Genomic DNA, 288,358 nt, shown 5'->3' on the forward strand with positions numbered 1-288,358 from the left:
GGGAAAAATGGCGCCAGTGTGCTGAGGGAGATAGCCCCGCCCCTTTTTCGGCGGACTTTCTCCCGCTTTTTTATGGATTCTGGCAGGGGTATTTTTCACATATATAGCCTCTGGGACTATATATTGTGATTTTTTGCCAGCCAAGGTATTAATATTGCTGCTCAGGCCCCCCCCCCCCCAGCGCCCTGCACTCATCAGTGACCAGAGTGTGAGGTGTGCATGAGGAGCAATGGCGCACAGCTGCAGTGCTGTGCGCTACCTTGTTGAAGACCGAAGTCTTCTGCCGCCGATTTTCAGGACCATCTTCATGCTTCTGGCTCTGTAAGGGGGACGGCGGCGCGGCTCCGGGACCGGACGATCGAGGTCGGGTCTTGTGTTCGATCCCTCTGGAGCTAATGGTGTCCAGTAGCCTAAGAAGCCCAAGCTAGCTGCAAGCAGGTAGGTTCGCTTCTTCTCCCCTTAGTCCCTCGTAGCAGTGAGTCTGTTGCCAGCAGATCTCACAAAATAAAAAACCTAAAATATACTTTCTTTTCTAGGAGCTCAGGAGAGCCCCTAGGGTGCATCCAGCTCAGCCGGGCACAAGATTCTAACTGAAGTCTGGAGGAGGGTCATAGAGGGAGGAGCCAGTGCACACCAGTTAGACCAAAAGCTTTCTTTTAGTTGTGCCCAGTCTCCTGCGGAGCCGCTATTCCCCATGGTCCTTACGGAGTCCCAGCATCCACTTAGGACGTCAGAGAAAGTAGGCTCCGTCACCATAGCAACAGATGCGGTTCACAGGCCGGAAGTATGAGGTCCGCGTGCGTTCCAACACCCGCGGCTGTAACCCATCACAATTTTAAATCATGTAAAAAGAAAATAATTAATTTTCAATTGTTTATGCCTCTGGGTCTAATCATATTTAAGGAAAAAGGTTTATTTTTAAAGTTTGTGTACTTGTAAAGTGATGAATTGTCTATGCAGGTGTTATGAATGAGGTAATTAACTATGGTATAAATTCACTGTCAGTTATGAGTTGAAGTCACCTTTGATAAAGCAGCAGTAGCTGTGAAATGCGTCAGGTGTGAGCCTTTTCATCATCCAACCACAACCTAATCACCTCTGCTTGGACCACCGTGGACCCCACAAAACTGCCAACACTGAACCATATTGTTCACGCACAACTGGTGAGGACTTTCCTAATTTATGATTCAATATTGGAACTGCTAATCCTCCAGCGTTGGAACACATTTCTCCGACCCAGGGACTATGCTATAGCCCCAGGATTCATTTGGTTCTGAGTACTCAGGGTCCCATGGTAAATTTGGAACAAGCATATGTGCTGTATAAATGGTGATTAGAGGCTATCCATTACAGTGTAAATTCAATTTTAATTGTTTTATCGTTAGTTTTAAGTATAATAAATCTTATTTGACATTCAGACAATTCATCTCTGTAAGCGCAGCCTTATTGTTGTTGTTTTTTTAGTCTGTCGCTAGCAGTGTTAAGCTGCCAGCAGAACAGAGGACGCTGCTGAGGGGAGAGACAGCGCTGGACCTCGTAGGAGAGGTAAGTATTGCTGAATATCAGCTGCGTTTTCATCTGTATCACAGTGATACTAAATGAAAAATGCAGCTGTTAATTTTTATTAAATGGTGCCCAAAATATTACACACACTAACTGCATATATGGATATATGTGTGTATATATATATATATATATATATACACACACACATACATACATATATATATACACACATATATATATATATATATATATACACACACAAGGAAGTCCTGCACTCACATCCGTGTGCAATCAACTGTGGGGTGCACTCAGTAGAATCCCCACAATCATGGTGGGTCTACACATGTAGTCGTAGTTCCAGTTTCCTGGGGGGCACTCTCCTTCAAAAATCGAGTCCAATCGTATTCTCTTAGATCATAATCGGCTTTATTGGGTCGACGTTTCGGCTCAACAAGCAGAGCCTTTATCAAGACAAGCCTTACATATTTTCATATTGCCAAATAGTCATAACCTGTCAGAATAACAGATGCATGAAATAAATAAAATCAGTCAGTCTCACGGGCCCAATCAGAAATTCACCACTAAAGTGCAATGTGCTAATAAAAAAAAGTGCAAAGAGTAATGCTACCAAACATATGGATATACCTCCTGGATACCAAATATGGTGAAGAAAGGTAGATCAGTATCACCCAACAAGAACCAATCACCCAGAGGTACTAGTATCATACTTACTAGGATGAAATAACTCAACAGTATAACACTGTAATAGGACAGACGACCAAGTTGGCATATAAGCCCTATTAATAGAACAACACAAATATATATATATGTTTGCAAATTCCCAATCAGGTGTGGTACTAAAAGATACCTAAATTTATCATGAGCAGAACTGTTAAAGAACTCTACTTACTTCACACATAATTCCAGAAAAGTAATCCATTCAAGGACACATCAGTCAATAAGCCCTCTGTAATATGAGTAATGCAACATATGGACATCTCAAAGGTAAACCAAACCTGATATCAAATCAAATAGTCAAAGCTGTACTCATCAGGAGAGGACAAAATAACTCTTACCACTGGAGGCTAAAGGTGACCGTCCATTCAGTGTGACTGTGTGTTCCTAATGAGCACTGGGCGCCTTATATGAGTACACAACCGGAAGTGCAATCAGCACAAGCAAATTAATGCATCACCCTATTACAATATTACAGAAGGGTATATGTTAAGTCCCCTCTGATTTCTTATCCGTGGGTCCCACATCAATACCGCATGTTCATACATATCCATAACAGAAACCCGTGGAGGGAAGCTCAAAGCCGCTGCTCGTCTGAGTGGCGTGCGTTCCACAACCCGGAAATGGCGCGCCGGGTGCGTTCCACCAGCCGGAAGTGCCCAGCAAGCATTGCGGCCGTTGCCTAGCACCGCCGCACGCTAGAGGTATATTGAATTATAGGGAAAACAGCCAGCGGGGTGCGTGTCACAAATACAGACGACCACCATGTTAAAGGCAAAACAGATCACATATAGCACCCTCGCAGGGCGCTTCATGGCAATCACCACAGAACACATGCACACGATCACAAAACCAGTGTGTCGACGCCGGGGACAACACGATCCCAAAAGTGGATACTCACTGTTCACCACAAACGATCTGCACTAGCATCTGGGCACTCCCCCAGAAATCCCACCACAAGCAGGCAAAAACACAGGACAAAAAGCAGTATAGAGTAACTCACGCAACCTGTCCGCAAATTATAAACAGATATCTTCAATTAAAGTATGCATCGAGTGCTGATGCGCCAGGGTCTCATACCAATAGACAAAAAGGTACTTATAAAAATACAAACATATATATCTAATCAGGCCCGTGTGACAAGACTTACAATCAACATAAAAAAAATTTTCAACATAAAAACATTGAAAACATACAATTAAAAAGGTTAATACAATCTGTATCGGAAACCACCTAGACAAGAGTATCATCTGTCCATGCTCGAAAACAATCGTGAACACATTACAGGAAGATGTTCATGGTATTATATTCATTGAGGCCCCTCGGTGCAACAGTATCAAGCATACTGATCCAAAAGCTTTCTTTCTTTTTTAGAGCCAATACCCTATCACCCCCATTGGGTAGAGGGGGAATCCAATCAATGAGCATACACTTGAGGTTCGCTACCTAGTGCCTGTTTTCTAAATAATGTCTTGCTACAGGTTTATCGGAGGATCCTGTTTGGATGGCTGCTCGTATGGTGGTCCTGTGGTTTGCCATCCGGTCTCTAAAGCACCTGGATGTAAGTCCTACATAGTACAAACCACAGGGACAAATTAAACAATAGATCACATGGTCTAATTTGCAATGTAGATGGTATTTAATTTTTATATTTTTACCCGTATGTGGGTGTGTGAAGCTATTCCCAACTCTCATAGCCCTACACGTAGTGCAATTCCCACATGAATAGCAGCCAGGCTTAAGACGCATCATTTGGGAAGTATTCATACGCTCGTCAGGAGTGAGTGTAGGTCGCATAAGTATCTGTCTCAAGTTTGCCCCACGTCCATAAGCCATAAGGGGTGGCTCAGTGTGAGTAAATGGCAAAGCGGGATCCGTCGCTAAAATGGGCCAATGTTTGCGTATAATCTTGTTAGTTTCAAGTGCATGACTATCATATTTGGTAGCACATTGCACTTTAGTGGTGAATTTCTGATTGGGCCTGTGAGACTGATTGTATTTATTTATTTCATGCATCTGTTATTCTGACAGGTTATGACTATTTGGCAATATGAAAATATGTAAGGCTTGTCTTGATAAAGGCTCAGCTTGTTGAGCCGAAACGTCGACCCAAAAAAGCCGATTATGATCTAAGGGAATACGATTGGACTCGATTTTTGAAGGAGAGTGCCCCCCAGGAAACTGGAACTACGACTATATATATATATATATATATATATATATATATATCTCAATTATACATACACTGTATATATACACACCAGTGCTTTTAATGGGTTGGGTATGCTTTACCGCCACTGGGAATCCCGGCGGTCAGCATACCAACCGGGAGATCCAGACAGCGGTATGCCGGCGTGGGAGGCGAGCGCAACAAGCGCCTTGTGGCCTCGCTGCATTCGCCACGCTGCGGGCTCAGTGGCGATCTACGCTTGCCATAGGTTCTATTTCCACTTTATGGGTGTCGTGGACACCCACGAGTGGGAATAGTCCCTGCTAGTCGACATTACGACTGTCGAGATTGTGAGTTTCAGATTAAAATTTCTAATAAATATTTAAAATGCCAGCGCTAATATATGTTGCGGATGCAAGGCGTATCTTATTACCATATACGATAAGTGCGCTGTACGTCGCAAACACTATATCCCTTAAGAGAAAACAAGTACACGCACATTTATGAGTTCCAAAGCTCATTGATGTAAATGTTTGATATTAAGAGGATATGTATACAATATATCACATGTACAGTATATATGGTTACAAATTTACAATTCCATAGGAAGCAAGAATCCATACAGTTACAGTCACAGCATACAATTACCATTTCTCTGTCCCTCTATGCACACTTCGCTCCATTTCCTCCATCTCTGGATCTGCCTCAACACCAGCTAACAGCAACTGCAAAGACAGCATCTCGAACAGCACCCATCAAAACAGAAAAATTGTTGTGTCTGGCATCAGCTATATACTGTGTATGTTGGGGGAGTACATGTCTTCTTTTATTGTTCCAGGGGAGGGAACTTTCTCATTCACGATGAGTCATTGGTCAGTTCATATGCAAGCCTTGAAGATGACATCATATGGGTTGGCCTCTGGCTTCCTGGCCACTTGCTTCCTTTCAGGAATGTCCTTTTGTTCCAATAAGAGTGACTTCATATTCCTACATTTAATCATAACTACTCATTGCAATGTGCTACAATCCAACCACAGTCACCAAACTAATCCACTCATTCCTCCGATCATTTTGACACCAAGCACGACATGTCCATCTTGCTCTGCTCCAACAATACACATACATGATGTTATACTCCCATTATATAATTTAAAACCTTATAATGTCTAGTGCTTGACACGTTTAATTTATGTGTGGTATAAAATGTGTTGAATATATCCTTGTGGCTTGTCTGTGTGAATACGTATGCTACCATATATCCTGTGCATGCTTGCATGCTGCGTGTATTCGCAAGCACAGCGACTCATCAGTGTGGAGTTTACATGTGCTGTGTATGTAATATTTTTTTACTTCGACAGGATTTAGAGGGTGCGGGATGTATCTGTCGGTAATGTGACCAGTGTACTCCTGACCGCCGGTCACATAACTACATCCCCTTTTAATAAGGGCACTGTGGAGCCAGCCATTCTCACCTTCCACCGCAACCCGTACACCCTAGATACACGGTAAAGGCACTCTTGCCCACCCTCCCCATTGGGCACATATTTAATGGCGCAGCTGTGGGGGCTGCACAAGGCGCACTTGACAACCTGGTTTGGAGGCGATACACACAGACAGGGCAGGGGTCACACTTTATACTGACCTGTGGGAAGGTTCTTTGGGCATGCCTGTGTGCGGTTTTCTCCAAACACCCAGCGACAGCTGCATCTCCTCCTATGCTGAGCAACTCAATACTCTGTGCTCCAGCCACAGCACCTCTGACTCGCACAGCATTTAGTGCCCTGCTGCCAACTGAAATCACGTGCTGAGGAATGGTGGGGGCCGTGAATGGGCTTCATCTGACTGAGGGTCACAGCTTCAGACAAAGGGTCAGAGTTTCATGCGGCCAGGGGACGGAGCTTCAGACTGCCCAGTGGGTATGGAACCACTGCTGATCGTGGGAGTGAGCCAGGGTGAGGAGGTGAGGGATAGGGAGGGGAGTGGCCAGGAGATGAGTGGGTTGTTGCTGTTGACAGGAGGAAAAAACACTCCTCCCGTCACCACTGGCTGCACAGCACTGCAGGAGGGATCCTGTGGGCCTGTTTGCATGGGCGGGCCTGGAGCTGCAGCTCCACCCGCCCCATTGTTAATCTGGCCGTGACCGTATCTAGTCTTTCATGATGACAGAGAGGCACTTCGGAGGAATCCCGCTTTTCTACCAAACGTAGTATCTTCTTTCCACATTAAATCAACCAATCATAGTTCCTGTTTTTTTTCCAGCAGGTTCAGGAACTCCAGCTACTTTGGATGTGGTTTGTGTGCTTTGAATTTATGTAGCCTGAACATCAACAGTACGTAAAACAGATACATTGTTTGTTCTCTATGAAGCAGTCAAGTTAGGTTGGCCAGCTTCCAAACAGACCTTGGCTAGATGGATTAAGCTGACTTTCATGCTAGTCTACAACCTCCTGCATCGATTTTAGCACATTCCACGCATTCCATGGGAACGTCATGGGCAGCGGGTCGTGGGGCTTCCACAACGCAACTTTGCCGTGCAGCTACATGGTTATCAGTGCACACGTTTGTGCGCTTTTACAAGTTTGATTCTTTTGCGGCATCAGCATCTAGCTTTGGCCGTCTAGTGTTACAGGTGCCAACCGGCTCTCCCGCCCAAGGGGGAAACTTTGGTACGCCCCAAGAGTACTCCAGTGACCCCTAGTGGATGAAAAAGAAAAGTGGTACTTACCAGATAAATCCTTTTCTTTGAATTCATAGGGGGCACTGTACGCTCACTCAGAGTAGTTTCACCTGTCTTGTCGTAAGTTCAGTTTATCTTATGGTAACACATTATCACCTGCTTGTTTGAATGTTAAGGTGATTGTTATCTGTGGTCGTGTCAACTTCCTAGTTGTACGTTATGTTATGTAATTCTCTATTGTTCATCCCCTCTTTAGCTCCTGAAAACCAGAGGCATCTTGGGAGTATAGAGGGGGGCGAAGGTTACTAATTTCAATATTTAAATGTTCCTGTCCCTGCTAACGCCCCAAGAGTACACCTGTACCCACGATGGATTCAAAGAAAAGAATTTATCTGGTAAGTACCAAATCCACTTTTCTGCTTCTTTCGTCTTTCCAGGATTCTTCTTTCAAGCCGGCTGCATGATGGGGTGGGCCTCCACCTGGGAATCCACAGCGTGGGAGTCCGGCTTCTGCTTTTCTCTGATGCATGGATTACGACCATGACAGATGCCTGGATCAGGATGTATTTTTGCAAGCCAACGCCCTAACCTTTCAGGAGTGTTCTCCTGCCCAATACTTTTCAACAAGCCTTCCAGTAGACTCAGAAAAGCAGGAGCACTGCAGGTATCCATCCACTCCCTTCTGGCCCTAAAAGTCATCCCAGTTCCACGTCTCAGAATGGCACAGGCTTCTATACCAACCTTTTCCTGTTAGTAGCCACCGGATGGCTCGTTCCAGCCTATACTCAAGCTGAAGTCGCTCAACAGGTACCTTGGTGTTCTGTTCCAATTCCATCTGGGAGTCACTTCACTCCTTCATTATGACTCTGAAACTGGGGAACTTCATGTCATCCTTGGATATCCAGGTTGCCTATTTGCATATTCCCATCTGGGTCAGTCATCGGCACTTCCCTAGGTTTGCGGTACAGGAGAAACACTTCCAGTTTCAGGTGTTGCCATTTGTACTTTCCACAGCTCCTTGTTTTCATGAAAATCATGGTGGTCATGGCAGCACATCTTTGACACAGAAGAGTCCAGATCCTGTTTTATCTGGATGACCTACTTCTCCTGGCCAAGTCACCGGATGCCCTTTGGGATCACATCCATCTTACGGCAGACCTCCTTCAGTTTCACTGGTGGATCATCAACTGGTGCAAATCTACCTTAACTCGATATCAGGAGATGGAACATTTGAAAGCATCATTGAATTCTAGGGTTCAACGGGTGTTCCTTCCCTTGGATATGCTTAGGTCCTTACATGCAGATCCTGGGCTCTATATACTCCACCTTCAACATGGTGAAGTATGCCCAGCTTCACTCTGCAAATGGAGATTCTGACTCACTGGAACAAGTCCCATCTTCAGCTCAGGCCAGACAATCATTCTCACTCAAGACGCCTGTCAATCCTTCTTGTGGCTCCACAAGTCCCACCTCTACAAGGGACTCCCCTTTTGGATCCAGAAACGAGTCCTGCTCACCACCAATGCAAGTTTCAAGGTTGGGGGGCAGTGACTTGCCATAAGACATTTCAAGGTTGGTGGATGGTTCAATATACGGGAATTCCGAGTGGTCTACTGAGCTGTTTGCACCTGGACCATTGGAGGAGTGGCAGAACTAGGCAATCTGACATGACAGCCATCTCCCACAAACCATCAGTGCGGCACTCAGTTGTGGCACCATGAATGTGGAGTGTCACAATCTTCGACGGCCAGAGCGTCATCTTCCAGCTTTTTTGGCAGTCTACATTCCCAGGGTCCAAAATTGGGAGGAAGACTTCATAAGCTGCCAGGACGTTCACCCGGACGTCTTTTAGCTTCTGGTCATCCACTGGGGATTGCCGGACATCGACAGGATAGTGTCTGGTATAATAGAAGCTGCCGAGGTACTGATCACATACCTGGGATCCCGAAGCTCTCATGGTGGACGCTCTGGTTTGGTGGACTTTCCCCTACATATACATCTTCACTCCAATCTCATGGCGTTTGCGGGTCCTCCGCAAGTTGAAGTTTGAGGCAGGAACAGTGATCCCAGTGGATCGATTGGCTGCGACAGGCTTGGTATGCAGATCTTCTAGGCCTCTCCATCATTGCTCTGTTGCGTCTTCCTCTGCGGCTGGGACTATCTCAGGGCCCATGCCATCCAGATCTGGCCCATCTCACTGTCAATGGGTAGCTCTTGAGACATCCATTCTGAGAGTTAAAAGTGTTCTCATGGTCAGTCATTTGTATCATGCTTAATGCACGGATGCAATTTTCTGCCAGGATTTATTACTGAATTTGGAGGACCTATTTTTTTTGTATAATCTGTTTTTATTTAGAACAGCATAGCAGTATAAGGATTGCATCACACTTTAACAAATGAAGAAGAAAATCGTCAGGACACAAATGAAGGTCTAATACATCATAGCCTTAAAGAGTAGGGTGGCGTATCATCCCCATCGCTGGGGGTTAGTATAGGCACTAGCGTTAGTAGGTGTTTCTGTAACATCCTTCTGGTATCCTTTCGCCATCTATCCATACTATAATGTAAATGCAATCTTAAATGGCATTGTATAGAAGCTGCAGAGAAGAGAGAGGAAAGAAATGAGAGGAATAATAGAGAGAAAACATAGTGTGACCAAACCGGGGGGAGTTATTGAATTGGGGAGGAAATGTGGTACAATCTATCTATTCGATCGATTGTGCGTTGAAATCATTTGACAGCATAGACATAGTCCTTATAGTCTTTAGAGGACATATACTCTATCCAGGGCATCCACATGGTCATGAACTCCGAGAGGTTATCTCTGGAGACCAGGAGGATGTTTTCCATATTCATATGATTAATTCTGTTAAACCATAGTTTCCTAGTGGGTGGGAGTTGTGATCTCCATAGTGTGGGGATTGTCGCCCTCGCTGCATTAGACAGGTGTCGAAGTAACGACGTGTTATGTTGAGCCAGTGAGATTGAGGAGTGGGAGAGTAACCAGAAGGCTGGGTCTGTGGGGACGGGTGTGTGAAGTATGTCTTGAGAGGTGGATATAACATCCCTCCAGAATGGTTTTAGTAGGGGACAGTTCCACCAGATATGCATTAGGGAACCTGTGGCGCTGAGACATCTCCAGCATCTGTCCGTCACTCCAGGATACATGAAGTGGAGGAGAGAGGGATGCCTGTACCATCTCATTAAGAGCTTATATTGGGTATTCCTAACTTGTATGCAGACTGAGCTTTTGTGGGATTTGAGGAATATCGTCTGCCAGTCTTTGTCTGTCAGGGAGATCCCGAGATCTCTTTTCCAGGCCAGCTTGAAGGGCATGGGCGTCTGGGCGTTTGGGGTCTGTAGTAGTCTATAAAGTGAGGAGATGGTGTGCTGGGGGGGGCATGTGGCGACACACATCCTCTCAAACTGTGTTAACTCGCGTGAGGCTCGGAGATACCTACGCTCTGAGTGCAAAAAGTGTCTAAGCTGTAGGTACTTCCAAAAGTCACGTTGCGGGACTTCCCATTTTGACCGCAATTCTGAAAATTGTTTAACTCCTGTGGAGGTTGCCATCTGGCCTACTCTAAAGAGGCCCTCGAGGGCCCAGTCACGAAAGTGGGAGGGTGTTAAACCGGGCTGGAAGTCGGGGTTTGCTAAAAAAGAGGTCAATGGGCCAAAATCGGAAGAGAGAAAGGGCCAGCGGCGCGCCTTTTTCCAAAACGATAGGGTCGCCGTAATAGTTGGGTGGGGGGATGGGGGTTTGGGTAGGGAGGGGAGCCAGGGAAAGATCTCTGGGAATTGTTGCATATATAGCCCCTCTATATCCACCTATTGCTTTGTTTCTCGACTCCTCGTCCAATCCAGAACCCTATTGAGCAATATTGCCCAATAGTAGCCTCTGATGTCAGGCAATTGGAAACCACCATTTCGGGTAGAGCGGGTCATAATAGATCGGCTTATTTTTGGCCGTCTCCGAGACCAGATAAATTGTTGTATTAACAGTTGGATGGATCTGAACCAGGAGTCTGGGATCTGTATGGGGAGGGTCTGTAGTTTGTAGAGTAGTTTCGGGAGAGTATTCATCTTTACAACGTTCACCCTCCCCAGCCAAGAGAGTGGTTTGAGGTACCATCTGCTATAGTCAGCCCTGAGTGTTCGAAGGAGGGGGGTAAAGTTTAAAGTGTATAGATGAGATAGGTCATTTGGCAGCTGTATTCCTAGGTAGGACAAATGAGAAGCGTTCCAATTAAAGGGGAAGGATCGTTTAAGTTTAGCTACGGTGTCGGGGGGAGAGGAGATGTTCAAGGCGCATGATTTGGACATGTTGATTTTAAAGTTGGAGAGTGAGCCGAAGTAGGATAGCTCTCGCATAAAATGGGGGAGGGAGGAGATCGGGTGCGTTATTGTGGCTAGTAGGTCATCCGCAAACAGGGAAAGTTTGTGCTCCGTATCGCCAATCGTCAAGCCCGTGATGCCGTCATTGGCCCTAATAGCTCTAGTGAAAGCTTCGATACAGAGGACAAATAGTAGAGGGGATAGTGGGCAACCTTGTCGTGTCCCATTGCCTATGGAGAAGGAATCGGATAAAGATCCGTTCACTCGGACCCGTGCTGTGGGAGATCTATAAAGGTCCATTATCCTGTTAAGCATCCGAGGACCCAATCCAATATGCTCCAGCACGGACCTCATAAAGCCCCAACCGACCCGATCAAAAGCCTTTTCAGCATCAGTGGATAATAACACTGTGGATGGGCCGCCCCGGGATGCAATATGAATCAGGCTCAGTACCTTAGTGGTATTATCTTTGGCCTCGCGGCCTGGGACAAACCCCACCTGATCGCTGTGGATTAGGGAAGGCAAGAATGCGTTCAGTCTGTTTGCCATTAATTTTGCAAAGAGCTTGACATCGACGTTTAAGAGAGATATGGGTCTATAGCTGGAACACACTGAGGGGTCCTTGCCGGGCTTGGGCAACACGGAGATATGCGCCTCTAAGGATGGTTAGAAAAATGGGTGTTTGCGGATATTGAATTAAAGGCCTGGAGGAGATAAGGGGATGTGAGGTCCTTGAATTGTTTATAATAGGTGAGGGTGAAGCCATCTGGTCCTGGGCTCTTACCAGACGGGGTCAAGGTCAGGGCATTCTCCAGTTCTTGTTGGGTAAAGGGTAGTTCCAAAGCTTCCCTGTCCAGAGGTGATAGGACGGGGTAGGACACTTTTTCTAGGTACGCCTTCGCCCATAATAAGTCGCATGGGGAAGCGGTATTGTCCAGTCGATTTTCTAGATTATATAAAAGGGAGTAGTACTGTTTGAAGCTTGCCGCAATTTCTGGGGTTTTGAATCGGAGGGTATTCCAAGATCTTTTACATTGTTAATATACAGGGAGGAACGTTGGGCTTTGAGGACCTGGGCCAGGAGGCGACCAGGTTTATTACCCCACTGGTAGTATTTAGAATTACATTTTCGGACAGAGTTGGATACGATCAGTAAGGGTTTTCTTTAGTTGGGCCCGTGTATCTAGCAGAGCTAAGTAATCAGTGTCCGAAAGGGTCGATTTGTGTAGGGACTCGAGATGGTGTAGTTGGTCTAATAATTTAGTGATTAGTGCTGACTTCTGTTTCTTCACAAATGTCGCCAACTGTATGAGTTTACCTCGTATGGTGCATTTGTGTGCTTCCCATAGGGTAATTTTTGAGACGTCTTCAGTGTCGTTTATGGAGAAGAATTCAGTCAGAGCTTTTTCTATTTCACCCCTGCAATACTGGTCTTGCAACAATGACTCGTTGAGACGCCAGGTCCATTGACCTGGGGTAGTCTGCGGGATCGAGAGTGTCATGTGTACAGGAGCATGGTCAGACCAGGTTATCGGGCCAATGGAGGAGTCTATCAATAAGGGGAGATGCCTGTGACTCAGAAATAAATAATCGAGGCGGGAATATGCTTTGTGTGGAGGGGAGTAGAAGGAGTAGTCTCTAGTTGAGGGGTGAAGAACCCGCCAGGAGTCGGCCAGTTGGAGGTCATGAAACAGTCGTCTAACCTGTCGGTACTGACGTTGAGAGGTCCGGGGAGCATTGGAAGATGAATCCAATGATGGATCCATTATCCAGTTCAGGTCACCTCCAAGAACAGTCACTCCTGAAAGGAGTGGTTCTATTTGGGAGAGTGCAGTGCGGAAGAATGAGACCTGATCCTTGTTTGGGGCGTAAAGTGCAATAAATGTGTATGGACAGGAGCATATTTTACAACGCACCATCAGAAGACGGCCCGGGACCAATTTATGGACTGACATATCTGACAGCAGGAGGGTCCTGGAGAACACTATCGCTACGCCCTTTGATTTAGAATCTGGGTTGTTATTGTAAAAAGCCTGGGGGTAGCGGTAGTTGGTCAAGGGAGGGTTCTTAGCTGAGATTTTAAAATGCGTCTCCTGGACCATTGCAATATCCACTCTATCAGCCCAAAGGGACCTCAAAAGGGATGACCTTTTCTCCGGTACATTGAGACCCTTCGCGTTGATCGAAGCGACTTTAATTGTGCCGGTGGACGTCATGGGGGATATGTGTTATGGTGGAATGCGTTGAGTCCAGAATGGTCAGAGAAAGGGGAGCAGGGAGGAAAAAGAGGGACAGGGCATGGAGAAAAAAAAGAACAGTAAGAACATTCAAAAAAACATTAAAAAAAAACCCGCATTGGGATAACCTTCCATCTGAGGGTTGGGTATCCAAGAGGCCAAGCAGCCAGGGGCGGGTGTGGGGCGGATAAGGGAGCCACCGCCAAAGGCATAATGATAATGAGAAAAAACATTGTATTAAGCAATATACATATATAAGCTGAACTGAGTGTACGCAATAAGCTGTAAACCTTATACCTCATCAACAAGAGGAAATCTTCGAATAGTGAAAAATGTAAGAAACCTTGTATTAATAGAACAAGAAATAGTAATAATAATCAACGACCCAAAACGTGTGGGGGAGGTGAGGCCGGAGCCTCTGTTACAGCGGAAGTTCACATGGTGGTTCTTCAGTGGCGTGAAGTGATATCGCGCTGTAATCTAAGAACAGTGACACTTTGTAACCTGTAGAAATATCTAAAGTAGAACTTGGACAATCAAAGGGTCCTGAATAGTCGGTCAGGTGACAAGTGGATCCTTGTTGGGGGGAGGACCTTTAGTGCCTTTCCCTCCACCCTTCCGCACCACCTGCCAAGGTGGTCCTATGTTCAGGGGCTGGAAATATGGTAGCTCTGGAATAGGGAAGTCCCAATCGCGTAAATCAGGTTTTGGTATGCCAAGTCCCGTGCAGAACTCTGGGAGATCCAAGTAGGAGTTGAGGGTGTGGGTTTTCCCAGAGGAGGAGACCTGGAGGCTGAAGGGGAAGCCCCACCGGTATTTCAACTGACGTTTGCGGAATTCTTCCGTCAGGGGCTTGAGGGCTTTTCGTTGTTGTAATGTGTGCCAGGACAAATCTTGGTAAATTTGTATCACGGAACCATTGAAGTCTACTCCATCAAGTTGGCGAACTTTGCGCATGATATCCTCTTTTTGGGAGAAATAATGCAACCTGCATATGACATCACGTGGTCTATCCGCGGAGAGGCCTCTTGGTTTCAGGGCGCGATGGGCCCTATCGAAGGTGATGGTATCATTGGGATCGTTACCCAGGATCTCGTTGAAGATCTTCGTAAGGGCGTCGATCAGGCCTGTTGGAGGAACTTCTTCCGGTAGGCCTCGCACGCGGATATTGTTTCGTCTCCCTCTGTTGTCCAAATCTGTCAACCGCAGCTGTAGGGAGCGGATCTCCGATGATTGGGTTTCGATGACAGTCGTCAATGATTTTAGAATTGTATCAGAGGAGGTTTGGTGATCTTCTAGGCTCGATACTCGGTCAGAGATGTGTGAAATGTCCTGTCTCATGGCAGCCAGCTCACGTCTCACTGTATCTTGTAAATCTTGTTTAGTGGGTAGGGTCTTCATATAAGCCAATATGTCTTGCAGATCCTTGCCACCCGATGAGAGAGCTTGCGGTGTATCCGCACTCGGGGGAGATGGGTGAGGGGCTGGTGGGAGAGTGGGGGAGGTTGCTGCAGGAGGGTTGTCAGTTGGAGCGGGTGAAGTAGGTTGTAAGAAGGGCCTCATTGCAGATTGCGACATGTTCCCCCAAGGAGTCGGTTTGCCTGTCTTCTGAGAAGATTTCTTGTTCTTGGACATCACTGAAGCAGCTTAATTTCCCTGAATCAAGTTGACGAGGTGAGATATGATTACATGTTTAGCATGGGAGTGCCTTCAGCGGTATGGCTCCCCGTGGGTTGGCTTCAGCAGCACATTACGGCATCAATGGCCACGGTGGCCGGTTCAGGAGCATATCTTATAGCATTATAGGCTCTGGGATATTGAGATGTGATCATTTAATATATTTTGTATAAGCAGAGATATATTTCTTCAGTAATTCACCCCAGATTAGCCACTAGGGGGAGCCCTGGCGTGAGCTATACTGTGGAGCCTGTGGTTTGATGAGCCCTGATGTCTGCCGGGTATTGCGTAAAAATGGAGTCCCCGGATTTTGGATGGGGACTAGGCCGTGGTCTGCAGGAAGGTGGTGGGGGTCTCCTCCAGCTCTGTGGTTTCAACCCCAGAAGCAGAGGAATAATTAGACCCCTTTTAACATCTATGTGGGAGTATGGTGTTGGGGAGAGAGTGTGCTCCCATGTGCAAGACGGGTCAGCGATCCCCGGCCAGGACCCTCCAAGGACAGGCGTCCGGGAGTGCAGCGGGCCCCGAGGTCTACGCGGCGTGTAATGTGAGAGGACGGCGCGTCCCCCCTCCGAGGCAGCCAAGCAGTCGGGCGGGTGAAGCCGCCACGTCTCGGGGCCGCAGGTGGGAGGCAGCCAGTCCGCGAAAGTCCCAGCAGCTCAGTGAGGGCAGCCGGCGCAGCGGTCGCGGGGCGGGCTCTGGAGCAAACTCACCGCTACAAGAGGGTCCGTCTCCTGGTCCCGTCAGCAGGTCCCGATGAATGCAGGGAGGGAAGTCAGGTCTCAGCAGGAAGCCCGTATGCGCCGGGTGGGTGCCGTCCAATATCTGCTCTACTCCAGGCCCCGGCTTCTGTCTGGGGAGGTAGGCCGCAGTCCGCAGGAGCGCTTAAAAGCGCTCCCCGACTCCGCGGGCTCCCCAGGTGTCGGCAGCAGGGTTAGGGAGACCTCTAGAGCGTCTTTTAAGCTGGTTAGGGATGTGGGAATAGGGGGTTAGGAGGCTTTATGTGTGCCGTTTGGGGAGAGCTGAAACGCTGCACGTCTTCTCCAGTTGCCAGCCAAGCCACACCCCCTGGAGGACCTATTTTAGCTAGTGTTTGGTTCTAGACTTCAACCCCAAAATGTTGTGGCTTAAGAGAGTCCTGTCTTTCTTGCAGGGGGGTCTGGATTTGGGACTCAGTCATTCCTTGTTAAAAGTTCGGATTTTAGCCCTTTCTGTCCTACTCCACCAGCAGATTGCAATGTTGCCTGATGTACAGACTTTTGTAGGGTTTCCTCTATGTGCAACCTATGTTTGATTCCCCAGTGGCTCTATTGAAGTTATATTGAGCATTTCAGACCATCCAGTCATCCCCATTCAAGCCTTTGGATACAGTAGACATTTATTTCAGGGGTGCTACTTGGAGAGCCTGGTAAAGCCTGTAAATTGCAAATTATACGTTTGCTACCATCAAAAATAAGACTGTGAGATGTCCATTCTGAGCCATGAAAAACTGTTTACAGCATTCCCATGGCAACATACAGCCTACTGCATTTATGAATACACATTAAATGAGGGAAATTCCTAGTTTGCATTCAAGATACTACATCTGTTGGGTATCCTAAAACAGGCAACAATCAACCTTTTTGGGACTGGATACATTGCAGAACTGGATATGAACCCTCTGAGCAGAGAGAGGCTTACCTTCAAATTCATTGAATATCCATATCCTTATGTTCTTTATGAATGGACATTTGTCTTAAAATGTGCAAAATGTGATTATCTCACTCCAAGAGACATTCAATATCTAATTTTAGTTTTCTGTTTATGCTAAGTTGATGACCTCAGAGAACTGACATGTTTTGATTAGTGGTTCTCTAAATCAAGATCAGAACTGCCGCACCTGCACCCCTAGACACTCGCATTGAAAAAGACCCCATAGCGGGTCAAACCGCATTTGGGTACACTGAATGAGTTCTGCAACAGTAGATTCGGCAAGACGAGTGGTGGACCCTGGCAGAGCTGGAGAAACACCCAGGACTCTTGAATATGATCTCTTACATGCAGATTCCTCCAATTAAACTAGTACTGTTTGATTTCTATGTGCTTGTGGATACACCTGTACATCCGTAGTTATTGTGTCTTGCATGTGGAATGTTTTCATTTTGATACAGGTTGAGTATCCCTTATCCAAAATGCTTGGGACCAGAGGTATTTTGGATATCGGATTTTTCCGTATTTTGGAATAATTGCATACCATAATGAGGTATCATGGCAATGGCACCTTAATCTAAGCACAGAATGCATTTATGTTTTATATGCACCTTATACACACAGCCTGAAGGTAATTTTAGGCCAATATTTTTTATAACTTTGTGCATTAAACAAAGTGTGTCTACATTCACACAATTCATTTATGTTTCATATACACCTTATATACACAGTCTGAAGGTCATTCAATACAATATTTTTAATAACTGTGTGTATTAAACAAAGTTTGTGTACATTGAGCCATCAAAAAACAAAAGTTTCACTATCTCACTCTCGCTCAAAAAAAGTCTGTATTTCGGAATATTCCGTATTTCGGATATTTGGATATGGGATACTCAACCTGTATTTTAATTAAACTATGTAACACTATATACATATCTGCGTCATCACTTTTTTTTCCTATGCAGGAGCAGTGCCTCGATCAGAGCCATGATTGAGGAGGATTCCTGAGAAAGATAACATTTACCTGTGCCTAAATATCTTTTGTACTGTAAGTGCATTACCATAGAGGTGTGTTCTTGAAATAGATACACTGTGGTGGATACTTATGGTCCCACACATTCACTACCCATGGTGGAAGAGTGCTTTCTTTAACACCTACAGATATTTTATTTGTGATCTACTATATATAAAAACTTCATTTCCTTTGAGGCCTCCTTCACATTGGAGTCCAAGAACAGCGTGTGAATCAAAAAAAAGAAAAAGGAATTCATGTGTCTACATCCAATATGAGACATTTTATTTTTACATATATTTGTTTTGTAGTGCATGATTAGGAATTCTAATTTTCTGTTGCTATATTTACTTGTGGAGTGTTGGGGATACCTTGAGAGTTATTCCTGTTGAGCAGATATGGTTGCGCACAGAGGATCCCACTATTCTCTTTTTTCTATGTTAGAAAAGGTCATTCAGACAATGATCTAGGCAAGTGGTTCTCAAACTCTGTCCTCAGGACCCCACACAGTGCATGTTTTACAGGTAACCCAGCAGGTGCACAGGTGTATTAATTACTAAATACACAGATCACAGCGCTTGTTAAAAAGATATGTACCTTTATTAATACCATATAAAATTCAGTAATTAATAATAACAAGAAATCTCATCCTGCGTTCCGGTCGGTCCTGCAGAGTATTAAACACAAAATGCAGTTTCAACTCCCAGCCTTGTTAGTATGATTAATATAAAGGCTTTTCGAGCTCCGCTGATTGGTTAGTCTCTTGACTTTAAATGGTTAAGAATAATTAGCGATGCAATGGTTAGTATCACTGGTATTGACTGATTAGTTGCAACAAATATTAGAATCAGTGTTTAGTAGTTAGTACAGCATGCTGTTTTCTTTAACTTTGAAACAATGGCAGTGATCCACACGAATGTGTATGTAAAAAACCTGTTTTGACCTCTAGTTCCATGTACTGGTGTCTCCCGGATCCTGGTGCTTTATCATCCCATTAGAGGTGCCATGTCTGGAGTGTCCAAGCAATGGAAAGGTGCCTGCAGGTATTTGCAAAGTCGGACCGGTACCGTACAAGTGTTGGGGGTATTAACTACTCACTGACACATTTTAAAAGGTCCACAGGTGGAGCTAATTATGTCACTTGTGATTCTGTGAGGAGACCTGCAAAACATGCACTGTGTGGGGTCCAGAGGACCGAGTTTGAGAACCTGTGATCTAGGCAAATCAACCATATATTATTATACACACAGCGTGCGCTCACAAGAACAGGAATAGTTATATATAGAAATAAACACAGCAACATGCATGTAAGTGAAGATAGAAAAACTCTAGTATACATTTATTCATGCTGTATATAATATACATATAACACATTTACGTTTGGCTATGTAGATACATCATTGTCATTTTGAAGTCTGAAAGTGCAGTATATTTTCCAAAAAATGGTAGCATAAAAAAAAAAAAAAAAAAGAATATTCACCTATAAAAATTTACCTTGCTTCCTCAGTCAATGTGGCTAGAATATACATATGTAGACCTCTAAGTTCCTACAAATCAGGAGACATACTGCACACTACATTTCATGTTTACGGACCTGTGAACACAATTATTTCACAAATCTGTTTTGTGTAAGGCATGTGTATAAAAAACCTAATGCAGCATACAAGGCCGTGATGACCCAACTGCTATATTGACACTATTCAGACTCATTAAAAGTATAACAATATTCCTTATATCTGCATATATAAAGAGAATTCCCAGCACATTACATTCACAGGTAGGACCCTACTGGCCACTAATGGATAGCAGTAAACGTCTGTAGTCTCCACTTGTATCACTGGAAATCATGGTAGCAAGGGTCTTCTGGTACATCTGTGTGAAGGCCTGTTTGATCTGCACAAGATCAATCTGGGAAATGAATTAGAGAGTTGTTTTATATTTATATTTTTATATTACTGTAAACTCAAAATGTAGACCAGTTTCTTTTCCTAAAACAATCTATCAAGTAACGTATACTGCAGGGATACAGGCAAAGATATTCTGGTCTGTAATGTAAGCAGTCATTTAAAGCACACTGGAAGTGTCTATTAAGTGTCCTTAACCCTCCAATCAGAAATATCAGAATCCCTGTGGATAGGATGCAGTGATCCATAGGCACAATACTGAGAAAGAAAGATTGTGTAATGTGTGTAAACAATATTTTAAATCTTTAAAGTGGTCTGTAGTATCGGCTCATCTGATAACTGGCAATAAAAGGAGAGTTATGGTAGACTCACCATTGATAACTCTTTCTGCGAGGTACATTGGTTCCACAGGAAAACATTGCGGTGTAGAGTGGATCTTGATCCAGAGGCACCAACAGGCTAAAGCTTTAGGCTGTGCCAGGATGCATTGTGGCATCCCCTATAAACCCCACCTCCAGGCACTAAGAGCTCAGTTTTGTTAACCAGTCTAATGAAGGAGCAGGCAAGAGAGACGGCAGATGTTAGTCACATAGAACCACATTCTCACGACAGGAGAAGGTACCAGCGGCTATACAAACCCATAGAAACAAGGCGTTTCATGGTGGGCGCCCTGTGGAACCAATGTACCTTGCAGAAAGAGAATTAACAATGGTAGGTCTACCATAAATCTCCTTTTCTGCAGCAGGATACATGGTTTCCACAAGAAAACATCAGGGATGTCCTAAAGCAGTTCCTCAAGGGAGGAGGATGCGCCTTAGCGAGTATGAGAACCCGGCTTCCAAACGAGGCATCCTGGGAGGCAGAAATCTCAAAGGCATAAAACCTAATAAACATGTTCACTGGAGACCACGTAGCCGCCTTGCACACTGTTCTGCAGACGCGCCACGGCGGGCCGCACAAGAGGGTCCAACAGACCGAGTAGAATGGGTTTAATAGCAGCAGGAACTGGGAGTCCAGCCTGTGCATAAGCTTGTGCAATCACCATTCTAATCCATCTGGCCAAGGTTTGTTTATTCGCAGGCCAGCCACGTTTGTGGAAACCAAACCGTACAAAAAGGGAATCTGACCTCCTGATAGAGGTAGTCATCTCCATATAAATACGGAGAACCCTTACCACAGCCAAAGAACACTGTTTGGAAGACAAATCCAAAGAGATAAAGGCCGGAACCACAATCGCTTGGTTAAGGTGAAAAAAAAAATGACACCACCTTAGGCAAATAACCCGGTCGAGTTCGTAGAACTGCCCAGTCACTGAAAAATTAAATAGGGTGGACGACAGGACAAGGCGCCTAAGTCCACAGCCATCATGCCGAGGAAATAGGCCAGCAAGAACAGTACCTTGACCATGAGCCACTTAAGGTCCGCCGACTCAAGAGGTTCATTGGAGGCTCTTGCAGGGCTTTCAGTACAACAGTCAATCCCATGGAGCCACAGGAGCCATGGAGCCATAGGGAGGCCGAATCCTAAGTAAGCCCTGGGTGAAAGTATGAACGTCAGGTATAGACGCAATTATTCTCTGAAACGATCCGACAAGGCGGATATGTGAACCTTGAGGGAGGCCAGATGGAGACCTAAGTCAAGGCCTCGTTGCAGAAAAGCCAGGATTTTGGAAATTCTGAACGTAGAGACATCATAATTCTTATCAGCAACCCAAGTGAAATACGAATTCAAGACCTTGTATTAACTCCGGGCATATGCCGGTTTGTGGGCCTACATATAGTTCGGATAACCACCTCGGAAATCCTTTGGCCCTCAGGAGTGATGCTTCAAAAGCCATTCCGTCAAGGCCAGTTTGGCCAGGTCTGGGTAGAGACAAGGTCCCTGTACAAGGAGGTCTGGGCGATGAGGAAGTGAAAGGGGATGCTTTGTAGATCGACCCTGTAGGTCTGAGGACCATAGCCGTCGAGGCCATGCTGGAGCGACTAGAATGGTATTCCTCCTTCTTGACTGTACTTCCGTAGTATCCTGGGGATGAGACACTGGAGGGAACACGTAGGGCCTCCAAAAGTTCCATGGAACCGCCAGTGTGTCCATGAACACTGCTTGAGGATCCCTGGTCCTTGATCCAAACACTGGAACCTGTGATTGTGTCCAGACGCCATGAGGTCTACGTCAGGTAGACACCACCTGTCCACTAGGAGTCGAAAGACTTCTGGATGAAGACTCCACTCTCTGGCGTGCACGTCAGTTTCCCAGTTCAGGACAACCGGAATGAACACTGCCGATATGTCTGGCAGAAGGCGTTCTGCCCAACAAAGGATTTTTGCCACTTCCATCCTTGTCATGCGGCTTCGAGAGCCACCTTGATGGTTTATGTATGCCTCTGTGACGGCATTGTCTGATCATACTTGAACAGGCCTGTTCTGTACTAGAGGTAGGGTGAGAAATAGTGCATTGAACACTACCCTCCGCTCCAGAATATTTATTAGAAGGAGTGATTGCTCCTTGATCCAACGATCTTGAAGAGTGTTGCTCCAACACTGCTCCCCACCCTCTCAAACAGGTGTTCGCTGTCAGCGGAACCCAGAAGGGACGGCCCCTGTTCTTGCTGGTCCTGGATTCACCAGGTCATTGACAGGCGAACCTCTGGAGTCAAAGAGAGCACGTGAAATCTGATCCAATGAGGTATGCCATCCCACTTGGACAGGATTAACCTGTGTAGTGGGCGGGAATGAAATGGAGCATACTCATGTCGAAGGCCGATACCATCAGATCAAATACTTGCATCGCCAAGTGTATAGACACTCTGACAACCGAGGAAGCATCTTATCCTGACCTGAATCTTCAGGAATATTTCTGGAGACAGAACCAGTCTTCTGACTGTGTGTGTCCAGGAGTGCCCCCCCCCCCCCCCCCGGCGTAACCTTGAGTGACGACTTCTAATACCCAGGCATCGGAAGTGGTCTTCAACCATTCCTGGGTATACCCTAGAAATCGGCCCCCCACCCTGGGATCCCCCAGAGGGAAGCCCGCCCAGTCATGCGGCAGGCTTATCAGTCTTGGAAGCGGGCCGACGGTCAGCTCAGGCCCATTTGGGTTTGGGCTTATTGGGTTTGGAAGCGCGAGCCTATTTTGGGTACGCCTGACCCTTTGCTTTCCCTGAAGGACAAAAGGAAGTAATCTTAGCCTTCAGTACCGAGGGAGCAGTACTAGGTAGACAAGCTGTTTTAGCAGAAGCTACAATATTGTTGAGGTCTACTCCGAAAAGGATGTCTCCTTTAAGAAAACCCTGGAGGTACTCCCTTTTAGAGTCCAGATCCATGGACCAGGACCACAACCATAGAATCCGGCGAGCCAGTATGGACGTAGTAGAAGCCTTGGCCGCCAGAATACCGGCATCAGAAGCAGTCTCTTTAATGTAATGAGAAGCTGTGACAATATACGACAAGCATTGTCTAGCATGATCAGAAGCGTTGGAGGACATCTCAGCTTCCAACTCCTGAGCCCACGCTTCAATAGCCTCTGCAGCTCATGTTGCCGCAGTGGTGGGCCGAAGCGTAGCACCTGCTAAGGTGTAAATCACCTTTAAACAACCCTCCACAAGCTTATCCGTCGGTTCTTTCAAAGACGTGACGGTAGTTACTGGCAGAGCTGAGGATACCACTAGCCGCGCGTCACCTGCGAACCCGCTGCCGGGGTGTTGCCCAATTTTTACTTAGCTCCACAGCGAGGGGATAGCTAGCCAGCATCTTCTTGTGAGGCATTAATTTCTTTTCTGGATTTTCCCAGGAGTCCTGACGTATGTCAACTAAATGATCAGAATGAGGTAAAACTTGTTTAACCACTTTCTGACGTTTAAATCTGTCCGGTTTCTTAGGGGCAGCATCAGGCTCCGGGTCATCAGTAATCTGAAGAATGAGCCTGATAGCCTCCAACACGTCAGGAACATCCACCTGTGAAACAGATTTCCCATCAGAATCAGAATCTGTGGGGTCAGTATAAACGCCATCCTCATCAGACGAGGTGTCTGGGACGTTGGTGGATTGAGAGAAAGTAATGGCCCGCTTAGAGGACCCCTTGGTCTTAGGCGGGTGAGGGTTAGACTTCTGAGTAGTCAGTGATTGGTTCAATTGCTGTAACTGAGCAGACAGTTGATCTGCCCAAGGCGGGTTAACCATGAAGACCATAAGCGGTTGTACCGGCACAGGAGGTCCCATAGGGGACGTTAATCTAGTTACCAGGGTATTCAAAAGCGTGGAGAAAGTAGCCCAAGGCGGGTCATTTTGAACCCACGTTGCTACGATACCACTGGGGGGTAAGGAGCCCCCAGAACCTGAACCCTCTGTGGCTATATTTTCCTCAAATGCGTCCACCACATAATGTGAGATCAGCCCCAGCTCCGTTGCCCCTTGTAGCCGACATATCCAAAAGCTCAATGCAGGGCAACCCAGTACAATATTAGCAGCATAATACCTAACAAGAACACCCTGTGCAGTGTAACAGCACAAATAGGAAATTCAAGAGGTATATGCCGACTAAAAATCACAGAGAAAAATACACACTGAGTAGATCTGGTGAAACACCTATATTAAATGATAAACCTGACGCACTTAGCCCCCTCAGGTTATAGAATATAGGGATAGCAATCTGAGTGAGATACACAAAAATAAGAATTTACTTACCGATAATTCTATTTCTCATAGTCCGTAGTGGATGCTGGGAACTCCGAAAGGACCATGGGGAATAGCGGCTCCGCAGGAGACTGGGCACAAAAGTAAAAGCTTTAGGACTAGCTGGTGTGCACTGGCTCCTCCCCCTATGACCCTCCTCCAAGCCTCAGTTAGGATACTGTGCCCGGACGAGCGTACACAATAAGGAAGGATTTTGAATCCCGGGTAAGACTCATACCAGCCACACCAATCACACCGTACAACCTGTGATCTGAACCCAGTTAACAGCATGATAACAGAGGAGCCTCTGAAAAGATGGCTCACAACAATAATAACCCGATTTTTGTAACTATGTACAAGTATTGCAGACAATCCGCACTTGGGATGGGCGCCCAGCATCCACTACGGACTATGAGAAATAGAATTATCGGTAAGTAAATTCTTATTTTCTCTGACGTCCTAGTGGATGCTGGGAACTCCGAAAGGACCATGGGGATTATACCAAAGCTCCCAAACGGGCGGGAGAGTGCGGATGACTCTGCAGCACCAATTGAGAGAACTCCAGGTCCTCCTCAGCCAGGGTATCAATTTTGTAGAATTTTACAAACTTATTTGCTCCTGACCAAGTAGCTGCTCGGCAAAGTTGTAAAGCCGAGACCCCTCGGGCAGCCGCCCAAGATGAGCCCATCTTCCTTGTGGAGTGGGCATTACAGATTTTTGGCTGTGGCATGCCTGCCACAGAATGTGCAAGCTGAATTGTACTACAAATCCAACGAGCAATAGCCTGCTTAGAAGCAGGAGCACCCAGCTTGTTGGGTGCATACAGGATAAACAGCGAGTCAGATTTTCTGACTCCAGCCGTCCTGGAAACATATTTTCAGGGCCCTGACAACGTCTAGCAAACTTGGAGTCCTCCAAGTCCCTAGTAGCCGCAGGCACCACAATAGGTTGGTTCAGGTGAAACGCTGAAACCACCTTAGGGAGAAACTGAGGACGAGTCCTCAATTCCTCCCTGTCCGAATGGAAAATCAGATAAGGGCTTTTACAGGATAAAGCCGCCCATTCTGACACGCGCCTGGCCCAGGCCAGGGCCAACAGCATGACCACTTTCCATGTGAGATATTTTAACTCCACAGATTTAAGTGGTTCAAACCAATGTGACTTTTTGGAACCCAAAAACTACATTGAGATCCCAAGGTGCCACTGGAGGCACAAAAGGAGGCTGTATATGCAGTACCCCTTTTACAACGTCTGAACTTCAGGGACTGAAGCTAGTTCTTTTTGGAAGAAAATTGACAGGGCCGAAATTTGAACCTTAATGGACCCCAATTTCAGGCCCATAGACACTCCTGTTTGCAGGAAATGTAGGAATCGACCCAGTTGAATTTCCTCCGTCGGGCCTTACTGGCCTCGCACCACGCAACATATTTTCGCCAAATGCGGTGATAATGTTTTGCGGTTACATCCTTCCTGGCTTTGATCAGGATAGGGATGACCTCATCCGGAATGCCTTTTTTCCTTCAGGATCCGGCGTTCAACCGCCATGCCGTCAAACGCAGTCGCGGTAAGTCTTGGAACAGACAGGGTCCTTGCTGAAGCAGGTCCCTTCTTAGAGGTAGAGGCCACGGATCCTCCGTGAGCATCTTTTGAAGTTCCGGTTACCAAGTCCTTCTTGGCCAATCCGGAGCCACGAATATAGTGCTTACTCCTCTCCATCTTATCAATCTCAGTACCTTGGGTATGAGAGGCAGATGAGGGAACACATACACTGACTGGTACCACCCACGGTGTTACCAGAGCGTCTACAGCTATTGCCTGAGGGTCCCTTGACCTGGCGCAATACCGGTCGAGTTTTTCCCAACGGTTTATAATCATGTGGAAGACTTCTGGGTGAAGTCCCCACTCTCCCGGGTGGAGGTCGTGTCTGCTGAGGAAGTCTGCTTCCCAGTTGTCCACTCCCGGAATTGCTGACAGTGCTATCATATGATTTTCCGCCCCGCGATGAATCCTTGCAGCTTCTGCCATTGCCCTCCTGCTTCTTGTGCCACCCTGTCTGTTTACGTGGGTGACTGCAGTGATGTTGTCCTACTGGATCAACACCGGCTGACCTTGAAGCAGAGGTCTTGCTAAGCTTAGAGCATTGTAAATGGCCCTTAGCTTCAGGATATTTAATGTGAAGTGATGTCTCCAGGCTTGACCATAAGCCCTGGAAATTCCTTCCCTGTGTGACTGCTCCCCAGCCTCGCAGGCTGGCATCCGTGGTCACCAGGACCCAGTCCTGAATGCCGAATCTGCGGCCCTCTAGAAGATGAGCACTCTGCAACCACCACAGGTGACAGGGTTATCCACTGATGCATCTGAAGATGCGACCCGGACCATTTGTCCAGCAGGTCCCACTGGAAAGTTCTTGCGTGGAATCTGCCGAATGGGATTGCTTCGTAGGAAGCCACCATTTTACCCAGAACCCTTGTGCATTGATGCACTGAGACTTGGCTCGGTTTTAGGAGGTTCCTGACTAGCTCGGATAACTCCCTGGCTTTCTCCTCCGGGAGAAACACCTTTTTCTGGACTGTGTCCAGGATCATCCCTAGGAACAGAAGACGAGTCGTCGGAACCAGCTGCGATTTTGGAATATTGAGAATCCAATCGTGCTGCCGCAACACTACCTGAGATAGTGCTACACCGACCTCCAACTGTTCCCTGGATCTTACCCTTATCAGGGAATCGTCCAAGTAAGGGATAACTAAAATTCCCTTCCTTCGAAGGAATATCATCATTTCGGCCATTACCTTGGTAAAGACCCGGGGTGCCGTGGACCATCCATACGGCAGCGTCTGAACGGATAGTGACAGTTCTGTACCATAAACCTGAGGTACCCTTGGTGAGAAGGGTAAATTTGGACATGAAGGTAAGCATCCTTGATGTCCCGAGACATCATGTAGTCCCCTTCTTCCAGGTTCGCAATCACTGCTCTGAGTGACTCAATCTTGAATTTGAACCTCTGTATGTAAGTGTTCAAAGATTTTAGATTTAGAATCGGTCTCACCGAGCCCGTCCGGCTTCGGTACCACAACAGTGTGGAATAATACCCCGTTCCCTGTTGCAGGAGGGGTACCTTGATTATCACCTGCTGTGAATACAGCTTGTGAATGGCTTCCAAAACTGTCTCCCTGTCAGAAGGAGACCTCGGTAAAGCCGACTTTAGGAAACGGCGAGGGGGAGACGTCTCGAATTCCAATTTGTACCCCTGAGATATCACCTGAAGGATCCAGGGGTCTACTTGCGAGTGAGCCCACTGCGCGCTGAAATTCATTGAGACGGGCCCCCCACCGTGCCTGATTCTGCTTGTAAAGCCCCAGCGTCATACTGAGGGCTTGGCAGAGGCGGGAGGGGGTTTCTGTTCCTGGGAACTGGCTGATTTCTGCAGCCTTTTTCCTCTCCCTCTGTCACGGGGCAGAAATGAGGAACCTTTTGCCCGCTTGTCCATGAAAAGACTGCGCCTGATAATACGGCGTCTTCTCATGTTGAGAGGCGACCTGGGGTACAAACGTGGATTTCCCAGCTGTTGCCGTGGCCACCAGGTCTGAAAGACTGACCCCAAATAACTCCTCCCCTTAATAAGGCAATACTTCCAAATGCCGTTTGAAATCCGCATCACCTGACCACTGTCGTGTCCATAACCCTCTACTGGTAGAAATGGACAACGCACTTAGACTTGATGCCAGTCGGCAAATATTCCGCTGTGCATCACGCATATATAGAAATGCATCTTTTAAATGCTCTATAGGTAAAAATATACTGTCCCTTTCTAGGGTATCAATATTTTCAGTCAGGGAATCCGACCACGCCAACCCAGCACTGCACATCCAGGCTGAGGCGATTGCTGGTCGCAGTATAACACCAGTATGTGTGTAAATACATTTTAGGATACCCTCCTGCTTTCTATCAGCAGGATCCTTAAGGGCGGCCATCTCAGGAGAGGGTAGAGCCCTTACAAGCGTGTGAGCGCTTTATCCACCCTAGGGGGTGTTTCCCAACGCACCCTAACCTCTGGCGGGAAAGGATATAATGCCAATAACATTTTTGAAATTATCAGTTGTTATCGGGGGAAACCCACGCATCATCACACACCTCATTTTATTTCTCAGATTTAGGAAAACTACAGGTAGTTTTTCCTCACCGAACATAATACCCCTTTTTGGTGGTACTCGTATTATCAGAAATGTATAAAACATTTTTCATTGCCTCAATCATGTAACGTGTGGCCCTACTGGAAGTCACATTTGTCTCTTCACCGTCGACACTGGAGTCAGTATCCGTGTCGGCGTCTATATCTGCCATCTGAGGTAACGGGCGCTTTAGAGCCCCTGACGGCCTATGAGACGTCTGGACAGGCACAAGCTGAGTAGCCGGCTGTCTCATGTCAACCACTGTCTTTTATACAGAGCTGACACTGTCACGTAATTCTTCCAACAGTTCATCCACTCAGGTGTCGACCCCCTAGGGGGTGACATCACTATTACAGGCAATCTGCTCCGTCTCCACATCATTTTTCTCCTCATACATGTCGACACAAACGTACCGACATATAGCACACACACAGGGAATGCTCTGATAGAGGACAGAACCCCACTAGCCCTTTGGGGAGACAGAGGGAGAGTTTGCCAGCACACACCAGAGCGCTATACATATACAGGGATAACCTTATATAAGTGTTTTTCCCCTTATAGCTGCTGTATCTTTAATACTGCGCGTAATTAGTGCCCCCCTCTCTTTTTTAACCCTTTCTGTAGTGTAGTGACTGCAGGGGAGAGCCAGGGAGCTTCCCTCCAACGGAGCTGTGAGGGAAAATGGCGCCAGTGTGCTGAGGAGATAGGCTCCGCCCCCTTATCGGCGGCCTTATCTCCCGTTTTTCTATGTATTCTGGCAGGGGTTAAATGCATCCATATAGCCCAGGAGCTATATGTGATGTATTTTTTGCCATCTAAGGTATTTTTATTGCGTCTCAGGGCGCCCCCCCCAGCGCCCTGCACCCTCAGTGACCGGAGTGTGAAGTGTGCTGAGAGCAATGGCGCACAGCTGCGGTGCTGTGCGCTACCTTATTGAAGACAGAACGTCTTCTGCCGCCGATTTTCCGGACCTCTTCTGGCTCTGTAAGGGGGATGGCGGCGCGGCTCTGGGACCCATCCATGGCTGGGCCTGTGATCGTCCCTCTGGAGCTAATGTCCAGTAGCCTAAGAAGCCCAATCCACTCTGCACGCAGGTGAGTTCGCTTCTTCCTCCCTTAGTCCCTCGATGCAGTGAGCCTGTTGCCAGCAGGACTCACTGAAAATAAAAAACCTAATTTAAACTTTTACTCTAAGCAGCTCAGGAGAGCCACCTAGATTGCACCCTTCTGGTTCGGGCACAAAAATCTAACTGAGGCTTGGAGGAGGGTCATAGGGGGAGGAGCCAGTGCACACCAGCTAGTCCTAAAGCTTTTACTTTTGTGCCCAGTCTCCTGCGGAGCCGCTATTCCCCATGGTCCTTTCGGAGTTCCCAGCATCCACTAGGACGTCAGAGAAATGGAGGTTACAGCAGCTATATGCACACACACAGTCACATTATACAATGCAGAAATGATGACATGCAGCAAGACTGCACTGGACTAGCAATACAAAGTAGTACTAAGTATAGCTATACACTCAATAGATCTAACAATGCACAGTAAAGACTGGCTGTATATCACTGGGTACTGGTACTATATAACCTTGACTAAATGCACTCTATTAACCAACACTGTCAGCAGACATGTAGAATACTTAAGTGTCCTGTAGAATGCACAGCGCTGACATGCAGGTTACTTTACAGAGGAGGATTTGCGCAAACAGTCCCAGGATCAGCTCAGCTTGTCCTAATGGCGCCCAAACGCTGACAGGGAGTGAGGGAGAGAGATATGCAGCTCCAAGGCAGGAACATTTACTCTAAATGGTGCCCTGTGGCTGGGGTAGGGGCTAAAAGTCAAAGCCTTATCCCCCTGCTGGACTTTACCACCGGGTACTGTGGGCTTATAAAAACGGTTTATGTGCCCTTGCCCTGGTGGTCTAGTGGGGTCCCTGTACTGCCACAGTGTCCACGCCTCCCACCGGCCGCGCGGGATCGCGATTTACAGAGGGTCCCGCTTACCTCCTCCCTGAGTGCGGCCATGCGATCCAGGAGAACAGCGGTAGTGTGTGTGTGAGACTAACTGGAAGAAACCGGAGGCTCCGCTGTAGGTACCCGGCAACCAGGGAGCGGGAGCGTACAGCGCCGCTGGGGGAGGTGATGGAGCTGCAGCAGGAGATGTCTGACTGACATCTAACACAGTCAGCGTCTCTGCTGCAGCCATTGAAGTCTTCATTTTTCATTAAAAGCTTCTTCTCAGGGCTGCTGGAGCAGCCCCCCTGTTGTATGCCTGCTTACTGCATGGCATCAACTACAAAATTGAGCTCCTGTGCACGGAGGCGGGGTTATTGAGGAGGCAGCGCTATGCATTCTGGGAACAGTCAAAGTTTTGAGCCTGTAGGTGCCTTGGATCAAGATCCTACTCTACACCCCAATGTCATTCCCTGTCGAGCCCAGTGTACCCCGCAGCAGAAATCTACTCAGAGATGGCGCCCTGGGTTGGAGGAAGGGCTACAGCTCTTAACGCCCTGGTGGTCTAGTGGGGCCCCTGCTCGGTGACAGTGTCCATGCCAGCGCCACAACCAGTCTCCCTAGGTCACGGACGGAGCGAGATTTAATGGCGGTTCCTGCCTGGGGGAACCTTTTACCTCCTCCCCACAGCAGCCAGTGACTGGGCGCCTAAGCTGAGCGTCTCCGCCGCAAGTACCCGGGAACAAAGCCGCGGGAGTATGTGATGCCGCTTGGGAGGTGATGGAGCTGCAGCACTGAAGTGTCTCCTGACATACAACGCTGACAACCCAGTTAAATAAATTTTCTTAGAAAAGCTTTCAGGGCTGCTCAGTGCAGCCCTCCTGTTAGGTGACCTACTACTGCAGGCACCAACTCGAAACCGAGCAATCAGTGCCTGGAGGCGGGGTTTATAGGGGAGGCCCCAATGCATCCTGGGACAGCCTAAAGTTTTAGCCTGTTGGTGCCTCTGGATCAAGATCCACTCTACACCCTGATGTTTTTCTGTGGAATCCAATGTATCCTGCTGTAGAAAAGAAAATATCCTGTAACTTTCTTCATAATGTTCTTCTCTCATCTCTTAAGGCAGTAACATCTCCATACACATTCTTAACTCCAGTCCTCAACTACCACCAACAGGTCAAGTTTCCTAGATTTCTTTAATCATGAACAGGTGAGCGAATCTATGAGGCAGAGTGTGGCTGGGTCCCAGTCCTGAGGCAGCTGCCCCGCACCTCCACATGGTTAATGGCGCAAGTGCTACCGAAGGGGTTAACCCCCGTGCTGTGGTGCTATCTTTACATTTTTCGTATTGATGATAGGAGCCAATTTTAAAACGCATTACCACCATCGCCAAGCGCAATATGTGTAAATAATAGGATTTTAATTACCTACCGGTAAATCTTTTTCTTGTAGTCCGTAGAGGATGCTGGGGTCCACATTAGTACCATGGGGTATAGACGGGTCCACTAGGAGCCACTGGCACTTTAAGAGTTTAATAGTGTGGGCTGGCTCTTCCCTCTAAGCCCCTCCTACCAGACTCAGTCTCGAAACTGTGCCCGAGGAGACTGACAACTTTGAGAGAAGGATTTTACACAGATAGTGGCGAGATTCACACCAGCTCACACAAACAAGGCAAACCAAGCTAACTAGCTCGTAAACTCAGCAACAGCTGAAAAACATTACTGAACCAAGTAATAACGCAGTACAAAGAACAAAGCAGTACTGAATCAAGTAACCACTGCAGGATAATGAAGCGCTGGGCGGGCGCCCAGCATCCTCTACAGCAGGGATGGGGAACCTTTGGCCCTCCAGCTGTTGAACTACACATCCCAGCATACCCTGCAACAGTTTTAGCATGGCCAAATAGTAAAACTGTAGCAAGGCTACTTACCGGTAAATCTATTTCTCGTAGTCCGTAGTGGATGCTGGGGACTCCGTAAGGACCATGGGGAATAGACGGGCTCCGCAGGAGACATGGGCACTTTAAGAAAGAATTTAGATTCTGGTGTGCTCTGGCTCCTCCCTCTATGTCCCTCCTCCAGACCTCAGTTAGAGAAACTGTGCCCGGAAGAGCTGACACTACAAGGAAAGGATTTTGGGAATCCAGGGTAAGACTCATACCAGCCACACCAATCACACCGTATAACTTGTGATAACTTTACCCAGTTAACAGTATGAACAATCACAGAGCATCAGATAAACTCTGATGCAACTATAACATAACCCTTATTTAAGCAATAACTATATACAAGCATTGCAGAAGAAGTCCGCACTTGGGACGGGCGCCCAGCATCCACTACGGACTACGAGAAATAGATTTACCGGTAAGTAAAATCTTATTTTCTCTAACGTCCTAGTGGATGCTGGGGACTCCGTAAGGACCATGGGGATTATACCAAAGCTCCCAAACGGGCGGGAGAGTGCGGATGACTCTGCAGCACCGAATGAGCAAACAAGGTCCTCCTCAGCCAGGGTATCAAACTTGTAGAACTTTGCAAAGGTGTTTGAACCTGACCAAGTAGCCACTCGGCAAAACTGTAATGCAGAGACCCCTCGGGCAGCCGCCCAAGAAGAGCCCACCTTCCTTGTGGAATGGGCCTTAACTGATTTAGGCAGCGGCAATCCAGCCGCAGAATGAGCCTGCTGAATCGTGTCGAGCAATAGTTTGCTTTGAAGCAGGCGCCCCAAGCTTGTTGGAAGCATACAGGATAAACAAAGATTCTGTTTTCCTGACCTTAGCCGTTCTGGCTACATAAACCTTCAAAGCCCCGACCACATCCAGTAACTCGGAATCCTCCAAGTCAGTAGTAGCCACAGGCACCACAATAGGTTGGTTGGTTTATATGCAAGGATGAAACCACTTTCGGCAGAAATTGTGGGTGGGTCCGCAATTCTGCTCTATCCGCATGGAAAACCAGATAAGGACTTTTATGTGACAAAGCTGCCAATTCTGACACACGCCTAGCCGAAGCCAAGGCTAATAGAATGACCACCTTCCACGTGAGATATTTTACTTCCACCGTTTTGAGTGGTTCAAACCAGTGTGATTTCAGGAAACTCAACACCACGTTAAGATCCCAAGGTGCCACTTGAGGCACAAAAGGGGGCTGAATATTCAGCACTCCCTTTACAAACGTCTGAACTTCAGACAGAGAAGCCAGTTCTTTTTGAAAGAAAATGGATAAGGCCGAAATCTGAACCTTAATGGAACCCAATTTAAGGCCCAAAGTCACTCCCGACTGTAGGAAGTGAAGGAAACGGCCCAGCTGGAATTCCTCCGTAGGGGCATTCCTGGCCTCACTCCAAGCCACATATTTTCGCCATATACGGTTATAATGTTGAGCATTCACATCCTTCCTAGCCTTTATCAGCGTAGGAATGACCTCATCCGGAATGCCTTTGTCTGCTAGGATCCGGCGTTCAACCGCCATGCCGTCAAACGCATCCGCGGTAAGTCTTGGAACAGACAGGGCCCCTGTTGCACAAGTCCTGTCTTGGAGGCAGAGGCCACGGGTCCTCTGTGAGCATTTCTTGCAGATCTGGATACCAAGTCCTTCTTGGCCAATCCGGAACAATGAGTATTGTTCTCACTCCTCTTTTTCTTATGATTTTCAGCACCTTGGGTATGAGAGGAAAAGGAGGGAATACATAGACCGACTGGAACACCCACGGTGTCACCAGTGCGTCCACAGCTATCGCCTGAGGGTCTCTTGACCTGGCGCAATATCTCTGCAGCTTTTTGTTGAGGCGAGATGCCATCATGTCCACCTGTGGCAGTTCCCACCGACTTACAATCTGCGTGAAGACTTCTTGATGAAGTCCCCACTCTCCCGGGTGGAGGTCGTGCCTGCTGAGGAAGTCTGCTTCCCAGTTGTCCACTCCCGGAATGAACACTGCTGACAGTGCGCTTACGTGATTCTCCGCCCAGCGAAGAATTCTGGTGGCTTCTACCATCGCCACCCTGCTCCTTGTGCCGCCTTGGCGGTTTACATGAGCCACTGCGGTGATGTTGTCTGACTGAATCAGAACCGGTTGGTCGCGAAGCAGGGACTCCGCTTGACGTAGGGCGTTGTATATGGCCCTTAGTTCCAGGATGTTGATGTGAAGGCAAGTCTCCTGCCTTGACCACAGCCCTTGGAAATTTCTTCCCTGTGTGACTGCCCCCCACCCTCGGAGGCTTGTATCCGTGGTCACCAGGACCCAGTCCTGAATGCCGAATCTGCGACCTTCGAGAAGGTGAGCACTCTGCAGCCACCACAGGAGAGAGACTGGGGGATAGGGTGATTAACCGATGCATCTGAAGATGTGATCTGGACCACTTGTCCAGTAAGTCCCATTGGAAGGTCCTCGCATGGAACCTGCCGAAGGAAATGGCCTCGTATGATGCCACCATCCTTCCCAGGACTCGAGTGCAGTGATGCACTGACACCTGTTTTGGTTTTAATAGATTCCTGACCAGTGTCATGAGCTCCTGAGCTCTCTCTATCGGGAGATAAACCCTTTTCTGGTCTGTGTCTAGGATCATGCCTAGGAGAGGCAGATGAGCTGTAGGAACCAACTGCGACTTTGGAATATATAGAATCCAGCCGTGTTGCCGTTACACTTCCAGAGAAAGTGATACGCTGTTCAGCAACTGCTCTCTTGATCTCGCTTTTATGATGAGATCGTCCAAGTACGGGATAATAGTGACACCTTGCTTCCGCAGGAGCACCATCATTTCCGCCATTACCTTGGTGAATATTCTCAGGGCCGTGGAGAGACCAAACAGCAACGTCTGAAATTGGTAATGACAATCCCGTACCGCAATTCTGAGGTACGCCTGATGAGGTGGATAAATGGGGACATGAAGGTATGCATCCTTTATGTCCAGAGTCACCATAAAATCTCCCCCTTTCAGGCTTGCAATGACCGCTCTTAGCGATTCCATCTTGAACTTGAACCTTTTCAGGTATATGTTCAGGGATTTTAAATTCAATATGGGTCTGACCGAACCGTCCGGTTTCGGGACTACAACATGGTCGAATAATAACCCCCTCCTTGTTGAAGGAGGGGAACCCTTGACCACCACCTGTTGAAGATACAATTTGTGAATTGCAGTTACCACGGTTTCCCTCTCGTGGGGGGAAGCCAGCAGGGCCGTCGGTGAGGGGGCATCTCCTCAAAGTCCAGCTTGAATCCCTGAGACACAATATCTATTGTCCAGGGATCTAACAGGGAGTGAACCCACTTGTGGCTGAACTTACGAAGGCGTGCCCCCACCGGGCCTAGCTCCGCCTAAGGAGCCCCAGCGACATGCGGTGGATTTTGTAGAGGCCGGGTAGGACTTCTGTTCCTGGGAACTAGCTGTGTTGTGCAGCTTCTTTCCTCTGCCCCCGCCTCTGGCAAGAAAGGACGCACCTCGAACTTTGTTTCTTTGTTCGAAAGGCTGCATTTGATAATGTCGTGCTTTCCTAGGCTGTGCAGGAATATAAGGCAAAATATCAGAATTACCAGCTATAGCTGTGGAGACCAGGTCCGAGAACCCTTCTCCACACAATCCTCAGCCTTCCATATGCCTCTTGAGTAAGCATCATCTGTCCATTGCATATTCTACAGGACACGTCAAGCAGAAATCGACATAGCTTTGACTCTAGGACCCAGTATACTCATGTCTCTTTGGGCATGTTTTATATATATACATATCTCTTAAGACAGCATTTTTAATAAATATATATACAGGTTGAGTCTCCCTTATCCAAAATGCTCGGGACCAGGACACGTCAAGCAGAAATCGACAAAGCTTTGACTCTAGGACCCAGTAGCCTCATGTCTCTTTGGGCATGATATATATATGATTTCTTATTATGTTATGTCTTATATGTATTTATGTATACTGTCTCATTGCATTGTTTGTCCCTTTTCGTTTCCAGCCCTGCCTCCTCTGTGTGCTCGGCCTGCGTCTCCTCCCGCTGATGGAACGCAGCCGGAGACTAGGTGAACCGCAAGCTGTGGTTCCCATGGAAACGGCGGCTCCCGGAAGCGGATGTGTGGAGGCGGTAGCGGAAGCAGTGAGTTGCGGGCGTGTACGGAAGGGATGGCGGCAATGAGGACACTCGGGTATTTAGGAGGGTAAGTGAGTGTTTTGTTTTGTTATTCTGCTGTATATTTGTCCTGACGACGGGGATTTACTCCCCGAAACGTTGACCTTCTGGAATATAACTTTTTTGTAACGTCTTTGTCTCTGAGTGCCGTTCCTTGTTGGAGGTTTGCATATGCTTTGTTCTGGCACCTGAGCATCAGTGACTTTGTTATTGGAGTGCTGGCTGCTGCTGGATTTGTTTGTTTGTGTGTTTGTGTGTGTGTGTGTGTGTGTGTGTGTGTGTGTGTGTGTGTGTGTGTGTGTGTGTGTGTGTGTGTATATATATATATATATATCTCTCTCTCTTAAGACAGCATCTTTAACGGCTATCCTCAGGGATAATATTAGGGTCAGGGCTGCCTTTTGGGCAAACGTGACACCCTAGGGGAAGATTCCCATCGTATCCTGGCCCTAGTGGGGAAAGGATATTCCCTGAGAATTCTTTGTGGGAAACTGCAGTCTCTAGTCTGGAGATTCCCGCTCTTTTTCATCGTGAGAGGAGGGAAATTTACCTCAGCTTTCTTCCGCTTAAACATGTGTACCCTTGTGTCAGGGACAGACGAGTCATCAGTGATATGCAAATCATCTTTTATTACAATAATCATATATTGAATACTTTTCTGCCTTTTGGCTGTAACTTTGCATTATCGTAGTCGACACTGGAGTCAGACTCCGTGTCGATATCAGTGTCTATTATTTTGGATAGTGAGCATTGAGAGACTCTGAAGGTCTCTGCGACATAGGGACAGACATGGGTAGATTCCCTGTCTGTTCTCTAATCTTTTGTGCAATAAATTCACCTTAGCACTTAATTACACATATCCAAACAGGTGTCGGCGTTGTCGACGGAGACACCCTCTCACACATATTTGCTCCATCTCCTCCTTAGGGGAGCCTTTTACCTCAGACATGTCGACACACACGTACCGACACACCACACATTCAGGGAATGCTTATCTGAAGACAATTCCCCCATAAGGCCCTTTGGAGAGACAGAGAGAGAGTATGCCAGCACACACCCCAGCGCTATTAACCCAGGAATAACACAGTAACTTAATGTTAACCCAGTAGCTGCTGTTTATATTGATTTTTGCACCTAATTATGTGCCCCCCCCCTCTTTTTACCCTCTTCTATCGTGTAACTGCAGGGGAGAGACTGGGGAGCTTCCTCTCAGCGGTGCTGTGGAGAAAAAGCATGGCGCTGGTGAGTACTGAGGAAGAAGCCCCGTCCCCTCGACGGCGGGCTTCTCTCCCGCTTTCATGTACAATTTTTTGGCGGGGGCTCATACATATATACAGTGCCCAACTGTATATATGCAAACTTTTGCCAAAGAGGTCTCTAATTGCTGCCCAGGGCGCCGCCCCCCCCCCCCCCCCCCCCTGCACCCTTACAGTGACCGGAGTATGTGGGTGTAGTGTGGGAGCAATGGCGCACAGCTGCAGTGCTGTGCGCTACCTCAGTGAAGACTGGAGTCTTCTGCCGCCGATTTCGAAGTCTTCTTGCTTCTTTCACCCGGCTTCCGTCTTCCGGCTCTGCGAGGGGGACGGCGGCGCGGCTCCGGGATCGGACGACGAGAGTGAGATCCTGTGTACGATCCTTCTGAAGCTAATGGTGTCCAGTAGCCTAAGAAGCAGGACCTATCTGCAGAGAGTAGGGCTGCTTCTCTCCCCTCAGTCCCACGATGCAGGGAGTCTGTTGCCAGCAGAGCTCCCTGAAAAAAAACACAAAAAACCTAACAAAATACTTTCTTATAGCAAGCTCAGGAGAGCTCACTAAACAGCACCCAGCTCGAACGGGCACAGATTCAAACTGAGGTCTGGAGGAGGGACATAGAGGGAGGAGCCAGAGCACACCAGAATCTAAATTCTTTCTTAAAGTGCCCATGTCTCCTGCGGAGCCCGTCTATTCCCCATGGTCCTTACGGAGTCCCCAGCATCCACTAGGACGTTAGAGAAATAAGATTTTAAACCTACCGGTAAATCTTTTTCTCGTAGTCCGTAGAGGATGCTGGGATTCCGTAAGGACCATGGGGATAGACGGGCTCCGCAGGAGACATGGGCACTTTAAGAAAGACTTTGGATCTGGGTGTGCACTGGCTCCTCCCTCTATGCCCCTCCTCCAGACCTCAGTTAGAGAAACTGTGCCCAGAGGAGACGGACAGTACGAGGAAAGGATTTTTGTTAATCCAAGTGCAAGATTCATACCAGCCACACCAATCACACCGTATAACCTATGATATACTAACCAGTTAACAGTATGAAAACAACATAGCATCAGTCCAAGACAGATGAAAACTATAACATAAGAAGAATAAGTCCGCACTTGGGACGGGCGCCCAGCATCCTCTACGGACTACGAGAAAAAGATTTACCGGTAGGTCTAAAATCTTATTTTCTCTAACGTCCTAGAGGATGCTGGGACTCCGTAAGGACCATGGGGATTATACCAAAGCTCCCAAACGGGCGGGAGAGTGCGGATGACTCTGCAGCACCGATTGAGCAAACAGGTGGTCCTCCTCAGCCAGGGTATCAAACTTATAGAACTTTGCAAAGGTGTTTGACCCCGACCAAGTAGCAGCTCGGCACAGCTGTAGTGCCGAGACCCCTCGGACAGCCGCCCAAGACGAGCCCACCTTCCTAGTGGAATGGGCCTTAACCGATTTTGGTAACGGCAATCCTGCCGTAGAATGCGCCTGCTGAATCGTGTTACAGATCCAGCGAGCAATAGTCTGCTTTGAAGCAGGGCCGCCGACCTTGTTGGCTGCATACAGGACAAACAGTGCTTCTGTTTTTCTGATCCTAGCCGTTCTGGCCACGTAAATTTTCAAAGCCCTGACCACATCAAGGTAAGAATTGAGGACGGGTCCGCAATTCCGCTCTATCCATATGGAAAACCAGATAGGGGCTTTTATGTGATAAAGCCGCTAATTCCGAAAACTCGTCTAGCCGAAGCCAAGGCTAACATGACCACCTTCCAAGTGAGATATTTCAACTCCACTGTTCTAAGTGGTTCAAACCAATGTGACTTAAGGAAACTTAACACCACGTTAAGGTCCCAAGGCGCCGCCGGAGGTACAAAAGGAGGCTGAATATGCAGTACTCCCTTCACAAAAGTCTGTACTTCAGGTAGAGAGGCCAATTCCTTTTGAAAGAAAATGTATAAGGCCGATATCTGAACTTTAATGGAGCCTAATTTTAGGCCCAAATTCACTCCAGTTTGTAGGAAGTGAAGAAAACGGCCTAGATGGAATTCTTCCATAGGAGCATTCCTGGCCTCACACCAAGAAACATATTTTCGCCATATTCGATGATAATGTTTCGATGTCACGTCCTTCCTAGCCTTTATAAGCGTAGGAATGACCTCATCCGGAATACCTTTTTCCGCTAGGATACGGCGTTCAACAGCCATGCCGTCAAACGCAGCCGCGGTAAGTCTTGGAACAGACAGGGACCCTGTTGCAACAGGTCCTGTCTTAGAGGAAGAGGCCACGGATCTTCTGTGAGCATTTCCTGCAGATCCGGATACCAGGTCCTTCGTGGCCAATCCGGAACAATGAGTATTGTTCTCACTCCTCTTTTTCTTATTATTCACAACACCTTGGGAGGAAGAGGAGGAAATACATAGACCGACTGGAACACCCACTGTGTCACTAGGGCGTCCACAGCTACCGCCTGAGGATCTCTTGACCTGGCGCAGTAGCTTTTTGTTGAGACGGGACACCATCATGTCTATTTGGGGCAGTCCCCACCGACTTGCAATCTGTGCGAAGACTTCCTGATGAAGTCCCCACTCTCCCGGATGCAGGTCGTGTCTGCTGAGGAAGTCTGCTTCCCAGTTGTCCACTCCCGGAATGAACACTGCTGACAGTGCGCTTACATGATTCTCCGCCCAGCGAAGAATTCTGGTGGCTTCCGCCATCGCCACTCTGCTCCTTGTGCCGCCCTGGCGGTTTACATGAGCTACTGCGGTGACGTTGTCTGACTGGATCAGAACTGGTCGGTCGCGAAGCAGGGACTCCGCTTGACGTAGGGCGTTGTATATGGCCCTTAGTTCCAGGATGTTGATGTGAAGACAAGTCTCTTGACTTGACCAAAGGCCTTGGAAATTTCTTCCCTGTGTGACTGCTCCCCAACCTCGGAGGCTCGCGTCCGTGGTCACCAGGATCCAATCCTGAATGCCGAACCTGCGTCCCTCTAGAAGGTGAGCACTCTGCAGCCACCACAGGAGAGATACCCTGGCCCTGGGGGACAGGGTGATCCGCCGATGCATTTGCAGATGTGACCCGGACCATTTGTCCAATAGGTCCCATTGGGAAGTCCTTGCATGGAACCTGCCGAAGGGAATGGCTTCGTACGTCGCCACCATTTTTCCCAGGACTTGAGGGCAATGATGTACTGACACTTGTTTTGGCTTCAACAGGTTCTTGACTAGAGTCATGAGCACCTGCGCTTTTTCTATCGGAAGAAAAACCCTTTTCTGGTCTGTGTCCAGAATCATGCCCAAGAAGGGCAGACGAGTCTTAGGATTCAGCTGCGACTTTGGAATATTGAGAATCCAGCCGTGTCGCTGTAACACCTTCAGTGAAAGTGATACGCTGTTCAGCAACTTCTCCCGTGATCTCGCTTTTATGAGGAGATCGTCCAAGTACGGGATAATTGTGACACCCTGCTTGCGCAGGAGCACCATCATTTCCGCCATTACCTTGGTGAAAATTCTCGGGGCCGTGGAAAGCCCAAATTGCAACGTCTGAAATTGGTAATGACAATCCTGTACCGCAAATCTCAGGTACGCCTGATGAGGAGGATATATGGGAACATGCAGGTATGCATCCTTTATGTCCAGAGATACCATAAAATCCCCCCCTTCCAGGCTGGCGATGATCGCTCTGAGCGATTCCATTTTGAATTTGAACTAGTGATGAGCGGGTTCGGTTCCTCGGAAACCGAACCCCCCCGAACTTCACCCATTTTACACGGGTCCGAGGCATACTCGGATTCTCCCGTATGGCTCGGTTAATCCGAGCGCGCCCGAACGTCATCATCCCGCGGTCGGATTCTCGCGAGATTCATATTCTATATAAGGAGCCGCATGTCGCCGCCATTTTCACTCGTGCATTGGAAATGTTAGGGAGAGGACGTGGCTGGCGTCCTCTCCGTTTATTAATGTTGCTGCAAATATTTGTGCTTATTGCTTAATTGTGGGGACTGGGGAGCAGCTGTATTATATAGGAGGAGTACAGTGCAGAGTTTTGCTGATCAGTGACCACCAGTATATATAGCAGTACGGTACGGAAGGCCACTGCTCTACCTACCTCTGTGTCATCAAGTATACTATCCATCTAGATTCTATACCTGTGGTGCATTTTAGTTTTGCAGTTTGCTGACAGTGACCACCAGTATATATAGCAGTACGGTACGGAAGGCCACTGCTCTACCTACCTCTGTGTCGTCAAGTATACTATCCATCCATACCTGTGGTGCATTTCAGTTGTGCGCAGTATATATAGTAGTAGGCCATTGCTATTGATACTGGCATATAATTCCACACATTAAAAAATGGAGAACAAAAATGTGGAGGGTAAAATAGGGAAAGATCAAGATCCACTTCCACCTCGCGCTGAAGCTGCTGCCACTAGTCATGGCCGAGACGATGAAATGCCATCAACGTCGACTGCAAAGGCCGATGCCCAATGTCATAGTAGAGAGCATGTAAAATCCAAAAAACAAAAGTTCAGTAAAATGACCCAAAAATCAAAATTGAAAGCGTCTGATGAGAAGCGTAAACTTGCCAATATGCCATTTACGACACAGAGTGGCAAGGAACGGCTGAGGCCCTGGCCTATGTTCATGGCTAGTGGTTCAGATTCACATGAGGATGGAAGCACTCATCCTCTCGCTAGAAAAATGAAAAGACTTAAGCTGGCAAAAGCACAGCAAAGAACTGTGCGTTCTTCTAAATCACAAATCCCCAAGGAGAGTCCAATTGTGTCAGTTGCCATGCCTGACCTTCCCAACACTGGACGGGAAGAGCTTGCGCCTTCCACCATTTGCACGCCCCCTGCAAGTGCTGGAAGGAGCACCCGCAGTCCAGTTACTGATAGTCAAATTGAAGATGTCACTGTTGAAGTACACCAGGATGAGGATATGGGTGTTGCTGGCGCTGGGGAGGAAATTGACAAGGAGGATTCTGATGGTGAGGTGGTTTGTTTAAGTCAGGCACCCGGGGAGACACCTGTTGTCCGTGGGACGAATATGGCCATTGACATGCCTGGTCAAAATACAAAAAAAAATCACCTCTTCGGTGTGGAATTATTTAAACACAAATGCGGACAACAGGTGTCAAGCCGTGTGTTGCCTTTGTCAAGCTGTAATAAGTAGGGGTAAGGACGTTAACCACCTAGGAACATCCTCCCTTATACGTCACCTGGACCGCATTCATCAGAAGTCAGTGACAAGTTCAAAAACTTTGGGTGATAGCGGAAGGAGTCCACCGACCACTAAATCCCTTCCTCTTGTAACCAAGCTCCTGCAAACCACACCACCAACTCCCTCAGTGTCAATTTCCACCTTACACAGGAAAGCCAATAGTCCTGCAGGCCATGTCACTGGCAAGTCTGACGAGTCCTCTCCTGCCTGGGATTCCTCCGATGCATCCTTGAGTGTAACGCCTACTGCTGCTGGCGCTGCTGTTGTTGCTGCTGGGAGTCTATCGTCATCCCAGAGGGGAAGTCGGAAGACCACTTGTACTACTTCCAGTAAGCAATTGACTGTCCAACAGTCCTTTGCGAGGAAGATGAAATATCACAGCAGTCATCCTGCTGCAAAGCGGATAACTCAGGTCTTGTCAGCCTGGGTGGTGAGAAACGTGTGTCCGGTATCCACTGTTAATTCACAGGCAAATAGAGACTTGATTGAGGTACTGTGTCCCCGGTACCAAATACCATCTAGGTTCCATTTCTCTAGGCAGGCGATACCGAAAATGTACACAGACGTCAGAAAAAGAGTCACCAGTGTCCTAAAAAATGCAGTTGTACCCAATGTCCACTTAACCACGGACATGTGGACAAGTGGAGCAGGGCAAACTCAGGACTATATGACTGACAGCCCATTGGGTAGATGTATTGCCTCCCGCAGCAAGAACAGCAGCGGCGGCACCAGTAGCAGCATCTCGCAAACGCCAACTCGTTCCTAGGCAGGCTACGCTTTGTATCACCGCTTTCCATAAGAGGCACACAGCTGACAACCTCTTACGGAAACTGAGGAACATCATCGCAGAATGGCTTACCCCAATTGGACTCTCCTGGGGATTTGTGACATCGGACAACGCCACCAATATTGTGCGTGCATTACATCTGGGCAAATTCCAGCACGTCCCATGTTTTGCACATACATTGAATTTGGTGGTGCAGAATTATTAAAAAAACTACAGGGGCGTGCAAGAGATGCTGCGGGCCACTTTCGGCATTCAGCCACCGCGTGCCGAAGACTGGAGCACCAGCAAACAGTCCTGAACCTGCCCTGCCATCATCTGAAGCAAGAGGTGGTAACGAGGTGGAATTCAACCCTCTATATGCTTCAGAGGATGGAGGAGCACCAAAAGGCCATTCAAGCCTATACATCTGCCCACGATATAGGCAAAGGAGGGGGAATGCACCCGACTCAAGCGCAGTGGAGAATGATTTCAACGTTGTGCAAGGTTCTGCAACCCTTTGAACTTGCCACACGTGAAGGGATGTTTGGTGATTTTTTTTTTTTTTTTGCGAAATGCCAATAGATACCCCTGTGGGTAACTCCACCGCTGGACCAACATCTGAAACACTTAAGTCAATGCTCAGTGTCCTGGAATAAGCTGCCTCCCAGCTGTCCACTCCCAGAATGAACATCGAGCAACTTGCCGCATGGTCATGCGACTTCGAATCCCTCCTTGATCGGTGATGTATGCGATCGCCGTTGTATCGTCTGACCGCACCTGGACAGTCAGAGACCGGAGCATGTGCCCCGCTTGCCGCAGCGCGTTGTAAATTGCCCTGAGTTCCAGGACATGCAATTGACCGAAATCTACCGTTTATTCACGGAATTATCCCTATGCATGAGTCCGTTGTTACGGAATGAGGCTTGATATCTCGAGGTTAACAATCTAACCGTGCTGAACGACGCCATTGTACGTTAGTAAGGCCCGTTGCATGACGAAGTTTTGAGACTGAGCTTTAATGAGCAGATCTGCAAACACGGAACTGTTATCACTTCCAGGGATGAGCTATCACGATAGCCATTACTTGTGACAACCCTAGGCGCCATACGAAGCCAAAATGGTAGCGCTTGAAAGCGAGAATGGTTTTTACTGCAAACTTAAGTAGGCCTGATGCGTCCAAGTACTTATTCTTGTTGAAATCCAGAATCACTGTGGATTTCAACCTGTAGTCATCAACTGCAGGTATTCCTCTGTTGAATCTGTAGTAAGCGACGCACTGATTGACCTGAAGGGTCAGTATCGGACTGACAGTCAGCCAGCTTTGGAACTACCCCAAACTGGAATAATGACCGTGACTCTGTTGTTGACCGCAGTCAAACTGCTAAATCTACTAGAGCTTGTATGGCGTTGTGCAGAACCGCGATTTTATATTCTGACCCAGGCAGACCCGTCTTGCAAATTGCAATGGTGGAAAACAAATCAACCTTTATCTTGTAAACTGCGAACCCAAAATTGCGGATCCCCCAACTGTGGATGACCACAACTGACGATCGGCTGGAAACTCATTATGGCCCTGGTTTTTCAGTGGCTTAGCTGTAAACGCCACTGAAACCCTGGTTAAAGATGCCTGGAAGTAGGTGGCAGCACTTTAACCGTATATTTTACGACAATCAGACAATTAGAGGTTATCGAAAACCACGCTCACTACCACCTGACCCGTCTGTGGCTGTTCCTGTAGCACGGCCCCGAAAGGACTGAAATGTAAAGACTATATCCTGAGTATATTTATTCTGGAATTTGTCCAAGACAGGACGAAACCTGTAGCCAGCGTAAGGTAATGCTTCTATTCTCGTTTAGAAACGGACGCCGTCCTGTTAAGAACGTAGCGAAAAAGCGCGTCGTGCCGCACTAGTGAAGCTGAAAAGCGAGAACTAAACTGGCTGACGTCCACAGAAAATAAGATTTTACTCACCGGTAAATCTATTTCTCGTAGTCCGTAGTGGATGCTGGGGACTCCGTAAGGACCATGGGGATTAGCGGCTCCGCAGGAGACTGGGCACAACTAAAGAAAGCTTTAGGACTACCTGGTGTGCACTGGCTCCTCCCACTAAGACCCTCCTCCAGACCTCAGTTAGGATACTGTGCCCGGACGAGCGTACACAATAAGGAAGGATTTTGAATCCCGGGTAAGACTCATACCAGCCACACCAATCACACCGTACAACCTGTGATCTGAACCCAGTTAACAGCATGATAACAGAGGAGCCTCTGAAAAGATGGCTCACAACAATAATAACCCGATTTTTGTAACAATAACTATGTACAAGTATTGCAGACAATCCGCACTTGGGATGGGCGCCCAGCATCCACTACGGACTACAAAAAATAGAAGTATCGGTAAGTAAATTCTTATTTTCTCTGACGTCCTAGTGGATGCTGGGAACTCCGTAAGGACCAGGGGGATTATACCAAAGCTCCCAAACGGGCGGGAGAGTGCGGATGACTCTGCAGCACCGAATGAGAGAACTCCAGGTCCTCCTCAGCCAGGGTATCAAATTTGTAGAATTTAGCAAACGTGTTTGCCCCTGACCAAGTAGCTGCTCGGCAAAGTTGTAACGCCGAGACCCCTCGGGCAGCCGCCCAAGATGAGCCCACCTTTCTTGTGGAATGGGCTTTTACAGATTTTGGCTGTGGCAGGCCTGCCACAGAATGTGCAAGCTGAATTGTACTACAAATCCAACGAGCAATAGTCTGCTTAGAAGCAGGAGCACCCAGCTTGTTGGGTGCATACAGGATAAACAGCGAGTCAGATTTCCCGACTCCAGCCGTCCTGGAAACATATATTTTCAAGGCCCTGACTACGTCCAACAACTTGGAGTCCTCCAAGTCACTAGTAGCCGCAGGTACCACAATAGGTTGGTTCAGATGAAACACTGAAACCACCTTAGGGAGAAAATGAGGACGAGTCCTCAATTCCGCCCTGTCTGAATGGAAGATCAGATAAGGGCTTTTACAGGATAAAGCCCGCCAATTCTGACACGTGCCTGGCCGAGGCCAGGGCCAACAACATGACCACTTTCCATGTGAGATATTTTAACTCCACAGATTCAAGTGGTTCAAACCAATGTGACTTTAGGAACCCCAAAACTACATTGAGATCCCAAGGTGCCACTGGAGGCATAAAAGGAGGCTGTATATGCAGTACCCCTTTTACAGACGTCTGAACTTCAGGTAGTGAAGCTAGTTCTTTCTGGAAGAAAATTGACAGGGCCGAAATTTGAACCTTAATGGACCCCAATTTTAGGTCCATAGACTCTCCTGTTTACAGGAAATGCAGGAATCGACCTAGTTGAAATTCCTCCATCGGGGCCTTACTGGCCTCGCACCACGCAACATATTTTCGCCAAATGCGGTGATAATGCTTTGCGGTTACATCCTTCCTGGCTTGACCAGGGTAGGGATGACTTCATCCGGAATGCCTTTTTCCTTCAGGATCCGGCGTTCAACCGCCCTGCCGTCAAACGCAGCCGCGGTAAGTCTTGGAATAGACAGGGTCCTTGCTGGAGCAGGTCCCTTCTTAGAGGTAGAGGCCACGGGTCCTCCGTGAGCATCTCTTGAAGTTCCGGGTACCAAGTCCTTCCTGGCCAATCCGGAGCCACGAGTATAGTTCTTACTCCCCTCCGTCTTATAATTCTCAGTACTTTTAGTATGAGAGGAAGAGGAGGGAACACATACACTGACTGGTACACCCACGGTGTTACCAGAGCGTCCACAGCTATTGCCTGAGGGTCCCTTGACCTGGCGCAATACCTGTCCAATTTTTTGTTTAGGCGGAACGCCATCATGTCCACCTTTGGTTTTTCCCAATGGTTTACAATCATGTGGAAGACTTCTGGGTGAAGTCCCCACTCTCCCGGGTAGAGGTCGTGCCTGCTGAGGAAGTCTGCTTCCCAGTTGTCCACTCCCGGAATGAACACTGCTGACAGTGCTATCACATGATTTTCCGCCCAGCGAAAAATCCTTGCAGCTTCTGCCATTTCCCCCCTGCTTCTTGTGCCGCCCTGTCTGTTTACGTGGGCGACTGCCGTGATGTTGTCAGACAGGATCAGCACCGGCTGACCTTGAAGCAGAGGTCTTGCTTGGCTTAGGGCATTGTAAATGGCCCTTAGCTCCAAAATATTTATGTGAAGTGATGTCTCCAGGCTTGACCACAAGCCCTGGAAATTTCTTCCCTGTGTGACTGCTCCCCAGCCTCGCAGGCTGGCATCCGTGGTCACCAGGACCCAGTCCTGAATGCCGAATCTGCGGCCCTCTAGAAGATGAGCACTCTGCAACCACCACAGGAGAGACACCCTTGTCCTTGGTGACAAGATTATCCGCTGATGCATCTGAAGATGCGACCCGGACCATTTGTCTAGCAGATCCCACTGGAAGGTTCTTGCGTGGAATCTGCCGAATGGGATTGCTTCGTAAGAAGCCACCATTTTTCCCAGGACCCTTGTGCACTGATGCACTGACACTTGGCCTGGTTTTAGGAGGTTTCTGTTCGGATAACTCCCTGGCTTTCTCCTCCGGGAGAAAACACCTTTTCCTGGACTGTGTCCAGGATCATCCCTAGGAATAGAAGGCGTGTCGACGGGATCAGCTGCGATTTTGGAATATTGAGACTCCAACCGTGCTGCCGCAGCACTATCTGAGATAGTGCTACCCCGACTTCCAACTGTTCCCTGGATCTTGCCCTTATCAGGAGATCGTCCAAGTAAGGGATAACTAAAACTCCCTTCTTTCGAAGGAGTATCATTATTTCGGCTATTACCTTGGTAAAGACCCGGGGTGCCATGGACAATCCAAACGGCAGCGTCTGAAACGGATAGTGACCGTTCTGTACCACAAACCTGAGGTACCCTTGGAGAAGGGTAAATTGGGACATGTAGGTAAGCATCTTTGATGTCCAGAGAGACCATATAGTCCCCTTCTTCCAGGTTTGCAATCACTGCTCTGAGTGACTCCATCTTGAATTTGAACCTTTGTATGTAAGTGTTCAAGGATTTTAGATTTAAAATTGGTCTCACCGAGCCGTCCGGCTTCGGTACCACAAATAGTGTGGAATAGTACCCCTTTCCCTGTTGCAGGAGGGGTACCTTGATTATCACCTGCTGGTAATACAGCCTGTGAATGGCTTGCAATACTGTCTCCCTGTCTGAGGGAGACGTCGGTAAAGCAGACTTTATGAAACGGCGAGGGGGAGACGTCTCGAATTTCTTGAGACGGGCCCCCACCGTGCCTGAGACCGCTTGTAAAGCCCCAGCGTCATGCTGAGGACTTTGCGGAGGCGGGAGAGGGCTTTTGTTCCTGGGAATTGGCTGTTTGCTGCAGCCTTTTTCCTCTCCCTCTTCTTCTTAGGTTGAGAAGCTACCTGGGGTAAAAATGTGGATTTTCCAGTCGTTGCCGTGGCCACCAGGTCTGTTAGACCTACCCCAAATAACTCTTCCCTTTTATAAGGCGATACTTCCATATGCCTTTTGGAATCAGCAGCACCTGACCACTGTCTTGTCCATAGCCCTCTTCTGGCAGAAATGGACAGCGCACTTACTCTTGATGCCAGTCGGCAAATATCCCTCTGTGCATCACGCATATATAGAAATGCATCTTTTAAATGCTCTATAGTTAGTAATATACTGTCCCTATCTAGGGTATCAATATTGTCAGTCAGGGAATCCGACCAAGCCACCCCAGCACTGCACATCCAGGCTGAGGCGATTGCTGGTCGCAGTATCACACCCGTGTGAGTGTATATACATTTTAGGATATTTTACTGCTTTCTGTCAGCAGGTTCCTTAAGGGCGGCCGTATCCGGGGACGGTAGTGCCACCTGTTTAGACAAGCGTGTGAGCGCTTTATTCACCCTAAGGGGTGTTTTCCAACGTGCCCTATCCTCTGGCGGGAAGGGGTATGATGCTAATAACTTTTTTAGGAATTAACAGTTTTTAATCGGGGGAAACCCACGCATCATCACACATTTCATTTAATTCCTCAGATGCAGGAAAAACTACAGGCAGTTTTTTCTCACCCAACATAATACCCTTTTTAGTGGTACTGGTATTATCAGAAATGTGTAAAAACATTTTCCATAGCCTCAATCATGTAACGTGTGGCCCTACTGGAAGTCACATTCGTCTCTTAATCGTCGACACTGAAGTCAGTATCCGTGTCGGCGTCTGTATCTGCCACCTGCGGTAATGGGCGTTTTAGAGCCCCAGATGGCTTTTGAGACACCTGGACAGGCACAGGCTGAGTCGCCGGCTGTCTCATGTCATCAATCTTTTGTAAAGAGCTGACACTCATAATTCCTTCCATAAGCTCATCCACTCAGGTGTCGACTCCCTAGGGGGTGACATCTCTGTTACAGGCAATTGCTCCGCCTCCACCTCATTTTCCTCCTCATACATGTCGACACAACGTACCGACACACAGCACACACACAGGGAATGCTCTGATAGAGGACAGGACCCCACTAGCCCTTTGGGGAGACAGAGGGAGAGTATGCCAGCACACACCAGAGCGCTATATATATATATATATATATATATATATATATATATATATATATATATATATATATATATATATATATATACATACACACACACACACAGGGATAACCTTATATAAGTGTTTTTCCCCTTATAGCTGCTGTATTGTTATACTGCGCCTAATTAGTGCCCCCCTCTCTTTTTTAACCCCTTTCTGTAGTGTAGTAACTGCAGGGGAGAGCCAGGGAGCTTCCCTCCAACGGAGCTGTGAGAGAAAATGGCGCCAGTGTGCTGAGGAGATAGGCTCCGCCCCCTTCTCTGCGGCCTTTTCTCCCGTTTTTCTGTGGAATCTGGCAGGGGTTAAAATTCATCCATATAGCCCTGGGGGCTATATGTGATGTATTTTCGCCAGCCAAGGTGTTTTTATTGCTGCTCAGGGCGCCCCCCCCTAGCGCCCTGCACCCTCAGTGACCGAAGTGTGAAGTGTGCTGAGGAGCAATGGCGCACAGCTGCAGTGCTATGCGCTACCTTGGTGAAGACAGGATGTCTTCTGCCGCCGATTTTTCCGGACCCTTTTCTTGCTTCTGGCTCTGTAAGGGGGCTGGCGGCGCGGCTCTGGGACCGAGCTCCGAGGCTGGGCCTGTGTTCGGTCCCTCTGGAGCTAATGGTGTCCAGTAGCCTAAGAAGCCCAATCCACTCTGCACGCAGGTGAGTTCGCTTCTTCTCCCCTTAGTCCCTCGATGCAGTGAGCCTGTTGCCAGCAGGTCTCACTGAAAATAAAAAAACCTAAAACTAAACTTTCACTAAGAAGCTCAGGAGAGCCCCTAGTGTGCACCCTTCTCGGCCGGGCACAAAAATCTAACTGAGGCTTGGAGGAGGGTCATAGGGGGAGGAGCCAGTGCACACCAGGTAGTCCTAAAGCTTTACTTTTGTGCCCAGTCTCCTGTGGAGCCGCTAATCCCCATGGTCCTTACGGAGTTCCCAGCATCCACTAGGACGTCAGAGAAAAGAGCTTTTGACAAAGCCGCCAATTCTGATACACGCATGGCCGACGCCAAGGCCCACAGCATGACCACTTTCCACGTGAGGTATTGTAGCTCCACGGATTTAAGTGGCTCAACTCAATGCGACTTCAGGAAATCCAACACTACGTTGAGATCCCACGGTGCCACTGGAGGCACAAACGGGGGCTGACTATGCAGCACTCCCTTAACAAAAGTCTGAACTTCAGGCAGTGAAGCCAGTTCTATTTTGGAAGAAAATCGATAGAGCCGAAATCTGGACCTTAATGGAACCCAATTTTAGGCCCATAGTCACCTCTGACTTGTAGGAAGTGCAGAAATCGACCTAGCTGAAATTCCTCCTTTGGGGCCTTACTGGCCTCACAGCACGCAACATATTTCCGCCATATGCAGTGATAATGGTTTGCGTTCACTTCTTTCCTAGCTTTAAATAGCATAGGGATAACTTCCTCCGGAATGCCTTTTTCCTTCAGGATCCGGCGTTCAACCGCCATGCCGTCAAACGCAGCCGCGGTACGTCTTGGAACAGACAGGCCCCCTGCTGCAGCAGGTCCTGTCTGAGCGGCAGAGGCCATGGGTCCTCTGAGATCATTTCTTGGAGTTCTGGGTACCAAGCTCTTCTTGGCCATCCGGAACAATGAGTATAGTTCTTACTCCTCTCCTTCTTATTATTCTCATTACCCTGGGTATGAGAGGCAGAGAAGGGAACACATACACCGACTGGTACACCCACGGTGTTACCAGAGCGTCCACAGCTATCGCCTGAGGGTCCCTTGACCTGGCGCAATATCTTTGTAGCTTTTTGTTGAGGCGGGACGCCATCCTGTCCACCTGTGGCATTTCCCCACGGTGTACAATCATTTGGAAGACTTCTGGATGAAGTCCCCACTCTCCCGGGTGGAGGTCGTGTCTGCTGAGAAAGTCTACTTCTCAGATGTCCACTCCGGGAATAAACACTGCTGACAGTGCTAACACATGATTTTCCGCCCATCGGAGAATCCTTGTGGCTTCTGCCATCGCCATCCTGCTTCTTGTGCCGCCCTGTCGGTTTACATGAGCGACCGCCGTGATGTTGTCTGACTGGATCAGCACCGGCCGGTGTTGAAGCAGGGGTCTAGCCTGACTTAGGGCATTGTAAATGGCCCATAGTTCCGGAACATTTATGTGTAGGGAAGTCTCCTGACTTTTCCATAGGCCTTGGAAGTTTCTTCCCTGTGTGACTGCCCCCCAGCCTTGAAGGCTGGCATCCGTGGTCACCAGGACCCAGTCCTGTATGCCGAATCTGCGGCCCCCTAGAAGATGAGCACTCTGCAGTCACCACCACAGCGACACCCTGGCCCTTGGAGACAGGGTTATCCGCCGATGCATCTGAGGATGCGACCCGGACAACTTGTCCAACAGATCCCACTGGAAGATCCTTGCATGGGACTTGGCGAATGGAAATTCTTCGTAAGAAGCTACCATCTTTCCCAAGGCTCGCGTGCATTGAAGCACCGATACCTGTATTTGTATTAGGAGGTCTCCGTCTAGAGACGCCAACTCCTTGGACTTCTCCTCCGGGAGAAACCCTTTTTATCCTGTTCTGTGTCCAGAACCATACCCAGGAACAGTAGACGCGTCGTAGGAACCAGCTGCGACTTTGGAATATTCAGACTCCAGCCATGCTGTTGTAGCACTTCCCGAGATAGTGCTACTCCGACGAACAACTGCTCCCTGGACCTCGCCTTTATAAGGAGATCGTCCAAGTACGGGATAAGTACTTCGGCCATTACCTTGGTAAATACCCTCGGTGCCGGGGACAGACCAACGGCAACGTCTGGAATTGGTAATGACAATCCTGTACCACAATTTTGAGGTACACCTGGTGAAGAGGGTAAATAGGGACATGCAGGTAAGTATCCTTGATGTCCAGTGATACCCTGAAATTTTCCAGGCTTGCAATAATCGCCCTGAGCGATTCCATTTTGAACTTGAACCTTCGTATATAAGTGTTCAAGGATTTCAATTTTAGAATGGGTCTCACCGAACCGTCTGGTTTCGGTACCACAACATTTTGGAATAGTAACCCCGGCCTTGTTGAAGGAGGGGTACCTTGATTTCACCTGCTGGAAGTACAGCTTGTGAATTGCCGCCAGTACTACCTTTCTCCGAGGGCAGCAGGCAAGGCTGATGTGAGGCAACGGCGAGGGGGAGTCGTCTTGAACTCCAGCCTGTATCCCTGTGATACTACTTGCAGAACCTAGGGATCCACCTGTGGGCAAGCCCACTGGTCCCTGCAGTTCCCGAGACGCGCCCCCACCGCACCTGTCTCCACCTGTGGAGCCCCAGCGTCATGCGGTGGACTCGGGAAGCGAGGGAAGATATTTGATCCTGGGAACTGGCTGACTGGTGCAGCTTTTTCCTTCTTCCCTGGTCTCTGTGCAGAAAGGAAGCGCCTTTGACCCGCTTGCTTTTCTGAAGCCGAAAGGACTGTACCTGAAAATACGGTGCTTTCTTAGGCTTTTGTGAGGAAACCTGAGGTAAAAAATTTTCTTCCCAGCTGTTGCTGTGGACACGAGGTCCCAGAGACCATCCCCAAACAATTCCTCACCCTTATAAGGCAGAATCTCCATGTGCCTTTTAAATGCAGCATCACCTGTCCACTGCCGGGTTTCTAATACCCTCCTGGCAGAATGGACATTGCATTAATTCTGAATGCCAGCCAGCAAATATACCTCTGTGCATCCTTTATATATAAGACAACGTCTTAAATATGCTCAATGTTAGCAAAATATTATCCCTGTCTTAGCGTATTAATATTATCTGACAGGGTATCAGACCACGCTGCAGCAGCACTATTAATGCTGAGGCAATTGCAGGTTTCAGTATATAACCTGAGTGTGTAAATACAGACTTCAGGATCGCCTCCTGCTTTTTATCAGCAGGTTCCTTCAAGGTGGCCGTATCCTAAGACGGCAGTGCCACCTTTTGACAAACGTGTGAGCGCCTTATCCACCCTAAGGGATATCTCCCAACGTGACCTATCCTCTGGCGGGAAAGGGTACGCCATCAGTAACTTTTTAGAAATTACCAGTTTCTTATCGGGGGAAACCACGCTTCTTTACCCACTTCATTCATTCATCTGATGGGGGAACAAAACACTGGCTGCTTTTTCTCCCCAAAAATAAAACCCCTTTTATGTGGTACTTGGGTTCATGTCAGAAAATGCGTAACACATTTTTCATTGCCGAGATCATGTAACGGATGTTCCTAGTGGATTGTGTATATGTCTCAACCTCGTCGACACTGGAGTCAGACTCCATGTCGACATCTGTGTCTGCCATCTGAGGTAACGGGCGTTTTTTTTTTTTTTGAGCCCCTGATGGCCTTTGAGACGCCTGGGCAGGCGCGGGCTGAGAAGCCGGCTGTCCCACAGCTGTTACGTCATCCAGCCTTTTATGTAAGGAGTTGACACTGTCGGTTAATACCTTCCACCTATCCATCCACTCTGGTGTCGGCCCCACAGGGGGTGACATCCCATTTATCGGCCTCTGCTCCGCCTCCACGTAACCTTCCTCATCCAACATGTCGACACAGCCGTACCGACACACCGCACACACACAGGGAATGCTCTGACTGAGGACAGGACCCCACAAAGTCCTTTGGGGAGACAGAGAGAGAGTATGCCAGCACACACCAGAGCGCTATATAATGCAGGGATTAACACTATAACAGTGATTTTTCCCCAAATAGCTGCTTGTATACATATATTGCGCCTAAATTTAGTGCCCCCCCTCTCTTTTTAACCCTTTGAGCCTGAAAACTACAGGGGAGAGCCTGGGGAGCTGTCTTCCAGCTGCACTGTGAAGAGAAAATGGCGCCAGTGTGCTGAGGGAGAAGCCCCGCCCCTTTTCCAACTGACTTTCTCCCGCTTTTTCTGGAATACTGGCAGGGGTAATTTTACATCTATATAGCCTCTAGGACTATATATGATGTAGATTTGCCAGCCAAGGTGTCATATATTGCCCTCAGGGCGCCCCCCCCCAGCGCCCTGCACCCATCAGTGACCGGAGTGTGAGGTGTACATGAGGAGCAATGGCGCACAGCTGCAGTGCTGTGCGCTACCTTGGTGAAGACCGAAGTCTTCTGCCGCCGATTTTCCGGACTCTTCATGCTTCTGGCTCTGTAAGGGGGACGGCGGCGCGGCTCCGGGAACGAACACCAAGGTCGGGTCCTGCGGTCGATCCCTCTGGAGCTAATGGTGTCCAGTAGCCTAAGAAGCCCAAACTACACCTGTTAGGTAGGTTCGCTTCTTCTCCCCTTAGTCCCTCGCTGCAGTGAGTCTGTTGCCAGTAGATCATACTGTAAAATAAAAAATCTAAATATACTTTCTTTCTAGGAGCTCAGGAGAGCCCCTAGTGTGCATCCAGCTCAGCCGGGCACAAGAATCTAACTGAGGTCTGGAGGAGGGTCTTAGTGGGAGGAGCCAGTGCACACCAGGTAGTCCTAAAGCTTTCTTTAGTTGTGCCCAGTCTCCTTTGGAGCCGCTAATCCCCATGGTCCTTACGGAGTCCCCAGCATCCACTTAGGACGTTAGAGAAACTGTACCTAGATATTGAGCAGATTCACAAGTGTGATCAGCGAGAAGCGTAAGGTGTTCTTCTTGTAGGGCAAACGTGAACTGTATTGCCATGCAACCACTGCCCTGTTAAGCCAAAACCTGTCCCAAACCAGGTTAAACAACACCCCTACTGCTGTATACTGTAGGGCACACTGCGACAGGTATCCCTGAAACTGTCAAATTATAAGACAATAATAACAAGTTTCCCCAGTCAGTATATACGCCAGCCTCCCCCAACGAGGAACGGCAATAGTGCGTATGTGCAGTCGTATTTGTCCAACGGACTTTGCAGCGAAGCTGCTATGCCTTAGACTTACTCCTTATGTACACGGACAAGCAAGTACAGAAGGATAGACCAGTACCGTGACTCAGTACCACGTAAATAAAGTGTGTATAAATCTGCATTACAGCACACGTGTTCATCTTGTGCTGTACAAAACCAAGAAAATAAAATTCCTAACAACACCCCGGCTCCTCTAGAGGCCGAGTGTTGTAGGGCAGCAACTTCCTGGGAAGAACCAGGAAGTAATGTTAAAATGGTGTCCGGCCATGTGCTTGCTTATTGCAAGATTGCCGATACACCAAGTTCCATATAATAAAAAAAAAAAATAAATAAATTATATATATATATATATATATATATATATATATATATATATATATATATATATATATATATATCTCTCTCAATACATACATGTATATACACAGACACACATATCTGTATACCATCTTATACCATCTTAAAATCCTGATTATTTTGCTGCCTAAACGCAGCTTAGTTATTGGGGCCTCCCTGCGGGCTTCCTCCCCCCCTCTCTCTCCTGCAGAAGAGTATTATTTGCAGGTGCAGCCTTTATTCTGGCTGCCGACTTCCCCCACACTGCTCCCCCCCCCCCCCCCCCGTTGTTCAGCAGACGGGGAGTGCGGGTCTTACCGCAGCCGCGTGAAGGACTGCACGCCGGAGAATGGTGAGCGGATGCCAGAGCGGGCCGCGCCAGCAGCTGTCCGCGGTCAGCTCGGCCGCTCACCCCACCAGAGCCGTACCGGGTAGGGAGGACGACGGATTGCGCGGACGCCGGAGAGATGGGGAGCGGCGAGCTTTCCGGCGGTAGTGGCGGGAACTGCGCGCTAGTTACCCCTGCAAGCGCCCAGCGGCGCCGGGTGTCTGACCCGGGGAGCGTCGAGCGGCCCTGCGCAATGACGGGGTTCGCTCCCTGGCTCCCTCTACAAGCCCAGTGGAGCATTATAGTGGCAAGGGGTTTAACTAGTGGCAGGCAGCAGGGGAACGTTTACAGCAATTAAAGTATATAAACACATACAGTCCCCCCATAATGGGCGGCAGCGTGAGCTGACCGCCCGCAATAGACAGAAAAAGTAAGTAAGTGAGCGGCGGCAGTGAGAGCTGCCTAGCCGCTCAGTACCTACACCACCTGCGGAGGCCATGACGGGACTTCTCTGTAAGCGCCGTCCTGCGTCCTTGTGCAGCCGGTGGCTGCAATCAGCTGCGCTGGTTTTGGTCAATGGCGGGGCCCTTTGTATGAGCACCAATGATCCCGGACCCGAACTTCTCTGATAAGTTGGGAAGGGATCAGGTAGAAAAAACAAAAATATAATATAATCTTGCTTGAAGAATCGAAGGACATTCAGTCCACAGTACCTTCCGACTAGAGGCACAGAAAAATACTGAAGGCTCTATGGGAATATGGAGGGGATGGCCAGTTACTAATTTAAATATTTAAATATGTGCCATTTCCGGCTACGCCCCGTCCATATCCCAAGAGTACTCCAGTAACCCCTAGTGGATGAAAAAGAAATAGACATAGCGTTTATTCTGGAACCCAGTAAACTAATGTCTCTTTGAGCATCCCTCATATATAAGACAGCATCTTTTATATGCCCTAGGGTCATTAAAATGGTATCCTTATCCAGGGTCTCAATATCCGCTGATAAGGAATCTGTCCATGCTGCTACAGCACTACAAACGACGCAATTGCCGGTCTGAGTAACGTACCAGAATGTATGTGAATGAACTTCAAGGTAACCTCCTGCTTGCGGTCAGCAGGATCCTTGAGGGTAGCGCTATCTTTTTTGATAAGCGTGTCAGAGCCTTGTCTACCCTAGGGGAGGATTCCCACCGTATTCTGTCCTTTGGCGGGAAAGGATACGCTATAAGAATCCTTTTGGGAATCTGCAGTTTTTTGTCTGGAGTTTCCCACGCTTCTTCGCATAATTCGTTCAGCTCATGTGAGGAGGGAAAGGTGACCTCAGGTTTCTTTCCCTTATACATGTGTACCCTCGTGTCAGGAACTCATATCGAATACATTTAGCCACTTTTGGCTGTAATTTTGCATCATCGTAGTAGACACTGGAGTCTGAATCCGTGTCGGTATCTGTGTCAACTATTTGGGATAGTGGGCGCACCTGAGACCCCGAAGGTCCCGGCGACATTGGGACAGACATGGGTTGACTCCCTGACTGTACCCTAGCTTCAGCTTTGTCTAATCTTTTGTGCAATAAATTAACATTAGCACTTAAAACATTCCACATATCCATCCAGTCAGGTGTCGGCGCTGCCGACGGAGACCTTACATTCATACACTCCCCCTCCTCCTTAGGTAAGCCTTCAACCTCAGACATGTCGACACACGCGTACCGACACACCCCACACACACAGGTTCCCCACCAGGCCCTTTGGAGAGACACAGAGAGAGTATGCCAGCACACACCCCAGCGCTATATGACCCAGGAAAAACACAGAATGATTACCCAGTAGCGCTTTTCAAGTATGTATATGCGCCAATTATGTGCCCCCCCTCTACTTTAAAACCCTCTTTCATAGTGGTATCAAGCAGGGGAGAGTCCGGGGAGCTTCCTCTCAGCGGTGCTGTGGAGAAAAATGGCGCTGGTGAGTGCTGAGGGAGAAGCCCCACCCCCTCGGCGGCGGGCTTCTGTCCCGCTCAAAATTCTTAAAAACATGGCGGGGGCTCTTTATATACATGTACAGTGCCCAGCTGTACATGTATATATGTACATTTGCCACAGGAGAGGTTTATATTGCTGCCCAGGGCACCCCCCCTGCGCCCTGGCACCCTTACAGTGACCGATGTGTGTGAGGTGAAAGGGAGCAATGGCGCACAGCTTCACTGCTGTGCGTTACCTCTATGAAGATCAAGCTGTCTTCTGCCGCCTCTGAAGTCTTTTCCTCTCATACTCACCCGGCTTCTATCTTCCGGCTCTGCGAGGAGGACCACGGCGCGGCTCTGGGACGGACGGCGAGGGTGAGACCTGCGTACCGATCCCTCTGGAGCTAATGGTGTCCAGTAGCCTAAGAAACAGAGCCCTGAAACTCAGAGAAGTGTGTCTGTTTCTCTCTCCTCAGTCCCTCGATGCAGGGAGTCTGTTGCCAGCAGGCTCCCTGAACATAAAAAACCTAACAAATACTTTTTCTTTACAGGAAACTCAGGAGAGCTCCCTGAAATGCACCCAGTCTCCACTGGGCACAGTATCAAACCGAGGTCTGGAGGAGGGGCATAGAGGGAGGAGCCAGTGCACACCCAGATCCAAAGTCTTTCTTAAAGTGCCCATGTCTCCTGCGGAGCAGGTCTATCCCCATGGTCCTTACGGAGTCCCAGCATCCTCTAGGACGTTAGAGAAAATCCTATTTTCTATTACTGCCTAAAGGATGCTGGGGTCCACATTAGTACAATCAGGATTTACCAAAGCTCCCAAAACGTGAGGGAGAGCGCGGAGGCTCCTGCAGAACTGACTGACCAAACTTAAGGTCCTCAGAGGCCAAAGTATCGAACCTTTAGAATTTTGTAAATATGTTCGACCCAGACCAAGTAGCCGCTCGGCAAAGCTGTAAAGCCGGGACACCCCGGGCAGCCGCCCAGGAAGAACCCACCTTACGAGTAGAGTGGGCCTTAACAGATTTTGGACAGGGCAGTCCTGTTGTAAAATACGCATGCTGGATAGTGAACCTGATCCAGCGAGAGATCGTCTGCTTAGAAGCAGGACTCCCAAGTTTCTTGGGATCATACAGGACAAACAGAGTCCGATTTTCTATGGCGAGCAGTCCTCTTCACAGATTTTCAGAGTCCTTACAACATCCACGGACTTTGACAGAATTGAGGTGTTAGTAGCAACTGGTACCACAATAGGTTTGGTTGATATGAAAAGCCGACGCAACCTTTGGAAGGAACTGCTGATGTGTTCGGAGCTCAGCTCTATCTTTATGGAAGATCAACTAGGGGCTTTTACAAGACAAAGCCTTCAACTCCGACACACGTCGAGCAGAAGCTAAGGCCAACAAAGTGACAGCCTTTCACGTGAGAAACTAGACTTCAACCTCCTGTAGATGCTCGAACCATTTCGATTGGAGGAACTGTAACACCACGTTAAGATCCCAGGGTGCCGTAGGCGGCACAAAGGGTGGCTGGATGTGCAGAACCCCTTTCAAAAAAGTCAACCACAGGGAGACAAGCCAGCTGTTTCTGGAAGAAAATGGATAAGGCTGAAATCTAAACCTTTACGGATCCCAACCTCAGGCCCATATCCACACCTGCTTGCAGGAAGAGGAGAAACCGTCCAGTTGAAACTACACCGTAGGAAACGTCTTGGATTCACACCAAGATACATACTTTTTCCAAATGCGATGGTAATGTTTAGACATTACTCCTTTCCTAGCCTATATCAGGGTGGTAATGACCTTGTTCGGAATGCCTTTCCGAGCTAATATCTGGCGTTCAACCTCCATGCCGTCAAACGTAGCCGCAGTAAGTCTTGATAAGCGAACAGCCCCTGTTGTAACAGGTCCTCCCGAAGAGGAAGAGGCCTCAGATCTTCCAGTAGTAGCCCCAGAAGATCTGCGTACCAAGCCATTCTTGGCCAGTCTGGAGCAATGAGGATTGCCTGAACTCTTGTTCTCCTTATGAGCTTTAGAATCCTTGGAATGAGTGGAAGTGGAGGAAACACGTACACTGACTGGAACACCCATGGAGACACCAGAGCATCCACTGCCACTGCTTGCGGGTATCTTGACCTGGAACAATACCTCTGAAGCTTCTTGTTGAGGCGGGAGGCCATCATGTCTATCTGAGGAACCCCCCAAAGATGTGTCACTTCCGTGAACACCTCTGGATGGAGGCCCCACTCTCCTGGATGGAGATAGTGTCTGCTGAGGAAGTCCGCTTCCCAGTTGTCCACTCCCAGAATAAAAATTGCTGACAGCGCCAACGCGTGTTTTTCTGCCCAGAGGATGATTCTTGTTATCTGACATTGCAGCTCTGCTCTTCGTTACGCCCTGTCGGTTAATGTAGGCCACCGTCGTTACATTGTCCGACTGTACTTGAATGGCACGATCTCGCAGAAGATGTGTCACTTGGAGAAGACCGTTGTACACATCTCTAAGTTCCAGAATGTTTATTGGAAGACTAGATTCCAGACTTGACAACCTTCCTTGGAAGGTTTCCCCTTGAGTGATTGCGCCCCAACCCCGGAGACTTGCGTCTGTGGTCAGAAGGATCCCGTCCTGAATCCCGAACCTGCGGCACTCCAGAAGGTGAGACATTTGCAGCCACCAGAGGAGTGAAATCCTTGCTTTCGGTGATAGACGTATACTCGGGTGCATATGTAGATGAGACCCCGACCACTTGTCTAGGAGATACAATTGGAAGGATCGAGCATGAAATCTTCCGTACTGTAGAGTCTCGTAGGATGCAACCATCTTTCCCAGAAGGCGAATGCACTGATGAACCGATACCCGGGCTGTCTTCAGGACATCCCTCCCCATTGTTTGAATAACCAACGCTTTTCCTCCGGTAGAAACACCCTCTGCACTTCCGTATCGAAGATCATCCCCAGGAAAGAATCTCCTTGTCGGCTCCAAATGCGACTTCGGAAAGTTCAGGATCCAAACATGTTCCCTGAGCAGACGAGTCGTGAGGGCAATGGACTGCAACAAGGTCTCCCTTGTCGATGCCTTTATCAGCAGATCATACAGATATGGAATTATGTTCACTCCCTGTCTGCGGAGAACAATCATCTCTGCCATAACCTTGGTGAACATCCTCTGTGCCATGGAGAGAGCAAATGGCAGTGCCTGAAACTGATAGTGACTGTCTAACAGTGCAAACCTGAGATAAGCCTGGTTCGGCGGCCAAATCGGAATGTGGAGGTACACATCCTTGATATCCAGGGATACCAGAAACTCTCCCTCCTCTAGACCTGAGATCACTGTTCTCAGAGACTCCATTTTGAACTCCCTCAGATAAGGGTTTAACGATTTCAAGTTCAAAATCGGTCTGACCGAACCATCCGGTTTCGGTACCATGAAAAAGGTTTGAATAGTAACCCTTGTTTTGCATATGCGGTGGAACTGTAACAATGACCGCTGACATTTCCAATTTTTGAATAGCTTCCTATAGGACAGCATGGCTGTCAGTAAAGCTGGCAAGGCTGATTTGATGAATCGGTGAGGCAAGAGTTCTTGAAACTCCTGTCTGTACCCCTCAGATACAATATCCTGTACCCAGGGGTCCAGGCCGGACGACACCCAGACGTGGCGGAAACGTCTGAGCCTCGCACCCACCAGACCGTCCTCCAGGCAGTGCGGTCCACCATCATGCTGAGGATTTTCAGGAACCAGAAGCAGGCTTCTGGTCCTGGGAGCCTGCAGGTGCAGGCTTTTTGGATTTTGCACGCCCACCTCTAAAGAAAGTGGTAGGGGGCTTGGACTTTCGTCTTAGCGGTACGAAAGGGCTGCGATGCATATGAAGAAAAGGGTTTCTTCGTAGAAGGCTTAGCTGAGGGAAGAAAAGGTGACTTACCCACGGTTGCCGTGGAAATCCACGCCTCCAACACTTCCCCCAAATAGAGCCTGACCTGTGTAGGGTAGGTTCTCCTGGATTCCGCGTCTGCCGACCATTGGCGTAGCCAGAGTCGCCTGCGAGCTGTGACAGACATGGAAGATAGCCGTGCATTCAGCATACCCAGGTCCTTCATGAATTCCACCATGAACCCTGCAGAATCCTGTATGTTACGTAAAAACAGTTCAAGGTCACGTCTATCCATTGTATCTGAATCTTCTAGTAACGTGCCTGACCACTTTACTATAGCTTTTGAGTTCCATGCACAGGCAATAGTAGGCCTTAACGCCCCCCCTGAAGCAGTGTATATGGATTTGAGCGTAGTGTCAATCTTACGATCAGCCGCTTATTTTAACGCGGTAGATCCAGGGACAGGTAAAACCACCTTTTTTGACAGTCTGGAGACCGATGAGTCAACTATGGGTGGGTTTTCCCATCTTTTTCTACCCTCCTCAGGGAAGGGAAAAGCAACCAGAACCCTCTTGGGGATCTGGAATTTTTTCTCCGGGGTTTCCCAGGATTTTTCAAATAAAAGCATTTAATTCTTTAGACGCAGGAAAGGTTAGCAAGGCTTTCTTATTGTCTGTGAAGTAAGCCTCCTCAACCTGCTCAGGTGGTGTGTCAGTAATGTTTAACACATCTCTAATGGCCTCAATCATGAGCTGCATCCCCCCTCAGCACATCCCCCTCACCGCCTGCCGTGTCAAGAGTCGGTATTCGTGTCATCTTGCATAATCTGAGCAAGTGCACGTTTCTTTGGGAATATGCTAAGGGATTGAGAAGGAATAGGAACAGAACCTGACCAAACAGCCATAGAATTCTTTAAAACCCGAGTTTCCGTCTCAGTATGAACTACCCTAGTGGAGATCTGAGAGATCATTCCCTTAATAGAAGTCAGCCATTCTGGCTCTTTAATAGGAATCTGAGACAATACATTACATTCCTGGGTACAAGGAATGGATTCCTCTGGGGAAGAAATATCCTCTGCAGCATAAGACACAGAGTCCCTGGACATGGCTATGTGAGAGAGCATACACCCACACACACAGGAAATGTCAGACAGTTTTTTTCCCCCAAGAACTTTCAGAGAAACACAGAGCTTGGAGCCAGCGCACACAGCGCGTAATTAGGTAGATGTAACAAAATACCTGGCGCTGTGTACCCTTAATAGACTACACAGAAATTTACAGCCTCCCCTCCCCTTCTACAACCCCTTGGTACCGCACAGGATAGCTGGAGTCGTGTGGAGGGACAGCACTCCCTGTCAGCGTCTCTGGATCTGTCTCTGCAGGGAGAAAATGGCGATGAACGCTGCTGGGTCCGCTCTGAGAAGCTCCGCCCCCTGGAAATGGCGCCTCTTCCCGCACTTTCAAAAGATTATACTGGCCTGAGAATTTTGCTAACAGCGTCACTGAGGTCCCTGGTAGCCTTGAGTGACCAGTGTAAGGTATCTGCGCTGGCTCAGGGCACCACCTCCCCGTGCCGCCCAGTTGCCGCCATTTACATTGGCTCCCCGCTTGTCAGGGGCGCCGGTGACTCACTCGCCACTGGAATCTTCTGGCTCTGTTAGGGGGTGGCGGCATGCTACGGGAGTGAGTGGTCGCCTCGGGCAGCTAACGATAATCACCCTCAGGAGCTCAGTGTCCTGTCAGCGGAAACAGTGGCCATTGACCTCTCAGGGTTGGACACTACTTCCCCCCTAAGTCCCACGAAGCAGAGAGGCTGTTGCCAGCAGCCTCCCTGTGCCTAAACTCTAATGAAAAAAATAAAACTAGAAAAACTAATATGGAGCTCCCCTAGGTGTGACCGCCTCCTCCGGGCACATTTTCTAAACTGAGTCTGGTAGGAGGAGCAGCCCACACTCTTAAACTCTTAAAGTGCCAGTGGCTCCTAGTGGACCCGTCTATACCCCATGGTACTAATGTGGACCCCAGCATCCTCTAGGATGCAAGAGAAATTTGTAATGTTTTGATGTGCCACAGCGCCAGGCCTTCTCCAGCAGCTGCGGCGATGTAATAGGGGGTAAGGAGCCGTCCATGTGCTATGTGGTGCACTGCAACCCGGGATCATCTCCGGAGGCTGATGCAATATTGCTAGTTAACCCCCAGTGCAGCAGTGGGTGGGGAAGGGGGAGGGGGGGTTGCACATGGCTCCCTGCCGCCGGAAGACCAGGAGACCGGATCCCAGTGCAGATATGAGACATTAGTTAACCTTCGCTGGGGACCAGCCGACACCTGGGTTGTGACTAACATGACAGGTGGGCCAAGGCACATCGGAATGACCACTACATACTGTCCATAGGGGACAATGTTAAAGATGATCATGACTTGGACTTGCAAAACAATATGCACTTAACATGATTGGGTAAAGACAACAGGATGGAACTACCCCATGTGGTATTGTGTGTTAGATGGGGGGAAGGGGGTTGGAAGAGCCTGCGTACCCTAGATTTTTTTTTTTTTACTATTTGAACAATAAACATCTTGCCTTCAAAACCAAAACAACTACTTTCATCTTGCGACCAACAGGAATGCGCCACCAAACTCTGCCCTCTGCCAGCTACTGTGCAGTGGCTGGTCCATGTGAGGGACCAGTGAAAATCAGCCGATGCCAATTAGGAGGCATGTCAGCAGCGTGTCTAATAGCAAGCTGTGCCAGGGCTGGTGATAGGACCTGGTGGTGGCAGCAAAGTACCTGCCCTCTGCACAGTGGGTGGAGTCAGCAACAGGAGGTTTCCGGTCGTAAGAGGTTATTCCCTATTGGCCCAGGTGAGACTCAAGCAAATCTGTGATCGGTTGGTACAGGCAGCGAGGCACATCTGGGTCACACTGGGTCAGTAATTATCCTACTTAGAAAACCACAGGCGTGTTGGGACCGCTTTCTGGCCGTTCCGTAGTCAGCCATTGCAGATTAGCTCATATTTGGAGAGGACCTGGCATCTTGGGAGAGCTGAGACAGCTAGGATTGCTTCGATGATCCAACCCACGTGCATCAGATAGTCCCGCTTATGTGAGCATCTCTGTGCACAAAATGGCGGCTGAGTCATCAGCATATTTTTATGCCACTGCAACCGAATAGTAACTGCGTGTACCCCTGAATCAGGGCCTAAATTTGCCTGTTTAAGGTTCTGCTTCCCTAACCAATCACTAACTTCCTCCCCTGAGGTTGTAGAAGAGGAACCGTGTTGTGCCCTTCACTAAGAACAGTTCTGTGCAGAGCTCTTACAGCAATTTAAGAGTAAGAAATAAAGCAGCAAACTGAAAATATTTTAGCAGAACGCAAAACACAATTACAGCTGTGACAACTGGTGGTGGTAGCAGAGGCAGGAAGATCCCATGCTGCACAGTTATACTGACCAAGCACATCATACAGCTTTACCAAGAGTTGCCATAGACAAAACGTTACACTTCCCTCTATACCTCATGTCACGCCCCCTGGGCACTACTAGCTTTACCTTTTTTTCTCAGGTCTAATAGCTACCAAAGATGCTATAGATATGAAAATAACAAAATAAAAAAAATGTACACAAAAATGATGATCGATTACTATGCCTGGGCAAGTGTTCACGATAAGGTGTGTAAAATGGTGGAGAATGAGCCCACTGAAATGCAGGGAATGAGGGAAATAGGACAGACTCCATGAATATACAGCCAAAAACTGTAAAATGTGTGATTTTAACCGCATTAGTTACATACAGTGTGTTGATTATTGAATAATATGTTTGAACATGACCCTGCAAATACTGAAAATATATACTGTACCTCACTGCGGGTTACAATAATCCTGATCAGCGCAGAATCATCTGTGCCAGCTCCCTTCATGGCCTTGTAAAGTCTCTCCGCAAAAAATGCTGGACGGTTAAGTGCACACTGCACTGTAAAAAGAGTCAATGATTACTACAACACTCACAAGAATTAACCAATATACAGACACCTGAATGATTGTCAGGAAGTTAGGACAACAATAAGAGCCACAGGGCATGCCACCTGTCAGGCAGCTAATGTACATTTACAGTTCCTACCTGAAAGAAAACAATTCAACCCTCTGTTTACAATAACCACTGCTTAACCAGATTATAGCCAGCAGCAAGTCTAGAATAAATGCACTAAAAGCCATTATTTTAATTTTCTGCATGAAAGGTACAATTCATGAAATCTGAAGTTCAGAAAGAATATGTAATTTAAACTAAAGGACCACAAACAATAAGATTTTACTTACCGATAAATCTATTTCTCGGAGTCCGTAGTGGATGCTGGGGTTCCTGAAAGGACCATGGGGAATAGCGGCTCCGCAGGAGACAGGGCACAAAAAGTAAAGCTTTTTCCGATCAGGTGGTGTGCACTGGCTCCTCCCCCTATGACCCTCCTCCAGACTCCAGTTAGGTACTGTGCCCGGACGAGCGTACACAATAAGGGAGGATTTTGAATCCCGGGTAAGACTCATACCAGCCACACCAATCACACCGTACAACTTGTGATCTAAACCCAGTTAACAGTATGATAACAGCGGAGCCTCTGAAAGATGGCTTCCTTCAACAATAACCCGAATTAGTTAACAATAACTATGTACAATTTATGCAGATAATCCGCACTTGGGATGGGCGCCCAGCATCCACTACGGACTCCGAGAAATAGATTTATCGGTAAGTAAAATCTTATTTTCTCTATCGTCCTAGTGGATGCTGGGGTTCCTGAAAGGACCATGGGGATTATACCAAAGCTCCCAAACGGGCGGGAGAGTGCGGATGACTCTGCAGCACCGAATGAGAGAACTCCAGGTCCTCCTTAGCCAGAGTATCAAATTTGTAAAATTTTACAAACGTGTTCTCCCCTGACCACGTAGCTGCTCGGCAAAGTTGTAATGCCGAGACCCCTCGGGCAGCCGCCCAAGATGAGCCCACCTTCCTTGTGGAGTGGGCCTTTACAGATTTAGGCTGTGGCAGGCCTGCCACAGAATGTGCAAGTTGGATTGTGCTACAGATCCAACGAGCAATCGTCTGCTTAGACGCAGGAGCACCCATCTTGTTGGGTGCATACAATATAAACAACGAGTCAGATTTTCTGACTCCAGCTGTCCTTGCAATATATATTTTTAATGCTCTGACAACGTCCAGTAACTTGGAGTCCTCCAAGTCACTTGTAGCCGCAGGCACTACAATAGGCTGGTTCAGATGAAATGCTGACACCACCTTAGGGAGAAAATGCGGACGAGTCCGCAGTTCTGCCCTGTCCGAATGGAAAATCAGATATGGGCTTTTGTAAGATAAAGCTGCCAATTCTGACACTCTCCTGGCAGAAGCCAGGGCTAGAAGCATGGTCACTTTCCATGTGAGATATTTCAAATCCACCTTTTTTAGTGGTTCAAACCAATGAGATTTTAGGAAGTCCAAAACCACATTGAGATCCCACGGTGCCACTGGAGGCACCACAGGAGGCTGTATATGCAGCACTCCCTTAACAAAGGTCTGGACTTCAGGGACTGAAGCCAATTCTTTTTGAAAGAAAATCGACAGGGCCGAAATTTGAACCTTAATAGATCCCAATTTGAGACCCATTGACAATCCTGATTGCAGGAAATGTAGGAATCGACCCAGTTGAAATTCCTCCGTCGGAGCACTCCGATCTTCGCACCACGCAACATATTTTCGCCAAATTCGGTGATAATGTTGCACGGTTACTTCCTTCCTTGCTTTAATCAAAGTAGGAATGACTTCTTCCGGCATGCCTTTTTTCTTTAGGATCCGGCGTTCAACCGCCATGCCGTCAAACGCAGCCGCGGTAAGTCTTGAAACAGACAGGGACCCTGCTGAAGCAAGTCCCTCCTTAGAGGTAGAGGCCACGGATCTTCCGTGATCATCTCTTGAAGTTCCGGGTACCAAGTCCTTCTTGGCCAATCCGGAACCACTAGTATCGTTCTTACGCCTCTTTGCCGTATAATTCTCAATACTTTTGGTATGAGAGGCAGAGGAGGAAACACATACACCGACTGGTACACCCAAGGCGTTACCAGCGCGTCCACAGCTATTGCCTGCGGATCTCTTGACCTGGCGCAATACCTGTCCAGTTTTTTGTTGAGGCGAGACGCCATCATGTCCACCATTGGTCTTTCCCAACGGGTTACCAGCATGTGGAAGACTTCTGGATGAAGTCCCCACTCTCCCGGGTGAAGATCGTGTCTGCTGAGGAAGTCTGCTTCCCAGTTGTCCACTCCCGGGATGAACACTGCTGACAGTGCTATCACATGATTCTCTGCCCAGCGAAGAATCCTTGCAGCTTCTGCCATTGCACTCCTGCTTCTTGTGCCGCCCTGTCTGTTCACATGGGCGACTGCCGTGATGTTGTCCGACTGGATCAACACCGGTTTTCCCTGAAGCAGAGGTTCTGCCTGGCTTAGAGCATTGTATATTGCTCTTAGTTCCAGAATGTTTATGTGAAGAGACGTTTCCAGGCTCGTCCATACTCCCTGGAAGTTTCTTCCCTGTGTGACTGCTCCCCAGCCTCTCAGGCTGGCGTCCGTGGTCACCAGGATCCAATCCTGTATGCCGAATCTGCGGCCCTCCAATAGATGAGCACTCTGCAACCACCACAGAAGAGACACCCTTGTCCTTGGAGACAGGGTTATCCGCAGGTGCATCTGAAGATGCGACCCTGACCATTTGTCCAACAGATCCCTTTGGAAAATTCTTGCGTGGAATCTGCCGAATGGAATTGCTTCGTAAGAAGCCACCATTTTTCCCAGGACTCTTGTGCATTGATGTACAGACACCTTTCCTGGTTTTAGGAGGTTCCTGACAAGCTCGGATAACTCCTTGGCTTTTTCCTCCGGGAGAAAAACCTTTTTCTGAACCGTGTCCAGAATCATCCCTAGGAACAGCAGACGAGTTGTCGGCATTAACTGGGATTTTGGAATATTCAGAATCCACCCGTGCTGTTTTAGCACTTCTTGAGACAGTGCTAATCCCATCTCTAGCTGTTCTCTGGACCTCGCCCTTATTAGGAGATCGTCCAAGTATGGGATAATTAATACGCCTTTTCTTCGAAGAAGAATCATCATCTCGGCCATTACCTTTGTAAAGATCCGAGGTGCCGTGGACAATCCGAACGGCAGCGTCTGAAACTGATAGTGACAGTTTTGTACAACGAACCTGAGGTACCCCTGGTGTGAGGGGTAAATTGGAACGTGGAGATACGCATCCTTGATGTCCAAGGATACCATAAAGTCCCCCTCTTCCAGGTTCGCTATCACTGCTCTGAGTGACTCCATTTTGAACTTGAACTTCTTTATGTACAGGTTCAAGGACTTCAGATTTAGAATAGGCCTTACCGAGCCATCCGGCTTCGGTACCACAAAAAGAGTGGAATAATACCCCTTCCCTTGTTGCAGAAGAGGTACCTTGACTATCACCTGCTGAGAGTACAGCTTGTGAATGGCTTCCAACACCGTCTCCCTTTCGGAGGGGGACGTTGGTAAAGCAGACTTCAGGAAACGGCGAGGTGGATCTGTCTCTAATTCCAACCTGTATCCCTGAGATATTATCTGCAGGATCCAGGGATCTACTTGCGAGTGAGCCCACTGCGCGCTGTAATTTTTGAGACGACCCCCCACCGTCCCCGAGTCCGCTTGAGAAGCCCCAGCGTCATGCTGAGGCTTTTGTAGAAGCCGGGGAGGGCTTCTGATCCTGGGAAGGAGCTGCGTGTTGCTGTCTCTTCCCTCGACCTTTGCCTCTCCATATGCCGTTTTGAATCCGCATCGCCTGTCCACTGTCGCGTCCATAAAGCTCTTCTGGCCGAAATGGACATAGCACTTACCCGTGATGCCAGTGTGCATATATCCCTCTGTGCATCACGCATATAAAGAAATGCATCCTTTATTTGTTCTAACGACAGTAAAATATTGTCCCTGTCCAGGGTATCAATATTTTCAATCAGGGACTCTGACCAAACTACCCCCGCACTGCCCATCCAGGCAGTCGCTACAGCTGGTCGTAGTATAACACCTGCATGTGTGTATATACTTTTTTGGATATTTTCCATCCTCCTATCTGATGGATCTTTAAGTGCGGCCGTCTCAGGAGAGGGTAACGCCACTTGTTTAGATAAGCGTGTTAGCGCCTTGTCCACCCTAGGAGGTGTTTCCCAGCGCTCCCTAACCTCTGGCGGGAAAGGGTATAATGCCAATAATTTCTTTGAAATTATCAGCTTTTTATCAGGGGCAACCCACGCTTCATTACACACGTCATTTAGTTCTTCTGATTCAGGAAAAACTATAGGTAGTTTTTTCATACCCCACATAATACCCTGTTTAGTGGTACCTGTAGTATCAGCTAAATGTAACGCCTCCTTCATTGCCAAAATCATATAACGTGTGGCCCTACTGGAAAATACGGTTGATTCGTCACCGTCACCACTGGAGTCATCGCCTGTGTCTGGGTCTGTGTCGACCGACTGAGGCAAAGGGCGTTTCACAGCCCCTGACGGTGTTTGAGTCGCCTGGACAGGCACTAATTGATTGTCCGGCCGTCTCATGTCGTCAAACGACTGCTTTAGCGTGTTGACACTATCCCGTAGTTCCATAAATAAAGGCATCCATTCTGGTGTCGACTCCCTAGGGGGTGACATCCTCATATTTGGCAATTGCTCCGCCTCCACACCAATATCGTCCTCATACATGTCGACACACACGTACCGACACACAGCAGACACACAGGGAATGCTCCTAATGAAGACAGGACCCACTAGCCCTTTGGGGAGACAGAGGGAGAGTTTGCCAGCACACACCAAAAGCGCTATATATATATCAGGGATAGCCTTATAATAAGTGCTCCCTTATAGCTGCTTTGTTATATCAAAATATCGCCATAAATGTGCCCCCCCCTCTCTGTTTTACCCTGTTTCTGTAGTGCAGTGCAGGGGAGAGACTTGGGAGCCGTCCTGACCAGCGGAGCTGTGAGAGGAAATGGCGCCGTGTGCTGAGGAGATAGGCCCCGCCCCTTTTCCGGCGGGCTCGTCTCCCGCTATTTAGAAAAATTAGGCAGGGGTTAAATATCTCCATATAGCCTCTAGGGCTATATGTGAGGTATTTTTAGCCTTTATAGGTACTCATTTGCCTCCCAGGGCGCCCCCCTCCCAGCGCCCTGCACCCTCAGTGACTGCCGTGTGAAGTGTGCTGAGAGGAAAATGGCGCACAGCTGCAGTGCTGTGCGCTACCTTTAGAAGACTGCAGGAGTCTTCAGCCGCCGATTCTGGACCTCTTCTGACTTCAGCATCTGCAAGGGGGCCGGCGGCGCGGCTCCGGTGACCATCCAGGCTGTACCTGTGATCGTCCCTCTGGAGCTTGATGTCCAGTAGCCAAGAAGCCAATCCATCCTGCACGCAGGTGAGTTGACTCCTTCTCCCCTCAGTCCCTCGCTGCAGTGATCCTGTTGCCAGCAGGAATCACTGTAAAATAAAAAACCTAGCTAAACTTTTTCTAAGCAGCTCTTTAGGAGAGCCACCTAGATTGCACCCTTCTCGGCCGGGCACAAAAATCTAACTGGAGTCTGGAGGAGGGTCATAGGGGGAGGAGCCAGTGCACACCACCTGATCGGAAAAAGCTTTACTTTTTGTGCCCTGTCTCCTGCGGAGCCGCTATTCCCCATGGTCCTTTCAGGAACCCCAGCATCCACTAGGACGATAGAGAAATACCTCTAAATAGTAAATAATCGCTGTGAAACAGATTAGGCAGCCTTAAGCTTGCGTCAATGTTTATTATTAAGGCAAAAGCGACAAATGAACCTTCCTCTAACTGATATGTTAGTCAGTCTCCAGTAAGGTACAGAGTCAAGTGGGAGTCAATCTGAAATGAAAGCAACAGCTGCTCCTGCCAGAACAGTGATCCCTATCTCCATCATGATGGGTGTAGGTCAGTAATTAAATTGAAAAATAAGGCCAAGAACGTTTGTACGGAATTTCTAAAGTTATGGAGCAGCGTGCGGTGTGCTAAAGGAGAGAAGATGATAGATTACATAGGCTAATAATTCCCCCCCAAAATTCCATATTGATTCCACAATTTTAAAATAAAATAAATAAATAAATGAGCACAGGTGGACTAGATGCCAAAAGTGAGTGAAAACTTTTCATAGTAACGTTCAACATTTTAAAACAGCGCTCCTACAATTACATTAGATACGTTACTTACATACTGCCTTTAATCCATCTTCTATATACCCAGAGAATTCTCTTCCAATTGTACCAAGCAAGTCCCGCTTTGAAATCTACGAGACCATAAACAAGAACAAGTTAGTCAAGGAGAATATATATATATATATATATATATATATATATATATATATATATATATATATATATATATATATATATATATATATATATATATATATATATATATATATGTGCAAGAGAGGGTAGGGGTAATAGCGACTAACAGTGTCTACACTTTAAAGGATATATATATGAAAAAATGATAAAATACGTATTTCTAAAAGGTGGGGGGGTATTTATTATAAAACAGACATTTAATAATAATAAAAGAATGTATATTTTTGGATGATATAAAAAATCAAGAAAAAAGAAAGGGATTGGGTTTAGTCAATTAAAACATAAATTTAGACTAATTAAAACATAACTGGAACAGTAAAAGTATATAAAAGTATTTCAGATAAGAGAAAGGTGCTTATCTTAAAAAAGGAAGGTCACTTGAGGTATACCCAACGCGTTTCGTCCATCTGACTTCATTGATGAAGTCAGATGGACGAAACGCGTTGGGTATACCTCAAGTGACCTTCCTTTTTTAAGATAAGCACCTTTCTCTTATCTGAAATACTTTTATATACTTTTACTGTTCCAGTTATGTTTTTATGTTTTAATTAGTCTAAATTTATGTTTTAATTGACTAAACCCAATCCCTTTCTTTTTTCTTGATTTTTTATATCATCCAAAAATATACATTCTTTTATTATTATTAAATGTCTGTTTTATAATAAATACCCCCCCACCTTTTAGAAATACGTATTTTATCATTTTTTCATATATATATCCTTTAAAGTGTAGACACTGTTAGTCGCTATTACCCCTACCCTCTCTTGCACATTTCTAACTAAACAGGCAGCTTATCACTGCCTATCTATTGGGGTCAGCTGACACCTTTTATCCTTAAAGGTGTGTCTACACCTCTGGCTATTGCATTTTATGTATATATTTTAAATTATACAGCCGGCCTATACACCTATACTTGTGGCGCCATACTCTCACCACGCTATATATATATATATATATATATATATATATATATATATATATATATATATATATATATATATATATATATATATATATATATATATATATATATATATATATATATATATATATATATATATAGTGTTGCATACTTCCGTTGGGAAACACAGCTGGGCCCAGCTAGTAGAGCAGAGAATCTAAGAGGCAGATTGAATCTAGTTACATAATAATAATAATAATAATAATAATAATAATAATAATAATAATAATAGAAACCCTATCACAGTCCCTCAAAGAACAGATGTGGAAGGGTTTAAAAAATAAATTATGGTACTAGACACGTGTCTATGAGCAGGATCCCCCCATTTCTCTATCCAATGTATAATATTTGGCCTATTGTATTCTAGGGAATATCTTGGATGATGCGGACATGGACCTGGCCTCTTGTCCCATCGCCTTATATAAGCATGTTTTGACAAACATGCTTTTCTGTGTATTCTAATGCAAGTATACGCTGAAAATTTATGTATTGCACAGTAGAAACTTGCTTATACACGGTTTGCAATTTATGAACACATGGATATGTTTTCTTCTGTAACTTTGTAAAATTCTGTTTTGTCATGCTTCAATAAAAGTAAATTTGGAATAATAATAATAATAATAATAATAATAATAATAATAATAATAATAATAATAATAATACGGCATCCTAACATGTTCTGAAGTCAGCCTTATCCTATATAAAGAAATCCCTTACCCTAGCATATGCTTCAGCCACTGCCTTCAACTGTGGGAAGCTTCGACTAGCCAGCACCAGATTAAAGGAGGACTCATCAGTTCCTAGCTTTCCTTCACCAGCTTGATAGAGTCGCTGAGCATCTTGTTCTGCTTGTTGCATGTTCACATTGGGATTCTCATCACGGTTTCCCTGGGTAAAGACAAGGAGTCGTCTTACTTTTGAGAAACAGAGGTTAGTAGAAATTTCTTGAACCTGGTAAGTGACAGTCACACGCAGTAGAGAAGATTAGCAGGATACTTGTTGCATACATTGGGGTATATGCAATTGCGGTCGAATTCCCGAAATTGCCACAAAAAAAAAAAAAAAAAAAAAAAAAAAAAAAAAAAAAAATCGACAATGCAATTCAGTACTTTCCGTCAAAAAAAAAACGGACTTCCCAAATTCGACTTTTTGAAATTCGACATTTGTCAAATTCGACATTTCGGCAATGGTACAAATGCGGCAATTCGCCAAAAGTATATTCAATTGAAGTTTGGAAATTCGACACCAGTGCTTTTAGACAGTAAATTCGTCATTTTCAATCCGCCCCCCTTTGGTGGCGGAATCTAATAAAAAAATTTAAAAACGTTTTTTTGGGTGTTTTTTTTATTGGTAATAGCATATCTATTTATATTAGAAGGGATTAGGTACTTGGTTTGTCTATTTTGGAGGCACAAGTAATATTTATAATAAGAATTTACTTACCGATAATTCTATTTCTCGTAGTCCGTAGTGGATGCTGGGGACTCTGTAAGGACCATGGGGAATAGCGGCTCCGCAGGAGACTGGGCACAAAAGTAAAGCTTTAGAACTACCTGGTGTGCACTGGCTCCTCCCCCTATGACCCTCCTCCAAGCCTCAGTTAGGATACTGTGCCCGGACGAGCGTACACAATAAGGAAGGATTTTGAATCCCGGGTAAGACTCATACCAGCCACACCAATCACACCGTATAACTCGTGATCTAAACCCAGTTAACAGCATGATAACAGAGGAGCCTCTAGAAAAGATGGCTCACTACAGCAATAACCCGATTTTTTTGGTAACAATAACTATGTACCAGTATTGCAGACAATCCGCACTTGGGATGGGCGCCCAGCATCCACTACGGACTACGAGAAATAGAATTAACGGTAAGTAAATTCTTATTTTCTCTAACGTCCTAAGTGGATGCTGGGGACTCCGTAAGGACCATGGGGATTATACCAAAGCTCCCAAACGGGCGGGAGAGTGCGGATGACTCTGCAGCACCAAATGAGAGAACTCCAGGTCCTCCTCAGCCAGGGTATCAATTTTGTAGAATTTTACAAACGTATTTGCTCCTGACCAAGTAGCTGCTCGGCAAAGTTGTAAAGCCGAGACCCCTCGGGCAGCCGCCCAAGATGTGCCCACCTTCCTTGTGGAGTGGGCATTTACAGATTTTTGGCTGTGGCAGGCCTGCCACAGAATGTGCAAGCTGAATTGTACTACAAATCCAACGAGCAATAGTCTGCTTAGAAGCAGGAGCACCCAGCTTGTTGGGTGCATACAGGATAAACAGCGAGTCAGATTTTCTGACTCCAGCCGTCCTGGAAACATATATTTTCAGGGCCCTGACAACGTCTAGCAACTTGGAGTCCTCAAAGTCCCTAGTAGCCGCAGGCACCACAATAGGTTGGTTCAGGTGAAACGCTGAAACCACCTTAGGGAGAAACTGAGGACGAGTCCTCAATTCCGCCCTGTCCGAATGGAAAATCAGATAAGGGCTTTTACAGGATAAAGCCGCCAATTCTGACACGCGCCTGGCCCAGGCCAGGGCCAACAGCATGACCACTTTCCATGTGAGATATTTTAACTCCACAGATTTAAGTGGTTCAAACCAATGTGACTTTTGGAACCCAAAAACTACATTGAGATCCCAAAGTGCCACTGGAGGCACAAAAGGAGGCTGTATATGCAGTACCCCTTTTACAAACGTCTGAACTTCAGGGACTGAAGCTAGTTCTTTTTTGAAGAAAATTGACAGGGCCGAAATTTGAACCTTAATGGACCCCAATTTCAGGCCCATAGACACTCCTGTTTGCAGGAAATGTAGGAATCGACCCAGTTGAATTTCCTCCGTCGGGCCTTACTGGCCTCGCACCACGCAACATATTTTCGCCAAATGCGGTGATAATGTTTTGCGGTTACATCCTTCCTGGCTTTGATCAGGATAGGGATGACTTCATCCGGAATGCCTTTTTTCCTTCAGGATCCGGCGTTCAACCGCCATGCCGTCAAACGCAGCCGCGGTAAGTCTTGGAACAGACAGGGTCCTTGCTGGAGCAGGTCCCTTCTTAGAGGTAGAGGCCACGGATCCTCAGTGAGCATCTCTTGAAGTTCCGGTTACCAAGTCCTTCTTGGCCAATCCGGAGCCACGAATATAGTGCTTACTCCTCTCCATCTTATCAATCTCAGTACCTTGGGTATGAGAGGCAGAGGAGGGAACACATACACTGACTGGTACACCCACGGTGTTACCAGAGCGTCTACAGCTATTGCCTGAGGGTCCCTTGACCTGGCGCAATACCTGTCGAGTTTTTCCCAACGGTTTATAATCATGTGGAAGACTTCTGGGTGAAGTCTCCACTCTCCCGGGTGGAGGTCGTGTCTGCTGAGGAAGTCTGCTTCCCAGTTGTCCACTCCCGGAATGAATACTGCTGACAGTGCTATCACATGATTTTCCGCCCAGCGAAGAATCCTTGCAGCTTCTGCCATTGCCCTCCTGCTTCTTGTGCCACCCTGTCTGTTTACGTGGGTGACTGCCGTGATGTTGTCCGACTGGATCAACACCGGCTGACCTTGAAGCAGAGGTCTTGCTAAGCTTAGAGCATTGTAAATGGCCCTTAGCTTCAGGATATTTATGTGAAGTGATGTCTCCAGGCTTGACCATAAGCCCTGGAAATTCCTTCCCTGTGTGACTGCTCCCCAGCCTCGCAGGCTGGCATCCGTGGTCACCAGGACCCAGTCCTGAATGCCGAATCTGCGGCCCTCTAGAAGATGAGCACTCTGCAACCACCACAGGAGGGACACCCTTGTCCTTGGTGACAGGGTTATCCGCTGATGCATCTGAAGATGCGACCCGGACCATTTGTCCAGCAGGTCCCACTGGAAAGTTCTTGCGTGGAATCTGCCGAATGGGATTGCTTCGTAGGAAGCCACCATTTTACCCAGAACCCTTGTGCATTGATGCACTGAGAGTTGGCTCGGTTTTAGGAGGTTCCTGACTAGCTCGGATAACTCCCTGGCTTTCTCCTCCGGGAGAAACACCTTTTTCTGGACTGTGTCCAGGATCATCCCTAGGAACAGAAGACGAGTCGTCGGAACCAGCTGCGATTTTGGAATATTGAGAATCCAATCGTGCTGCCGCAACACTACCTGAGATAGTGCTACACCGACCTCCAACTGTTTCCTGGATCTTACCCTTATCAGGGAATCGTCCAAGTAAGGGATAACTAAAATTCCCTTCCTTCGAAGGAATATCATCATTTCGGCCATTACCTTGGTAAAGACCCGGGGTGCCGTGGACCATCCATACGGCAGCGTCTGAACTGATAGTGACAGTTCTGTACCATAAACCTGAGGTACCCTTGGTGAGAAGGGTAAATTGGGACATGAAGGTAAGCATCCTTGATGTCCCGAGACATCATGTAGTCCCCTTCTTCCAGGTTCGCAATCACTGCTCTGAGTGACTCAATCTTGAATTTGAACCTCTGTATGTAAGTGTTCAAAGATTTTAGATTTAGAATCGGTCTCACCGAGCCGTCCGGCTTCGGTACCACAACAGTGTGGAATAATACCCCGTTCCCTGTTGCAGGAGGGGTACCTTGATTATCACCTGCTGGGAATACAGCTTGTGAATGGCTTCCAAAACTGTCTCCCTGTCAGAAGGAGACATCGGTAAAGCCGACTTTAGGAAAACGGCGAGGGGGAGACGTCTCGAATTCCAATTTGTACCCCTGAGATATCACCTGAAGGATCCAGGGGTCTACTTGCGAGTGAGCCCACTGCGCGCTGAAATTCATTGAGACGGGCCCCCCACCGTGCCTGATTCTGCTTGTAAAGCCCCAGCGTCATACTGAGGGCTTGGCAGAGGCGGGAGAGGGTTTCTGTTCCTGGGAACTGGCTGATTTCTGCAGCCTTTTTCCTCTCCCTCTGTCACGGGGCAGAAATGAGGAACCTTTTGCCCGCTTGTCCACGAAAAGACTGTGCCTGATAATACGGCGTCTTCTCATGTTGAGAGGCGACCTAAGGTACAAACGTGGATTTCCCAGCTGTTGCCGTGGCCACCAGGTCTGAAAGACAGACCCCAAATAACTCCTCCCCTTAATAAGGCAATACTTCCAAATGCCGTTTGGAATCCGCATCACCTGACCACTGTCGTGTCCATAACCCTCTACTGGTAGAAATGGACAACGCACTTAGACTTGATGCCAGTCGGCAAATATTCCGCTGTGAGGGACAGCCCTCATTTCTGGATTAGCACCCCACCCACTGCCTCTCATGATTTTAAACAGGGAACCAGCACATTCTGACTGCACAAAAGACACAGGTATGATCCTCTTAATTATATACAAAGTCAGTTTGGGGGTGAGCTTTTGGGGCGTGGGGCTCCCTGTATTGCTCTGGCTGGGCCACCTTGGGGCATCACCACCTTACATTTACTTTTAACACTTATATCACATTGTGTTTGTTTTATATTTATGTTGCTTTTTTCACATCTCTTACACTTATAACACTGCTCAGCTAAACTTCACATTCTGATACTTTACTGCTGTCCTCCTCTTTTCTTTTATATTCAGCAGCCTCTTTCATTTGCTTAACACTAATCTTTCACTCCTATCCTTTTTCTGTGTGATGCCCTGGGGTGGTTTAGCTGGGGTGGTCTGGGGGTGCTCTGCGTCCCGGAGGTGAACCCCTATAGTGTTAGGGACCTGTCCGATGAGGTCACCGTGAAGCAGGTGGGCAGGCTCATATACTGGCCAATATATGCCAAGAACCTCGAATATTATATTACGGTTATAATAATTTTAATGGTGTATGGTGCACCTGCACCCTTTGTTCCTAAGTTGTAGTACAGGTTGAGTCTCCCTTATCCAAAATGCTTGGGACCAGAGGTATTTTGGATATGGGATTTTTCCGTATTTTGGAATAATTGCATACCATAATGAGATATCATGGTGATGGGACCTAAATCTAAGCACAGAATGCATTTATGTTTCATATATACCATATACACACAGCCTGAAGGTAATTTTAGCCAATATTTTTTATAACTTTGTGCATTAAACAAAGTGTGTGTACATTCACACAATTCATTTATGTTTCATATACACCTTATACACACAGCCTGAAGGACATTTAATACAATATTTTTAATAACTTTGTGTATTAAACAACGTTTGTGTACATTGAGCCATCAGAAAACAAAGGTTTCACTATCTCACTCTCACTCAAAAAAGTCCGTATTTCGGAATATTCCGTATTTCGGAATATTTGGATATGGGATACTCAACCTGTACTACAGTACTTAGTCCCAGCAAGGTAGCACATCCCATTATAATAAGCCAGGGTGTGCAGTCCAGGCCCCGTTTCCACATCATCACGCATATATAGAAATGCATCTTTCAAATGCTCTATAGGCAATAATATACTGTCCCTATCTAGGGTATCAATATTTTCAGTCAGGGAATCCGACCACGCCAACCCAGCACTGCACATCCAGGCTGAGGCGATTGCTGGTCGCAGTATAACACCAGTATGTGTGTAAATACATTTTAGGATACCCTCCTGCTTTCTATCAGCAGGATCCTTAAGGGCGGCCATCTCAGGAGAGGGTAGAGCCCTTGTTCTTACAAGCGTGTGAGCGCTTTATCCACCCTAGGGGGTGTTTCCCAACGCACCCTAACCTCTGGCGGGAAAGGATATAATGCCAATAACATTTTAGAAATTATCAGTTATCGGGGGAAACCCACGCATCATCACACACCTCATTTAATTTCTCAGATTCAGGAAAACTACAGGTAGTTTTTCCTCACCGAACATAATACCCCTTTTTGGTGGTACTCGTATTATCAGAAATGTGTAAAACATTTTTCATTGCCTCAATCATGTAACGTGTGGCCCTACTGGAAGTCACATTTGTCTCTTCACCATCGACACTGGAGTCAGTATCCGTGTCGGCGTCTATATCTGCCATCTGAGGTAACGGGCGCTTTAGAGCCCCTGACGGCCTATGAGACGTCTGGACAGGCACAAGCTGAGTAGCCGGCTGTCTCATGTCAACCACTGTCTTTTATACAGAGCTGACACTGTCACGTAATTCCTTCCAACAGTTCATCCACTCAGGTGTCGACCCCCTAGGGGGTGACATCACTATTACAGGCAATCTGCTCCGTCTCCACATCATTTTTCTCCTCATACATGTCGACACAAAATGTACCGACACACAGCACACACACAGGGAATGCTCTAATAGAGGACAGGACCCCACTAGCCCTTTGGGGAGACAGAGGGAGAGTTTGCCAGCACACACCAGAGCGCTATATATATATATATATATACACAGGGATAACCTTATATAAGTGTTTTTCCCCTTATAGCTGCTGTATTGTTAATACTGCGCCTAATTAGTGCCCCCCTCTCTTTTTTAACCCTTTCTGTAGTGTAGTGACTGCAGGGGAGAGCCAGGGAGGTTCCCTCCAACTGAGCTGTGAGGGAAAATGGCGCCAGTGTGCTGAGGAGATAGGCTCCGCCCCTTTTTCGCGGACTTTTCTCCTGCTTTTTTATGGATTCTGGCAGGGGTTAAAATTCATCCATATAGCCCTGGGGGCTATATGTGATGTATTTTCTCCAGCCAAGGTGTTTTTATTGCTGCTCAGGGCGCCCCCCCCTAGCGCCCTGCACCCTCAGTGACCGAAGTGTGAAGTGTGCTGAGGAGCAATGGCGCACAGCTGCAGTGCTGTGCGCTACCTTGGTGAAGACAGGACGTCTTCTGCCGCCGATTTTCCGGACCTCTTCTGTCTTCTGGCTCTGTAAGGGGGCCGGCGGCGCGGCTCTGGGACCCATCCATGGCTGTGCCTGTGATCGTCCCTCTGGAGCTAATGTCCAGTAGCCTAAGAAGCCCAATCCACTCTGCACGCAGGTGAGTTCGCTTCTTCTCCCCTTAGTCCCTCGATGCAGTGAGCCTGTTGCCAGCAGGTCTCACAGAAAATAAAAAACCTAAAACTAAACTTTTCACTAAGCAGCTCAGGAGAGCCCCTTAGCCTGCACCCGTCTCGTTCGGGCACAAAAATCTAACTGAGGCTTGGAGGAGGGTCATAGGGGGAGGAGCCAGTGCACACCAGGTAGTTCTAAAGCTTTACTTTTGTGCCCAGTCTCCTGCGGAGCCGCTATTCCCCATGGTCCTTACGGAGTCCCCAGCATCCACTTAGGACGTTAGAGAAATATTTTTAAAAATATTTTTATTTTTTATTTAAATGGAATGGTAAAAATCAGAAAAAAAATTGCGTGGGGTCCCCCCTCCTAAGCATAACCAGCCTCGGGTTCTTCGAGCCGGACCTGGTTGCCAAAATCCGGGGGGGAAAATGACAGGGGATCCCCCGTATTAATAAAACCAGCACCGGGCTCTGCGCCTGGTGCTGGTGCAAAAAATACGGGGGGAGAAAAAAAAAAAAAAAAAGAGTAGGGGTCCCCCGTATTTTTTACACCAGCACCGGGCTCCACTAGCTGGACAGATAATGCCACAGCCGGGGGTCACTTTTATACAGCGCCCTGCGGCCGTGGCATTAAATATCCAACTAGTCACCGCTGGCCGGGGTACCCTGGGGGAGTGGGGACCCCTTCAATCAAGGGGTCGTCCCCCCCCAGCCACCAAAGGGCCAGGGGTGAAGCCCGAGGCTCTCCCCCCCCATCCAAGGGCTGCGGATGGAGGGCTGATAGCCTTGAGAAAAATGAAAGAATATTGTTTTTTTCCAGTAGTAGTACTACAAGTCCCAGCAAGCCTCCCCCGCAAGCTGGTACTTGGAGAACCACAAGTACCAGCATGCGGGAGAAAAACGGACCCGCTGGTACCTGTAGTTCTACTGGGAAAAAAATACCCAAATAAAAACAGGACACGCACACCTTGAAAGTACAACTTTATTTCACACATGTCGACACACACATACTTACCTATGTTCACATGCCGACCTCTGTCCACTTGTCCAAGTAGAATCCACGTGTACCTGTGAATAAAATTATACTCACCTGATCCAGTGTCCAGATTATAATCCACGTACTTGGCAAAAAAAAAAAAAACGAACACCCGGACCAAACGGACTGAAAGGGGTCCCATGTTTACACATGGGACCCCTTTCCACGAATGCAGAGACCCCCGTGACTGCTGTCACAGAAAGGTCTCTTCAGCCAATCAGCGAGCGCAACGTCCTGGCACTCTGCTGATTGGCTATGCGCGTCTGAGCTGTCAGACAGCGCATCGCAAAGCCTCTCCATTATATTCAATGGTGGGAACTTTGCGGACAGCGGTGGGGTCACCCGCGGTCAGCGGCTGACCGCGGGTAACCCCACCGCTGAACGCAAAGTTCCCACCATTGAAACTAATGGAGGGAGCTGTGCGATGCGCTGTCTGACAGCAGACGCGCATACAGACAATCAGGAGAGTGCCACGAAGTGGTGCTTCCTGATTGGCTGAAGGAACCTTCTGTGACAGCAGTCACGGGGGGTCTTTGCATTCGTGGAAAGGGGTCCCATGTGTAAACATGGGACCCCTTTCAGTCCGTTTGGTCCGAGTGTTCGTTTTTTTTTTTTTTGCCAAGTACGTGGATTATCATCTGGACACTGGATCAGGTGAGTATAATTTTATTCACAGGTACACGTGGATTCTACTTGGACAAGTGGACAGAGGTCGGCATGTGAACATAGGTAAGTATGTGTGTGTCGACATGTGTGAAATAAAGTTGTACTTTCAAGGTGTGCGTGTCCTGTTTTTATTTGGGTATTTTTTTCCCAGTAGAACTACAGGTACCAGCGGGCCCGTTTTTCTCCCGCATGCTGGTACTTGTGGTTCTCCAAGTACCAGCTTGCGGGGGAGGCTTGCTGGGACTTGAAGTCCTACTACTGGAAAAAACAATATGCTTTCATTTTTCTCAAGGCTATCAGCCCCCCATCCGCAGCCCTTGGATGGGGGGGGGGGGGGGGGGGGGGCAGCCTCGGGCTTCACCCCTGGCCCTTTGGTGGCTGGGGGGGGGGGGACCCCTTGATTGAAGGGGTCCCCACTCCCCCAGGGTACCCCGGCCAGGGGTGACTAGTTGGATATTTAATGCCACGGCCGCAGGGCGCTGTATAAAAGTGACCCCCGGCTGTGGCATTATCTGTCCAGCTAGTGGAGCCCGATGCTAATGTAAAAAATACGGGGGACCCCTACTCTTTTTGTCCCCCGTATTTTTTGCACCAGGCGCAGAGCCCGGTGCTGGTTTTAAAAATACGGGGGATCCCCTGTCATTTTTCCCCCTGGATTTTTAGAACCAGGACCGGCTCGAAGAGCCCGAGGCTGGTTATGCTTTGGAGGGGGGACCCCACGCAATTTTTTTTCCGGGTTTTTTCCCGTTTTTTAAAAATCGGATCAAAATCCGTCAAATCGGCCGTTTTTCGACAGCGGGACTGCCAAATCCGTTTTTTATTGAATATGTTGAATTTCGGCACCCACTTGCCGGAATTAGACGGTCGAATTGTGTCGAATTTAAAAACGGGCGAAAAATTGCCGCGATTCGCCGCTAATTGCATATACCCCATTGTGTGATGCTCAATATCGAATGTATTTTAAGGCTTTTTATCAAGATTTAGCCTACCAGGTTGTGAATCTAGACTTAGGAATATTAACTAACCATAGTTTGTAAAGCCGCCAGTCATCCATAGCTTTGACCAATAGTTTTAAAACCAGTTTTAAAAATTGCGAAAAGAGTCCATGCTAAACTATTGGTCAAAGCAGCAGAGCTTTGACAAACTGCTTGTTAGTAAATGTACACCTTCCCCTGCATTTCTGGACTTCCCCAAATCAAGTAGCACAGCAGCATTTTGTCTATGTTTGCCGCATCCCCCACAGTCACCATTGAACAAAAATTCTATACACATAAATATGAGAAGACCTCAACGATTCCAGATGCATTAAACATACTGTACACACAGCCAACTGCAAGGGTGGTAGAGGACTATTGTTTCACCATCTGTGTATGTATCCTAAAGGTGCAGACTTAAAGGCTAGATATACAAAGCAGTGGCTTGCTCTATGGCTTTGACCTGGAAACTGAAAGCAGCAGTAAGTGAAAAAATAAGATTTTACTCACCGGTAAATCTATTTCTCGTAGTCCGTAGTGGATGCTGGGTACTCCGTAAGGACCATGGGGAATAGACGGGCTCCGCAGGAGACTGGGCACTCTAAAGAAAGATTTAGGTCTACCTGGTGTGCACTGGCTCCTCCTCCTATGACCCTCCTCCAAGCCTCAGTTAGGACACTGTGCCCGGAAGAGCTGACACAATAAGGAAGGATTTTGAATCCCGGGTAAGACTCATACCAGCCACACCAATCACACCATATAACTCGTGATAGGAACCCCGGTTAACAGTATGATAACAATGGAGCCTCTGAACAGATGGCTCGCAATAACAACCCGATTTTTGTAACAATAACTATTTACAAGTATTGCAGACAATCCGCACTTGGGATGGGCGCCCAGCATCCACTACGGACTACGAGAAATAGATTTACCGGTAAGTAAAATCTTATTTTCTCTGACGTCCTAGTGGATGCTGGGTACTCCGTAAGGACCATGGGGATTATACCAAAGCTCCCAAACGGGCGGGAGAGTGCGGATGACTCTGCAGCACCGAATGAGAGAACTCCAGGTCCTCCTCAGCCAGGGTATCAAATTTATAAAATTTAGCAAACGTGTTTGCCCCCGACCAAGTAGCAGCTCGGCAAAGTTGTAAAGCCGAGACCCCTCGGGCAGCCGCCCAAGATGAGCCCACCTTCCTCGTGGAATGGGCTTATTCAGATTTAGGCTGCGGTAGTCCCACCGCAGAATGCGCCAGCTGAATAGTGCTACAAATCCAGCGCGCGATAGTCTGCTTAGAAGCAGGTGCACCCAGCTTGTTGGGTGCATATAAAATAAACAGCGAGTCAGTTTTCCTGACTCCAGCCGTCCTGGAAATATAAATTTTCAGGGCCCTGACTACGTCCAGAAACTTGGAATCCTCCAAGTCCCTAGTAGCCGCAGGCACCACAATAGGTTGGTTCAAGTGAAAAGCTGATACCACCTTCGGGAAAAACTGAGGACGAGTCCTCAACTCTGCCCTATCCATATGGAAAATCAGATAGGGGCTTTTACAGGACAAAGCCGCCAATTCTGACACACGTCTGGCCAAAGCCAGAGCCAACAACATAACCACTTTCCACGTGAGATATTTTAAATCCACAGTCTTAAGTGGCTCAAACCAATGTGATTTCAGAAACTCCCAAAACCACATTGAGATCCCAAGGTGCCACTGGGGGCACAAAAGGAGGCTGAATATGCAGAACTCCCTTGACAAAAGTCTGAACTTCAGGCAGTGAAGCCAGTTCTTTCTGGAAGAAAATCGACAGGGCCGAGATCTGGACCTTAATGGACCCCAATTTGAGGCCCAACGTCACACCTGCTTGCAGGAAATGCAGGAATCGACCCAGTTGAAATTCCTCCGTTGGGGCCTTCTTGGCCTCACACCAAGCAACATATTTTCGCCAAATGCGGTGATAATGTTTTGCGGTGACATCCTTCCTGGCCTTGATCAGGGTAGGGATGACTTCCTCCGGAATGCCTTTTTCCTTTAGGATCCGGCGTTCAACCGCCATGCCGTCAAACGCAGCCGCGGTAAGTCTTGGAACAGACAGGGTCCCTGCTGCAGCAGGTCTTGTCTGAGCGGCAGAGGCCAAGGGTCCTCTGCAAGCATCTCTTGAAGCTCCGGGTACCAAGCCCTTCTTGGCCAATCCGGAGCCACGAGAATAGTTCTCACTCCTCGCTTTCTTATTATTCTCAGTACTATGGGTATGAGAGGTAGAGGAGGAAACACATAAACCGACTGGTACACCCACGGTGTCACTAGCGCGTCCACAGCGATCGCCTGAGGGTCCCTTGACCTGGCGCAATATCTTTTTAGCTTTTTGTTGAGGCGGGACGCCATCATGTCCACCTGTGGTTTTTCCCAACGGTTTACCAGCATCTGGAAGACTTCTGGATGAAGTCCCCATTCTCCCGGGTGGAGGTCGTGCCTGCTGAGGAAGTCTGCTTCCCAGTTGTCCACTCCCGGAATGAACACTGCTGTCAGTGCTAACACATGATTCTCTGCCCATCGGAGAATCCTTGTGACTTCTGCCATTGCCCTCCTGCTTCTTGTGCCGCCCTGTCTGTTTACATGGGCGACCGCCGTGATGTTGTCTGATTGGATCAGTACCGGCCGGTTCTGAAGCAGGGGTCTTGCTTGGCTTAGGGCATTGCAAATGGCCCTTAGCTCCAGAATATTTATGTGAAGCGAAATCTCCTGATTTGACCACAGTCCTTGGAAATTTCCTCCCTGTGTGACTGCACCCCAGCCCCGAAGGCTGGCATCCGTGGTCACCAGGACCCAGTCCTGTATTCCGAATCTGCGGCCCTCTAGTAGATGAGCCCTCAGCAGCCACCACAGCAGCGACACCCTGGTCCTTGCCGACAGGGTTATTCGCTGTTGCATCGGGAGATGGGACCCGGACCATTTGTCCAACAGGTCCCACTGGAAAATCCTTGCGTGGAACCTTCCGAATGGAATCGCCACGTACGAAGCTACCATTTTTCCCAGGACTCGTGTGCATTGATGTACCGACACCTGTCCCGGTTTTAGGATGTCTCTGACTAGAGATGACAACGCCTCGGCTTTTTCCATTGGAAGAAACACTTTTTTCTGGTCTGTTTCCAGAATCATTCCCAGGAACAGAAGACGTGTCGTCGGGACCAGCTGTGACTTTGGAATTGAGAATCCAGTCCTGCTGTTACAGAACTTCCCGAGAAAGTGCTACCCCCTTACCAACTGTTCCTTGGACCTCGCCTGTATCAGGAGATCGTCCAAGTACGGGATAATTAAAACTCCCTTCTTGCGAAGGAGTATCATCATTTCGGTCATTACCCATGGTAAAGACCCTCGGTGCCGTGGATAATCCAAACGGCAGCGTCTGGAACTGATAGTGACAGTCCGGTACCACAATCTTGAGGTACTCCTGGTGAGGAGGGTAAATGGGGACATGCAGGTAAGTATCCTTGATGTCCAGAGAGACCCTGTAATCCCCCTCGTCCAGGATCGCAATAATCGCCCTGAGCGATTCCATCTTGAACTTGAATCTTTTGTTATATGTGTTCAAGGATTTTAAATTTAAGATGGGTCTCACCGAACCGTCCGGTTTCGGTACCACAAACATTGTGGAAAAGTAACCCTTTTCCTGTTGAAGGAGGGGTACCTTGATAATCACTTGCTGTGAATACAGTTTTTTGGATAGCCACCAACACTGCCTCCCTGGCAGAGGGAGTTGCCGGTAAGGCAGATTTTAGGAAACGGCGGGGGGGGAGACGTCTCGAATTCCAGCCTGTACCTCTGAGATACTGTTTGAAGAACCCAGGGATCCACCTGTGAGAGAGCCCACTGTGCGCTGAAATTTCTGAGACGGGCCCCCACCGTACCCGGGTCCGCCTGAGCAGCCCCAGCGTCATGCTGTGGACTTACCGGACGCAGGGGAGGACTTCTGCTCCCGGGAACTAGCTGTGTGCTGCAGCTTTTTCCCTCTACCTTTTCCTCTTGGCAGAAAAGAGGAGCCTCTAGCCCTCTACTTTTCTGGGGCCGAAGGGACTGTACCTGATAATACAGTGCTTACTTTTGCTGTGGGGTAGCTTGTGGCAAAAGTTTTGATTTCCCAGCCGTAGCTGTGGAAACGAGGTCTGAAAGACCATCCCCAAACAGTTCCACCCCCTTCTAGGGCAAACTTCCATGTGCCGTTTTGAATCGGCATCGCCCGACCATTGCCGAGTCCATAACCCCCGTCTGGCGGCAATGGTTTTACATAGCGCTCATTAGTGATGCCAGTCGGCAAATATCCCTCTATGCATCACGCATGTATAAGACAGCGTCTTTTATATGCTCTATTTTCAGCAAAATATTGTCCCTATCAGTATAAATATTATCCGACAGGGCAGCTGCCGCACTGCACATCCATGCCGAGGCAATAGCAGGTCTCAATATAATGCCCGTGTGTGTGTATATATCTTTAAGGGTAGTTTTCTGCTTTCTATCAGCAGGTCCTTCAGGGCGGCCGTATCCGTGACGGTAGTGCCACCTTTTTTAATAAGCGTGTAACCGCTTTATCTACCCTAGGGGTTATTTCCCAACGAGACCTATCCTCTGGCGGAAAAGGGTACGCTGCTTAGAAATTATCAATTTCTTATCGGGGGAAGTCCACGCTTCCTCACACACCTCATATCAATTCCTCAGATGCAGGAAAACTACTGGTAGTTTTCGGTCACCAAACATAATACCCTTTTTTGTGGTATCTGGGGTATTATCAGAAATGTGTAATACATTTTTCATTGCCTCAATCATGTAACGGGTGGCCCTATTGGAAGGTACACTAGTCTCATCGTCGTAGACACTGGGGTCGGTATCCGTGTCAACATCTGTGTCTGCCATCTGAGGTAGCGGGCGTTTTAGAGCCCCTGATGACATGTGAGACGCTTGGACAGGCACAAGCTGAGCAGCCGGCTGTCCCATGTCGTCAAACCTTATATGTAAGGAGTTGACACTGTCACGTAATTCCTTCCATAAGTCCATCCACACCGGTGTCGACCCCGCAGGGGGCGACATCCCATTCACAGGCATTTGCTCCGCCTCCACATAATTATCCTCATCATACATGTCGACACAGCAGTACCGACAGCGCACACACAGGGAATGCTCTGACAGAGGACAGGACCCCACAAAGCCCTTTGGGGAGACAGAGGGAGAGTATGCCAGCACACACCAGAGCGCTATATATCACAGGGATATCACCTATAGAGTGTTTTCCCTTATAGCTGCATAATATATATATATACTGCGCCTAATTTGTGCCCCCCCTCTCTTTTTAACCCTTTTCTGTAGTGCAGGACTGCAGGGGAGAGCCAGGGAGCGATCCCTCCAGCAGAGCTGCGAGGGAAAATGGCGCCAGTGTGCTGAGGGAGATGGCTCCGCCCCTTTTTCGGCGGGCTTTCTCCTGCTATTGTAAAAGTTCTGGCAGGGGTTAATAAACACCTATATAGCCCCATGGGCTATATATGGTGTCAGTTCGCCAGCCAAGGTGTTAATATTGCTGCTCAGGGCGCCCCCCCCCAGCGCCCTGCACCCATCAGTGACCGCAGTGTGTGGTGTGCATGAGGAGCAATGGCGCACAGCTGCAGTGCTGTGCGCTACCTTGGAGAAGACAGAAGTCTTCAGCCGCCGATTTTCCGGACCACCTTCTTGCTTCTGGCTCTGTAAGGGGGACGGCGGCGCGGCTCCGGGAACGGACGACGAGGTCGGGTCCTGTGTTCGATCCCTCTGGAGCTAATGGTGTCCAGTAGCCTAAGAAGCCCAAGCTACCACCACTTAGGTAGGTTCGCTTCTTCTCCCCTTAGTCCCTCGGTGCAGTGAGCCTGTTGCCAGCAGGTCTCACTGAAAATAAAAAACCTAACATATACTTTCTTCCTAGGAGCTCAGGAGAGCCCCTAGTGTGCATCCAGCTCAGCCAGGCACAGAAATCTAACTGAGGCTTGGAGGAGGGTCATAGGGGGGAGGAGCCAGTGCACACCAGGTAGACCTAAATCTTTCTTTAGAGTGCCCAGTCGTCTGCGGAGCCCGTCTATTCCCCATGGTCCTTACGGAGTACCCAGCATCCACTAGGACGTCAGACAAACATGCTATGCTCTGTACAGATTATTACGATCACTTTCAAATTTCCAGGTCAAACCTGCAGAGGAGCATCCGCCTTCAAAACAGCTGCTTGGTAAGTATAGGCACAACGGTTTCACTTCAAGACCAAAAATTAAATATCGTAGAGTTTAGGCCACACTCGCTTGCCTATGACATTTAAGAATGAATTTGGTCAGATTAATTTGCATATACATTTGTCAAAAGACAAAAATGTAATTACAATGAAGCTCAAAAACAAATAAAAACTTTTGCCAAACTATTCATGACATTTTAACAATAGGCATATACTCCTTGCACTGAACAAGATAAAGTTGCATTAGTACAGTGCAAATTCCCTAGGTCAAGCTTACTGCTCAGAAATGGTTAGATGTCGTCTTTAGAACAAACAAACAAACAAACAAACATTAACTGCTCAGCTGACCTGGCACATAGACACAAGAAGCCTCTCAAAGTGACCAGACGTGTCAGATCGGATGTCCTTCTCAATGTCTCGCCCAAACTCTGCCTTGTAACACGCAACAATGCTCTTAATCTCGTTGTTTGTCCTCGTGCACAGGATCTCAATGAGCACTCGTTCCTGTGTTCCTGCTCCCTATAAGAATGCAAGAAAAAGGATACAGGTTACAGGGCATAAAATATAATGAATATAAAATAATTATTCTCTATATCTATCTATCTAATAAGATATTACTTACCGGTAAATCTATTTCTCGTAGTCCATAGTGGATGCTGGGGACTCCGTAAGGACCATGGGAAATAGACGGGCTCCGCAGGAGACCTGGCACTTTAAGAATTTGGATACTGGTGTGCTCTGGCTCCTCCCTCTATGTCCCTCCTCCAGACCTCAGTTAGAGAAACTGTGCCCGGAAGAGCTGACAGTACAAGGAAAGGATTTTGGAATCCAGGGCAAGACTCCTACCAGTCACACCGTATAACTTGTGATAAACTTACCCAGTTAACAGTATGAACAACAACGGAGCATCAGATCAACCCTGATGCAACCACAACATAACCCTTATTTAAGCAATAACTATATACAAGTATTGCAGAAGAAATCCGCACTTGGGACGGGCGCCCAGCATCCACTACGGACTACGAGAAATAGATTTACCGGTAAGTAAAATCTTATTTTCTCTAACGTCCTAGTGGATACTGGGGACTCCGTAAGGACCATGGGGATTATACCAAAGCTCCCAAACGGGCGGGAGAGTGCGGATGACTCTGCAGCACCGAATGAGCAAACACAAGGTCCTCCTCAGCCAGGGTATCAAACTTGTAAAACTTTGCAAGTGTGTTTGAACCTGACCAAGTAGCTGCTCGGCAAAGCTGTAATGCCGAGACCCCTCGGGCAGCCGCCCAAGACGAGCCCACCTTCCTTGTGGAGTGGGCTTTTACTGATTTTGGAAGCCGCAAACCAGCCGCAGAATGAGCCTGCTGAATCGTGTTACAGATCCAGCGAGCAATAGTTTGCTTTGAAGCAGGAGCACCCAGCTTGTTGGATGCATACAGGATAAACAGCGACTCAGTTTTCCTGACTCTAGCCGTTCTGGCTACATAAACCTTCAAAGCCCTGACCACATCCAGCAACTCGGAATCCTCCAAGTCACGAGTAGCCACAGGCACCACAATAGGTTGGTTCATATGAAAAGATGACACCACTTTTGGCAGAAATTGTGGATGGGTCCGCAATTCTGCCCTGTCCATATGGAAAACCAGATAGAGGCTTTTATGTGACAAAGCCGCTAATTCTGACACATGCCTAGCTGAAGCCAAGGCTAATAGCATGACCACCTTCCACGTGAGAAATTTTAACTCCATGGTTTTGAGTGGCTCAAACTAGTGTGACTTCAGAAAACTCAACACCACGTTAAGATCCCAAGGTGCCACTGGAGGCACAAAAGGGGCTGAATATGCAGCACTCCCTTTACAACGTTTGAACTTCAGGAAGAGAAGCCAGTTCTTTTTGAAAGAAAATGGATAGGACCGAAATCTGGACCTTAATGGAACCCAATTTCAGGCCCAAAATCACTCCCGACTGTAGGAAGTTAAGGAAAACGGCCCAGCTGGAATTCCTCCGTAGGGGCATTCCTGGCCTCACACCAAGCAACATATTTTCGCCATATACGGTGATAATGTTGAGCCGTCACATCCTTCCTAGCTTCCATCAGTGTAGGAATGACCTCATCCGGAATGCCTTTTTCTGCTAGGATCCGGCGTTCAACCGCCATGCCGTCAAACGCAGCCGCGGTAAGTCTAGGAACACACAGGGCCTCTGTTGCACAAGTCCTGTCTTAGAGGCAGAGGCCACGTCCTCTGTGAGCATTTCATGCAGATCTGGATACCAAGTCCTTCTTGGCCAATCCGGAACAAATAGTATTGTTCTCACTCCTCTTTTCCTTATGATTCTCAGCACCTTGGGTATGAGAGGAAGAGGAGGAAATACATATACTGACGGGAACACACACGGTGTCACCAGTGCGTCCACAGCTATCGCGCCTGAGGGTCTCTTGACCTGGCGCAATATCTCTGCAGCTTTTTCTTGAGGCGGGATGCCATCATGTCCACCTGTGGCAGTTCCCACCGACTTAAAATCTGCATGAAGACTTCTTGATGAAGTCCCCACTCTCCCGGGTGGAGGTCGTGCCTGCTGAGGAAGTCTGCTTCCCAGCTATCCACTCCCGGAATGAACACTGCTGACCGTGCGCTTACGTGATTCTCCGCCCAGCGAAGAATTCTGGTGGCTTCTACCATCGCCACCCTGCTCCTTGTGCCGCCTTGGCGGTTTACATGAGCCACTGCGGTGATATTGTCTGACTGAATCAGAACCGGTTGGTCGCGAAGCAGGGTCTCCGCTTGACTTAGGGCGTTGCATATGGCCCTTAGTTCCAGGATATTGATGTGAAGGCAAGTCTCCTGCCTTGACCACAGCCCTTGGAAATTTCTTCCCTGTGTGACTGCCCCCCACCCTCAGAGGCTTGCATCTGTCGTCACCAGGACCCAGTCCTGAATGCCGAATCTGCGACCTTCGAGAAGGTGAGCACTCTGCAGCCACCACAGGAGAGACGCCCTGGTGGATAGGGTGATTAATCTGAAGATGTGATCCGGACCACTTGTCCAGTAAGTCCCATTGGAAGGTCCTCACATGGAACCTGCCGAAGGAAATGGCCTCTTATGATGCCCCCCTCCTTCCCAGGACTCTAGTGCAGTGATGCACTGACACCTGTTTTGGTTTTAATAGATTCGAGACCAGTGTCACGAGCTCCTGAGCTCTCTCTATCGGGAGATAAACCCTTTTCTGGTCTGTGTCTAGGATCATGCCTAGGAGAGGCAGATGAGCTGTAGGAACCAACTGCGACTTTGGAATATATAGAATCCAGCCGTGTTGCCGTTACACTTCCAGAGAAAGTGATACGCTGTTCAGCAACTGCTCTCTTGATCTCGCTTTTATGAGATCGTCCAAGTACGTGATAATAGTGACACCTTGCTTCCGCAGGAGCACCATAATTTCCGCCATTACCTTGGTGAATATTCTCAAGGCCGTGGAGAGACCAAACGGCAACGTCTGAAATTGGTAATGACAATCCCGTACCGCAATTCTGAGGAACGCCTGGTGAGGTGGATAAATGGGGACATGAAGGTATGCATCCTTTATGTCCCGAGTAACCATAAAATCTCCCCCTTTCAGGCTTGCAATGACCGCTCTTAGCGATTCCATCTTGAACTTGAACCTTTTCAGGTATATGTTCAGGGATTTTAAATTCAATATGGGTCTGACCGAACAGTCTGGTTTCGGGACTACAACATGGTCGAATAATAACCCCCTCCTTGTTGAAGGAGGGGAACCTTGACCACCACCTGTTGAAGATACAATTGTGAATTGCAGTTAACACCGTTTCCCTCTCGTGGGGGGAAGCCGGCACGGCCGTCGGTGAGAGGGCATCTTCCCAAAGTCCAGCTTGTATCCCTGAGACACAATATCTATTGCCCAGGGATCTACCAGGGAGTGAACCCACTTGTGGCTGAACTTACGAAGGCGTGCCCCCACCGGGCCTAGCTCTGCCTGTGGAGCCCCAGCAACATGCGGAGGATTTTTGTAGAGGCCGGGGAGGACTTCTGTTCCTGGGAACTAGCTGTGTTGTGCAGCTTCTGTTCTCTGCCCCCGCCTCTGGCAAGAAAGGACGCACCTCGGACTTTGTTTCTTTATTCGAAAGGCTGTATTTGATAATGTCGTACTTTCCTAGGCTGTGCAGGAATATAAGGCAAAATATCAGAATTACCAGCTATAGCTGTGGAGACCAGGTCCGAGAACCCTTCTCCACACAATCCTCAGCCTTCCATATGCCTCTTAAGTCGGCATCTGTCCATTGCATATTCTACAGGACACGTCAAGCAGAAATCGACATAGCTTTGACTCTAGGACCCAGTATACTCATGTCTCTTTGGGCATGTTTTATATATATACATATCTCTTAAGACAGCATTTTTAATAAATATATATACAGGTTGAGTCTCCCTTATCCAAAATGCTCGGGACCAGAGGTATTTTGGATATGGGATTTTTCCGTATTTTGGAATAATTGCATACCATAATGAGATATCATGGTGATGGGACCTAAATCTAAGCACAGAATGCATTTATGTTTTATATACACCTTGTACACACAGCCTGAAGGTAATTTTAGCCAATATTTTTTATAACTTTGTGCATTAAACAAAGTGTGTCTACATTCACACAATTCATTTGTTTCATATACACCTTATACACACAGCCTGAAGGTCATTTAATACAATATTTTTAATAACTGTGTATTAAACAAAGTTTGTGTACATTGAGCCATCAAAAAACAAAGGTTTCACTATCTCACTCTCACTCAAAAAAGTCCGTATTTCGGAATATTTGGATATGGGATACTCAACCTGTATATGTGTGTGTGTATATATATATATATATATATATATATATATATATATATATATATATATATATATATATATATGTATATATATATATATATATATATGTATATATGTGTATATATATATATATATATATATATATATATATATATATATATATATATACACACACATATATACATATATATATATATATACACATATATATATATATATATACACACATATATATATATACACATATACATATATATATACATATATATACACACACACACACACACACACACACACACACACACTAGGGTCTCAATCTCTGCTGATAAGGTACCTGTCCACGCTGCCACAGCGCTATAAACCCATGCCGACACAATCGCCGGTCTGAGTAGTGTACCAGAATGTGCACGCTATCTGCAGGATCCCTGAGAATAGCTGTTACGTCAGGGCTACCTTTTGGGCAAACGTGACACCCTAGGGGAAGATTCCCATCATATCCTGGCCCTAGTGGGGAAAGGATACTGCCTCAGAATTTTTTGTGGGAAACTGCAGTCTCTTGTCTGGAGATTCCCGCTCTTTTTCTTCATGAGAGGGAAATTTACCTCAGCTTTCTTCCCCTTAAACATGTGTACCCTTGTGTCAGGGAAAGATGAGTCATCAGTGATATTCAAATCATCTTTTATTACAATAATCATATATTGAATACTTTTCTGCCATTTTGGCTGTAACTTTGCATTATCGTAGTCGACACTGGAGTCAAACTCAGTGTCGATATCAGTGTCTATTATTTTGGATAGTGAGCATTGAGAGACTCTAAAGGACTCTGCGCCATAGGGACAGACATGGGTAGATTTCCTGTCTGTTCTCTAATCTTTTGTGCAATAAATTCACCTTAGCACTTAATTACACATATCCAAACAGGTGTCGGCATTGTCGACGGAGACACCCTCTCACACACATTTGCTCCATCTCCTCCTTAGGGGAGCCTTTTACCTCAGACATGTCGACACACACCACACTCAGGGAATGCTCATCTGAAGACAATTCCCCCATAAGGCCCTTTGGAGAGACAGAGAGAGAGTATGCCAGCACACACCCCAGCGCTATTAACCCAGGAATAACACAGTAACTTAATGTTAACCCAGTAGCTGCTGTTTATATTGATTTTTGCGCCTAATTATATGCCCCCCCCCCTCTCTTTTTACCCTCTTCTACCGTGTAACTGCAGGGGAGAGACTGGGGAGCTTCCTCTCAGCGGTGCTGTGGAGAAAAAACATGGCGCTGGTGAGTGCTGAGGAAGAAGCCACGCCCCCTCTACGGCAGGCTTCTGTCCCGCTTTCATGTACAATTTTGGCGGGGGCAAACTTTTGCCAAAGAGGTCTCTAATTGCTGCCCAGGGCGCCCCCCCTTGCGCCCTACAGTGACCGGAGTATGTGGGTTTAGTGTGGGAGCAATGGCTCACAGCCGCAGTGCTGTGCGCTACCTCATATGAAGACTGGAGTCTTCTGCCGCCGATTTCGAAGTCTTCTTGCTTCTGTCTGCCGGCTTCTGTCTCTGCGAGGGGGACGGGGGCGCGGCTCCGGGATGGGACGACCAAGGGTGCGATCCTGTGTACGATCTCTCTGGAGCTAATGGTGTCCAGTAGCCTAAGAAGCAGGACCTATCTTCAGTGAGTTGGGCTGCTTCTCTCCCCTCAGTCACACGTAGCAGAGAGTCTGTTGCCAGCAGATCTCTCTGAAAATAAAAAACCTAACAAAATACTTTTTTTAGCAAGCTCAGGAGTGCTCACTAAGTAGCACCCAGCTCGTCCGGGCACAGATTCAAACTGAGGTCTGGAGGAGGGACATAGAGGGAGGAGCCAGAGCACACCAGTATCCAAATTCTTTCTTAAAGTGCCCTGCCTCCTGCGGAGCCCGTCTATTCCCCATGGTCCTTACGGAGTCCCCAGCATCCACTAGGACGTTAGATAAATATATATATCTATACAAACACACACACACAATATTATTGTATAACTTTAATATTCCTGCTCACATTTTGCTTTTAATTTCGTTGAGCTGGCATGGAAAATTATTCTAAACTCCAGTGGGCCAACAGTAAAAGTTTTTCATTTTTTTTTATCATCATTGTTCCAATGTTTTTACACCAATTTCCGGTTATAGCCGATTCATTTAGAACTTCTGTCACTTTGGATACTTCATATAAAGTATTGGATGATCAGTTCTGGAGGTTCAATGAGTTAGGAGGTCTCAAAAGGGGTTAAAGCGAACCGAAATTGCACAATGAGTGCTCCAGCTAGACAAGGGACTCCTTAGAGTAGTCCCTCGGAGAGCCCGCTCCGCAACCCGCATTAATAGATGATGCGGGCTGTGCTACTGTCTGTTGGGCCACAGCCACCTTCCCTGTCTCGGTACTGCTGCAAAGAGGAGCAACACTGCAGAAGACAAGAAGGTGAGAGAGTGGGCTAAAGAGACATGAGTGGGGGCACTGGTTAGAAACAAGTGGCATGAGCTCTAGAAACATAGGAGGGATGGAAAAGGGATGGCGCTGTAAAGACACAGAGGGATCTGGTCTCTCCAGGATGTTTGATTGGGGAAGTTAATAGAAGCTTTGGGGCAGGTCAAAATTATCTGGTTTAAATGCCATTGTATGAAAAGGATAATAAGAATTTACTTACCGATAATTCTTTTTCTCGTAGTCCGTAGTGGATGCTGGGGACTCCGTAAGGACCATGGGGGATAGCAGCTCCGCAGGAGACTGGGCACATCTAAAGAAAGCTTTAGGACTATCTGGTGGGCACTGGCTCCTCCCCCTATGACCCTCCTCCAAGCCTCAGTTAGGATACTGTGCCCGGACGAGCGTACACAATAAGGAAGGATTTTGAATCCCGGGTAAGACTCATACCAGCCACACCAATCACACCGTACAACTTGTGATCTGAACCCAGTTAACAGCATGATAACAGAGGAGCCTCTGAAAAGATGGCTCACTACAGCAATAACCCGATTTTTTGGTAACAATAACTATGTACCAGTATTGCAGACAATCCGCACTTGGGATGGGCGCCCAGCATCCACTACGGACTACGAGAAATAGAATTATCGGTAAGTAAATTCTTATTTTCTCTAACGTCCTAAGTGGATGCTGGGGACTCCGTAAGGACCATGGGGATTATACCAAAGCTCCCAAACGGGCGGGAGAGTGCGGATGACTCTGCAGCACCAATTGAGAGAACTCCAGGTCCTCCTCAGCCAGGGTATCAATTTTGTAGAATTTTACAAACGTATTTGCTCCTGACCAAGTAGCTGCTCGGCAAAGTTGTAAAGCCGAGACCCCTCGGGCAGCCGCCCAAGATGAGCCCACCTTCCTTGTGGAGTGGGCATTTACAGATTTTTGGCTGTGGCAGGCCTGCCACAGAATGTGCAAGCTGAATTGTACTACAAATCCAACGAGCAATAGTCTGCTTAGAAGCAGGAGCACCCAGCTTGTTGGGTGCATACAGGATAAACAGCGAGTCAGATTTTCTGACTCCAGCCGTCCTGGAAACATATATTTTCAGGGCCCTGACAACGTCTAGCAACTTGGAGTCCTCAAAGTCCCTAGTAGCCGCAGGCACCACAATAGGTTGGTTCAGGTGAAACGCTGAAACCACCTTAGGGAGAAACTGAGGACGAGTCCTCAATTCCGCCCTGTCCGAATGGAAAATCAGATAAGGGCTTTTACAGGATAAAGCCGCCAATTCTGACACGCGCCTGGCCCAGGCCAGGGCCAACAGCATGACCACTTTCCATGTGAGATATTTTAACTCCACAGATTTAAGTGGTTCAAACCAATGTGACTTTTGGAACCCAAAAAACTACATTGAGATCCCAAAGTGCCACTGAAGGCACAAAAGGAGGCTGTATATGCAGTACCCCTTTTACAAACGTCTGAACTTCAGGGACTGAAGCTAGTTCTTTTTGGAAGAAAATTGACAGGGCCGAAATTTGAACCCTAATGGACCCCAATTTCAGGCCCATAGACACTCCTGTTTGCAGGAAATGTAGGAATCGACCCAGTTGAATTTCCTCCGTCGGGCCTTACTGGCCTCGCACCACGCAACATATTTTCGCCAAATGCGGTGATAATGTTTTGCGGTTACATCCTTTCTGGCTTTAATCAGGATAGGGATGACTTCATCCGGAATGCCTTTTTTCCTTCAGGATCCGGCGTTCAACCGCCATGCCGTCAAACGCAGCCGCGGTAAGTCTTGGAACAGACAGGGTCCTTGTTGGAGCAGGTCCCTTCTTAGAGGTAGAGGCCACGGATCCTCCGTGAGCATCTCTTGAAGTTCCGGTTACCAAGTCCTTCTTGGCCAATCCGGAGCCACGAATATAGTGCTTACTCCTCTCCATCTTATCAATCTCAGTACCTTGGGTATGAGAGGCAGAGGAGGGAACACATACACTGACTGGTACACCCACGGTGTTACCAGAGCGTCTACAGCTATTGCCTGAGGGTCCCTTGACCTGGCGCAATACCTGTCGAGTTTTTCCTAACGGTTTATAATCATGTGGAAGACTTCTGGGTGAAGTCCCCACTCTCCCGGGTGGAGGTCGTGCTGAGGAAGTCTGCTTCCCAGTTGTCCACTCCCGGAATGAATACTGCCGACAGTTCTATCACATGATTTTCCGCCCAGCGAAGAATCCTTGCAGCTTCTGCCATTGCCCTCCTGCTTCTTGTACCACCCTGTCTGTTTACGTGGGTGACTGCCGTGATGTTGTCCGACTGGATCAACACCGGCTGACCTTGAAGCAGAGGTCTTGCTAAGCTTAGAGCATTGTAAATGGCCCTTAGCTTCAGGATATTTATGTGAAGTGATGTCTCCAGGCTTGACCATAAGCCCTGGATATTCCTTTCCTGTGTGACTGCTCCCCAGCCTCGCAGGCTGGCATCCGTGGTCACCAGGACCCAGTCCTGAATGCCGAATCTGCTGCCCTCTAGAAGATGAGCACTCTGCAACCACCACAGGAGGGACACCCTTGTCCTTGGTGACAGGGTTATCCGCTGATGCATCTGAAGATGCGACCCGGACCATTTGTCCAGCAGGTCCCACTGGAAAGTTCTTGCGTGGAATCTGCCGAATGGGATTGCTTCGTAGGAAGCCACCATTTTACCCAGAACCCTTGTGCATTGATGCACTGAGACTTGGCTCGGTTTTAGGAGGTTCCTGACTAGCTCGGATAACTCCCTGGCTTTCCCCTCCGGGAGAAACACCTTTTTCTGGACTGTGTCCAGGATCATCCCTAGGAACAGAAGACAAGTCGTCGGAACCAGCTGCGATTTTGGAATATTGAGAATCCAATCGTGCTGCCGCAACACTACCTGAGATAGTGCTACACCGACCTCCAACTGTTCCCTGGATCTTACCCTTATCAGGGAATCGTCCAAGTAAGGGATAACTAAAATTCCCTTCCTTCGAAGGAATATCATCATTTCGGCCATTACCTTGGTAAAGACCCGGGGTGCCGTGGACCATCCATACGGCAGCGTCTGAACTGATAGTGACAGTTCTGTACCATAAACCTGAGGTACCCTTGGTGAGAAGGGTAAATTTTGACATGAAGGTAAGCATCCTTGATGTCCCGAGACATCATGTAGTCCTCTTCTTCCAGGTTCGCAATCACTGCTCTGAGTGACTCAATCTTGAATTTGAACCTCTGTATGTAAGTGTTCAAAGATTTTAGATTTAGAATCGGTCTCACCGAGCTGTCCGGCTTCGGTACCACAACAGTGTGGAATAATACCCCGTTCCCTGTTGCAGGAGGGGTACCTTGATTATCACCTGCTGGGAATACAGCTTGTGAATGGCTTCCAAAACTGTCTCCCTGTCAGAAGGAGACATCGGTAAAGCCGACTTTAGGAAAACGGCGAGGGGGAGACGTCTCGAATTCTAATTTGTACCCCTGAGATATCACCTGAAGGATCCAGGGGTCTACTTGCGAGTGAGCCCACTGCGCGCTGAAATTCATTGAGACGGGCCCCCCACCGTGCCTGATTCTGCTTGTAAAGCCCCAGCGTCATACTGAGGGCTTGGCAGAGGCGGGAGAGGGTTTCTGTTCCTGGGAACTGGCTGATTTCTGCAGCCTTTTTCCTCTCCCTCTGTCACGGGGCAGAAATGAGGAACATTTTGCCCGCTTGTCCACGAAAAGACTGCGCCTGATAATACGGCGTCTTCTCATGTTGAGAGGCGACCTGGGGTACAAACGTGGATTTCCCAGCTGTTGCCGTGGCCACCAGGTCTGAAAGACTGTCCCCAAATAACTCCTCCCCTTATTAAGGCAATACTTCCAAATGCCGTTTGGAATAGCATCACCTGACCACTGACGTGTCCATAACCCTCTACTGGTAGAAATGGACAACGCACTTAGACTTTATGCCAGTCGGCAAATATTCCGCTGTGCATCACGCATATATAGAAATGCATCTTTTAAATGCTCTATAGGCAAAAATATACTGTCCCTATCTAGGGTATCAATATTTTCAGTCAGGGAATCCGACCACGCCAACCCAGCACTGCACATCCAGGCTGAGGCGATTGCTGGTCGCAGTATAACACCAGTATGTGTGTAAATACATTTTAGGATACCCTCCTGCTTTCTATCAGCAGGATCCTTAAGGGCGGCCATCTCAGGAGAGGGTAGAGCCCTTGTTCTTACAAGCGTGTGAGCGCTTTATCCACCCTAGGGGGTGTTTCCCAACGCACCCTAACCTCTGGCGGGAAAGGATATAATGCCAATAACATTTTAGAAATTATCAGTTGTTATCGGGGGAAAACCGCGCATCATCACACACCTCATTTAATTTCTCAGATTCAGGAAAACTACAGGTAGTTTTTCCTCACCGAACATAATACCCCTTTTTGGTGGTACTCGTATTATCAGAAATGTGTAAAACATTTTTCATTGCCTCAATCATGTAACGTGTGGCCCTACTGGAAGTCACATTTGTCTCTTCACCGTCGACACTGGAGTCAGTATCCGTGTCGGCGTCTATATCTGCCATCTGAGGTAACGGGCGCTTTAGAGCCCCTGACGGCCTATGAGACGTCTGGACAGGCACAAGCTGAGTAGCCGGCTGTCTCATGTCAACCACTGTCTTTTATACAGAGCTGACACTGTCACGTAATTCCTTCCAACAGTTCATCCACTCAGGTGTCGACCCCCTAGGGGGTGACATCACTATTACAGGCAATCTGCTCCGTCTCCACATCATTTTTCTCCTCATACATGTCGACACAAACGTACCGACATACAGCACACACACAGGGAATGCTCTGATAGAGGACAGGACCCCACTAGCCCTTTGGGGAGACAGAGGGAGAGTTTGCCAGCACACACCAAAGCGCTATATATATACAGGGATAACCTTATATAAGTGTTTTTCCCCTTATAGCTGCTGTATTGTTAATACTGCGCCTAATTAGTGCCCCCCTCTCTTTTTTAACCCTTTCTGTAGTGTAGTGACTGCAGGGGAGCGCCAGGGGAGCTTCCCTCCAACGGAGCTGTGAGGGAAAATGGCGCCAGTGTGCTGAGGAGATAGGCTCCGCCCCTTTTTCGCGGACTTTTCTCCTGCTTTTTTATGGATTCTGGCAGGGGTTAAAATTCATCCATATAGCCCTGGGGGCTATATGTGATGTATTTTCGCCAGCCAAGGTGTTTTTATTGCTGCTCAGGGCGCCCCCCCCTAGCGCCCTGCACCCTCAGTGACCGAAGTGTGAAGTGTGCTGAGGAGCAATGGCGCACAGCTGCAGTGCTGTGCGCTACCTTGGTGAAGACAGGATGTCTTCTGCCGCCGATTTTCCGGACCTCTTCTGTCTTCTGGCTCTGTAAGGGGGCCGGCGGCGCGGCTCTGGGACCCATCCATGGCTGGGCCTGTGATCGTCCCTCTGGAGCTAATGTTCAGTAGCCTAAGAAGCCCAATCCACTCTGCACGCAGGTGAGTTCGCTTCTTCTCCCCTTAGTCCCTCGATGCAGTGAGCCTGTTGCCAGCAGGTCTCACTGAAAATAAAAAACCTAAACTAAAACTTTCACTAAGCAGCTCAGGAGAGCCCCTAGTGTGCACCCTTCTCGTTCGGGCACAAAGATCTAACTGAGGAGGGTCATAGGGGGAGGAGCCAGTGCACACCAGATAGTCCTAAAGCTTTCTTTAGATGTGCCCAGTCTCCTGCGGAGCCGCTATCCCCCATGGTCCTTACGGAGTCCCCAGCATCCACTTAGGACGTTAGAGAAATATTATTTCTATGTAACAAGGTGGCTTCTGTACCTCAGGAAAGGGCTTAAAATTATTTCTGGCCAGCTAGGCTCAATTTGAAATTTTCACAAAAGCTCAGTTGCAGAGAAACCCCCATATAGGCAAGACTCGAGTACTGGGAATACATAAGGGTTGCAAAAATAATAATAAAAAATTAAAATAATTATATGGGGAACTCGAGTGACAGCAAAAACATATTTAAGGGGACCCTATAAAAAAAAACAAAAAAAAAAAACACACAAATAGTGGTGGCTGAAAAATAATCCAAAAATGTATTCTACACTGTTATAGTCCCTAAAGCTCCCAGGACCCCTGACCACTCACTTTCCAACATGGGATGGGGGAGTGGGTTTGGGTTAGGTGGCGGGTTCGCTGGGTTCCACCATCTCTCTAGGACTACTGTAAGACCTTTGTCTAAGGTTAGGTGGTGCCACTTTTAATCTTTCACTTATAAAAACTTGACACGTTACTAGGCAGCCCATAAACTGCCAGGGACAAATAGTCATCACACTAGGGATGCAGATTTGCAAATGATCAAACAGATGGCAAAAAAAAAAAAAGATTGGGGCTGAAATGCACAGTGCAACGGACACTGCGATCAATACTGAATATATAAAGTATTGGCGTAGAGCTGGTGTCCATAAAAAAATAAAATAAAAATAAAAACTACACTGAATAGGTCAGTATTATAAAATCATAATAGAAATTATTTGCAAAGCACCAAGCTTAATCAGTTTCTTGCATACAATCCTCTGTGCCAGGCTGACCTTGCCAATCTTCTTGGCATGCCCAAATCACAATTTTGTAAACAATTTGAAGCATCTAAGCCCGTGTTTCCCAACCTCGGTCCTCAAGGCACACTAACAGTCCTGGTTTTAGTGATATCCAGGCTTGAATACAGGTGACTTAATTAGTACCTCAGTTATTTTGATGTAACCATCTGTGCTGAAGCCTGGATATCACTAAAACCTGCACTGTTGGTGTGCCTTGAGGACCGTGGTTGGGAATGCCTGATCTAAGCATTCCTTAGACTTCTAGTGTACAAATTGTTGTCTTTCATAGTGTTTGTCTTTCCAAAGTGGTGTTTGACACTCATTTTTAATATTACCTTCATGGCATGATACAAGCTCCATGCATCATAATATGTTGGTGGCATAAACAGTGCAATGATCAGTTCTTCAACATTCCCACTTAATTCAGACTTCAAATCTTTAATTAGATCCTTTAAACAAAACAAAGAATTAGTCAAATCATTTCAAAACAGGTTTTTAACACCGCTATCAAGTCAGCATACTGAAAAGGTCTGCAGTCACTGCTTGCCAGGCAATTCACTTTCAGAATTAAAGCAGTAATTTATAGATCAGTATAAAAGTAGATCTTATAAAGTACACAGCTCAGCATCAATGGAAAAAATCTACATCAACTAATTCATCACCTATCATAACACCAGCATAGTCTACTTGATTGAGCGCACATATAGGTCAAACATACAGAGCACTCAAAATGAGAATCAAAGAACATTTACGGAACATTAGAAAAGGCATTGAGACACATTGCACACTTCAGAAAGGTGCATGCGTCATGAACAAAGCATATACAAAGTTTCATGGTGATAGAACATGAAAAAATATGAAGACCCTCATTCCACATGGACTGAACAAGGACTTTGAACTCAAATGGTTCTTATAGCCATATATGCAGAAAAGATACTTTTCTACTCACAAAATATCACATTTGTACATGGGGTTTTTAACAACTTTTTATTAGTAGTCTTATTTATTCCTTTAGCATTCGGCCTCCTCATTTTTTATGTATTTTGTATTTTAGGTGTATCATTATTATATACTAACAGCCTTTTTTGTTTCTATTTATAAGACTATTTAGCACCAGGAGGATCTGCTGACCTTTTGAACAGCATTTCAAAACCTAAAAGTACTTTACTTGTTACTGTGGGAACTATTTACACTTTGCTAGAAGGGGAAGCATTCAAGGTGAGACTGCATCCTTCTGGTTTTCGTCCGTTAGCTATATACTGATGGAAACACTAACCCCACACCACAGTACAACTCTACATCTAAACTGGTCATTTTGCAGGCCACTTCCAGTTTTTGCCGTGGACTGGAAGTGGGGCACTGCGTCAATTCTAATGTGGACGATACCATTTTACCGCTGACCGGAAGTGGGGGCTGCATTACTTTCTAGGATGACATCACTACTTTGGGGCCTATTTAAACCTCATAAAAAGGATGATTAAAGATTATTCCATGAGGAAAAAGCTACCTGCTTGAAACACTAGTCATCCATTGCCCAGTTTACAGAAGGACAATTGTTGTTAGTATAAACACAGATTCTCTCTCTACGCAAGTCCATGCGGACTACATTATTCCTATGTAGCTTGGGTCAGTACTGTGTGTTGTATTTGTTTATTTGTACTAAAGGATTAGACATTGCTACCCCTGCTGTATACAGTACCTATTAATTTGCACATTGTTCTGTTATAATAAACTCAAAAAAAGAGACCAAATTGTATAATTTTATTATTATATGTTAAATAATGGATCATACTATCCGTTACCATATTTTTGGATCATCATTTATTATAGTTCTGAGCAAGCACGTATCCACCAACAGGATTACACTATATATCTCCTATATTTCGAAAATACCATATTCAATCTATGAAAATATCGAGAGAAGTATACTGTTTGTTCCTCTTTTGCATGCCATTATTCCCAGTCTAGCGCCCAGGGTTTTATGCCAACTCTTTTGCACGCCTATATTTATCTGGGAATTTAGGGACTTCTCATGTATATTAACCCTATAAGTACACCATTCCTTTCAACTTGCAAGCGTACACAACAGTGAATCATGTTCAAGAGTGCAGCTGTTGGAAAGTGTAATAGCAAAATCTGACAGTAGGCTTCCTGGGTATATTCTTTGTGGATTCCCTGCATCAAACAATATAGACTTTTACAGCCATAATGAAAATCGGATACATAAGCCGTCAGCTGCTACCTTCTCTTAATTAAGTTTTAGTTAATATCTGGTTGCATAAAACATCTAAAATTCAAAATGTTTCTATTTGCAACACTAGAACTAAGCGAAACCTTCACAAGCAAGATCAGGAAAAAGACTTAAGCCCCGTACACACTGGCCGATAACACTGGACAATATAAATGTTAATCTTTTCTGTAAGATCCATCGTTCATATCGTGGATGAACGGTGAACGATGCGCCCACCTACGAGTTGTTCACATTCATCTATGGTCTATCGAACATGCAGCTCAACTATGACTACATCGCGGAGCTGCATGTTCGGGGATGACGACACTGAACGATATTCAGCGATATTGTTCAGTGTGTATGCGCTATACCGCTGAATAATAGGATTTTGGTACTTACCAGATAAATCCTTTTCTTTGAATCCACAGGGGGCACTGGAGTAGTCTTGGGATATGGACGGGGTGTTAGCAGGATAGGCACATTTAAATAATTAAATTAGTAACTCTCCACCCCCTCCATACTCCCAAAGATACCTCAGTGTTTTTTACCGAGTAGAACAGGAACGATAGAGAGGTTGAACAATAGAGAAATACATATTATAACATAACGGACAACAATAAGTTGACACACAACGTAACGGACAACTAAACAGTTGGCACAATAATAGATATCACCTGAACAAGTCGTGAGAATGTGTTACCATAAGATCCACTGAACTTACCACAAGACATGTAAAACTGCTCTGGGTGGGTGTCCAGTGTCCCCTGTGGATTCAAAGAAAAGGATTTATCTGGTAAGTATCAAAATCCTATTTTCTTTTTCATCCACTAGGGGTCACTGGAGTACTCTTGGGACGTACCAAAGTTTCCCCCTTGGGCGGGAGAGCTGTATGGCACCTGTAACACTAGACGGCCAAAGCTAGATGCTGATGCTGCCAACGTATCAAACTTGTAAAAGCGCACAAACGTGTGCACTGATGACCATGTAGCCGAACGGCAGAGTTGCGTTGTAGAAGCTCCACAACCTGCTGCCCATGAAGTTCCCACAGAACGTGTGGAATGAGCTGAAATGGATGTAGGCAGTTGTAACCTAGCATGAAGGTAAGCCTGACGTATGGTCAGTTTAATCCATCTGGATAAGGTCTGCTTGGAAGCTGGCCAACCCATCTTGACTGCATCATAGAGAACAAACAATGTATCCGTTTTACATACAGTTGATGTTCGGGCCACAAACGCGGAGCGCACGTACCACATCCAAAGTAGCTGGAGTTCCTGAACCTTCTGATAACACAGGAACTACGAATGGTTGATGTGAAAAGAAGATACTACCTTTGGTAGAAAAGCAGGATTTGTCTGAAGTTCCGCTCGATCATGAAGCACCAGATACGGTGGCTTGCATGGTAAAGGCACCCAATTCTGAAACACGCCTTATCAAAGCTAAGGTTAGAAGAAAAATGGTTTTCAAAGTTAGAAACTTAACATCCACTTGTTGTAAGGGTTCAAAAATAGAAGACTGTAAAAAAAATCTAAAAAACTAGATTCAAGTCCTATGGCGCTGTAGGTGGTATAAATGGAGGTTGAACTCTGAGGACACCTTGCAGGAAAGTGTGCACTGTTGGCAAAAGGACCAATTGCCTTTGAAAGAAAATTGATAAAGGCAGAGACCTGCCCCTTTAGTGTAGATAAACGTAGTCCTCCATCTAACCCAGTCTGTAACAGTAGACAAAGACGGGATAACTTGAAATAAGACGTCTGAAACTTCCCAGCTTCACACCACCCTATATCAGCACGCCAAAACCTGTGATAATGAGCTGCTGTAACAAAAAAATATAAATACTTGAATTTAAATTAGGAAATAAATAAATAATTAGGTGTCTGCTTGTACCCAATTTAGCACACATGGAACTCGCTGGTATAAATTAAAATACAATTTAATAACACACAAACATAAAACATAAATAAATTTAATTAATATTCTCAGGCACACTGATAGGACATTCAAAAGTCCATAACCACTTGTATTTGAGATGGAAACAGTGTAACTTGTATGATACCACACAGACCCGTCTGGTCTGTTAGATGAATAAACAAATTGCAACAGTTGCTAATGCCTTTAGTGAGAACAGTATCTCCAGTCCTCTTGCTACTGGCGTCCCAGTGCAGAGGAATGCTGCTACATATAATTACCCGAACCAGCGGGAATGTTCAGCCGTGCAGCGCAGAAATTCACGGAGATGTCTTCGTGGCATGCAGCCACAGCGTCCGCCGCCGGCACTATCGCGGTGCAGATGTCTCTGTCCTGGCGGGCGGGCACGTAACATGGTTGGTATAACCGATTCTGGAATGCCCTCTCGTCTTGAGAGCGGTTTTAACAGCCACCCCGTCAAACGCAGCCGCTCTAAATCGGGGTAAAAGAAACGGACTCTGTTGCAGCAGGTCCGGACGTAGCAGGAGCGGCCACAGATCGTCTGCAAGTAGACCGCGGTGATCCAAAAACCACGCTCTGAGGCGCCACCAGTATGACTGTCGTGGACTCTCGTTTGATCCGCTTTACCAACCGAGGAAGCACCAGAAATGGTGGAAACAGATACACGAGGCTGTCCATCCACGAGATTGTAAGAGCATCCACAGCCACTGCCTTTGGATCTCTTGTTCTGGACACACACTGGGGTGTCTGATGATTTTGGAGAGATGCCATTAGATCCACCTGTGGGTAACCCCACCGCTGGACCAACATCTGGAACACTTCTGTATTCAATGCCCATTCTACTGGATGAAAATCTTGACGGCTGAGATAATCTGCCTCCCAGTTATCCACTCCTGGAATAAACCCTGCCGACAATTTCACTTGGTGATGCTCGGCCCAATTCAGTATTCGAGCAACTTCCCGCATGACCATGCGACTTCGAGTTCCTCTTTCTTTGTTGATGTATGCGACTGCCGTCGCGTTGTCTGACTGGACCTGGACAGTCTGAGACTGGAGTAGGTGTACTGCCTGTCACAGCACGTTGTAAATTGCCCTGAGTTCCAGGACATTTACTGACCAAAATCTCTCTCGGTCTGACCAAAGACGCTGAAGCTGACAATATTGGAGCACTGCTCCCCAACCTCTGAGACTCGCGTCCGTCGTCAGAATTATCCAATGCCAGACGCCAAACCTTTTCCCTTCGGTGATATTGTGAACTTGGAGTCACTAGAGTATTGATACTCTGGCCCTTGGAGACAACCGCACCATCTGATGAATTTGGAGAGGAGAGCCTGACCACTGTGTGAGAAGATCTAGCTGAAAAGGACGCGAGTGAAATCTTCCGAACTGGAGAGCTTCGAAAGACGCCACCATCTTTCCTAACAGTCGAATGCACAAATGCACTGAGACTGTCCATGGTCTGAGTACGTAACTGTACAAGATAACGAATACGTTCTGGCAGGTCAATTCGCAGATTTGCCGCATTCAGAATCATTCCTAGAAATTGAATTCTTTGACATGGAACCAGACTTGATATTTTGAAGTTGACGAACCAACCGTGCTGAACGAGTACACTGTACATGAGTAAGGCATGTTGGAGTGTTTGTGGAAACGGAGCCTTGATGAGAAGGTCATCTAAATACAGTACCATTATGACTCCCAGGGATCTGAGATGAGCTATCATCACAGACATCACCTTTGTGAATAACAGGCGCTGATAAGAAGCCATGAAATTGATAATGGTTTTGTTGTACTGCAAACCTTAAGTATGCCTGATGCGGTGGCCAAATGTCTAAGTACGCATCATTGAGATCCAGCGAAATCATAAATGTATGTGGTTGTAAAACTGCAATCACTGACTGCAGAGATTTCATCTTGAATCCATAATAAGCAACGTACCGATTGAGCCCTTTGAGGTTCAATGTAGGTCTGACCAAGCTGTCCGGCTTTGGTCTTACAAAAAAATAGCTGAATTCATGAGAGACTGAAACGTGGACTGCAGAACCGCCTTTTTGTCTCTTGACCGATGCAGGCCTGTCTTGAAAACATGCATTGATGGCAAACAATCGAACTCAATTGTGTAACCTATGTCTACAAAATTGCGGAACCACCCCTTCGTGGAAGTCTGAGACCACGCTAAGCTGGTTAGTGGTTTTTGAAAACCACGTCCTCTACCACATGTACTGTATACGGTTGTTCCTTGTGCACAGCCATGAAAGAAGTGAGGTATAAAAGATCTGAACGCTGGTCCAGAATACTACTCTACTTACCCAACTAGTGACCAAAGTGTCCTACAGCCGCACTAATGGATTCTTAAATCTGGTAACCGACTTGTTTAACATCCATAGATGCCGTAGCCAAATACTCAGCCAAATCACAAATGTGGTCGGTAAAAAAATAAACTGGTGTGAGAATTTTTTTTTTTTACCCAGGTCTAACTTGAGTTGTTTAAGCCATGTTTCTACAGTCTTGTTACCCAAACTCCAAATAAAGCAGGTGTAAGCAACACCCCTGCTGCTGTATAAATGGACTTTAGCATGGACTCTAGCTTATGCTCAGACGGATGTGTAAACATTGTTGCAGCAGGAACTGGAATGGTAATGTTAGCAAATTAAACACTTTAAAATTACTCTGTGTTTACAGGCCCCCAGCTTAAGTCTGCTGAGCCACCGCAGCTCTGTTGCTATGTTGACAGAAGTCTCACTGTCTCGGTGAAATGTAGCACCTGGCGTATTGGCCGGCTGAGGCTATCAGTAACCTCACTAATGGACACCAAGCCCACTTGACCTGTCACCTTCTCTTATTGAGACGCCAGGTCTGGCACAAAATCATCCGTTGTACAATGAAACAGAAGATGACTACGGTTAGAATTATCACTTTGGAAGAACTGCAAGGTTCTTGAAATTTCCTGAGCCTAGAGGCTGCGCAGACGGCATTGAACGCGGATCAGATCTTGCTGATTGACTGTCATTCCGTGCCGCGGACAATTCCGTTGCGCTAATAGTTAGTTATGCACACCGACAGACCGTAATACACACAGTACAATGAAACATCTGCAAGATTCAGTAAACAATATCTATTAACTATGTTATTTACTGACGAAAAACCCACTAACACCCCTGCCCCCTCCAGTGGCAGCGAGATATAGTACCGACACCCAAATTCCTGTAGAAAGAAGCAGGAAGTTAGTATAAAATGGTGTCCACCATGTGCTGTGTTTTGTAACATACAGTATATATTTTACACTACCTATGTAACAGAGAAACACATTTCATATTATAGGCTTAATAGTGTGTTGTGTAACAGAGAAACAATTCACAGCATAGCTTAACAGTTTTAACTATGGCTGAGTGATTAGATAGATAGATAGATAGATAGATAGATAGATAGATAGATAGATAGATAGATAGATAGATAGATAGATAGATAGATAGATAGAAATAAAGATTTTACTTACCGGTAAATCTTTTTCTCATAATCCGTAGAGGATGCTGGGGACTCCGTAAGGACCATGGGGAATAGACGGGCTCCGCAGGAGATAGGGCACTTTAAGAAAGCTTTGGATTCTGGGTGTGCACTGGCTCCTCCCTCTATGTCCCTCCTCCAGACCTCAGTTAGAGAAACTGTGCCCAGAGGAGATGAACAGTACGAGGAAAGGATTTTTGCAAATCTAAGGGCAAGATTCATACCAGCCACACCAATCACACCGTATAACTTGTGATAAACTACCCAGTTAACAGTATGAAAAATAACATAGCCTCGGTTCAAACCCGATCAACTATAACATAACCCTTATGTAAGCAATAACTATATACAAGTCTTGCAGAAGAAGTCCGCACTTGGGACGGGCGCCCAGCATCCACTACGGACTACGAGAAATTGATTTACCGGTAAGTAAAATCTTATTTTCTCGAACGTCCTAGAGGATGCTGGGGACTCCGTAAGGACCATGGGGATTATACCAAAGCTCCCAAACGGGCGGGAGAGTGCGGATGACTCTGCAGCACCGATTGAGCAAACAGGAGGTCCTCCTCAGCCAGGGTATCAAACTTATAGAACTTTGCAAAGGTGTTTGACCCCGACCAAGTAGCAGCTCGGCACAGTTGTAGTGCCGAGACCCCCCGGGCAGCCGCCCAAGAGGAGCCCACCTTCCTAGTGGAATGGGCCTTAACCGATTTAAGCAATGGCAATCCTGCCGAAGAATGCGCCTGCTGAATCGTGTTACAGATCCAGCGAGCAATAGTCTGCTTTGAAGCAGGAGCACCAACCTTGTTGGCCGCATACAGAACAAACAGAGCTTCGGTCTTCCTGATCCTAGCTATTCTGGTCACATAAATCTACAAAGCCCGGACCACATCCAGGGACTCGGAATCCTCCAAGTCCCGTGTAGCCACAGGCAGGACAATAGGTTGGTTCATATGAAAAGATGAGACCACCTTGGGCAGAAATTGAGGATGAGTCCTCAACTCTGCCCTATCCACGTGAAAAATCAGGTATGGGCTTTTATATGATAAAGCCGCCAATTCCGAAACCCGCCTTGCAGAAGCTAAGGCCAACAACATGACCTCTTTCCAAGTGAGGTATTTCAACTCCACTGTTTTGAGTGGTTCAAACCAAGGTGACTTGAGGAAACTTAATACCACGTTTAGGTCCCAAGGCGCCACCGGAGGTACAAAGGGAGGCTGAATATGCAGCACTCCCTTCACAAAAGTCTGTACTTCAGGAAGAGAAGCCAATTCTCTTTGAAAGAAAATGGATAAGGCCGAAATTTGAACCTTTATGGACCCTAATTTTAGGCCCAAATTCACTCCCGTTTGAAGGAAGTGAAGCAGACGGCCCAACTGGAACTCCTCCGTAGGAGCAGCTCTGGCCTCACACCAAGAAACATTTTCGCCATATACGGTGATAATGTTTCGACGTCACATCTTTCCTAGCCTTGATCAGGGTAGGAATGACCTCCTCCGGAATCCCTTTTTCCGCTAGGATCCGGCGTTCAATCGCCATGCCGTCAAACGCAGCCGCGGTAAGTCTTGGAACAGACAGGGCCCCTGCTGCAGCAGGTCCTGCCTTAGAGGCAGAGGCCACAGATCTTCTGTGAGCAACTCTTGCAGCTTCGGATACCAAGTCCTCCGTGGCCAATCTGGAACAATGAGGATTGTTCTGACCCTGCTTATTCTTATTATTCTCAACACCTTGGGTATGAGAGGAAGACGAGGAAACACATAGACCGATCTGAACACCCAAGGTGTCACCAGAGTGTCTACCGCTACCGCCTGAGGGTCCCTTGACCTGGCGCAATATCGCTTTAGCTTTTTGTTGAGACGGGACGCCATCATGTCTATTTGAGGCAGCCCCCACCGACCCGTGATCTGTGCGAAGACTTCTTGATGAAGTCCCCACTCTCCCGGATGCAGGTCGTGCCTGCTGAGGAAATCCGCCTCCCAGTTGTCCACCCCCGGGATGAACACTGCTGATAGTGCGCTTACATGGCCTTCCGCCCAGCGTAGAATCCTGGTCGCTTCTGCCATGGCCACTCTGCTTCGCGTTCCGCCTTGGCGGTTTATATGAGCCACAGCCGTGACATTGTCTGACTGAATCAGAACCGGTTTTTCACAAAGCAATTCCTCCGCTTGACGCAGGGCGTTGTATATGGCCCTCAACTCCAGGACGTTGATGTGGAGGCAAGTCTCTAGATTTGACCAGAGACCTTGGAAACTTCTTCCCAGTGTGACTGCTCCCCAGCCTCGGAGGCTTGCATCCGTGGTCACCAGGACCCAGTCCTGAATGCCGAAACTGCGACCCTCTAGTAGGTGAGCACTGTGCAGCCACCACAGGAGAGATTCCCAGGACCAGGGTGACAGGGTGATCCTTTGATGCATTTGTAAATGGGACCCTGACCACTTGTCCAAGAGGTCCCATTGAAAAGTCCTCGCATGGAACCTGCCGAAGGGGATGGCCTCGTATGAAGCTACCATCTTCCCCAGCACCCGTGTGCAATGATGCACTGAAACCTTTTTTGGCTTTAAATAGGTTCCTGACCAGGGCTATGAGCTCCTGAACCTTTTCGATCGGAAGAAAAACCTTTTTCTGGTCTGTGTCCAGAATCAGGCCCAAAAAGGTCAGACATGTTGTAGGGACTAGCTGGGACTTCGGTATATTGAGAATCCAGCCGTGTAACTGCAACGTCTTCATGGACAGACACACGCTGTCCAGCAACTTCTCCCGAGATCTCGCCTTTATGAGGAGATCGTCCAAGTATGGGATAATTGTGACACCATGCCTGCGCAGGAGCACCATCATTTCTGCCATTACCTTGGTGAAAATTCTCGGGGCCGTGGAAAGCCCAAACGGCAACGTCTGAAATTGGTAGTGACAATCCTGCACTGCAAATCTCAGGAACGCCTGGTGAGGGGGGAATATCGGAACATGAAGGTAAGCATCCTTTATGTCCAGGGACACAATCCAATCCCCCCCCCCTCCAGGCTGGCGATAACCGCCCTGAGTGATTCCATTTTGAACTTGAACCTCTTCAAGTACAGGTTCAGGGATTTTAGATTTAAAATGGGTCTGACCGAACCGTCTGATTTCGGGACCACAAACAGGGTTGAGTAATATCCCTCTCCTTGCTGGAGATGAGGAACTGTGATAATCACCTGTTGAATATACAATTTTTGGATTGCTGCCAACACTAGCTCCCTCTCTGACAGGGAAGCCGGCAGAGCCGATTTGAAAAACCGGCGAGGAGGCAAGTCTTCGAATTCCAGCCTGTATCCCTGAGAAACAATCTCTAATGCCCAGGGATCCACCTGCGAGCGAACCCAGACGTGGCTGAAAAACCGAAGACAAGCCCCCACTAGATCTGCCTCCCCCCGGGAAGCCCCAGCGTCATGCGGTGGACTTTGCAGATGCAGGGGAGGACTTCTGCTCCTGGGAACTAGCTGTGTGCAGCCTTTTTCCCTTGCCTTTTCCTCTGGCAACAAAGGACGATCCCCGTACCTTCTTGCTCTTATTGGAACGAAAGGACTGCATTTGATAATGAGGTGCCTTTTTTGTATGCTGTGGGGGGACATAAGGTAAGAAATTTGACTTACCAGCCATAGCAGTAGAGACAAGGTCCGAGAGGCCGTCTCCAAACAACTCCTCCCCCTTGTAAGGCAAGGACTCCATATGCCGCTTTGAATCGGCGTCTCCCGTCCACTGTCGGGTCCACAAGAGCCGCCTAGCAGAAATAGACATAGCTTTTATTCTGGAGCTTAGTAAACAAATGTCTCTTTGAGCATCTCTCATATACAAGGCAGCCTCCCTGATATGCTCTATGGTCATTAAAATGGCATCCCTATCTAAGGTGTCAAGCTCCGTAGATAAGGAATCTGCCCATGCCACGACAGCACTATAAACCCAGGCCGACGCCATAGCCGGTCTAACAATAGTACCGGAATGAGTGTAAATGTGCTTCATGGTAATTTCCGGTCTGCGATCAGCAGGATCCTTGAGGGAAGCCGTATCCTGCGAAGGTAGTGCCACCTTTTTGGATAAGCGAGTCAGCGCCTTGTCTACTTTAGGCCAAGATTCCCATCGTATCCTATCCGTTTGTGGAAAAGGATACGCCATAAGAATCCTTTTGGGAACTTGTGGTCTCCTATCTGGAGATTCCCAAGCCTTTTCGCACAATTCGCTCAGCTCAAATGAGGACGGAAAGGTGACCTCAGGCCTTTTTCCCTTTATACATGTGTACCCTCGTGTCAGGGACAGGGGGTTCCTCAGTAATATGCAAAACCTCTTTAATGGCAATAATCATGTACCGAATACCTTTTGCCACCTTCGGCTGTAATTTTGCATCTTCATAGTCGACACTAGAGTCAGTATCCGTGTCGGTATCTGTGTCATCGATCTGGGATATGGAGCGCTTCCGAGGCCCCGAAGGTCCTGGCGCCACAGGGACAGGCATGGTCTGGCTACCTGACTGATCACTAGCTTCAGCCTTGTCTAACCTTTTATGCAATAGATTGACATTTGCATTTAAGACATTCAGCATATCCATCCATTCCTGTGTCGGCGCTGCCGACGGCGATATGACATTCAAGCACTCCCCCTCCACATTAAGCGAGCCTTCCTCATCAAACATGTCGACACCCGCGTACCGACACTTCACACACACACAGGGAAACTCTTTTCTGAAGACAGTATCCCCTTTAAGGCCCTTTGGAGAGACAGAGAGAGAGTATGCCAGAACACACCCCAGCGCAATGACCCTGGAGACCAACACAAAATGTTTTTCCCCGGCCGCACTGCATAATATGTTATCCGCCAATTATGTGCCCCCCCCCCCCCCCTTCTCTTTTAAACACCCCTTCACCGTGTGTAAGCAAGGGAGAGTCCGGGGAGCTTCCTCTCAGCGGTGCTGTGGAGAGAAAATGGCGCTGATGAGTGCTGAGGGAGAAGCCCCGCCCCCTCAGCGGCGGGCTTCAGTCCCGCTCAAAGTTATTGAAAAATGGCGGGGGCTCTTTTATATACATGTACAGTGCCCACCTGTACATGTATATTGTCTTTTGCCATAAGAGAGGTGTTATATTGCTGCCCAGGGCGCCCCCCCTGCGCCCTGCACCCTTACAGTGACCGGAGTATGTGAGGTGTATGGGCGCAATGACGCACAGCTGCAGTGCTGTGCGTTACCTCTGTGAAGCACCGAAGGCTTCTGCCGCCTGAGACGTCTTCTGACTTCGTTTCTTCTGGCTCTGTGAGGAGAACGGCGGCGCAGCTCTTGGGGTGGACGCCCAGTAAGAACCTGCGTTCACCCCCTCTGGAGCTAATGGTGTCCAGTAGCCGAGGAAGCAGAGCCTATCAATTAAGATGGTCTGCCCCTCTCTCCTCAGTCCCTCGATGCAGGGAGCCTGTTGCCAGCAGTGCTCCCTGTAAAAATGTAGAAAAAATCCAAACAAAAATGCTTCCTAGGCAGAGAACTCCGGGGAGCTCCCTGCAGTGCACCCATCTCGCTCTGGGCACAGTGTAAAACTGAGGTCTGGAGGAGGGACAGAGGGAGGAGCCAGTGCACACCCAGAATCCAAAGCTTTCTTAAAGTGCCCTATCTCCTGCGGAGCCCGTCTATTCCCCATGGTCCTTACGGAGTCCCCAGCATCCTCTAGGACGTTAGAGAAATATATATACACAGGTCTAAGTATAGGCTGAATAGCCTGCTTTTCTTTAAGCACTGCTGTTTGAAATATATGTAATATATACAGACAGACCAAGGGAGAGGCTTAATAGGTTGCAGAGTAAAAAGAAAGCCAGGGCACAGTAGAGGCTGAATAGCTGATTTACGCCCCCTTCTAATCATTACTTGTGATTAAATGCTGGCTAGGTAGCGTCATTACCTTTTGTTACGCTCAATAGCCTGCAGACTGCACAATATGTATTAGCCCTCCCCTGTCTGTCAGCTCTCCCACTGCCTTCCTCCCGAGCCGTTGTGCGGTTGTAAGCCTCCGTGCAGGGACCTGGGCTGGCGGTCTGCGGCAGCAGCTCTCCCCTGCCAGAGAGCTGTCAGTGGCCGCTGAGATAGCAGTGAGGACCGAGCCGCGACAGCATGGACACTGTGCGCGTCCGAATGCAGGGAGAGATGAGCCACGGCAGCCGTGGAGCTGTCCGCGGCAGGATAGAGTATAAAGCTAGCGGTTAGAGGAAGTAAACCGCGCGAGGTACACGGGGAGCAGTGGGTGCCCAGCGGCTACAGCGTGGCTGACTGCGGTTGGGCTGGGGCTTTCACAGTACTACAAGCCGCGTTGCTACTGCTGCCCTCCACCCCCGCCATGACTATCAGCGATCGGAGCTGGCGAGCCGCGACAGCAGGATGGGGGGCAGCGGCGGCTGCTAGGTAGTCAGCAGCTGGCTGTGGAGCGCACTGTAAACGGGCAGCTGGTGGTAGCAGTAGGCAGCAGGGGGACATGTAATTTACAATAAACTTTACAGACCCCACATGGCGGCCCCTCACCCCCAGCAATACACAGCAAGGGAGCGGCGGCAGTGTGAGCTGCCTGACCGCTCATTACCTGAGAGTAGTGGAGGCTATGACGGGGCTTCTCATCACAAGCTCTGTCCAGATCCTTCTGCAGCCCCAGGCTGCAATCAGCTCTGCTGATACTGGTCTATGGCAGTGCTCCTCTGCGCTGACAAGCCAATAGCTGCAGCAGCAGCACCAACAATCCCGGACCCAAGCTTCTTTATAAGTTGGGAAAAGATTGTGTGTAAAAATAAAAAATAAAAAGTAAAAAAATAGAAATACAGTGGAGAAACTCCACATGTGCTCTATCCCAACTGAGCACAGAAAAAACACTGAGGTACCTTTGGGAGTATGGAGGGGGTGGAGAGTTACTAATTTAAATATTTAAATGTGCCTATCCTGCTAATGCCACGTCCATATCCCAAGATTACTCCAGTGACCCCTAGTGGATGAAAAAGAAATATCGCTAGTCGTTCATTAGGAGAATGTCACCCAGTGTGTACGGGGCTTTAGGAATCAAGGCCCCTAGATCTTGTTTTGAGGATTCATATCAGGCATATGTGTAAGATTAGACAAGGTCACCACAGTGTAATACTGAACAGTATAAACAAGTACAATTGGCAGGGTATCCTATGACATAGGTGTCTTTTCAAATACATCTGTGAGAATTATGAAATAAAATGAGATCAGAATGCACAATTGAAATGTAAGCCGCGAGATAACAAAGGCCATATACTAGGTGCTGGGCATAACACACACAGGGGGAGATGTATCAAACCTAAAAAGGACAGGTGGAGAAGTTGCCCATAGCAACCAGTTGCAAGCTATGAGTTTATAGAATGAAGTTGATAAACAGCAGCTAGAAGCTGATTGGGCAACTTGTCCTCTTTGGAGTGTTTGATTAATGTCTCCACTCATTACTACAGTTACCCAGTGCTTTCACCAACATGCAGTTACAGAAAAAAACAAATTACCTTTCCATACGCAGTTTTGAATGCTGCCTTTATCTTTTGTCTCTGGTCATTAGAACGATTAGAAACCACATCAATGATCGTTTGTTCATCAGTTCCTGTAATTAGATTTAAAAAAAAAAAAATTTAAAAAAAAGATTTCTGCTTTGTGACAAATCCAGGAATTACAAAAGCAGGCAAAGCACAAGATAAAAGATTTTAGAAAGAATAAAAAGGATTTCATACCAAACCCCTTCATTGCCTTCCTGAGCTTTTCTGCATCCCCCAGGGCATCGAAGTTAGCTGCAGCTCGGATGGTGCCCTGAGTGGCTGTCATTGCTGCTGCATAAGGCTGCAAAACATTGGCACAATTATACAAGATGACAGAATAGTGGAAATATACAGAACAACATGGTTTACTAATCTGGCCCCCTCCCGCTTCCAGTATATCTTTTAGGGTTCACAAGATCCATGATGAATCCACAATTTATGAAATGGAAGGTGAAGTTACAAAAATACAACACACAGAAACCAAAACACACTTCCAAGGAATATATTTACTAAACTTCAGTTTTAAAAAGGGGTAATAGTAATAAGCACAAACTGACTTGTTTTGCATGTATTTCCAATTGTTAAGCGCAATGGAATATGCTGCTCTATAAATAATACTATTGGCCTTTTAAATCCAATGTTCAATGTAGCCGCGAATAGGCGGCTTTGAAAAAATAAAAAATAAACCACTTTTAGGAAATATACCCTTGAGTCCATAACACATGGTGAGCAAGTTACACAGGACACACTGCATAGAATGGTTTCTCTATGCTACTCTTCAGCAGTTACTAGCATGTGTAGATAATTATTGTGCTGCAATCTTTTTCTGTTGTAGAATGAGAATAATCGATTTGACATTACAACTGTAGCTCAGAACAAACTTCCTGGAGTGGACAGAATGAACTAAGGAAGATCCACCCAATATTGGAAACTCTGTAAAGTCCAGAGAAGACCAAATAAGAGGTCCAGAGGCAAACAAAGAGTGGATGAATCAATTTTGCCACAGGTGCAACACAGGAGATCGGAACTAAAGCTTAAAAAAAAATATATAGGCAAACTATTCTAAAAAGAGCCTAAAAATGCTTTATTTAAGGGATCCCTAAGCGATTACACAGGCTGAATGATGTAGGAACTTCAGTCTGCACTGTTTGTGCAAGAGCTAGGCCATGCAAAGTTACAGAAGTCATGTAAGCTAAGGCGCCCAACACCTACAAACTTTTCATGTGGAACCCAGGAGACAGACACAGGTTACAGAAATCGTTGAGGAGACACTTTTAGGGTACGTACACATCAGTGCGCTGTCCGCACGATGCAACATAGCCTGCGATGGGGTCCCGACATCGGCAAGTGCATACACACTTGTAGATGTCGGCTGCCAAAGGGGGGGTAGGGCCATGCTGCATTTGGCAGCATAGCCCTCATAAGAAATATCAAACGTCCGACCTGCAGGGGAGCGAGCATCGTACCCTGTATCGTGCATACACTCCATACAATATTACAATGAACTGGACAATATCAGCAGGATCGTATGCGATATTGCATAGTGTGTAAGCACCATTAGAGGTTCTGCAGAGAAGAGCTCGTTTATAACCATTCTAAACAGTTTGGCTGCTCATTAATAATTACCACACTTCATGAAGGCATTAGCCCAAATCACATGGATATAAAAAAATAAAAAAAATAGATTTAGACTGATATGGCAGAGTCTATATTTAAACAAAAAAGGCCTGATTCTGAGTAAGCAAGTAACAGTCTATGAAGCAACCCATGTTGCAATGCATATACATATTTATTTGTGTGTGCAGGGGAAAGTGGCTGCTTTTGCATGTAGCCCCAAAATGCTGGACAGCTTGATTTTTACACTGCAATTTAGATCAGAGTTTGGACATATCCCTCGCAAATCTAAATGTCTGAACATTTTACCATCTGCCCCATATGCAGTGCAGCACAGTTTTACAAAGGTGCACAGTTAGGCCAGGTACACATCTAAACGGCAATCATGCCAATGATTGGGACGAATTTCCTATGTCCCGGACTATCGGAGATAATGGACGGAACGCTCTCATTCAATCTTTCATTATACTGCACCGGGTTGCACACAATAGCTACTGGTTGGCATGCTGCATGACTGACCAGAAGATGTTGCATGTGACCCGCGGGAGCATGCAATCGTGCATACACACTAGACAATGTGCATGGTATGTTGTTCCAATATGACAAATTGTGCAGATATTGTTCTAGTGTGTACCCAGCCTTACTTGCATTCTTTGCTCCCAAATCAGAATCAGCCCTGAAATGCTGTAAATCTGTGTATATGAATGCAAGTGCATATAAAAGTGTGTATATACACACACACACACACACACACACACACACACACACACGCATCAAAAATAAAAATAATATTGATTATGGGAGACTTTGGTCATGCATGCATGAAGCAATCTATAAAACAAAAACACAAAATAATGCATACACCCATGCAATCACCTTGCTCCAAACTAGCATAGTGCAATTAGGAACACAATGAAGGAGATATAAGGGAAAATTAGGGGCAGCAATAACTGAAACATCTTTGCTTCATTCATATTAGTTTCACACAGAACTGCAATTCACAGCAATGTAAGTTAAAATAAATAAATAAATTAAAAGTGAGCAAAGTAGCATTTTATTTACCATGGGAAATTGCATTTAGAGGTAATAAAACAAAAGCTGTAAAAGGATAGGATAACATACATATTACTGAGTAGTATGGGATCACGCAAAATGCTTTCCAAATGTGAGTACAGTACATGTGATGCAGCTGCTCTTCTGTGCAATTAAGGTGAAAAATAATTGCATGCATTAGCCTCAATTTTGCCAAGCAATTAGCTGACACGCATGACATACCTGATGTTGCACACTAACCTATAAAAAACAGAACAGTGAGCGTTGGAAACACAGGAAACCCCCCAAAGCCTGAATACACTGTACATCAGTATTCTCTATGACATATACAGTAATCCTGCGAATTTCCATTCACCGCCTGTTCCAGACGGTGTGCCAGACCCCTGGGACTGTGGAGCAAGCGCTTTGTTGCATTCCATCGCACACAGCTGGGAACCGCAGACAGCACCCGGAACACCTCTGGCAAGTGCCCGCATCTCCAGCACAGCCACTAATGATCACTGAGCTCACTGTAAGCAGCTGATGAGACTGCCATTTACGTAGTGCCAATGCATCGCTTCACCTCCCCTTATTCTATTTCATTTTGGGTTCCAAGGTAAACCCAGGTGCGATAAAGACCTGTTTATACTCAGTAACGCGCCATTGTCAAATCCCTATACTTTTATATTAATATTGGCTGCAGGGATACGGTCATTAGGTCAACATGCATTAGGTTGATAGGGTCACTATGTCGACATGTACTAGGTCAAAAGGTCGACATGAGAGTTTCACATTTATTTAAAATTTTTGGACTTTTTCATAATTTACGATCCACACGGACTACAACTGGGAATGGTAACCTGTGCCGAGCACAGCGGTAGCGGAGCAAGGCACCTTGCCCGAAGCGGTGAGCCATGCAAGGGGACACTGTGTAGTGATTGGGGGTCCCCGTCACTTTACGAAGAAAGCGACACCAAAAAAAACTTGTGTCGACCGAGTGACCCTATCGATCTAATGCATGTCAACCAATAGTGGTCAACCTAATGACTGTCAACCTAAGTTGTGTCGACCCAACGACCCATACACCGGCTGTATATGCGCCTGCTTGAGGGAGAGAATTGTTTGTAATCTGCCCGAAATGAAGGAGATGGGTGTGTGTGTGTGTGTGTTATGTCTGCCATAACTCAGTCTGTGAAGATTGTTTAATTATCTGTGCCTAAATGGAAGGGGATAAATTTATGTCACATCAATACTTAGCTGAGGGAATGGAATGTGGGCATCTTCTGTGCCGGAACTGATACGGACGTATTCAGGTTTGGTCTGTGCGATTTCATTCAATTGTTTTGGTGCCTGTTCTCCGGGACACTGGCGTGCGCGGTGCCTGTTCTCCGGGACACTGGCGTGCGTGGTGCCTGTTCTCCGGGACACTGGCGTGCGCGGTGCGTGTATGAATAGAGGAGATTGTGTTTTGATACAAGTGTGTTTTGCGACTGCTGTATGCCTGTTCTATGGCAAAGGAGTGTGCACTGTGCCGGTTCGGTTCACACACATCATATAAATTATATATATATATATATATATATATATATATATATATATATATATATATATATATATATATATATATATATATATATATATATATATATATATATATGAGTGGTGGGAGTATGGCGCCACAAGTATAGGTGTATAGGCCTACTATACAGTTTAGAGATATATAAAATAAAATAACCAGGGGTGTAGACACTCCTTTAGGAGTAAAAGGTGTCAGCTGACCCCCCAAAAAAAGCAGTGATAAGCTGCCTGTTAGTTAAAAGTATATAAGGGAGGGTAGGGGTACTGGCGACTAACAGTGTCTACACTTAAAGGATATATATATGAAGAAGAATGCAATTCGTATTTCTTTTAAAAAATGGGGGGGATATTTATTATAAAACAGACAATTTAATAGCAATAAAAAAGGAAAAAGGGTTGGATGGAATAAAAAGGGTGGATTTGATCGATTAAAAAACAAATTCAAGCTGATAAAAGAAAAAATAAAAACATATCTGGAACAATAAAAATATACAAATATATTTCAGATAAGAGAAAGGTGCTTATCTTAAAAATGGAAGGTCAAATTGAGGTCTGCCCAACGCGTTTCGTCCATCTGACTTCATCAAGGGGTAGAGGGCTACTGAACAGTAATTCTATTTATAGCCAGGATAATTAGCAGTGTAATTATGACATCACTTCCTGTTCAGGGCTACTTGAAAATACAGTTACATATAGCATTGTATAAATTCGGAAAAGACTATTGCCAGGGGTAGATCTACAATATAAGGTTACCATAAGATAAATATAGTGCAAAAACGAGCGTCATAGCTTATAGTACGGTATAAAGTAAGTCCAGGGGCGCTATTTGCCTCACTTCCGCCCCGCTTCCTGTGTCCGAGTCTGTGCACTGCGCATGCGCACGGTGCCCCGCTTCCGTGATTCGCGTCTCTGTATAGGCGCTAAGCTGCCCCACTTCCTGCTTGTGCTTTTCTGTTAGGGGAGCCACACTTCCTGTTTCGACGTGGAACGGCCTGTAGCTTCATATTGATTGGATGGTTTGCATTGTCAATCATCGCGGCGGACATCTTTGTGAAGCCATATAGTGCAGGACACATTTCTATAATGGCCTGTTCAGCTTGCACAGAAATGCATATAGGAAAACAAATAAATAAAACGAGGATTAATTCCTTATAAAGTATTATTAATTAATTTTATAATAGGAGCATGGGAGATGTTATAAGGGATAAACTTTATATTGCTGGAATTTGATTTTTTAAAAGAACGATATATGTGTATGTTTAGAGAGCTTCAAAACCGACTAGAATAATTCTTATTCAAAGGGGCACTGATAATCTAAATATTGTTAATATTTCTATTAAAAATATGTACATTAGCAACATGTTGTCATATAGGAGGCCATTATAGTCTATGGAGTACTTAGTGATCGTATATAATGTCATTTCTAAAAAGTACTTATATATTGCTGCATATTAAACACATGTGTTTGTTTTTTTCAGACAATGTGCTTATAGTGTATTCTATTTTGATACCAGTGAGGGGTATATATAGTATAGTGGGCACATGCAGTGCTTAATAGGAGAAGGGTGTATCTGTATGTGGGAGTGAAGAATTTATAGTTAATATAGTGAAAAAAAGACATATTAAGCTGGGGATAGAGTGCAAGATTCAAAGTACTCAGAATTATCTGTAAAGTGACGTGTAAGTTATAAGATCTTTAGGTAGAAATAGGGGGAGGCAAAAGGTGGTCAATTAGCCAGTATTTGTCAATGTTTTACATTGCTGGTATGTTATGAGTCTATTGTATCCCACATTGTACAGTACCCAATCTTCCCAAGTGGTTCCCCGCTTGGTACTGTTTGGGCCCTACACTGCTTAGCTTCCAAGATCGGACGAGATTGGGCGTCCGTCAGTGTGGTATGACTATCTTGTGGACAAATAACTGAGTCGCACAGCAATCCGAGTTTATTAACATAACAGGCAAATCAACAAACTATAAAGTGCTTAGTGCTGTGGTTGTGGTTAAATAAATACATAAATACATAAAGTGTCGAGTGCATGGTGGTCAAATATACAGGCTACCAGCGGATAAGGTGAGAGATATGAAGGAAATATGAGAGAAAAAAAAGGAAGTGATTTCTTATCACAGGAACGGTGCGATCTCGTATCCTTCATTGAAGCCGAATGGATGAGAAGTTTTCAGTTGGAAGATCCAGTACATCTCTCTCTGGGACAACTTCTTCGCTAGATCTCCTCCTCTGTCGCCACTTGTGACATGTTCGATCGCCTTAAAGGACAGTTCTTCCGGGTTGGACTGGTGTTCTTGTTTAAAATGTCTATATAGTAAGTGTGTCTCCAGCTTGTTTCTTATGCTGCGTATATGTTCTTGGATCCTGATTTTCAACGTCCTCTTTGTTTTACCCACATATTTTTTGTGGCAGGTGCATTCCAAGAGGTAGATAATTGACGTGCTGTTACAGTTCATGAAGTCCTTGATTTTGAATTCTTTAGTACCGTCAGTGTTGTTGAAAGTCCTCCTATTAGGGTTGAGGAATATGCAAACATTGCAATGTCCACATTTATATGCTCCAACACATTTTGGAAGAGACCGTTGGTTGTCCTCTGGTGGTAGTACTCGTAGCATGCTGGGTGCGAGAATGTCCTTAAGACTTCTAGACTTGCGAAATATCAGTTCTGGTTGTGCAGGGAGAATCTCCTTAAGGATGGGGTCCATCAGAAGTATTCCCCAGTGTGCTTTCAGTGAGGTTCTGATGGAATGTTCATGGCTGTTGTAAGTCGTTATGAAGGAGACGGACTCCTTTTTCTCGTTTTTTCTTTGTAAGTAAGTAATTGTTCTCGCTCGAGGTTTTTTGTTCTCTCAATGGCTCCGTCCAGTATAGTTTTGGGGTACCTTTTTTCCTCAAACCTTTTTCTGTAGATTCCAAGTTGTGCTTCACAATCTTCGGTCTTGTTACAGTTTCTTTTGATTCTATGAAATTGTGAGTAGGGGATATTGTTTTTCCACTTTTTAGAGTGACTGCTCTTATAATGAAGGTAGCTGTTCTTGTCGACATTCTTGATGTAGTTTTTTGTAGTGATTGCCCCTTCCTCTCCAGTTAAAGTCAGGTCCAGGAACTCAATTGAATTCTTATCCATATTGCAAGTAAAAGACAGATTGAAATCATTGAGTTGTATAACTTTAAAAAAGTCCATAAAAGAATCAGAACTGCCATTCCAGATGATCAAGATGTCATCTATATACCTTTTGTATAGAATGACATGTTTTTCAAAATGTTGCGTGTTGTACATATACTTCTCCTCCCATTGGCCCATGAACAAGTTAGCAAAGCTCGGCGCAAAAATCGTGCCCATTGCGGTGCCACATTGTTGCAAGTAAAATTTGTCTAAGAATTTAAAATAATTACGGCTTAAAATAAAATTCATCAATTCACAAATAAAGGTCTTGTGTGCTTCTGTAAGGGATGAGTCTTTGTTGAGATACACTCTGCTAGCTTCAATCCCTTTCTTGTGTTCAATACAGGTATATAATGACTGTACATCAACGGTTATCCATATGTATGAGTCTTTCCATTTAATGTTCTTCATCTCATTTAATACCATAGTGGTATCCTGCAGGTATGATGGTAACTTCCTGACATACGGGTTCAGAAAAATGTCCACGTACTTAGACAAATTAGACGTAAGAGAGTCTATCCCTGCGACAATAGGTCTCCCAGGTGGGTTGGATAGGCACTTGTGGATTTTAGGTAAAAAATAGAATATGGGGGTAGTGGGGTTGGATTGCATTAAAAACGAGAATTCATCCTTTGTGATAATGTCACTTCTCAGGCCTTGTAAAAGTAAGGATCTGAGTTCATCTATAAATGTATTTTTCGGGTCATCTGGCAGCAGGGAGCTGGTATCTCCTAAGAGTCTGTGTGCTTCTTGGACATATTTGTCCCTGTCCAGGATGACCAACCCCCCCCCCCCCTTTGTCAGCCGGTTTTATGACAAGTTGCTTGTTTTTTTGGAGATTTTTCAGTGCTTCGATTTCTTTGTTGTGGAGATTTTTATTCACCACTGGTGTGGGTTCTGTTTCACATAAATCTTTTTTCACTAAATCGTAAAAAATGCTTATGTTGCTCCCTTTAGATTCTACTGGATAGTATTTACTTTTTGGTTTAAGTCCAGATTTTGAACTTGCTTCGTAATTCGATATGATAGCGTTCTCTTTTCTCAGGAAGTGTCTTTTTAACGTAAGTTTCCGCACAAATTTGTTGAGGTCGATGAAGGTATCAAACTTATTTAGGCCTTCTGAAGGTGCAAATGACAATCCTTTGCTAAGTAGTGAGTGTTCTGAGTCGGTGAGGGTGTGTGTGGATAGGTTAAAAATTCCTTTGTCTCCTGTACCGTGGGTTACAGGTTTCTCTTTTTGAACTCTTTTCCTCCTACCGCCCCGTTTTCCTCTACTTCTGCGAACCTTCTTTAGATTATCAGTGCCCCTTTGAATAAGAATTATTCTAGTCGGTTTTGAAGCTCTCTAAACATACACATATATCGTTCTTTTAAAAAATCAAATTCCAGCAATATAAAGTTTATCCCTTATAACATCTCCCATGCTCCTATTATAAAATTAATTAATAATACTTTATAAGGAATTAATCCTCGTTTTATTTATTTGTTTTCCTATATGCATTTCTGTGCAAGCTGAACAGGCCATTATAGAAATGTGTCCTGCACTATATGGCTTCACAAAGATGTCCGCCGCGATGATTGACAATGCAAACCATCCAATCAATATGAAGCTACAGGCCGTTCCACGTCGAAACAGGAAGTGTGGCTCCCCTAACAGAAAAGCACAAGCAGGAAGTGGGGCAGCTTAGCGCCTATACAGAGACGCGAATCACGGAAGCGGGGCACCGTGCGCATGCGCAGTGCACAGACTCGGACACAGGAAGCGGGGCGGAAGTGAGGCAAATAGCGCCCCTGGACTTACTTTATACCGTACTATAAGCTATGACGCTCGTTTTTGCACTATATTTATCTTATGGTAACCTTATATTGTAGATCTACCCCTGGCAATAGTCTTTTCCGAATTTATACAATGCTATATGTAACTATTTTCAAGTAGCCCTGAACAGGAAGTGATGTCATAATTACACTGCTAATTATCCTGGCTATAAATAGAATTACTGTTCAGTAGCCCTCTACCCCTTGATGAAGTCAGATGGACGAAACGCGTTGGGCAGACCTCAATTTGACCTTCCATTTTTAAGATAAGCACCTTTCTCTTATCTGAAATATATTTGTATATTTTTATTGTTCCAGATATGTTTTTATTTTTTCTTTTATCAGCTTGAATTTGTTTTTTAATCGATCAAATCCACCCTTTTTATTCCATCCAACCCTTTTTCCTTTTTTATTGCTATTAAATTGTCTGTTTTATAATAAATATCCCCCCATTTTTTAAAAGAAATACGAATTGCATCCTTCTTCATATATATATCCTTTAAGTGTAGACACTGTTAGTCGCCAGTACCCCTACCCTCCCTTATATATATAATAAGATTTTACTTACCGATAAATCTATTTCTCGTAGTCCGTAGTGGATGCTGGGACTCCGTAAGGACCATGGGGAATAGCGGCTCCGCAGGAGACAGGGCACAAAATAAAAGCTTAAGGATCAGGTGGTGTGCACTGGCTCCTCCCCCTATGACCCTCCTCCAAGCCTCAGTTAGGATACTGTGCCCGGACGAGCGTACATAATAAGGAAGGATATTGAATCCCGGGTAAGACTCATACCAGCCACACCAATCACACCGTACAACTTGTGATCTGAACCCAGTTAACAGTATGATAAACGCAAAGGAGCCTCTGAAAAGATGGCTCACAACAATAATAACCCGAATTTTTGTAACAATAACTATATACAAGTATTGCAGACAATCCGCACTAGGGATGGGCGCCCAGCATCCACTACGGACTACGAGAAATAGATTTATCGGTAAGTAAAATCTTATTTTCTCTGACGTCCTAGTGGATGCTGGGACTCCGTAAGGACCATGGGGATTATACCAAAGCTCCCAAACGGGCGGGAGAGTGCGGATGACTCTGCAGCACCGAATGAGAGAACTCCAGGTCCTCCTCAGCCAGGGTATCAAATTTGTAGAATTTAGCAAACGTGTTTGCCCCTGACCAAGTAGCTGCTCGGCAAAGTTGTAAAGCCGAGACCCCTTGGGCAGCCGCCCAAGATGAGCCCACTTTCCTTGTGGAATGGGCTTTTACTGATTTTGGCTGTGGCAATCCTGCCACAGAATGTGCAAGCTGAATTGTACTACAAATCCAACGAGCAATCGTCTGCTTAGAAGCAGGAGCACCCAGCTTGTTGGGTGCATACAGGATAAACAGCGAGTCAGATTTTCTGACTCCAGCCATCCTGGAAACATATTTTCAAGGCCCTGACAATGTCAAGCAACTTAGAGTCCTCTAAGTCCCTGGTAGCCGCAGGTACCACAATAGGTTGGTTCATGTGAAATGCAGAAACCACCTTAGGTAGAAATTGAGGACGAGTCCTCAATTCCGCCCTGTCAGAATGAAAAATTAAGTAAGGGCTTTTATATGATAAAGCCGCCAATTCTGACACACGCCTGGCTGAAGCCAAGGCTAACAGCATCGACACCTTCCATGTGAGATATTTTAAGTCCACAGTGGAAAGTGGTTCAAACCAATGTGACTTTAGAAAACTCAACACCACATTGAGATCCCAAGGTGCCACTGGAGGCACAAAAGGAGGCTGTATGTGCAGCACCCCTTTTACAAATGTCTGAACTTCAGGTACTGAAGCCAGTTCTTTCTGGAAGAAAGTCGACAGGGCCGAAATTTGAACCTTAATGGACCCTAATTTTAGGCCCATAGACAGTCCTGTTTGCAGGAAATGAAGGAAACGACCCAGTTGAAATTCCTCTGTAGGGGCTCTCTTGGCCTCACACCACGCAACATATTTACGCCAAATGCGGTGATGTTTTGCGGTTACGTCCTTCCTGGCTTTGACCAGAGTAGGAATGACTTCTTCTGGAATGCCTTTTTCCCTCAGGATCCGGCGTTCAACCGCCATGCCGTCAAACGCAGCCGCGGTAAGTCTTGGAACAGACAAGGCCCCTGCAGTAGCAGGTCCTTTCTTAGAGGTAGAGGCCACGGTTCGTCCGTAAGCATCTCTTGAAGTTCCGGGTACCAAGTCCTTCTTGGCCAATCAGGAACCACGAGTATAGTTCTTACTCCTCTCCTTCTTATGATTCTCAGTACTTTTGGTATGAGAGGCAGAGGAGGGAACACATACACTGACTGGTACACCCACGGCGTTACCAGAGCGTCCACTGCTATTGCCTGAGGGTCCCTTGACCTGGCGCAATATCTGTCCAGTTTTTTGTTTAGACGTGACGCCATCATGTCCACCTTTGGTTTTTCCCAACGGTTTACAATCAGGTGGAAGACTTCTGGGTGAAGTCTCCACTCTCCCGGGTGAAGGTCGTGTCTGCTGAGGAAGTCTGCTTCCCAGTTGTCCACTCCCGGAATGAACACTGCTGACAGTGCTATCACATGATTTTCCGCCCAGCGAAGAATCCTTGCAGCTTCTGCCATTGCCCTCCTGCTTCTCGTGCCGCCCTGTCTGTTTACGTGGGCGACTGACGTGATGTTGTCCGATTGGATCAACACCGCCTGACCCTGAAGCAGAGGTTTTGCTTGACTTAGGGCATTGTAAATGGCCCTTGGTTCCAGAATGTTTATATGAAGAGATGTTTCCATGCTTGACCACAAGTCCTGGAAATTCCTTCCCTGTGTGACTGCTCCCCAGCCTCTCAGGCTGGCATCCGTGGTTACCAGGATCCAATCCTGAATGCCAAATCTGCGGCCCTCTAGTAGATGAGCACTCTGCAGCCACCACAGGAGAGACACCCTTGTCCTTGGCGACAGGGTTATCCGCTGATGCATCTGCAGATGCGATCCGGACCATTTGTCCAGTAGATCCCACTGAAACGTTCTTGCATGGAATCTTCCGAATGGAATCGCTTCGTAAGAAGCCACCATTTTTCCCAGGACCCTCGTGCACTGATGCACTGAGACCTGGCCTGGTTTTAGGAGGTTCCTGACTAGCTCGGATAACTCCCTGGCCTTCTCCTCCGGGAGAAACACCTTCTTCTGGACTGTGTCCAGAATCATTCCTAGGAACAGTAGACGTGTCGTTGGAATCAGCTGCGATTTTGGAATATTTAGAATCCACCCGTGCTGACGTAACACTACCTGAGATAGTGCTACTCCGACTTCTAACTGTTCCCTGGATCTTGCCCTTATCAGGAGATCGTCCAAGTAAGGGATAATTAAAATGCCTTTTCTTCGTAGAAGAATCATCATTTCGTCCATTACCTTGGTAAAGACCCGAGGTGCCGCGGACAATCCAAACGGCAGCGTCTGAAACTGATAATGACAGTTTTGTACTACAAACCTGAGGTACCCTTGGTGAGAAGGGTATATTGGGACGTGGAGATAAGCATCTTTGATGTCCAGAGACACCATATAGTCCCCTTCTTCCAGGTTCGCTATCACTGCTCTGAGTGACTCCATCTTGAATTTGAACCTTTTTATGTAAGTGTTCAAGGATTTCAGATTTAAAATTGGTCTCACCGAGCCGTCCGGCTTCGGTACCACAAACAGCGTGGAATAATACCCCTTTCCTTGTTGCAGGAGGGGTACCTTGATTATCACCTGCTGGGAATACAGCTTGTGAATGGCTTCCAAAACTGCCTCCCTGTCGGAGGGAGACTTTGGTAAAGCAGACTTCAGGAACCGACGAGGGGGAAACGCCTCGAATTCCAGTTTGTACCCCTGCGATACTACCTGTAGAATCCCGGGATCCACTTGCGAGTGAGCCCACTGCGCGTTGAAATTCTTGAGACGGGCCCCCACCATATCTGAGTCTGCTTGTAAAGCCCCAGCGTAATGCTGAAGACTTGGCAGAAGCAGGGGAGGGCTTCTGCTCCTGGGAAGCGGCTGCATGGTGCAGTCTTTTTCCTCTTCCTCTGCCCCGGGGCAGAAAAGAGTGGCCTTTTGCTCGCTTGTACTTATGGGAACGAAAGGACTGAGTTTGAAAAGACGGTGTCTTTTTCTGCTGATGTGAAGTGACCTGGGGTAAAAAGGTGGATTTTCCAGCCGTTGCCGTGGCCACCAGGTCCGAGAGACCAGCCCCAAATAACTCCTCCCCTTTATACGGCAATACTTCCATGTGCCGTTTGGAATCCGCATCCCCTGACCACTGTCGCGTCCATAACGCTCTTCTGGCAGAGATGGACATAGCACTTACTCTTGATGCCAGGGTGCAAATATCCCTCTGTGCATCACGCATATATAGTAATGCATCCTTTAAATGTTCTATAGTTAACAAAATATTGTCCCTATCCAGGGTATCAATATTCTCAGTCAGGGAATCCGACCATGCGACTCCAGCACTGCACATCCAGGCTGAGGCGATTGCTGGTCGCAGTATAACACCAGTATGTGTGTATATACTTTTTAGGATATTTTCCAGCCTTCTATCAGCTGGTTCTTTGAGGGTGGCCGTATCAGGAGACGGTAACGCTACTTGTTTAGATAAACGTGTGAGCGCCTTATCTACCCTAGGGGGTGTTTCCCAACGCGCCCTAACCTCTGGCGGGAAGGGATATAATGCTAATAATTTTTTAGAAATTAGCTGTTTTTTTATCGGGGGAAACCCACGCTTTATCACACACCTCATTTAATTCATCTGATTCAGGAAAAACTATTGGTAGTTTTTCACACCCCACATAATACCCTTCTTTGTGGTACTTGTAGTGTCAGAAAGGTTCAATGCCTCTTTCATTGCCGTGATCATGTAACGTGTGGCCCTACTGGACATTACGTTTGTCTCGTCACCGTCGACACTAGACTCAGTATCTGTGTCAGGGTCTGTGTCGACCCACTGAGGTAACGGGCGTTTTAGCGCCCCTGACTGTGTCTGAGACGCCTGGACAGGCACTAATTGATTTGCCGGCTGTCTCATGTCGTCAACAGTTTTTTGCAAATTGCTGACATTATCACTTAATTGTTTAAATACAATCATCCAGTCAGGTGTCGACTCCCTAGGGGGTGACATCACCAACACAGGCAACTGCTCCGCCTCCACATCATTTTCCTCCTCATACATGTCGACACACGCGTACCGACACACAGCACACACACCGGGAATGCTCTGATAGAGGACAGGACCCCACTTAGCCCTTTGGAGAGACAGAGGGAGAGTCTGCCAGCACACACCCAGCGCTATATATATATACATACAGGGATAACCTTATATAAGTGTTATTCCCTTATAGCTGCTGTTATTATCGTTATTTGCTGCCAAAAATGCCCCCCCTTCTCTTTTTTACCCCGATTCTGAAGCAGGACTGCAGGGGAGAGTCAGGGAGCCGTCCTTCCAGCGGAGCTGTGAGGGAAAATGGCGCTTGTGTGCTGAGGAGATAGGCTCCGCCCCTTCACGACGTCCTTATCTCCCGCTTTTTTGTGTAAAAATGGCAGGGGTTAAAATACATCCATATAGCCCAGGAGCTATATGTGATGTATTCTTTTTGCCACCTAAGGTATATACTGTTATATTGCGTCTCAGGGCGCTCCCCCCCAGCGCCCTGCACCCTCAGTGACCGGAGTGTGAAGTGTGCTGAGAGCAATGGCGCACAGCTGCGGTGCTGTGCGCTACCTTAGACTGAAGACAGGATGTCTTCTGCCGCCGATTTCACCGGACCTCTTCGTCTCTTCTGGCTCTGTAAGGGGGACGGCGGCGCGGCTCCGGTGACCCATCCAGGCTGAACCTGTGATCGTCCCTCTGGAGCTAATGTCCAGTAGCCTAAGAAACCCGATCCACTCTGCACTCAGGTGAGTCCGTTTCTTCTCCCCTTAGTCCCACGATGCAGTGAGCCTGTTGCCAGCAGGACTCACTGAAAATAAAAAAACCTAAACTAAACTTTTATTCTAAGCAGCTCAGGAGAGCCACCTAGATTGCACCCTTCTCGGCCGGGCACAAAAATCTAACCGAGGCTTGGAGGAGGGTCATAGGGGGAGGAGCCAGTGCACACCACCTGATCCTTAAGCTTTTATTTTGTGCCCTGTCTCCTGCGGAGCCGCTATTCCCCATGGTCCTTACGGAGTCCCAGCATCCACTAGGACGTCAGAGAAATATATATATATATATATATATATATATATATATACACACATATACACACACAAATCATGTGGGATTATGAAGCTGTTATAACACGAATTTAAGGGACATGTTGAGTGGTCTGATGCTATGTGGTGGTGGTGGTGGTGGGGAGGGGGTGCATAGCCCTTTCTTTGTTCTCATCCTACCTATCTAATTGCTCTTTCAGTGTCCGCTACTCTGAATCCACCTCCTCTTCCATACCTCTATCAGTTGGAGTACCACAAACCTGAGTCTTAGGTCCTTTACTAAGATGTGGTATAGATTGAGAAAAGCAAACTAATCAGCTCTATGGATTTCAGTTTTATCTGTATGTGGATGATACTCAAATCTACCTGTCCTCCCCAGATTTGTCATCAGCTGTATTGGGTCATGTCACTGAATGCCTTTCTGCCGTTTCCTCTTGGATGTCATCTCGCCTCAAACTTAATATTTCAAAAACAGAATTAATTATATTTCCACAGACCAATAGTAGTTACCAACCTGATATCACCATCACTGTTGATAACTCCTCAATCAAATCAATCCTAACCCACAAGCTCACCACCTAGATGTCATCCTCAAACGGTTCTCTGTTTCTCATAATCAAGCTGAATCAAAATCATGTTCCATGCATCTAAATAACTCACCCAAAATACGACCCTAACTTACACAATACACTGCAATAACTCTAATCCATGCTCTCATTATCTCCCGCATTGATTATTGTAATAGTCTTCTTACTGGTCTTACCAAAAAGAAACACTCACCACTACAATCCATTCTGAATGCAGATGGAAGGCTAAATTTTTCTCGCTAGACGTTCTTCTACTGCAGATCCACTCTTTCAGTAACTCTATTGGTTACCTGTATTCTACCATATTCAATACAAAATACTCACACACAAGATCATTAACCAAACTACAAAACGTACATCTCTGCTTATCTCAGAATATCTCCCAACCCGACCTCTTCACAAAATTTGCAGGACTTTGTTAGGGCTGCACCCACTCCGTGGAATGCCCTGCCATTCACAATAAGACTCTCCTTTAGTCTTCAAACCTTCAAGCGTTCCCTGAAAACTCACCTCTTCAGGCAAGCTTGTCAAATTCTGGAACTGCCCACATTACCTTCATAAGCACTCCTATCTAATTATATCCCCACTGTACAGTTCACACAGTCTCACTTATTTTTGCTTTCCTGTCCTATTGACCCCAGGCCAGCATCACTGTGTAATCTTATTATACAGTCCACCAAGAACTTTTGCAATCTGGTGGGCCATTATGCTATAGATAACACCTATCCTTGTGTATCCATGCCTATTTTAGTATAGATTGTAAGCAGGGCCTTCCTACTTCTATGACTGGCTATTATTAATAACAGTTTCCAATATAGCACAGCAAATTATGTTGCACTTTATAATTAGAAACAAATGATAAAACAAAACTAGGTAATAGTCACAAGTAGGAAGGCCCTGCACACAAGCTTATTATAATCTATTACCCAGTTTTGTAATACCACTGCTGTATCCAATTGTAAAGCAAAATGGATTTTTTCTCACTATACAAATTTTTTTAATAGTAACAACAATAATGATATGTGGTGGTATGCTGCTATGTGGGGGGAGGGGGGCTCATACTGGAGCTCAAAAGCATAAATTGTGATGGGACCCGGAAACAGAAAGCAGATCCCCCCCCCCCCCCCAAGTGGTTCTTTGGACCCACATATTATTTGACTCTGCGTGATCACTGTAGTGTGTGTGTGTGTGTTCTTTAATGTCCAGCAGGATATTTCAGCGCATGGCAGGAAATGTAATAAGAAGCTGACGAAGCGCTATACTTTGTGATGTATTACACAAAGATTTTATATTTCTACATACTTTAAGCCAGGTTAGGACATCTCCTGTGGGAGCTACATTAGAGGATGTCTATCAGAGCGGAGTCAACCATGGCACCAATATATTCTACTTCATATGGATTTAAAAAAAAAAAAAAAAAAATATAGTATTGCTGTGGCCTGATAATCTCAGCAGAACAGTAGGTTCCCTGTCAGAAATACATACCGTAGGAGACTGTCCGGGTGCCGGCCCTGATGGATATCCACCTAATGAGGGACACAAGACAAATAAAATGTGTCACACTAATGGACAACATTCTCATTTACACAAAGATATAGACATTAGGGCTGCTTATATTTTAGGTCTTGAATTATGTGCGTTTCAAGTACTTTATGCAGTTATTATAAGGAACTCAGGCCCAGATTTATCAAGCCTTGGAAATTGGATGGTGATAAAGTACCAACCAATCAGCTCTTGTCATTTTTCAAACACAGCCTGTAGCACAGCAGTTAGGAGCTCTTGGTAATTTATCACCATGCGATTTTGCACTCTCCAAGGCTTGATAAATCTGGGCCTCAATAAGATATAGTTGGAGATTTGAAGTCTATGGTTTTCAAATGCTGCACAAAAAAAAAAAAGGATGTACATTTACATAAAAACCTACATTTCTATATAAAAAGACGTTATAGTCTTAGGTATTACCTTGTGGAAAGTGCAATTTGGACACTAAAATATTTCACAATAAATAAGGCTTCCCTTCCTTCTCAATTTTGCAGTATATTATCTAAGGGGTAACAATGTAAATCCTACTTTTTGTGCAATGTTAACAGACTACAAGTGGAAACAACTTTATATGCTGAAGACCAGGCATACAGAATCTGCATCCCGACTGTCATTTGTTGGATGTTACTAGGTGCAAATAGCTTACTTGTTAACCTGACTGTATAAGTGATCTGGCAAGTAAACAGAAGACTGCGGAAAACAAATGTATTACTAAATAGGATACATATCTATATGTAGCCAAATCAAATGTTTAATCCTTTAATAGATCTGAGTGATTGGTTTGCAGTCCTAAGTAATAAAATTGCATTATACAGATGGTGACACCTAGTGAACTCCCAGAATATATCAGCATGGCAGAGGGGTGGACTGAAAATCTGTGAGAATCACAAGTGGATGCAAGCCTCACAAAGTAGTGTGATCGCATTTGATTAGAGGCGACGTGATTTCTGACCCAGATTTGTAGCTTTAGACATCAGATGAAAGACATCAGCTGAAGGCGACATGGATTATGAAATCCCTCAAAATGCTTAACTTTAAATAGCGTTCCACTGGAAATACAGATTTTAAATGTAACACTGACCTTTACCTTTTTTCTGTTTGCTACGGTGGGGATAAGGGGTTCCCAAACGCTGTCCCCAAGGCACCCTAACAGTACAGGTTTTAAGGATATCCATGCTTTTGCACAGATGGTATAATCAAACAGACTAAGGTACTAGTTAAGTCACCTATGCTTAATCATGGATAGCCTTAAAAGCTGGACTGTTAGGGTGCCTGGAGGATAAAATTTGGGAATCACTGGGTTAAGTTTATTACAGTCCACTAACCTGGTGCTTGGCCTGGTCCTCCTCCTCCATAGCTCTGAGGGGAAGGCTGCTGGAATCCTCCATAACCTGGCACTCCGCTCGCGGGAGCACCATATCCACCTGCTGCCGGTGCACCGCCTGGAGGGACACCATATCCACCAGCTGCAGGAGCCCCATATCCTCCGCCTGCTGGAGCTCCATAACCACCAGCAGGAGCACCAAAACCAGGTCCTCCATATCCAGGAACTCCAGACGGTGCTCCATAGCCTGGTCCACCAGGGGGAGCTCCATATCCTCCCCCTTGACCTGGAGCTCCATATCCTCCCCCTTGACCAGGAGCTCCATATCCAGGAGCTGAAGGAGGAAGACAGTTTAAGTTTGTTTTAATTACAATAAGAAAACAAATAACGTCCACCCCTCCCTCCCGAAATACAAGACACACACTATGGCATTGCAGCACAAATGGGTCATGACCAGCTAAAGGGCCCTACACATTTAACGAGGTGCCGCCGAGATGCCCGACGGCCGATACGGCCGACGGGCGACCCGGCGGCGGGGGGGAGTGAAGTTTCTTCACTCCCCCCGTCACCCGGCTCCGTAGACTTGCAGGCAAATATGGACGATCTCGTCCATATTGGCCTGCATGCACAGCCGACATGTCCCCAGCGATGAACGAGCGCGGGGCCGCGCATCGTTCATCGCTGGTGACTCCACACTGCACGATATGAACGTTCTCGTTCATTAATGAACGAGATCGTTCATATCGTGCAGAAAGATCGGCATGTGTGTAGGGCCTATAAATCACTAACTTTCTTTAGACCTGCACCTCAGACATGGGATATTAGTGCCAAAGAAATTACTTTTGCCCTGATTTTCCACTAATTGTAGCAAGAATGATTTACAGGCCTTAAATGTAGAAGAACTGCAAAATACATAAAGCTGCATTACTTAAAAAATAAGAATTTACTTACCGATAATTCTATTTCTCGGAGTCCGTAGTGGATGCTGGGGTTCCTGAAAGGACCATGGGGAATAGCGGCTCCGCAGGAGACAGGGCACAAAAAAGTAAAGCTTTTACCAGATCAGGTGGTGTGCACTGGCTCCTCCCCCTATGACCCTCCTCCAGACTCCAGTTAGGTACTGTGCCCGGACGAGCGTACACAATAAGGGAGGCAATTTGAATCCCGGGTAAGACTCATACCAGCCACACCAATCACACCGTACAACTTGTGATCTAAACCCAGTTAACAGTATGATAACAGAAAAAGCCTCTTAAAGATGGCTCCTTAACAATATAACCCGAATTTGTTAACAATAACTATGTACAGTATTGCAGATAATCCGCACTTGGGATGGGCGCCCAGCATCCACTACGGACTCCGAGAAATAGAATTATCGGTAAGTAAATTCTTATTTTCTCTATCGTCCTAAGTGGATGCTGGGGTTCCTGAAAGGACCATGGGGATTATACCAAAGCTCCCAAACGGGCGGGAGAGTGCGGATGACTCTGCAGCACCGAATGAGAGAAATTCAAAGTCCTCTTTTGCCAGGGTATCAAATTTGTAGAATTTTACAAACGTGTTTTCCCCCGACCACGTAGCTGCTCGGCAGAATTGTAATGCCGAGACCCCTCGGGCAGCCGCCCAAGATGAGCCCACCTTCCTTGTGGAATGGGCCTTAACAGATTTAGGCTGTGGCAGGCCTGCCACAGAATGAGCAAGTTGAATTGTGTTACAAATCCAACGAGCAATCGTCTGCTTAGAAGCAGGGGCACCCAACTTGTTGGGTGCATATAGTATCAACAGCGAGTCAGATTTTCTGACTTCAGCCGTCCTTGAAATGTATATTTTTAAGGCTCTGACAACGTCCAACAACTTGGAGTCCTCCAAGTCGCCAGTGGCCGCAGGCACCACAATAGGTTGGTTCAGGTGAAACGCTGATACCACCTTAGGGAGAAAATGCGGACGAGTCCTCAGTTCTGCCCTATCCGAATGGAAGATTAGATAAGGGCTTTTATAAGATAAAGCCGCCAATTCAGATACTCTCCTGGCGGAAGCCAGGGCCAGTAACATAGTCACTTTCCATGTGAGATATTTAAAATCCACCTTTTTCAATGGTTCAAACCAATGGGATTTGAGGAAATCTAAAACTACATTTAGATCCCACGGTGCCACCGGAGGCACCACAGGAGGCTGTATATGCAGTACTCCCTTAACAAAAGTCTGTACCTCAGGAACTGAGGCCAATTCTTTTTGGAAGAATATTGACAGGGCCGAAATTTGAACCTTAATAGATCTCAATTTGAGACCCATAGACAATCCTGATTGTAGGAAATGTAGGAAACGACCCAGTTGAAATTCCTCCGTCGGAACACTCCGATCCTCGCACCACGCGACATATTTTCGCCAAATGCGGTGATAATGTTTCGCGGTGACTTCCTTCCTTGCCTTAATCAAGGTAGGAATGACTTCTTCTGGAATGCCTTTCCCTTTTAGGATCTGGCGTTCAACCGCCATGCCGTCAAATGCAGCCGCGGTAAGTCTTGAAAGAGACAGGGACCCTGTTGTAGCAGGTCCCTTCTCAGAAGTAGAGGGCACGGGTCGTCCGTGACCAACTCTTGAAGTTCCGGGTACCAAGTCCTTCTTGGCCAATCCGGAGCCACTAGTATTTCTTACTCCTCTTCACCGTATAATCTTCAATACCTTTGGTATGAGAGGCAGAGGAGGAAACACATATACTGATTTGTACACCCAAGGTGTTACCAGTGCGTCCACAGCTATTGCCTGTGGATCTCTTGACCTGGCGCAATACTTGTCCAGTTTCTTGTTGAGGCGAGACGCCATCATGTCTACCATTGGTCTTTCCCAACAGTTTATTAGCATGTGGAAGACTTCTGGATGAAGACCCCACTCTCCCGGGTGAATATCGTGTCTGCTGAGGAAGTCTGCTTCCCAGTTTCCACGCCCGGGAAGAACACTGCTGACAGTGCTATTACGTGATTCTCCGCCCAGCGAAGAATCTTGGCAGCTTCTGCCATTGCACTCCTGCTTCTTGTGCCGCCCTGTCTGTTTACATGGGCGACCGCCGTGATGTTGTCCGACTGAATCAACACCGGTTTTCCTTGCAGGAGTGGTTCCGCCTGGCTTAGAGCATTTTAGATTGCTCTTAGTACCAGAATGTTTATGTGAAGAGACTTTTTCAGGTTCGTCCATACCCCCTGGAAGTTTCTTCTTTGTGTGACTGCTCCCCAACCTCTCAGGCTGGCGTCCGTGGTCACCAGGATCAAATCCTGTATGCCGAATCTGCGGCCCTCCAATAGATGAGCCTTTTGCAACCACCACAGAAGATATACCCTTGTCCTTGGCGACAGGGTTATTCGCAGGTGCATCTGAGGATGCGACCCTGACCATTTGTCCAACAGATCCCTTTGGAAAATTCTTGCATGGAATCTGCCGAATGGAATTGCTTCGTAAAAAGCCACCATTTTTCCCAGGACTCTTGTGCATTGATGTACAGACACCTTTCCTGGTTTTAGGAGGTTCCTGACAGGTCGGATAACTCCTTGGCTTTTTCCTCGGGAAGAAAAACCTTTTTCTGAACAGTGTCCAGAATCATCCCTAGGAACAGCAGACGTATCGTCGGAAAACAGCTGCGATTCTTGGAATATTTAGAATCCAGTCGTGCCGTCGAAGAACTACTTTAGATAGTGCTCTTCCGACCTCCAACTGTTCTCTGGAACTTGCCCTTTTTAGGTCGTGCAAGTAAGGGATAATTTAGATGCCTTTTTTCTTTGAAGAACATCTTTTCGGCCATTACCTTGGTAAAAAGGCCCGGGGTGCCGTGGATAATTCAAACGGCATCGTCTGAAACTGATATTGACAGTTCTGTACCACGAACCAGAGGTACCCTTGATGAGAAGGACAAAATTTGGACCTGGAGGTAATCCTTGATGTCCAGGAACACCATATAGTCCCCTTTTTTCCGGTTCGCTATCACTGCTCTGAGTGACTTTATCTCGATTTGAACCTTTTATGTAAGTGTTCAAAACATTTTAGATTTAGACTATGTGTCACCAAGCCGTCTGGCTTCAGTACCACAATATAGTGTGGAAAAATAATACCCTTTTCCTTGTCGTAGGAGGGGTACTTTGATTATCACCTGCTGGATATACAGCTTGTGAATTGTTTCCAATGCTGCCTCCCTGTCGGAGGGAGCCGTTGGTAAAGCAGACTTCAGGAACCTGCGAGGAGAAGATGTCTCGACTCTCCAATCTTTACCCCTGGGATAATACTCGTACGATCTAGGGGTCAACTTGCGAGTGATCCCACTGCGCCCTGAGACTCTTGAGACTACCCCCCCACCTTGAGTCCGCTTGCACGGCCCCAGCGTCATGCTGAGGACTTGGCAGACGCGGTGGAGGGCTTCTTTTCCTGGGAAAGGGCTGCCTGCTGCAGTCTACTTCCCTTACCTCTATGTCTGGGCAGATATGACTGGCCTTTTGCCTGCATGCCCTCATGGGAAAGGAAAGATTGAGGCTGAAAAGACGGTGTCTTTTTTAGCCGAGATGTAACTTGGGGTAAAAAAGGTTGGATTTCCCAGCTGTTGCTGTGGTCCCCAGGTCCGATGGACCGACCCCCAAATAACTCCTTCCCTTTATACAGCAATACTTCCATCTGCCGTATGGGATCTGTATCACCTGACCACTGTCGTGTCCCTGACATCTTCTGGGAGATATGGACAACGCACTTATCTTGATGCCAGAGAGCAAATATCCCTCTGTGCATCTCACATACATATATATAGAATGCATCCTATTAAATGCTCTACATGAATAAAATATTTTCAGTCAGGGAATCCGACCAAGCCAACCCAGCACTGCATCTCCAGGCTGATGGCGATCGCTGGTCGCAGTATAACCACCGTATGTGTGTATATACTTTTTAGGATATTTTTCCAGCTTCCTATCAGCTGGCTCTCTGGAGACGGTAACGCCACTTGATAAGCGTGTGAGCGCCTTATCACCCTAAGGGGTGTTTCCCAACGTACCCTAATTTCTGGCGGGAAAGGGTATAACGCCAATATTTGCTATCGGGGTAACCCTACGCATCATCACACACTTCATTTTATTTTATCTGATTCAGGAAAAACTACAGGTAGTTTTTTCACTCCCACATAATACCCTTTCTTGTGGTACTTGTAGTATCAGAAACACGTAACACCTCCTTCATTGCCCTTAACGTGTGGCCCTAATGAGAAATACGTTTGTTTATTCACCGTCGACACTGTATTCAGTGTCCGTGTCTGTGTCTGTGTCGACCGACTGAGGTAAATGGGCGTTTTTAAAACCCCTGACGGTGTTTCTGAGACGCCTGGACCGGTCCTAATAGATTGTCGGCCGTCTCATGTCGTCAACCGACCTTGCAGCGTGTTGACATTCTCACGTAATTCTCTAAATAAGCCATCCATTCCGGTGTCGACTCCCTAGAGAGTGACATCACTATTACAGGCAATTTCTCCGCCTCCTCACCAACATCGTCCTCATACATGTCGACACACACGTACCGACACACAGCACACACACCGGGAATGCTCTGACAGAGGACAGGACCCACTAGCCCTTTGGGGAGACAGAGGGAGAGTCTGCCAGCACACACCAAAAACGCTATAATTATATAGGGACAACCTTATATAAGTGTTTCTCCCTTATAGCATCTTTTATATATATACAATATCGCCAAAATCAGTGCCCCCCCTCTCTGTTTTAACCCTGTTTCTGTAGTGCAGTGCAGGGGAGAGCCTGGGAGCCTTCTCTCCAGCTTTTCTGTGAGAGAAAATGGCGCTGTGTGCTGAGGAGATAGGCCCCGCCCCTTTTTCGGCGGGCTCGTCTCCCGCTATTTTTGAAGTTAGGCAGGGGTTAAATATCTCCATATAGCCTCTGTGGGCTATATGTGAGGTATTTTTTGCCTCTAATAAGGTTTTTATTTGCCTCTCAGAGCGCCCCCCCCAGCGCTCTGCACCCTCAGTGACTGTTGTGTGAAGTGTGCTGAGAGGAAAATGGCGCACAGCTGCAGTGCTGTGCGCTACCTTAAGAAGACTGAGGAGTCTTCAGCCGCCGATTTTGGACCTCTTCTCTCTTCAGCGTCTGCAAGGGGGCCGGCGGCGCGGCTCCGGTGACCATCCAGGCTGTACCTGTGATCGTCCCTCTGGAGCTAGTGTCCAGTAGCCAAGCAGCAAATCCACTCTGCACGCAGGTGAGTTCACTACTTCTCCCCTAAGTCCCTCGTTGCAGTGATCCTGTTGCCAGCAGGACTCACTGTAAAGTAAAAAACCTAAGCTAAACTTTCTCTAAGCAGCTCTTTAGGAGAGCCACCTAGATTGCACCCTTCTCGTTCGGGCACAAAATCTAACTGGAGTCTGGAGGAGGGTCATAGGGGGAGGAGCCAGTGCACACCACCTGATCTGGTAAAAGCTTTACTTTTTTGTGCCCTGTCTCCTGCGGAGCCGCTATTCCCCATGGTCCTTTCAGGAACCCCAGCATCCACTTAGGACGATAGAGAAAGCTGAATTACTGGAGTGACTTATTTCAATCCAAGATATTTGAAGTGAAAATTATGATACATTGTATATTTTAAGGTGTAACTGAACATGTTTTAAATATCAGACAACTACCTGTTTTTTTTTTACAATGTACTGTTATCACAACCAATCAATACTATTGAGAAACCAGATCTTGTATAGTACAGTACATCTTGATTTTGTATAATTCACTAGCTGAATATGACTGAAGTTTTTACAACACTAGTCTCAGACATTCTGCAGTTTAATTAGGTTACATTTTCCCAGGACACCGCCAGCATTGTCCTATCAGTACAGAAGTGTTTTGCTCCTTCATATTACTGAACAGTCACACCTACCCAGACATTCTACATTTATTTTACATCCGATTTGTATAGTGTTTGTTTATGTGTGGTGTCAGTGTGGGCAAAATGTCCAACCTGCAATAAACAGACTGTCTTGTGTGTTCAGGGAATGTTTGACTTACCTCCAGGGTAGGATGGCATCCCACCAGGTGGACATGCTCCAGGAAAGCCACCAGAAGCTGGGTAACCACCTGCCTGAGGGTATCCACCTCCTGCTGCTGGTGGGTAAGCACCTCCAGGGGGAAATTGACCACCAGGAAATGCCTGCTGGCCACCAGGGGTATATGAAGGATCAGCCCCCTAGATAAAAGAGGGGAAAAAATAAGATTTTACTCACCGGTAAATCTATTTCTCGTAGTCCGTAGTGGATGCTGGGACTCCGTAAGGACCATGGGGAATAGCGGCTCCGCAGGAGACTGGGCACAACCAAAGAAAGCTTTAGGACTACCTGGTGTGCACTGGCTCCTCCCACTATGACCCTCCTCCAGACCTCAGTTAGGATACTGTGCCCGGAAGAGCTGACACAATAAGGAAGGATTTTGAATCCCGGGTAAGACTCATACCAGCCACACCGTATAACTCGTGATACTATACCCAGTTAACAGTATGAAATATAACTGAGCCTCTCAACAGATGGCTCAACAATAACCCTCTAGTTAGGCAATAACTATATACAAGTAATGCAGACAATCCGCACTTGGGATGGGCGCCCAGCATCCACTACGGACTACGAGAAATAGATTTACCGGTGAGTAAAATCTTATTTTCTCTGACGTCCTAAGTGGATGCTGGGACTCCGTAAGGACCATGGGGATTATACCAAAGCTCCCAAACGGGCAGGAGAGTGCGGATGACTCTGCAGCACCGAATGAGCAAACTCTAGGTCCTCCTCAGCCAGGGTATCAAACTTGTAGACTCTTGTAAAAGTGTTTGAACCCGACCAAGTAACAGCTCGGCAATTTTGTAAAGCCGAGACCCCTCGGGCAGCCGCCCAAGAAGAGCCCACTTTCCTCGTGGAATGGGCTTTTACAGATTTAGGGTGCGGCAGTCCAGCCGCAGAATGTGCAAGTTAAATCGTGCTACAGATCCAGCGAGCAATAGTCTGCTTAGAAGCAGGAGCACCCAGCTTGTTGGGTGCATACAGGATAAATAGCGAGTCAGTTTTCCTGACTCCAGCCGTCCTGGAAACATATTTTTCAGGGCCCTGACTACGTCCAGTAACTTGGAATCCTCCAAGTCCCAAGTAGCCGCAGGCACCACAATAGGTTGGTTCACATGAAAAACTGATACCACCTTAGGAAGGAATTGGGAACGAGTCCTCAATTCCGCCCTATCCATATAAAAAAAAAAAATCAGATAAGGGCTTTTGCATGACAAAGCCGCCAATTCTGATACACGCCTGGCCGACGCCAAGGCCAACAGCATGACCACTTTCCACGTGAGGTATTTTAGCTCCACGGATTTAAGTGGCTCAACCCAATGCGACTTCAGGAAATCCAACACCACGTTGAGATCCCACGGTGCCACAGGAGGCACAAACGGGGGCTGAATATGCAGCACTCCCTTAACAAAAGTCTGAACTTCAGGCAGTGAAGCCAGTTCTTTTTTGGAAGAAAATGTACAGAGCCGAAATCTGGACCTTAATGGAACCTAATTTTAGGCCCATAGTCACTCCTGACTGTAGGAAGTGCAGAAATCGACCCAGTTGAAATTCCTCCGTTGGGGCCTTCCTGGCCTCACACCAAGCAACATATTTTTGCCATATGCGGTGATAATGTTTTGCGATCACATCTTTCCTAGCCTTAATCAGCGTAGGAATGACTTCCTCCAGAATGCCTTTTTCCTTTAGGATCCGGTGTTCAACCGCCATGCCGTCAAACGCAGCCGCGGTAAGTCTTGGAACAGACAGGGCCCCTGCTGCAGCAGGTCCTGTCTGAGCGGCAGAGGCCATGGGTCCTCTGAGATCATTTCTTGAAGTTCTGGGTACCAAGCTCTTCTTGGCCAATCCGGAACCACGAGTATAGTTCGTACTCCTCTCCTTCTTATTATTCTCAGTACCTTGGGTATGAGAGGCAGAGGAGGGAACACATACACCGACTGGTACACCCACGGTGTTACCAGAGCGTCCACAGCTATCGCCTGAGGGTCCCTTGACCTGGCGCAATATATTTTTAGCTTTTTGTTGAGGCGGGACGCCGACATGTCCACCTGTGGCCTTTCCCAATGGTGTACAATCATTTAGAAAACTTCCGGATGAAGTCCCCACTCTCCCGGGTGGAGGTCGTGCCTACTGAGAAAGTCTGTTTCCCAGTTGTCCACTCCGGGAATGAACACTGCTGACAGTGCTAATACATGATTTTCCGCCCATCGGAAAATCCTTGTGGCTTCTGCCATCGCCATCCTGCTTCTTGTGCCGCCCTGTTGGTTTACATGGGCGACCGCCGTGATGTTGTCTGACTGGATCAGCACCGGCTTGTGTTGAAGCAGGGGTCTAGCCTGACTTAGGGCATTGTAAATGGCCCTTAGTTCCCGAATATTTATGTGTAGGGAAGTCTCCTGACTCGACCATAGTCCTTGGAAGTTTCTTCCTTGTGTGACTGCCCCCCCAGCCTCGAAGGCTGGCATCCGTGGTCACCAGGACCCAGTCCTGTATGCCGAATCTGCGGCCCTCTAGAAGATGAGCACTCTCCAGCCACCACAACAGCGACACCCTGGCCCTTGGAGACAGGGTTATCAGCCGATGCATCTGAAGATGCGACCCGGACCACTTGTCCAACAGATCCCACTGGAAGATCCTTGCATGGAACCTGACGAATGGATTTTCTTCGTAAGAAGCTACCATCTTTCCCAGGACTCGCGTGCATTGATGCACCGACACCTGTATTTGTTTTAGGAGGTCTCTGACTAGAGATGACAACTCCTTGGCCTTCTCCTCCGGGAGAAACCCTTTTTCCTGTTCTGTGTCCAGAACCATACCCAGGAACAGTAGACGCGTCGTAGGAACCAGCTGCGACTTTGGAATATTCAGAATCCAGCCGTGCTGTTGTAGCACTTCCAGAGATAGTGCTACTCCGACCAACAACTGCTCCCTGGACCTTGCCTTTAAAAGGAGATCATCCAAGTAAGGGATAATTATAACTCCCTTTTTTCGAAGGAGTATCATCATTTCGGCCATTACCTTGGTAAATACCCTCGGTGCCGGGAACAGACTAACGGCAACGTCTGGAATTGGTAATGACAGACCTGTACCACAATTTTGAGGTACTCCTGGTGAGGAGGGTAAATGGGGACATGCAGGTAAGCATCCTTAATGTCCAGTGATACCATGTAATCCCCTTCGTCCAGGCTTGCAATAACCGCCCTGAGCGATTCCATTTTGAACTTGAACCTTCGTATATAAGTGTTCACAGATTTCAATTTTTGAATGGGTCTCACCGAACAGTCTGGTTTCGGTACCACAAACATTGTGGAATAGTAACCCCGGCCTTATTGAAGGAGGGGTACCTTGATTATCACCTGCTGGAAGTACAGCTTGTGAATTGCCGCCAGTACTACCTCCCCTTTCTCCGAGGGCAGCAGGCACGGCTGATTTGAGGTAACGGCGAGGGGGAGTCGCCTCGAACTCCAGCTTGTATCCCTGTGATACTACCTGCAGAACCCAGGGATCCACCTGTGAGCGAGCCCACTGTTCGCTGAAGTCCCTGAGACGCGCCCCCACCGCACCTGGCTCCACCTGTGGAGCCCCAGCGTCATGCGGTGGACTCAGATGAAGCGGGGGAAGATTTTTGATCCTGGGAACTGGCTGTCTGGTGCAGCTTTTTCCCTCTTCCCTGTCTCTGTGCAGAAAGGAAGCGCCTTTGACCCGCTCGCTTTTTTGAAGCCGAAAGGACTGTACCTGATAATACGGTGCTTTCTTAGGCTGCGAGGAAACCCGAGGTTAAAATTTTTCCTTCCCAGCTGTTGCTGTGGATACGAGGTCCCAGAGACCATCCTCAAACAATTCCTCACCTTCATAAGGCAGAATCTCCATGTGCCTTTTAAAGCCAGCATCACCTGTCCACTGCCGGGTCCCTAATACCCTCCTGGCAGAATGGACATTGCATTAATTTTGGATGCCAGCCGGCAAATATCCCTCTGTGCATCCCTCATATATAAGACGACGTCTTTAATATGCTCTATGGTTAGCAAAATAGTATCCCTGTCTAGGGTATCAATATTATCTGACAGGGTATCAGACCACTCTGCAGCAGCACTCTCCATGCTGAGGCAATTGCAGGTCTCAGTATAGTACCTGAGTGTGTATATACAGACTTCAGGATAGCCTCCTGCTTTTTATCAGCAGGCTCCTTCAAAGTGGCCGTATCCTAAGACGGCAGTGCCACCTTTTTTGACAAACGTGCGAGCGCCTTATCCACCTTAGGGGATATCTCCCCACGTGACCTATCCTCTGGCGGGAAAGAGTACGTCATCAGTAACTTTTTAGAAATTACCAGTTTCTTATCGGGGGAACCCACGCTTCATTCACTCATCTGATGGGGGAACAAAACATTGTCTGCTTTTTCTCCCCAAACATAAAACCCCTTTTTTGTGGTACTATGGGTTAATGTCAGAAATGTGTAACACATTTTTCATTGCCGATATCATGCAACGGATGTTCCTAGTGGATTGTGTATATGTCTCAACCTCGTCGACACTGGAGTCAGACTCCGTGTCGACATCTGTATCTGCCATCTGAGGTAGAGGGCGTTTTGGGCGGCCTGATGGCCTTTGAGACGCCTGGGCAGGCGCGGGCTGAGAAGCCGGCTGTCCCATAGCTGTTACGTCATCCAGCCTTTTACATAAGGAGTAGACACTGTCGGTTAATACCTTCCACTTATCCATCCACTCTGGTGTCGGCCCCACAGGGGGCGACATCACATTTATAGGCCTCTGCTCCGCCTCCACATATCCTCCTCAAACATGTCGACACAGCCGTACCGACACACCGCACACACACAGGGAATGCTCTGACTGAGGACAGGACCCCACAAAGTCTTTTGGGGAGACAGAGAGTGAGTATGCCAGCACACACCAGAGCGCTATATAATGCAGGGATTAACACTATAACTGTGATTTTTCCCAATAGCTGCTAGTATACACAATATTGCGCCTAAATTTAGTGCCCCCCCTCTCTTTTTAACCCTTTGAGCCTGAAAACTACAGGGGAGAGCCTGGGGAGCTGTCTTCCAGCTGCACTGTGAAGAAAAAATGGCGCCAGTGTGCTGAGGGAGATAGCCCCGCCACTTTTTCGACGGACTTTTCTCCCGCTTTTTTTATGGATTCTGGCAGGGGTATTTTACACATATATAGCCTATATGACTATATATTGTGTAGATTTGCCAGCCAAGGTGTTTAATATTGCTGCTCAGGGCGCCCCCCCCCCCAGCGCCCTGCACCCGTCAGTGACCGGAGTGTGAGGTGTGCATGAGGAGCAATGGCGCACAGCTGCAGTGCTGTGCGCTACCTTGGTGAAGACCGAAGTCTTCTGCCGCCGATATCCAGGACCGCTTCTTGCTTCTGGCTCTGTAAGGGAGACGGCGGCGCGGCTCCGGGACCGAACGATCGAGGTCGGGTCCTGTGTTCGATCCCTCTGGAGCTAATGGTGTCCAGTAGCCTAAGAAGCCCAAACTATCTCCAGTCAGGTAAGTTCGCTTCTTCTCCCCTTAGTCCCTCGTAGCAGTGAGTCTGTTGCCAGCAGATCTCACTGAAAATAAAAAACCTAAAATATACTTTCTTTTCTAGGAGCTCAGGAGAGCCCCTAGTGTGCATACAGCTCAGCCGGGCACAAGATTCTAACTGAGGTCTGGAGGAGGGTCATAGTAGGAGGAGCCAGTGCACACCAGGTAGTCCTAAAGCTTTATTTGGTTGTGCCCAGTCTCCTGCGGAGCCGCTATTCCCCATGGTCCTTACGGAGTCCCAGCATCCACTTAGGACGTCAGAGAAATAAATAAAAAGGCTAGAAATAAAATACCATGACACTTTATCGCTGTTACCTAGAAGCATTTACAATGGACCTTAAATTTACTTATGTGCCTGTGTTGCAGGTTATACATATTCCTTGGGGTTTTCCAATTAGATGAAACCTGTGTGTTTTTGCTGGCAGAAGCCCCGATTTCGCATGAAAACAAAGCTGCTTTTGGGGATTTGGTTTCCCAGCTTATCTGGGATAATTGGAATACCCCCAGCAAAGCAAATGCCCGCGAGGAATTGGATCCCCCTTAGCCTGCAAGGGTGCAGTCCAGCTACAATATATATTTTGCAGGCATTTCTTTTTTAGAAACAAAGATGCAATTTCAGTATAAAAATACAATAGGTTTTCTAAATATAATAAGAAATGTATATTTTAAAGTCCCAAGGTGCAAGCAAAATTTTTACTTAGTGTGTGGGGAGGGTTTAAAATCAGAAGGAGACTGCTATCAGTATGGAGACACCAACACGATTGGAATGGATGCTGCCACACTCAGATCAAAATAGCCGTCAAACTAAAAAAGTAGTGAAGGCCAACAGTGCAGTCTCCTAATGTTTTTGGTGACAATACATTGTAAAGAACTGAAAAAATAAATAATTATATTAATTTCTCCGCTTGAGTCCATTGGCGGCGAGTCAATTAGCCGCGAGAGTTGCTATATGTTGTTGCAATGGCGTGGAAACACCATTAACGGCATGTAAACTCAGTTCAGGGCCACTGTAGGTGTGACATGTGTGTACACTTACTCGTGGCTAATTGAAATTTCCCCTGTACATCCATTTTTACAGAAGTGTTGCCAATTCTTAGAGATATAAATATATATATATATAAATATATATATATAAATATATATATATATATATATATATATATATATATATATATATTTATTTATATCAGCACGTACAACAAGTAAAAGTTTTAAAATAAAATTTTTACAGCTCAGAAGAGAATGAACTATGAGTACTTACCGGATATCCTGGGTAGCCTGGGAACCCTGATGAAGAGTATGGGTAAGCCATGCTGTAGACACAAATGAAGAGATTATACAGAACAATATAGGATATTAACATGTGCACTCTAGGAGCGAGAACCTGTGAGCGTGCACTCTGTCATCACACACACCAATTGTAAATAATATACAACAGATTACTTTGGGCACAATCACTAGTAGCGCTCACTCTTTGAAACACGCAACGTCACAATAGACGGTTACAATGACTGTCAGTCTCTATGTGGACGCTCTCTTGAACATGAGACATGGCTTTATATAATAAGAAAAAAAATAAAAAATTATCCTCCAGTTAGTGTGGCCTCAAATTCATAGCAGGATATAACTGAGAAGAAAAAAAAAAAAGGACATCTATATCAGGGCTTGTGCTAAAAACCTTTCATTTATTGCACAAAAATCCACAATTTGTGGTAGGTTAAAAAATATATAACAGCTGTGCGTACATAAGATGCCTAAGGTATGGTGACTGTAATGAAAAGAAGTTACACAACCTGATGGGGGTGAAAGGTCCGGACTGTCCCCCTCAAGTTTGTGGTCGCTCCAAGTTGTCTAGAGTCCCAGTACTATAAACAAATATGCACAGCGCTCTCCACCAATGCGTTTCAACTGGCAAGTCTTCCTCAGGGTGTGAGGAGAGAGCCATGGATGTAGAGATTTATACCTGTACAGGTACCTCCCATAATTAGGAAGTAGTCCGCATTGAGATATAACACACATGTAATGCCTTCATATATAAACATAATAATGAACTTCTTTATTACATACAATTGGGGTGTCACCTACGGCACCATATAATAAGTGGTTTACACCCCTTTTAAGATTTAAATGGCTTTAAGATGGTATACAGGTATAAATCTCCACATCCATGGCTCTCTTCTCACACCACCTCACTTATACGTATGAAAAGAACTGGCAACAGTACCAACAAATAGGACCCTTCACCCTAAATGGGGAAAAAAATAAAAAGAAAAGAGGATCCTGTACCATACAATATTACACTATATGTTTCTTTGTTTTCATTACATATACTACGAAGATATCGCCACGTGGGGAGGCCACACTAACGAGATTAACTTTTTTTCTTTTTTTTTTTATATAAAACCATGTCCCTGGTTCAAGAGAAAGTCCACGTAGAGACTGACAGTCATTGTAAGAATCTATGGTGACGTTACGTGTTTCAAAGAATGAGTGCAACAAATGAAAAGATTGTAATTGTCTATCATCATCTTCCATACTGCAAAACCAACACATCAGCAGAATTCTGTCTTACTGTGGCAAATAAAAGGTGGATCACTGTCTAACACACCTGTTGCTCAGTTGTGATATCTATATCTGAGCTTCTTGCAAGATTATGGGGTATATGCAATTGCGGTCGAATTGCCGCAAATGTCGAAAAACGGGGCATTTTCGACACAAAAAATATATTCGACAATGCAATACAGTACTTTGACAAAAAAAAAAAAAACGGACTTTTCAGATTCGACTTTTTGAAATTCGACAGTTCACAAATTCGACATGTCTGCAATGGTAAAAATGCGGCTTTTCGACAAAAGTATATTCAATTGAAAAATGTCGATTCGACAACAGTGCTTTTCGACAGTAAATTTGTCAATTTCATTCCGCCACACTTTGCTGGTGGAATCTAATTAAAAAAATTTAAAACATGTTTTTTTTTTGCGTTTTTTTATTGCTAATAGCATATCTATTTATATTAGAAGGGATTAGGTACTTGGTTTGTCTATTAGGATTTACAACTATTTATATATTTTTAAAAATAATATATATATTTTTTTTAACTGACTAAAATTGAGAGAGCATGGTTTTCAGTGGGAAGAGGTGGGAATGGGTTAAAATTCTGGAAAAAAAAATGCGTGGGGTCCCCCCTCCTAAGCATAACCAGCCTCGGGCTCTTTGAGCCGGTCCTGGTTGTAAAAATACGGGGGGGAAATGGACAGGGGATCCACCGTATTTTTAGAACCAGCACCGGGCTCTGCGTCCGGTCCTGGTGCAAAAAAATACGGGGGACAAAAAGCGTAGGGGTCCCCCATATTTTTTGAATCCGCACCGGGTTCCACTAGCTGGAGAGATAATGCCACAGCCGGGGGACACTTTTATACCGGTCCCTGCGGCTGTGGCAATAAATCTCCAACTAGTCACCCCTGGCCGGGGTACCCTGGAGGAGTGGTGACCCCTTAAATCAAGGGCCCCCCCCCCCTCCAGACACCCAAGGGCCAGGGGTGAAGCCCGAGGCTGCCCCCCCCCCCATCCATGAGCTGCGGATGGGGGGCAGATAGCCTTGTGTAAAATCAAAGAATATTGTTTTTTGTAGCAGAACTACAAGTCCCAGCAAGCCGGTACTTGGAGAACCACAAGTACCAGCATGCGGGGGGGAAACGGGCCCGCTGGTACCTGTAATTCTTCTGCAAAAAAAATACCCAAATAAAAACAGGACACGCACACCTTGAAAGTAAAACTTTATTACATATATGCCGACACACACATACTTACCTATGTTCACACGCCGACTGTATCCACGTCTCCATCTGTCGACGTCTCCAAGAATCCGGGGTACCTGAAAATAAAATTATACTCACCTAAATCCAGTGTCCTATTATTATTCCCCATTCCCCGAATGCTGAGACCCACCATGACTCCTGTCACAGAGGGTCCTTTCAGGCAATCAGGGAGCGCCACGTCGTGGCACTCTCCTGATTGGCTATGCACGTCTGAGCTGTCAGACAGCGCATCGCACAGCCTCTCCATTATCTTCAATGGTAGGAACTTTGCGGTCAGCAGTGAGGTTACTCGCGGTCAGTAAGGAGGCTGCAAAAAGCAATATTCTTTGATTTTACACAAGGCTATCAGCCCCCCATCCGCAGGGGGGGGGGGGGGGCAGCCTCGGGCTTCACCCCTGGCCCTTGGGTGGCTGGAGGGGACGGGACCCCTTGATTTAAGGGGTCCCCACTCATCCAGGGTACCCCGGCCAGGGGTGACTAGTTGGGTATTTAATGCCACGGCCGCAGGGACCGGTATATAAGTGTCCCCCCGGCTGTGGCATGATCTCTCCAGCTAGTGGAGCCTGGTGCTGGTTCAAAAAAATACGGGGGACCCCTACGCTTTTTGTCCACCGTATTTTTTGCACCAGGACCGGACGCAGAGCCCGGTGCTGGTTCTAAAAATACGGGGGATCCCCTGTCCATTTTCCCCCCGTATTTTTACAACCAGGACCGGCTCAAAAAGCCCGAGGCTGGTTATGCTTAGGAGGGGGGACCCCACGCAATTTTTTTCTGTGTTTTTTTAACCATTTTTGCGCCGTCGGAAGTCGAATCCAGGACGCACTTACCTGTCAATTGGTCCGTTTTTCGACAGCGGGACTGTCGAATCCGTTTTTTATTGAATATGTCGAATTCCGGCACCCGCCGGCCGGAATTCGACTGTCGAATTGTGTCGAATTAAAAAACGGGCGAAAAAAAGCCGCAATTCGCCCGGAATTGCATATACCCCTATTACTGGTAATATATATATATAAAAAAAAAAACCCACGTACAAAATCTATGTAGTCAAATGTCCGGACACACAGTCAAAACAATTAAGATGCTGGAATTTAGCTCCCAGAATAAGGGGCAGATTTATTAAGCCTGGTGAAGTGATAATGTTGAAGGTGATAACGCACCAGCCAGTCAGCTCCTGTCATTTTTCAAACCCAGCCTGTGATGTGGCAGTTAGGAGCTGATTGGCTGGTACTTTATCACTTCACCAGGCTTCATAAATCTGCCCCTCAGTGCCTGGGAGCTATTCAATGACTTCCTGCAACTAGCCCTGAGGCTGCACTTATTGCAGATTTCTGCTCACATGCTCCTGAGATGTTAAGTAGGGCTTCGTGGCTAGTCCTGATCTGACCAGTGCATCGCAACCGGGAGCTCGAGCTTAAAAGGGGCTAGTCCCAGGCAATTATCCCAGAAGCTAAAGTCCCATTTAGTCGCCCCCTTAAAAGTTGTATTTAGAAATATGCACTGTTCACACTATGGGGAGCTTTAATAACGAATGATATACTTGTTATCATCACTCGTTACCAATATTAAATAATGTTGCAACTAATCAGCTCCTGTCATATTTAGTTTTTTTTAAACGCAACCTGTTGCTTGGGTCACCATTTAAAAAAAGAGTAACGAGTGAGAACAAGTATATCACTCGTTTTTAAAATAAGATTTTACTTACCGATAAATCTATTTCTCGGAGTCCGTAGTGGATGCTGGGGTTCCTGAAAGGACCATGGGGAATAGCGGCTCCGCAGGAGACAGGGCACAAAAAGTAAAGCTTTTTCCGATCAGGTGGTGTGCACTGGCTCCTCCCCCTATGACCCTCCTCCAGACTCCAGTTAGGTACTGTGCCCGGACGAGCGTACACAATAAGGGAGGATTTTGAATCCCGGGTAAGACTCATACCAGCCACACCAATCACACCGTACAACTTGTGATCTAAACCCAGTTAACAGTATGATAACAGCGGAGCCTCTGAAAGATGGCTTCCTTCAACAATAACCCGAATTAGTTAACAATAACTATGTACAATTATTGCAGATAATCCGCACTTGGGATGGGCGCCCAGCATCCACTACGGACTCCGAGAAATAGATTTATCGGTAAGTAAAATATTATTTTCTCTATCGTCCTAGTGGATGCTGGGGTTCCTGAAAGGACCATGGGGATTATACCAAAGCTCCCAAACGGGCGGGAGAGTGCGGATGACTCTGCAGCACCGAATGAGAGAACTCCAGGTCCTCCTTAGCCAGAGTATCAAATTTGTAAAATTTTACAAACGTGTTCTCCCCTGACCACGTAGCTGCTCGGCAAAGTTGTAATGCCGAGACCCCTCGGGCAGCCGCCCAAGATGAGCCCACCTTCCTTGTGGAGTGGGCCTTTACAGATTTAGGCTGTGGCAGGCCTGCCACAGAATGTGCAAGTTGGATTGTGCTACAGATCCAACGAGCAATCGTCTGCTTAGACGCAGGAGCACCCATCTTGTTGGGTGCATACAATATAAACAACGAGTCAGATTTTCTGACTCCAGCTGTCCTTGCAATATATATTTTTAATGCTCTGACAACGTCCAGTAACTTGGAGTCCTCCAAGTCATTTGTAGCCGCAGGCACTACAATAGGCTGGTTCAGATGAAATGCTGACACCACCTTAGGGAGAAAATGCGGACGAGTCCGCAGTTCTGCCCTGTCCGAATGGAAAATCAGATATGGGCTTTTGTAAGATAAAGCTGCCAATTCTGACACTCTCCTGGCAGAAGCCAGGGCTAGAAGCATGGTCACTTTCCATGTGAGATATTTCAAATCCACCTTTTTTAGTGGTTCAAACCAATGAGATTTTAGGAAGTCCAAAACCACATTGAGATCCCACGGTGCCACTGGAGGCACCACAGGAGGCTGTATATGCAGCACTCCCTTAACAAAGGTCTGGACTTCAGGGACTGAAGCCAATTCTTTTTGAAAGAAAATTGACAGGGCCGAAATTTGAACCTTAATAGATCCCAATTTGAGACCCATAGACAATCCTGATTGCAGGAAATGTAGGAATCGACCCAGTTGAAATTCCTCCGTCGGAGCACTCCGATCTTCGCACCACGCAACATATTTTCGCCAAATTCGGTGATAATGTTGCACGGTTACTTCCTTCCTTGCTTTAATCAAAGTAGGAATGACTTCTTCCGGCATGCCTTTTTCCTTTAGGATCCGGCGTTCAACCGCCATGCCGTCAAACGCAGCCGCGGTAAGTCTTGAAACAGACAGGGACCCTGCTGAAGCAAGTCCCTCCTTAGAGGTAGAGGCCACGGATCTTCCGTGATCATCTCTTGAAGTTCCGGGTACCAAGTCCTTCTTGGCCAATCCGGAACCACTAGTATCGTTCTTACGCCTCTTTGCCGTATAATTCTCAATACTTTTGGTATGAGAGGCAGAGGAGGAAACACATACACCGACTGGTACACCCAAGGCGTTACCAGCGCGTCCACAGCTATTGCCTGCGGATCTCTTGACCTGGCGCAATACCTGTCCAGTTTTTTGTTGAGGCGAGACGCCATCATGTCCACCATTGGTCTTTCCCAACGGGTTACCAGCATGTGGAAGACTTCTGGATGAAGTCCCCACTCTCCCGGGTGAAGATCGTGTCTGCTGAGGAAGTCTGCTTCCCAGTTGTCCACTCCCGGGATGAACACTGCTGACAGTGCTATCACATGATTCTCTGCCCAGCGAAGAATCCTTGCAGCTTCTGCCATTGCACTCCTGCTTCTTGTGCCGCCCTGTCTGTTCACATGGGCGACTGCCGTGATGTTGTCCGACTGGATCAACACCGGTTTTCCCTGAAGCAGAGGTTCTGCCTGGCTTAGAGCATTGTATATTGCTCTTAGTTCCAGAATGTTTATGTGAAGAGACGTTTCCAGGCTCGTCCATACTCCCTGGAAGTTTCTTCCTTGTGTGACTGCTCCCCAGCCTCTCAGGCTGGCGTCCGTGGTCACCAGGATCCAATCCTGTATGCCGAATCTGCGGCCCTCCAATAGATGAGCACTCTGCAACCACCACAGAAGAGACACCCTTGTCCTTGGAGACAGGGTTATCCGCAGGTGCATCTGAAGATGCGACCCTGACCATTTGTCCAACAGATCCCTTTGGAAAATTCTTGCGTGGAATCTGCCGAATGGAATTGCTTCGTAAGAAGCCACCATTTTCCCCAGGACTCTTGTGCATTGATGTACAGACACCTTTCCTGGTTTTAGGAGGTTCCTGACAAGCTCGGATAACTCCTTGGCTTTTTCCTCCGGGAGAAAAACCTTTTTCTGAACCGTGTCCAGAATCATCCCTAGGAACAGCAGACGAGTTGTCGGCATTAACTGGGATTTTGGAATATTCAGAATCCACCCGTGCTGTTTTAGCACTTCTTGAGACAGTGCTAATCCCATCTCTAGCTGTTCTCTGGACCTCGCCCTTATTAGGAGATCGTCCAAGTATGGGATAATTAATACGCCTTTTCTTCGAAGAAGAATCATCATCTCGGCCATTACCTTTGTAAAGATCCGAGGTGCCGTGGACAATCCGAACGGCAGCGTCTGAAACTGATAGTGACAGTTTTGTACAACGAACCTGAGGTACCCCTGGTGTGAGGGGTAAATTGGAACGTGGAGATACGCATCCTTGATGTCCAAGGATACCATAAAGTCCCCCTCTTCCAGGTTCGCTATCACTGCTCTGAGTGACTCCATTTTGAACTTGAACTTCTTTATGTACAGGTTCAAGGACTTCAGATTTAGAATAGGCCTTACCGAGCCATCCGGCTTCGGTACCACAAAAAGAGTGGAATAATACCCCTTCCCTTGTTGCAGAAGAGGGACCTTGACTATCACCTGCTGAGAGTACAGCTTGTGAATGGCTTCCAAAACCGTCTCCCTTTCGGAGGGGGACGTTGGTAAAGCAGACTTCAGGAAACGGCGAGGTGGATCTGTCTCTAATTCCAACCTGTATCCCTGAGATATTATCTGCAGGATCCAGGGATCTACTTGCGAGTGAGCCCACTGCGCGCTGTAATTTTTGAGACGACCCCCCACCGTCCCCGAGTCCGCTTGAGAAGCCCCAGCGTCATGCTGAGGCTTTTGTAGAAGCCGGGGAGGGCTTCTGATCCTGGGAAGGAGCTGCGTGTTGCTGTCTCTTCCCTCGACCTTTGCCTCGTGGCAGATATGAATAGCCCTTTGCTCTCTTATTTTTAAAGGAACGAAAGGGCTGCGGTTGAAAAGTCGGTGCCTTTTTCTGTTGGGGAGTGACTTGAGGTAGAAAGGTGGATTTCCCGGCTGTAGCCGTGGCCACCAAATCTGATAGACCGACTCCAAATAACTCCTCCCCTTTATACGGCAAAACTTCCATATGCCGTTTTGAATCCGCATCGCCTGTCCACTGTCGCGTCCATAAAGCTCTTCTGGCCGAAATGGACATAGCACTTACCCGTGATGCCAGTGTGCATATATCCCTCTGTGCATCACGCATATAAAGAAATGCATCCTTTATTTGTTCTAACGACAGTAAAATATTGTCCCTGTCCAGGGTATCAATATTTTCAATCAGGGACTCTGACCAAACTACCCCCGCACTGCCCATCCAGGCAGTCGCTACAGCTGGTCGTAGTAGAACACCTGCATGTGTGTATATACTTTTTTGGATATTTTCCATCCTCCTATCTGATGGATCTTTAAGTGCGGCCGTCTCAGGAGAGGGTAACGCCACTTGTTTAGATAAGCGTGTTAGCGCCTTGTCCACCCTAGGAGGTGTTTCCCAGCGCTCCCTAACCTCTGGCGGGAAAGGGTATAATGCCAATAATTTCTTTGAAATTATCAGCTTTTTATCAGGGGCAACCCACGCTTCATTACACACGTCATTTAGTTCTTCTGATTCAGGAAAAACTATAGGTAGTTTTTTCATACCCCACATAATACCCTGTTTAGTGGTACCTGTAGTATCAGCTAAATGTAACGCCTCCTTCATTGCCAAAATCATATAACGTGTGGCCCTACTGGAAAATACGGTTGATTCGTCACCGTCACCACTGGAGTCATCGCCTGTGTCTGGGTCTGTGTCGACCGACTGAGGCAAAGGGCGTTTCACAGCCCCTGACGGTGTTTGAGTCGCCTGGACAGGCACTAATTGATTGTCCGGCCGTCTCATGTCGTCAAACGACTGCTTTAGCGTGTTGACACTATCCCGTAGTTCCATAAATAAAGGCATCCATTCTGGTGTCGACTCCCTAGGGGGTGACATCCTCATATTTGGCAATTGCTCCGCCTCCACACCAATATCGTCCTCATACATGTCGACACACACGTACCGACACACAGCAGACACACAGGGAATGCTCCTAACGAAGACAGGACCCACTAGCCCTTTGGGGAGACAGAGGGAGAGTTTGCCAGCACACACCAAAAGCGCTATATAGATATCAGGGATAGCCTTATAATAAGTGCTCCCTTATAGCTGCTTTGTTATATCAAAATATCGCCATAAATGTGCCCCCCCCTCTCTGTTTTACCCTGTTTCTGTAGTGCAGTGCAGGGGAGAGACTTGGGAGCCGTCCTGACCAGCGGAGCTGTGAGAGGAAATGGCGCCGTGTGCTGAGGAGATAGGCCCCGCCCCTTTTTTGGCGGGCTCGTCTCCCGCTATTTAGAAAAATTAGGCAGGGGTTAAATATCTCCATATAGCCTCTAGGGCTATATGTGAGGTATTTTTAGCCTTTATAGGTAATCATTTTGCCTCCCAGGGCGCCCCCCTCCCAGCGCCCTGCACCCTCAGTGACTGCCGTGTGAAGTGTGCTGAGAGGAAAATGGCGCACAGCTGCAGTGCTGTGCGCTACCTTTAGAAGACTGCAGGAGTCTTCAGCCGCCGATTCTGGACCTCTTCTGATTTCAGCATCTGCAAGGGGGCCGGCGGCGTGGCTCCGGTGACCATCCAGGCTGTACCTGTGATCGTCCCTCTGGAGCTTGATGTCCAGTAGCCAAGAAACCAATCCATCCTGCACGCAGGTGAGTTGACTCCTTCTCCCCTCAGTCCCTCGCTGCAGTGATCCTGTTGCCAGCAGGAATCACTGTAAAATAAAAAACCTAGCTAAACTTTTTCTAAGCAGCTCTTTAGGAGAGCCACCTAGATTGCACCCTTCTCGGCCGGGCACAAAAATCTAACTGGAGTCTGGAGGAGGGTCATAGGGGGAGGAGCCAGTGCACACCACCTGATCGGAAAAAGCTTTACTTTTTGTGCCCTGTCTCCTGCGGAGCCGCTATTCCCCATGGTCCTTTCAGGAACCCCAGCATCCACTAGGACGATAGAGAAATGGGGTCTAATATTCAGAGTTTTAGCCCTCTCTGATGCTCCAGTCTCCTGATCTACCTGGTCCATTTAAGCCTCTTTAATGACGCTGTATAATAACAGCTCTCCTTTAAACACAGGAAGTGGCGGACTCACTACTTGCATTTTCATGCACTAGGACAGGGGTGGCCAACCAGACAGAGGCAAAGAGCCAGAAAAGATCTGTAGTCAAGAGCAAGAGCCACTAACATGCGCGCGCCTAAGGCGCGTGTGCAAATATGGGGGTGTGGCCTAGTTGTCACAAAGCCACACCCTATTTTAGTGCGCACATCTTTCGGTATTACGTTTGTAGAAGTATGACCTCATCATAACCCCGTTTTTCATCATGTTGTACAGTGCCAGATACACACATGTCCCCACAGTGCCAGCTATGATCCCAGTGCCAGATAAACATGTACCACAAGTGCCTGCTATGCCCCCAGTGCAGATATACATGTCCCCACAGTGCCTGTTATGCCCCAAGTTCCAGATACGCCCCCAGTGCCAGATACACGTCCCCACAGTGCTCACCAGCCCCCCTCGCGCCCCGCTCACTGTGCTGCTGCTCACTCTCCGGCGGCGGTGTCTCTTTTCAATTAGGCGCCGGTCCATGAGCCAATCAAGGCTTGCCGTCCGGCAGCCAATCAGGAGCCTTAAGCTGCCGGTCCGCGAGCTCAGATTGACTCATGGGCCGGCGCCGAATTGAAGCGAGACAACGCCGCCGGAGAGGCGTGCGTGTGTCTGGGGCTGGGGGCATCGGTGGCCAGGAGCCGACCGAGCCGCGGGTTCGCCACCGCTGCACTAGGACGTCCACACGGGAGAGGGCATCAGCTATACCACTGAACAGTGACAGAAGTCTGCTTGTTGGGTTCCATGTATGTTTTTGTTTAGTTGCACTTAGGGAGGCCAATCCCGGGGCATTTTTTCAATCCTGGGATTCGGGATTGAAAAATGCTCAATCCCGGGATCCCGGGATTGAAAAATGCTCAATCCCGGGATTCCCGGGATCCCGGAATTGCAGTAGGGATCAGTGTAGGGAGCAGAGAGTATATGTGGAGGGCAGCGAGGGGTGGAAGGCAGCGAGGGAGGGAGGGTGGATGTAGGGAGCAAGGCAGGGTGGGTGTAGGGAGAATGTAAGGAGCAGGAAGGGAGGGTGGGTGTAGGGAGCAGCGGGACAGTGGGTGTGTAGGGAGCATGTGAGGAGCAGGAAGGGAAGGTGGGTGTAGCGAGCAGGGAGGATGTCAGGAGTAGAGAGAGAGAGGGAAGATGTCTGCAGCAGTGAGGGAGTGTGGGTGTAGGTAGCGATAGTACTTACTAATTGGGCGGCGGGCCGTGGGCAGCAGCCATGGACACACACACACACACTGACCGCGCTGGCCGCATTTCAAATGTAGCGCTGGCCGCCAGCCAGTCAGAACTGGCAGTCCGGCAGCCAATCAACAGCAGCGGCCGCTGCCGCGTCCCTGATTGGCTGCCGGTCTGCCAGCTCTGATTGGCTGGCAGCCGGCGCTACATTTGAAATGCAGCCAGCGCGGTCAGTGTGTGTGTGTAGAACTACCTCGCTGACAGCCGGGCAGCACTGAGCTATAGTGCTCAGCGCTGTCTGGTAAAAACTGCGCATGCGCACTCTAATCCCGTGAATCCCGGGATTGGAGGCTCCAATCCCGGGATTCAAAACCCGGCATTTTTGGGCCCAAATCCCGGGATCCCACCGATCCCGAGATTGGCCTCCCTAGTTGCACTCAAAACCTTACAAAGCTCAGGTACTGTAGATCCAATTCTTGGTTATCTTCAAAGCATTACTAGCCTTATGCCAGGCATGCATGAACAATTTGTAGGACACAAAAGCAATCTCACTTGTATGCTAGTCCAGTCACCAAATCTAAATTTGTGAAAGATTCCACAGGTATTTTCCACCCCAATGAACAAAACAGTCGGAAATGCATCCCTGAGCACTGACGTCTGTAGTATCTCATACTGTTCTAATAGCCAAATTAAGAAAATTATGTTGGTATTGTCTATGCCAGCCTAATACACTTCGATACATCTGCCCAGTTTGCCATCTGTTCCAGAAAGGGATCTTGGGAAAAACACATATGAAACAGGTGTAACAGAAGAAACAAATGTAACAAAATAATAAAAAGGGCCAAAACATGCTCAAATGATTGATCCAGTCCTTACACCCATAATGAGAAATGCCTGAAGATAACTTATCAAATTCCACAAATAATCCTATATAATGCAAAGGAAGACAACATCAACCAGCAGTGCATATTTTTATATTTGTGTGAATCATGTTACAGAACAGCATAACACTGTACGGGTACATAAAAGGCTCCTCAACACCAGCCAAAAATAAGAATTTACTCACCGGTAATTCTATTTCTCGTAGTCCGTAGTGGATGCTGGGGACTCTGTAAGGACCATGGGGAATAGCGGGCTCCGAAGGAGGCTGGGCACTCTAGAAAGATTTATGACTACCTGGTGTGCACTGGCTCCTCCCACTATGACCCTCCTCCAAGCCTCAGTTAGGACACCGTGCCCGGACGAGCAGACATAATAAGGAAGGATTTAGAATCCCGGGTAAGACTCTTACCAGCCACACCAATCACACCGTACAACTCGTGATACTATATCCAGTTTGACAGTATGAAAACAACTGAGCCTCTCAACAGATGGCTCAACAATAACCCTCTAGTTAACAATAACTATTTACAAGTATTGCAGACAATCCGCATTCGGGATGGGCGCCCAGCATCCACTACGGACTACGAGAAATAGAATTACCGGTGAGTAAATTCTTATTTTCTCTAACGTCCTAGTGGATGCTGGGGACTCCGTAAGGACCATGGGGATTATACCAAAGCTCCCAAACGGGCGGGAGAGTGCGGATGACTCTGTAGCACCGAATGAGAGAACTCCAGGTCCTCCTCAGCCAGGGTATCAAATTTGTAGAATTTTGCAAATGTGTTTGTCCCTGACCAAGTAGCTGCTCGGCAAAGTTGTAAAGCCGAGACCCCTCGGGCAGCCGCCCAAGATGAGCCCACCTTCCTTGTGGAATGGGCATTTACAGATTTTGGCTGTGGTATGCCTGCCACAGAATGTGCAAGCTGAATTGTACTACAAATCCAGCGAGCAATAGACTGCTTAGAAGCAGGAGCACCCAGCTTGTTGGGTGCATACAGGATAAACAGCGAGTCAGATTTTCTGACTCCAGCCGTCCTGGAAACATACATTTTCAGGGCCCTGACAACGTCTAGCAACTTGGAGTCCTCCAAGTCACTAGTAGCCGCCGGCACCACAATAGGCTGGTTCAGGTGAAACACCGACACCACCTTAGGGAGAAATTGGGGACGAGTCCTCAACTCTGCCCTGTCCATATGGAAAATCAGATAAGGGCTTTTACATGATAAAGCCGCCAATTCTGACACTCGCCTGGCTGAAGCCAAGGCTAATAACATGACCACTTTCCACGTGAGATATTTCAGATCCACGGTTTTTAGTGGCTCAAACCAATGTGATTTTAAGAAACTCAACATCACGTTGAGATCCCAAGGTGCCACCGGAGGCACAAATGGGGGCTGAATATGCAGCACTCCTTTTACAAAAGTCTGAACTTCAGGTACTGAAGCTAGTTCTTTTTGAAAGAAAATCGACAGAGCCGAGATCTGTACTTTAATGGAGCCTAATTTTAGGCCCATATCCACTCCTGCTTGCAGGAAATGCAGAAATCGACCTAGTTGAAATTCCTCCGTTGGGGCCTTATTGGCCTCGCACCATGCAACATATTTTCGCCATATGCGGTGATAATGCGTTGCTGTAACATCTTTCCTGGCCTTAATAAGCGTAGGAATGACTTCTTCCGGAATACCCTTTTCCTTTAGGATCCGGTGTTCAACCGCCATGCCGTCAAACGCAGCCGCGGTAAGTCTTGGAACAGACAGGGCCCCTGCTGTATCAGATCCTGTCTGAGCGGTAGAGGCCACGGGTCCTCTGAGAGCATCTCTTGAAGTTCCGGGTACCACGCTCGTCTTGGCCCATCCGGAACCACGAGAATTGTGTTTACTCCTCGCTTTCTTATTATTCTCAATACCTTTGGAATGAGAGGCAGAGGAGGGAACACATAAACCGACTGGTACACCCACGGTGTCAATAGAGCGTCCACAGCTATCGCCTGAGGGTCCCTTGACCTGGCGCAATTTCTTTTAAACTTTTTGTTGAGACGGGACGCCATCATGTCCACCTGTGGTTTTTCCCAACGGTGTACCAGCATCTGGAAGACTTCTGGGTGAAGTCCCCACTCCCCCGGGTGGAGTTCGTGTCTGCTGAGGAAGTCTGCTTCCCAGTTGTCCACTCCGGGAATGAACACTGCTGATAGTGCTAGTACATGATTCTCCGCCCATCGGAGAATTTTTGTGGCTTCTGCCATCGCCATCCTGCTTCTTGTGCCGCCCTGTCGATTTACATGGGCGACTGCCGTGATGTTGTCTGACTGGATCAGCACCGGCTGGTGTAGGAGCAGGGCTTTTGCTCGACTTAGGGCATTGTAGATGGCCCTTAGTTCCAGAATATTTATGTGAAGAGAAGTCTCCTGACTCGACCATAGTCCTTGGAAGTTTCTTCCCTGTATGACTGCCCCCCAGCCTCGAAGGCTGGCATCCGTGGTCACCAGGACCCAGTCCTGTATTCCGAACCTGCGGCCCTCTAGAAGATGGGCACTCTGCAGCCACCACAGTAGAGACACCCTGGTTCTTGGAGACAGGGTTATTAAGCGATGCATCTGAAGATGCGATCCGGACCACTTGTCCAACAGGTCCCACTGAAAGATTCTGGCATGGAACCTGCCGAAGGGAATTGCTTCGTAAGAAGCCACCATCTTTCCCAGGACCCATGTGCAGCGATGCACTGATACCTGTTTTGGTTACAGGAGGTCTCTGACTAGAGATGACAACTCCCTGGCTTTCTCCTCCGGGAGAAACACTTTCTTCTGGACTGTATCCAGAATCATACCCAGGAACAGTAGCCGTGTCGTCGGAACCAGCTGTGACTTTGGGATATTTAGAATCCAGTCGTGCTGGTGCAGCACCTCCTGAGATAGTGCTACTCCCACCAACAACTGTTCCTTGGACCTCGCTTTTATTAGGAGATCGTCCAAGTACGGGATAATTAAAACTCCCTTTCTTCGAAGGAGTATCATCATTTCCGCCATAACCTTGGTAAATACCCTCGGTGACGTGGACAGTCCAAACGTCAGCGTCTGGAATTGGTAATGGCAATCCTGTACCACAAATCTGAGGTACTCCTGGTGAGGATGGTAAATTGGGACATGCAAGTAAGCATCCTTGATGTCCAGGGATACCATGTAATCCCCCTCGTCCAGGCTTGCAATAACCGCCCTGAGCGATTCCATCTTGAACTTGAATTTCTTTATGTACGTGTTCAAGGATTTCAAATTTAGAATGGGTCTCACCGAACCGTCTGGTTTCGGTACCACAAATAGTGTGGAATAATAACCCCGGCCTTGTTGAAGTAGGGGTACCTTGATTATCACCTGCTGGGAATACAGCTTGTGAATTGCCGCTAGCACCGCCTCCCTGTCTGAGGGAGCAATCGGCAAGGCAGATTTTAGGAACCGGTGGGGTGGGGACGCCTCGAATTCCAGCTTGTACCCCTGAGATACTATTTGCAGGATCCAGGGATCCACCTGTGAGCGAACCCACTGATCGCTGAAATTTTTGAGGCGACCCCCCACCGTACCTGGCTCCGCCTGTGGAGCCCCACCGTCATGCGGCGGACTTGGAAGAAGCAGCGGGGGAGGATTTTTGCTCCTGGGAACCTGCTGTTTGTTGCAGCCTTTTTCCCCTACCTCTGCCTCTGGACAGAAAGGACCCGCCTTTTCCACGCCTGTTTTTCTGGGTCCGAAAGGACTGAACCTGATAAAACGGCGCCTTCTTAGGCTGTGAGGGGACATGGGGTAAAAATGCTGACTTCCCAGACGTTGCTGTGGAAACTAGGTCCGAGAGACCATCCCCAAATAATTCCTCACCCTTATATGGTAACACTTCCATGTGTTTTTTTGAATCTGCATCTCCTGTCCACTGGCGAGTCCATAAGCCTCTCCTAGCAGAAATGGACAATGCACTTACTTTAGATGCCAGTCGGCAGATTTCCCTCTGTGCATCTCTCATATATAAGACTGAGTCTTTTATATGGTCTATGGTTAACAGGATCGTGTCTCTGTCTAACGTGTCAATATTTTCTGACAGTTTATCTGACCACGCAGCGGCAGCACTGCACATCCAAGCTGACGCAATAGCTGGTCTAAGTATAATGCCTGTGTGTGTGTATACAGACTTCAGGATCGCCTCCGGCTTTCTATCAGCAGGTTCCTTGAGGGCGGCCGTATCCGGGGACGGTAGTGCCACCTTTTTAGACAAACGTGTGAGCGCTTTATCCACTCTAGGGGGTGTTTCCCAACGTGACCTATCCTCTGGCGGGAAAGGGAACGCCATTAGTACCTTCTTAGGAATTACCAATTTTTTATCAGGGAAGGCCAACGCTTCTTCACACACTTCATTCAATTCATCTGATGGGGGAAAAACTACGGGTAGTTTTTTCTCTCCAAACATAATACCCTTTTTAGTGGTACCTGTAGTTATATCAGAAATGTGTTACACCTCTTTCATTGCCTCAATCATGCAGTGAATGGCCTTAGTGGGCATCAGGTTAGACTCATCGTCGTCGACACTGGTGTCAGTATCAGTGTCGACATCTGGGTCTGCTTGTGGTAGCGGGCGTTTCAGAGCCCCTGACGACCCATGCGACGCCTGGGCAGGCACGAGCTGAGAAGTCGGCTGTCCCACATTTGGCATGTCGTCGATTTTCTTATATAAGGAGTCTATACGTGCACTCATTACTTTCCATAAGCCCATCCACTCAGGTGTCTGCCCCGCAGGGGGTGACATCCCTTCTAAAGGCATCTGCTCCGCCTCCACATCATTATCCTCATCAAACATGTCGACACAGCCGGACCGACACACCGCACACACACAAGGAATGCTCCGAATGAGGACAGGACCCACAAAAGCCCTTTGGGGGGACAGAGTGAGAGTATGCCAGCACACACCAGAGCGCTATATATTGCAGGGACTAACTGAGTTATGTCCCCTATAGCTGCTTTTTATAATATATATATATATATATATATATATATATATATATATATATATATATCACCATATATTGCCGGCATATATATATAGCGCCTAAATTTAGTGCCCCCTCTCTGTTTTTACCCTGTTCTGAAGTGTAGACTGCAGGGGAGAGCCAGGGAGCTTCCTTCCAGCGGATCTGTGAAGGAGAAATGGCGCCAGTGTGTCTGAGGGAGATAGCTCCGCCCCTTTTCCGCGGCCTATTCTCCCGCTTTTTTCTGGAATCTGGCAGGGGTATTTACCACATATATAGCCTCTGGGGCTATATATTGTGGTATTTTTGCCAGCCAAGGTGTTTTTATTGCAGCTCAGGGCGCCCCCCCCCCCCCCCCCAAGCGCCCTGCACCCTCAGTGACCGGAGTGTGAAGTGTGCATGAGGAGCAATGGCGCACAGCTGCAGTGCTGTGCGCTACCTTGGTGAAGACCGATGTCTTCTGCCGCCGTTTTTCCGGACCTCTTCTTGCTTCTGGCTCTGTAAGGGTACGGCGGAGCGGCTCCGGGACCGAACACCAAGGACTGGGCCTGCGGTCGATCCCTCTGGAGCTAATGGTGTCCAGTAGCCTAAGAAGCCCAATCCGGCTGCAAGCAGGCGAGTTCGCTTCTTCTCCCCTTAGTCCCTCGCTGCAGTGAGCCCGTTGCCAGCAGGTCTCACTGAAAATAAAAAACCTAAACTATACTTTCTTTCTAAGGGCTCAGGAGAGCCCCTAGTGTGCATCCAACCTCGGCCGGGCACGAAATCTAACTGAGGCTTGGAGGAGGGTCATAGTGGGAGGAGCCAGTGCACACCAGGTAGTCATAAATCTTTCTAGAGTGCCCAGCCTCCTTCGGAGCCCGCTATTCCCCATGGTCCTTACGGAGTCCCCAGCATCCACTAGGACGTTAGAGAAAAGAAACTGTTTTTTGTGGGGGTGTTTTAATATTGTAGTCCCACTTCCACTGTGGTTATCTCCAAGATCTGTGACTTTGCGTAGGAGATGCACTTTGTCTAGAGAGCAGTGAGGGGTTTGTAATAAAGCAGCTCCCGTCCATATAGGGACTAGGACATGACACCATATTTTGCATAGTGTCACCTTACCCGTCAGACACCCTCCTCTAAAGCACCGCAATAAGAAAAAAGTACTAATCTTAGAATCACAATTTTCCATCTGTATCAGTACAGAAATACTGGACAGTCTCTTGCAGACGTACTTTAAGTCACAATCAGTGTCTAGAGGGCCACAGTTAAAATTACAACATAACAGACACCATCAGCAACCATATTTGTATCTGCAAAGTTTAACCAGTTACAGATTTTGTTTCATATCTGTACCATACAATTGTAATACTAAAGGGGTACAGTATATCCAATTGAAGTCGGATCCATTCTGACATTCATTTGTCGGAATGGATCCGACCTGGGCTATTCAATGACATCTCAATTCGAGTTTTTAAAAAGTCAAATTGAGATGAGAGAGCTGAGACGGGGGGCAAGCAGCGCTACAGTTATAGCTGCTGTAGCGCTGCTCTCCCTCGTCTGCACGTGGCTCTCCCCCGTCTCTCTGCCTCTCCCAGTCCCTGCATCACAGCCGCCGCTCATGGCAGCGTCCACCCGGCTCCAGCAAGCGAGGTCTTGCTTGCTGGAGCTGGGTAGACGCGGCTGTGACATCCTCCAGCGCTGCTCACCCCGTCCCCGCCTCGGCTCTCCCCGACCCCGCTGTCCCCATCTCATTCAAAAAAAATTTAAAGTCGAACCCGTTTTCGACACAAGCAAGCGGATCTGCAGCTATTTCGCCGATCCATGTGCTTATAATGAATAGGTCAGAACCCCTTCCGACCTAAAAAAGTCAAAAACTGCCGTCTTTTCGACAGACGGCAGCTTTTGACTTCAATTGAATATACCCAAGTGTGCATATTACCAATTGCATGTGGAGTACTGCGACTCCAAACTCAAAAAATTCACTTAATTTTGGTTTTCATATTTTATTGCATACTACTCAAACTGACAACATTGCATGCCACTTACATAAAGCAAGACATTGACGCATCTATTACAAAGAGTATAAAACAAATTGCACTGTCATGTGGATGTAGATAAACTATGCTTTTAAGAACAGAGTTTTTACTCAGTTTGGCTTACTTATACCAAATGTAGTGTTCAGACTAGCCTGCTTTAGTAGGGCACCACGCTCTGCCTGATTTAAAGTGGCAAAATACGCCCTGCTAAAGCAGCCTGCCCAGTTCCGTCCCCACCAGTGGATTGCAGTATCCCGCAGGTGAGAAAAGTTGCAGTGCAACCATCTATTCACATTGAGGGGGCAGCTAGGGGGATGCCCAGCCCCTCTGTAAGTGCTGGGTACGCCCCCAAGAGTGATGCCAATGGAGTCATGCCCACCTCACTGGCCGGCCGTGCTCCCACCTCATCGTCCTGCCCTGTCCTGCATTTGCTGATTATGTCAAATGAATATCATGATTGAATAGTTCAGGTATATTGAAAAAGAGTTGGGTTTTTTTTGTATGTTTTTCTCTGTGTAAAGATATAGTTGGCTGCCTTATTGGTATGTAATGTCTGTTTTTTTAAGCTAATTTATGGCCTTAGCTTAAAGGTGGATTGTATTGGGTGGAGTTTGCAATCATTGCATTCACATGGATATTGTTCCTATTTAAAGTCTAGTATACGGCTGGATAGCCATCGGCTGGTAGTGCTTCCATAGAAGTGCTGACATAAAAGTATTATAAATATAGCGTTATACCTGCGTTAAACCGAAGGGAAACATCAACACACCAACACTACCACAAATGGACTGCCTTAATGCCTCAAAAGTATGTAATTCATCTTATGCATATTATCTGTTTTTAAAAACCTAAGAAAAGGCATCCCCAATCTACACACTACAGTTCTCTCTTATGCAAACTTATGTATGTTTCTTGATGTAATGATTTCTTTTAAATGTCATTGCATGTGTGGGGAAGTTGCTCGGTGAAACAGTTTATTATTGCATACTGACTGGTGTTTACCTCCATTGAACATTTACCCATTGTGGTCAGGTGTACTATATCTTTATATTTAGTAAGGTGTAGTCATGGTGTAAAGGACAGAGTATGATTGCTGATTAGTAAAAGAAAACAAATACTGAGCAACATCCCCAAACAGGTAATTTCAACTTTAAACTTGTCATTTATTTTGTACGCTCTGGACATGGCTACTAATAACAAATGCACAGACAAAATTCTTAAAGCTATGTCTGCAAATGCTAGGAGCTTAGGAGACAACATTCCAGAGCTAATTGCGATAATGACAAGGGATAACCTGGATTTTGTGGCAATTACAGAGTCTTGGTGCAATGAGAATCATGACTGGGACTTAGATATAACAGGATACTATTTATTTAGGAAGGATAGAATAGGAAGAATAGGAGGAGGCTTAGCAATGTATGTGAAAAAAAGCATAAATGCTACTTTAATACAAAATATTGAAGCCAAAACTGAGGCCCTTTGGGTCACCATAGAAACTGGGAAGAAGGACATTATTCGCATTGGGGTGATCTATAGACCACCAGGCCATGGGCAGGATTTGGACAGGAACCTATTGTTGGACAACTCTAAAATGTCTTTAAAGGGAGAAGTCATAATCATGGGAGACTTTAATTTACCTGATGTAAATTGGGAGGGGTCTTTTGAAAGTTCAGCTACAAGTGGCAAATTTCTACATTCCTTACAGGGAGCATCTCTCAAGCAATTGGTGAGGGAGCCCACTCGCAAAGACTCAATATTAGATCTAATTCTTACAAATGGTGAAAGGATATCTGATATATATGTGGGTGAGCACCTGGGATCCAGTGATCATCAAGCAGTATGGTTTAGTATAAAGACAGGATCCAACTCCTGTCACACAAAAACAAAGGTGTTGGATTTTAGAAATGCTGACTTTGCAAAAATGGGGAGATGTTTAAGTGATTCATTGGCAGACTGGAGGAACTTGGAAGGAGTGCAGGAGAGGTGGAAAAAACTGAAAAGTGCAATACTAAGTGCAACAGACCTTTGTATCAAAATGGTTAGGAAAAGCACCAGGAAAAGGAAGCCAGTGTAGTTCACAAAAGTAGTATCAACTAGTGTGAAAGCAAAAAAGATGGCTTTTAGGAAATACAAACAGACTCAAAATAATAACGACAAAGAGGTGTATCTGAACAGACGGAAGGATGCTAAGAAAGTGATCAGACGTGCAAAGGCAGAAGCTGAGGAGAAAATGGCCCAGTCAGTAGATAAAGGGGAGAAAACTTTTTTTAAGCATATATGTGAAAGGAGAAAATTAAATGGAGGAATAATAAGACTTAAGACAGAGAGTGAGCATTTGGTGGAGGGAGACAAGGCAATAGCAGATCACCTAAATAATTATTTTTGCTCAGTATTTACTACAGAAGAAGGTATGGGGCCACAGTTAAGTTGCAAGGACATTCATAAAAATAAGGTAGATGAAAATACATTTACAGAGGAGAAGGTCCTAACAGAACTTTCAAAACTAAAAGTGGATGAATCAATGGGACCAGATGGGATACACCCAAGGATACTCAAAGAGCTAAAAGATGTGCTGGTTACACCTTTAACAGAATTATTTAACCAGTCACTAAACCCAGGTGCTATTCCAGAGGACTGGAAAAGAGCAAATATAGTTCCACTGCACAAAAGTGGAAGCAAGGAAGAAGCAAGTAACTACAGACCAGTAAGCCTTACATCAGTAGTAGGGAAAGTAATGGAAAAACTATTAAAAGAAAGAGTAGTGGAATATCTTAAATCAAACAATTTACAGGATCCAAAACAGCATGGATTTACTGGTGGGAGATCATGCCAAACAAATCTTATTGACTTTTTTGACTCTGTGATGAAAATAATAGATCAAGGGGGAGCTGTAGATGTAGCATATCTAGACTTTAGTAAGGCATTTGACACTGTCCCACATCGCAGACTGCTAAATAAACTTGAAAGCCTGGGGGTGGATTATAAATCAGTTAAATGGATAAGAACCTGGTTGCAGGATAGGAAACAGTCGTAGTTAATGGAGTGCAATCTATGGAGGGAAATGTTACCAGTGGAGTACCCCAGGGATCTGTACTTGGTCCAGTTCTCTTTAATATCTTTGTTGGTGACATTGCAGATGGTATTGAAGGGAAGATATGCCTTTTTGCAGATGAAACAAAGATATGCAACAGGGTAAACACACCGGGAGGGGTCAAACAAATGATTAATGACCTAGGTAGGCTTGAGAAATGGTCAAGAACGTGGCAACTACAGTTTAATGCTAAAAAATGCAAAATCATGCACTTGGGTCTCAAAAACCCAAAGGCTAAATATAGTATCAAGGGTACTATAATGGAAACTACTGAGGAGGAAAGAGATTTAGGAGTCACTATTTCAAGTGACTTGAAGGCAGGAAAGCAATGCAACAAAGCAATGAGAAAGGCAAGTCAGATGCTTGGTTGCATAGGGAGAGGAATCAGTAGCAGGAAAAAAAGAAGTGATAATGCCACTGTATAGGTCATTGGTTCGGCCCCATCTGGAATACTGTGTCCAGTTCTGGAGACCCTATCTGCAGAAGGATATAAATACATGAGAGTGTACAAAGAAGGGCAACTAAAATGGTGCATGGCCTACATCACAAAACTCACCCGGAAAGGCTAAAAGATCTTAACATGTATAGTTTGGAGGAGAGAAGGGAAAGGGGGGACACGATAGAAACTTTCAAATATATCAACGGTCTTAAAGTTCAGGAGGGAAACATTCTTCAAAGGAAAAAGTAGTATTAGAACTCGAGGGCATACATTGAGACTGGAGGGGGGGAGGTTCAGGGGAAATTTAAGGAAAAATTACTTCACAGAAAGGGTAGTGGATAAGTGGAATAGCCTCCCATCAGAGGTGGTAGAGGCTAAGACTGTAGGGCAATTTAAACATGCTTGGGACAGGCATATGAATATCCTTACAAAGAATTAAGGTTAAAAAAGGGTTGAGATTGCCTAAAGGATAAAATAAAAAAGGGGCAGACTAGATGGTCCAAGTGGTTCTTATCTGCCGTCAAATTCTATGTTTCTATGTCCTCATCCTAGCGGGAACACTACAAATCGATAGAGCATTTCACCCAATCGATCTAGAATCCCGGGATGAAAATTGCAGTGCATAGATCAGCTGCAGAAAGGGGAGTGATATCAGTCACCCCCTGCCTCACACTCTACTGAACTGCAACGGGCATCCTCTATTGCAGGCATTCCCAACCACGGTCCTCAAGGTACACTTACAGTGCAGGTTTTAGTGATATCCAGGCTTCAGCACAGGTGACTTAATTAGTAGCTCAGTTATTTTGATTTAACCATCTGTGCTGCAGCCTGGATATCACTAAAACCTGCACTGTTGGTGTGCCTTGAGGACCGTGGTTGGGAATGCCTGCTCTATTGCCACAGAGGGAGGATTTATGCTGCCCCATAAATATTTTTAGGCTGTGGGCTGGGGGGATATAGTGTTAATAAAAAAAATATATAGAAAAAAATAATAATAATACATATATAGTGACATATGGGGAAGTGAGGGTGACTTAACTAGAGCCCATTGACAATGGGGGCGGTGATGGGAGCTCTGCCAGGGGATCAATTACCACCAGGGGAGTGGGGTATGATAATGCAAGGGATCTTATGCCACTAGGGGGAATATTTGTGTTGGGGAGTGGGATGTAAAATTGCAATGGGGGCCGCAAAACAACCCATAGATGTATTTAAATATTTAACAAAAATATAAAAGGGGGGGGGGGGGGGGAGAAGCAATTTCTGTGCGTTTTTTGCAGGGGGAAAAAATAAAATAGGATTTTAATTACCTACCGGTAAAGCCTTTTCTCGTAGTCCGTAGAGGATGCTCGGGTCCATATTAGTACCATGGGGTATAGACGGGTCCACTAGGAGCCATTGGCACTTTAAGAGTTTAATAGTGTGGGCTAGCTCCTCCCTCTATGCCCCTCCTACCAGACTCAGTCTAGAAACTCTGCCCGAGGAGACGACATACTTCGAGAGAAGGAATTACACAGATAGTGCAGAGATTCACACCAGCTCACACAACAGGCAAATCCGGCTAACATGCCGGAAAAACTCAGCAACAGCTGAAACAGTAAATAACGCAGAACTTACCTAGGAACCAGGCAGTACTGAACTATAAAACCAATGCAGGAAAAGGCGGCGCAGGGCGGGCGCCCAGCATCCTCTACGGACTACAAGAAAAGGATTTACCGGTAGGTAATTAACATCCAATTTTCTCTTACGTCCTAGAGGATGCTGGGGTCCATATGAGTACCATGGGGATGTACCAAAGCTCCCAGTACGGGAAGGCGCGGAGGCTCCTGCAATACCGCTTAACCAAACTTAAGGTCATCAGAGGCCAAAGTATCGAACCTGTAAAACTTGGCAAACGTGTTCGACCAAGACCAAGTTGCTGCTCGGCAAAGCTGTACAGCCGAGACACCCCGGGCAGCCGCCCAGGAAGAGCCCACTTTACGGAGTAGAGTGGGCCTTTACAGATCTTGGACACAACAATCCTGCTGTGGAATAAGCATGCTGGATAGTGAACCTGATCCAGCGTGAAATAGACTGCTTAAAAGCAGAACACCCAATTTACTTGGGATCATATAGGACAAACAGAGAGTAACTTTTCCTATGACGCGCCGTCCTCTTCACATAAATCTTCAAAGCCTTAACAACATCCAAGGCCTTTGAAGCAATTGGAGGAGTCAGTAGCCACTGGCACCAAAATAGGTTGGTTGATATGGAAAGCCAATACAAAGTTAGGTAGAAACTGTGGACGAGTCCTAAGTTCCACGTGATTTAGGACAAGGTTTTCGTTGTGTTCTTAACTGCGCAAGAGGCTGCCTGGCTACACCAACTCCCCCAAACAAGTGTCTCCCCAAAACACTTCAATTAGACACCGCCTTGAGAAAGACCCATAGCAGTTTGGGTTGAAACGCGTTGGATATTCTTGTGGATCCTGTGTTCCGGTGAAGGGTGGACTGCCTTGCTTTTACCAGAGAAGTACACCTGACTGCCTACCCGGGAGGATCGTTGTGGTGACTATTTAACAACATGCTCGTTTGAGAACTGTTTCAACCCAGTTCTCCAATTGCTCTGGTAATTGTTCCATCTGTAGCACCTAGCACTTGGACACATGGAATTATTTTTAAAAACATGTTTGTACATATATGTGTTGTATTAGATTGTAAATTTTAAACTTTATTACACATGTTATGTTCTCATTCCATTTCATGTACTGAGAGTGGAAACGTATTGACGAAAAGGAAATCCTGAGGAACGTCCTCCATAAAGGAATGTATTAATCCCTTTTAATGACTCACATGTTGTATAGGGGCGCCCAGCCATAACCACTCCCCATTTACAATTTATTCGAGTCCTAAGTTCCACCCTGTCTTCATGGAAGATCAGATACTGACTTTTACAAGATAAAGCCCCCATTTCCGACACACGTCATGCAGTAGCCAAGGCCAACAAAGTGACCGCCTTCCACGTGAGGAACTTGATATCAGCCTCCTGTAGAGGCTCAAACCGAGCCGATTGCAGAAACTGCAACACCACATCAAGATCCCAGGGAGCCGTTGGTGCCACAAAGGGAGGCTGGATGTGCAGAACCCCTTTCAAAAAGGTCTGAACCTCAGGGAGGACAGCCAATTGTTTTTGGAAGAAAATGGACAAAGCAGAGATCTGGACCTTGATGGAGCCCAATCTCAGTCCCATATCCACACCTGCTTGCAGGGGAAAAGGAGAAAACGTCCAAGTTGAAACTCCACCGCAGGAAATTTCTTGGACTCGCACCAAGAAACGTATTTTTTCCAAATGCGATGGTAAATGTTTAGACATTACCCCCTTCCTAGCCTGCATCAGGGAAGGAATGACCTCACTCGGGATACCCTTCCGAGATAAGATCTGGCGTTCAACTGCCATGCCGTCAAACGTAGGCGTGGTAAGTCTTGATAAGCGAATGGCCCCTGCAGTAGCAGATCCTCACGAAGAGGTAAGGGCCTTGGATCCTCCAGTAGAAGATCCAGCAGGTCCGAGTACCAAGCCCTTCTTGGCCAGTCCGGAGCAATGAGGATTGCCAGAACCTTTGTTCTTCTTACCAGTTGAAGAACTTTTGGTATCAGAGGAAGTGGAGGGAACACATACACGGACGTGAACATCCACGGTGTTACCAGTGGGTCCACCGCCACTGCCTGTGGGTCTCTCGACCTGGAACAGTACCTCCACAGCTTCTTGTTGAGGCGGGAGGCCATCATGTCTATGTGAGGAACCCCACCACCAACCGGTTACCTCCTCGAACACCTCCGGATGGAGGCCCCACTCTCCGTGTCTGCTGAGGAAGTCTGCTTCCCAGTTATCTACACCCGGAATGAAGACTGCCGACATCGCCACCGCGTGCCTTTCTGCCAAGAGGAGGATTCTTGACACCTCTGACATGGCAGCCATGCTCTTCGTTCCGCCTTGTCGGTTTATGTAGGCCACTGTGGTCACGTTGTCCAACTGCACCTGAACAGCCCGATCCTGTAGAAGGTGTGCTGCTTGAATAAGGCCGTTGTACACAGCTCTTAGTTCCAGAATGTTTAAATCGGGAGAAGGGATTCTTGATCTGACCACCTTCCTTGGAAGGTTTCCCCCTGAGCAACTGCTCCCCAACCTCTTAGACTTGCATCTGTGGTTAGAAGGATCCAGCCCTGAACTCCGAACCTTCGGCCTTCCAGAAGATGTGGTAGTTGTAGTCACCAGAGGAGCGAAATCCTGGCTTTTGGTGACAGACGTATCCTCTGGTGCATGTGTAGGTGAGATCCCGACCACTGGTCCAAGAGATCCAGCTGAAAGGATCGAGCACGAAACCTTCCGTACTGTAGAGCCTCATAGGAGGCAACCATCTTCCCCAGAAGATTGATGCACTGATGAACAGATACCCGGGTAGGCTTTAAGATATCCCGGACCATTGACTGAATCACCAATGCTTTCTCCACCGGCAGAAACACCCTCTGCACTTCCATGTCTAGGATCATCCCCAGAAAAGACAGCCTCCTTGTCGGCTCCAGATGAGACTTTGGAAGGTTCAGGATCCAACCGTGCTCCCTGAGCAGATGTGTCGTGAGAGCAATGGATCGCAAAACAACTTGTCCCTAGACGACGCCTTGATCAGGAGATCGTCCAGATACAGAATTATGTTCACCCCTTACTTGCGGAGAACAGTTATCACCTTGGTGAAGACCCTTGGTGCTGTAGAGTGGCCAAATGGCAGCACCTGAAACTGATCGTCCAACAATGCAAACATGAGATATGCCTGATGCGGTGACCAGATGGGAATGTGGAGGTACGCATCCTTGATGTCCAGGGACGCCAGGAACTCCCCCTCCGTCAGACCTGAAATGACGGCTCTCAGAGACTCCATCTTGAATTTGAACTCCCCGAGGTAGGGAGTCAGAGATTTTAAGTTCAGAACTGGCCGTACCGAACCATCCGGCTTCGGTACCACGAAAAGGTTCGAATAGTAACCTTTGTTCCACTGAAAAGGTGGAACTGGAACAATGACCTTGGACACCACCAATTTTTGGATAGCTTCCAGAAGAATTGTTCTGTCTGCCGGCAGAGCTGGCAAGCCTGACTTGAAGAAACGGTGAGGTGGAAGATCTTGAAACTCCAACCTGTACCCACTGGACACTATATCCAGTACCCAAGGGTCCAGGCCAGACGACACTCAGACGTGGCTGAAATGCTGGAGTTTTGCCCCCACCTGACCTTCCTCCAGGCCTAGCTATCCACAGTCATGCGGAGTACTTTGGGGTATCAGAACCAGGCTTCTGGTTCTGGGAGCCAGCAGGAGCAGGCTTCTTTCCTTTAGCACGACCACCTGTGAAGGTGGAGTTCAAAGGCTTGTTCTTTATAGGCCTCGCGGTCCGAAAGGGCTGTGACGTGGCTGGTGTAAAAGGCTTCTTTGTAGCCGGTGCAGCTGAGGGAAGAAAAGGAGACTTACCCACGGTAGCCGTGGCAATCCACGTATCCAGCGCCTCCCCAAAGAGAGCCTGACCTGTATATGGTAGGCCCTCCACACACTTCTTGGAATCCGCGTCCGCAGACCATTGGCGCAGCCAGAGACCCCTGCGTGCAGAGACGGACATGGAGGAGATCCCCGCAGCCATGGAACCCAGGTCCTTCATGGAATCTACCAGGAACCCTGCAGAATCCTGAATATTGCGTAAAAATAAATCAACATCACCTTTAACCATCGTAGTCGATTCCTCCTGCAGAGTGATTGACCACCTGCCAATAGCTTTAGAAATCCAAGCACAGTATAGCCCCTGAAGCCGTGTAAATGGATTTGAGTGTAGCATCCACCTTGCGATCTCCCAGTCCTTCAATGCGGTAGATCTTGGGACTGGTAATACCACCTGTTTGGACAGCCTGGAGACAGAGGCGTTGACTATCAGCGGGAACTCCCACTTTTTTCTATCTTCTTCAGGGAAGGGAAAAGCAACCAAGACCCTCTTAGGGATCTGGAATTTTTTCTCCGGATTTTCCCAGGCTTTTTCAAAGATAGCATTTAATTCCTTAGATGCTGGAAAGGTGAGGGGGCTTTTTACGGTCTGTGAAAAAGGCCTCCCCAACCTGCTCAGGAGTTGTGTCAGTAATGTGTAACACATCCCTCACGGCTTCAATCATCAACTGCACCCCCTTAGCAAGTGATGCCGTCCACCTCGACACATCTCCATCACCGTCTGCAGTGTCAGAATCTGTGTCCGTGTCATCCTGCATAATCTTGGCAAGTGCACGTTTGTGAGAATGTACCGCAGGGGACCCAGAGGAAGCAGTATCAGACCATACAACCATAGAGGATTGCAGTACCAGAGTTGCATGCTCAGTTCTAGCAACCCTATCTGAAATTTGAGAAATAGTCCCCCTAAGAGAGGCTAACTATTCCGGCTCTCTAGCTGGGATCTGCGCTACAACTGTGCAATCCTGATTACATGGGATGGGATCTTCCTGGGAAGATAAATCCTCTGCAGCATATGAAACAGAGCCTAATTCTGAGTTGATCGCAGCAGCAACTTTGTTAGCAGTTGGGCAAAACCATGTGCACTGCAGGAGGGGCAGATATAACATGTGCAGAGAGAGTTAGATTTGGGTGGGGTGTATTCAAACTGAAATCTAAATTGCAGTGTAAAAATAAGCAGCCAGTATTTACCCTGCACAGAAACAAAGTAACCCACCCAAATCTAACTCTCTCTGCAAATGTTATATCTGCCCCCCCTGCAGTGCACAAGGTTTTGCCCAATTGCTAACAAACTTGCTGCTGCGATCAACTCAGAATTACCCCCAGAGTCTCTAGACATGTTTGCAAATACACACCAATCACCCCACATACACACAGGGTACCGGGCAGACAGTTTCCCCAAGAATGGCAGAGAGACAGATTGGAGCCAACCCACACAGCGCTGTTACAGGTATAGGGAGACCATAAACCAGCACTGACTATGTCCCTTAATAGGTGACACAGTCTTTACATAGCCTCCCCTCCCTTCTACAACCCCCTGGTACCGTACAGATAGCTGGAGGTGCTCTGGAGGGACTGCTCTTCCACTGGCAGCATGTCTACAGGCAGGAAAATGGCGCTGAATGCTGCTGGGTCTGCTCTGAGGAGAAGCTCCGCCCCCTTAACGGCACTGTCTTCCCGCTCTTCTGAGATTATACTGGCATGAGGATTTTGTGCTGACTGAGATCCGCAGACCCGGACAGGCTTGATTTGGTCAGTGTAGGGTCAGGTGCTAGCTCAGGGCGCCCCTCACCGAAGTATCGCGGAGCTGTCCGGGAGCGCAGTTAATACTGCGCTCATACCCTTAAGCCGCCATCTTCACACTGACCCCCCGCTTGTGAGCGGGGGCAGTGACTCACTCGCCACACTTCAACTCTGCAAGGGGGTGAGCGTACCCCTGCGGCGGGGCACGATCTGTGCCCACTGGAGCTCAATGTCTAGTCAGCGGAGACAGTGGCTCAGACCCCGCAGAGCAGACACTGCTCCCCCTCCCCCTCAGTCCCTTGTTGCAGGCAGGCTGTTGCCAACAGCCTCCTGTAAAAATATAAACTCTAAAATAAACTTTTTCTAAGAAAGCTCTGTAAAGCTCCCCTAGCTGTGACCAACTTCTCCGGGCACATTTTCTAAACTGAGTCTGGTAGGAGGGGCATAGAGGGAGGAGCCATCCCACACTATTAAACTCTTAAAATGCCAATGGCTCCTAGTGGACCCGTCTATACCCCATGGTACTAATATGGACCCCAGCATCCTCTAGGACGTAAGAGAAAAATAAGATTTTAAACCTACTGGTAAATCTTTTTTTCGTAGTCCGTAGAGGATGCTGGGGACTCCGTAAGGACCACGGGGGATAGACGGGCTCCGCAGGAGACATGGGCACTTTAAGAAAGACTTTAGGTCTGGGTGTGCACTGGCTCCTCCCTCTATGCCCCTTCTCTAGACCTCAGTTAGAGAAACTGTGCCCAGAGGAGATGGACAGTACGAGGAAAGGATTTTTGTTAATCCAAGGGCAAGATTCATACCAGCCACACCAATCACACCGTATAACTTGTGTATCAAGTAAACAGTTAACAGTATGAAAAAATAACGTAGCATCAGTCCAACCTGATGGAACTATAACATAACACTTATGTAAGCAAAACTATATACAAGTCTCGCAGAAGTAGTCCGCACTTGGGACGGGCGCCCAGCATCCTCTACGGACTACGAGAAAAAGATTTACCGGTAGGTTTAAAATCGTATTTTCTCTAACGTCCTAGAGGATGCTGGGGACTCCTTAAGGACCATAGGGATTATACCAAAGCTCCCAAACGGGCGGGAGAGTGCGGATGACTCTGCAGCACCGAATGAGCAAACAGGAGGTCCTCCTCAGCCAGGGTATCAAACTTATAGAACTTTGCAAAGGTGTTTGACCCCGACCAAGTAGCAGCTCGGCACAGCTGTAGTGCCGAGACCCCTCGGGCAGACGCCCAAGAATAGCCCACCTTCCTAGTGGAATGGGCCTTAACCGATTTTGGTAACGGCAATCCTGCCGTAGAATGTGCTTGCTGAATCGTGTTACAGATCCAGCGAGCAATAGTCTGCTTTGAAGCGGGAGCGCCAACCTTGTTGGCTGCATACAGGACAAACAGTGCTTCTGTCTTCATGACTCTAGCCGTTCTGGCCACGTAAATTTTCAAAGCCCTGACCACATCAAAGGACTCGGAATCCTCCAAGTCACGCGTAGCCACAGGCACGACAATAGGTTGGTTCATATGAAAAGATGAGACCACCTTAGGTAGGAATTGAGGACGGGTCCGCAATTCCGCTCTATCCATATGGAAAACCAGATAGGGGCTTTTATGTGATAAAGCCGCCAATTCCGAAACTCGCCTAGCCGAAGCCAAGGCTAACAACATGACCACCTTCCAAGTGAGATATTTCAACTCCACTGTTTGAAGTGGTTCAAACCAATGTGACTTAAGGAAACTTACCACCACATTAAGGTCCCAAGGCGCCACCGGAGGTACAAAAGGAGGCTGAATATGCAGTACTCCCTTCACAAAAGTCTGTACTTCAGGTAAAGAGGCCAATTCCTTTTGAAAGAAAATGGATAAGGCCGAAATCTGAACTTTAATGGAGCCTAATTTTAGGCCCAAATTCACTCCAGTTTGTAGGAAGTGAAGAAAACGACCTAGATGGAATTTTTCCGTAGGAGCATTCCTGGCCTCACACCAAGAAACATATTTACGCCATATTCGGTGATAATGTTTAGATGTCACGTCCTTCCTAGCCTTTATCAGTGTAGGAATGACCTCATCCGGAATTCCTTTTTCCGCTAGGATCCGGTGTTCAACTGCCATGCCGTCAAACGCAGCCGCGGTAAGTCTTGGAACAGACATGGCCCCTGTTGTAACAGGTCCTGTCGTAGAGGAAGAGGCCATGAATCTTCTGTGAGCATTTCCAGCAGATCCGGATACCAGGTCCTTCTTGGCCAATCTGGAACAATGAGAATTGTTCTCACGCCTTTTTCTTATTATTCTCAACACCTTGGGTATGAGAGGAAGAGGAGGAAACACATAGACCGACTGGAACACCCACGGTGTCACTAGGGAGTCTACTGCTACCGCCTGAGGGTCTTTTGATCTGGCGCAATACCTCTGTAGCTTTTTGTGGAGGCGGGACGCCATCATGTCTATCTGGGGCAGTCCCCACTGACTTGCAATCTGTGCAAAGACTTCCTAATGAAGTCCCCACTCTCCTGGATGAAGGTCGTGTCTGCCGAGGAAGTCTGCTTCCCAGTTGTCCACTCCCGGAATGAACACTGCTGACAGTGCGCTTACATGATTTTCCGCCCAGCGAAGAATACTGGTGGCTTCCGCCATTGCCACTCTGCTCCTTGTGCCGCCTTGGCGGTTTACATGAGCCACTGCGGTGATGTCTGACTGGATCAGAACTGGTTGGTCGCGAAGCAAGATCTCCGCTTGACGTAGGGCGTTGTATATGGCCCTCAGTTCCAGGATGTTGATGTGAAGACAAGTCTCTTGACTTGTCCAAAGTCCTTGGAAGTTTCTTCCCTGTGTGACTGCTCTAAGGCTCGCGTCCGTGGTCACCAGGATCCAGTCCTGAATGCCGAACCTGCGGCCTTCTAAAAGGTGAGCACTCTGCAGCCACCACAGGAGAGATACCCTGGCTCTGGGGGACAGGGTGATCAGCTGATGAATTTGTAGATGTGACCCGGACCACTTGTCCAATAGGTCCCATTGGAAAGTCCTTGCATGGAATCTGCCGAAGGGAATGGCTTCGTATGTTGCCACCATTTTTCCCAGGACTTGAGTGCAATGATGTACTGACACTTGTTTTGGCTTCAATAGGTTCTTGACTGAGTTCCTGAGTTTTTTCTATCGGAAGAAAAACCCTTTTCTTGTCTGTGTCCAGAATCATGCCCAAGAAGGTCAGACGAGTCGTAGGAACCAGCTGCGACTTCGGGATATTGAGAATCCAGCCGTGTTGCTGTAACACCTTCAGTGAAAGTGACACGCTGTTCAGTAACTTCTCTCGTGATCTCGCTTTTATGAGGAGATCGTCCAAGTATGGGATAATTGTGACACCCTGCTTGCGCAGGAGCACCATCATTTCCGCCATTACCTTGGTGAAAATCCTCGGGGCCGTGGAAAGCCCAAATGGCAACGTCTGAAATTGGTAATGACAATCCTGTACCGCAAATCTCAGGTACTCCTGGTGAGGTGGATAAACGGGAACATGAAGGTATGCATCCTTCATGTCCAGAGATACCATAAAATCCCCCCCTTCCAGGCTGGAGATGACCGCTCTGAGAGATTCCATCTTGAACTTGAACCGCTTTAAGTATAGGTTCAGGGATTTTAAATTCAAAATGGGTCTGACCGAACCGTCCGGTTTCGGGACTACAAACAGAGTTGAGTAGTATCCCTTTCCTCTTTGAAGCAGGGGAACCTCGACCACCACTTGTTGAAGACACAATTTGTGAATAGCATTTAACACTATCTCCCTTTCTAGGGGAGAAGTCGGTAGAGCCGATTTGAAAAACAGTCGAGGAGGCACCTCTTCGAATTCCAGCTTGTATCCCTGAGAAACAATTTTCATTGCCCAGGGATCCACCTGTGAGTGAACCCAGATGTGGCTGAAAAGTCTAAGACGTGCCCCCACTGGGGCGAACTCCCTCAGCGGAGCCCCAGCGTCATGCGGTAGATTTTGCAGAGGCCAGGGAGGACTTCTGTTCCTGGGAACTAGCTGTGTTGTGCAGCTTTTTTCCTCTGCCCTTACCTCTGGCAAGGAAGGACGATCCACGTACTCTTTTGCTTTTATTTGACCGAAAGGACTGCATTTGATAATGTGGCGCTTTCTTAGGCTGTGAGGGAACATAAGGCAAAAAAATTGATTTACCTGCCGTAGCTGTGGATACGAGGTCCGAGAGACCTTCCCCAAACAATTCCTCACCCTTGTAAGGCAAAACCTCCATATGCCTCTTTGAGTCGGCATCACCTGTCCACTGCCGGGTCCATAAGACTCGCCTAGCAGAAATAGACATAGCGTTTATTCTGGAACCCAGTAGACTAATTGAGCATCTCTCATATATAAGACAGCATCTTTTATATGCCCTAGGGTCAATAAAATGGTATCCTTATCAAGGGTCTCAATTTCCGCTGATAAGGAATCTGTCCATGCTGCTACAGCGCTACAAACCCAGGCCGACGCAATTGCCGGTCTGAGTAACGTACCAGAATGTGTGTAAATGGACTTCAAGGTAACCTCCTACTTGCGGTCAGCAGGATCCTTGAGGGTAGCCGTATCTTGGGATGGCAGCGCTATCTTTTTTGATAAGCGTGTCAATGCTTTGTCTACCCTAGGGGAGGATTCCCACCGTATCCTGTCCGTTGGCGGGAAAGGATACGCCATAAGAATCCTTTTGGGAATCTGCAGTTTTTTGTCTGGAGATACCCAAGCTTTTTCACATAATTCGTTCAACTTATGTGAGGAGGGAAAGTTACCTCAGGTTTCTTTCCCTTATACATGTGTACCCTCGTGTCAGGGACTGGGGGTTCCTCTGTGATATGCAAAACTTCTTTTATTGCAATAATTATATAACGAATACATTTAGCCACTTTTGGCTGTAACTTTGCATCATCGTAGTCGACACTGGAGTCAGAATCCGTGTCGGTATCTGTGTCTCCTATTTTGGATAGACCCCGAAGGTCCCGGCGACATAGGGACAGACATGGGTTGACTCCCTGACTGTTCCCTAGCTTCAGCTTTGTCTAATCTTTTGTGCAATAAAATTTACATTTGCACTTAAAACATTCCACATATCCATCCAGTCAGGTGTCGGCGCTGCCGACGGAGACCTCACATTCATACGCTCCCCCTCCTCCCTAGGCGAGCCTTCCTCAGACATGTCGACACACGCGTACCGACACCACACACACAGGGATACTCTTATCTGAAGACAGTTTCCCCACCAGGCCCTTTGGAGAGACAGAGAGAGAGTATGCCAGCACACACCCCAGCGCTATATGACCCAGGAAGAAACACAAAATGTTTACCCAGTAGCGCCTTTTATATGTATATGCGCCAATTATGTGCCCCCCCCCCCATCTTAAAAACCCTCCGTCACCGTGAGTAAGCAGGGGAGAGTCCGTGGAGCTTCCTCTCAGCGCTGTGCTGTGGAGAAAATGGCGCTGGTGAGTTCTGAGGGAGAAGCCCCACCCCCTCGGCGGCGGGCTTCTGTCCCACTCAAATCTTAAAAAAACTGGCGGGGGCTCTTTATATACATGTACAGTGCCCAGCTGTACATGTATATATGTATTTTTGCCAAAGGAGAGGTTTATATGCTGCCCAGGGCGCCCCCCCCCTGCGCCCTTACAGTGACTGCCGTGTGTGAGGTGAATGGGAGCAATGGCGCACAGCTTTACTGCTGTGCGTTACCTCTGTGAAGATCAAGAAGTCTTCTGCCGCCTCTGAAGTCTTCTTTTCTTCTCATACTCACCCGGCTTCTATCTTCCGGCTCTGCGAGGAGGACGGCGGCGCAGCTCTGGGACGGACGGCGAGGGTGAGACCTGCGTACCAATCCCTCTGGAGCTAATGGTGTCCAGTAGCCTAAGAAACAGAGCCTTGAAACTCACAGAAGTAGGTCTGTTTCTCTCTCCTCAGTCCCTCGATGCAGGGAGTCTTTTATTTTCAGGGAGCCTGCTGGCAACAAACCTAACTAAAACACTTTGACAGGAAACTCAGGAGAGCTCCCTGTAATGCACCCAGTCTCCTCCGGGCACTGTATCAAACTGAGGTCTGGAGGAGGGGCATAGAGGGAAGAGCCAGTGCACACCCATACCTAAAGTCTTTCTTAAAGTGCTCATGTCTCCTGCGGAGCCCGTCTATCCCCTGGTCCTTACAGAGTCCCCAGCATCCTCTAGGACGTAAGAGAAAAATGTGTTGGTTAAGTGGTTAATACCATGTACCATACAAGGCCTCAGACTTGCTGCCCATCACCCCTCCTCACATAACTTGGCCTAGTGAGCAATTATGCAAGGAGGAATGGGCAAACATTAACTTTTAACAGAGCTGGAGCAATAACTGCAGAGGTGGTTTGTGTAAGTATTGACCAAGGGGTGAATATTTATTAACCTCTTTGCTACTGTGAGTTTTCTGCAGAGCTTATTTTGGTCACATTTCAACATCAATATACCAGTAAAGGCCCATACACACTGCGCGGTTTTGAGCTCAAATTAGCTCACTTTTGCCATTTTGAGCTGAAACTCGGCCAGTGTGTGTGTATGGGCTAGCGCTCTCGCATCATCGCTAGCCGCCGCTGTCCGTTGGGCTGTTTGTACCGCGGAGTGAAGCACTTTCCAGTCTCCTACTGTGGTAAGTGCCCCCCCGTGAACATCGCTGGCACAGGGAAAATAGCTCAGTGTGTATGCACTGTGCCGTTTTCCACGATCATCGCTGTGCATACACGCTGGGCAAAAACGCCCAGTGTGTATGCACCTTAAGTTATGCAGCAGCAACACAAATGACTTTTTAGTTTGCAGTGATTGCAAAAACGCGCCATAGCGTGTATTTTACGCAATATTGTGGACCAGGGACTTTTTCTGAATGGGTGGGTCCCTGGGAACGCGCTCCCCTGGGATTGGCAGTAGGTTCAATGATTGATGTCTCACTTGACTGGCTGCAGAAAAGACTGGAAAAAATAAGATTTTACTTACCGATAAATCTATTTCTCGTAGTCCGTAGTGGATGCTGGGACTCCGTCAGGACCATGGGGATTAGCGGCTCCGCAGGAGACAGGGCACAAAAATAAAGCTTTAGGATCAGGTGGTGTGCACTGGCTCCTCCCCCTATGACCCTCCTCCAAGCCTCAGTTAGGATACTGTGCCCGGACGAGCGTACACAATAAGGAAGGATTTTGAATCCCGGGTAAGACTCATACCAGCCACACCAATCACACCGTACAACTTGTGATCTGAACCCAGTTAACAGTATGATAAACGTAGGAGCCTCTGAACAGACGGCTCACAACAATAACAACCCGAATTTTTTGTAACAATAACTATGTACAAGTATTGCAGACAATCCGCACTTGGGATGGGCGCCCAGCATCCACTACGGACTACGAGAAATAGATTTATCGGTAAGTAAAATCTTATTTTCTCTGACGTCCTAGTGGATGCTGGGACTCCGTCAGGACCATGGGGATTATACCAAAGCTCCCAAACGGGCGGGAGAGTGCGGATGACTCTGCAGCACCGAATGAGAGAACTCCAGGTCCTCTTTAGCCAGGGTATCAAATTTGTAGAATTTTACAAACGTGTTCTCCCCCGACCACGTAGCTGCTCGGCAGAGTTGTAATGCCGAGACCCCTCGGGCAGCCGCCCAGGATGAGCCCACCTTCCTTGTGGAATGGGCCTTGACAGATTTAGGCTGTGGCAGGCCTGCCACAGAATGTGCAAGTTGAATTGTGCTACAAATCCAACGAGCAATCGTCTGCTTAGAAGCAGGAGCACCCAGCTTGTTGGGTGCATACAGTATAAACAGCGAGTCAGATTTTCTGACTCCAGCCGTCCTTGAAATATATATTCTCAATGCCCGGACAACGTCCATCAACTTGGAATCCTCAAAATCGCTAGTAGCCGCAGGCACCACAATAGGCTGGTTCAGATGAAACGCTGACACCACCTTAGGCAGAAACTGAGGACGCGTCCGCAGTTCTGCCCTGTCCGAATGGAAAATCAGATATGGGCTTTTATACGATAAAGCCGCCAATTCCGATACTCTCCTGGCTGAAGCCAGGGCCAGTAGCATGGTTACTTTCCACGTAAGATATTTCAAATCCACCGATTTGAGTGGCTCAAACCAATGGGATTTGAGAAAATCCAAAACTACATTAAGGTCCCACGGAGCCACAGGGGGCACAACCGGGGGCTGTATATGTAGTACTCCTTTAACAAAAATCTGGACTTCAGGAACTGAAGCCAATTCTTTCTGGAAGAAAATCGACAGGGCCGAAATTTGAACCTTAATGGACCCCAATTTGAGGCCCATAGACAATCCTGTTTGCAGGAAATGTAGGAATCGACCCAGTTGAAATTCCTCCGTGGGGGCCTTCCTGGCCTCACACCACGCAACATATTTTCTCCAAATGCGGTGATAATGTTGTGCAGTCACCTCCTTCCTGGCTTTAACCAGTGTAGGAATGACCTCTTCCGGAATGCCTTTTTCCCTTAGAATTCGGCGTTCAACCGCCACGCCGTCAAACGCAGCCGCGGTAAGTCTTGGAATAGACACGGTCCCTGCTGAATCAGGTCCCGTCTTAGAGGTAGAGGCCACGGATTTTCCGTGAGCATCTCCTGAAGTTCCGGGTACCAAGTTCTTCTTGGCCAATCCGGAGCCACGAGTATCGTTCTTACTCCCCTTTGCCGTATAATTCTCAGTACTTTGGGTATGAGAGGCAGAGGAGGAAACACATACACTGACTGGAACACCCACGGTGTTACCAGAGCGTCCACAGCTATTGCCTGAGGGTCTCTTGACCTGGCGCAATACCTGTCCAGTTTTTTGTTGAGGCGAGACGCCATCATATCCACCTTTGGTTTTTCCCAACGGTTCACAATCATGTGGAAGACTTCTGGATGAAGTCCCCACTCTCCCGGGTGTAGATCGTGTCTGCTGAGGAAGTCTGCTTCCCAGTTGTCCACTCCCGGAATGAACACTGCTGACAGTGCTATCACATGATCTTCCGCCCAGCGAAGAATCCTTGCAGCTTCTGCCATTGCTCTCCTGCTTCTTGTGCCGCCCTGTCTGTTTACGTGGGCGACTGCCGTGATGTTGTCCGACTGAATCAACACCGGCTGACCCTGAAGCAGGGTTTTTGCCAGGCTTAGAGCATTGTAAATCGCTCTTAGCTCCAATATATTTATGTGAAGAGACATCTCCAGGCTTGACCATACTCCCTGGAAGTTTCTTCCCTGTGTGACCGCTCCCCAGCCTCTCAGACTGGCATCCGTGGTGACCAGGACCCAGTCCTGTATGCCGAATCTGCGGCCTTCTAACAGATGAGCACTCTGCAACCACCACAGAAGAGACACCCTTGTCCGTGGCGATAAGGTTATCCGCTGATGCATCTGCAGATGCGATCCGGACCATTTGTCCAGCAGATCCCACTGAAAAGTTCGTGCGTGGAATCTGCCGAATGGGATTGCTTCGTAAGAAGCCACCATCTTTCCCAGGACTCTTGTGCATTGATGCACCGACACTTTTCCTGGTTTTAGGAGGTTCCTGACAAGTTCGGATAACTCCTTGGCTTTCTCCTCCGGAAGAAACACCTTTTTCTGAACCGTGTCCAGAATCATTCCCAGGAACAGCAGACGTGTTGTCGGGGTCAACTGAGATTTTGGAAAATTCAGAATCCACCCGTGTTGTTGCAGCACTACTTGGGTTAGTGCTACTCCGTCCTCCAGCTGTTCTCTGGACCTTGCCCTTATCAGGAGATCGTCCAAGTAAGGGATAATTAATACGCCTCTTCTTCGCAGAAGAATCATCATTTCGGCCATTACCTTGGTAAAGACCCGAGGTGCCGTGGACAATCCAAACGGCAGCGTCTGAAACTGATAATGACAGTTTTGCACCACGAACCTGAGGTACCCTTGATGTGAAGGGCAAATTGGGACATGCAGGTAAGCATCTTTTATGTCCAGGGACACCATAAAGTCCCCTTCTTCCAGATTCGCTATCACTGCTCTGAGTGATTCCATCTTGAACTTGAATTTTTGTATGTACAGGTTCAAAGATTTCAGATTTAGAATAGGTCTTACCGAGCCGTCCGGCTTCGGTACCACAAATAGCGTGGAGTAATACCCCTTTCCCTGTTGTAGGAGGGGTACCTTGACTATCACCTGCTGAGAAAACAGCTTGTGAATGGCTTCCAATACCGTCGCCCTGTCTGAGGGAGACGTTGGCAAAGCAGACTTTAGGAACCGGCGAGGGGGAGACTTCTCGAATTCCAACCTGTAACCCTGAGATACTACCTGCAGGATCCAGGGGTCCACCTGTGAGCAAGCCCACTGCGCGCTGAAATTCTTGAGTCGACCCCCCACCGTTCCCGAGTCCGCTTGTAAAGCCCCAGCGTCATGCTGAGGGCTTTGCAGAACCCGCGGAGGGCTTCTGTTCCTGGGAAGGAGCTGCTTGCTGCCCTCTCTTACCCTTTCCTCTGCCTCGGGGCAGATATGACTGTCCTTTTGCCCGCTTGTTCTTATAGGACCGAAAGGACTGCGGCTGAAAAGACGGTGTCTTTTTCTGTTGGGAGGGGGTCTGAGGTAAAAAGGTGGATTTCCCGGCAGTTGCCGTGGCCACCAGATCCGATAGACCGACGCCAAATAATTCCTCCCCTTTATACGGCAATACTTCCATATGCCGTTTGGAATCCGCATCACCTGACCACTGTCGTGTCCATAAACTTCTTCTGGCAGATATGGACATCGCACTTACTCTCGATGCCAGAGTGCAAATATCCCTCTGAGCATCTCGCATATAAAGAAAAGCATCCTTTAATTGCTCTAAAGTCTGTAAAATACTGTCCCTATCCAGGGTATCAATATTTTCAGTCAGGGAATCCGACCAGACCACCCCAGCACTGCACATCCAGGCTGAGGCGATGGCTGGTCGCAGTATAACACCAGTATGTGTGTATATACTTCTTAGGGTAGTTTCCAGCCTCCTATCAGCTGGATCCTTGAGGGCGGCCGTATCAGGAGACGGTAACGCCACTTGTTTTGATAAGCGTGTGAGCGCCTTATCCACCTTAGGGGGTGTTTCCCAGCGCGCCCTAACCTCTGGCGGGAAAGGGTATAATGCCAATAACTTTTTTGAAATTAGCACTTTTCTATCTGGGTTAACCCACGCTTCATCACATACATCATTCAATTCCTCTGATTCAGGAAAAACTACAGGTAGTTTTTTCACCCCCCACATAATACCCCTTTTTGTGGTACTTGTAGTATCAGAGATATGCAAAGCCTCCTTCATTGCCGTGATCATATAACGTGTGGCCCTACTTGAAAATACGTTTGTTTCTTCACCGTCGACACTAGATTCAGTGTCTGGGTCTGTGTCGACCGACTGAGGTAAAGGGCGTTTTACAGCCCCTGACGGTGTCTGAGACGCCTGGGCAGGTACTAACTGGTTTGCCGGCCGTCTCATGTCGTCAACTGATTTTTGTAATGTGCGGACATTATCACGTAATTCCATAAACAAAGCCATCCATTCCGGTGTCGACTCCCTGGGGGGTGACATCACCATTACCGGCAATTGCTCTGCCTCCACACCAACATCGTCCTCATACATGTCGACACACACGTACCGACACAGCAGACACACAGGGAATGCTCTATTGAAGACAGGACCCCACTAGCCCTTTGGGGAGACAGAGGGAGAGTTTGCCAGCACACACCCAAGCGCTATAATATATATGGGAACAACCCTATATAAAAGTGTTGTATCCTTATAGCAGCTTAAATATAGTAATATCGCCCAAAAAAGTGCCCCCCCTCTCTGTTTTACCCTGTTTCTGTAGTGCAGTGCAGGGGAGAGTCCTGGGAGCCTTCCTCACAGCGGAGCTGAGCAGGAAAATGGCGGTGTGCTGAGGAGAATAAGCCCCGCCCCCTATTTCGGCGGGCTCTTCTCCGGAGTTTGTGAGATCTGGCAGGGGTTAAATACATCCATATAGCCTCAAGGGCTATATGTGATGTATTTTTAGCCATAAAAAGGTATTATACATTGCTGCCCAGGGCGCCCCCCCAGCGCCCTGCACCCTCAGCGACCGCTGGTGTGAAGTGTGCTGACAACAATGGCGCACAGCTGCAGTGCTGTGCGCTACCTCAGGAAGACTGAAAAGTCTTCTGCCGCCTGCTTCTGGACCTCTTCCATCTTCGGCATCTGCAAGGGGGGTCGGCGGCGCGGCTCCGGGACCGGACTCCATGGCTGGGCCTGTGTTCGATCCCTCTGGAGCTAATGGTGTCCAGTAGCCTAAGAAGCCAATCCATCCTGCACGCAGGTGAGTTGACTTCTCTCCCCTAAGTCCCTCGATGCTATGAGCCTGTTGCCAGCAGGACTCACTGAAAATAAAAAACCTAAAAACTTTTTCTAAGCAGCTCTTTAGGAGAGCCACCTAGATTGCACCCTGCTCGGACGGGCACAAAAACCTAACTGAGGCTTGGAGGAGGGTCATAGGGGGAGGAGCCAGTGCACACCACCTGATCCTAAAGCTTTATTTTTGTGCCCTGTCTCCTGCGGAGCCGCTAACCCCCATGGTCCTGACGGAGTCCCAGCATCCACTAGGACGTCAGAGAAAGTGGAGGAGGAGCCAGCTGGGCAAGGGAGACATCAATCACTAAACTCTAGCCATTCCCAATGGAGCGCTACACGGGGGACCCACCCATAGGGGATGGACGCGTGCTCGCAGAGCTCCCATCCTCGGCCTCAGGGATTCACGGTCTCCTGAACCCCCTCCTGCCGTTATCCGTAGCGCCGCCAACATGAGGGACCCATCGTGCACCTAGAGCCTCCCGCAGCAATGAGTCTAGCTGCTTCAGGGTCCAGGAGCTGCGCTGCGGCCCCTGTCACCTCACAGCCCCGATATCACCTGCACACTCCCTCCCGCTGGTCTTATCCTCTTTGTGTCCTCGTTCCGGCGGCTGACTTTCCACCCGCAGCGTGCTGAGCTGCCGCTATGTTACCGGATGCTTGCTGGCCTGGAGACCCTGTGCTGCGGCCTGGCTCGATCCTCTGAGCTCCTGGAGACCCCTGCACTTCTGAGGAGGTCTGGCCGAAGAGGAGTATCTTCGGGACCATGACCCATGCCACTGAGCGAGGACCACAGGACCTGCCCATCAGGGTGAGTGGTGCTGTGAGGGGGAAGATTGCAGGGACCACATGGCAGCCTCAATCTTGCTGCATGCACGCTTACCAGCTGCACCTCTGGGGGGTGGTTAGGGATGCACTAAGGGGTGACGTTAGATTTAGCTTGCGGGACTAGATCCGAGAACAGCTCCTGGATGCTGAGCAGGATTGAATAGTTTTAGAACAAGGTACCCCCACCCTGCCCTTCCTGTCTGATCTCATTCAATTCCTTCTATCAACTGTCACCCACTGTCTCCATAGTCACCCACTGCCAGTTACCCCCAGTACTGCCCCAGCTCCTGTCTGCACTTACCCCTCCCTACCCCCAGCACTGCCTGCCCTTACCACCAGCTCTTCCAACTTCTCCCTGACTCTACCCCCATGATATGTGATGGGACCCAGAATCAGTGGACTAGGACCCCAATTTTTTAAAGTAATGGGTCCCTGGGACCCACAATATTTTCCGCTCAGCGCGATCACTGGTTTGTATGTTTGTTTTTTTACAAAGATTGAGCCCCAAAAAAATAAAAAATAAATGTTACAAAAAATCTAATGTCATGAAGCTGAATCTTTGTACATGGTGGCTACATTACTGTAGTGTTTTTTCTTACAAAGATTCAGCTTAAAGAAAAAAGGTGTTTTTTTTTATTTAGATCTATTTTCACATGAAATTCTTTTATTGAAATTGCAAGTAAGTGAACTAAAGACAAAATGTGTATTTTTACTTTTCAGTTCTTACTTCAGTATTGATAAATCTGAAAAAGACAGTATTATACACCTGATCATGCATTTTATTTATTTCATTTATACTAGTTTTCACAGACTTCTCCTAAAACAGCTTACAATATGAAGGAATAATATGGAAGGGCAAGACGGTATACCATTAGGAAAAATAGAAAACCTACTGAATTAAATGAGAGAACGAACCCCTGTTTTTATTTGACTTGAGATGGGTGACGTGAGCATTAGAAACCCCCATTAGTGCTGGATTTTACTGTATGGTGATCACTAAAAAATTATTTTAGATTAAACCATCGTTCAAAGTTGTTTAAATGGTTATATCCTGCCATCTTCACTTCAAATTCTACGACAGATGCAGATCTACGTGCCTATATATAGTACTCTGTAGGTATATCATACTAAACCCATCTCAATCAAAATCCCCACGTCAAAATCCCGACAACAATTGCTCGTCGGTCAAAATCCCGACTTTTAAAATACCGGCAGGTCAAAAAGTCGACACGTTTGTCACTGCTTTTCGGGTGTCTAAGTCGACACGGACACCGTATAAGTGTACCGCTGCGCTCGCCATGCTTCGGGCACACTTATATTCCCCCTTCAGGTCCACTGGGATTGTAATGTATGAACAAGTCTGTTTCAATGAAAAAAAAAAAAAAAAAAACCACACACGAAAAACCTCTGTCGACTCTTTGACCTGTCACTAACAAAGGCCACACTTAAAACAATTGCAGTTGTATTTTAAAATATTTCTTGTTTATGCAGTTACCAACAGTTTAAAACAAATTAATATGGATATAATGTTGCTAAACAGGTGTATGTAAACATTTTACGTGCTGTGCCCTCAAGGTAAGCCAAAATGTGATATGGTTATAAAGAATTTTCTTACGTCCTAGAGGATGCTGGGGACTCCGTAAGGACCATGGGTATAGACAGGCTCCGCAGGAGATAGGGCACCTAAAAAGAACTTTTACTATGGGTGTGCACTGGCTCCTCTCTATGCCCCACCTCCAGACCTCAGTTAGATCTTGTGCCCAGAGGAGAACGGGTGCACTGCAGAGAGCTCTCCAGAGTTTTCTGTTGAAAAAGAATTTTGTTAGGTTTTTTATTTTCAGGGAGTCCTGTTGGCAACAGGCTCCCTGCATCGTGGGACTGAGGGGAGAGAAGCAGGGCTGGCTTAACGGTTGGGCTCTGTTTCTAAGGCTACTGGACACCATTAGCTCCAGAGGGAGTCGGAACACAGGTCTCACCTGGGGTTCGTCCCGAAGCCGCGCCTCCGTCCTCCTCAAGGATGCCAAAGATAGAAGCCGGGTGAGTATGAGAAGGCAGAAGACATCATAGGCGGCAGAAGACATCAGATCTTCATGAGGTAGGGCGCGCAGCGGTAAGCTGCGCGCCATTGCTCCCATTCACACACACACAGAGCAGCACTGAAGGGTGCAGGGCGCAGGGGGGGGGCGCCCTGGGCAGCAATAAACCTCACAATTGGGCACTGACAAGGTAGATTAGGCTGCTGGGTAGTAATTCTACGATCCCCCGCCATTTTCTATTAAAAAAATCACCGGGACCGAAGCCCGACATCGGGTGGGCGGAGCTTGATCCCCAGCACTAACCAGCGCCATTTTCTCCACAGAAGCTGCATGAGGAAAACGCTGGCTCCCTGGTCTCTCCCCTGCTGAACATTCAGGCTGGAAAAAAGAGGAGGGGGGCATTTTGAGCGCAGTGAGTGGGAATCTGGTAATTTTATATATGTATATATAAAAGCGCTATCTGGTCATATTTTTCCAGTGTTATTAAGCGCTGGGTGTGCTGGCATACTCTCTCTCTGTCTCTCCTAAGGGCCTGGTTGGGGTTTTGTCCCCTTATAGGTTAATCCCTGTGTGTGGGGTGTCTGTACGTGGTGTCGACATGTCTGAAGCGGAAGGCTTTTCCAAGGAGGAGGTGGAGCAAATGAGTGGTGTGTCCCAGTCGATTGTGCCGACTCAGGAATGGATGGACATGTGGCATATGTTAAATGCAAGTGTGGCATCCTTACATAAGAGGCTTGATAAGGCTGACTTAGGGGAGACATCAGGGGGTCAATCCTCGGATTGGACCGACTCACAGGGCCCGTCGGGGTCTCAAAAGCGTCCCTTAAGACAAGACACTACTACCGACACGGACTCTGATTCCAGTGTCGACTATGACGAAGTGAAATTGCACCCTAGGGTGACAAAAAGCATTCAGTGTATGATTGTGGCAATAATAAGATTTTACTTACCGGTAAATCTATTTCTCGTAGTACGTAGTGGATGCTGGGGACTCCGTAAGGACCATGGGGAATAGACGGGCTCCGCAGGAGACCAGGCACTTTAAGAATTTGGATTCTGGTGTGTTCTGGCTCCTCCCTCTATGTCCCTCCTCCAGACCTCAGTTAGAGAAACTGTGCCCGGAAGAGCTGACAGTACAAGGAAAGGATTTTGGAATCCAGGGCAAGACTCATACCAGTCACACCAATCACACCGTATAACTTGTGATAAACATACCCAGTTAACAGTATGAACAATAACGGAGCATCAGATCAACCCTCATGCAGCCAAACATAACCCTTATTTAAGCAATAACTATATACAAGTATTGCAGGAGAAGTCCGCACTTGGGACGGGCGCCCAGCATCCACTACGGACTACGAGAAATAGATTTACCGGTAAGTAAAATCTTATCTGCTCTAACGTCCAAGTGGATGCTGGGGACTCCGTAAGGACCATGGGGATTATACCAAAGCTCCCAAACGGGCGGGAGAGTGCGGATGACTCTGCAGCACCGAATGAGCAAAACACAAGGTCCTCCTCAGCCAGGGTATCAAACTTATAAAACTTTGCAAAAGTGTTCGAACCTGACCAAGTAGCTGCTCAGCAAAGCTGTAATGCCGAGACCCCTCGGGCAGTCGCCCAAGAAGAGCCCACCTTCCTTGTGGAGTGGGCTTTTACTTATTTTGGAAGCGGCAATCCAGCCGCAGAATGAGCCTGCTGAATAGTGTTACAGATCCAGCGAGCAATAGTTTGCTTTGAAGCAGGAGCACCCAGCTTGTTGGATGCATACAGGATAAACAGCAACTCAGTTTTCCTGACTCTAGCCGATCTGGCTACATAAACCTTAATAGCCCTGACCACATCTAGTAACTCGGAATCCTCCAAATCACGAGTAGCCACAGGCACCACAATAGGTTGGTTCATATGAAAGGATGACACCACCTTTGGCAGAAATTGTGGACGAGTCCGCAATTCTGCCCTGTCCATATGGAAAACCAGATAGGGCTTTTATGTGACAAAGCCGCTAATTCTGACACACGCCTAGCTGACGCCAAGGCTAATAGCATGACCACCTTCCACGTGAGAAATTTTACCTCCACGGTTTTGAGTGGCTCAAACCAGTGTGACTTCAGGAAACTCAACACCACGTTAAGATCCCAAGGTGCCACTGGAGGCACAAAAGGGGGCTGAATATGCAGCACTCCCTTTACAACGTGTGGACTTCAGGAAGAGAAGCCAGTTCTTTTTGAAAGAAAATGGAGAGCCGAAATCTGTACCTTAATGGAACCCAATTTCAGGCCCAAAGCCACTCTCGACTGTAGGAAGTGAATGAAACTGCCCAGCTGGAATTCCTCCGTAGGGGCATTCCTGGCCTCACACCAAGCAACATATTTTCGCCATATACGGTGATAATGTTGAGCCGTCACATCCTTCCTAGCCTCTATCAGCGTAGGAATGACCTCATCCGGAATGCCTTTTTCTGATAGGATCCGGCGTTCAACCGCCATGCCGTCAAACGCAGCCGCGGTAAGTCTTGGAACAGACAGGGCCCCTGTTGCACAAGTCCTGTCTTAGAGGCAGAGGCCACAGGTCCTCTGTGAGCATTTCTTGCAGATCTGGAAACCAAGTCCTTCTTGACCAATCCGGAACAAAGAGTATTGTTCTCACTCCTCTTTTCTTATGATTCTCAGCACCTTGGGTATGAGAGGAAGAGGAGGAAATACATAGACCGACGGGAACACCCACGGTGTCACCAGTGCGTCCACAGCTATCGCCTGAGGGTCTCTTGACCTGGCGCAATATCTCTGCAGCTTTTTGTTGAGGCGAGATGCCATCATGTCCACCTGTGGCAGTTCCCACCGACTTGCAATCTGCATGAAGACTCCTTGATGAAGTTCCCACTCTCCCGGGTGGAGGTCGTGCCTGCTGAGGAAATCTGCTTCCCAGTTGTCCACTCCCGGAATGAACACTGCTGACAGTGCGCTTACGTGATTCTCCGCCCAGCGAAGAATTCTGGTGGCTTCTACCATCGCCACCCTGCTCCTTGTGCCGCCCTGGCGGTTACATGAGCCACTGCGGTGATATTGTCTGACTGAAACAGAACCGGTTGGTCGCGAAGCAGGGTCTCCGCTTGACTTAGGGCGTTGTATATGGCCCTTAGTTCCAGGATATTGATGTGAAGGCAAGTCTCGTGCCTTGACCACAGCCCTTGGAAATTTCTTCCCTGTGTGACTGCCCCCCACCCTCGGAGGCTTGCATCCGTGGTCACCAGGACCCAGTCCTGAATGCCGAATCTGCAACCTTCGAGAAGGTGAGCACTCTGCAGCCACCACAGGAGAGACACCCTGGCCCTGGGGGATAGGGTGATTAACCGATGCATCTGAAAATGTGATCCGGACCACTTGTCCAGTAAGTCCCATTGGAAGGTCCTCGCATGGAACCTTCCGAAGGGAATGGCCTCGTATGATGCCACCCTCCTTCCCAGGACTCAAGTGCAGTGATGCACTGACACCTGTTTTGGTTTTAATAGATTCCTGACCAGTGTCACAAGCTCCTGAGATCTCTCTATCAGGAGATAAACCCTTTTCTGGTCTGTGTCTAGGATCATGCCTAGGAGAGGCAGATGAGCTGTAAGAACCAACTGCGACTTTGGAATATATAGAATCCAGCCGTGTTGCCGTTACACTACCAGAGAAAGCGATACGCTGTTCAGCAACTACTCTCTTGATCTTGCTTTTATGAAGAGATCGTCCAAGTACGTGATAATAGTGACCCTTGCTTCCGCAGGAGCACCATCATTTCCGCCATTACCTTGGTGAATATTCTCAAGGCCGTGGAGAGACTAAACGGCAACGTCTGAAATTGGTAATGACAATACCGTACCGCAATTCTGAGGTACGCCTGATGAGGTGAATAAATGGAGACATGAAGGTATGCATCCGTTATGTCCCGAGTCACCATAAACTCTCCCCCTTTCAGGCTTGCAATGACCGCTCTTAGCGATTCCATCTTGAACTTGAACCTTTTCAGGTATATGTTCAGGGATTTTAAATTCAATATGGGTCTGACCGAACCGTCTGGTTTCGGGACTACAACATGGTCGAATAATACCCCCTTCCTTGTTGAAGGAGGGGAACCTTGACCACCACCTGTTGAAGATATAATTTGTGAATTGCAGTTAACACTGTTTCCCTCTCGTGGGGGGAAGCCGGCAGGGCCGTCGGTGAGGGGGCATCTTCTCAAAGTCCAGCTTGTATTCCTGAGACACAATATCTATTGCCCAGGGATCTAACAGGGAGTGAACCCACTTGTGGCTGAACTTACGAAGGCGTGCCCCCACCGGGCCTAGCTCCGCCTGTGGAGCCCCAGCGACATGCGGTGGATTTTTGTAGAGGCCGGGGAGGACTTCTGTTCCTGGGAACTAGCTGTGTTGTGCAGCTTCTTTCCTCTACCCCCGCCTCTGGCAAGAAAGGACGCACCTCGGACTTTATGGTCTCTTTATTCGAAAGGCTGCATTTAATAATGTCGTGCTTTCCTAGGCTGTGCAGGAATATAAGGCAAAATATCAGAATTACCAGCTATAGCTGTGGAGACCAGGTCCGAGAACCCTTCTCCACACAATCCTCAGCCTTCCATATGCCTCTTAAGTCGGCATCTGTCCATTGCATATTCTACAGGACACGTCAAGCAGAAATCGACATAGCTTTGACTCTAGGACCCAGTATACTCATGTCTCTTTGGGCATGTTTTATATATACATATCTCTTAAGACAGCAATAATATATATTATATATATATATATATATATATATATATACACACACACACAACTCCAATAGTGGACAAAGAGGCACTCAAGAGGCTGGTTAGAAGCAGAAAACTTGTATTGACATCAAGCGACGTTTCGGGGCAGAGCCCCTTCTTCAAAGCATACCAATACACAAGTGAACACAATAAACTTACCCCCTAAAATACCCCACAGGGCTCGGTGCGTCCTCCTCCGCGTCTCCCGCCTCAGCTCCGTCGCCGTTAGCCGCCGCCAGCTACTTCCGGGTCCCAGCTTGACCTGGTTGCCATAGCGACCACGTCTGTGTGCGTTCCACTGCAGAAGCAGCTGCGGTGCGGTTCACGCCACGTAGCGTCAGCCGAGAGGGACGGGGAAGGCTCACACCTCTGATCCGCCCTGTAACAGACACAAAAATAAACACAAATGAAACATAACATTTAAAAACAGAGCAGACCTGTAAGAGATTATATATATATATATATATATATACACACACACACACACACACACACTCATATACATACATATACTAGGGTCTCAATCTCTGCTAAGGTACCTGTCCACGCTGCCACAGCGCTATAAACCCATGCCGACACAATCGCCGGTCTGAGTAGTGTACCAGAATGTGCACGCTATCTGCAGGATCCCTGAGAATAGCCGTTACGTCAGGGCTACCTTTTGGGCAAACGTGACACCCTAGGGGAAGATTCCCATCATATCCTGGCCCTAGTGGGGAAAGGATACTGCCTGAGAATTCTTTGTGGGAAACTGCAGTCTCTTGTCTGGAGATTCCTGCTCTTTCATCATGAGAGGAGGGAAATTTACCTCACCTTTCTTCCCCTTAACATGTGTACCCTTGTGTCAGGGACAGATGAGTCATCAGTGATATGCAAATCATCTGTTATTACAATAATCATATATTGAATACTTTTCTGCCAATTAGGCTGTAACTTTGCATTGTCGTAGTCGACACTGGAGTCAAACTCCGTGTCGATATCAGTGTCTATTATTTTGGATAGTGAGCATTGAGAGACTCTAAAGGTCTCTGCGACATAGGGACAGACATGGGTAGATTTCCTGTCTGTTCTCTAATCTTTTGTGCAATAAATTCACCTTAGCACTTAATTACACATATCCAAACAGGTGTCGGCGTTGTCGACGGAGACACCCTCTCACACACATTTGCTTATCCTCCTTAAGGGAGCCTTTTACCTCAGACATGTCGACACACACGTACCGACATACCACACACTCATGGAATGCTCATCTGAAGACAATTCCTCCATAAGGTCCTTTGGAGAGACAAAGAGAGAGTATGCCAGCACACACCCCAGCGCTATTAACCCAGGAATAACACAATAACTTAATGTTAACCCTGTAGCTGCTGTTTATATTGATTTTTGCGCCTAATTATGTGCCCCCCCCTCTCTTTTTACCCTCTTCTACCGTGTAACTGCAGGGGAGAGACTGGGGAGCTTCCTCTCAGCGGTGCTGTGGAGAAAAAACATGGCGCTGGTGAGTGCTGAGAAAGAAGCCCCGCCCCCTCGACGGCGGGCTTCTGTCCCGCTTTCATGTACAATTTTGGCGGGGGCTCATACATATATACAGTGCCCAACTGTATATTATGCAAACTTTTGCCAAAGAGGTCTCTAATTGCTGCCCAGGGCGCCCCCCCCCCCTGCACCCTACAGTGACCGGAGTATGTGGGTTTAGTGTGGGAGCAATGGCGCACAGCTGCAGTGCTGTGCGCTACCTCATATGAAGACTGGAGTCTTCTGCCGCCGATTTCGAAGTCTTCTTGCTTCTGTCACCGGCTTCTGTCTTCCGGCTCTGCGAGGGGGACGGCGGCGCGGCTCCGGGATCGGACGACCAAGGGTGCAATCCTGTGTACGATCCCTCTGGAGCTAATGGAGTCCAGTAGCCTAAGAAGCAGGACCTATCTTCAGTGAGTAGGGCTGCTTCTCTCCCCTCAGTCCCACGTAGCAGAGAGTCTGTTGCCAGCAGATCTCTCTGAAAATAAAAACCCTAACAAAATACACCCAGCTCGTCCGGGCACAGATTCAAACTGAGGTCTGGAGGAGGGACATAGAGGGAGGAGCCAGAACACACCAGAATCCAAATTTTCTTAAAGTGCCCCGTCTCCTGCGGAGCCCGTCTATTGCCCATGGTCCTTACGGAGTCCCCAGCATCCACTAGGACGTTAGAGAAAAGGGATGTGTTGCATATTGCGGATGAACCCTCGGTCCCCAACACAAGGGTGCACATGTTTAAAGGGAAAGAAACAGATTATTAATTTTCCCACATCTCATGAACTAAATGATTTCTTTGAAAAAGCTTGGGAGACACCGGAAAAGAGACCGCAGATACCCAAAAGAATTTATATGGCATACTCCTTCCCTAAACAGGACAGGGAGCGTTGGGAATCACCTCCCACTGTGGACAAGGCCCTGACGCGCTTGTCCAAGAAAGTGGCGCTACCGTCTCCTGACACAGCTGCCCTTAGGGACCCTGCAGATCGCAGGCAAGAGACTACCTTAAAAGTGTATTTATTCTCATACTGGAGCAGTCCTTAGACCGACAATTGCGTCGGCATGGGTGTGTAGCGCGATTTCAGCTTGGACAGATGAGCTGACAGCTGATTTTGATAAGATGGATAAGGATACTATATTCTTAACTCTAGCCCATATTAAAGACGCAGTCTTATTTATGAGGGATGCTCAAAGGGACATTGGTTTGCTGGCTTCTAGGGCCAATGCCATGTCTATCTCTGCGAGAAGATCCTTATGGTCTCGCCAATGGACGGGTGATGCAGATTCCAAAAAAAACATATGAAAGTTCTACCCTATAAGGGAGATGTATTGTTTGGTGATGGGCTGACGGACCTGGTTTCCACAGCTACAGCAGGTAAAATCAAACTTTTTACCATTTATTCCCCAACAGCAAAAGAAAGTACCACCCTATCAGATGCAGTCCTTTCGGTCGCACAAGTCCAGAAGAGGTCAGGGATCCTCCTTCCTCGCCAGAGGTAAGGGCAGAGGCAAAAGAGCACCTGCTTCGGCAGGTGCCCAGGAACAAAAGTCCTCCCCGGCTACTCCAAAGCCCACAGCATGACGCTGGGGCTCCCCTGAGGGAGTCCGCATCGGTGGGGGCACGTCTTCGTCTTTTCAGCCAGGCCTGGTTCAGCTCAGGCCTGAATCCTTGGGTGTTGGAAATAGTTTCCCAGGGTTACAAACTGGAATTCGAGGAGGTGCCCCCGCGCCGATTTTTCAATTTAGCCCTACCAGCTTCCACATCGGAACGGGATGTAGTCTTAGCTGCAATTCAAACGCTGTGTCTACAGCAAGTAATAATCAGGGTTCCCCTGAACCAGCAGGGAACCGGACGGTTCGGTCAGACCTATTTTGAATCTGAAGTCCCTAAACCTGTACATAAAAAGATTCAAATTCAAAATGGAATCACTCAGAGCGATAATAGCCAATATGGAGGAGGGGGAGTTTATGGTGTCTCTGGACATAAAGGATGCGTACCTTCATGTCCCCATATATTCCCCCCATCAGGAATACCCGAGATTCGCTGTACAGGATTGTCATTACCAATTTCAGACGTTGCCGTTTGGGCTTTCCACGGCCCGAGGATTTTCACCAAGATAATGGCGGAAATGATGGTGGTCCTGCGCAAGCATGGAGTCACAATTATCCCATACTTAGACGATCTAATAAAAGTGAGATCCAGAGAGAAATTGCTGAGCAGGTTGGCGCTCTCTGAGAGTGCTCCAGCAACACGGTTGGATTCTAAATCTACCGAAGTCACAGTTGATTCCGACAACTCGGCTAACGTTCCTAGGTATGATACTGGATACGGAACAAATTAAGGTCTTTCTCCCACTGGAGAAAGCCCAGGACATCCAGAACATGGTCAGAGACCTGCTAAAAACTAAAAGGGTGTCAGTTCCCCAATGCACTTGAGTTCTGGGAAAAATGGTGGCGGCCTACGAGGCCATTCCCTTCGGAAGTTTCCATGCAAGGACTTTTCAATGGGACCTTCTGGACAAGTGGTCCGGGTCCCATCTGCACTTACATCGGAAAATAACTGTCCCCAGGGGCCAGAGTGTCTCTCCTGTGGTGGTTGCAAAGTGCTCACCTGCTGGAGGGTCGCAGGTTCGGAATTCAGGATTGGATCCTGGTTACCACTGACGCGAGCCTCAGAGGATGGGGAGCAGTCACACAAGGAAGAAATTTTCAGGGACTGTGGTCAGACCAGGAGTCCTGTCTACACATCAATGTGTTGGAACTCAGGGCCATTTACAACGGCCTTCGACAAGCGGAGAGTCTTCTTCGAAACCTACCGGTTCTGATTCAATCAGACAATGTCACAGCAGTGGCTCATGTGAACTGCCAAGGCGGGACAAGAAGCAGAGTCGCGATGGCGGAAGCCACCAGGATTCTTCGCTGGGCGGAAAATCACGTAAGCGCTCTGTCGGCTGTCTTCATTCCGGAAGTGGACAACTGGGAAGCAGACTTCCTCAGCAGACACGATCTCCATCCAGGAGAGTGGGGACTTCATCAAGAAGTCTTTGCAGACGTAACGCGTCTTTGGGGAACTCTTCAAATAGACATGATGGCGTCACGCCTCAACAAAAAGCTTCGGAGGTATTGTGCCAGGTCTCGGGACCTTCAGGCAGTAGCAGTAGACGCTCTGGTAACACCGTGGGTGTTCAAATCGGTCTACGTGTTTCCTCCTCTTCCTCTCATCACAAAGGTGTTGAGGATCATAAGACGAAGAAGAGTACAGACGATACTCATTGTCCCAGACTGGCCTCGAAGGGCCTGGTACTCGGATCTACAAGAGATGCTCACAGGAGATCCCTGGCCTCTTCCTCTGAGGACCTGTTGCAACAGGGGCCCTGTGTATTTCAAGACTTACCACGGTTACGTTTGACGGCATGGCGGTTGAACGCTGAATCCTAGTGAAAAAGGGGATTCCGGAAGAGGTCATCCCTACTTTAATAAAGGCTAGAAAGGAGGTGACGGTAAAACATTATCACCATATCTGGCGAAAGTATGTGTCTTGGTGTGAGACCAAGAATGCACCTACGGAAGATTTTCATCTGGGTCGTTTTCTCCACTTCCTACAGACAGGAGTGGATATGGGCCTGAAATTAGGCTCTGTTAAGGTACAGATTTCGGCCCTCTCGATTTTATTTCAGAGGGAATTGGCTTCTCTCCCAGAAGTCCAGACGTTTGTAAAGGGAGTGCTGCACATTCCAGCCCCCTTTTGTGCCTCCAGTGGCACCATGGGACCTGAACGTGGTGTTGCAGTTCCTAAAATCACACTGGTTTGAACCGCTTAACAAGGTTGAGTTGAAATTTCTTGCCTGGAAGGTGGTCATGTTGTTGGCCTTAGCATCAGCAAGGCGATTGTCAGAATTGGCGGCTTTGTCACACGAGAGCCCCTACTTGATTTTTCATGTGGATCGAGCTGAATTGAGGACACGTCCGCAATTTTTGCCTAAAGTGGTTTCTTCATTCCATATGAATCAACCTATTGTGGTGCCTGTGGCTACAAGTGACCTGGAGGATTCCAGATCCCTGGACGTAGTCAGGGCCTTAAAGATTTATGTAGCCAGGACGGCTAGAATTAGGATAACAGAGGCTCTGTTTGTCCTGTATGCTGCTAATAAGATTGGCGCACCTGCTTCGAAGCAGACTATTGCTCGCTGGATCTGTAATACGATTCAGCAGGCTCATTCTATGGCTGGATTGCCGGTACCAAATTCGGTTAAGGCCCATTCCATTAGGAAGGTGGGTTCTTCTTGGGCGGCTGCCCGAGGCGTCTCGGGATTACAGCTTTGCAGAGCGGCGACTTGGTCGGGGTCAAACACTTTTGCTAAATTCTACAAGTTTGATACCCTGGCTGATGAGGACCTAGCGTTTGCTCAGTCGGTGCTGCAGAGTCATACGCACTCTCCCGCCCGATTGGATGCTTTGGTATAAACCCCATGGTCCTTACGGAGTCCCCAGCATCCTCTAGGACGTAAGAGAATATAATATTTTAAACCTACCGGTAAATCTATTTCTCCTAGTCCGTAGAGGATGCTGGGCGCCCGTCCAAGTGCGGAAACTCTGCAAGACTTGTATATAGTTGTTGCTTACATAAGGGTTCTGTTACAGTTGGAATCGGTCTTGGACCATTACTGTTATTGTTCATACGGTTAACTGGTTATGTATGATCCAGGTTACATGGTATTATTGGTGTGGGCTGGTATGAATCTTGCCCTTGGATTTCTAAATCCTGCCTTGTATTGTCCATCTCCTCTGGGCACAGTTCTCTAACTGAGGTCTGGAGGTGGGGCATAGAGGGAGGAGCCAGTGCACACCCATAGTAAAAGTTCTTTTTAGGTGCCCTATCTCCTGCGGAGCCCGTCTATACCCCATGGTCCTTACGGAGTCCCCAGCATCCTCTACGGACTAGGAGAAATAGATTTACCGGTAGGTTTAAAATCTTATTATATACTCTAAGATATACAAAAATAAGAATTTACTCACCGGTAATTCTATTTCTCATAGTCCGTAGTGGATGCTGGGGACTCCGTAAGGACCATGGGGATTAGCGGGCTCCGCAGGAGACTGGGCACAACTACAAAGAAAGCTTTAGACTACTGGTGTGCACTGGCTCCTCCCACTAAGACCCTCCTCCAGACCTCAGTTAGGATACTGTGCCCGGAAGAGCTGACACAATTAGGAAGGATTTTGAATCCCGGGTAAGACTCATACCAGCCACACCAATCACACCGTATAACTCGTGATACAATACCCAGTTATCATGCTGTTAACAACTGAGCCTCTCAACAGATAGCTCAACAATAACCCTTTAGTTAAGCAATAACGATATACAAGTATTGCAGACAATCCGCACTTGGGATGGGCGCCCAGCATCCACTACGGACTATGAGAAATAGAATTACCGGTGAGTAAATTCTTATTTTCTCTAACGTCCTAAGTGGATGCTGGGGACTCCGTAAGGACCATGGGGATTATACCAAAGCTCCCAAACGGGCGGGAGAGTGCGGATGACTCTGCAGCACCGAATGAGAGAACTCAAGGTCCTCCTCAGCCAGGATATCAAATTTGTAGAATTTAGCAAACGTGTTTGCCCCTGACCAAGTAGCAGCTCGGCAAAGTTGAAGAGCCGAGACCCCTCGGCCAGCCGCCCAAGAAGAGCCCACTTTCCTCGTGGAATGGGCTTTTACTGATTTAGGATGCGGCAGTCCAGCCGCAGAATGTGCAAGCTGAATCGTACTACAGATCCAGCGAGCAATAGTCTGCTTAGAAGCAGGTGCACCCAACTTGTTGGGCGCATACAGGATAAAGAGCGAGTCAGTCTTTCTGACTCCCGATGTCCTGGAAACATACATTTTTAGGGCCCTGACTACATCCAACAACTTGGAAGCCTCCAAGTCATTTGTAGCCGCAGGCACCACGATAGGTTGGTTCAGATGAAAAGCTGATACCACTTTGGGGAGAAACTGGGGACGAGTCCTCAATTCTGCCCTATCCATATGGAAAATCAGATAAGGGCTTTTACATGACAAAGCCGCCAATTCTGTAACACGCCTGGCCGAAGCCAAGGCCAACAACATGACCACTTTCCACGTGAGATATTTTAAATCCACGGTTTTCAGTGGCTCAAACCAATGTGACTTTAGGAAATCCAACACCACGTTGAGATCCCAAGGTGCCACTGGAGGCACAAAAGGGGGCTGAATATGCAGCACTCCCTTAACAAAAGTCTGAACTTCAGGTAGTGAAGCCAATTCTCTCTGGAAGAAAATCGATAGAGCCGAAATCTGGACCTTAATGGAACCCAATTTAAGGCCCATAGTCACCCCTGACTGTAGGAAGTGCAGGAACCGGCCCAGCTGAAATTCTTCCGTTGGGGCCTTCCTGACCACGCAACATATTTTCGCCATATGCGGTGATAATGGTTCGCGGTTACTTCTTTCCTAGCTTTTATCAGCGTAGGAATGACTTCCTCCGGAATGCCCTTTTCCTTCAGGATCCGGTGTTCAACCGCCATGCCGTCAAACGCAGCCGCGGTAAGTCTTGGAACAGACAGGGCCCCTGCTGCAGCAGGTCCTGTCTGAGCGGTAGAGGCCATGGGTCCTCTGACATCATTTCTTGAAGTTCCGGATACCACGCTCTTCTTTGCCAATCCGGAACAATGAGTATAGTTCTTACTCCTCTTCTCCTTATTATCCTCAGTACCTTTGGTATGAGAGGAAGAGGAGGGAACCCCTAAACCGATCGGTACACCCACGGTGTTACCAGAGCGTCCACAGCTATCGCCTGCGGGTCTCTTGACCTGGCGCAATATTTTTCTAGCTTTTTGTTTAGGCGGGACGCCATCATGTCCACCTGTGGTTTTTCCCACTGGTTTACAATCATTTGAAAGACTTCTGGATGAAGTCCCCACTCTCCCGGGTGGAGGTCGTGCCTGCTGAGGAAGTCTGCTTCCCAGTTGTCCACTCCCGGAATGAACACTGCTGACAGTGCTAACACGTGATTTTCCGCCCATCGGAGAATCCTTGTGGCTTCCGCCATCGCCGTCCTGCTTCTCGTGCCGCCCTGTCGATTCACATGGGCGACTGCCGTGATGTTGTCTGACTGGATCAGTACCGGCTGGTTTTGAAGCAGGGGTTTTGCCTGACTTAGGGCATTGTAAATGGCCCTTAGTTCCAGAATATTTATGTGCAGGGAAGTCTCCTGACTTGACCATAGTCCTTGGAAGTTTCTTCCCTGTGTGACTGCTCCCCAGCCTCGAAGGCTGGCATCCGTGGTCACCAGGACCCAGTCCTGTATGCCGAATCTGCGGCCCTCTTGAAGATGAGCACTCTGCAGCCACCACAGCAGAGACACCCTTGTCCTTGGAGACATGGTTATCAGACAATGCATCTGAAGATGCGATCCGGACCACTTGTCCAACAGGTCCCACTGAAAGGTTCTTGCATGAAATCTGCCGAATGGAATCGCTTCGTAGGAAGCTACCATTTTTCCCAGGATCCGCGTGCAGTGATGCACAGACACCTGTTTAGGTTTTAGGAGGCCTCTGACTAGAGATGACAGCTCCTTGGCCTTCTCCTCCGGGAGAAACACTTTTCTCTGTTCTGTGTCCAGAACCATCCCTAGGAACAGCAGGCGTGTCGTAGGGACCAGCTGTGACTTTGGAATGTTTAGAATCCAGCCGTGCTGTTGCAGCACTTCCCGAGATAGTGCTACCCCTACCAATAACTGTTCTCTGGACCTCGCCTTTATCAGGAGATCGTCCAAGTACGGGATAATTAAAACTCTCTTCCTTCGAAGGAGTATCATCATTTCCGCCATTACCTTGGTAAAGACCATCGGAGCCGTGGAGAGACCGAACGGCAACGTCTGGAATTGGTAATGACAATCTTGTACCACAAACCTGAGGTACTCCTGGTGAGGATGGTAAATGGGGACATGTAGGTAAGCATCCTTGATGTCCAGCGATACCATGTAATCTCCCTCGTCCAGGCTCGCAATAACCGCCCTGAGCGATTCCATCTTGAACTTGAATTTTTTTATATATGTGTTCAAGGATTTCAAATTTAAAATGGGTCTCACCGAACCGTCCGGTTTCGGTACCACAAACATTGTGGAATAGTAACCCCTTCCTTGTTGAAGTAGGGGCACCTTTACTATCACTTGTTGTGAATACAGCTTTTGAATTGCCTGTAACACTACCTCCCTGCCTGAGGGAGTGGTTGGCAAGGCAGATTTGAGGAAACGGCGGGGGGGAGACGTCTCGAATTCCAGTTTGTACCCCTGAGAAACTATTTGAAGGATCCAGGGATCCACCCGTGAGCGAGCCCACTGCTTGCTGAAATGCTTGAGACGGGCCCCCACCGTACCTGGCTCTGCCTGTGGAGCCCCAGCGTCATGCTGTGGACTTTGAGGAAGCGGGGGAGGACTTTTGCTCCTGGGAACTGGCTGTATGCTGCAGCTTTTTCCCTCTACCTCTGCCTCTGGGCAGAAAGGACGCGCCTTTAACCCGCTTGCCCCTATTGGGCCGAAAGGACTGTACCTGATAATACGGTGCTTTCTTTGGTTGTGAGGGAACATGGGGCAAAAATGTAGACTTCCCAGCTGTTGCTGTGGAAACGAGGTCCGAGAGACCATCCCCGAACAATTCCTCACCCTTATAAGGCAGAACTTCCATGTGTCGTTTGGAATCTGCATCACCTGTCCACTGCCGAGTCCATAACCCTCTCCTGGCAGAAATGGACATTGCACTAATTTTGGATGCCAGCCGGCAAATATCCCTCTGTGCATCCCTCATGTATAAAAGTGCGTCTTTTATATGCTCTACGTTCAGCAAAATAGTGTCCCTGTCTAGGGTATCTATATTTTCTGACAGGGAATCTGACCACGCAGCAGCAGCGCTGCACATCCAGGCTGAAGCTATAGCCGGTCTCAGTATCACACCTGTGTGTGTATATATAGATTTCAGGATAGCCTCCTGCTTTCTATCAGCAGATTCCTTCAGGGCGGCCGTATCCGGAGACGGTAGTGCTACCTTCGACAAGCGTGTGAGCGCTTTATCCACCCTAGGGGATGTTTCCCAGCGTGACCTATCCTCTGGCGGGAAAGGGTACACCATTAGTAACCTCTTAGAAATTACCATCTTTTTATCAGGGGAAGCCCACGCTTCTTCACACACTTCATTTAACTCTTCAGATGGAGGAAAAGCTACTGGTAGTTTTTTCTCTCCAAACATTATACCCTTTTTTGTGGTACCGGGGGTAACATCAGAAATGTGCAACACATTTTTCATTGCCTCAATCATGTAACGTGTGGCCCTACTGGAAGTTACATTAGTCTCATCGTCGTCGACACTGGAGTCAGTATCCGTGTCGACATCTGTGTCAACCATCTGAGGTAGCGGGCGTTTTAGAGCCCCTGATGGTTTTTGAGACGCCTGGGCAGGCACAGGCTGAGAAGCCGGCTGTCCCACATTAGGTATGTCGTCAAACCTTTTATGTAAGGAGTCGACACTATCACGTAATTCCTTCCACAGCACCATCCACTCAGGTGTCGACCCCGCAGGGGGTGACATCACATTTACAGCCATCTGCTCCGCCTCCGCATAAGCCTCCTCATCAAACATGTCGACACAGCCGTACCGACACACCGCAAACACACAGGGAATGCTCTGACAGAGGACAGGACCCCACAAAGCCCTTTGGGGAGACAGAGAGAGAGTATGCCAGCACACACCAGAGCGCTATACAACACTGGGATCCCACTATCAATGAGTGTTTTCCCTATAGCTGCTTTTTATATTATATATATATATATATATATATACACATACATACATACATACTGCGCCTAAATTTAGTGCCCCCCCTCTCTTTTTTACCCTTCTGTAGTTTTCTCAGACTGCAGGGGAGAGCCAGGGAGCTTCCTTCCAGCGGAACTGTGAGGGAAAAATGGCGCCAGTGTGCTGAGGGAGAAGCCCCGCCCCCTTTTCGGCTGACTTTCTCCCGCTTTTTCTGTGATACTGGCAGGGGTAATTTTACATCTATATAGCCCCTGGGACTATATATGATGTATATTTTGCCAGCCAAGGTGTTATCTATTGCCCTCAGGGCGCCCCCCCCCCCCCCCCCAGCGCCCTGCACCCATCAGTGACCGAAGTATGAGGTGTACATGAGGAGCAATGGCGCACAGCTGCAGTGCTGTGCGCTACCTTGGTGAAGACTGAAGTCTTCTGCCGCCGATTTTCCGGACCTTCTTCGTGCTTCTGGCTCTGTAAGGGGGACGGCGGCGCGGCTCCGGGAACGAACACCAAGGTCGGGTCCTGCGGTCGATCCCTCTGGAGCTAATGGTGTCCAGTAGCCCAAGAAGCCCAAACTACCACCTGTTAGGTAGGTTCGCTTCTTCTCCCCTTAGTCCCTCGCTGCAGTGAGTCTGTTGCCAGCAGATCTCACTGAAAATAAAAAACCTAAATATACTTTCTTTCTAGGTGCTCAGGAGAGCCCCTAGTGTGCATCCAGCTCGGCCGGGCACAAGAATCTAACTGAGGTCTGGAGGAGGGTCTTAGTGGGAGGAGCCAGTGCACACCAGTAGTCTAAAGCTTTCTTTGTAGTTGTGCCCAGTCTCCTGCAGAGCCCGCTAATCCCCATGGTCCTTACGGAGTCCCCAGGATCCACTTAGGACGTTAGAGAAACCTTGAATACACAAACAATAAGCAAGACTGCATACAAAACAGAAGGTGTACTCTACAGATATAGTGAATAAACACAGTAAAATTCCTGGTGCTGTTAGTTTTATTCCAATACACAATAATATATACCAAAGCTGTGAGTAAATAAGATCTGGTTCAGTCCCCAAAAACAAAAATTAGCGGATAACTGTGCTACAGTAGGTATTTTTCACTGAGTGATATAGGGCGTAGTTATGTGATTGGCGTACACAATACATCCCCCTACATCCCGCCCCCTCAAAATCCTGACCACCAAATAGGGACTATTCCCACCCATGGGTGTCCACGACACTTACAGACTTTGAATAGAGCCCGTGCCACCGACCCCGCAAGGGGCTTGTTGCGCTCGCCCCCTGACTTGCCAGGATTCCGCTGCCAGGATACCAGCAGCGGTATGCTGACCGCTGGTCTCCTGAGCACCAGTATTGCATACCACACACAAGGATATCATATACAAAATAAATCAGTTGGACTGTGGTTGCTACCTGTTATGAATTAGGAGACCTCTATCATTCCCAACGCAATATTTATTATCGTAAAACAAAAAGTCACAGTTATGTACATTAAAAAAAAAAAAAAAAAATATACACAAGTGAAAATGGACCACAAGAATTCCTTTGCCCCTAAGAATAAATTAAAATGTTGCAACATATTTGTAAAGCTAGGTTCACACTATGCAGTATTATGGACAATTTATTGTTCCGAGACGATCGGTAACGATAAATTGTTCACATCATATAGTGTGTATATGCTATTCCGTTGACGATGCGCGCTTACGCTCTCCATTTGATCCCACAAGTGAAGATGAAGTATCAGTCTTTTCATCTTCCTACTCCACTACCTCTCCTCTTGATCCTATACCCTCACAAGTTAGTAAAACTATCTCCTGTGCTTATCTCAACCTTAACCACAGTGCCTTGCTAAAGTATTCACCCCCCATTGCATTTTTCATATTTTGTTACCTCACAACATGGAATTAAAATTGATTGTTTGAAGGTTTGCATCATTTCATATACAGAACATGCCTACAACTTTGACGTTTTTTTGTGTGAAGCAAATAGGACAAAATAACAGAAAATTTCAGCGTGTATAACTATTCATCCCCCTAAAGTTAGTGTAGAGCCACCTTTTGCAGCAATTACAGCCGCAAGTTGCTGTGGATAAATCTCTATGAGCTTGCCACTGGGATATTTGCCCATTCCTCAAGGCAAAACTGCTCCAGCTCCTTCATGTTGGATGGTTTCCGCTTGTGAACAGCAATCTTCAAGTCTGACCACAGATTCTCAATTGGATTGAGATCTGGGCTTTGACTAAGCCATTCCAACACACTTAAATGTTTCCCCTTAAACCACTCGAGTGTTGTTTTAGCAGTATGTTTCGGGTCATGGTCCTGCTGGAAGGTGAACCTCCGTCCCAGTCTCAAATCAGACAGACCGAAACAGATTTTGCTCAAGAATATTCCTGTATTTAGCACCATCCATCTTTTCCCTCGACTCGAAACAGTTTCCCAGTCCCTGCTGCTGCAAAATATCCCCACAGCATGATGTTGCCACCACCATGTTTCACGGTGGGGATGGTGTTCTTGGGGTGATGGGATGTGTTGGGTTTGCCTCAAAAGCCATGCCGTCAAAGCCAGTCGGGCCAAGTCCTGGCAAACACAAGGGCCCTGAACGAGGAGGTCTGGACGTTTTGGAAGTAGAAGGGGACAATCTAGCGAGAGGCCCTGTAGATCGGAGAACCAGTGCCGTCTGGGCCACGCTGGAGCGAGTAGAAGTAGGCTTCCTCCTTCTTGCTTCAACTTCCATATTACTCTGGGCAGGAGTGACACTGGAGGGAACACATACGGCAGCCGAAAGTTCCACGGGATTGACAGAGCATCCACGAATGCAGCTTGAGGATCCCTTGTCCTTGCTCCGAAGACCGGAACCTTGTGATTGTGTCGAGACGCCATCAGGTCCACATCTGGGAGGCCCCACTTGTCCACGAGAAGTTGAAACACCTCTGGATGGAGGCTCCATTCTCTGGCGTGTATGTCCTGATGACCGAGATAGTCTGCCTCCCAGTTCAGAAAGCCCAGAATGAACACTGCTGATATGGCCAGCAGATGGCATTCTGCCCACTGAAGAATCCTTGATACTTCCCTCATTGCCATGCAGCTTCGAGTGCCGCCCTGATTTATGTACGCCACCGTGGTGGCGTTGTCCGACTGCACCTGAACAGGTCTATTCTGTATGAGATGCTGGGCCAGTGTCAACGCATTGAACACTGCCCGCAGTTCCAAAATATTTATCGGGAGTAGAGACTCCGCCTTGGTCCACCGACCCCGAAGAGAGAGTGTTGTTCCAACACCGCACCCCAACCTCTCAGACTGGCATCCGTTGTCAAGAGGACCCAGGCGGATATCCAGAACGGACGGCCCCAGCTCAATTGATGGTCCTGCAGCCACCAGCTCAGTGACAGGCGGACCTCCGGAGAAAAGGAGATCATGTGAGATCTTATCCGGTAAGGCAGGCCGTCCCACTTGGTCAGAATTAACTTCTGCAGCATGTCGAAAGCCGACACCATGAGACCTAGCACTTGCATTGCCGAATGAATAGACACTCGTGGTCGAGATAGGAAGTATCGAATCCTGTCCTGAAGCTTCAGGACTTTCTCCTGAGACAGGAACAACCGTTGGTTGTGAGTGTCCTATAACGCTCCCAGGTGTACCATGCTCCGAGCATGGACCAGGGAGGAATTCTTCCAGTTGATCAGCCACCAGTGGGCTGCCATGCACTGGACCGTCAGATCGAGATAACACAGGAGAAGTTCTGGGGAATTTGCCAGGATCAACAAATCGTCCAAGTACGGTAGGATCCTGACCCCTTGACGGCGGAGTGTAGTCGTCATGACCACCATTACTTTGGTGAAAACACGGGGAGCCGTTGTCAAACCAAAGGGTACTGTTGATGAGAAACCGCAATAGGAATATGCAGGTAGGCATCCTGTATGTCCAGGGAGACCATATAGTCACAAGGCTCCATGGCCAGAACAATAGAGCGCAGAGTGTCCATACGAAACTTAGAGACCCGCACATGCTTGTTCAAGGACTTCAGACTGAGAATGGCCCGTGAGGACCGGTTCGGTTTCGGGACTAGAAATAGCGTTGAATAGTACCACTTGCCTCTCTGAGCCAGAGGCACCTGTACTACCACTCCTGTGACCAGGAGTGAATGTACCACTGAGTGCAACGTGTTTGCTTTTGCCGGATCCAGAGGCACATCTGTCAGGCAAAACCGCTGCGGGGGACGATTCTTGAAGGGTATGGCGTAACCTCGAGCGACGACTTCCCTCGCCCAGGCATCTGAAGTGGTCTTCAACCATTCCTGGGCAAAACCTAGAAGTCGGCCCCCCACCTTGGGATCCCCACCCCGTCATGCAGTAGGCTTGTCAGTTTTGGAAGCTGGCTGACGGGCAGCCCAGGCACGCTTCAGTCTGGGCTTGTTTGGTCTGGAAGCACGAGCTTGCTTTGGGTACGCCTGACCTTTTGCTTTACCTGGAGGACGAAATGGCAGAGGGAAAGTACTCTTAGCCTTCTGTGCGAAAGGAGCCGTACTAGGTAGGCAAGCTGTTTTAGCCGTAGCCAGATCAGCCACAATCTTATTTAGGTCTTCTCCAAAGAGAATGTCTCCTCCAGAGTTTTTTTGGAATCCAAATCCACCAACCAGGATCTCAACCAAAGGACACGTCTGGCCAAGACGGACGCAGTAGCAGCCTTGGCCGCGAGCCCACCGGCATCGGAGGCCGCCTCCTTAAGGTACAGAGAAGCCGTGGCAACATACGAGAGACATTGTCGAGCATGCACAGACGCGTTGGAAGACAGTTCCACCTCGAGTTCCTGAGACCATGCCTCAACAGCTTCAGTAGCCCAAGTCGCTGCAATTGTTAGCCTATGCACAGCCCCCGTTAGGGAATAAATCACTTTTAAACAGCCCTCCACACGTCTGTCGGTTACTTCAGAGAGGTGATGGTAGTTACTGGCAGAGCAGAGGAAACAACCATACGCACCACATGAGAATCTACAGGCTGTGGGGTTTCACAATTTTTAAACACCACGGCAGAGAGAGGATAGCAAGCCAACAGTCTCTTATTCAGTGTAAACTTTGTCCCCGGGTTTTCCCAGGATTCCTGACGTATGTCAACCAAGTGTTTGGAATAGGGCAAAACCTGTTTAACCACCTTCTTAGCTTAAACCTATCCGGTTTCTTGGAGAGAGTTTCAGGCTCAAAATCATCAGACACTTGAAGAATTAGCCGAATCACCTCAATCAAATCCGGGACATCCACGGATGACTTCCCTATCTGAAACATCAGCGTCATTGTCAGCGGGGTCAGTATATGCACCGTCCTCCTCAGAGGACGTGACGGTTAAAGCCGTGGATTGGGAGGAGGTAATGGCCCTTTTAGAAGACGACTTAATCTTAGGCGGGCGAGAGTTAGACTTCGATTTAGCCATAGATCAGTTCAAATGCTGCAGCTGAGTGGAAAGCTGATCCGACCATGGCGGGTTCACAGCAGGGACCATAAACTGCTGCAGTGGCACAGGTGGTCCCACAGGGGGCGTCAATTTAGTCACAAGCGTACTTAGCAATGTGGAGAATGTAGCCCAAGGCAGATCCTGTGATGCGCCAGGCGCTACTGACCCATTGGAGGGTAATGAACCCCCTGAACCTGAACTCTCAGCTGCTAAATTATCCTCCATTGCATCAGCAGCCTCACTACTACACAGTGTGGGAGAGGCCCCAACAACGTTGCCACGTGTAGCAGACATAACTATGTGCACAATAAAGGACAACCCGGAACAAGGCGTAGCAGCACTATACCTAGCAAGAACTCTGACGGCACAGACCGGAGGTTCAATAGATATAGAATATATGGTGACTATAAATCACAAGCAAAAATACCCCGACAGTATATTTTGTGATACAATCCTATATTAAATATAGAAAAACCTGAAACACTTGGCCCCCTCAGGTACAGCAATATAGGAATAGCACGCTGAGTGAATACCCTGCAATAAGGCAACCACGCAGCAGCTACATGCACACACACATATATAGTCACAAGTGTACCATGCAGAAATTATGAACAATAAACTGCACTGAACTAGCAATACAAAGTAATAATCAGTATAGCTATATGTGATAACTATAGATATAACAAACACAGTAAGCACTGGATGTATATCACAGGGTGTTTGTACCACACAACCCTGAAAGTATGCACTCTTTCTTAAGTAACAGTCCCAGTGACAGGTAGAATAGTCAAGTGTTCTGTAGGAAGCACAGCACTGGCAGTCAGGCGGTTCCAGAGAGAAGGATTTGCCCCAGTAATCCCAGGAACAGCAAGGCTCAATCAGTAATGGCCGCTGACCAGGAGTGAAGGAGAAGGAAGCAGCTCCAGGGCAGGAACATTGTAGAAATGGCGCCCTGGGGCTGGGGGGCCTCAGGTCCGGTCTGCTTCCCCACCGGGTGTGCGGGCAGAATACAAAACAGGGGAATTGTACTAAAAAAAAAAAAAACCCTGACCTGTGCCCAAAATAATACCCTGGTGGTTAGTGGAGCAAGCTGCCCAGTAATCTGTGCACGCGCGACCCGCCTCCTACGGCCACGCTGGATCACGGTAAAGTCCGGCACAGAAGCCCCTTACCTCCCCCTTGTCTGCGTCCCCGCGATCCTGGAGACGGCGGCGTGTGTGTGACTCACAGTTAGGAAGAAGCCTTCGTCTCCGCTGCAGTGACTCGGCAACCTCGGCACGGGAGTATACAGCACCGCTGGGGGTGATGGAGCTGCACGCTGGAAAGTCTCCAAGACTTTACCAGCAGCAGCCCTTGAAGTCTTCAAACAGATTCTTCTGTTCAGTCTTTAAAATAACTTTGAAAAATGCTGCTTAAGGCAGCCACCTGTAAAGTGCCTGCATACTGCAAGGCAACAACTTACAAACTTTGTAGAGGAGGCGGCGCTGTGCATCTTGGGAACAGTCAAAAGCTTTGAGCCTGTTGGTGCCTCGGATCAAGATCCTACTCTACACCCCGATGTTAATACTTGTGGAGCCCAGTGTACCCCGCAGCAGAAACCTATAATATGAATGTGTCTCACCTTCTAGCATGTTCAGATAGATTCCCATATGCGCACGTTATGGCTAAGTTCCCTATTAATAGAGAGTGTATCCATTATCTCAAGAACTAGAGCCAAGTCAAAATACTTTCATTTTTTAATTCAGCAACCCCAAAATACCCTAAATTCATTCAAGGAACCTTGGCAACTAAACAATTTTTTTTTGGTTGGGCCGTATTATTTATTTATGGTTTATTCCAAGGACAGCTATGTGTTTATGGCACAAGATATTTTAAGTCCCATAAAAGCACTTTACAGCAACTTCATGCAATTTCCACTGGAAATAAATGAAACTAGTGATGGCATTTTATGGAAGCAAATACAGACGCAAGTAGCAAAGATCCGCAGCTTACCCAGTACTGTGTTCTCCCACAGTACTCATACAGCATTACACTAAGGGGGTAATTTAGAGTTTATTGTAGCAGCTAATTTGTTAGCAGTTGGGCAAAACCATGTGCACTGCAAGGGGGTGGCAGATATAACATGTGCAGAGAGGTAGATTTGGGTGAGGTGTGTTCAAACTGAAATCTAAATTGCAGTGTAAAAATAAAGCAGCCAGTATTTACCCTGCACAGAAACAATATAACCCACCCAAATCTAACTCTCTCTGCACATTTTACATCTGCCCCACCTGCAGTGCACATGATTTTGCCCAACTGCTAACAAATTTGCTGCTACTATCAGGTCTGAATTACCCCCTCTGTTACCTACCCCGTTAACCTTTGACTAGAGTGAATTTGCCAACTTTTCGTTAGCAACTGTTGCATCATATGATAGTATCACGTGATTCTTCCTGTAGCAGTTGATCTCCTGTGACTAAAATAGATTGTCTAAAACGTATTAAGGGGACAACAGGACTGCAAAAATAAATACCACAACAGCAACCTTATGTACATTATACTTTGGACGGATATGTATATACGAAAATAATTTTCTATTTTTAAAGTTTAGCCAGAAATCAAGAGAGGGGCTTGTTTGGGTTGCCAGTACTGCCCAAACCCCCAACACACATTTATATGGCACCAATACTTGTTCCTTAGAACGGAGTGTTCTCCCTAATGTATTCTAATTAACCTACCAGTATTTGTTTGGAACGTGGGAGTGAACCAGAGTATATGGAGGGAAGTCATGCAAACCAACGGAGATCATAAAAACTCCACACAGGGTCCTGGTCAGGATTTGAACTCATGTCCTCTGTGCAGTAATACTAAAAACTGTGGGACTGTTGCTTCATTTATAGAAAAATAAAGATAGATATCTATATCTAGAGAGATTTTTTTTTTTTTCTCAATTGTTTCAGTATTGTGTGCCCACTGGCAATTATTCAATTGTTTCGGTTCTCAGCCTCTTAAGGTGGTAAGTAGAAATCAGCAACAACCACGTATCAGGCACCTACCCAGGACTTTGGGTTGGACTCTTTCACGTGGCCGCCGCTAGATGGCACCCGATGGCTGCAATTCAATTGCTGTTCAGGCACCCAGCAGCCACAGAAGTCACATTTTTTTACTCACTGCCTCCTGAGGTGCGATAAAAAAAAAGTTTGCAAACAGCACTTTGAGTCGAAACAATAGTTTGGACGCCCAAAGCAGAAGTGTAGCCCAAAAACAGCTAAACCTGGTGTTTGGGTGCGACATGAGCAATATGCATGTGCGCCTAAATAACAATTGAATAGGGACAATTGTTTGGGCATCTAAACAGTCCCGTTTACACGGGAAAAAACAGTTGCCCATAACAATTGAATCCCCCATTTAGGTTGCCTATTCCAGTCTATTTGGGCACAGAAGAGAGAGTAAAACAAAACTGAATGTCGCCCCGTAAGTTTACACACACACACAAAAAAATATATATATTAAATACATACATACACACATATACACACACACACTATTTATAGGTCACAATATATGGTTCCTGTAACTTTATATTAATGTAGCTAAGTATTGCATAATATGTTGTTTAACAGAGGGTGATAAAGCATCACTACTGCAGGAAGCATACATGTCCCTGAGGAAGTCTACATAAGCACAATAACACAGAATTCCTAGCTAAATCTGACATTCCCAGTGTATGTTGGCCACACATGCAGCCATGCAGTCCTTTCAGCAACAGTAATTGCCTTCTATCCAAAGAATAAAATAACAATCCAGATATTCGTGTTTACAAATCCTAACACCGCTTTCCCACACCCCACAGAGTACTTTTTAGTTAAACATACACACTGTAATATATATCTATACACACACACTTATTTTACATGCATACGTGTAAGAGGTGCTATGTTCCAGAGCTACCCCCCTAAACCAGTCTGACCACCTCCTCACACCCAGCAGCAGAGAATAACAACCTTCCTGGGTGTGGTTCCATGTGGAAGAAGCACCCAGGACACCCACTCTGACACTGCAGCTCCCCCGCCCGGTGTAATGATGTGCCCCCTGACTGGAAGACCCTGTCTGCTGCAAACCCCCCCTCAGGGTGACCCTGGCCGGCGACAGTGGGATGCGGATATGTTATGCTGGGTGGCCCCCTCCTCGCACAGCCCATGGCAGTAGCACAGGAAGCCCGGGGAAAGTCACCGGGCTGCAGACCTGCTACATGTGTGGTCACCTCCTAGCGCAGAGCTTAGGTGCCAGCAGGGTTCCCCGCACCGCTACAGGTCGGAGGGGCCACGCAGAACCATGGAGATGGGGGAGCAGACTCACCTTGTCACTGACCACCGCGCAACAGAAGAGGAGACTGGGGAGCTGCTGACAAGATGGAGCCGTCAACTTTCCCTGGGGTGGGGGTGCAAGAACTAAATGAGACAAAATCCGGAAGATGCGATGGTTCTGCCCGGCCGCCGATGACGCACTCAGTCGGGGAGAATCGCTGGAGGCCGGGAAGGGGAGAGGCCTGTGCGCTTCCGGTTACCAGAGAAACCAAGAGAGGCGTGGGCATGATAACAGGGAATTCCTGCAAATAATGGCGCTGCTGCATAGGTGTGACAATTCTGTGTGGCTGGAAAAGTAATCAGTATAAAAGTATTAACTTGTAGCTACTACACAGACGCATACCTCCCTACGGGTGTGGTATGTTAGGTAGATTAGACTGGTCCATACTTACCTACCTGACCCTCTCCATGAGGGAGAAAATGCTCTGTTCCTGGACTTTCCTGGTAATGTATGATTGCCATCACCTGTGGTGAGCTAGTTAATTGATAAGAAAGGTGTTTCACCACAGGTGATGGCAATCAAACATAACCAGGAAAGTCCAGGAACAGAGCATTTTCTCCCTCATGGAGAGGGTCAGGTAGGCAAGTATGCTTTGGTCGACAGTGTCTAGGTCGACCAATATTGGTTGATAGTAAGTTGGTCGACATGGTTTCTAGGTTGACAGGGACTCTAGGTCGACATGAGAAAAGTTCGACATGAGTTTTTTTACTTTTTTGGGTGTCGTTTTCTCCGTACAGCAGACATGTCCAAACTGCGGCCTTCCAGCTGTTGTGAAACTACATATCCCAGCATGCCCTGACACAGTTTTGCTGTCAGAGTATGCTAAAGCTGTGTCAGGGCATGCTGGGATGTGTAGTTTCTCAACAGCTGGAGGGTCGCAGTTTGGACATGCCTGCAGTACAGTGACCAGGAACCCCAATTAGTGCACCATGTCCCCTCGCATGGCGAGCGAGGCACAGGTTACCGTTCCCAATTGTAGTCCACGTGGATCGTAAAGTATGAAAAAGTAAAAAAATGAAAAACTCATGTTGACATTTTGTAATGACCTAGAACATGTCGACCTAGAGTCCCTGTCGACATAGAAACCATGTCGACCTACTTACTGTCGACCTAAAGACCGGATCCCCCTCCCTACATGACCCTCTCCAGGAGGGACAGAATTAGGGAGGCCAATCCCGGGATCTCGCAGACCAAAAATGCCGGGATTTGAATCCCGGGATTGGAGCAGTAGCGGATCTTGCCACGGGCAAGCAGGACTTTTACCCGGGGCGCCGCCTTCCGGAGGGCGCCGGCGCCATCCGGAGGGCGCCGCACCATGGCAAGACCCGCTACTGCTGTGCCCCCCGCTGCCCGTTGTGTGCCGCTGCCCGCTGTGAAGGGAACTAGACGCGTAGCGTCTAGTTTCCCTGTGTGGAGAGGACCTTTACTGTGCGGTGCGCGATGACGTAATCGCGCACCGCACAGCATTTCAGCGGCGCTACTACTGTACAGGGGGCTAACTGACCACGCCCCTTGTATGAAGCCACGCCCCCTATTTCCTGCCCGGGCCGCAAAACGGCCCAGAATCGGCCCTGGATTGGAGCTCCAATCCCGGGATTCACGGGATTAGATTGCGCATGCTCAGTGTTGCAGGGCAGCACTGAGCACTTGGTTGAAACCAGTGACGTGCGGTGGGTTCAGTGCCTGGTGAGGCACTGGATGATTCACACACACACACCCCCAATGTAGAAAAGAATAAACGATTGGGGTTCCCCATACCTAAACAAACCCAGCACCAGGCTGAACCAGCTAGGGCAGGGCTGGCCAAACCAGTCCTCGAGATCTACCAACAGTTCACATTTTCCAGACCACCTAGCTGGTGCACAGGTGTAGTCATTACTAATTAAGATGTGCTGCATTCATTCCTAACTGACAATTCTACAGATCTCCAAGAGGCCTGGAAAACATGAACTGTTGGTAGATCTCGAGGACCGGTTTGGCCAGCCCTGAGCTAGGGGGATTAATGCCATAGCAGGGGGGTACACTCAGTGGGGTCCCCACTGCCATCGCATTAAACTTCCCCAAACCAGTCAGCCCAGGGCTGGAATTCCTCAGAAAGCGGGGACTCCAGAAAAAAAATGGGGTCCCCATCCCGAGCAACAACCAGCATTGGTCTGAAAGCCCAGTGCTATGCCCCGCACCCCTGGTGGTGGTGGGTGCGGGGTTCATGACATAGTAATATTGTTCTTTACAGGCGGCCTACAGGTCCCAGCAAGCCTGTCCAAGCATGCTAGCACTTGGAGAACCACAAGTGCCAGCATGCCCAGACATTAAGGGCCCGCTGGCACCTGTAGTCCTCCTGTAAATAAAATGTTTAAATAAATACACAACACAATTTATTTAAAAAAGTTTATTTTGCAGCATCTTCACCTGGGTGGGCGGCGGCGTTTGGACAGCTCTTTTGCATGGCCGCCGCCTCCCAGGACTTCCAGGCGTCCTCTGTCTTTGGGCGCTCTTGCACGCTCCCTCTCCGCTGGCGGACTGACAGCCGCTGCCTCCCGCTGTCTTTTATAAGCCAACCCCAAGGGGCGGAGCGATGACGCTACGAGCCATGATTGGCTTGCAGAGGCTATCTTAGATTTCAAAAATGACGCTAGCGTCGCCATTTTCTAAATTGGAACCTCTCAGCTGCCGAACTCTGCAAAAATGACAGGCAGGTACTGTATCCTCTTGGATCCAGGCCTGCCATCTTGCCAACCGGGTTCCGCCACCGCCGCTAACGCTGCACATCCCCGCTGCCCAACAAGTGATGACAGAGGATCCATCACTGGACAGCTGTATCCAGTGACAGATCCGTTGTCCAACCACATCTGCCTGATTGACATGGGCGTGCTTTCATGTGCAGTGAAAGCACGCCCCTGTCACCGAGGCACTTATACAAGTGCTGCTTCTCATGCTATTTCCAATGGGCTTTTAGTGCCCATGGCTTGGCCCTGACCCCCCCCCCCCCCCCCCCCGCTCCAGCTGCTTTCCTATTATCAACGGGAGGCACTGCTATCGGTGCCTTTGAAACCTATTTTTAATGTAGAATTGGTTATTATAATACAAAGCAGATACTTATGACACAGAATCTGTGTCATAAGTATCTTCTTTGTATTATTTCAACCACTATTGACAGGGGAGGCACTGCCTCCCCTGACTGCCTGTCCCTGGTTGAAATGCTTCCCGGCTGTGCGGCTCAGTGGCAGTGGGGTATATGAAGCTGCCATGGACACACTGCGGGCAGCAATGGACACACTGACCTGACGGCACCGGCGGCATTTCAAAAGTAGTGCCGGCCGCCATCCAATTGGAGCTGGCGGACCGGCAGCCAATCAGGGAAACAGCTTCAGCCACCAGCCAATCGGCTGGCTGGCAGCCGGGGTGCTTCATTTGAAATGTTGGCAGAATTGTCTGTGACGTGTATCTACGGCTGTCCATCCCGATACCCTGGTGGTGACATGCACTGACTGTGACCCGAATAGGCTTTAGTTTGCGCTGCTGACGGAATGACCACCCTTAACCTAATAGAAGACGGTCTGATACACATGCAATAGAATGCTGGCTTTAAAACAGAGATCCTGCAACCAAAACCTCTCCATATTGGGACACACATGAAAGGGGACAGGAGACTCCAAAGCAGGCACACAATACGCTCCCTACTCCCACCCTCCCCACTTCTCTCTACTTACATCCTCCCTTACTGCTCCCTACTTACATCCTCCCTCACTGCTCCCTACGCCCACCCTCCCTCACTGCTCCCTACGCCCACCCTCCCTCACTGCTCCCTACTTCCATCCTCCCTCACTGCTCCCTACTTACATCCTCCCTCACTGCTCCCTACACCCACCCTCCCTCACTGCTCCCTACGCCCACCCTCCCTCACTGCTCCCTACTCCCTTCCTCCCTCACTGCTCCCTACTCCCTTCCTCCCTCACTGCTCCCTACTCCCATCCTCCATCACTGCTCCCTACACTGACCCTCACTTGCTGTTCCCTACACCATTCCTCACTGCCCTCCACACCCACTCTCCTTGCTTCATACACCAATCCATACTGCAATCTCGGGATTGAGCGTTTTTCAATCTCAAATCCCGGGATTGAAAAAATTGCCCGGGATTGGCCTCCCTAGACGGAATGCTCTGCTCCTGGACTTCCCTCTTAATTTATGATTGCCATCGCCTGTAGTAAAACACTTTTTTTTATCCATTAACCTGTTCAAAACAGGTGTCAGAAATCTTAAATTAAGAGAAAAGTCCAGAAGCAGAACATTCTGTCCCTCCTGGAGAGGGTCATGTTGGGAGGTTTGCAGACGGGTGGCTGGTGATAGTGCCGATGCCAGCATGCTGGGTACACTAACACGACATGCAAACCATACAATGTCGCTCACTATTTCCCTTGGGGTGTAGTATGGTATGCCGGTGGCTGAGCTCCCGGCGGCCAGCATACCGACCAGCATACCGCGCTGGAATCCCGACCGCCGGCATACCGACAGCTGGGCGAGCACAAATGAGCCCCTTTCAGGCACAATGGCGCTCTAGGCACCCCACGCTATTTATTCTCCCTCCAGGGGGGTCGTGGACCCCCAAGAGGGAGAAAAGGTGTCGTATGCCGGGTGTCGGGATTCCGGCGCCAGTATATTGTGCGCTGGGATCCCAAAAAAACACTACTTGTGCAGCGCCTAACTAATATGAATGAGGTTAAATAAGAACAAGAGTTGGGAACTACTGAGACACTGCGCTTGCCGTGACCACTATGTGAAGAATGGATGGATAGACTAAAACAACAAAAATGGCTGCGCTGTGTGTCAGTAGTTATGCATGAAAGAGAGCAAACGTGTAGTATATGAATCTTATAATTTAATAATAAAAAATACAAATTAAAATTAACATTAAAAGTAATATCAGCACACCTATATCTGTCTCAGGTGGTTATTGACTAATAGGTAAAGAATGAGAAAAGTTCATATTCCACAGTTCAAGAGAAAATTCAATGTAGTGCAATTCCAAATGGTTATCTCGTATACGTCACCAGGTGAGTCGTTGTAAGCATATAGTACCTCTCCGAATGGGCTGGTAAAGATTAGCCGAGCGTCCCCGGCTAAATAGTCCTGCTTTGCCCAATGTACTGCACAACGGAGGGAAAATCTGAATGCTGCCTGATGATTAACACTCGCCACAGCGAGGAGATGAAAGGCAGCTTCCTGCGGCAGAGAGGATAGCCCGGCAATTATCACCAGTCGCAGCGGTGAAATGGGCAGCAGCCTGTTAAGGTGATGAGCCGGTCAAATGGAAATGAAGGAGAGACCAGTATGGATTGCACAAAGGTGTATCACCTGGACCAGGTGTGCTGAGAGGCGGAATCCTGACGCGTTTCGTCACGATCACGTGACTTTATCAAAGGTATGATCCTACCTCCAGATTAGTCAGTATTTAAAGCCAAGACGGCTAATGGCAGACAGATGTCCATGATTTGACAATTAAAACAATATATTATATACACGTTAGCTCTCAAAATAACACATTATTTTAAAACATGAATTAATAAAAATACACATGGCAGAAATCACTTGTAGTACAATGATTAATATCCTCAGATTATACCACTGTATCGGGATTACTATGTTGTGCAGAGGCATTTATTCAAAATGCACTTAAATAGGAATCAAACACCAGATTGTCTACAGCATACAATCTAATCATCCATATTGGGTGCTCCTATCTTATTCATACTAGAGAGTCCTATATAAGCTGGACAAGAAAACAGAGACTATCTTTTATATATGAAAAAACTTGGACAGGTCTATTTCTGTCCTGTACCTAATCACTCTAAATGAGTCAGAGTATAAAAATAAAAAATAGAAAATAAATATAGCTCTAAGTAGCTAACATACACTGATGTGGCCACCCTGGATTCGAACTTGTGTCTGAGCATAGATACTATTCAGTGGCTTAGCCTAATGCACCACTGATCCTGCTGTATATATGAAGACCAAATTCAAACATATGGTTGCAAAATATTGACTATTCAATGGTACGTATAAAACCTAATTTAAGTCTGAATAAGTTCATATGGGCAGGTAGAAAAAGGAAACAATAACGATTAATCGGACACCAGGATTAAACTATGAGTTACCTGCGGCCTTAATGTTACATAAAATCAGATGCTCCTCAGACAGCCGTTGAATAAATAAAATCATAATGCAAAGTACAACAACTATCTTGTATACAGTAATACATATATAGAACAAATGCTTGATCTATTTCTATGTGGCACCCCAATGTTCTAAAAATTGGTTCGATCAGATTTATGATTCAAATTGAGCTATATATAGCTGGCAGACATCCGTGTGGCCGCCATAAGTTCAAAACCCAAGTCTAACAATAGCGCTATTCAGTGTTTCAATCTGATGTGCCACTGATCCCACTTGACACAAAAGGACTACAATATAGCCGATAAATTGCAGAATATCTCAAGACTTATCTAGTACACTTGGAAAGCCTCAAAAGGATATAATAGGGTTCATATCTGGAACAGCTAAATATTTAGACAATTCACAACAAATTGATCACAAATGCATATCCAAACTAAAAAGAAAGTAGGTACATGAATAAGTACATGAAATGCATATGCCATTTGCCTGTTCTTATCAGAGATCGAATTCGATACACTCATTAAGACCCTCCGGCATTAGGGTTCTCAATTTATGGATCCAATAATTCTCCCTCAGGCATAACTTTCTATATCTGTCTCCTTCACGTACTGTTGGTGTAATTGTTTCAATACCAATTACTTTGATATCCTCTGGATTTTTATGATGTTTATCCAAAAAGTGTCTAGAGACACTGTGAAACATAAATCCTTTTTGGATATTGCGTCTGTGTTCAAGAAATCTAGTTCTGAGTTTCTGTGTCGTCCTACCCACATAAATTAGACTACATTTGCAGATCAATAAATATATTACAAAAAAACTATTGCAATTAATATGTGAACGAATCTCTACCTTTAAAGAGTTGGGAGTATTGAAGATTTTCAAATTTTTTAAAATATATGAGCAGGTAATACATTGCTTGGCTCCACATCTGAAACATCCCATAATTTTAGGGAGCCATTGGACCGTTTCAGGGGAGGTGATATTCCCCTCTTTTCTCTGACGTCCTAGTGGATGCTGGGGACTCCGAAAGGACCATGGGGAATAGCGGCTCCGCAGGAGACTGGGCACAAAAGTAAAAGCTTTAAGACTACCTGGTGTGCACTGGCTCCTCCCCCTATGACCCTCCTCCAAGCCCCAGTTAGATTTTTGTGCCCGAACGAGAAGGGTGCAGTCTAGGTGGCTCTCCTGAGCTGCTTAGAAAAAAGTTTAGTTTTAGGTTTTTTATTTTCAGTGAGACCTGCTGGCAACAGGCTCACTGCATCGAGGGACTAAGGGGAGAAGAAGCAAACTCACCTGCGTGCAGAGTGGATTGGGCTTCTTAGGCTACTGGACATTAGCTCCAGAGGGACGATCACAGGCCCAGCCATGGATGGGTCCCAGAGCCGCGCCGCCGTCCCCCTTACAGAGCCAGAAGAGCAGAAGAGGTCCGGAAAAATCGGCGGCAGAAGACGTCCTGTCTTCAATAAGGTAGCGCACAGCACCGCAGCTGTGCGCCATTGCTCTCAGCACACTTCACACTCCAGTCACTGAGGGTGCAGGGCGCTGGGTGGGGGCGCCCTGAGACGCAATATAAACACCTTAGGGGGCAAAAAATGCATCACATATAGCTCCTGGGCTATATGGATGCATTTAACTCATGCCTGTTTTTCCATAAAAAAGCGGGAGAACGGCCGCCGAGAAGGGGGCGGAGCCTATCTCCTCAGCACACTGTCGCCATTTTTCCTCACAGCTCCGTTGGAGGGAAGCTCCCTGACTCTCCCCTGCAGTCCTGCACTACAGAAACAGGGTAAAACAAGAGAGGGGGGGCACTAAATTGGCAGATAAATCTATACAGCAGCTATATAAGGGAAAAACACTTATATAAGGTTATCCCTGTATATATATAGCGCTCTGGTGTGTGCTGGCAAACTCTCCCTCTGTCTCCCCAAAGGGCTAGTGGGGTCCTGTCCTCTATCAGAGCATTCCCTGTGTGTGTGCTGTGTGTCGGTACGTTGTGTCGACATGTATGAGGAGGAAAATGGTATGGAGGCGGAGCAATTGCCTGTATTAGTGATGTCACCCCCTAGGGAGTCGACACCTGACTGGATGGTCTTATGGAAGGAATTACGTGATAGTGTCAGCACTTTACAAAAGACTGTTGACGACATGAGACAGCCGGCAAATCAGTTAATACCTGTACAGGCGTCTCAAACACCGTCAGGGGCTCTAAAGCGCCCGTTACCTCAGGTGGTCGACCCAGACACGGACACTGACTCCAGTGTCGACGGTGAGGAAACAAACGTATTTTCCAGTAGGGCCACACGTTACATGATCACGGCAATGAAGGAGGTTTTGAACATTTCTGATACTACAAGTACCACAAAAAAGGGTATTATGTGGGGTGTGAAAAAACTACCCGTAGTTTTTCCTGAATCAGATGAATTAAATGAGGTGTGTGATGAAGCGTGGGTTTCCCCCGATAAAAAACTGCTAATTTCTAAAAAATTATTGGCATTATACCCTTTCCCGCCAGAGGTTAGGGCGCGTTGGGAAACACCCCCTAGGGTGGATAAGGCGCTCACACGCTTATCAAAACAAGTGGCGTTACCGTCTCCTGATACGGCCGCCCTCAAGGAACCAGCTGATAGGAAGCTGGAAAATATCCTAAAAAGTATATACACACATACTGGTATTATACTGCGACCAGCAATCGCCTCAGCCTGGATGTGCAGTGCTGGGGTGGCTTGGTCGGATTCCCTGACTGAAAATATTGATACCCTGGACAGGGACAATATATTATTGACTATAGAGCATTTAAAGGATGCATTTCTATATATGAGAGATGCACAGAGGGATATTTGCACTCTGGCATCAAGAGTAAGTGCGCTGTCCATTTCTGCCAGAAGAGGGTTATGGACGCGACAGTGGTCAGGTGTTGCGGATTCCAAACGGCATATGGAAGTATTGCCGTATAAAGGGGAGGAGTTATTTAAGGTCGGTCTATCGGACCTGGTGGCCACGGCAACGGCTGGGAAATCCACCTTTTTACCCCAGGTCACCTCTCAGCAGAAAAAGACACCGTCTTTTCAGGCTCAGTCCTTTCGTCCCCATAAGGGCAAGCGGGCAAAAGGCCACTCGTATCTGCCCCGGGGCAGAGGAAGGGGAAAAAGACTGCAGCAGACAGCCTCTTCCCAGGAACAGAAGCCCTCCCCCGCTTCTGCCAAGTCCTCAGCATGACGCTGGGGCCTTACAAGCGGACTCAGGCACGGTGGGGGCCCGTCTCAAGAATTTCAGCGCGCAGTGGGCTCACTCGCAAGTGGACCCCTGGATCCTGCAGGTAGTATCTCAGGGGTACAAATTGGAATTCGAGACGTCTCCCCCTCGCCGGTTCCTGAAGTCTGCTTTACCAACGTCTCCCCCCGACAGGGAGGCGGTATTGGAAGCCATTCACAAGCTGTATTCCCAGCAGGTGATAATCAAGGTACCCCTCCTACAACAGGGAAAGGGGTATTATTCCACGCTGTTTGTGGTACCGAAGCCGGACGGCTCGGTGAGACCTATTTTAAATCTGAAATCCTTGAACACTTACATACAAATGTTCAAATTCAAGATGGAATCACTCAGAGCAGTGATAGCGAACCTGGAATAAGGGGACTATATGGTGTCTCTGGACATCAAGGATGCTTACCTCCATGTCCCAATTTGCCCTTCTCACCAAGGGTACCTCAGGTTTGTGGTACAGAACTGTCACTATCAGTTTCAGACGCTGCCGTTTGGATTGTCCACGGCACCCCGGGTCTTTACCAAGGTAATGGCCGAAATGATGATTCTTCTTCGAAGAAAAGGCGTCTTAATTATCCCTTACTTGGACGATCTCCTGATAAGGGCAAGGTCCAGAGAACAGTTAGAGGTCGGAGTAGCACTATCTCAAGTAGTACTACGACAGCACGGATGGATTCTAAATATTCCAAAATCGCAGCTGATTCCGACGACACGTCTGCTGTTCCTAGGGATGATTCTGGACACAGTACAGAAAAAGGTGTTTCTCCCGGAGGAGAAAGCCAGGGAGTTATCCGACCTAGTCAGGAACCTCCTAAAACCAGGCCAAGTGTCAGTGCATCAATGCACAAGGGTCCTGGGAAAAATGGTGGCTTCTTACGAAGCGATTCCATTCGGCAGATTCCACGCAAGAACTTTTCAGTGGGATCTGCTGGACAAATGGTCCGGATCGCATCTTCAAATGCATCAGCGGATAACCCTGTCTCCAAGGACAAGGGTGTCTCTCCTGTGGTGGTTGCAGAGTGCTCATCTTCTAGAGGGCCGCAGATTCGGCATTCAGGACTGGGTCCTGGTGACCACGGATGCCAGCCTGAGAGGCTGGGGAGCAGTCACACAGGGAAAAAATTTCCAGGGCTTGTGGTCAAGCATGGAAACGTCACTTCACATAAATATCCTGGAACTAAGGGCCATTTACAATGCCCTAAGTCAGGCAAGGCCTCTGCTTCAGGGTCAGCCGGTGCTGATCCAGTCGGACAACATCACGGCAGTCGCCCACGTAAACAGACAGGGCGGCACAAGAAGCAGGAGGGCAATGACGGAAGTTGCAAGGATTCTTCGCTGGGCGGAAAATCATGTGATAGCACTGTCAGCAGTGTTCATTCCGGGAGTGGACAACTGGGAAGCAGACTTCCTCAGCAGACACGATCTCCACCCGGGGGAGTGGGGACTTCACCCAGACATGATGGCGTCCCGCCTCAACAAAAAACTGGACAGATATTGCGCCAGGTCAAGGGACCCTCAGGCAATAGCTGTGGACGCTCTGGTAACACCGTGGGTGTACCAGTCAGTGTATGTGTTCCCTCCTCTGCCTCTCATACCCAAGGTACTGAGAATCATAAGAAGGAGAGGAGTAAGGACTATACTCGTGGCTCCGGATTGGCCAAGAAGGACTTGGTAATCGGAACTTCAAGAGATGCTCACGGAAGACCCGTGGCCTCTACCTCTAAGAAAGGACCTGCTCCAGCAGGGACCATGTCTGTTCCAAGACTTACCGCGGCTGCGTTTGACGGCATGGCGGTTGAACGCCGGATCCTGAAGGAAAAAGGCATTCCGGATGAAGTCATCCCTACCCTGATCAAAGCCAGGAAGGATGTAACTGTGCAACATTATCACCGTATTTGGCGTAAATATGTTGCGTGGTGTGAGGCCAGGAAGGCCCCTACAGAGGAATTTCAACTGGGTCGTTTCCTGCATTTCCTGCAAACAGGACTGTCTATGGGCCTAAAATTAGGGTCCATTAAGGTTCAAATTTCGGCCCTGTCAATATTCTTCCAAAAAGAACTAGCTTCAGTTCCTGAAGTCCAGACGTTTGTCAAGGGGGTACTGCATATACAGCCTCCTTTTGTGCCTCCAGTGGCACCTTGGGATCTCAATGTAGTTTTGGGGTTCCTAAAATCACATTGGTTTGAACCACTCACCACTGTGGACTTAAAATATCTCACATGGAAAGTGGTAATGCTGTTAGCCCTGGCCTCAGCCAGGCGTGTCTCAGAATTGGCGGCTTTATCCTATAAAAGCCCTTACCTAATTTTTCATACGGACAGGGCAGAATTGAGGACTCGTCCTCAATTTCTCCCTAAGGTGGTTTCAGCATTTCACTTAAACCAGCCTATTGTGGTGCCTGCGGCTACTAGGGACTTGGAGGATTCCAAGTTGCTGGACGTAGTCAGGGCCCTGAAAATATATGTTTCCATGACGGCTGGAGTCAGAAAATCTGACTCGCTGTTTATCCTGTATGCACCCAACAAGCTGGGTGCTCCTGCTTCTAAGCAGACTATTGCTCGTTGGATTTGTAGTACAATTCAGCTTGCACATTCTGTGGCAGGCCTGCCACAGCCAAAATCTGTAAAAGCCCATTCCACACGGAAAGGGGCTCATCTTGGGCGGCTGCCCGAGGGGTCTCGGCTTTACAACTTTGCCGAGCAGCTACTTGGTCAGGGGCAAACACGTTTGCTAAATTCTACAAATTTGATACCCTGGCTGAGGAGGACCTGGAGTTCTCTCATTCGGTGCTGCAGAGTCATCCGCACTCTCCCGCCCGTTTGGGAGCTTTGGTATAATCCCCATGGTCCTTTCGGAGTCCCCAGCATCCACTAGGACGTCAGAGAAAATAAGAATTTACTTACCGATAATTCTATTTCTCATAGTCCGTAGTGGATGCTGGGCGCCCATCCCAAGTGCGGATTGTCTGCAATACTTGTACATAGTTATTGTTACAAAAAATCGGGTTATTATTGTTGGGAGCCATCTTTTCAGAGGCTCCTCTGTTATCATGCTGTTAACTGGGTTCAGATCACAAGTTGTACGGTGTGATTGGTGTGGCTGGTATGAGTCTTACCCGGGATTCAAAATCCTTCCTTATTGTGTACGCTCGTCCGGGCACAGTATCCTAACTGAGGCTTGGAGGAGGGTCATAGGGGGAGGAGCCAGTGCACACCAGGTAGTCTTAAAGCTTTTACTTTTGTGCCCAGTCTCCTGCGGAGCCGCTATTCCCCATGGTCCTTTCGGGGTCCCCAGCATCCACTACGGACTATGAGAAATAGAATTATCGGTAAGTAAATTCTTATTATTTTTCTTTTGTCTACAAAGAGACTTGGTGCAAGAAAGTGTTGCAAATTATTAGATTTTTTAAAAATAACTGATGGTGTATCTTTCAACTCAGTTTTTAAAATCTGATCTGTCAAAAGAATAGAATAATTATTGTGGATAATATTCTTAATCTTGGACGAGGAACTATTAAACTGTGATATGAAATGTGGTTGATCTGATTCAAATTTACGAGAATAAATCTTGTGTACTAGTAAATCTTTCCTATCTAGGATATCTTCCCTTTCACGGGCTGATCTAATCAAAGTTTCAGGATATCCTCGATTCTGAAACGAGGTTGATATCTCATCTGCTTGCAATTGATAGTCTGATGTATCACTACAATTGCGTTTGATACGCCTTAGTTGTCCAAAGGGGATATTATTAAGCCATGGTTTATGATGAGAACTATTATAATGTATAAAATTCAGAGTATCAACCTCTTTGCGAAAAGTTTTAGTTGTGATTTTACCATCAACTATACTAAGTAAGATATCGAGGAAGGAAATAGATGTATTGCTAGAGACACCCATAAAACACAGATTGAAATCATTGGTATTCAATTGAGTAATGAAATCAGGGGAAAGAGAGATATCACCATCAAAAATGAAAAACATATCATCTATGTAACGGCCATAGTAGACGAGGTCCGCGCCAAAGCCCCGCCCCCACACATGGTGGTCCTCAAAGGCACCCATGTATAGGTTGGCGAAGCTTGGAGCGAACCTCGTCCCCATGGCCGTCCCAAGTGTTTGTAAATAATATTTCTTATCAAAAACGAAAAAATTGTGCGATAAAATAAAATAAATTGAATCCACTATAAATTGCTGTAACTCAGGTTCTATATGATTAGTCCTAGAAAGATGGTCTGCTATAACAGACAGACCCTTCTGGTGTGGAATGTTAGAATATAGCGCCTGTACATCACAGGTCATGAAGAAGAAAGAACTTTGCCATTTAATGTTTGAAATGGCATTCAAAAAGGTGGTGGTGTCTTTGATGTGTGAACGTAAAGATGATGCAAGTGGTTGTAAAAAGAAATCAACAAAATGTGACAAATAAGAAGTGAGGGACCCAACACTAGAAATGATAGGACGACCAGGGGGTGCAGTGAGTGATTAATGTATCTTGGGTAAATGATAATATGTAGGAGTGATGGGGTGTGCAGGGATGAGATACCTATATTCCTCTTTAGTTATGATACCTTTATCCAGTGCTTCCTTGACTAAAATGGTCAAGGATCTATGATAATTCTGAGAAGGGTTATTGGATAATTTGATATATGTATACAGGTGAACTTTAGATGATGATGGGACACACTGCGCAAATTAGGCAGCTCCACAGACAGAAACCAATAAAAGTGTCTCTCCAAAACACTCAAATGAGCAAGTGATTTATGGTGGGTGGTATCTATCACATGGAGCGCCACATGGATCTATATTAAACCAAGAGGGGAGATATAAATAAATAAATAAATCAATATTACTTATTTGTCACTCTTCCTCGGACGATAGGTCTCTTCCAGACACTTCTTTCACTCCCGTATGTTCAAAATATGGGGAAGAAATAAATAGTATGGCATGTGTAGTACAGTAATTTAATGACATAAAAACAGAAAGACAAATTGTGCAAATATGCAGAGGTTATCCAGTATAATGCTCAAGTGATCACATATCACATATGAGCCAATAATAAAGTGCAAATGACAATGAAACTTTCAAACAGCCACGTCCCAAGTCCCAGTGGAAGTGTGAACAGACTTAAAAATTACCGGAAAGCAATGAGAACCGGTGGAAAACAGTTCTCATTGTAAGTTCTTTAATATATCACCAGTATAATCCTCCCGGGATAGGCAGTCTGGGATGGGTTCCTGGTAATCGTCAACTCCTCCACATCAAACAGAAAGGACTCCAGGATAAGCTGTTCCGGTGAGAGCCAACGCGTTTCAACCCTGTACTTAGGGTCTTTTTCAAGGCAATGAATAAGAATATCCTCTTACTGTCCATCCTTATAAAGGTGAATACGTCCAATCCTCTTATTCCATAAAACACACCTCTCCCATCAACCAATAGGAGATGGTGTTATTCAAAGGGAGGCCTAAAGTCCCGCCTGCCTCTATGTATAGATCTCGTTTGTTCTCGGCGGTCCGCGGCGTTCCGAGACGTCACTTCCGCTTCTCAGCGGAAACGCGTCACCGGCGCCGTTTCCATGGATATCTTGGTATTCATACGGCTCACTCGTTGCGGCGTCGTTGTCATGGTTCCCCTATTAGGTGGAACGGGTTATCGACGCCATCTTCTAGGAGACCAGGATGCTTTCATTGGTTTTTACCTCCGGCATTTCCCGTATCTCCATAATTTAAAAAGCAACGGGAGCTATTATCATAATATTCCATAAGAACCCATGGTGGCCACTTCATTGAATAGTATTTCCTCCTTCCTAAAATATAAAAACTTGGATCAAACTTCACATATACATAAAAAACATTAATCTTGTATTTCATATATAGGCAAAAAATGGTTTTAAAATTTAATGAATTAAAAAATATGGATTTCATTTCAGATATATATATACTGCAAGGAGTCATGACAGATATATAAAAAAATTTATAAAAATTTTTCCCTCATGTATCTTTATGAGATATTATTAATAGATTATTTATAAAAACCATTTTAATTCGAAATCATTGTTTAGCCCATGAGGATGCAATGTGTTAAAATCATAAATATATTGCATTTCGCATTTGGCTAGCAGGGAAGGCAAATCTCTTTGCCTGGAGTTCCCTTTTACCAAACGTAGACCCGCAAATCTCACAATATCCTTTGTTGAACTCCCATGATATTTTTTAAAATGATTAGACAGTGCATGCGTTTCTAGACCTTTTCTAATGTTACGGCAATGTTCTCCAATCCTTATTTTTAGTGCCCGGGAAGTGCGTCCGATATAAAATAAATGGCATTTGCATTCAATAAAATATATGACATTATTCATATTACATGTAATAAAATCTGTAAGTTTGAAACTTTTCTCGTTTATTACTATATTCTCCAATTTCTTTGTACCGTCACTTTTAATTTCTCTACATCCCAGACATATGCCACAGCGATGGAATCCAGTGGTGGCAATTCTGCCTTCTCGCTTTTTTGGTTTCAGAAAACTGTTTACCAGTTTCTGTTTAATGTTTGGGGCTTTTTTATAAATAAATAATGGGCGTTCTGGAATTACTTTGCCTATCACTGGATCTTTTTTCAGGATATTCCAGTTCTTCTTTATTGATCTCTCTAAAGTCCGATACTGAGAATTAAAGCCTGTTATGAATGCCCACTCATAATTGTTCTGTTTGGGCTCTTTATCTGAAGTTGCACTCAAAAGATCTTTTCTTTCCAGTTTATCTACTTCTTGCATGGCTTGCTCTACTTTCTCCATTTTGTATCCATTATTGTTGAATCTATTCTTCAGTTCGACGGTCTGCTGTTTGTACACTGTTTCTTCCGTGCAGTTCCTTTTTAGCCGTCTCAGTTGTCCATGTGGGATGGAGTCTAGCCAGTTCATATGGTGGCAACTGTCATAATCTATATACGATCTAGAATCTGTTTGTTTGGTAAAGGTTTTTGTCTGAATCTGATTATTCTTTATAAAAACCGTTATGTCTAAAAAGTCCACACTTTTCTCATCAATATTGAAAGTAAAATTGATATTCAGACTATTGTCGTTTAAATATGTGCAAAACGCTTCCAACAAATTCTTCTCACCTTTCCATATAAAAAAGACATCGTCTATGTAGCGGCGCCAGGCTACCAGGTTCGCTCCGAAAGGGTTATTGGTCCAAACAGTATCCTGTTCCCATTGACCCATAAAGATATTCGCATAGCTCGGAGCGAACCTGGTGCCCATCGCCGTACCCATTTTCTGGATATAGAAATCCCCATTAAAGATAAAATAATTGTTGTGAAGAATAAAATGGACCCCTTCAATAATTAGATTTTGGATGCATTCATCCAATGAACTTCTTCTAAGGTAGGTTGTTATAGCTTTTAGACCAGCTTCATGGTGAATTATGGAATATAATGACTTAACATCTGCAGTCACCATTAACATGTCGTCCTCCCATTGGATTGTTGTTAGAAAATTTAAAAATTCTTTAGTGTCCTTTAGGTGGGATACATTTCCTAAAACCAATGGTTGCAAGAAATGGTCTATATACTCTGATAGATTGGCTGTTATGGACCCAATCCCAGACACTATGGGCCTGCCGGGAGGGTTGGTTGCGTCCTTGTGTACTTTAGGCAACAAGTATATAGTTGGTACAACTGGATTAGGGTTGGAGAGAAATTTTGCCTCTCTTTGATCCAGACTTCCCAAGGTCTCATATTTTTCAATCAAGACCTGTAATTCTAAATTGATTCTTCCAGTGGGGTCCGATCGAAGTTTGGAGTAAGTCTCTTTATCGTTTATATGAGTTTCCACTTCTTTTATATACCAGTCGGTGTTCATTAAGACAACCCCTCCCCCCTTGTCGGCCGGCTTTATAATAATGTCTTGATTTTTCCTTAGGTCTTTCAGAGCTGCTCTTTCCTTGTAACTTAAATTAAATTTAAAACCTGTAGGTTTAATCATTCTTAGGTCGTCTTGTACTAAATCACAGAATGTGTCAATAAATTTCCCCTTTACATGAGCTGGAAAAAAGATTGATTTTGGTTTGAATGATGTTCTGGTGGGTGCTTCCATAACTTCTTCATTGGATGTTTCTTCTTTTAGTAAAAAGAATTTTTTTAGGCATAATTTCCTTGTAAACTTATGGATATCTACAAATGTCTCAAATTTATTTATTGCTGTGGCTGGCGCATACTTTAGGCCCTTCTCCAACACTCTCTTTTCTGGGTCTGTTAAAATATGAGTGCTTAAATTGAAAATTTTCACACCCCTTTCGGGAATGTTTTCTACAACTTGGACTGGTGTATTATTCTCAGTCTCTAATATATTCATTGTGTCATCGATGGTGACTCCTTTTGGGTTTTTTCTCTTCCTATGGGGCTTATTCTTCTTATTTCTTTTCCTTATGCCCCCTCTCTTTCCTCTATGCGTCTTGTTTTTTATCTCCATTGTCGGTCTCTCCTCCCATTCTCTAAAAAACGTGCTCCTTCTCTGGTTTCTTCCAAGATTTCATATCTGTTGTTCGTATATATGGGTGTTCTATATTCTCTTCTTCCCTGTCCTTCCCTATTATATCTGTCACCTCTATATCTAGTGTCCCTCTGATCTAGAGAAGCATATTGGTTATTGTATCTATTGTTTCTTAACCCTCTTCTAAATGTGTGTTCTGGTGTTCTATCCCCATGATTGCCAGTAACCTTTCTTTCAAATCCCTGATTCTGTCTTTCTTGTGTCTTATTATAATCCCGTCTTTTGTTTTTACTATTATACTCTTTCTGTACTGATCTGTTTCTTATATTCGGGATGGGGGTCCTACCTTGTTTCATTATTGAATTGTTTGAAGGATTAACTTCTTCTTCTGCTTCCTTTTTATCTCTTATAAACTTTCTTATTTTTCTATCTACCAATATTTTTTCATTTCTTTTAATATTGGACTCTATTCTATCCTCTAATTGTTTATAATCGGCCATATCTTTGAAGGGGTTAACCAGATCTTTATATTTCTTAATTTCTTCATCAAGATCAGCTAGTTCCCTCCTCCTTTCATTAATGATGAGATTCATCAATGAGAATGAGCATTCACTGATTATTCTTTCCCATTCATCTCTGAAAGAATCTGATGCGGTATCAAATGAGGGTTTTTTGTTGATTTTCAAACCTCTCGGGATAATTTCATGGGTGGTATATTTCTCCAGCGTAACCATTTCCCACCATATTTTATTTTCTTTTATGATGGTACCTTCTAATTTTCGCATCACATTCTCTAAACTTTCATCTAATAAATCAATATGCTTACCCTCATCCTTGAATAAATTTTCTAATAGAGATTTTCTCTGATCTCTGTAATTAAACATATTTATGCAGCAGTGTGACAACAACAGCACTAAAACGGAGAGAAAAAGATACGTGTATACAGGTGAACTTTAGATGATGATGGGACACACTGCGCAAATTAGGCAGCTCCACAGACAATAGTCTGAATATCAATTTTACTTTCAATATTGATGAGAAAAGTGTGGACTTTTTAGACATAACGGTTTTTATAAAGAATAATCAGATTCAGACAAAAACCTTTACCAAACAAACAGATTCTAGATCGTATATAGATTATGACAGTTGCCACCATATGAACTGGCTAGACTCCATCCCACATGGACAACTGAGACGGCTAAAAAGGAACTGCACGGAAGAAACAGTGTACAAACAGCAGACCGTCGAACTGAAGAATAGATTCAACAATAATGGATACAAAATGGAGAAAGTAGAGCAAGCCATGCAAGAAGTAGATAAACTGGAAAGAAAAGATCTTTTGAGTGCAACTTCAGATAAAGAGCCCAAACAGAACAATTATGAGTGGGCATTCATAACAGGCTTTAATTCTCAGTATCGGACTTTAGAGAGATCAATAAAGAAGAACTGGAATATCCTGAAAAAAGATCCAGTGATAGGCAAAGTAATTCCAGAACGCCCATTATTTATTTATAAAAAAGCCCCAAACATTAAACAGAAACTGGTAAACAGTTTTCTGAAACCAAAAAAGCGAGAAGGCAGAATTGCCACCACTGGATTCCATCGCTGTGGCATATGTCTGGGATGTAGAGAAATTAAAAGTGACGGTACAAAGAAATTGGAGAATATAGTAATAAACGAGAAAAGTTTCAAACTTACAGATTTTATTACATGTAATATGAATAATGTCATATATTTTATTGAATGCAAATGCCATTTATTTTATATCGGACGCACTTCCCGGGCACTAAAAATAAGGATTGGAGAACATTGCCGTAACATTAGAAAAGGTCTAGAAACGCATGCACTGTCTAATCATTTTAAAAAATATCATGGGAGTTCAACAAAGGATATTGTGAGATTTGCGGGTCTACGTTTGGTAAAAGGGAACTCCAGGCAAAGAGATTTGCCTTCCCTGCTAGCCAAATGCGAAATGCAATATATTTATGATTTTAACACATTGCATCCTCATGGGCTAAACAATGATTTCGAATTAAAATGGTTTTTATAAATAATCTATTAATAATATCTCATAAAGATACATGAGGGAAAAATTTTTATAAATTTTTTTATATATCTGTCATGACTCCTTGCAGTATATATATATCTGAAATGAAATCCATATTTTTTAATTCATTAAATTTTAAAACCATTTTTTGCCTATATATGAAATACAAGATTAATGTTTTTTATGTATATGTGAAGTTTGATCCAAGTTTTTATATTTTAGGAAGGAGGAAATACTATTCAATGAAGTGGCCACCATGGGTTCTTATGGAATATTATGATAATAGCTCCCGTTGCTTTTTAAATTATGGAGATACGGGAAATGCCGGAGGTAAAAACCAATGAAAGCATCCTGGTCTCCTAGAAGATGGCGTCGATAACCCGTTCCACCTAATAGGGGAACCATGACAACGACGCCGCAACGAGTGAGCCGTATGAATACCAAGATATCCATGGAAACGGCGCCGGTGACGCGTTTCCGCTGAGAAGCGGAAGTGACGTCTCGGAACGCCGCGGACCGCCGAGAACAAACGAGATCTATACATAGAGGCAGGCGGGACTTTAGGCCTCCCTTTGAATAACACCATCTCCTATTGGTTGATGGGAGAGGTGTGTTTTATGGAATAAGAGGATTGGACGTATTCACCTTTATAAGGATGGACAGTAAGAGGATATTCTTATTCATTGCCTTGAAAAAGACCCTAAGTACAGGGTTGAAACGCGTTGGCTCTCACCGGAACAGCTTATCCTGGAGTCCTTTCTGTTTGATGTGGAGGAGTTGACGATTACCAGGAACCCATCCCAGACTGCCTATCCCGGGAGGATTATACTGGTGATATATTAAAGAACTTACAATGAGAACTGTTTTCCACCGGTTCTCATTGCTTTCCGGTAATTTTTAAGTCTGTTCACACTTCCACTGGGACTTGGGACGTGGCTGTTTGAAAGTTTCATTGTCATTTGCACTTTATTATTGGCTCATATGTGATATGTGATCACTTGAGCATTATACTGGATAACCTCTGCATATTTGCACAATTTGTCTTTCTGTTTTTATGTCATTAAATTACTGTACTACACATGCCATACTATTTATTTCTTCCCCATATTTTGAACATACGGGAGTGAAAGAAGTGTCTGGAAGAGACCTATCGTCCGAGGAAGAGTGACAAATAAGTAATATTGATTTATTTATTTATTTATATCTCCCCTCTTGGTTTAATATAGATCCATGTGGCGCTCCATGTGATAGATACCACCCACCATAAATCACTTGCTCATTTGAGTGTTTTGGAGAGACACTTTTATTGGTTTCTGTCTGTGGAGCTGCCTAATTTGCGCAGTGTGTCCCATCATCATCTAAAGTTCACCTGTATACACGTATCTTTTTCTCTCCGTTTTAGTGCTGTTGTTGTCACACTGCTGCATAAATATGTTTAATTACAGAGATCAGAGAAAATCTCTATTAGAAAATTTATTCAAGGATGAGGGTAAGCATATTGATTTATTAGATGAAAGTTTAGAGAATGTGATGCGAAAATTAGAAGGTACCATCATAAAAGAAAATAAAATATGGTGGGAAATGGTTACGCTGGAGAAATATACCACCCATGAAATTATCCCGAGAGGTTTGAAAATCAACAAAAAACCCTCATTTGATACCGCATCAGATTCTTTCAGAGATGAATGGGAAAGAATAATCAGTGAATGCTCGTTCTCATTGATGAATCTCATCATTAATGAAAGGAGGAGGGAACTAGCTGATCTTGATGAAGAAATTAAGAAATATAAAGATCTGGTTAACCCCTTCAAAGATATGGCCGATTATAAACAATTAGAGGATAGAATAGAGTCCAATATTAAAAGAAATGAAAAAATATTGGTAGATAGAAAAATAAGAAAGTTTATAAGAGATAAAAAGGAAGCAGAAGAAGAAGTTAATCCTTCAAACAATTCAATAATAAAACAAGGTAGGACCCCCATCCCGAATATAAGAAACAGATCAGTACAGAAAGAGTATAATAGTAAAAACAAAAGACGGGATTATAATAAGACACAAGAAAGACAGAATCAGGGATTTGAAAGAAAGGTTACTGGCAATCATGGGGATAGAACACCAGAACACACATTTAGAAGAGGGTTAAGAAACAATAGATACAATAACCAATATGCTTCTCTAGATCAGAGGGACACTAGATATAGAGGTGACAGATATAATAGGGAAGGACAGGGAAGAAGAGAATATAGAACACCCATATATACGAACAACAGATATGAAATCTTGGAAGAAACCAGAGAAGGAGCACGTTTTTTAGAGAATGGGAGGAGAGACCGACAATGGAGATAAAAAACAAGACGCATAGAGGAAAGAGAGGGGGCATAAGGAAAAGAAATAAGAAGAATAAGCCCCATAGGAAGAGAAAAAACCCAAAAGGAGTCACCATCGATGACACAATGAATATATTAGAGACTGAGAATAATACACCAGTCCAAGTTGTAGAAAACATTCCCGAAAGGGGTGTGAAAATTTTCAATTTAAGCACTCATATTTTAACAGACCCAGAAAAGAGAGTGTTGGAGAAGGGCCTAAAGTATGCGCCAGCCACAGCAATAAATAAATTTGAGACATTTGTAGATATCCATAAGTTTACAAGGAAATTATGCCTAAAAAAATTCTTTTTACTAAAAGAAGAAACATCCAATGAAGAAGTTATGGAAGCACCCACCAGAACATCATTCAAACCAAAATCAATCTTTTTTCCAGCTCATGTAAAGGGGAAATTTATTGACACATTCTGTGATTTAGTACAAGACGACCTAAGAATGATTAAACCTACAGGTTTTAAATTTAATTTAAGTTACAAGGAAAGAGCAGCTCTGAAAGACCTAAGGAAAAATCAAGACATTATTATAAAGCCGGCCGACAAGGGGGGAGGGGTTGTCTTAATGAACACCGACTGGTATATAAAAGAAGTGGAAACTCATATAAACGATAAAGAGACTTACTCCAAACTTCGATCGGACCCCACTGGAAGAATCAATTTAGAATTACAGGTCTTGATTGAAAAATATGAGACCTTGGGAAGTCTGGATCAAAGAGAGGCAAAATTTCTCTCCAACCCTAATCCAGTTGTACCAACTATATACTTGTTGCCTAAAGTACACAAGGACGCAACCAACCCTCCCGGCAGGCCCATAGTGTCTGGGATTGGGTCCATAACAGCCAATCTATCAGAGTATATAGACCATTTCTTGCAACCATTGGTTTTAGGAAATGTATCCCACCTAAAGGACACTAAAGAATTTTTAAATTTTCTAACAACAATCCAATGGGAGGACGACATGTTAATGGTGACTGCAGATGTTAAGTCATTATATTCCATAATTCACCATGAAGCTGGTCTAAAAGCTATAACAACCTACCTTAGAAGAAGTTCATTGGATGAATGCATCCAAAATCTAATTATTGAAGGGGTCCATTTTATTCTTCACAACAATTATTTTATCTTTAATGGGGATTTCTATATCCAGAAAATGGGTACGGCGATGGGCACCAGGTTCGCTCCGAGCTATGCGAATATCTTTATGGGTCAATGGGAACAGGATACTGTTTGGACCAATAACCCTTTCGGAGCGAACCTGGTAGCCTGGCGCCGCTACATAGACGATGTCTTTTTTATATGGAAAGGTGAGAAGAATTTGTTGGAAGCGTTTTGCACATATTTAAACGACAATAGTCTGAATATCAATTTTACTTTCAATATTGATGAGAAAAGTGTGGACTTTTTAGACATAACGGTTTTTATAAAGAATAATCAGATTCAGACAAAAACCTTTACCAAACAAACAGATTCTAGATCGTATATAGATTATGACAGTTGCCACCATATGAACTGGCTAGACTCCATCCCACATGGACAACTGAGACGGCTAAAAAGGAACTGCACGGAAGAAACAGTGTACAAACAGCAGACCGTCGAACTGAAGAATAGATTCAACAATAATGGATACAAAATGGAGAAAGTAGAGCAAGCCATGCAAGAAGTAGATAAACTGGAAAGAAAAGATCTTTTGAGTGCAACTTCAGATAAAGAGCCCAAACAGAACAATTATGAGTGGGCATTCATAACAGGCTTTAATTCTCAGTATCGGACTTTAGAGAGATCAATAAAGAAGAACTGGAATATCCTGAAAAAAGATCCAGTGATAGGCAAAGTAATTCCAGAACGCCCATTATTTATTTATAAAAAAGCCCCAAACATTAAACAGAAACTGGTAAACAGTTTTCTGAAACCAAAAAAGCGAGAAGGCAGAATTGCCACCACTGGATTCCATCGCTGTGGCATATGTCTGGGATGTAGAGAAATTAAAAGTGACGGTACAAAGAAATTGGAGAATATAGTAATAAACGAGAAAAGTTTCAAACTTACAGATTTTATTACATGTAATATGAATAATGTCATATATTTTATTGAATGCAAATGCCATTTATTTTATATCGGACGCACTTCCCGGGCACTAAAAATAAGGATTGGAGAACATTGCCGTAACATTAGAAAAGGTCTAGAAACGCATGCACTGTCTAATCATTTTAAAAAATATCATGGGAGTTCAACAAAGGATATTGTGAGATTTGCGGGTCTACGTTTGGTAAAAGGGAACTCCAGGCAAAGAGATTTGCCTTCCCTGCTAGCCAAATGCGAAATGCAATATATTTATGATTTTAACACATTGCATCCTCATGGGCTAAACAATTATTTCGAATTAAAATGGTTTTTATAAATAATCTATTAATAATATCTCATAAAGATACATGAGGGAAAATTTTTTATAAATTTTTTTATATATCTGTCATGACTCCTTGCAGTATATATATATCTGAAATGAAATCCATATTTTTTAATTCATTAAATTTTAAAACCATTTTTTGCCTATATATGAAATACAAGATTAATGTTTTTTTATGTATATGTGAAGTTTGATCCAAGTTTTTATATTTTAGGAAGGAGGAAATACTATTCAATGAAGTGGCCACCATGGGTTCTTATGGAATATTATGATAATAGCTCCCGTTGCTTTTTAAATTATGGAGATACGGGAAATGCCGGAGGTAAAAACCAATGAAAGCATCCTGGTCTCCTAGAAGATGGCGTCGATAACCCGTTCCACCTAATAGGGGAACCATGATAACGACGCCGCAACGAGTGAGCCGTATGAATACCAAGATATCCATGGAAACGGCGCCGGTGACGCGTTTCCGCTGAGAAGCGGAAGTGACGTCTCGGAACGCCGCGGACCGCCGAGAACAAACGAGATCTATACATAGAGGCAGGCGGGACTTTAGGCCTCCCTTTGAATAACACCATCTCCTATTGGTTGATGGGAGAGGTGTGTTTTATGGAATAAGAGGATTGGACGTATTCACCTTTATAAGGATGGACAGTAAGAGGATATTCTTATTCATTGCCTTGAAAAAGACCCTAAGTACAGGGTTGAAACGCGTTGGCTCTCACCGGAACAGCTTATCCTGGAGTCCTTTCTGTTTGATGTGGAGGAGTTGACGATTACCAGGAACCCATCCCAGACTGCCTATCCCGGGAGGATTATACTGGTGATATATTAAAGAACTTACAATGAGAACTGTTTTCCACCGGTTCTCATTGCTTTCCGGTAATTTTTAAGTCTGTTCACACTTCCACTGGGACTTGGGACGTGGCTGTTTGAAAGTTTCATTGTCATTTGCACTTTATTATTGGCTCATATGTGATATGTGATCACTTGAGCATTATACTGGATAACCTCTGCATATTTGCACAATTTGTCTTTCTGTTTTTATGTCATTAAATTACTGTACTACACATGCCATACTATTTATTTCTTCCCCATATTTTGAACATACGGGAGTGAAAGAAGTGTCTGGAAGAGACCTATCGTCCGAGGAAGAGTGACAAATAAGTAATATTGATTTATTTATTTATTTATATCTCCCCTCTTGGTTTAATATAGATCCATGTGGCGCTCCATGTGATAGATACCACCCACCATAAATCAATTTGATATATGTATTACTATCATCGAGCTGGGATCCCGACAGCCGGCAAACTGAAGACCACCCTTTCCCTTGAACTCCCATACACGAGTCATCCGATATTAACAAACGGGATGTAGTTATGTGACCGAAAGTTAAGAGACCACCGGTCACATAACCGACCGCCTATATCCCACCACCCTCTAAAACCCGACAGTCGGCATGCTAACTAGCAGGGACTATTCCCACTCGTGGGTGTCCACGACACCCATAGAGTGGGCCCGCAAGGGGCTTGTTGCACTTGCCCCACCGGCCATCCGCCACCGGGATCCCGCGGTCGGTATGCTGACCGCTGGGATCTGAAGCGGCAGTCACGCATTCCTAACCCTACCAAACTATTTTGTTTTAAGCCGGGTACACGCTTTGCAATTTCAGCCTAAAAAATAAACTATAACGGTTTACTTTTAGACAAATATTCTCCAGTGTGTATGGGCGGGGGTATTATACCCTCCAATATTTTACACATGAAAACCGGTACAAATTAGGGAAAGGGGCGTGGCCACACCCCCTTTCCTATACTTTTAATGTTCATAAAAAATCGGTACAAAGCCCTTTTTGGCAGGTACAGACCATAAAAAAAGGTACTGTACCTGCCAAAAAGGTACAGTTGGAGGGTATGGGGTATTGTTGGTGAGCGATGCACCCCTTCCCTCACATCGTTCAGCGATCACCACTACTGAGCTGACATGCAGCTCAACCCATCAATGGGGGTAATTCCAAGTTGATCGCAGCAGGACATTTTTTAGCAGTTGGACAAAACCATGTGCACTGCAGAGGGGGGGGGCAGATATAACATTTGCAGAGAGTGTTAGATTTGGGTGGGTTATTTTGTTTCTGTGCAGGGTAAATACTGGCTGCTTTATTTTTACATTGCAATTGATTGCAGATTGAACTCACCACACCCAAATCTCTCTCTCTCTCTCTCTGCACATGTTATATCTGCCCCCCCTGCAGTGCACATGGTTTTGCCCAACTGCTAAAAAAATTCCTGCTGCGATCAACTTGGAATTACCCCCCCATGTTGGGCTGAGCTGCATGTCCAGGAATGCCGGCGGTGATGTCACTGATACAACAATATAGTCGTTCACAGGGCTTAAAGTGGTCCTGGAGAGGTGGGGGAACTCACCTCGCCCGCAATCCCTTCTGCTTAGTGCGCGCCGAAGGCGCGCACGCCGCAGTAAGGGGTGTGGTCTCACAGGGAAGGGGCGTGGCCACACAAAAGTACCACCAATTCAAAATAATGCTTCATGGTAGCACAATCTTATTCACATTGCCCGCCCCACATACTAGTGCCCTTTACACACACAATGCCCACAATAGCAGAGCCACTTCCACACACAATGCCCACAGCAGTGTCCTCCCCCTCCTAATTTTAGATTTGGTTCACAATGTATATGTTGAACAACCTTTACTCACCTCTCTTAGGTCTTCTATGTGTCCCTTCTGCTTTCTTGTTTCCTTTGTCTGTCACTTTCCTGATGTGTCCATGCATTTTAGCGCTGTGTGTAAGAAACAGCATCAGCGTTCCCCCCCATATTTAAAATAGGACAAGTGACAAAACTTTAGGGGGAAGGGGCGTGGTCACAAAATAATACCAATTCATATTACGCTGCACAGTAATCTCCATTATTCAAATGACGGCGCACAGTAGCGCCACTTACAGTACACCAGGTAGAGCCCCTATCAGGCAGTATGCCAGGTAGAGCCCCCTTTTACACAGTACCTCAGGCAGAGCCCCCTTTTACACAGTACGGCAGGCAGAGACCCCTTTTACACAGTACGGCAGGCAGAGACCCCTTTTACACAGTATGGCAGGCAGAGACCCCTTTTACACAGTACGGCAGGCAGAGTCCCCATTTTACACAGTACGGCAGGCAGAGCCCCCTTTTACACAGTACGGCAGGCAGAGCCCCCTTTTACACAGTACGGCAGGCAGAGTCCCCATTTTACACAGTACGGCAGGCAGAGCCCCCTTTTACACAGTATGGCAGGCAGAGCCCCCTTTTACACAGTACGGCAGGCAGAGCCCCCTTTTACACAGTACGGCAGGCAGAGCCCCCTTTTACACAGTACGGCAGGCAGAGCCCCATTTTACACAGTACGGCAGGCAGAGTCCCCCATAACACAGTACGGCAGGCAGAGTCCCCCATAACACAGTACGGCAGGCAGAGTCCCCCATAACACAGTACGACAGGCAGAGTCCCCCATAACACAGTACGGCAGGCAGAGTCCCCCATAACACAGTAAGAGAGACAGAGCATCCAGCATCCCCCTGTTTGCCCCAGCACTACACCCCCTCTGTCACATAGCATCCAGCACCCCCACAGTGTCAGTAAGCATTCAGCACCTCCCTCTGTGTCCCCCAGAACTGCTCCACCACTGTGTCACACAGCACAGCCTTTGTCACCACCATTACAGTACCCACCATTACAGTACCCACCCCTCCCCTCACCTCCCTCCACAGTGAACTGTGAGTCTCCTGCAGGATGCCCGCTGCTCAGCCTCACAGTAAACTCCGGCGGCTGCGAGGGGGATCGCGGCTGCGGGTGGGGGGGGGGATCGGGTGATAAAGCCAGCGGCTCACACTCCGGCGGCTGCAGGGAAGGGGATCGGGCGTTACAGCCCGCGACTCACATTCCGGCGGCTGTGGTGGGGGGGATCGGGTGTTAAAGCCCGCGGCTCACACTCCGGCGGCTGAGGCAACGGGGGAGAGAGAGCACTTTGACTGTGCGCCGTTCACAGCTCCTGAACCGCCAGCTAATGAGAAGCTGCCACTTGGCAGCTTCTCATTGGCTGGCGGTTCGCGAGCCATGATTGGCTCAGGCTTGAAATAGCCGCCCCTACTTCTGATTGGTGTTGCAGTCGGTCCGCGAGCCGGGATTGGCTGGCGTCCGCTGCCACCTTTAAAATGCAGCTGGGACCTGATGCTGTGGCCGGGCGGAGGCGGAACTGGTTCCGCCTGCAATTAGAGGTGACGGAACGCAGTTCCGCCCCGTTCCGGCCCACTTTAACCACTGGTCGTTCATCACCGGGATTCATGATCTCCTAGTGTGTACCTGGCTTCAGCCTGATTTAAATTAGTAATTTGGCGTTTACTATATGGTCCTAGTCGTTAACAACATTGTCGAAATTGAGCTGCATGTACAGACTACAGAGGACGCCGCTAGTGACTTGCTGAAGCACGCATCACTAGCTATATAATGCATTCACACTGGACGATTAAAATGTCATCTGGTGTATACCCAGCATTTAGTCTTTTATTGAAATTTTTTCTCTCTCTCTCTCTCTCTCTCTCTCTCTCTCTCTCTATATATATATATATATATATATAGATGAAGCGTGAAGAAAAGCGGCACTCAAAGTCTAATGTAGAAGTCAAATGTATTTCACACGTAAAAGTGAACCGACGTTTCGGGGACCACACTCCCCTTTTTCAAGGTGAAAAAGTTCACCTTGAAAAAGGGGAGTGTGGTCCCCGAAACGTCGGTTCACTTTTACGTGTGAAATACATTTGACTTCTACATTAGACTTTGAGTGCCGCTTTTCTTCACGCTTCATCTACTCATCCATACCTAAGATGGCACCTAAGCAGTTAAGTTGAGGAGGGGGAGTGCCAGTCCGAGCAGACTATATATATATATATATATATATATATATATATTTCTGCAGCGGGGTACACTGTGTTCCACAGGAAAACATTGGGGTGTAGAGTGGGGGTGTGGATCATTAGATCAACAGTGTCTAGGTCGATAATGTTTAGGTTGACCACTATAGGTCGACAGTCACTAAGTCGACAGGGTTTGAAGGTAGACAGGGTTTCTAGGTCGACATGTTCTAGGTCGACAGGTCAAAATGTTGACATGAGTTTTTCATGTTTTTTTGGTGTCGTTTTCTTTGTACAGTGACCGAGAAGCCCAATTAGTGCACCATGTCCCCTTGCATGGCTCGCGAGCTCCGGGCAAGGTGCCTCGCTGCGCTCAGCACAGGTTACCGTTCCCAATTGTGGTCCGCGTGGATCGTTAAGTATGAAAAAGTTAAAAAAAAGTGAAAAATTCATGTCGACCTTTTGACCTGTCGCCCTAGAACATGTCGACCTAGAAACCCTGTTGACCTTGAAAACATGTCGACCTAGTGACTGTCGACCTAAACATTGTCGACCTAGGCACTGTCGATCTTCAGTCCGGATCCCGTAGAGTGGATCTTGATCCAGAGGCACCAACAGGCTAAAGCTTTAGGCTGTCCCAGGATGCATTGTGGCCTCCTCTGTAACCCCACTTCCAGGCACTGTGAGCTCAGTTTCGAGTTGGTGCCTGTAGCAGCAGGTCACCTAACAGGAGGGCTGCACTGAGCAGCCCTGAAAAAGCTTTTTCTGACAGAAAATTGCTTCAAAACTGGGCTGTCAGCGCTGTATGTCATTTTGACACTTCAGCTCTGCAGCTCCATCACCTCCCAAGCTGCGTCGCGGCTTAGTTCCCATGTACTTGTGGCGGAAACGCTACGGCTTAAGGCACATGGTCGCAGACGCTCTCCTGGTTTGCGTGACTGCTACGGTGATGAGGTAAGGTGATCCACCAGGCGAGACCTGCAACTAAATCGCGTTCCTGATCGCAGTCTAGAGAGACGGACTGCAACGCTGGCGTGGACACTTTCACCGAGCAGGTACCCCACTATATCCACCAGGGCATAGAAGTACAGGTCGGGTGTACTAACGTCCCTATTGATAAGGCTCCGTAATACCGGTGGTGAAGTCTGGGCGGATAAATGGAGAATGAGGTTCAATATAGACAAATGTAAAGTTATGCACTTTGGGACTAAGAACAATCAGGCAGCCTATACACTAAATGGGGAAAATGTAGGGATAACGGTAGTTTAAAAAAATTTGGGAGTGCTCATCGATAATAAACTTGGTAGCAGTACGCAATGTCCAAATGCAGCAACAAAAGCTAATAAGGTGTTAGCATGCATAAAACGGGGTATGGAGAAAAGGGATGAGAGTGTAAACTTGCCACCGTATAAATCATTGGTGCGGCCACACCTGGAATATTGTGTACAGTTCTGGGCACGTCATTATAAAAAGATATCTTGGAACTCGAAAGAGTTCAGAGGTGAGCCACTAAACTGGTTAACGTGTTAGAGGCACTGGATTATGATGAAAGACTTAAAAGGTTAGATATGTTCACACTGGAAAAGAGGCGACTGAGAGGGGACATTATTAATATTTCTAAATACATTAACGGACAATACAAGGATTTATCAAACGATTTGTTCATCAAAAAAACACTACATACAGTAGGACACCACCTGAGGTTAGAAGAAAATAATTTCCATACTCAATGGAGAAAAGGGTTCTTCACAGTAAGAACAGTAAGGATTTGGAATTCTCTGCCAGAGAAGGTAGTAATGGTGGACTCAATCAGTTTAAAAATGGATTAGATACATTTCTAGCGGAAAAAAATATCCAGGGATACAGCATTTAATAATTATAAAAATTATAATACAGGTTGAACTCGAATGACATTTGTGTTCTTTCAGCATCAACTATGTAACTATTCAAAGCTGCCTGCATACAGCGCTGTGACTTTACAAACACTTGAGTATTCTACATGTCTCTATACAGACAGCGTTAGTTAAGAAAAAGTGTATATATTATATATGTACATATATTCAGTGCAGTTTTATTGTCATACTAATAATTATCTGCATTGCTAATGTGACTTTGTGTGCCTGTATCTGCTGTGAGGTTTCACTTTCAGTGTTTCCAAGAGATCTATCACTATATTCTGTAGGGTGGTATTCATGTGACCGGCGGTCAGGAGGCCAACGGTCACATGACCTCCCCCAACATCCCGCCCCCTCACTATCCCGATGGTCGGCATGCCGACCAACAGTCACTATTTTCACTCGTGGGTGTCCACGATACCCGTAGAGTGGGAATAGAACCATTGGCAACCGCAGATTGCCACCAAGCCCGCAGCATGGTGAGCGCAGCGAGCCCGCAAGGGGCTTGCTGCACTCGACCCCCCCCCCCCCCGCTGGGATCCCGGCGTCGGTATGCTTTCGGGATCCCAGCATCGGTATGCTGACCGTCGGTCAGCCATACCACACCCTATTCTGTACCCTAAGGGACTAGGCGCGTCAGGGTCGTTTATATAGTGCGCCACAGTATTTACCTATTCAGTGTATTCTACTGTTTACTCAGTCACATAATACCGGATTTATTCGCAGGTGTTGTGTACTGAGGACTCAGTCACATACTATCTGATTTATTCGCAGGTATTATACTCTGTCTGGCTTCATCGTACTAAACCGCTCTCTGTTGCATTGATCCACTTCTCCCAGAGGAAGGCCCTATAGAGGCTGAAACGCGTTGGAGCTACGATAATCTACACATTGGAATTCCCCCAACCTAATACAAGGACCAGAGATAGCGTCCGATTCACCAACAAGTCCCGATCACGTGATCGGGGAAACCCGGAAGCAGAGGAAATCACCTAGCAACAGAGGACGAGTGACGGAGAAGTCGGTGACAGAGCGCGGCGGACAGCGGGAGAAGGTAAGAGGTGAGGCTCCGTATGCGGTGGGGGGTTACCCAATAGGTGGCTCTGCAGAGCACTATCTGGGATTTCCCCGCAACCCGAGACAGGACCGACACTCCGGCTCACGGGTTCTCGAGGGCGTCTGCACCAGGACGCACCGCAGGTATCTGGGGTCGGGGACAAGGACCAGTCCAGAGCCCTCCTTATCTTATCACATGCTAAACAGCTGAACGCTCTATACATCGTGAAGAAAAAGAAAGGACATTATTTATCACTGTAAACACAATCAGTGTTTGTTCAAATTAAGCTACATTAACTATTAAGTGCACTATAAAAAGGACATTAAATCAACAGAGGTGCGGGACGCCGCAACCCTTATTGAGTTATCAGTCACCAAGAAAGACTTTATGCTGCTGTACTGTCTGGTACCATTTCAGTTATTCATTTAATAAATATTACGGTATTACCTATTCACTTACAGCTTGTTAGTTGTCCCAATTATTAGTTGGTTAAACGTATTACATATTTATTCATTTATGACCACAAGAAACATTTATCTATTGTATACATGTGTGGAGGGGTCCATGGCAACAACAATTGATCTAACACATTAATCTCACACTAGTTAGGACTGAGCGCAACACTACCCTACTATTTCAAAGGCTTGCTGCACTCGACCCCCCCTGCTGGGATCCCGGCGTCGGTATGCTTTCGGGATCCCAGCATCGGTATGCTGACCGTCGGTCAGCCATACCACACCCTATTCTGTACCCTAAGGGACTAGGCGCGTCAGGGTCGTTTATATAGTGCGTCACAGTATTTACCTATTCAGTGTATTCTACTGTTTACTCAGTCACATAATACCGGATTTATTCGCAGGTGTTGTGTACTGAGGACTCAGTCACATACTATCTGATTTATTCGCATGTATTATACTCTGTCTGGCTTCATCGTACTAAACCGCTCTCTGTTGCATTTGTGTACAGTGTCTAACAGGAAGGGCAGTAAATCTGTGGACACTCCTGCATCATGCAGAGTATGCGCCAAGGGAAAGAGGGGGAAGCTGTGTATGATGGTCTGTGTACCATGTATCATACACTCTCCAGTCAGTCCGCAACTCCTGTACCCAAATCAGGAGCCACCCTGGGCCGCGTTCTGAAGCCTACTGGGTACACTAGTGGAATGCATAACGCCCCCTATGGGTACGCCTGTACCATTACAGCATAAAATAGTCCTTATGGTAAATCTGCCTTGGGTGGACAACTTGTCTAACCAGTTGCAGAAGTTGACTCATTCCTTGGTCAGACAAAAATCTACGTCCGCTCACTCCTGTGTCACTGGGTCATCTAAGCGGACTACTTCCTCCTCACAATCCACAAATCTCTCAGATGTTTCATCTGAAGAGGAGGGGGAACATACTGTCCTGTCAGACACTGAATCAGGCTTTTCTAACGAGGATTCTACAATGCAAATTGACGTCCCTGCCAGAGCCGGCCATAGGCATAGGCAAACTAGGCAATTGCCTAGGGCATTTGATATGCCTAGGGGCATCAGCAGCTTCTGGTGATTAAAATGATATGCGGCATGCCGGTATCCGGACTCCAGGTCGACAGCAAAAAGGTTGACACACCTTAGGTCGGCGCCAATTGGTCGACACACCTTAGGTCGACATGGACAAAATGTCGACATGGAAAAAGGTCGACATGCGTTTTTCACAATTTTTTTTCTTTTTTGGAACCTTTTCATACTTAACGATCCACGTGGACTACGATTGGAACGGTAATCTGTGCCGAGCGAAGCGGTAGCAGAGCGAAGGCACCATGCCCGAAGCATGGCGAGCGAAGCGAGCCATGCGAGGGGACGCGGTGCACTAATTGGGGTTCCCGGTCACTCTACGAAGAAAACGACACCAAAAAAACATACAAAACTCATGTCGACCTTTTTCCATGTCGACCTTGTTCATGCCGACCTTTTGTCCATGTCGACCTTTTGTCCATGTCGACCTAAGGTGTGTCGACCAATTGGCGTCGACCTAAGCTGTGTCGACCTTTTTGCTGTCGACCCTGAGTCCCAGACCCGGCATGCCTATACTCTGTGTGTAGCATTTCATATGCACATACAGCCACAGTCTCACACAGTATATAGGCATGCTGCATATCATTTTAATCAGCAGAAGCTGCTTGTGCATCCTAGCCACATACAGTAGCAATGCAAATAAGATGCATTTTCATTAAAAAAAAAGGTGCCCAACATTAGCATTGAGGCAAGATTTATGAGGACACATCTGTATCCAAGCAGAGGCAGAGGTCACAGTGTTAGCGGCCATGTGAATGCTGTGTGCATGTAAGTGGGTTGGTTGTGCAGTAGTGTTCGGAATATGTGTAAGGAGCATTATGTGTGTCATGTAAAAATGCATTAATAATGTGCAACATATGTGTAAGGGGCACTGTGTGTCATTATGTGTATAAGGGCATTAATAATGTGCGGCATATGTGTAACAGGGTACTACTGTATGTGTATCATTATGCGTATAGAGGCACTAATAATGTGTGGCATATGTGTAAGGGACATTATGTGTAAAAGGACATTAATAAAGGTTGTCATAATGCGTAAGGTGCATTATGTTTATAAGGACATTATTAATGTGTCTCATACAGTATGTGTAAGGGGCATTATGTGTATAAGGTGCTCTACTATGTGTTGTTGCGTATAGAAAGGGCACTACTGTGTGGTCTAATGTGAATAAAGAGCAATAGGGTGTGGTGTAATGTGAATAAGGAGCAATTCAGTGTGATGTAATGTGAATAAGGGGCACTACTGTGAGGAGTAACGTTTATTAGGTAAAGTGATACTACTGTGGGATGTAATATGAATTACGGACACTATCGCATGATCAAATGTAAATAAAGTTGCAGTACTGAGTAGCGTAATTGGAATTGGGGTTACTATTGTGTGGCCATGCCCCTTCCCAGCAAAAACACACACCTTTTTGGGCTGTGTGCCAAATGTGCGAACTGTTCCTATTTAAAATATAGGGGGTACAAACACCAAAATAAGGACTACTATGGGTGAGGGTTGATGGTGCTGGGAAAGAGGTGCAAGGTCAGAGGCGGAACCAGCGGTGGTGCTAGGGGGCACCAGCCAAAATCTTGCCTAGGGCATCATATTGGTTAGGGCCGGCTCTGGTCCCTGCTCTAGTGGTTGCTATTAAGCAAATCCTACAAATCACTAATGATGAGGAACTCACTACTGTCACCAAAAAAACTGACATGTTTAAACGGCAGGAACCCTGGTCTAATCCAGGGAAAAAATTTGCTCTCTCTAAACAGGCCTTAGCTCGCTACCCTCTCCCTGCAGAGTTATGTAACAAGTGGAAAAATTCACCGCCGGTGGATTCTCATGTCACCCGCCTAGTGGTGTCATCAACTCTGCCTGTCACCACTGTCACTTCACTGAAAGAACCGACAGATAAGCGTGTGGAGGGATGCCTGAAATCTATTTACTCCCTGACAGGTGCTGTACATAGACCCACTATTGCTGCCTCCTGGTCTGCTAAAGGTATTGAAACATGGGTTCAGGCATTAGAGGAAGAGCTGCCTGATGATATATCTGACAATGCCAGATAATACCTGTCCACTGAGGCGGGTGTGTTGGAAGCTAAGGCGTCGACTACATTTGCCCTGGCTTGCCATATTCTGTGGTTGAGGTCATGGAAGGTGGACCTGGACTCCAAAAAGACCTTGGAGGTACTCCCTTTTAAGGGAGACATATTGTTTGGGGAAGACCTAAATAAAATTGTGTCTGAATTGGCGGCTGCCAAGACTGCCTTTATCCCAAATACTAATCCTTCTGCACAGAAGGCAAAAGGTACCACTTTTCGTTCCTTTCGACCTCAAGGGACAGCAAAAAGTCAGGCATACCAGAGACAATCTCGTGCTCCCAAAACCACTAAGCCCAAAACAAAGTAGTCCTGTTCGGCCCGTCAGCCTGCTTCTAAACAAGACAAGTCTCCAGCATGACGGGGCGGGCCTCCCCCTGGGGGACCCCAGGGTGGGAGTCCGACTTCTGCAGTTCACTCAGGTCTGGTTCAAGACCACTTCAGATGCATGAGTGCGAGAAGTTGTCTCTCACGCGTACGCACTCTCTAACAAGAGACGTCCCCTTCACCAGTTTTACACCACGGTCACCCCTTCGGATCCACTAAAGGCGCAAGCTCTGCAGCAGGTTGTGAGTTCTTGCCTGGAAACAGGAGTGGTAGTGCCGGTACCTCTGTCCCAAAGGGGCAGTGGTTACTACTTGACCCTCTTTCTAGTCCCGAAACCCGATGGGTCCTTCCAGCCTACACTCAACCCCAAATCACTAAAAAAGTTTGTGAGAGTGTCCAAGTTCCGCATGGAGACGCTGCGCTCAATTGTACTGGCAATGGAACCCGGAGACTATATGGTATCCCTGGATATTCAGGATGTGTACCTGCATATACCTATTGCCAAGTCACATCAGCAGTAGCTGCAGTTTGTTATTAGCAACCTACACTATCAGTTCCAGGCGCTGCCATTTGGACTGGCTACGGCTCCTCGGCTCTTCACCAAGGTCATGGCCGTAATGACGGCATTTCTCCATCGCCAGGGAGTCAGGATCCTGCCGTATCTGGGCGACTTGCTGATCCTGGCAAACTCTCACGATGTCCTCCTCAGTCATCTACAACTGAAGGTAAGCTTCCTACAAGCCCACGAGTGGCTCATCAATTGGAAGAAATCCTCGCTGGTCCCAACTCAGACCATGGTGCACCTGAGGGCACTCCTGGACACACACACAGTCAACGTCTGTTCCTGTCTCTGGAGAAAGTCCTGAAGCTTCAGAACATGATATGGTGCTTCCTTTGACGCCCCAGGGTGTCGATGCACACGACGATGCAAGTACTTGGCCTGATGGTGTCGGCATTCGACATGGTAGAGTAAGCTCAACTTCATTCCCGCCCTCTGCAGAGGTAAATTCTTTCCAAGTGGAACGGCCTACCTCATCGGATCAAATCTCACATGATTACTTTGACTCCGGAGGTTCATCAATCGCTGACCTGGTGGCTACAGGACCAGCAATTGAGCAAGGGCCATCCCTTCTGGATCCCCGTCTGGGTCCTGCAGACGACGGATGCCAGTCTGCGGGGATGGTGTGCGGTGTTGGAGCGACACTTTTTCTGCAGCGGGGTACACTGTGATTTCACAGGGAATAACATCGGCGGTGTAGAGTTGGATCTTGACTGTTCCCAAGATGCACTGCACCGCCTCCTCTATATCCCCGCCTCCAAGTACTGGAGCTCAGTTAGGCAGCTAACAGGGAGGGCTGCGTTAGGCAGCCCTGAAAAGAGCTTTTCTGACAAGAAAGAAGGCTTCAAGGGCTGCAGCATAGGCACTTCGTGCCGCGGCTCCCTCACCTCCCCCAGCGGCGCTGTATACTCCCGCACCCTGGTTGCCGGGTACTTACAGCGGAGGTGCTCCGGTCTCATCAGGCACACATACAGCTGCTGCTTTCCTGGATCGCGTGCCCGCACTTACAGGGAGGAGGTAAGAGTGTCCCCCAGGTGGGACCCGCCAAAATTGCGATCCGGAGGCGGTCCCAGGAGACGAACATCGCCGCTGGCGTGGACACTGTGGCCGTGCAGGGACCCCACTATATCCACCAGGGCAAGGAGCACAGGTTAGATTTACTAAAATCCATTTATTACAGGCTCCATAGTACCCGGTGGTGAAGCCCAGCAGAGGGGATAAGGCGCGGACCTGTAGCCCCTCCCCCAGCCCCAGGCGCCATCTACAGCAGATGTTCCCGCCCTGGAGCTGCATCTCTCTCTCGCCCGACTCCCTGTCATCGTTTGGGCGCCATTACACAGAGCTGCGCTGATTCTGGGACTGCTGGGCAATGTCTCCTCTGTAAAGCCGCCTGCCTCATAAGCGTTGTGCATTTACAGGACACTTAGGTATTCTACATGTCGTTTACACAGTGTTAGTTAAGAACAAGTGCATAACTGCAGGAATATTTAGTACAAGTATTCTGTGATATACATCCAGTGTTTACTGTGCATTGTTATATCTGTATAGTATACATACATAGTTTTATGTAGTATTACTAGTCCAGTGCAGTGTTATTGTTGCGTGTAATAGTTTCTGCATTGTATATGTGACTGGTGTGCCTATAGCTGACGTGTGGTTTCCATTCCGTATACCACGTCTTGCTATCACTATATTCTGTACCCTGAGGGGGCTAAGTGCGTCAGGACTATATATATATATATATATATATATATACACATACATACAGGTATATAATAATATAACATCAGACCATGGTGCACCTGAGGGCACTCCTGGACACACACAGTCAACGTCTGTTCCTGTCTCTGGAGAAAGTCCTGAAGCTTCAGGACATGATAAGGTGTGCTTCCTTTGTCGCCCCAGGGTGTCGAAGCACTCGACGATGCAAGTACTTGGCCTGATGGTGTCGGCATTCGACATGGTGGAGTAAGCTCAACTTCATTCCCGCCCTCTGCAGAGGTAAATTCTTTCTAAGTGGAACGGCCTACCTCATCGGATCAAATCTCACATGATTACTTTGACTCCGGAGGTTCGTCAATCGCTGACCTGGTGGCTACAGGACCAGCAATTGAGCAAGGGCCATCCCTTCTGGATCCCCGACTGGGTCCTGCAGACGACGGATGCCAGTCTGCGGGGATGGGGTGCGGTGTTGGAGTGACACTTTTACTGCAGCGGGGTACACTGTGATTCCACAGGGAATAACATTGGGGGTGTAGAGTTGGATCTTGATCTGGGTCACCAACAGGCTAAAGCTTTGACTGTTCCCAAGATGCACTGCACCGCCTCCCCTATATCCCCGCCTCCAAGTACTGGAGCTCAGTTTGTAAGTTGGTGCCTGCAGTGCAGGCAGCTAACAGGGAAGGCAGTGTTAGGCAGCCCTGAAAAGAGCTTTTCTGACAAGAAAGAAGACTTCAAGGGCCGCAGCATATGCACTTGGTTCTATATGTCATGCTGACATATCGTGCCGCGCCTCCCTCACCTCCCCCAGCGGCGCTGTATACTCCCGCACCCTGGTTGCCGGGTACTTACAGCGGAGGTGCTCCGGTCTCATCAGGCACACCTACAGCTGCTGCTTTCCTGGATCGCGTGCCCGCACTTACAGGGAGGAGGTAAGAGTGTCCCCCAGGTGGGACCCGCCGAAATTGCAATCCGGAGGCGGTCCCAGGAGACGGACCGCGCCATTGGCGTGGACACTGTGGCCGTGCAGGGACCCCACTATATCCACCAGGGCAAGGAGCACAGGTTGGATTTACTAAAATCCATTTATTACAGGCTCCATAGTACCCGGTGGTGAAGCCCAGAGAGGGGATAAGGCGCTGACCTGTAGCCCCTCCCCCAGCCCCAAGCGCCATCTACAGCAGATGTTCCCGCCCTGGAGCTGCATCTCTCTCTCAACCTTACTCCCGGTCATCGTTTGGGCGCCATTACACAGAGCTGCGCTGATTCTGGGACTGCTGGGCAATGTCTCCTCCGTAAAGCCGCCTGCCTCATAAGCGTTGTGCATTTACAGGACACTTAGGTATTCTACATGTCGTTTAGACAGTGTTAGTTAAGAACAAGTGCATAACTGCAGGAATATTTAGTACAAGTATTCTGTGATATACATCCAGTGTTTACTGTGCATTGTTATATCTGTATACATACATAGTTTTATGTAGTATTACTAGTCCAGTGCCGTGTTATTGTTGCGTGTAATAGTTTCAGCATTGTATATGTGACTGGTGTGCCTATAGCTGACGTGTGGTTTCCATTCCGTATACCACGTCTTGCTATCACTATATTCTGTACCCTGAGGGGGCTAAGTGCGTCAGGACTATATATATATATATATATATTATATACACATACATACAGATATATATATATATATATATATATACATACATACATACAATACATACAAACAGAAAACCCAGCACTCACCAAAGTAAGCTCACTTATCCTCAACAATTCAATAAATAAATGATGGGGGTTTAGTTAGTGGATTGGCCAATGCACGGAAGCCTGCAAACCAATCGCCAAGGTACCCCACCTTCAAGCAGGTCCTACACTATCACAGAGTCTTAAAACCTGACTACTTCACTGCTGTTACACACATCATCTGCCTGCTAGATTTAATGTGTACCTGCCACACCCTTTATGGCTTTTAAAGGTACACTAGTCACCGTACATTGGCTTACATGGATTGCTAAGGAACAGCTGAGACAGGTTCAGGATAATAGAGTCCACACAGGGGTGCATGAGAAAGCTAGTGGCCACGGTTAATAAGAGTTACCTATAGCTTAACCCCGTCATCTACACAAATAGAAAACCACAGCACTCACCACCCCAGAATCCATGGCGGAAGTCCGCCCGGGGATCCGAGTGCGGACGTGACTGCGGAGGGCTGGGACGCATGAGGTGTTACAGGTATTTAGGGGGGTAAGTGTTTGTTTATCTGTTACTTGGCTGTCATGATCTTGTCCTGACGAAGGAGTGCCTTACTCCGAAACAATTATTGACCATTGATACAATAAATTAATTCTATTATTGTCTCTGAGTGCCGTGCTCGATTGGATTCTCTCTCTCTCTCTCTCTATATATATATATATATATATATACACTGCTCAAAAAAATAAAGGGAACACTTAAACAACACAATGTAACTCCAAGTCAAACACACTTCTGTGAAATCAAACTGTCCACTTAGGAAGCAACACTGATTGACAATCAATTTCACATGCTGTTGTGCAAATGGAATAGACAACAGGTGGGAATTATAGGCAATTAACAAGACACCCCCAATAAAGGAGTTGTTCTGCAGGTGGTGACCGCAGACCACTTCTCAGCTCCTATGCTTTCTGGCTGATGTTTTGGTCACTTTTGAAAGCTGGCGGTACTTTCACTCTAGTGGTAGCATGAGACGGAGTCTACAACCCATACAAGTGGCTCAGGTAGTGCAGCTCATCCAGGATGGCACATCAATGCGAGCTGTGGCAAGAAGGTTTGCTGTGTCTGTCAGCGTAGTGTCCAGAGCATGGAGGCGCTACCAGGAGACAGGCCAGTACATCAGGAGACGTGGAAGAGGCCATAGGAGGGCAACAAACCAGCAGCAGAACCGCTACCTCCGCCTTTGTGCAAGGAGGAACAGGAGGAGCACTGCCAGAGCCCTGCAAAATGACCTCCAGCAAGCCACAAATGTGCATGTGTCTACTCAAACGATCAGAAACAGACTCCATGAGGGTGGTATGAGGGCCCGACGTCCACAGGTGGGGGTTGTGCTTACAGCCCAACACCATGCAAGACGTTTGGCATTTGCAAGAGAACACCAAGATTGGCAAATTCGCCACTGGCGCCCTGTGCTCTTCACAGATGAAAGCAGGTTCTCACTGAGCACATGTGACAGACCTGACAGAGTCTGGAGACGCCAAGGAGAATTTTCTGCTGCCTGCAGCATCCTCCAGCATGACCGGTTTGGCAGTGGGTCAGTAATGGTGTGGAGTGGCATTTCTTTGGGGGGCCGCACAGCCCTCCATGTGCTTGCCACTGCCATTAGGTACCGAGATGAGATCCTCAGACCCCTTGTGAGACCATATGCTGGTGCGGTTGGCCCTGGGTTCCTCCTAATGCAAGACAATGCTAGACCTCATGTGGCTGGAGTGTGTCAGCAGTTCCTGCAAGATGAAGGCATTGATGCTATGGACTGGCCCGCCCGTTCCCCAGACCTGAATCCAATTGAGCACATCTTGGACATCATGTCTCGCTCCAGTCACCAATGCCACATTTCACCACAGACTGTCCAGGAGTTGGCGGATGCTTTAGTCCAGGTCTGGGAGGAGATCCCTCAGGAGACCATCCGCCACCTCATCAGGAGCATGCCCAGGCATTGTAGGGAGGTCATACAGGCACGTGGAGGCCACACACACTACTGAGCCTCATTTTGACTTGTTTTAAGGACATTACATCAAAGTTGGATCAGCCTGTAGTGTGTTTTTCCACTTTAATTTTGAGTGTGACTCCAAATCCAGACCTCCATGGGTTAATAAATTTGATTTCCATTGATAATTTTTGTGTGATTTTGTTGTCAGCACATTCAACTATGTAAAAAACAAAGTATTTAATAAGAATATTTCATTCATTCAGATCTAGGATGTGTTATTTTAGTGTTCCCTTTATTTTTTTGAGCAGTATATATATATATATATATATATATATATATATAGTGTTTCACAGTATATACTGTTTTTTGTATTTTTCTCTGTGTATTTAAGTCACCATATACCACTTAAATCCTCTATTTGTGTTCTGCATTGGCAACCGCACTCCACAGGGTTTTACTTTTTTTGTCAGGTACTGTGTCTGGCTATATTGTACTGTTACGCCCTAAGGCTACGTTTCCATATAATGTCGGCTATACAGGGCGGGAGATCCGTGGCTGATCCTGCATCATGCAGTGCTGACGCCGTGGATTTATCTGGGGTAAATATTCCAGCTGAGGGTCCAGGTAACGGGGGTTCTGTACCCCTCAGTCAGTCTGCAGCACCGGTGGCACACCAAGACCCACCTTGGGATGCTTTTTTCTAATTTACTGACTACGCTAGTAACGATACTTACGCCCCCTGTGGGATCTCCTGTGCCATTACAGCCACATACTCTGTCTACTCAGTTACAGCAATAAAATCAGCCTTTGGTTAAACAAAAGCCTAACCCTTGCCCTCCTAGGACTAAGGTGTCATCTAAAAGGGCCATTTCTTTCTCACAATCCACTCATGTTTCGGATTCTTCATCCGATGAAGATGGGGTATTTACTAACCCATCAGACACTGATGCAGATGCTTCTGATGAGGAATCTACAACAAAGCTTGATGTTCCTGACCTATTATAGGCTATCAAACTGATTCTTCAGATTGAGGATGAAACTGATCCTCCAGATACGTCTAAGAAACCTGATAAGTTTAAATGTCAGAAGGTTACTAAATTAGTTTTGCCACATTCTGACCATTTAGTTGACATACGTCAGGAATCTGTTATAATCCTGAGCATATTACTCATGTTTTGCTAGTTATTCTTATGATTTACCTTTGCCTCAGTTTGTGGAACTACAGGTCACAGCTAGCTCCTGCATAGTTGTCTCCCAGTGCCTCAGCCCCTGAATTCAACAACTGACTCCACAGGTGTCTGGATTCTGTAATTACAGCTGGTTACCTGAAACCTACTATTCAGCTTGTCAGCCTGCTCAGTCTGCACTGCAGCTGCATGATATATCAATTACTGGGGGCCTGTCTGGTGCTCACAGCTGATTGGTCCAGCCTGTTCTTTTAAGCCTCTCAATCCCAAGAGGCCTTGCCAGTTATAGCTACTCCATACGGTGTTCTGCTCTCTGGTTCCTCTCTGGTCTCAGTTCATCTGTCCAGTGGGTTTTGCCTTGTTCCTGCATTGAATTCCAGCTTCACCATCTTGCTGACGAATTTAGTCTGCCGACTGCTGTTACCCTGTCTCCAAGTGTCTGCACCCCAGTCCGGCCGTGTGCACCCTGCCACCTTCTCCAGTTCCCGTTTGTTCCTGCGTACCCCTGCGGTTTGTCATATACATCTGGACTATCATACAACTCCTCTACCATAACTCTAGTCCAGTTCAGATATCAAGTGACCCAGACAGGGGGCCGCGACCTGCACATCGGGAGCTGCAAAGCCCATATCCCCTTGCGTGGTTCCCTGGTGAAAACCTCCTGGCGTGTTAGACTCTGCGCCTCTGTTCTGGGTAATGTCAAGCACTTGGTACCTGATCCCAAATTCCGGATTCTGCACCAGTTCCTGACATTATAACTGGCCACCACTTCCTGGGCATGGATCCGTCACAGCAAAATCCGGCTCAAATCTTGGCTGGTCAAATACAAAATTTGACGCAGCAACTGCAAGATCTAAAGCTCAGAGTTTCCACCCAGGAAGAAACTAGCAGGTCATTGGTAGCAACAAGGGCTCCTGGGCCTGAACCGAAACTGCATCTTCCTGATCAGTTCACAGGTGACCGGAAACAGTTCCAGAATTTCCGTGATAGCTGCAAGCTATATTTTAGACTCCGGCCATTATCATCTGGTTCTGAGGCTCAGCAAGTAGGTATCATCATCTCCCTCCTGCAGGGGGAACCCCAGTCCTGGGCGTTCAGAATAAAAACTAAGAATCCCGCCTTGGACACAGTGGATGCCTTTTTCAGCGCCCTAGGAATTCTTTATGATGACCCGGACCGAGCAGATTCTGCAGAGGCTCACTTACGAGCCCTGAGACAAGGGGAAAATACGGCCGAGGCATACGGCACTGAGTTTCGCAGATGGGCAGGTGATAGTGGTTGGAATGACCCAGCCCTCCGAAGTCAGTTCCGCTTAGGCCTCACTGAGCAAATTAAAGACTACCTTGTCCAGTATCCTATTCCTGAAACACTGGACAAGCTCATGCAGTTAGCAATTCGAGTAGATCATCGGATAAGGAAATGGAGAATGGAAAAAGGAGAAGGGTCACCATCTCCCTCAGCTGTAGCCTTGGAAGAAGCAGAAGACTCCAGTGAACCCATGCATATTGGGGCCTTTCGTCTTTCTGCTCAGGAAAAATCCCGTAGGCGATCGATGGGCCTATGCTTATATTGTGGAGCAAAGGGTCATTTTGCTAATGTTTGCACCCTGAAGTCGGGAAAGACAAGACCCAGGGATAAAAGGGGAGTTACTCCTGGGTCTGGCTGGAATCTCTCCTAAAAATTCAGTCTTGCTTCCAGTTAAAATTAGTCTACCTACACAGCAAGTGGCAGTCAAGGCTTTCGTTGATTGTGGTGCAGCTGCCAACTTCATTGATATCTCTTTCGCCCGGTCCTGGAACATTCCTATACTAAGGATGAAACCTCCTGTGACTATTTGTGGCCTTGACGGTAACCCCCTCCTCAGTGGGTAAATGTCTCAGCAAACTCCTCCTGTTCATTTAACTATCTGTTACGATCCTGATGCTCAGGACAGGGGAGATCTTATGTAGTGAGTCCTGAGCACCAAGACGGAATGCTGGGATTGGGAAATGGGATGGAAATAGCCCCTAGCACCCTACCTCCGTTGTCTTACCCGTGTTATCAATTCACGCCTGAACGACTATGGTTTCTTGGGCCCATGGCAGCCGCGTTTGAAGGGCAGATTAGGTCTGCCCAACTCCGATGCCCCCTCAGGTCTTAAAGAGAGACAAGGCATGAACTGAGACAGGGTAATAACAAGGGGACCTCTAACTGAAACAACCACGCTAGGGGCTATAAACTACCTAAAAACTAAACGTATGTGCTGCACGCCGCCAAAGGAAAAGAACTACAAAGAAACCACTGTCCACTCCCCTACACGGCACCGCCGAGTTTCGGGGAGGACAGTGACAGCGGAAACCTCCGCAAATGCACCAATTCACAGTAAAGTAAACACTAAGCGGCATAGGCCGCAACACGCGGCAGAAGCCGCTACTCACAAAACCGGGCGAGAACCCCAAATGACAAACAGGTTCGCAAGGACTAGAAGGATTCCCAGGACCGGCTTCGGACCTCCAAAGTACCAAAGGGCAGGGAGCAAGATCCACCAAACACGGCTGACAGGAACAGAGTTCTGCAAGGCAGGAACAGCATACAAGAAGCTATCACCGGCGGGGCTGCAGTGTGCTGGCTCACATAAAAAGGCCCTGCTGGCCAATAACAGGAGGGCCAGCAGGACCAGCCCCCAGACCCTAATTACTAGTTACCGTGCAGCTGCCCTGCTGCACAAGCAACCTAATTAACTATTCTTAGCAACGGGGAACGCGGTCCACCTGTGGCGTCCCCGTTGCTATGCACCCGGCGGCCCTGCACGCACGGCGTCCTGCGTTGCCAGGGACCCGGCGGCTATCGTGCGCACGGCGTCCTGGCGTTGCTAGGCGCCGTGCGGGGGACAGGGAAGGAGAGAGGCGCGGCGGCCGTGACCGCTGCTCAGTCAGGGCACGGCCGAAGACCGCCGCGCCTAACAGTACCCCCCCCTTGAGGAGGGGTTAACCCCTAGAGCCAGGTTTCGGAGGAAACTCCTGAAAGAAAATCCTCTTCAGCTTGGGAGCATGTAAATCTTTATCCAACACCCAAGATCTTTCTTCAGGGCCATAACCTTTCCAGTGGACCAAAAAATAGAGCCGACCCCGAGAAAGCTTAGAATCTAAAACCTTCTCCACCAAGAACTCTTGTTGCCCCTGACCATCCACCGGAGATCTACCCTGGGAAGTCCTCCGAGGAAATCTCCTGGAAGAAAAATACTGTTTCAAAAGAGAACAGTGAAAAGTATTGCCAATTTTGAGAGATCTCGGCAAGCGTAGCCGAAAAGCAACTGAGTTGACCTTCTTAATGATAAGGAATGGTCCAATAAATTTGGGTCCCAATCTAGCCGAAGGTTGTCGGAGCCTAATGTTGCGAGTTGACAACCATACCTTATCTCCCACCTTAAAAGTGCAAGGACGTCGGAGCCTATCAGAAAATTTCTTTTCTCGGAAGGCAGCTTTTCTCAAGGCAAGGTGCACCTTTCTCCAAATTGTTCTGAGATGGGAGGTTAAGGTCAACGAGGAGACTGGAGAATGAGGAAAAAAAGAGTTGGCTCTAGGATGAAAGCCAAAGACTGAAAAGAATGGGGACTCCTTGGTGGAAGAATGACAAGAGTTATTATAAGCAAATTCGGCTAACGGAAGAAATTCAGACCAATCATTCTGGAGTTTGGCCGAATACAACCGTAAATACTGTTTTAATGACTGGTTAACTCGTTCGGTTTGTCCGTTAGATTGTGGATGGTACCCAGATGTTAAAGAGAGTTTCATATTTAATGAGGCACAAAAACGTTTCCAGAAACGAGCAATGAATTGCGGACCCCGATCAGAGACAATATCCCTGGGCAACCCATGGAGCCTGAACACATGACGGAGAAACAAGACTGCCAACCCTTGAGCAGAGGGTAATTGGGGAAGAGCAATGAAATGAGCCATCTTACTAAAACGATCTACTACCACCCAAATGACTCGAAATCCGGCTGAAAGAGGAAGGTCCACCACGATATCCATGGATATATGTGACCATGGCCTGAGAGGAACGGCTAAAGGTACGAGTTGCCCGATCGGCAATGAACGAGGAACCTTATGCCGTGCACAAACCTAACAGGAATGGACGAATTCCCTTACATCTTTAGAAAGACTAGGCCACCACACCGAGCAAGACACTAACTCCAAGGTCTTAGTGATACCTGGATGACCAGAGACTTTGTTGTCATGAAACTCAGCTAAAACAGTGCCTCTCAGAAATTCAGGGACAAAGAGACGATCAGCAGGAGTCGGTTTAGGAGCCTGCTGTTGAAGCTGGACTAACTGAGTAAATAAATCCTGTGTGAGGCCTGCCCGGATGACAGATGATGGAACTATGGGGGTAGTAGCAGGATGGTTATTGTGAACCGGAAGAAAACAACGTGACAGGGCATCAGCTTTAGTATTTTTGGAACCGGGCCTGAAAGTGATAATAAACCTGAAATGAGTAAAAAACAATGCCCAACGTGCCTGCCGAGCATTAAGCCGTTTAGCTGACTCAATATATTGCAGGTTCTTATGGTCAGTAAACACTGTAATAGTATGCCTAGCTCCCCCCAAGCCGAAAAATTCTTCGGCGCCCCCCCCCCCCCCAATCCCCCATAATTGGCACCATGAAAGGGATAAACATGTGCGCGCCGCCAAAAAGGGTGTGTGGCTTCATTGGAATGGGCGTGGCTTTGCATAAAGGGGCGTGGTATTGCAGGAAAAGACTTCCTTATACCCCAGTTTTGCAACCTGCGCGCCCAGACGTTAGCCACCACTGGAAAGAAAAATAATCCTGATTCATGCCCCTTACATTATTTGTCATTTTTCCTCCTTATAGTAATGCCCAGTATACATTATGCCACATACTGCAATGGCCCTTAGACATTATTCCACGCACAATAGTGCACATGACACAATATGCACACACCATAATGCCCCCGACACATTATGCCACACACCGTAATGCCTGTGACACATTATGCCACACACCGTAATGCCTGTGACACATTATGCCACACACCGTAATGCCTGTGACACATGACGACAGGAATCGCAAAGCCCGTTATACATTATGCTACACACTGCAATGCCCCTGATACATTATAGCACATACAATGTCTGTGACACATTATGCCACACACCGTAATGCCTGTGACACATTATGCCACACACCATAATGCCTGTGACACATGACGACAGGAATCGCAATGCCCGTTATACATTATGCTACACACTGCAATGCCCCTGATAGATTATAGCATATACAATGCCTGTGACACATTATGACACACACTGCAATGACCCTGAGACATTATACAACATACCACAATGCCCGTGATATAGTATACAACACACAGTAATGCCCGACACATTATGACACATACCGCAATGTCCGTGATACATTATGCCACACACTGCAATGATCCTGAGACATTATACCACATATCACAATGCCCGTGATATAGTATACCATACACCATAATACCTGTGACACATACCGCAATGCCCGTTATACATTATGCCACACTGCAATGCCCCTTGAGACATTATACCACATACCACAATGCACGTGATATAGTATGCCACACACCGTAATGCCTGTGACACATTATGACACACACCGCAATGTCCGTGATACATTATGCCACACACCGTAATGCCCATTACACATTAAGTCCTACAGTAAGGCTTCTAATTACTTTTAAATTACCTGCTCGTTGCCAGGGGTTTCATGCTCTTGGTTCCATGCACGGTGCCAGGGGTTTTCATGCTCAGGGTGTCATGCTCGTTGCCAGGTGTTTCATGCACTGGGTGTCATGCTCGTTGCCAGGAGTTTCATGCACTGGGTGTCATGCTCGTTGCTAGGGGGTAGTGCTTGTTGCTAGGGCTGTGCTCCCAGTGCCACATATGTCCCCAGTGCCACATATTCCCCCACGGTGCCAGGTACTCACATGCCCCCAGTGCCAAATATAGCCCCCCCCCCTCCCCCAGTGCCACATATGCCCCCAGTGCCAGATATTCCCCCACAGTGCCAGGTGCTCACGTGCCCCCAGTGCCAAATATAGCCCCCCCCCATGTGCCAGGTACACATGCAGTGCCATATATCCCCCTCAGTACCCCCCCCCAGTACCATATATGCCCCCTCAGTGCCATATATGCCCCCACACTTCCCCCCCAGTGCCATATATACCCCCTCAGTGCCCCCCCCAGTGCCATATGTGCCCCTTCAGTGCCCCCTGTGCCATACATGCCCCCTCAGTGCCATACATGCCCCCTCAGTGCCCCTGTGCCATACATGCCCCCTCAGTGCCATATATGCCCCTTCAGTGCCCCCCTGTGCCATACATGCCCCCTCAGTGCCATATATGCCCCCTCAGTGCCCCCTGTGCCATACATGCCCCCTCAGTGCCATATATGCCCCCTGTGCCATACATGCCCCCTCAGTGCCATATATGCCCTCAGTGCCATATATGCCCCCTGTGCCATACATGCCCCCTCAGTGCCATATATGCCCCCTCAGTGTCCCCTGTGCCATACATGCCCCCTCAGTGCCATATATGCCCCCTGTGCCATACATGCCCCCTCAGTGCCATATATGCCCCCTCAGTGCCATATATGCCCCCTGTGCCATACATGCCCCCTCAGTGTCCCCCCCCCGCCCCGCTGCTGTGAAGGAGGGACAAGGGGGGCACAGCGCGCGCCTCTCTCATGTCCCTCCTGCATCTCCGTCTCTCTGGTCTAATAAAGGAAGTGCCGGTTCGTGAGCCAATCAGAGCTCACGAACGGCACTTCCATTATTAGACCAGACGGACGGAGATGCAGGATGGACACTGGAGAGGCGCGCGCAGCGCGCTGTGCCCTCCGTGTCCCGTTACAGCAGGGAGGGAGAGGAGACAGCAGACTGACATGCGGACGCTCGTCCGCATGTCAATCTGCTCTAAATCAGTGGCGGCGCCCCCGCAGCCCCTCGCCCCCAAGCCACCGCGAGGGCTGCGGGGGCAGTAGTTACGCCACTGCCTAGCTCCCTCCAGCCAATGTCTCCACTCCTCGAAAGCCCATTTAACTGCCAGCAATTCTCGATTACCAACGTCATAGTTGGATTCTGCGGAGAAGAATTTCCTGGACATGAAGGCACAAGGGTGTAATTCCTGAGACTCCGGATCTTCCTGAGATAGGATAGCCCCCACTCCAACCTCTGAGGCATCTACCTCGACTATAAAGGGGAGCTCCGGGTTAGGGTGCCTGATAACAGGAGCCGAGACAAAGGCCTGCTTTAAGGCCCGAAAGGCAGACTCGGCTGCAGGCGACCAATTGGAAGGGTCCGCTCCTTTTTTAGTCAATGCTACTATAGGAGCAACCAAATCAGAAAAGGTATGAATGAACCGCCTATAATAGTTTGCAAACCCTAAAAAGCGCTGAATTGCTTTTACATTTTTAAGGATGGCCTGGAGTTTTTTCGGTTCCATGAAAAATCCCTGGGGAGAAATAATATACCCCAAGAAGGACACTTCCGTGATGTGAAAATCACATTTCTCTAGTTTTGCGTATAAATGATTCTCCCGTAATTTTTGAAGAACCAGACGCACATGGGTAATATGTTGTTCCATAGACTCAGAATAAATCAAAATGTCGTCTAAATAAACGACAACGAACTTTCCAAGAAAGTCACGAAGAACATCATTGATGAGGTCTTGAAATACCGCAGGAGCATTTGACAGCCCAAAGGGCATCACCAGGTATTCATAATGACCCGACTGTGTGCTGAAAGCCGTCTTCCACTCATCCCCAGATCTTATTCGGATGAGATTGTAAGCTCCTCTAAGATCGATTTTTGAGAAGATAACGGCAGAGCGTAACTGATCAAAAAGTACTGAAATCAAAGGCAAAGGGTAGGTGTTTTTAACAGAAATTTTATTCAGAGCCCGAAAATCAATACATGGTCTGAGCGACCCATCTTTTTTCTCAACAAAAAAGAATCCTGCACTCAAAGGAGATTTCGAAGGCCTAATGAAGCCTTTTTTCAGGCTTTCCTGGATATAATTATCCATAGCCGTGGTTTCTGGCCCGGAGAGGGCATATAATCTCCCTTTAGGTAAAGTGGCCCCGGGAACTAAATCTATAGCGCAGTCATAGGACCGATGGGGAGGCAGAACGTCCGCATTTCCCTTGGAGAACACATCAGCAAAATCCTGATATTCCAGAGGAATAAGTTCTGGGGTAACTGCCGCAACCCGGACAGGATGGGAAATACACTCCTTAACACAAAAAGGACCCCCTTGGGAAATCTCCCCAGACCGCCAATCTATGATGGGATTATGAAAGGCAAGCCAGGGGTGACCCAAAACTACTGGAACTGCCGGACAATGTGTAAGGTAAAATTCTATTTCTTCTGAATGTAGGGCCCCCACTGTCAGCAATACTGGAGGTGTGCGGTGAGTAATAACCCCATTGGAAAGCGGACCCCCATCCAAGCCGTGCATGGTGATACGTCTATCTAAGGGTATCAGTGGAACGCCTAAAGCTTTAGCCCAAGCTAAATCCATAAAATTTCCTGCAGCTCCACTGTCGACGAAGGCCGACACCAACGAACTGAGGCTGCCAAAGGAAATCTTTACCGGAACTAATAGAGAATTATTAGAGGAGATTAACTGCAGACCCAAGTGAACCCCCTCACAATTCACTTGGTCAGAGCGTTTCCCGGCTTGTTCGGGCAGTTACGTGCGATATGTCCCTTACCACCACAATACAAACAAAGACCAGAACTTAACCTTCTGGTTCTTTCCTCTGGGGACAGCCGGGAGAGACCCATTTGCATGGGCTCCTCGACGTCCTCAGGAAAAGTATATACACATGGATTAGGCCTAAAAGTTGTTCCTCTTTCAGCCCTCCGCTCTCGGAGACGACGATCAATTTTAATAGCGAGCTCCATGAGTTTGTCTAGAGTCTCAGGAGCGGGGTACTGAAGGAGACTGTCTTTAATCACTTCCGACAGACCGAGGCGAAACTGACTGCGCAGGGCCGGGTCATTCCAGCCATAGTCGTTCGACCAACGGCGAAATTCGGTACAATACACCTCTGCTAGATTTTTGCCTTGCTTAAGGGCACGTAGGTGACTCTCAGCTGATGCTTCTCTATCTGGGTCGTCATATAAGAGGCCTAAGGATTTAAAAAAGGCGTCTACTGATAACAAAGCAGCATCATCCGCTCTTAGCCCAAACGCCCAGGTCTGTGGATCACCCTGAAGTAGAGACATCACAATCCCGACCCGCTGAGACTCAGTACCAGAGGAACGGGGCCTTAAACGAAAATAAAGCTTACAAGCTTCCTTAAAATTAAAAAAATCTTTTCGGTTACCCGAAAAACGGTCAGGTAAATGCATCTTTGGTTCTGGAACCATAATCGGGAAGGCTCGCAAAAGATCTTCCTGCGATCTCACCCGAAGAGTAAGGTCCTGAACCATCTGAGTTAATTCCTGTATTTGGTTAACCAAAAGCTGACTGGGGTTTGGCCCTAAACCTGCCGGATTCATGAGGCCGAATTTCTAGGCCCACCAATACAACGGAAAAAAATTAAACCCCCTTATTTTTTTTTGTGGGCTGGTGATAATGTTACGATCCTGATGCTCAGGACAGGGGAGATCTTATGTAGTGAGTCCTGAGCACCAAGACGGAATGCTGGGATTGGGAAATGGGAAGGAAATAGCCCCTAGCACCCTACCTCCGTTGTCTTACCCGTGTTATCAATTCACGCCTGAACGACTATGGTTTCTTGGGCCCATGGCAGCCGCGTTTGAAGGGCGGATTAGGTCTGCCCAACTCCGATGCCCCCTCAGGTCTTAAAGAGAGACAAAGCGTGAACTGAGACAGGGTAATAACAAAGGGACCTCTAACTGAAACAACCACGCTAGGGGCTATAAACTACCTAAAAACTAAACGTATGTGCGGCACGCCGCCAAAGGAAAAGAACTACAAAGAAACCACTGTCCACTCCCCTACACGGCACCGCCGAGTTCCGAGGAGGACAGTGAAAGCGGAAACCTCCGCAAATGCACCAATTTACAGTAAAGTAAACACTAAGCGGCATAGGCCGCAACACGTGGCAGAAGCCGCTACTCACGAAACCAGGCGAGAACCCCAGATGACAAACAGGTTCGCAAGGACTAGAAGGATTCCCAGGACTGGCTTCGGACCTCCAAAGTACCAAAGGGCAGGGAGCAAGATCCACCAAACACGGCTGACAGGAACAGAGTTCTGCAAGGCAGGAACAGCATACAAGAAGCTATCACCGGCGGGGCTGCAGTGTGCTGGCTCACATAAAAAGGCCCTGCTGGCCAATAACAGGAGGGCCAGCAGGACCAGCCCCCAGACCCTAATTACTAGTTGCCGTGCAGCTGCCCTGCTGCACGAGCAACCTAATTAACTATTCTTAGCAACGGGGAACGCGGTCCACCTGTGGTGTCCCCGTTGCTATGCACCCGGCGGCCCTGCAGGCACGGCGTCCTGCGTTGCCAGGGACCCGGCGGCTATCGTGCGCACGGCGTCCTGGCGTTGCTAGGCGCCGTGCGGGGGACAGGGAAGGAGAGAGGCGCGGCGGCCATGACCGCTGCTCAGTCAGGGCACGGCCAAAGACCGCCGCGCCTAACACTATCGGTCTTCTGCATTAGGAGAAGATTAGTTTCCTCCTGGTCAATTGCCCCATGGCTTCCATAGTCTTAGGGCTTCCATGGTTGAAATCCCATAATCCATCCATCTGCTGGAAGACAGGCTGATACTCTTCCCCCAACTCGACCTTATGACTGTGCCATCAGTCTGGTATCTGAAGATAATTACCTAAAGGTAGATTATATGCTCTTTCTTTGCCGGAAACCAAAGCTATGGAGGATTATATTCGGGAGAACCTAAGCAAAGGGTTTATTCGTCCCTCAAAATCACCTGTAGGAGCAAGATTCTTCTTTGTGACAAAGAAGGACAGCTCCTTACGTCCATGCATTGATTATAGAGGACTCAACAAGATCACTGTTAAGAACTCTTATCCTTTGCCTTTAATTTCCGTGTTGTTTGATCAACTCCGGATGGCGGAAATCTTCTCTAAAATTGATCTTCGGGGAGCATATAACCTCATACGAATTAATGCCAGTGACGAGTGTAAGAAGGCCTTCAACACTCATTCTGGGCATTATGAATACCTTGTTATGCCATTTGGATTGTCAAATGCTCCTGCCGTCTTCCAAGATTTTATCAATGATGTGCTCCGAGAATTCCTGGGAAAATTTGTTGTGGTCTACTTGGATGACATTGTGATATATTCCCCGGTCACTTGAGCAGCATCGAGTCCATGTCCAGATGGTATTGAAAAAGCTCCGGGAGCACCATCTATATGCCAAGTTCAAAAAATTTGAATTTGAAGTGAAGGAAGTCGCTTTCTTAGGCTACATCATCTCTCCTAAGGGGTTCTCCATGGATCCCAGTAAGCTTCAAGCAATTCAAGATTGGGCACAACCTACTAACCTTAAAGCTATACAACGATTTCTTGGATTCGCTAATTATTACAGGAGATTTATTCGTTCATTTTCAGACATTGGCCAATATTTACTAAGAATTCGAGTTTGTCCGATTTGTGTTTTTTTTTTCTAAGTCCCAATCCGGGAATTCACTAAGCACCAATCTCGGCAGTGTTTGGACTATTCGTAATGGTTTGATTTGCAAAGTTCCGAAATACGAATGAATAGACCATCGGTCAAACGCGGCTGTTATTTCATACAATACGGGAATTCACTATTCATTAGTATTTGGGTGTTAGTTTCTGAGTGCTCAATTGTGGTCGTATTTTTTTGCGAATCTGTAAAAAAAGCGGCAAAAAAATAGACCTGCTTTTTTCAATCGTGTTTACATGTGTTGCAACTCAAAAATCAATCACACCTGAATTAGGATGCCTATAAAAGGATGTTAGTCCCATTTCAATACACCTACACTCAGAAATGGCAGCAGGACTGTGGGCCAGTGATCTTTTGTGTGCTGTGGGATTCCTCAGACTCAGACATCAGCCTGTAAGTAACCAGGGCCAAGAAACTGAACATGGTCAGCAGGTTGTACAGGTTCCGCGGAGGCTGCGCAGGCCTCGTTTTTTTAGGGGGCGTTTAAACTTGAACGCATTGTCCGATGATAAGGTCATACAGATGTTCCGTCTAAATCGTAACAACATTTTCCGTCTGTATGACCTTGTCAAACTGGGCCTAGACCCTGAGACAGCACGCTCTCGCTCTGTCTCAGGCCTGCACAAACTCCTGGCTGTGTGGCACTTTATGGCTACTGGCAGCTTTCAGGCTGTGTCTGGGGATGTCATAGGAATCTCACAGCCCTCATTTTCCAGAATCTTAACACAGGTGATGTATACCTAACTACCTCTTCTGTTTTTTGTTTGTTTTAATTTCTCGGTGGCCAGTTTTGTCCTAAAATCTCATGTTTATTGTTCTTTAAAATATACACACAGGTGTTGGCTGTTTTGCAGCCCCACATCGAGGCCTCAATCTGCTTCCCTACCCAGGAGTCTCAGTGGAATGCCGTCAGGGTAGATTTCTATGAGCTGGCTGGCATGCCCAATGTGCTTGGAGCTATAGATTGCACACACATTCAGCTGAGACCACCCAGGGGCAGGCAGCACATATATACTAATCGCCATTTCGAACACTCCACAAATGTGCAGGTGGTTTGTGATGCAAATCTCAAAATAATGAGTGTTGTTGCTGGTTACCCTGGGGGCTGCCATGACTCCTTTATCCTCAGTCAGTCAACCCTCTTTGATAAGTTTGAGGACGGACAAATGCCAGATGGATGGCTGCTGGGTATGTAATTTGATATGTGTAGGCCTGCGTATACTTTGTCCAAATACAGGTGCAGATGTATTAACCTGTAGAAGGCATAAGGAAGTGAGAAACCAGTGATATGTGCAAGGTGATAAAGGTACCAGCCAATCAGCTCCAATATGTAAATTAACATTTAGGAACAGATTGTCTGCTGCCTTTATTACCTTGCACATATCACTGGTTTGTCACTTCCTTATGCCTTGTACAGGTTAATACATCTGCCCCACAGTGTGTTACTTATGTGTTGCTGTATCTTAACATGAATCACGTTACTATATCTGTCTTTTAGGTGATGGAGGATATGGCTGTTTCTCTTGGCTTCTAACTCCATTGTCCCGACCGGATACCCCTGCTGATCACAATTACAATCATGCACATAAGTCCACGCGGAATGTGATAGAAAGATGTTTTGGTGTGCTGAAATCTAGGTTTCGGTGTCTGGATAAGTCTGGTGGCCTTTTGTTGTATAGTCCCTCCAAGGTGACTCAAATTGTGTTCTGCTGCTGCTTTCTTCATAACGTGTTTGCAACAACATCTGCCACATGTTGAGGAGGAGGAGGAGGAGGAGGAGGAGAAAGAAAGCAGCCAGCAAGCAGAGGAATTAGAGACATCTGGTGATACTTGGAGTACAGATGTAGGGAGGCAGGTTAGGCAAGAGCTCATCACTCGCTATTTCTAAGGTAAGTTTGGTTTGCTTATTTCGTTTGTTGTGTAATCATAAATAGATGTTTTGCCATTTTTTTTGGCAAAACCATTACTCAGAATGTGTCTGTCTCCTTGACACATACAAACATACCCTCGCTTTATGCAAAACAAATGTCGCATGTGTATTGTGTGTATTTTAAAACTTAAAACAACAGATTATGAGTGGCATGCATTAAGTCTGGATAAGTGATCGTAACTTGCAGTGCTAATTTATTACAAGCACACATAATCCATTTAGTATTTTACTTTATCATTGTGTGTAACGTCCTAATGCACAGGTTCACAAACTCGGCCCTCAGGACCACACACAGTGCATGTTTTTCACGTAACCCAGTAGAAGCACAGGTGTATGAATTACTCACAGACATATGTTAAAAGGTTCACAGGTGGAGCTAATTATGTCACTTGTGATTCTGTGAGTAGACCTGCAAAACATGCACTGTGTGGGGTCCTGAGGGCCGAGTTTGAGAACCTGTGTTCCAAAAAAACACTCCTCAACATATAATATGTTAGCCTTGAGGAATATATGTGTCCCTATGTGTGATGCTCCATCATATTTAAGGGACACAAACTTACTGTAATCAGAAATAATTTATTTCCTAATGTTTGATGCAGTAAACTTGCTGATGTGTAAGTAAATACACAGTTTGCCACATATATACATTATTATACACATTCTTTGTTTTTTGGTTAAAAAGTACTTATTTGTTGGTTTCTGCATCATGTGTAATAACATTGTTACTAATTTTTAACACACACAAACATGTCCCAACAATACTGACATTCATTTTGTCAATGTTTTTTTAAAAATTCAATGCCAGCATATTAAAAGCTTTTTACGCAACTCAATTGTGTTCTTCTTGTAATGTTGTATAGAGAAGAAAGGTAAAATAGTTATCAATAACATTGTAATTTGGATTGTCTGCAGGATATGAGAATGATTGGAATCTAGAAAGAGTAATGATTAGAAAAAAAGCAAGTGGTCTGTTTACTTCCTGCTAAAGACATTCTGCCTGGCTGCCAATTATTGTGTCTGCAGGATATGAGAATGATTGGAATCTAGAAAGAGTAATGATTAGAAAAAAATCAAGTGGTCTGTTTACTTCCTGCTAAAGACATTCTGCCTGGCTGCCAATTATTGTGTCTGCAGGATATGAGAATGATTGGAATCTAGAAAGAGTAATGATTAGAAAAAAATCAAGTGGTCTGTTTACTTCCTGCTAACATGTATGTGCGGCTCCATCAACATTTCCCTCCTCCAATACCCAAAAAAAATGGTAAAGAATAAATGTGCGTACAAATTTTATGTTGTTGTTTGTACCACTTATAATTAATGATTTTGTATAAATTGTCAAGGAGCTAAGTGTTATATATTTTTTGCCAAACATACACTTACTAACTATTTCGAGTTACTTATCACAGATGTCTAACTTGTATTTTTTTCACGTTTTTTTTGGTGGCTGCTTGTCCTGCCCTTTGCCTTTAGCACTGTCATGTTGTCGTGCTCTGGTGGAGCGTCTTGGTGGTGATGAGACTGGCGTGATATTTGGAGTAGTCGTACCAGAACTGCTGCTTGTTTGCTGTTGGTGCATGCATCTGAGTGTTTCTTTCAGGTTAGTGAGGGTGGCATTGAGTTCACGTGTAGCAGCATTTTGATTGTCTACAATTCGGAATAAACTTTCATTAATCTTTTGATTGTTTTGAAAAATGTTCATATAACTTTCCTGTTGTCTGTGCTGTTCTTCCATTAGTCTGTGCTGTTCTTCCATTATGCGCTGTAAGTTGCCCATGACCTGTGTAATGTCTGTACGCATGAGTTCCATGGTATTGCCAATTCTGGTTGTTTGTTCATTTTGTCTACTCAGATTTCTTGATATTCTTCTGAGGTAACATGGTAGGCTTGCAAACATTTGTGTCTGCCTACGCAGGCAATCTTCATTAGTGGCCTGCTGTCTAGCCCAAATGGTCCAAAACACCTGATCAGGGCCTTGTGTTACTTGTGTTGTTGGGCTGTGTTGTGGTAGTGGTGTGCTTTGCTGTGGTGGTGTACTCACAGGTGCTGGGGGGCTCATTCCTTGGCTTAATGGCTGCATTTCTAAGATGTTTGTCTCCTCCATGTCACTGTGTTGCTGTTGTTGCGGAGGGATGCTGTTCCCAGGACTAGAAGCTGAAATGTTAAACAAATCTCCGTTAGCTATCCATATGTTTGAGAAATGTAAACAAATCACTACACATGGAACACATGTCATTCACTGTTGCTTTCAACTATTCTATTATTTTATTCAGAGCCCGAAAATCAATACATGGTCTGAGCGACCCATCTTTTTTCTCAACAAAAAAGAATCCTGCACTCAAAGGAGATTTCGAAGGCCTAATGAAGCCTTTTTTCAGGCTTTCCTGGATATAATTATCCATAGCCGTGGTTTCTGGCCCGGAGAGGGCATATAATCTCCCTTTAGGTAAAGTGGCCCCGGGAACTAAATCTATAGCGCAGTCATAGGACCGATGGGGAGGCAGAACGTCCGCATTTCCCTTGGAGAACACATCAGCAAAATCCTGATATTCCAGAGGAATAAGTTCTGGGGTAACTGCCGCAACCCGGACAGGATGGGAAATACACTCCTTAACACAAAAAGGACCCCCTTGGGAAATCTCCCCAGACCGCCAATCTATGATGGGATTATGAAAAGCAAGCCAGGGGTGACCCAAAACTACTGGAACTGCCGGACAATGTGTAAGGTAAAATTCTATTTCTTCTGAATGTAGGGCCCCCACTGTCAGCAATACTGGAGGTGTGCGGTGAGTAATAACCCCATTGGAAAGCGGACCCCCATCCAAGCCGTGCATGGTGATACGTCTATCTAAGGGTATCAGTGGAACGCCTAAAGCTTTAGCCCAAGCTAAATCCATAAAATTTCCTGCAGCTCCACTGTCGACGAAGGCCGACACCAACGAACTGAGGCTGCCAAAGGAAATCTTTACCGGAACTAATAGAGAATTATTAGAGGAGATTAACTGCAGACCCAAGTGAACCCCCTCACAATTCACTTGGTCAGAGCGTTTCCCAGCTTGTTCGGGCAGTTACGTGCGATATGTCCCTTACCACCACAATACAAACAAAGACCAGAACTTAACCTTCTGGTTCTTTCCTCTGGGGACAGCCGGGAGAGACCCATTTGCATGGGCTCCTCGACGTCCTCAGGAAAAGTATATACACATGGATTAGGTCTAAAAGTTGTTCCTCTTTCAGCCCTCCGCTCTCGGAGACGACGATCAATTTTAATAGCGAGCTCCATGAGTTTGTCTAGAGTCTCAGGAGCGGGGTACTGAAGGAGACTGTCTTTAATCACTTCCGACAGACCGAGGCGAAACTGACTGCGCAGGGCCGGGTCATTCCAGCCATAGTCGTTCGACCAACGGCGAAATTCGGTACAATACACCTCTGCTGGATTTTTGCCTTGCTTAAGGGCACGTAGGTGACTCTCAGCTGATGCTTCTCTATCTGGGTCGTCATATAAGAGGCCTAAGGATTTAAAAAAGGCGTCTACTGATAACAAAGCAGCATCATCCGCTCTTAGCCCAAACGCCCAGGTCTGTGGATCACCCTGAAGTAGAGACATCACAATCCCGACCCGCTGAGACTCAGTACCAGAGGAACGGGGCCTTAAACGAAAATAAAGCTTACAAGCTTCCTTAAAATTAAAAAAATCTTTTCGGTTACCCGAAAAATGGTCAGGTAAATGCATCTTTGGTTCTGGAACCATAATCGGGAAGGCTCGCAAAAGATCTTCCTGCGATCTCACCCGAAGAGTAAGGTCCTGAACCATCTGAGTTAATTCCTGTATTTGGTTAACCAAAAGCTGACTGGGGTTTGGCCCTAAACCTGCCGGATTCATGAGGCCGAATTTCTAGGCCCACCAATACAACGGAAAAAAATTAAACCCCCTTATTTTTTTTTGTGGGCTGGTGATAATGTTACGATCCTGATGCTCAGGACAGGGGAGATCTTATGTAGTGAGTCCTGAGCACCAAGACGGAATGCTGGGATTGGGAAATGGGAAGGAAATAGCCCCTAGCACCCTACCTCCGTTGTCTTACCCGTGTTATCAATTCACGCCTGAACGACTATGGTTTCTTGGGCCCATGGCAGCCGCGTTTGAAGGGCGGATTAGGTCTGCCCAACTCCGATGCCCCCTCAGGTCTTAAAGAGAGACAAGGCGTGAACTGAGACAGGGTAATAACAAGGGGACCTCTAACTGAAACAACCACGCTAGGGGCTATAAACTACCTAAAAACTAAACGTATGTGCGGCACGCCGCCAAAGGAAAAGAACTACAAAGAAACCACTGTCCACTCCCCTACACGGCACCGCCGAGTTCCGAGGAGGACAGTGAAAGCGGAAACCTCCGCAAATGCACCAATTTACAGTAAAGTAAACACTAAGCGGCATAGGCCGCAACACGCGGCAGAAGCCGCTACTCACGAAACCAGGCGAGAACCCCAGATGACAAACAGGTTCGCAAGGACTAGAAGGATTCCCAGGACTGGCTTCGGACCTCCAAAGTACCAAAGGGCAGGGAGCAAGATCCACCAAACACGGCTGACAGGAACAGAGTTCTGCAAGGCAGGAACAGCATACAAGAAGCTATCACCGGCGGGGCTGCAGTGTGCTGGCTCACATAAAAAGGCCCTGCTGGCCAATAACAGGAGGGCCAGCAGGACCAGCCCCCAGACCCTAATTACTAGTTGCCGTGCAGCTGCCCTGCTGCACGAGCAACCTAATTAACTATTCTTAGCAACGGGGAACGCGGTCCACCTGTGGTGTCCCCGTTGCTATGCACCCAGCGGCCCTGCAGGCACGGCGTCCTGCGTTGCCAGGGACCCGGCGGCTATCGTGCGCACGGCGTCCTGGCGTTGCTAGGCGCCGTGCGGGGGACAGGGAAGGAGAGAGGCGCGGCGGCCATGACCGCTGCTCAGTCAGGGCACGGCCAAAGACCGCCGCGCCTAACACTATCGGTCTTCTGCATTAGGAGAAGATTGGTTTCCTCCTGGTCAATTGCCCCATGGCTTCCATAGTCTTAGGGCTTCCATGGTTGAAATCCCATAATCCATCCATCTGCTGGAAGACAGGCTGATACTCTTCCCCCAACTCGACCTTATGACTGTGCCATCAGTCTGGTATCTGAAGATAATTACCTAAAGGTAGATTATATGCTCTTTCTTTGCCGGAAACCAAAGCTATGGAGGATTATATTCGGGAGAACCTAAGCAAAGGGTTTATTCGTCCCTCAAAATCACCTGTAGGAGCAAGATTCTTCTTTGTGACAAAGAAGGACAGCTCCTTACGTCCATGCATTGATTATAGAGGACTCAACAAGATCACTGTTAAGAACTCTTATCCTTTGCCTTTAATTTCCGTGTTGTTTGATCAACTCCGGATGGCGGAAATCTTCTCTAAAATTGATCTTCGGGGAGCATATAACCTCATACGAATTAATGCCAGTGACGAGTGTAAGAAGGCCTTCAACACTCATTCTGGGCATTATGAATACCTTGTTATGCCATTTGGATTGTCAAATGCTCCTGCCGTCTTCCAAGATTTTATCAATGATGTGCTCCGAGAATTCCTGGGAAAATTTGTTGTGGTCTACTTGGATGACATTGTGATATATTCCCCGGTCACTTGAGCAGCATCGAGTCCATGTCCAGATGGTATTGAAAAAGCTCCGGGAGCACCATCTATATGCCAAGTTCAAAAATTTTTAATTTGAAGTGAAGGAAGTCGCTTTCTTAGGCTACATCATCTCTCCTAAGGGGTTCTCCATGGATCCCAGTAAGCTTCAAGCAATTCAAGATTGGGCACAACCTACTAACCTTAAAGCTATACAACGATTTCTTGGATTCGCTAATTATTACAGGAGATTTATTCGTTCATTTTCAGACATTGGCCAATATTTACTAAGAATTCGAGTTTGTCCGATTTGTGTTTTTTTTTTCTAAGTCCCAATCCGGGAATTCACTAAGCACCAATCTCGGCAGTGTTTGGACTATTCGTAATGGTTTGATTTGCAAAGTTCCGAAATACGAATGAATAGACCATCGGTCAAACGCGGCTGTTATTTCATACAATACGGGAATTCACTATTCATTAGTATTTGGGTGTTAGTTTCTGAGTGCTCAATTGTGGTCGCATTTTTTTGCGAATCTGTAAAAAAAGCGGCAAAAAAATAGACCTGCTTTTTTCAATCGTGTTTACATGTGTTGCAACTCAAAAATCAATCACACCTGAATTAGGATGCCTATAAAAGGATGTTAGTCCCATTTCAATACACCTACACTCAGAAATGGCAGCAGGACTGTGGGCCAGTGATCTTTTGTGTGCTGTGGGATTCCTCAGACTCAGACATCAGCCTGTAAGTAACCAGGGCCAAGAAACTGAACATGGTCAGCAGGTTGTACAGGTTCCGCGGAGGCTGCGCAGGCCTCGTTTTTTTAGGGGGCGTTTAAACTTGAACGCATTGTCCGATGATAAGGTCATACAGATGTTCCGTCTAAATCGTAACAACATTTTCCGTCTGTATGACCTTGTCAAACTGGGCCTAGACCCTGAGACAGCACGCTCTCGCTCTGTCTCAGGCCTGCACAAACTCCTGGCTGTGTGGCACTTTATGGCTACTGGCAGCTTTCAGGCTGTGTCTGGGGATGTCATAGGAATCTCACAGCCCTCATTTTCCAGAATCTTAACACAGGTGATGTATACCTAACTACCTCTTCTGTTTTTTGTTTGTTTTAATTTCTCGGTGGCCAGTTTTGTCCTAAAATCTCATGTTTATTGTTCTTTAAAATATACACACAGGTGTTGGCTGTTTTGCAGCCCCACATCGAGGCCTCAATCTGCTTCCCTACCCAG

The 288,358-nt window shown here is 47.0% G+C and overlaps 1 protein-coding gene and 1 pseudogene across 3 annotated transcripts; both read right to left on the reverse strand.

The window, feature by feature from the left end:
- Positions 1-18,616: 18,616 nt before the first annotated feature.
- On the reverse strand, positions 18,617-224,344 carry ANXA7 (annexin A7). Of its 3 annotated transcripts, none has more exons than XM_063961519.1 (14): positions 224,135-224,344; positions 153,066-153,117; positions 146,210-146,387; positions 139,189-139,521; positions 137,807-137,847; positions 123,183-123,200; positions 120,489-120,594; positions 120,267-120,361; positions 105,439-105,552; positions 91,546-91,716; positions 75,094-75,264; positions 73,276-73,351; positions 66,861-66,973; positions 18,617-19,946 (listed from the first exon to the last, which is right to left on the reverse strand). In XM_063961519.1, the coding sequence occupies exons 2-14, from the start codon at positions 153,114-153,116 to the stop codon at positions 19,824-19,826; spliced, it is 1,590 nt and encodes a 529-aa protein (XP_063817589.1). In that variant the 5' UTR covers position 153,117; positions 224,135-224,344; the 3' UTR covers positions 18,617-19,823. The 3 variants fall into 3 exon arrangements, with proteins under 3 accessions (XP_063817589.1, XP_063817590.1, XP_063817591.1); XM_063961520.1 differs by lacking the exon at positions 224,135-224,344 and adding an exon at positions 223,698-223,745; XM_063961521.1 differs by lacking the exon at positions 123,183-123,200.
- Positions 126,309-126,427, reverse strand: LOC134898239 (5S ribosomal RNA; annotated as a pseudogene).
- Positions 224,345-288,358: the final 64,014 nt, after the last annotated feature.

The sequence above is a fragment of the Pseudophryne corroboree genome, chromosome 3 (genome assembly GCF_028390025.1).
Source record: "Pseudophryne corroboree isolate aPseCor3 chromosome 3, aPseCor3.hap2, whole genome shotgun sequence".
In the NCBI taxonomy this organism is placed as follows: Eukaryota; Metazoa; Chordata; class Amphibia; order Anura; family Myobatrachidae; genus Pseudophryne; species Pseudophryne corroboree.

Excerpts from the sequence above, each read along its gene's own strand:
- ANXA7 (XM_063961519.1), bottom strand. The coding sequence starts at position 153,116 with ATGGCTTACCCATACTCTTCATCAGGGTTCCCAGGCTACCCAGGATAT. Across the intron at positions 139,522-146,209 it reads GATGCCATCCTACCCTGGAG|CTCCTGGATATGGAGCTCCT; the intron begins GTAAGTCAAACA and ends TTCCTCCTTCAG. Across the intron at positions 105,553-120,266 it reads TCAAAACTGCGTATGGAAAG|GATCTAATTAAAGATTTGAA; the intron begins GTAATTTGTTTT and ends TTTTGTTTAAAG.